Here is a 288,358-nt window from a genome sequence, read left to right as displayed (position 1 = left end):
TAACACAGGCTGGCTGAGCTTGGTGATATCAACGACCTTCCCCGAGTCCTCGCTGACTCGTAGCGATGACACCAGCTCCGGGCCGCACCAGCCTTGCTAGCGCCGCGCGCTGTGACGTAGCGGAGGAATGTCCTTACTTCGTACTTCGGCCGCGCGTGGCTGGCGGCGCCAGGCTGGCTGGCCGGCTCGGCATCTGACAGGAGGCTCCGGGTTGGAGTCCCGGCGCTGTCGGCACGAGAGGCGTTCTCGTAGTGCGGAGTGTACTCTATCCCACCCCGTCTTCTTCCCTGCTCCTCCTCGTGGCTCGTCCGCGGTGGACGGGCGGAACGGGCTGCAGTCCCACAGCGTCGTCGGCTCACCCGGTTGTGACGGCGGATGCACAGGGCCTAGGCCCCGCACCATCTCGACGACGGCTCACTGATGTGGTCAGCATTGGCGGCGAGCGAGTCTGCCGCGATGTCTGCTAATCCTGGGTCGATGATTGACAGCGGCAGCAGAGAGGACCAGAGCTGGTACTGTCCCCTCACGTCTGCTGCTGGATGGGCCGCCCTTACTGCAACATATGCTTAATAAAGATTAACATGTCGATCACCGAGCTGAGCGCTACGCAGCGTCCCAGTAAACATCTAACTGCCAGTCTAATTGCGAGTGCCTTGTTGCTATCAAAGCTGGCGTATTTAAAGGAAGCACGAGCGACATCCTGACGTCATGCTCGTTTGTAATGAACGCATTCGTTTCACTTATACTGCTGACTTATCTGTCGTACGCGCCCCTTAGGTGTTCTTGTGACAGAGTTACTTGTTGTTACGGCAGACTTAACGCGAAGTTGTGAAATGCAATACAGCTGACGCTATACCTCTGTCTTGCACTCTACGAAAGTCTCCATCTAACACAAACCCGCGTGCTATGCAATTCTCTCTCGCCTCTTGTGTGTAACCAGGCCACTGCCCCTGCGTGACGACACATTCCGACATATGTGCAATCCTCCTACCTCTTGGCTAACCTACTGCCTCTGGCTCTCAGCACAGGCAACGAAACTTTGACAATATTCCACGTTTCCAATTCTTTTACTATTCCACGACACTACACGTCATCGTGAGCAGTGGTTCTCTTTCTACAGCGTTTTGGAACTTTAATTATGGACACCCTGTACCTAACGCCGATGTGCTGTATGCTGCCGTCATGGTACTGAAGTTTTAATGCTCAGCCATGTATATTCGTGCGAAATTCAGGAGAGCGGTATGGAGCCGGAGGAACTGTCATGAAAAACGTACGGGGCCAAGTTTGCTGTGCTCGTGTGGGTGTGCGGCGGCGCGCCCTCTGCCCGCATTCGCCCGGTCCCAGGGGTGCCGCGCCTGACGGGAACGCCGTTACTTTTAATCCAGTGAGCGCCCAGCGTGCGCTTCCTGTCTAAACTTCCCCCTGACTGTTCCGGCGAGCGGCGAATTTGCGACTGTCTGAATCTTCATGCCGGCTGCGCCAACGTGCTTCCAGAGCTATCTGATCAAAAAGTATCCGAACATCACTGTGTAGTGCCGAATGTTGGCAGCTAGATGTCACAGCTAGAAGCCACGAGAGGCAGACCTGCCGGTATGAAAGGCGGAGAGTATTGTGTTGTCAGCGGAGGAGGGGTAACACCAGGATGGCTCTGTCAGGATATACACTGTGTGATCAAAAGTATCCGGACACCTGGCTGAAAATTACTTACAAGTTCGTGGCGCGCTCCAACGGTAATGCTGGAATTCAGTATGGTGTTGGCCCTCCCTTAGCCTTGATGATACTTTCCACTCTCATAGGCATACATTCAGTTAGGTGCTGGAAGCTTTCTTGGGGAATGGCAGCCCAATTCGTCAAAGAGCACTGCACTGAGGAGAGGTATCGATGTCGGTCGGTGAGGCCTGGCACGAGGTCGGCGTTCCAAAACATGCCAAAGATGTTCTGTAGGATTAAAGTCAGGACTGTGTGCAGGCCAGTCCATTACAGATGCTCGATCGCGTTGAAAGATGCAGTCACCTTCCCCGAATTGATCTTCAACAGTGGGAAGCAAGAAGGTGCTTAAAACATCAGTGTAGGCCTGTGCTGTGATAGTGCCATCCAAAACAACGAGGGGTGCAAGCCGCCTCCATGAAAATCACGACCACACCATAAAACCACCGGCCGGCCGAAGTGGCCGTGCGGTTAAAGGCGCTGCAGTCTGGAACCGCAAGACCGCTACGGTCGCAGGTTCAAATCCTGCCTCGGGCATGGATGTTTGTGATGTCCTTAGGTTAGTTAGGTTTAACTAGTTCTAAGTTCTAGGGGACTAATGACCTCAGCAGTTGAGTCCCATAGTGCTCAGAGCCATTTGAACCATAAAACCACCGCCTCCGAATTTTACTGGTGACACTACACACGCTGGCAGATGAAGTTCACCGGGCATTCGCCATACCCGCACCCTGCCATAGGATCGCCACATTGTGTACCGTGATTCATGACTCCACACAGAGCTTTTCTACTGAAGTTTGGCATTTAACGGCGTTATGTGCGGCTTATGAGCAGCCGCTTGACCACGACATCCAAGTTTTCTCACCTCCCGCCTAAATGTCATAGTACTTGCAGTGGATCCTGGTGCAGTTTGGAATTCCTGTGTGATGGTCTGGATAGATGTCTGCCTATTACACATTACGGCCCTCTCCAACTGTCGGCTGCCTGTCAGTCAACAGATGAGGTCGACCTCTACGCTTTTATGCTGCACGTGTCCCTTCACGTTTCCATTTCACTATCACATCGGAAACAGTGGACCTAGGGATGTTTAGGAGTGTGGAAATCTCGCGTACCGCGGAGCGCCCCGGTCTGTTCTCTCACAATGTCTAATGACTACTGAGGTCGCTGATATGGACTACGTGGCAGTAGGTGGCGGGACAATGCAGCTAATATAAAAACGTATGTTTTTTGGGGGTGTCGGATACTTTTGATCACATAGTGTAATACTGTAGGGCGATACTAACTCCCATCCTACAGTGCTCCCCTACGACAAGCATTAGTGTTGACAGTGATAGATTATGATAATGGAAAGTAATCGCTACTCTAACGGGAGTCGAACCAATAGTCTGTTGTGCAAGGAAAGAAACTGTGGCCATGAGAAATAGATACGGTCGCCTGGTTAATTAGGCCAAAGTAATTTAAAGGAAAGTACAGAAAAGTAGGTAAATTAACTACTGAATAAAACCTCATTTCGAAATATGTTTAGTTATTAGCTTATGAAAACACTAGCATGGACTAGTAAAGTATCCAGTCTTGAAATAAACTGCTTTCTGTTTACGTACAGTGGAAACAAGTTACTTCTCACAAACGTACACTGTTTGCTTGAGCGTCTTAAGACAACAGTGGTTGGTAAGTTCCTGCGGGACCAAACTGCTGAGTCATCGGTCCCTAGGCTTAAAAAATACTTAATCTAACTTAAAATAACTTACGCTAAGGACAACAGTCGCACTCATGCCCGAGGGAGGGCTTGAACCTCCGACGGGGGGAGCCAGCGTCTAAAGAAAAACGCTAATTATTCTATGCTACGTTCTGCCTGACATGCGGTTCTAGGCGCTTCAGTCCGCAACCGCACGACTGTTAAGGTTGCAGGTTCGAATCCTGTCTCGGGAATGGATGTGTGTGATGCCCTTAGGTTAATTAGGTTTAAGTAGTTCTAAGTTCTAGGGGACTGGTGACCTCAGATGTTAAGTCCCATAGTACTCAGAGCCATTTGAACCATTTTCTAGGTACTTTGCGTTGCCCACTGGGCGTTCTAGCGCGACGCTACTAGTTTTACTTAGCGTCGCGCGCGCTATACTAGATGCCGGAGCGGAAGTAGATAAGGCACTCGGTTCGCTATAGAAACTGAAATAAAGTACCTGTCCTTTCCTTGAGAAAATAAAATAATTATAAACATTACACGACAGCAAAAAAGAAACCTATTGGGTCCGCGATGATCCGTATACCTACTTGAAACAGAATTCACAGCAGCAGCGTAGCGTACCATTAATTATTGCCCTTGTCTACGCACAAGAATATAAGAAACCGGAAAGCCTACACCCGCTGTCGCGTGCCGTAACGCGGCTTAACCCAGAGTGTGAGGGAGCTGCAGAGGTGACTTGATTACTTCAAACGTAACCGTCAACCGTGTCGAACGCTGATTCGGTCGCGCATTAACACCCACACACACCGAGAAAATTAACCAGTTTACGTATCTTGTGTCAAACGCGCGCAAGGAATATAAAAAAGCGGGGATATAGCAAGCAAGTACTAACATTAATTAACGTTTATTAAATTAGAGGATGCAGAAATCAGCAACGTCTCTCGCTCCAGGAAAATATATATTTACCTCCATTTCTTTCTACCTCTTCGTCCCTTCTGTCTGTATCACACACATACGGTCGCGCTTTATATTTCCCATCCGCAGCTTTTCCGCGCTTTGTCGTAACTTCAGCACGAGTCGCCAGAGACAAACGGACTGTCACCTACATATCCCTCTAATTTCGACATCGGTGCCAGGAGCATTATATTTGATCCACTTCCAATAAACCAAATAAACGAAGCGGAAATTTCTACACGTGCGTAACAAAGCTATGAAATGAACGGAAATGGAGATGATAAATTAAAATATTGTTGACAGATACTAATTATTCTCAATGTGGGAGCAACTGGAACTCACTTCTTTCCGGTTGTAACAAACTGAATGAACGTCATAAAGCTTGTTTTGAAAATATGTTATTTTGCGGCAGAATGACACACAATTTCAAAACGGAATTACAACTTTCGGGACTCACATGCGGTCTTTATACAGCTTTTTTCAAAAATTAATTTATTAATAATAAATGCACAGTCTCCCAATATAATACGGAAATATTACCATCAAGTAGCACACAAACATGTCATTTGTGTATTGGAATATTGTCTAAAATTTCAGAGTTTTTCATCGCCGTAATTAGCATAATTTCGTCTTTTAGAGGCTGAAGCTACAACATCGCTATTACCAGCAGTTTGATCATCATCATCATATTATTATTATTATTATTATTATTATTATCGAAGTTGGCTCACTGCCCTGCTGTGTCTGTGTCATCAGTTAAGTATTTAGAAAAGTTTCTTGGAAACAGAATCTTCGTTTCTGTCCTTTCTCGTGCAAATCAAACGTAATGTTTCATTCCTCGTGGAAATGAAATCTTGTTTATTTAATAGTGTGACTGGCGAAACGGCAATTGCTTGCTGAAATTGTGTGCGATAGCGCCAGAAAGTAAACCACAGCAGTGTAAAAAACTTAAGGACGAAAGTAACTTTCGCACTATGTGTTACTGCCAACTAACACAGCTCAATGAAACTTGGACCATACATAGAAAGAACTTCTTGAATGGTAATTGAATCTCAATGTAGACAAGTGTAATGTGCTGCGCATACATAGAAAGAAAGATCATTTAGCTACAATATAGCAGGTCAGCAACTGGAACCAGTTAATTCCATAAATTATCTGGCAGTACGCATTAGGAGTGATTTAAAATGAAATGATCATATAAAGTTGATCGTCGGTAAAGCAGATACCAGACTGAGATTCATTGGAAGTATCCTAAGGAAATGCAATCCGAAAACAAAGGAAGTAGGTTACAGTACGCTTGTTCGCCCACTGCTTGAATACTGCTCGGCAGTGTGGGATCCGTACCAGATAGGGTTGATAGAAGATATAGAGAAGATCCAACGGAGAGCGGCGCGCTTCGGTTACAGGATCATTTAGTAATCGCGAAAGCGTTACGGAGATGATAGATAAACTCCGGTGGAAGACTCTGCAGGAGAGACGCTCAGTAGCTCGGTACGGGCTTTTGTTGAAGTTTCGAGAACATACCTTCACCGAGGAGTCAAGCAGTATATTGTTCCCTCCTACGTATATCTCGCGAAGAGACCATGAGGATAAAATCTGAGAGATTAGAGCCCACACAGTGGCATACTGACAATCCTACTTCCCACGAACAATACGAGACTGGAATAGAAGGGAGAACCAATAGAGGTACTCAAGGTACCCTCCGCCACACGCCGTCAGAAAAAGTTTCTTGGAAACAAAATCTTCGTTTCTGTCCTTTCTCGTGCAAATCACTCCTTACGGAGTGTGGATGTAGATAGGTGTAGGTGTAGTTCAGTGCAGTGCAGTACAGAAGGTAATAGAAAGAAATGTGCTATGAGATGAACAGGAATAACACTTTCGTTCAACGACAGTGCTACGTTGAAGTCGTCGCGATTTATGATGATCCCCGGGACATTAAAAAAGACTGGACATGGTTCTTCATAGGGTGTGCGTTCACCACGGACGGCGAACGTGCTAGGATGCTGGCGACGGGGTTGGTAGGGAGCTGCTACGGTCTCTCCCAATTGCCGGCACCGTAGCTCAGCGTGTTCGGTCAGAGGATTAGCTGCCCTCTGTAAGGAAAAAAAAGCTGTGTTAATGGACCGACGATGAACTTGAACAAGCGTCACGGGACGTCCGCCCCGAACAAATACAAAGGCTTAAAACGAATAAAATGAGATCCATGCCACACGTGTGGGGCGGGATTTAAGTCGGATGAATTAGCAGGCCAGTACATTCGCCGAATATCCTATCGTTCGAAGAGCTGCACCTGCGATGCTGTCGTGCATAAAAATGAAGTCATGACTGAATGCACCGATTAAAAGACGTAAATGAGGAAGAAGTACAGTGTCCCAAGTACTTTGACCGGTGAGTGCACTGTGTTCAAATATTTGGAAGTCGGTACATCCCATGCAACATTATGCCTCCCCACACGATAACATCTGCACCACAATGTTGCTGGGTGCGTTTCGTGTTTCCACCTCTCGCTATATGAGGGCACGTCCAGGGATCACTACACGCAAGGGGAGGTCCCTAGCGGTGCGATCGACTTCTTGAAACTGTCCACGCGGTGATGTAGATTAAGATCCCAGGTATCTCACAGTCCAGCCATTCACCCAGTGGGCCCTCGTGTCCGAGTAATTGACGAAAGAAAATTCGGAATTTTGTGTGGCACTCAACAGCGCTCAAAAAATTACGTTTCATCGTCTGATTGCGTGGTATAATGGATAGGATGTGCATGAGTTTGTGGGTTCGTATCTCGTCAGGGGAAATATTTTTTTATTTTTAAATCTTTATCGAAATGCCTTTCATCATCATTTTTATTTAATTAATTGATTTAAATGTAATTTTTAGGGTTTGGTTGTTTGGGGGAAGAGACCAAACTGCGGGGATATCGGTCTCATCGGATTAGGGAAGGACGGGGAAGGAAGCCGGCCGTGCCCTTTGAAAGGAACCATCCCGGCATTTGCCTGGAGCGATTTAGGGAAATCACGGAAAACCTAAATCAGGATGGCCGGACGCGGAATTGAACCGTCGTCCTCCCGAACGCGAGTCCAGTGTGCTAACCACTGCGGCACCTCGCTCGGTGTAATTTTTAATTCCATTCCTTTGTCACATAATTTAAATCGTCATATCAAGTTCTTCATTTGCTCTCATTTTTCATCCTGCCATTCTTTCTGCATTTGCAATCTTTGTTCATGTCTTTTTAATTAATTTTATGTATTAATTTAGATTTAATTTCTTTTGTTTTAACGCCCCCTTTTTTCGTCCTAATTATTGCGTTCATTAATCTATTTCTCTTTTCCTTGGATTTCGTTTTACTTATAAACCCGTCTTTCATTAAAACTTTCATCTCCTTAATTTTGTTACGTTTTAAATATTTTTATGACGATTACCGCGCAAAAATTTGCGTATCTGGTAACAAAAATACATTTATCCTACCATTTACGAATTATAAATAGATTAATTCGTCTTCCGGTTTTTTAACTGATAGGTCGGAATTTTCATTTAATTGAATATTATAATAGATAAATATAAATTAATATTCACAAAATTCCGGTTTCCTTTTTTGTCAATTATTCGGAAACGACAGACCGCCAGGGTGAATGGCTGCAGTTTGTGACACATGGGATCCTAGCCTACATCACCGTATAGATAGTTTAAAAAAGTTGATTGCTTCGCTTGGGACCTCTCCTTCCCAGACTGAATCTGCTGTGATCGGAGCAGAGCGGGCCGCCTCACCTTTCGTTGGTCTAGTCCCTATGCTCTTGGCCCCAGCGTAACCAGTGCCATCGATGTGCGGTTGTCAAGGGAACGCGACTTACCGGTCGTCGGGCAAAGAGACCACCCCTATTCATATTCAGTCGCCTATGCCACTGTGAAGCGTGAAATTGCTTTTCTTGCAGTCCTGCTAAATGTGGTTGTAATTGCTCCCGCTTTTCGACGTTGGTCCTTTCTTGCAAGTTGCAGAATGTAGCGGCCATCTACTGTTTTGGTCGACCCTGGTGGGCCACCCCCTCTTCTACGGGCAGCAGTGCCTGTGGTTCGGAATGCTCCCCTTGCAAGTGAAATAATACTCTGACCAGTACCAGCTAGCGGGCTACACGCGTCACACTGCGTCCTTCTTCCTGCTTCCCAATGTGCCTTTCCCTTCCAGGCATTGTCTCCAGCCCATACTATTCACCATGACTGCTCCCTGTTTGACACTCGCTGTCTTTTTCCAGTTCCTTCAAATGTCTCGTGTTGCGGGGCCAGACCTATATGTCAGTGAAGTCACGCCTACCTCACGCCATATGACGTCCGACTTTCTGTGCACGACTGGAAGACATGCTCGTCCGCAAGTTTTACAATGCAGTGTATTTTAGAAACACACGTTTCAACTACCACTCTCTACCAACATTGTGGGCAGCAGTATACGAGGGTTAATCGGAAACTAAGGAACGATCGGTTGCGAAATGGAAAATACAGTGCAAATCTGATGAAGCTTTGCACAGATACGTTGGGCACTGTGTCTAGAACGCCCGTCGATCGTATCGTGTCGCTCTTTTCAGTTCGGAGCTCACAGTGGGAACGTAAAGATGACTTAACTGTCATGCGGTTCGTTCTACACGACAATTCTCAGCTGCACTCTGGAGGTGCAATGAAGATGCTCCTGCAGCGTTTTCGATGGGAAGTGTTTGATCACCCACAATACAGCCTGTAATTGGCTACCCCAGAGGTTCATCTCTGCTCAAATGAGTCGCTGATTATGAAGACAATATTTTGACACGGACAACAAGCTTCAGTCGAGAGTAGAAAATAGTCGAAAAGCACTGGCGGCTGTCTTCTGTAACTAGGGAATCGAAATGTTGGTGCAACGCTATGACAGGTGTCTAAGTCTGAGCGGCGACTGTGTAGAGAAGTAGCTGGAAGGTGTAGCTAAAAGAGTTTGATTTTCACTGTGGTTTCCATTTCGCGACTTATCGTTCCTTACTTTCCGAATAGCCCTCGTATAAGTAACAGCGGTATAGCACATACTGGCAAAGTTTCGTTATCACAGTGTATAAGCGTACATATTGTGTAAAAGTGAGTGACGTGGTACCAACTAGCCATCACAATGGAAACTGACTGATGGATACTAACAACAAAAGCTGCCCACACTGTCGCAAGCCAGCGCCCAGCATTATGCTTGAAACAGCTATGTGACTTCTGGAAAACCATCTGAAGATGACCCTGAAAGGATTAGAAAGCTGGTTCATGGGATGAATAAGTAACTGTTTCCAAAAAAGTGACTGGTTGCAGTTTTATGTAATTAAATTTGCAATCACTGTCTATATAGACAAATGATTGTGCCTGCGAGATTTATCATTGAACGGAACATAGTTCAGGATATATGATGTCATTAAGATTGACATGTGTGACAAACTAGCTTTTTCTAAAAAAAAGAGTTTGAGTCTTTAACTCCTCTGAGGCGGAGTTTTTGGTCCTTCCCTGTCGTGCTCCGTCTCTTCCCGTCGACCAAGGGGCGTTACTGTGATTTTACTTTATTAAACGCTTCGTCGTGCTATAGGTAGACATTGGTAATTAGCACGAGCCTTGTAGTGTCTTCACCATCATCATCATCATCATTTAAGACTGATTATGCCTTTCAGCGTTCAGTCTGGAGCATAGTCCCCCTTATAAAATTCCTCCATGATCCCCTATTCAGTGCTAACATTTGTGCCGCTTCTAATGTTAAGCCTATTACTTCAGAATCATTCTTAACCGAATCCAGGTACCTTCTCCTTGGTCTGCCCCGACTCCTCCTATCTTCTACTGCTGAACCCATGAGTCTCTTGGGTAACCTTGCTTCTCCCATGCGTGTAACATGACTCCACCATCTAAGCCTGTTCGCCCTGACTGCTACATCTATAGAGTTCATTCCCAGTTTTTCTTTGATTTCCTCATTGTGGACACCCTCCTGCCATTGTTCCCATCTACTAGTACCTGCAATCATCCTAGCTACTTTCATATCCGTAACCTCAACCTTATTGATGAGGTAACCTGAATCCACCCAGCTTTCGCTCCCATACAACAAAGTTGGTCGAAAGATTGAACGGTGCACAGATAACTTAGTCTTGGTACTGACTTCCTTCTTGCAGAAGAGAATAGATCGTAGCTGAGCGCTTACTGCATTAGCTTTGCTACACCTCGCTTCCAGTTCTTTCACTATGTTGCCATCCTGTGAGAATATGCATCCTAAGTACTTGAAACCGTCCACCTGTTCTAACTTTGTTCCTCCTATTTGGCACTCAATTTATTTATATCCCTTTCCCACTGACATTACTTTCGTTTTGGAGATGCTAATCTTCATACCATAGTCCTTACATTTCTGTGTTCTTTCACAAATGTGTGAAATCATTTAGGGTTATCGATACGGTCTCCCCCTTCTATAAGGATCATCCAAGTCATTCACGAAGTATCGGACTGTGAAACTAAAACCGCAGCAGGGGTCTTAAGGCAACTGCCTACGGAGGAAAGAGTGTTCGTTTAAGAGCGCTGATGCCCCAACCTCGCCGCTTCAGGGACACTGGCGCAAGCCGACGAGACGACAGAGCCACCAGGCTCACGCGCAAAGCGTCCGCTACACTCATTCGTGCTGAAAACAGGGAAATGGAAGCTCCAAAGGAAGAGTAAAAGGGTACAACGCGATTCCTGGCAGCAGAAGGAGTGCGAGGAATGGATCAAGTTTAAGAATGGCACAAGTGTACGTAGAGCGCCGCGTGTCATTTGCAAGGGTCAACGCGTAGCACAGGCCATTCGGTGAAGGACGTATGTGATTGGCGCGGTCACGAACGCACACTGCATTACCTATACCGGTGTAGAGCCAGTGGATGTCCCTGTTACGGAAGGCCGACGAGTTACGGCACCAGTCAGTACTCCCGAGATCGGACTGAGCGTCGAAATTGCAATGGGTATGCAGCGCTCTCCGTACACTTTTGCCATTCTCGGATGAATCGGTCCCCGCACTTCTTTCGCCGTCAGGAAACGCACTGCAGCCTCTTTTCAGCACGACTTAACAAGGACAGGCCACGGTGTTGAGGTCGCAGATGAGCTTCAAACTTTGTACGACTTTAGGAGTCCATTAAAACAACATAATGTGTACTACTCTGGAAAATCCGAGAAAATCGCAAGAGAAGCTTTACGCGTCTGTTATGTGGTTTACGTATCTGTGCGTTGGTGCTGGACGATAGAGCTCGTGGTGGTCAAGTCACTGGCGTTCGAGTTTCGTAAGACGAACGTGTATGACTCGACGGTTCGAATATCGCTAAAATTATTAATCTATTTTTTCATCACTGGTCATACTGTTTCATTTATATCACATTTGAGACATAATATAGCGGGAAAAAAACCACGTGCATTTGCATGAGATATTTGAAGATTCAGTTTAGGTTTTTCATGTCTGTATGACAAATACCATCCTCCAAAGTGTGATGTCGAGAGCAAAATGGCTCAACTGGCTCTGAGCACTATGAGACTTAACATCTGAGGTCATCAGTCCCCTATAACTTAGAACTACTTAAACCTAACTAACCTAAGGACATCACCCACATCCATGCCCGAGGCAGGATTCGAACCTGCGACCGTAGCGGTCGCGCAGTTCCAGACTGTAGCGCCTAGAACCGCCCGTCCTCAGCGGCCTGTCGAGAGCACATCCGACATGTAATTCTGCATTATTCTTGTGTTCAGACACATTGTGACTTACTATATTGCTGATTGTGAATAACGTCATTCGCATCATTATTTATCGAGGTTTGAGTTGTGCTTTCCAAGACAGTCCCTCGTCCATGAAAATTTAATTACAAATTGTAAATAGTCTAATAACATATGCAATTCTCTACAACTTCATGAAATTGCACGCGTTTGTTTTTCATTATGCTAAGTCTCAAATCTCGTATAAATTAAATAACGTGACCAGTGATGAAATACGTCAGTTACATAATAGACGCTTAAAACTTCTCTTGCGATTTTCTCGGAATTGTCAGAGTAGTACATCCTGCTGCTTATCTTCTTTTAATGGTGCACTGAAGGTGTACAAAGTTTGAGATAAATCGGTGACCCCGACGTCGTGGTCTTCCCTTGCGAGTAGAATGGGCTGTTGATGCGTGCATGTGCCTGCACTATCGTCACGTGGGTTGTCGCGGGACTCACGAGGAATACGGGCCCCCACAACGGGCTTGTGACGTCACACTAGTTGCCTCGGCCGCCACACTTCGCGAGAGCTCGCCTCCGTGCGGGGCCCATATCAATGAAAAGGTACCGACTAAAGGTTTTAACATTGACATATACTATCGAGAGGTTGCGTGCATTTAAGCACGCAGTTGGTGACGATTAAACTCGTCTGAAATAGTTCCACGCTCCCTGACGTGCAGTGTCACGTACGCGCCTATCTTTCTCGTGCGCCGACGTCCCTTTGTCGGCGAGTCTGGTTCCTCAGCGCTTTTTAGGGCACAAGCCGTCTGCCGTAGGCAACGGCATTACGATCGGTTCAGCGGGTTTCATTTTACAGCCTCCGGCTCTTTTCTTTTTGAGCACCACTTACATTTTTTCCCCGATGGTTGCAAATTCAGCAACGAGAGTTCAATTAAAAAAAAAAAAACCAAAAACGCACAGTGCGGAATTTTGTTCCCACGCGAAGAGTGAGAGAGAAGTAGCGCCTAGGGAAGAACGTATATTTTCGTGTTTTTAATCTCTCCCTCGCAAGGGGCTCTCAGCCGTTGACGGCAGCAGGGAGGCCGTGGTGGTAATTTCAGTTGTGTGGAGACTCCGAATGAGCGAGACCGTCTTTACTTTTGGAAGAGCCAATTAGAAGGCAGGCCCGCTTCCGCTGGGAGAACCGGCTCCCTGCGAAACAATGCGGCGCCTTGATTACACCCCACCCGCTGCCGTCTCAAGACGGCGCGCCCTGTGGACCCACCTGCCACACGACGAGCCGTCGAAAGCACCCACAGTTTCCGTTACAGCAGAACGGCCAATCGAGCAGCTTACAAACGTTGCTGCCTTCTGATTTCTGTGGTGAAGGAAGGGCTGGTGTAGATTCGACCTGGTTTCCACAAATTACCTTTTTAGAAACTCCGCCGTCTGCAAAATACAATGTATATTTTTTTAGCATTAGTTGAAAAAAGTTTTGGTTGTAATTTTAGTTTTTTTTATCAACTACGCGTTTTACCTTATTTAGGCGCCTTCAGGCTGGTCTTAATTTGGTATTTCTTAGAACGATCCATTAGACAGTGTACCTAAGGGCATTGTCGAGTACATCAGGCCAATATCGCCTTCGTTAACCTAAGTTTGCAAAAACTTAGATGAGGCTTACTAGATTCTCCAATCAGTTACGATATCAAATGGTCACCCTGGCGTATAACTATGTTCGGTTTCGGATATACACAGTAACCTACGGTACTACAGACCACCAGCGACGGAAGTACCAGATTCTGTTGCCCTAACTGAACGATTAGCTTCAAGTTCTCGTGGCAGACAAGACTTAGGTACATGTAGGCAAATCAATGATGGAAATCAATAACTCTAGTCCAGAGACACCATAATGCAAACTTTTGCTAGTCCCTCTTAATGTACCAGCCTAACTTGAAGACAGTGCTCACTTACATCGGATTTGCTGTAGGCTGTTGGTCATCAGAGGCTGCTCGATCTGCTACTCTTCTCGGTCTGGTGCTGCTCGCTGGAATGTTCTCACTCTGGAACTGTGCTGCTCGCTGGAACTCTGCTGCTCTCTGGAAATGTGCTGTTCAATGGAATTCTTCTGCTCGCTGGACGCTTACTGGAACTCTGTCTTCCTTGATGTTTGAGTGTCTATGGATACAGCATTTGGGGCTATCTGCTTACAGATGAGGAATGACTGCTCCGCTTCTTGCCTCCAGTTCAGTCAGTGAGCGTGAAATCAACTGTTTCTCAATGCGTATGACCTGTTAATGGATTTGCGAAGGTGGCTTGCACTGTACGTCACAACGTTACAAGGTGTACAGCTAATATTCGTACTTAGATGATTTTTCTTTTCTTTTCTGGCCACCTTTCATGAATCAGTCATTACAGCGTACACGCTATTAATTATGGTGCACCTTGTATATGGATGGCGACATGTAAGGCATTGGAACCAGTCATAAGTTAATAAAAGTTAATAAAAATACCTTGCGATCGAGATAGAGGTTTTTATACTACTAACAGCATTAAGTGAGAAGTTTAGGAATATACTGCCATCACCTGAGTATCGCTCTCGTAGGGAATGCGAGGACAAGGTTTGATTAATTGTAGCACGCAAAGAGATGGTTCAAATGGCTCTGAGCACTATGGGACTTTACTTCTGAGGTCATCAGTCCCCTAGAAATTAGAGCTACTTAAACGTAACTAACCTAAGGACATCACACACATCCATGTCCGAGGCAGAATTCGAACCTGCGACCGTAGCGGTCACGCGGTTCCAGACTGTAGAGCCTAGAACCGCTCGGCCACTCCGGCCGGCCGCAAAGAGATATTTCAGCAGTTATGCATAGAGCCCATCATATGCAAATGGAACGGACAGGAAACGTGATAAAAAGTACAATGAGAATCACCCTCTGGGTTGCACATCACAGTGGTTTGAAGGATATACATTGTGTGATCAAACGTATCCGAACACCTGGCTGAAAATGACTTAAAAGTTCGTGGCGCCGTCCATTGGTAACGATAGAATTCAGTATGGTACTGGCCCACCCGAATTGCTCTTCAACAGTAGGAAGCAAGAAGGTGTTCTGCCGGATATCAGCGTCGTACTTGCACGATATTTCGGTCACGTAGCTCGTGACCTTCATCAGGTGCGACCTGAGACTGCTCCTCGAGTGGACCTGGTCCAGTATTTATGCCTATGGCCTTCCGCCTCCACCAACGGCTGCAGGCGCTTCCTCTGTGGTCCGCGCCCATTCCCTGCGACCTGCTGGAGCGTTGCTGCTCCGTTTTCCGTCCGCTGCGGTTCTAGTTGTTCCCTCTGCGGTCCGCGCCCACCAGTCCCACTTCTGGGTGTTCCATTTTCGGTCTGGTGCGCCTCGCAGTCCGTCAGGGGCTCGTTTTCCATCTCCATGTCTCTGGTTCTTCTGTTTGTGTAGTGTTGCAGCTGGCCCCGTTTAACAATTCCAGAGCCGGATCCCAGGCTCTGCTTAGCTGGTACCCTGCGTCACGGTTCATAAGGTCGTCAGCCATTTTAATTTCTATCGATTCTCTTATAACACTGTCCCAAAATCTGGGTTTTTGTGCTAGAATCTTGGTATCCTCATACTTCATGGCATGATCTAGTTCTAGACAGTGTTCAGCAATGGCTGACTTAGTCACCTGTCTTAATCTAGTGTGCCTCTGATGTTCTTTGCACCTGATCTCCACAGTTCTTGTCGTCTGGCCAATGTAGGACATGCCACATTGACAAGGTACACTCCTGGAAATTGAAATAAGAACACCGTGAATTCATTGTCCCAGGAAGGGGACACTTTATTGACACATTCCTGGGGTCAGATACATCACTTGATCACACTGACAGAACCACAGGCACATAGGCACATAGACACAGGCAACAGAGCATGCACAATGTCGGCACTAGTACAGTGTATATCCACCTTTCGCAGCAATGCAGGCTGCTATTCTCCCATGGAGACGATCGTAGAGATGCTGGATGTAGTCGTGTGGAACGGCTTGCCATGCCATTTCCACCTGGCGCCTCAGTTGGACCAGCGTTCGTGCTGGACGTGCAGACCGCGTGAGACGACGCTTCATCCAGTCCCAAACATGCTCAATGGGGGACAGATCCGGAGATCTTGCTGGCCAGGGTAGTTGACTTACACCTTCTAGAGCGCGTTGGGTGGCACGGGATACATGCGGACGTGCATTGTCCTGTTGGAACAGCAAGTTCCCTTGCCGGTCTAGGAATGGTAGAACGATGGGTTCGATGACGGTTTGGATGTGCCGTGCACTATTCAGTGTCCCCTCGACGATCACCAGTGGTGAACGGCCAGTGTAGGAGATCGCTCCCCACTCCATGATGCCGGGTGTTGGCCCTGTGTGCCTCGGTCGTATGCAGTCCTGATTGTGGCGCTCACCTGCACGGCGCCAAACACGCATACGACCATCATTGGCACCAAGGCAGAAGCGACTCTCATCGCTGAAGACGACACGTCTCCATTTGTCCCTCCATTCACGCCTGTCGCGACACCACTGGAGGCGGGCTGCACGATGTTGGGGCGTGAGCGGAAGACGGCCTAACGGTGTGCGGGACCGTAGCCCAGCTTCATGGAGACGGTTGCGAATGGTCCTCGCCGATACCCCAGGAGCAACAGTGTCCCTAATTTGCTGGAAAGTGGCGGTGCGGTCCCCTACGGCACTGCGTAGGATCCTACGGTCTTGGCGTGCATCCGTGCGTCGCTGCGGTCCGGTCCCAGGTCGACGGGCACGTGCACCTTCCGCCGACCACTGGCGACAACATCGATGTACTGTGGAGACCTCACGCGCCACGTGTTGAGCAATTCGGCGGTACGTCCACCCGGCCTCCCGCATGCCCACTATACGCCCTCGCTCAAAGTCCGTCAACTGCACATACGGTTCACGTCCACGCTGTCGCGGCATGCTACCAGTGTTAAAGACTGCGATGGAGCTCCGTATGCCACGGCAAACTGGCTGACACTGACGGCGGCGGTGCACAAATGCTGCGCAGCTAGCGCCATTCGACGGCCAACACCGCGGTTCCTGGTGTGTCCGCTGTGCCGTGCGTGTGATCATTGCTTGTACAGCCCTCTCGCAGTGTCCGGAGCAAGTATGGTGGATCTGACACACCGGTGTCAATGTGTTCTTTTTTCCATTTCCAGGAGTGTATATTGTAAATCCCTGGTTTTCGTAACCCCGGGTCGTCTTTGACACTCCCCAGCAGTCCCCCGATCTTGTTGGACGGACAGAAAACACACTTGATATTGTGTTTACGGTGGATCCTACTGATTCTGGCAGAAATAGAGGCAGCATAGGGCAGATATGCCACCTTCTTTGCTTCATCTTGGTCTTCTTCAAGAACCTGTGGTATAGTGGCTGGTTGGAGTGCCCTGAAGAGTTACAGCGAGAAGGTGCTTAAAACATCAGTGTAGGCCTGTACTGTGATAGTGCCAAGCAAAAGAACAAGGGGTGCAAGCCCCTTCCATGAGAAACACCACCACACCATAACATCACCGCCTCCGAATTTTACTGTTGGCACTACACACGCTGGCAGATGACCTACCTTCACCGGGCATTCGCCATACCCACACCCTGCCATCGGATCGCATTGTGTACCGTGATTCGTCACTCCACACAACGTTTTTCCACTGCTCAATCGTCCAACGTTTACGCTCCTTAGACCAAGCGAGGTGTCGTTTGGCATTAACGGCGTGATGTGTGGCTTATGAGCAGCCGCTCGATCGTGAAATACAAGTTTTCTCACCTCTCGCCCAACTGTCATAGTACTTGCAGTGGATCCTGATGCAGTTTGGAATTCCTGTGTGATGGTCTGGATAGATGTCTGCCTATTACACATTACGGCCCTCTTCAACTGTCGGCGATCTCTTGTCAGTCAACAGACGAGATCGGCCTGTACGCTTTTGTGCTGTACGTGTCCCTTCACGTTTCCACTTCACTATCACATCGGAAACAATGGACCTAGGGATGTTTAGGAGTGCGGAAATCTCGCGTACAGGCGTATGACACAAGTGACACCCGATCACCTGACGACGTTCAAAGTCCGTGAGTTCCGCGGAGCGCCCTATTCTGTTCTCTCACGATGCCTAATGACTGCTGAGGTCTCTGATATGGATTACCTGTCAGTTCGTGGCAGCACAATGCACCTAATATGAAAAACGTATGTTTTTGGGGGTGTCCGGATATTTTTGGTCACATAGTGTAGATATAGAGTGCGCTCGAAAGTGCGGGGATCATGAATTCCGCTACCTTGGACAGGATGCTGAATGGTTGCCTGAGAAAACTGTACGGTCGGTTCGTTTTCTGTCAGTTGGTAACAGTTAAAGACCAGAGATATAATGTCTGTGAAAGTCACTCCCTCTACAAACTTAAATTATTGACCCTCCAGGAGGAACTCGCCGCAGAAGACTTAATTTCCGCTTTAAACTCATCTTTCGTACCCCTTTTATAGAACGGCCACGCAGCGCCTGAAGTCCTAGTAATTAATGGAGCGATGATAAATGTGGGGTAATTACGTGATCTCTAGGACTGTTAAACATGCTGGGCGGCTGCCCAACGAGCAGGAAAGGAAATTCTTGTCTCCCCTGACATTACAAGTGGTGCTAACACCCTATTGGGCGCCACAAGTTACTCCAAATTTTTTTTTTGTTTTTTTGCTAGCTGACAAACTAGGCGCTGCCCGACTATTCATATCGCAAATTTTCTGTTAGAAACGAAAACCAAAATAGAATTTGGTTTATAATGTAAAATGAGAAAAAATGTCATTCCCATGTATTCGTGAAAACGCCTTTGAAATTATGAAACAATTTCTGTATACTAGGCGCAGCTGCTTCTCGATTTTGTAAACGTCTCTATGGCAACGCCCTTTTATAGCTTTGCAGACAGCTATTGTTTTCGATTACAGCCGTCTGCGCTTCGCAGTTGAAAGCTGTCAAAAGCGCTGCCAGGTGCAGGGATTTGCTTATGTTGACTCGACTGTAGGGGTGTCTCATTAGTAAAGAATAAATGAAATAAAACTTCGTTCATGATGCTGCATTTGTTCACGAATCTCAGTGTTTGTGATGTCATGTCTCTTGAACTTTGTTTCGTACAATGATATATTTTTGTAGGTACATTCAACGGTGTATGTGGATACTGTCTGGGAAATTTTTTGCAGACTTGGTAGCACAGAAGTAATACATTGAAACGTCATACATGATGCGGCAGTTTTTACGCGTCGCAGTGTTCTCGGCGTCATATCTCCTGAACTATGACAGGTATGTGGTTCTTACTCCCAGCCCAGTTGTTGCCTGACAGTGAAGGATATGTGTACCGAAGTGCATAGGTCCAGAAGATGTGGAACGGACTCATACATACATACTTACATCCATTTTTGTGATATGTACGGACATTTGATTTTTGAACATGTGGTGGAACCACTTGAAGCACATGTACAGGAATTGGACAAACACATCGAAATAGTACATGTAAATGTGTGTGAGTTCCCAAGGTTCAAAATGGTTCAAATGGCTCTGAGCACTATGGGACTTAACTGCTGTGGTCATCAGTCCCCTAGAACTTAGAACTACGTAAACCTAACTAACCTAAGGATATCACATACGTCCATGCCCGAGGCAGGATTCGGACCGTAGCGGTCGCGCGGCTCCAGACTGAAGCGCCTAGAACCGCTCGGCCACTCCGGCTGGCAGTTCCGAAGGGGCCAAACTGCTGAGGTCCCTAGACTTACAGACTACTTAAACTAACTAAAACTAACTTATGTTAAGAACAGCACACACACACACACACACACACACACGCATGCCTGAGGGAGGACTCGAACCTCGGACGGGAGGGGCCGTGCAATCCGGAACATGGCGCCTGAAACCGCGCGGCCACACAGAAATGCCGCGATCACGAACGGCAACTTTGCAATATCTTTAATGCACTGGAAGTGTCAATCGTGGCAAGAACACTCGTCTGTATAGTTGTTAGTGCATTATCTCGGAGCTAAGTAAATTCAGATTTGGGCAAATTGTTGGTGTTCGTATGATTTGTACTTCCGTAACAGAGATAGCGGAAGTGTGTGGTGTTTCAAAAGGCACCGTATCGAAGATTTATACCGTATCCAGGGAAATCGGAAAAATATCGGCGCTAAGTTACAACGCGGACGGAAGTATATGTTGAGTAATCGTGACAGAGCGGGATTAGCCGAGCGGTCTAGGACGCTGCAGTCATGGACTATGCGGCTGGTCACGGCGGAGGTTCTAGTCCTCCCTCGGGCATGGGTGTGTGTGTTTGTGCTTAGCATAATTTAGGTTAAGTAGTGTGTAAGCTTAGGGACTGATAACCTTAGTAGTTAAGTCCCTAAGATTCCACACACATTTGAACATTTTTGAATCGTGACAGTTTGTTACTGAAGAGGAGCGTGACGAAATATAAGAGGACGACAGGTGCGCAAGTCGCTGCAGAACTAAATTGCACTCGCGAGTCCTCTCAGCGCCTAAACAACACGGAGAGAGCCCCACAAGCAGAGGATTCTAGGGCAAGCTGGAATTCCAAAACCATTCATCAGTGATGCAGACACCCGTAATAGGAAAACGTGGTGCCGAAGCCGTAAAATCTGAACCTGTGGAGCAGTGGAGGAAAAGTCACTTGGTCAGATGCTTCTTGTTTCTTACTGTGTCTAGTTTGTGGCCGACTTTACGTCCGAACAGTGAAACATGACGAAGGTTCATTGACGATTTTCTAGTCATATCGTGGTATTCGACAAGCCCCATGGTTAATCTGCAAGGTCGCATCACTGACGCGGATTATGTGATCATTTTGGATAATCAGGTGCACCCCTTGATAGAATGTTCGTTTCTCAGTGATGATGCTGTGTTCCAAGACGACACGGCTTCTTTTCACTCTGCACTGGTCGCCCAGCACTGGTTTTGTGAGCACAGGACTCAATTGTCGCGTCTCGCCTTGCCACCGCAGTCATCAGATCTGTGAACTTTAGAAGATGGGAGATGACGTATTGGCGGAATTAAAGTTGTGAGTACGAGTCTTGAGTCGTGCTTGCGAGAACAGATGGTAGAGCGCTTCACTGCGAAAGGTAAAGGTTCCGATTTCGGGTCTCAGTCCGTCACAGTTTTCATATTCCAGGAAGTTCCCAGTCAAGAGTGAAAATCTCATTGCGGAAAACCTCTGTGGTCTACTTATCCAGATGGTGCAACAGCTGAAACCTCACGATCCGCAGCAACGTGTTGATTTGCTCTTCGGTTTCTGGCACAGATGCCATATGGCCGGGCAATATTCTATGGGGTGATGAGGCGCATTTTGTACTAGGGGGTGCAAGTGAATAGACACAGCTGCCGGATTATTAAACCGCGTATTGTGTACGAAGAGCCATTGCACTGGCCGTATGTGATTGTATGGCGTGTATTCACAAGCACCTTTATTCTCGGCCCGTTCTTCTGTGAATAGAATACACCCAGAGGGCCTGTCGAATATACTGTGACGTCTGCACGTTATCGAAATCTACTTGCACAGCACGTGATTCCCGCTATGGAAGTGTGCACCTGTGGGGGAAACCACTGTTTTCATGCAAGATGGGGCAGCCCCTCACGTCACTCGCCCAGCGAGGGATCTACTTAATGCAACCTTCCACGAATGTGAGATTTGCAGAGGTTATGAAGATGCGTGGCCTGCAAGATCACCTGATCTGAATCCATGTGACATTTGGCTGTGGGGACATCTAAAAGAACGCGTTTACCAGGGACACATCCGGCCTGTACCTGAGCTAAAGGCTTGTATACAGAAACACGTCAAACGGGCCGACTTGGAGCAAGAGAGGTACCACAGGACATTTTAATTTCCACTGTCTATACTTTTACAAATAAATTCATAAAACTTTATCAGCATGACCAGGAAGGATCCAGGATTCATATTCATAGCAGTGGAATTTCAAAAAAGTAACAAAACACATTTTTTTTACATGTGAAATTTCATCATTTTTTCACTTACTACTGGCTGCATTTATTGCTATAGGTACACTTTTCTTCCTAAGTAAGAAATATTCTTCGATGAATTTTTCATAGCATACAAACAGTAGATTTTCCAAATCTATTAAAAAACTGTGGAAAAAATTGAAATAATTAACTATAAAACTTGAACTTTTTCTGAACATGAAGTTTAAAATGTAACAGTTCATTCATTTTTTCATAAATTAAATAACTTCTAGAGTTTAATACACCTGTAACTATGGTTTGTATGTTGTGCAAAAGTCATCGAAGAACCTCTCTTACTTAGGAAGAAAAGTGTACTTATAGCAACAAATGCAGCCTGTAGTAAGTGAAAAAATGATGAAATTTCACATATAGAAAAAATGTGTTTTGTTAGGTTTTTGAGCTTCCACCGCTATGAGTATGAATCCTGAATCCTTCCTGGTCATGCTGTTAAAGTTTTATGAATTTATTTGTAAAAGTATAGACAGTGGAAATTAAAATGTCCTGTGGTGCCTCTCCTGCTCCAAGTCGGCCCGTTTGACGTCCTACCCCCCTTAAAACGATCAAAGTTGTGGCTTTCTAACTTGCTTGGCTTTTTCTGCCCATGTTCCATTTCTAATCCATTACGTATGGGAAGATTTCTACACATCTTTCTTCGATTCACAGCACGAGATTTGCACTTGGTGATCAAAATAGGAAATAATTTTTTCCGGCGTAAATCGTTTCCACATTAACATATTATAATATCTACCAAGTTTCGCTGCCGCAGGATTATTACAGTCCACACTGGACCGCCACGCACTTTAATTATAACGAACCGGTATTTTCTACAGTCCCTACACAGGTGCGGTTGCACCTGCTCTAAATGGATAAGGCAGCAAGATACGTGCAGAACAGCAGGGAAAGACGTGTAATGTAGGCGCTCAGCGACGCTCCCCGCTTGGTATAGAGTTCCTCGCCAGACGGGACAGTGTGTGGAAAAGGACAGAGGAAGCCACGTGCCACACAAGACGAGGATGTTTGCGGAAGGGAGCCAGTTCCACCGGCTGCTCGGCCGGCCTGTGTACATAACAGCGCGCACACACAGACAGGTGCGCCGGGCTCCGCACCCAGCCGGAAAATCTCTCTGGAATCGAGGCGTGGGTGGGCGACGCCGGAATTACCTGCTGCGGCCTTAATTCCGAGTCTGCGCCGGTGGCGCCGCTCGTGCAAACACAGGTAGCCACTCTCCCGCCCTGACAGACACACAAACACAAACACACATACGAGTTTTGTGCTACGTCAAATGACAGACCTCGGTAGACGACGAAACTCTTAACAACTCATTCTAGACTTGAGCAAGCAATAAAGGAGAATATTGGGAATTATTGAGTAAGATATAAGAAAAAGAAGAAAATATCTTTGCTGATGGTGTAAGGGAAAACGACTTGGAAAAGCAGTTGAGTAGATTGAGTGGCTGCTTCGAAAGAGTTTAGAAGATGATGGTCATCATAAGTGAGAGACGAGTAATGCAATGTAATCGAATTAAATCTGGTGATACTGAGGGAAGTAGATTAGGAAATGAGACATTACAAGTAGTAGATGAGTTTTGTTATTTGGGCTCCAAAATAATTAATGATGGCCGAAGTAGAGAGGATATCAAATGCAGACTAGCCATAGCCACAAAAACATTTCTGGGAAAGATGAATACTAATGAGCTGGTACTGAATCGAACTGGGGAAAAAAAGAAATTTGGGGCAGAATTGAACTAAAGAAGGGTTGGTTGGCAGGACGCGTCATAAGGCATGAAGGAATCGTCAGTTTGGTGATGGAGGGAAGTGTGTGTGTGTGTGTGTGTGTGTGTGTGTGTGTGTGTGTGCGTGTATGAGAGAGAGAGAGGGGGGGGGGGGAGGGGGGAGTGCCACGGGAAAGGGTTTTGGTGGGGGGAGACCAAGTGACAGGGATACCTAGTCTAGTGTTTCGTAAGATACTACGCAGTTTTCAACTAAATGGTTATCGATAGTATTGCTATAGGTATAGAAACATTGCTAAATATTTTCTGGAGTTTGACGTCTAGTCGATATCAGTGTCATTATAAACAGAATGCTGTCTTAGCAGAGGAAGATAGAATGTGGCCTTGTTAAGGAAACGGACGGCATATACCAAAGATATTTTGATAAGCGAGAGGAAACTGAAAATAGGTGATTGCATTCGCAGCCTTCCTGAATAATCACAATATTCGCTGCGCCACCCCACCCATTAGACCCATATATAGTCTCATAGATATTTGGCGAATCTTTTATTAAAGCTAAGGCCACGATCCAATCTCAGTAGAAGATATAAATGTGTTCCAACAAATAGTAAAATATATCTGATGAAAAGCTGCCGGGATTCCAGCCCTGTGGCAGCGTTAAGATTCTGTACCTTTTCTAAGAATGTCATTTTCACCTTATGACGAAGTGTAAAATTAAAACTTTCATCTAGCGCGTCTGAGAAAAGTTATTGTACAGTGTAATACTTGCAGCGTTCGGTCAGCATTTACAGCACTGCGGATGGCGACGACGCCGTTACAGCTGAGGAAAGCAGAGCTGAATCGCTCGCGCATCAACGCCTCTGCAAACCCCTCCTGTCAAGTGAGGCGATAAATCCCCGTGCTACATCAGCCGGGAAATCCCGGTGGCCGTGCAGTTGGCCAGCTTGCGAGTAGTCCGCCAATTAGGCGCCGCCGCCCCTGGCTGCCCCCCCCCCCCCCCCTCCTGCTCCACTTCAGCGCCACCTGAGGCCGCCAGCTGGAACAACCGATTCCAGCCACAGATTGGAAAAGTGGCCAGAGGTTCCGAGAAGGCGCCGTGAACCCGAAGAGAAGCGGTAGCAACCGGTGTCGGCAGTCCAGTTATTGGGGAAGTTTCTAACCAGCTACCGAGCGACGTGGCGCAGTGGGTAGCACAATGCACTCGCATTCGGGAGAACGACCGTTCAAATCTCTGTTCTGCCACCCAGATGTCATTTCCCCTAATCGTTTAAGGCAAATGCGAGGACGGGTTCTTTGAAAGGACACGGCCGATTTCCTTATCATCCTTCAGTGATCTGAACTTATGATTCTGTGCTTCGTCTCTAATGACCTTGCATCGAAGCAACGTTATCTTCCTTCCAGTCAGCTCCTGGCTAAAGTTTCCGTGAGAACTGCCTACGCAAAGCCCTGGAAAATACGGTGAACTAAAAAAAAAGAAGAATTCACAATATTTAAAAAAAAAAATCTACATTTCTACATCTTTACTATTCACAGAGGTCGTAGAGACGTTCTTCCTCCTTGAATTCGAATTTAAATCAACATATTTCCTCAAGGTGTACTGTCGAAGTACTCTGTCAGGATGGTTACTACACGTGATTTCTGTCTGAAGCCATTCTGAAACAAACAGCAAAATATTTCCACAACGAGATTTTCACTCTGCAGCGGGTGTGCCTTGGATGGAAACTTCCTGGCATATGAAAACCGTACGCCGGACCGACGGACCAAGACTCGATCTCGGGACCTTTAGCTTTTGCAGGGAAGTGCTCTACAATCTGACGTACCCAAGCACGACTCACGACTCGTCCTCACAGGTTTACTTCCGCCAGTTCATCATCTCCCATGTTCCAAACTTCCCAGAAGTTCTTCCGCGAAACTTGCAAGTCTAGCAATTCTAGAACAAAGGATATTACGGAGACATGGCTTACCCTGTCTGTGAGATGTTTCGAGAATGAAGGATGGAAGGTAGAAAATGAGGTCCTGACGAAAGTAAAGCTGTGAGGACGAGTCGAGAGTCCTGCTTGAATAGCCCAGTTGGCAGAGCACTTGCCTGCAAAAGGCAAAGGTCCCTAGTTCGAGTCTCGGTCCGGCACACAGTTTCAATCTGCTACGAAGCAGCATACCAGAACATGCTAGGCTGCAGAGTGAAAATCTCATTCTTGAAACATCTTCCAGGCTGTGGCTGAGCCATGTCCTTGCAATATCCTTTCTTCCAGGAGGGATAGTCTTGGAAGTTTCGCTGGAAATCTTCTGTGAAGTCTGGAGAGTAGGAGATGAGGTACTGGCGGAAGTAAAGCTGTGAGGACGGGTCGTGAGTCGTGATTGAGTAGCTCAGTCGGTAGAGCACTTACCAGCGGAAGGCAAAGGTCCGGAGTTTGAGTCTCAGACCAGTACACAGTTGTAATCTGCCAGGAAGTTTCATGTCAGCACACACTCCACTGCAGAGTGAAAATTCGTTCTGGAAGTATAAGGGGCGATCAAACAGGTTCCGTTGGAAGACCGTACAGTCCGAATCGGTATGCCAATCCGGCAAAATCGCCTTGGCAGTCATTCTACCGACGCTCTAGGACGAAGATACCCTTACGGTAAAAAGCCATGTCCTGCTGCATGAGCAAGTCCATAACTGCCCGCTGCACATTCGCGCTCGACAGGATTCACTGACTCTTAAAGTCCTTTTCGAAGGGACCGAAGGCATGATATTCAATTGAGATTTGATATTTGTGAGAAGCAAGACTGCAAATGTCATTGCAGCTTGTTTCATTCGAAGTTTCGTACGGTTCTGACTGAAGTCACAAAATCGAACCAACTCAGTCGTAAGAGAGAAAGCTCTTATAAGTAATAGCATATTATTTTAATAAAAGAGTTCCAGAAGATGAAAAAAATAAATATTTGAACATACTCTACGTGAAACAAACCTACTTCTTTCGGCTTCGTAACACCAGAAAGGACTGATGCAGTCTTCAACGACAGTGTCGTTCACCTTCAGATATTCTGAAGGTTTTTACAGCCGACGTGCCAGTATCTGACATTTAGTTTCAGCAAATCATACCAAGAGTGAGTATTTGTGAAAAATCTTCAATGCCGATTGTAGCGAATCAGAACACAGGAATAAAATGCAAACTGTAATATGAAAACCACGAAATACATATGCAGTATGGCGTTGCCACAGTCCTTCATTTGTCGACTGCTATTGAGTTTCGTGGTCGTATAGAGTTGCACGTCATTTTGAGACTAGTTCCGTGCAAGCCAGTTCTGACACTAATTGCTCTCTGAATCAACGAGCTGTTATGCAGAGTTCGTGTGTTGTGCAAATGAGGCGGTGACAAAAGTTCCCAAGAGACTGAAGATGGTGTACGGGGTTTATGCTGTTGATCACAGTACACTTAGTTGTTGGGCACGCACGTTGCCTGATGAAAGTGAGCACGGCAACCCCAAGATCTCCTGCAGATGGAGCATACAAAGTGCAACGAATCCACAATCTGATTTTGAGTGACAAACGCACATCACTGAACGAACTTAGTAAAAATTACCGAATATCACCCGGCGAACGGATTTACTGAGCTGAGGGTAGAAGGTGAACACAAAACACTTAGTAAACATTAAAAGTTATATTTATTATTACTAGTTACAGCTTTCATTAAATTTTTGTTATCTTTAATTTTTTGGTACAATTTCCATGTTGCAAACTTCAAATTACTACGAATGCGTAACTCTGCTCCTACCATATCGATACTCAATATATTTCCAGTGTCAGACCATAAAGACTCTTTCTACATAAACAAATACTGCCGTGACAAATGTCACGGGATACAGACACGCACATGAAGGGTGGTCCATTGATCTCACGAAATAAGCGTCAAACGAAAAAACTACAAAGAACGAAACTTGCCTAGCTTGAAGGGGGAAACCAGATGGCGTTATGGTTGGCCAGCTAGATGGCGCTGCCATAGGTCAAACTGATATCAGCGGCGTTTTTTTAAATAGGAACCCCCATTTTTTATTACATATTCGTGTAGTACGTAAAGAAATATGAATGTTTTAGTTGGACCACTTTTTTCGCTTTGTGATAGATGGCGCTGTAATAGTCACAAACATGTGGCTCACATTTTTAGACGAACAGTTGGTAACAGGTAGCTTTTTTAAATTAAAATACAGAACGTAGGCACGTTTGAACATTTTATTTCGGCTGTTGCAATGTGATACATGTACCTCTGTGAACCTTTGATTTCTGAGAACGCATGCTGTTACAGCGTGATTACCTGTAAATACCACATTAATGCAATAAATACTCAAAATGATGTCCGTCAACCTCAATGCATTTGGCAATACGTGTAACGACATTCCTCTCAATAGCGAGTAGTTCGCCTTCCGTAATGTTCGCACATGCATTGACAATGCGCTGACGCATGTTGTCAGGCGTTGTCGGTGGACAACGGTAGCAAATATCCTTCAACTTTCCCCACAGAAAGAAATCCGGGGACGTCAGATCCGGTGAACGTGCGGGCCATGGTATGGTGCTTCGATGACCAATCCACCTGTCATGAAATATGCTATTCAATACCGCTTCAACCGCACGCGAGCTATGTGCCGGACATCCATCATGTTGGAAATAAGGGTGATTCAAAAAGAATACCACAACTTTAGGAATTTAAAACTCTGCAACGACAAAAGGCAGAGCTAAGCACTATCTGTCGGCGAATTAAGGGAGCTATAAAGTTTCATTTAGTTGTACATTTGTTCGCCATTTCAGCCAATAAAGTTTTTGGTCCCTTTTTCTTCGAAGGTGCTACTGTAACTGGACTACAGTATCTGGAGATGTTAGAGAATTGGCTGTTCCCTCAGCTCGAACAAGAAGCACAACAATTCATATTTCAGCAGGATGGAGCGCCACCACATTGGCACTTATCTGTCCGTAACTACCTGACCATCAACTACGCGAGGCGATGGATCGGCCGCCAGGCAGCCCGAGACAGAGCACTTCATCACTGGCCTCCATGAAGCCCTGATCTTACCCCCTGCGATTTTTTCTTATGGGGGTATGTTAAGGATATGGTGTTTCGACCACCTCTCCCAGCCACCATTGATGATTTGAAACGAGAAATAACAGCAGCTATCCAAACTCTTACGCCTGATATGCTACAGAGAGTGTGGAACGAGTTGGAGTATCGAGTTGATATTGCTCGTGTGTCTGGAGGGGGCCATATTGAACATCTCTGAACTTGTTTTTGAGTAAAAAAAAACCTTTTTAAATACTCTTTGTAATGATGTATAACAGAAGGTTATATTATGTTTCTTTCATTAAATACACATTTTTAAAGTTGTGGTATTCTTTTTGAATCACCCTGTACATCGCCATTCTGTCATGCAATGAAACATCTTGTAGTAACGTCGGCAGAACATTACGTAGGAAATCCATCTTTACTAACATCGGGAGAACATTACGTAGGAAATCAGCATACATTGCACCATTTAGATTGCCATCGATGAAATGGGGGCCAATTATCCTTCCTCCCAGAAGGCCGCACCAGGGTCGCTGATGTTACCTGTCGCAGCCATCGTGGATTGTCCGTTGCACAATAGTGCATATTATGCCGGTTTACGTTACCGCTGTTGGTGAATGACGTAGAAAGTCTTCGTCTCTAAATAGAACGCGTGCATAAAATCTGTCATCGTCCCGTAATTTCTCTTGTCCCCAGTCACCATGCAATTCCTGGTGCATAGAAGTATGGTACGGTTGCAATCGATGTTGATGTAGCATTCTCATCACCGACGTTTTTGTGATTTCCGATTGTCGCGCAATTTGTCTGCTACTGATGTGCGCATTAGCCGCGAGAGCAGCTAAAATACCTACTTGGGCATCATCATTTGTTGCAGGTCGTGGTTGACGTTTCACATGTGGCTGAACACTGTTTCCTTAAATAACGTAACTATCCGGCGAACGGTCAGGTCACTTGGATGATGTCGTCCAGGATACCGAGCAGCATACATAGCACACGCCCGTTGGGCATTTTGATCACAATAGCCATACATCAACGCTATATCGACCTTATCCGCAATTGGTAAACGGTTTATTTAACACGGATAATGTGACACGAAGCAAATACCGTCCGCACTGACGGAATGTTACGTGATACCACGTACTTATACGTTTGTGACTATTACAGCGCCATCTATCACAAAGCGAAAAAAGTGGTCCAACTGAAACATTTATGTTTCTTTACGTACTACACGAATATGTAATAAAAATGGGGGTTCCTATTTAAAAAAAAAAAAACGCAGTTGATATCCGTTCGAACTATGTCAGCCCTATCTAGCGGGCCAACCATAGCGCCATCTGGTTTCCCCCTTTAAGCTAGACAAGTTTCGTTCTTTGTAGTTTTTTCGTTTGACGCTTATTTCGTGAGATATTTGGCCCGGTCTCGATCAATGGAGCACCCTGTATACAGATGGCGGTAGTACCGCGAGCACAAGGAATAAAAGGGCACAGGTGATTCGTGTGAAAAGGTTTCCTACGTGATCATGGCTGCACGACAGGAGTTAACTGGCTTTGAACGCGGAATGGTATGTGCAGCTAGACACACAGGACATTCAGTTTCGCAAGTCGTTAGGGAATTCAATATGACGAGATCCGCAGTGTCAAGAGTGTGGCGAGAATACCAAATTCCGGGCAATACCTCTCACCACGGACAGCGCAGTGGCCGACGGCCTTCACTTACCGACCGAGAGCAGCGGCCTTAGTCTAGAGTTGTCAGTGCTAACAGACAAGCAACACTACGCGAAGTAGCCGCAGAAATCTATGTGGGACTTACGACTAACATATCCTTTAGGACAGTGTGGCGAAATTTGGCGTTAATGGGCTATGGAAGCAGACGACCGACGCAAGCGCCTTTGCTAACAACACAACATCGCGTGCAGCGCCTGTCTCGGGCCCGTGACCTCATCGGTTGGACCGTAGACCGGAAAACCTTGGTCTGGTCAGATGAGTCCCGATTGCAGGTGGTAGGAGCTGATGGTAGGGTTCGAATGTGGCACAGACCCCACGAAGTCGTGGACCCAAGCTGTCAACAAGGCAGTCTCCAAGCAGTTGGTGGCTCCATAATGGTGTGGCCTGTGTTTACTGTGTCCTCTGGTCGAATTGAGCTGACCATTGGCTGGAAATGGTTACGTTCGCCTACTTGGAGACCGTTTGGAGCCATTCGTGGACGTCATGTTCCCAAACAACATTGGAAATTTTATGGATGTTATATGCCGTGACATTGGACCACAATTGCTCAAAATTAGTTTGAAGAACGTTCTGTACAATTCGAGGGAATGTTTTGGCCACCCAGATCGCCCGACATGAAGCCCTTCGAACATTTATGGGACATAATGGAGAATTCAGTTGGTGTATACAGTCTTGCACCGGCAACACTTTCTCAATTCTGAACGGCCATAGATGCAGCATGGCTTATTATTCCAACGAGTTGTTGGGTCCATTCCGCGTCGAGTTGGGGCACTACACTGAGCGAAAGCAGGCATCCCATGACTTCTCTCACCTCACTGTAGCTGCATGGAAACGCCCTTAGCTTGTTGATGGTATGTTTTTGTGTTAGGCGTTCGCCGGCCGGGGTGTCCGAGCGATTCTAGGCGCTACAGTGTGGAACCGCGCGACCACGACGGTCGCAGGTTCGAATCCTGCCTCGGGCATGGATGTGTGTGATGTCCTTAGGTTAGTTAGGTTTAAGTAGTTCTAAGTTCTAGGGGACTGATGACCTCAGCAGTTATGTCCCATAGTGCTCAGAGCCATTTTTTGTTGGGCGTTTCGCCACCATTTAGAAACGTTTTCCACGAAACGAATTTGTGGAGAAAAAAGTTTGATTTTATAATTGTTTCAAAGTTTTATTTAGTATGTGGATCTCTTCGTGTAAACTATCTTTATCGATTTCGTCTTCAACATCCACCACCTTTTACATATTTTTCACACGTAGGAGTCCCCAAATGCATGTTGACTTGATTTTGCAAATCAACATGTTAGTAATATGAAGTGAATGGAATTCTAAAAAAGACCGAACCCTTGATCCTTCGATACCGAACACGAGGCTGAAATAGCGAACAGTTCGGTGAAATACGTAACACCTGACAATCCAGGGTGGGAATAAGTATACATCGGCGAAACCCACCAGACCAGTAAATACACACGTGCGGGAGATTGAGAAATGTACGAAGGCCGAACACTAAAAAAATTGTGAGAAGAAAATGAAATTCAGCGACTGTAGGGTAATAGACAAACAGTTACAGATGGTGAAGTGTAGGACCAGGGAGACCACTGAAAAATTAAAACATTTCAACAATGTGATTTCAGCAACGTGAATAGAGGCTTACGCCATCCAGGCTGCTAGCGAGGGTTGCCAACATTCCTGCATAGAAAGGGATTTCTCGTGTTCGATGATTAAAAAAAATTATCAGTTCGGATCATGTACGGGACAATTAAATTCCTTATTTAATATTTTTACGCTAATTTATCTTATGGTTTAACTTTGTTGTCGAGACTGTGTCAATGTTAGCCCTGTACGTCGCTGATCAATATACTGATGTGTGAATTTGTCTTATAGCACTTTTGGTGATCATGTTGCTTGTCTATTATTAGACAATGCATTCTGTTTGAATTTGTCAAGTTTGTATTTTAGCGTAAGTCAATTGTCTAGGTAACCTAAACGGAGCCGTCTTCGTATTGCTAATGAACACGTTGAAGTTTGAAAAGTTGCTTCATTAATTAACTCTGCTTTATTAAACGGAGGAATACTAACTGCAGCTCGGAACCAACCACAATTATGCGTAGACATTAGACGTCAAGATTGACAAGAAATTGTTGACTAAACTCAGAAAATAGGCAAAGACAATTTTGTCAGGGTTTGTCTTCATGCTGGAATGATTTTTGTTGTAACATTTTTATTGTTTTGTAACTGTTTAAACAAGCTATATAGTATTTACATTGAGTTATTAATACAGTATATTGCACTAAACTGGCAAACATATATTTTTGGCTACCATAAAGTGTGTATCTTTCCTTAATCACAGCCGATCGGTGCAAAAATTTGGATTTGACATTAGTGTCCGGTATTGTGGTGTTGTAGAAGTTGGCAACCTTGTTGTTAGCCATCAGAGCCTAACACGCAGTACAAACACCCTAAGTCGCGACCTCTACTGGCGAGTAAGTGCCACTGTGCCACCCATGTCTCCCACCGATTGATGAAATTGATGGCGCCAACACATGGCCGGCCGCGGTGGTCAAGCGGTTCTAGGCGCTTCAGTCCGGAACTGCGCGACTGCTACGGTCGCAGGTTCGAATCCTGCCTCGGGCATGGATGTGTGTGATGTCCTTAGGTTAGTTAGGTTTAAGTAGTTCTAAGTTCTAGGGGACTGATGACCTTAGAAGTTAAGTCCCATAGTGCTCAGAGCCATTTGAACCAAGCCAACACATGCAGATGAAGTCGGAAATCGGTCAATTGACGTCCCTCGTTTACTAAATTTGATGCGCCATATTGAATTCATCTTATTTCGCCCCAAATTTGGTAGCTCGTGATCTTTGTTATTTTGACTGCTTAATTTACGAAAACGTTGTTAAGGTTTCAATAGATGCTGAATATTTGTGACCAATTGGAATATAAAAGCAGTTGCGGCGGGTGAAGCTCGTAGCTTCCTGGCTAACACCACCCTCGGAAATAGCAACAAATTCTAAAATAAACATCCAAACATCTGTAAGTTCCTGCCCAACCACATACTCGGAAATCGCGACAAATAGGGAAAAAACGGGCAAATCTCTGTGACAAGAAAGAATATAAATGCGATTGCTGGTTGGTTCACTTGCAGTCCTCAATTATATGCTGCAATATTCCAATGTCTGGCTTTCTCAGTAGCTGCCCTCTACAGCTCACTCTAGCACCACTGAAGTTATTCCCTAATGTCTTAACAGATGTTCTATCATTCTGTCCTTTCTTGTCTCTGATTCTGCATTTCTTACCTTATCAGTCCCCCTAATTTTCAACATTCTTCTGTAACACCACATCTGAACTGCTTCGACTCTCTTCTGCTCCAGTTTTCTCACATTCCGTACACTGACGTGCTTCAAACGTATATTCTCAGAAACTTCTTCCTCAAATTAAGGCCAATGTTTGCTACTAGTAGACTTTTCTTGGCTAGGAATCCCTTTTTCCCACCAGTTCTAGTCTGCCCTTTAGTCCTCCATGCTCCGTCATGGATTGTTTTGCTGCGTAGGTAGTACAATTCCTTCAATTCATCTACTTCGTGGTCAGCAAGTAAGTTTCTTGCTGTTCTGGTTCCTGCTACTTCTCATTACTTTCCCCGTTCTTTCCATTCAACAGATCCTGTCATTATTCTTCACTTTCACCGAGGATCTCAACGCCATACACAAATCTTATTGATATCCTTTCACCCTGAATTTTAATCCAATTCCTGAGCCTGTATTTTATTTCCATAATTGCTTGGTTGATGTGTACATTGAATAGTAGCAGCGAAGGACTGCATTCCTGTCTTAAGCCCTTTTTAATCCTAACTTCTTCTTCTTGGTCTTCCGGCATTATTGTTCCTTCTTGGTTCTTGTACCTATTATACAATGAAGAGCAAAAGAAATTGCTACACCTGCCTGATATCGTGTAGGGCCCCGCAAGCACGTGGAAGTGCCGCAGCGGGACGTGGCGTAGACTCGACTATTGTCTGAATTAGTCCTGGAGGGAAATGACACCATAAAGCCTGCAGGGCTGCCCATAAATCCGTAACAGTCCAAGGGGTGGAGATCTCTTCTGAACAGGACGTTCCACGGCATCCGAGATATGCTCAATAATGCTAATGTCTGGGGAGTTTGGTGACAAGCGGAAGTGTGAAAATTCAGAAGAGTGTTCCTGGAGCCACTCTGTAGCAATTCTGGACGTGAGTAATGTCGCATTGTCCAACTCCACTATAGGTATGAAACTTCCTGGCAGATTAAAACTGTGTGCCCGACCGAGACTCGAACTCATATTAGCGCACACTCCGCTGCAGAGTGAAAATCTCATTCCACTATAGGTGATTAGACAGGATCCTTACGTACGTGTCACCTGTCAGAGTCGTACCTAGGTGTATCAGGGCTTCCATGTCACTCCAACTGCATGCGCTCTACACCATTAGAGAGCCTCCAGCAGCTAGAACTGCCCCCTGCTGACATACAGGGTCCATGGATTCATGAGGTTGTCTACATAGCCGTACACGTTGCCTCCGCGACACACCGTTGGGTGGCTTGCGGAGTATAAATGTAGATGTAGATCCGCTCGATGCAATTTGAAATAAGACTCGTACGACCAGGCAACATGTTTCCAGTCACCAAAATTTCAATGTCGGTCTTGACGAGCCCAGGCGAGGTGTAAAGCGTTGTGTCGTGCAGTCATCAAGGGTACACGAGTGGACCTTCGTCTCCGAAAACCCATATCAGTGATATTTCGTTGGATGGTTGGCACGCTAACACTTGTTGTTGATCCGACAATGAAATCTGCAGCCATTTGCGGAAGGGTTGCAGTTCTGTCACGTTGAACGATTTTCTTCAGTTGTTGTTAGTACCGTTCTTGCAGGATCTTTTTCTGACTGCAGCGATGTCGGAGAGTTGATGTTTTGCCGGAATGCTGATATTCACGGTACACTCGTGAAATGGTCGTACGGGCACATCCCTACTTCATCACTACCTCGGAGATGCTGTGTCCCACCGCTCGTGCGCCGACTATGACAGCACGTTCAAACTCACTTAAATCTTGATAACCTACCTTTGTAGCAGCTGTAACCGTTCTGACAACTGCGCCAGACACTTGTATTATATAGGCGTTGCCGACCGCAGAGCCGTATTCTCCCTTTTTACATATCTGTATTTGAACACGCATGCGTGTTTCTTTGGCGCTTCAGTGTATATTGCCCGTTTTTCCCTATCGTTTATTCCTATTTTCCTCAGATTACGAATATCTTACGTCATTTTACACTGTCGAACGCTTTTCCGAGGCCGACAAATCCTACGAATGCATCCTGAAGTTTTTTCAGTCTTGTTTCGATTATGAACCGCAATGTGAGGACTGCTTCCCCCATACCTTGCTATCTAAAGCCAAACTGATCGTCATCTAGATGATCCTCAATTTTCTTTTCCGTTCTTTTGTATGTTTTTCTTGTCAGCAACTAGAATGCATGAGCTGTTAAGCTGATCTCGCACATATCTGCACTTTCTATCTTCGGAAATTGTATGGATGATGTTTTTCCGAATGTCTCATGCTACATCGAGTCTCATCTGTTCTACTCACCAATGAGAATGGCTGGAGAGGCTACAACTCCTGTATGATGCGCTTCGCAACCGCATCAGTGCGTCCATCATGGCTAAAGAGGGTACAGTGTCATAATTACAAGCGGGCTGAAACTGTCAAGTTCTTTGTAAATTGGAATAGATTTTTTAATCACTACATTAACATTACATACGCTATCAAACCACGAATTTTCATTTTGTTACTTCCTCCTTTTCTGATTGCTTAACTAGTTTCATCAGTCAGTGCACGAGTGACGTCTACAAGTAATGCACCACGTATTTTTTCTCGGCCAATTTCGGTTGTTGTGGGACATCGTGCAATGTTCCCGCTTCAGCCCTGATAATTTTCTGAAGTTCATGTAGATGACGGTACTATAGGTAGTCTCCAAAGCACCGTCTGTGACGGAGATGCATTCCAAGCAGACAGCCGTCATTGAGCTTCTCTTGGCGGAAAACGAGAGCATCGCAGATACACATAGGCGCATGAAAAATGTCTGCGAAGATCTGGCAGTGAAGAAAAGCGCGGTGAGTCGTTGGGCCAGGCGTCTGTCATCGACGCAGCAAGGTCGCAGAAAGCTGTCCCAACTCCCGCGTGCCGGCCCGTCGCTCACAGCTGTGACTCCTGCAATGTTGGAACGTGCGGACAGACTCACTGGAGGTGATCGACGCATCACCATCAAACACCTCGCTGCTCAACTGACACACTCGTCCACCAGGTGGAGTGTTCAAACGTGTGTGCCCGCTTCGTTCCTCGCCGCCTAATAGAAGGCCATAAAGAGCAACCAAGAACCATCTCTGTGGAATTGCTTGCACGAATTTAGGCAGATCGTGACTGTCTAACGTCGGTACAGGCGATGAAACATTGGTTCATCACTTCCAATCAGAAACAAAACGGCAATCCGTGGAGTGGCGTCACACCATCTTTGCGGCTTTATTCTTGGGAGGAGCACCCAAGAAAACGTTCAAAGCCTCACCCACAATCGGTAAAGTCATGCCGGCGGTCTTCTGGGACTGTGAAGGGATTTATTCCGTATGATGTCCTCCCTCACGATGCGGCGATCAACTCTAAAGTGTTTTGTGCTGTCCTCAGCGAAATGAGGAAACGGCTCCAGCGTGTCCATCGTCACGAAAAAGTAAACGAAATTCTCCGTCTCCATAACAACGCATGGCACCAAGTCTGCGCACCAGATGATGTTGTTGTTGTGGTCCTCACTCCTGAGACTGGTTTGATGCAGCTCTCCATGCTACTCTATCCTATGCAAGCTTCTTCATCTCCCAGTACTTACTGCAACCTACATCCCTCTGACTCTTTTTAGTGTATTCATCTCTTGGTCTCCCTCTACGATTTTTACCCTCCACGCTGCCCTCCGATGCTAAATTTGTGATCCCTTGATGCCTCAGAACATGTCCTACCAACCGATCCCTTCTTCTAGTCAAGCCACAAACTCCTGCCCAATTCTATTCAATACCTCCTCATTAGTTATGTGATCTACCCATCTAATCTTCAGCATTCTTCTGTAGCACCACATTTCGAAAGCTTCTATTCTCTTCTTGTCCAAACTAGTTATCGTCCATGTTTCACTTCCATATATGGCTACACTCCACATACAAATACTTTGAGAAACGACTTCCTGATACTTAAATCTATACTCGATGTTAATAAATTTCTCTTCTTCAGAAACGCTTTCCTTGCCATTGCCAGTCTACATTTTATATCCTCTCTACTTCGACCATCATCAGTTATTTTGCTCCCCTAATAGCAAAACTGCTTTACTACTTTTAAATGTCTCATTTCCTAATCTAATTCGCTCAGCATCACCCGACTTAATTCGACTACATTTCATTATCCTCGTTTTGCTTTTGTTGATGTTCATCTTATATCCTCCTTTCAAGACACTGTCCATTCCGTTCAACTGCTCTTCCAAATCCTTTGCTGTCTCTCACAAGAAGAGAATAGAAGCTTTCGAAATGTGGTGCTACAGAAGAATGCTGAAGATTAGATGGGTAGATCACATAACACATGAGGTATTGAATAGAATTGCGGAGAAGAGGAGCTCACAAAGCTTTATTGCACTCTTCCTCATCTTCCAACCTACAGCCTGGACTCGCACCTCCAGACTTCCATCCATTTGGCCAATGAAGGATGCACTCCGTGGGAATCAGTACGTGGATGATGCAGAAGATATTGTTGCAGCAAGACGTTGGCTCCAACGTCGAACATCAGAGCGGTACCATTTGGGAAGACAGGCCCTCCCAGTAAGGTGGCGTAAGGGCGTCGCGTTGAACGGAGATTATATCGAAAAATAGGGTTTTGTAGTCAAAGAGTGGAAAATAATACGGTGTACTTGAATCCTGAATAAAACCAGCCTGCTTTCAGAAAAAAGTGGTGCATTAATTACAAAGGCCCCTCGTAAGATGACAAACATTCTCCTTGTTTACAATAAAAAGTTATGATTCCGCAGAGTGTTTTCATTCGTGTTAGGGACCGAGCGGGGTGGGGATGTGGTCAGTACACTGGACTCGCATTCGAGGTGTCTGTGGCTCGAATCGCCGCCCGAGATTCAGATTTAGCTTTTTCTGTGGTTTCTCTGAACCGGATGAGGCGAATGCTGAGATGATTGCTTTGAAAGAGACACGATCGATTTCCTTCTCCAGCCTTCCCCAATTGATGGTCTTCCATCTCTAATGACCTCGTCGTCGACTGGACGTAAAACTCTGCGGTTTTTTTTTCACAGGGTTTTGTATTGTTATGTTCTTTGAACCAGCTCAGCTCCGAGGGTGGTTTTTATAAGAACAAAAAAATGTTTGTTTCGTAAACAACGCACCTTACTTCTCGACATAGTCTCCTTTGAGGAGTATAACTTGGTTCAGCGATCCTGCAGATTTTTCATTCCATCGGAAAAATAGGTTCTGTCAAACTTGGTAAAATACTCTTTGGCTGCATCCATCAGTTCCTCATTTGATGAATATTTTTTTCCAGGAAGAAAAAGTTTCACTGAACGCTGGAAGGTATAATTAGTCTTAAATGATGATGATGAAAAAGTTTCAAGTTAGGGAAGAAGAAGACGTCATTTGGGGTAAATATGGAGATTAGGGTGGATGAGGAACCACTTCAAAGCCCAGTTAATGCACTTTCACCGTTATTAGTGCCGATGTGTGGGATGGTGCATTATCGTGGTGAAAGAGCACTTTTGTGAGCCAACCTTTGCCTGTTTTCAGCCAACGGAAGTTTCAGACGATCCAATGGAGAACAATGGTGTCCAGTTGTGGTTCTGCCTTATTCCAGTTAATGAGGATTGTTCCTTGGGAATCCCATAAAACAGTGGCCATCACGTTACCAGCAGACAAGATGGTCTTTTCGACCAGCCTTTGTCTATTGTCTTGACTGCCATGTAATGATCAACAATCGCAAAAGGCGCAAAAAGTCTTGCGGATTCTGATTTTCTGATTAAACATCGCCAGACATTGTGCTGAAGTGTTGCGCTGGATGCGCTTTTGGTCAACTGTGAGCAGTCGCGGCACACAACTCGCACGGCTTCTTCATAGCCAATTCTCCGTGCAGGATGTTATGCACTCGCTCAGATGAGATGCCTGTAGTCTCAGCAATCTCAAGATTTTTTATTCGGCTACCTCGAATTATCGAATCGTGTATTTTATCAATGGTCTCCTTTACGGTGGACTCAATTGCACGGCCAGAGCGCGCTTCCCCTTCGGTGCTTCTCTCCCCTTTTTTACATTCGTTAATTCAGGAGTACATGGACTTCAGTGACGGTGCACAGTTCGTGTGAACTTCATCTGACTCCGTTTTGATTTGTGCAGCAGTCTAGCCCTTCAAATGAAGATCTTTAAAAACAGCAAGAAACTCGATTTTTCTCAGTTTTCAATCGGAGTCTACACACCGACCGATTGAGACCTCTACCAACAATGAACTGCTCGATGTACGCTGTTGAAATTCTTCATACGATCATTGGAATAATCAAGCTTACCAACCATTCAGGCGGAACAAAAAAATTCTATTCTTTCTTGGAAATTTACGAGACTATTAACCCACCCTTGTAATGTCGGGTTCTCTGAATTGAGTACAGAGCCTGACGCATGTGCGAACTCTACCCCACCCCCGGACGGTCTGTGAATTTTAGGCCGCGTCACGAGGACGTGCTTTGTGCTCGTTATTGAATAACACAGTTTATTGCCGCGGGGTTACTGCGCTCCACGTGCATTGAGACTGGAAACAAAGCCGAAGTAATGTCCCCGCACAGTAATAAACTGGGTTATTAATCTGATATCACGAAATGCACCAGCAAAAACCAGAGCGCCCGTCCGCGTAACTGGTGAGAGCTGTTTTGTTTTCCACCAGCTGTGTGCAGGATCAAATCACTCCTGGGATAACACTTTACGAATCTTTACAGCAAACAAACCAGATTCGTTGCAAAACTTTTTAGGTACTTTGCGTCATGAAATAAGCTATATTGACTGTACACAAAGAACCTGTTTCTTGGCATTGTTCATGCCAATGTCTAATGTTCTGTGTTGTAGGAGGATCCACGCCGTACCTGGTACAAAAGTCACGCTGAACAATTATTACTGACCAGCACTGCGCAAAACGTAGAACACAAAACACTTTCTGTTGCCTCGACACCATTTTTACTGGAACTGAACCGTGCGCACACTGCTGCTACCTAGAGAAACATTGAAAGGTTTCCAAAAGTAATAATTGGTTGCGTTTTTCTCAAACACTGCTCAGAAGACTCAGGGAAAATGACTTTGGGCGTCTGCCACTCTCAATGAGCAATAATTGAGACCTGGGTATGTTACCAAATTATACCTTTGTCCTTCACAGATTAAGTACACAACAAAACATCATTACATCCTCGAATGTTTACATAAAAGAAACTGAAATTTGCGACAGATGTCGAAAACAATGTGCAAAACGATCATTCATCCCGCGATCCTGAGTGCTTTTCGTTGGGGGTCTGAGTGCTTCAGTAATGTGCGTGCCCTCTGCGAGAGTTTATCGCTGCCTAACAAATACATGGCGCGCTCCTTTGGAGGTCACTGGTACTCGTTCCCATTCTTCAATAAGAGGCCATGTGAGTTCTTGGAGAGTCTGCCGTGGAACAGGACGACCACGAACACGTCTTATCAAGCATGTCCCACATATGTGCCATGGGGTTTAGGTCGGGACTCATTGCCAGCCATACCATTGCTTCAATGTCCACGCTTCTCAAAACATCCCTGCTGACGACCGCCACATGGGCCTTAGCATGAGAAGGAATTTAATACTGTGACATATACAGCAGCCAACACAAGGTCCGACAGGATCTGTTCGCTGTACTTTCTGGCGGTAAGGCGACAATGGACGACGACTATGTGGCTGTCAACACTAAAGCCTGTCTAAAACATCACAGAACCTTGAAAATGTTTTTATTTTACTACATTTGGCAGGTACCACATACCACGGGTATACCCGGCTGGGTCGGAGATTTTGTCCGCTCAGGGACTGGGTCTTGTGTTGTCTCCATCATCATTGCATCCCCATCCGGCGCGCAGGTCGCCCAATGTGGCGTCGAATTTAATATCCCGGCCAACGACGCCAAACGCTCATTTCCATTTCCATCTTGCACCAACGGAAATCTTGACTCGCCTGTGAATAACACGTTTCGCCAATGAGGAAGGTGGCAGTTGAAAGGGGAGCGGTAGAACTGAAGGCGAGCTACAAGATGTTGTCGTGCGAAGTGAGATACTCGGACAGGATGCGTGAGTCGTACGGCCCTTTTTCATAACCTGTTCATTATAGTCTGATCGCACACAGCGGCTCTAGTGGCCATTCTCGGGTCGTTTAGCAGTGTCGTAGCGGTATCCGCAGAGATGGCCAGATATCGGTCGTCACGTGGGGTTGTCAATCGACGGCGACTTCGTCCAACTCGCCTTGCCTACCGATCTGTCTCCCTGTCCCGTATTCACAACCTATGGATGACACATGGGAGACATTGTCATCCGCATCAACACGACTGAAAATCCGTCCTTTTTGGATCGAACTGACCGTCCTTGCAACTTGCACTGCATTAAGACGTCGCACTGCATGGTTGAATACGAAGTCCACAAACGACGGCGTCCATTTTTGTACCTCACTAGATAACACTTCGACACCGGCACCCACTTCCTTCCGAGGGGTCACCTAACACTAATGTATAACACGGCCACTAGATGCCGAACAAGGATGATTGTTGTCTACATTGAAAACGAAGATCTCAGAATAGATGTAACATACTGGACAGTAATACAGTGTTCCCCTAATTCTTTTGAACTGTGTATTTACATCCGACACCAAATATCTACAACGTTCTTCATTTATCTGCATAAAGCTGTTTGCATACATCATAGGTAATCTGCGTTATAAGTTTATCACCGCTTCACGTGTCCACACGATGGACCGAAACTCGTTGATAGAACTTCGGAGATTGTTCAGGGATATATTCTGCCAGACGACTGCCCACCTCCGCACGAAAATATGTTTAGAATATAAGTCGATCGTTCGAAAGAGAGTGGTATGAGCCATTAAAAAGCAAAACTGCGTGGCCGTTATCAAGGTGACAGGTAATTTTAAGTGAAGCGAGCGCATAAAACTATAACAATCGCAGGTAAGGCTGGTGACAGAGATTTATTGGAAGAATACTCGCCGGCCGGTGTGACCGAGCGGTTCTGGGCGCTTCAGTCTGGAACCGCGCGACCACTACGGTCGCAGGTTTAATCCTGTCTCGGGCATGGATTTGTGTGATGTCCTTAGTTAGGTTTAAGTAGTTCTAAGTTCTAGGGGACTAAGTAGTTCTAAGTTCTAGGGGACTGATGACCCCAGATGTTAAATCCCGTAGTGCCATAGTGTCATTTGAACCATTTTGAAGAATACTGAAGAAATGTAGTCCATCAACAAAGGAAGTAACTAACAAAAGAGTCATTCGACCAGTATTTGAATACTGTAAAGAGAGTTCATAAATTAAGTATCAATTTCGTAGAAAAATCGTGGTGTAGGGGTAAGATGTGTATGCTAGTGCATTGCAGGTTCATTGTAAATGTAAACGTGATAATTTTTACTGAAAACGATGCATTGGCTTCAAGCACCACTAGACATGTTTTTCGGTTACGGGTCCCTGAACAAGTATGATGTTAACTGTCCAGGAGAGGAAAACCTTTGCGACGTGTAGGTTGCAGAGGTTGTCGTGTGGTGAAATTCGGACGAGACATGATCGGCGGTTTCATAAACCTCGACGTTTTGATATGGCAACTCGACAGTATTAATGAACAAGTTTAAGTGGACTGGTACCGTTAAGAAAGAGCCCTGACGAGGCCGTCCATGAACTTCTGCTGACGTTAGTTCATCCATTAAACTCAGTCCAAAATCGGTTCGGCGATTGTCGATGGAATAGGAGATTCCCCACTTGAGGGGTTTATTCCCGGTCAGGTCGGAGATTTTCTCTACTCGGCGACGGAGTGTTCTGTTGTCCTCGTTATCATCTCATCACCATCGACGCACAAGTCACGGAAATGGCGCCAAATAAAATGACTTACACTAGGCGGCCGAACTCGCAGCTAAACTATGAAATAAGCACTCTTCATTTCTACTCCTCTGGAAGAATTAAAGGAAATAACTGCATCATCTGACGCACCACCAGTCGAGCACCTAGAATTCCAGCGAACCTCCCCCAAAGTTAATATGTGGATGGAGGTATCCATTGAAAAAATCTATAGCCCGAAAATTCCATCAGTGGAGCACTGTACCTGGATATGGTGCAACACAGCTGGTGGAGGATGGAAGTGCACATAATGCTTACTTCCTAGAGGGTGGAACCCATTGCCATTATGCGTACACTTCAGAATGGTGTCTTTCCTGGAAGACGGACTGGCCGCGCAGGAACCATGATCTGGGCGGCGCGTTCTCCCGATTTCACACGCATCGACTTCTTCGTCAGGGGATTTATCAAGCGACATCTGTTTTGCTGACACCGTATCAACTCATTAGACAAGCTGCTGCAGCTCCAGCACCACAAACGCTCCGGAACGTCCTTCGTGTCACAGACGGCATAAGGGAGTACTGTCTGGATTTTAATGGCGCTAATGTTGAATATAATATGTGCTAAACATATGCGACTGTAAAGAACAAGAATAGAATAATTATTTCAACAAAATCGATTGTTAATTTCTGGACACCCTGTATTCTTCGTCATTATGGGAACTGTACCAGACAGGACTGACAGAGGAAATAGAGAAAATCGAAAGAAGAGCAGGGGGTTTGGTTACAGGTTCATTTACTAAAAGCAGAAGCGTCACGGAGAAGCTCAGCCCACTCCAGCGGCAGGCACTGCAAGAGAGGCGTTCTGCATTACGATATGATGTACTGTTAGAGGTCAGAGAGCGTACGTTTGTAGAAGAGTCAACCAATGTACAGGCCGGCCGGAGTGGCCGAGCGGTTCTAGGCGCTACAGTCTGGAACCGCGCGACCGCTACGGTCGCAGGTTCGAATCCTGGCTCGGGCATGGATGTGTGTAATGTCCTTAGGTTAGTTAGGTTTAAGTAGTTCTAAGCTCTAGGGGACTGTGCTCAGAGCCATTTGAACCATTTTTGAACCAATGTACAGGGTGACTGGAAAAGAAAGAATTGAATCCAGTTGTTTGTTACAGGAAAGGTGTGAAAGACAGAAATACTTTGCGCATGTCACTGGCTGTAGGAGGGTTCGGAGTGTTATTATGTTCGTGTGGTGTCACCGCCAGACACCACACTTGCTAGGTGGTAGCCTTTAAATCGGCCGCTGTCCGGTAGTATACGTCGGACCCGCGTGTCGCCACTATCAGTTATTGCAGACCGAGCGCCGCCACACGGCAGGTCTAGAGAGACTTCCTAGCACTCGCCCCAATTGTACAGCCGACTTTGCTAGCGATGGTTCACTGCCTACTTACGCTCTCATTTGTCGAGACGATAGTTAGCATAGCCTTCAGCTACGTCATTTGCTACGACCTAGCAAGGCGCCATTACCAGTTACTATTTATTGATAGTGTGAATCATGTGCCGTCAAGACCGACGTTCATCACTAATGGATTAAAGTTAAGTATTCCACCAGCTACGTCCGTTTTTCTAAATTCTAATTTCCTTGTCATGTTCCAGACCTCACGCCAGCCTGCGTGAGCTAAAACGCGTGCATTTCGGCCTCCTTTAGTGAAACGGTGTTGGCTCTCTTGCCAACCACAACAGTTCGCATAACACGCACGCAATATAAGGTGCAAGTGTTGCTCGAGGAACATCGAAACGGTACTCCATTTCATTCCACACAGGAATCAAGAGGTTCTTATCTGTTGAATGGACGGCTTCGAAAGTTTGATTTCTCAGATTTTGAAGAGTAGCTGCCATAGGTGGGACAAAGACTTCGTATTTTGTGTTCCCATCAGAAAAAAATCACAAGGTGTGAGTTCTGGTGATGTTGTTAAGATAACGCTGCAGCTAAAGACGGGTCGCCGTCATGCATAAAAAATGAAATCATTGGAAACTTCGTGTAGTTGAGAGAAAGACAAATTTTGTAGCATCTTCAGGTACCACATTTCTGTCAGAGTTTCTTTCGCTATAGAGAAAGCACCGTAAACTTTGTGAAGGAAGCTGCACAAAACACATTCAGTTTCGGTGTCTCTCTTTCATGTTGGACGACGACGCCAGGATTTTATGATCCGCAAGTTCTTCCATTATGGCGGCTTATTTTATTCTATAGATGAAACGTCGATTAGTCCGAAAAAATGAGTGCCCTCTGTAATATCCTCGAGACCTGAAATGCAAAATTCGTACCTTCCGTTATGGTCGCCGGGACGCAATTGTTGCAGCTTGTAAGGCTTCATATGCAGGCGTCGTTTCAGAACACGCCACATCGTTATTTGAGGAAGTTCAAGTTCCTGGCCAACCCTTCTTGTCAACTTCGAGGGCTCCGTGTGAACGCGTCTGGCATACGCTCGACATTGTCATCACACGTGTGTGGCGGTCTCCCCTTTGTAATATGCAACCAACCTCAAAGTAATTTGTACGCCGGCCGGAAATCTGCTGGTATAGCTGTGGCTTCTTGCTGAAATGACGGAAACTCACCTTGCCCTTGAGCAATGGACTGAGTGTGTACAAATTAAAACAAAAATGCAATTTGTCTTGCGTTGTAGTCACCATCTTGCTACAGCGCAGCTGTGTCAAAAGTTTGAATGTTTTCCAGCCAATGATATGCACAATGTGTTTCTGTCTTTTGTACAATGAAGCACCAAAGAAACTGGCATAACTGATACGGGCATGCGTAATGAAATACAAAAATGTGTAAACAGAATTCGGGGCTGCGGTTGGAAACTCCTATATAAGACGAGTGTCTGGCGCAGTTAAATCTGTTATTACTGCTGCAGTGGCATTGTCAACATTTAAGTGAGTTTGAACGTGGTTATAGTCGGCGCATGATCGATGGGACACAGCATCTCCGAGCTAGCGATGAAGTGGGGATTTTCCCGTACGACCATTTCACGAGTGCTCCTGTTGATATCAGAAATCCGGTAAAACATCAAATCTACATTGCTACGGCCGGAAAACGATCCGGGAAGAACGAGACAAACGACAACTGAAGAGAATCGTTCAACGTGACAGAAATGCAACTCTTCCGCAGATGGCTGCAGATTTCAGTGCTGGGCCATCAAGAAGTGTCATCATACGAACCATTCAACGAAACGTCATCGATATCGGAGCCGAAGGCCTGCTCGTCAACCCTTGATGACTGCACAACACAAAGCTTTAAACCTCGCCTGCGCTCGTCAACACCGACGTCGGACTGTTGAGAACTGGAAACATGTTGCCTGGTCGGTGGAGTCTGGTTTCAATGTATATCGAGCGGATGGACGTGTACGGGTATGGAGACAGACTCATGAATTCATGGACCCTGCATGTCAGCCGGGGACTGTTCAAGCTGGGGGAGGCTCTGGGAGATGGTGTGGGACTTTTGCAGTTGGAGTCATATGGGGCCCCCGATAGTCGAGATTCGACTTTGACAGATTACACGTACGTAAGCATCCTGTCTAATCACTTGGCATCCATTCATGTGACTGTGCATTCCGACAGACTTGGGCAAATCCAGCAGGACAGTGCGACAACCCAAACGTCCAGAATTGCTACAGAGTGGCACTAGGAACACTCTTCTGAGTTTAAACACTTCCGAATGCCACTAAACTCCCCAGACATGATCATTATTGGGCATGTGTGGGATGTCTTGCAACGTGCTATTCAGAAGAGATTCCACCCCCTCTTACCCTTACGGATTAATGGACAGCCCTGTACGATTCACGGTGTCAATTCCCTCCAGTACTACTTTAGACTTCAGTCGAGTCCATGCCACATCATGTTGCGGCACTTCTGCGTTCTCGCTGAGGCCCTACACTAGGCAAGTGTACCAGTTTTTTTTGGCTCTTCAGTGTTGTTTGCGAGTAATAAACAATTGAAATCCTTTCATTGTTTTTGAATTACCGTTTATTGCTTATTCCTACGTATATTTCGGGAAGAGGCCATGAAGTTAAAAAAGTTAAGAGACTCGAGCTCACACCGGTGTTTACCAGAGATCGTTCTTTGCGCTAATAACCATTCGTGGTCGCAACAGGAAATGCGTGGGAAACGGGGGTGGGAGACTGACGTTGGCATACAAAGTACCGTCCATCACTCAGCATAAGGTCTTTTGGTAAGGTGTCCTTACTTCCCGTTGTAATGGAGTGTGCGATGGAATCATGCCAAACGATTTTTAAAAAAGGAAAGGGAAAGCATCCCGCGAGTAGTAATAGGACACAGTTCGCTGTAATAGCGCGCGGTCTGTAGCGTCGTTGATACCGCGTTACCCGCGGCAGCACAGCAATAAACCTGTCTGACGCAGTTTGGAAGCCGCAGATCGGCAGACGACCGCGTCCTTTTAAATATTTGCAGCCGCGCAGCAGCGGTGAATTGGAGCGCGCCGCGCCGGTTCCACACGGAAGCGCGTTGCGCTTTTAGCATCGCTGACGCGAGCCGAGCTTTTTCCGGCACGCAAAGGGGCGGGAGGGCTTGCCGCGTGCCGCCGCCTTGTAAATGCGGAAAGTAATTAGGAGCTGTCGCGCTGAAAGGGGACCAGCGCGCAATTACCGTCAGCTGCAAAGGGCGCGTCCGGTAGCAGGGTACGTGTGTGGGTGGGAGGTGCGGCCGTTGGGGGGCCACTGCGTCTTCTTCCCGCAAATGGCTTCTTTGTAAGGCTGACAGTCTCATCTCACTGTGGGTACGGTGTCGCCGAGGGGCCTGTGAAGTCCGTGCCTGGAAAACACCGCGAGTTGCCCGTTACGCGGGTGCGGATTATACAGGGTGCGGCGCTTAAATGAAGACGTATTAAAACAAAGTAGAAATGAAAATGAAAATCCATTTACATATGAGTAGTGGTATCTTTCAGGAGTAACATTATTCTATGTGACCCACTTCAGCCGCAATGACCGCCTCCAATTTTATCCTGTTGTGACCGTACGCGCTCTTTAAAACACCGCTGTCCATATTCGCGAATGCTGCTTCGACTGCAGTGCGTCTACGCTTCAGACATAGTAGTCGAAGGGGCTCAAATCCGGGCTATTCGGGGGCCAGAACTCCTTTGGCTATCTAACAATACCACCACTTGCAAAGTAGGTTAGAAATAAGATTACTAATGTTGCTCACGCAGCATATGTTCGCTTTATCGGGCAACAACAAAGTTATTGACTGTGGATGGTATCGTCAGAATGGAAATAATGAAGTCACTGTAAAAAGGTCATTAATTTTGGCACTTATGTTGAATGGATTCCCATGTAGATTTCGTCGAAGTTGTTATGGCTCATCTTCTTGATTCTAGGGTGATTCCACTTTGACTGCTAGAAGGTCCAGATCTGTGTTTTTGCTCTATTTGAAGACCTAACAAATGCGTTTTTCAGGAAATTCTTAATCATCAAACAATCCCAGGTCAGAACAATGGTATGGTAGAAATAATTTTTGACTTGCTGTCCACGATCCACATTTTTATTTAACTTCTTGTAAATTCACATATGCTACTTCTTAATTGTCACATCATCAAGAAAACAGTTTTGTGTCAATCTTCATATATTTAATTTCCACTTTAACCAAACACAAGACTTGACTGTTCTTTTACAAAGCGAAATAACAACTTCTGCAAAGTGAAACAAAGACTGCTCTGTGAGCATTCGCGCCGAAACGGTTACAAGTAAGTCAAAGATTATGACAGTCTCACAGAAATGAATACTCACAAGAACCATATCACTGTAATATATCGATACATCGGAGTACCTATACATTAATAAAACCAAATGTGAATATTGTCACAAAAATATGTCTGTTACTTCGCAGAATAGTAGTACGATATTACTGGTATCGAGAACTGGGGTTGGAGTGCTGTAATTGTCACGTAAATAAAGAACCATTACAACCAGAACGTGTCTATGTTATCCGACAGCCAGTTTGGGACTAAATAGCTCGTATGAGATCCTCCTCTGGCACCGGACCCATTGTTCGCTCGCTGGCATTCAACAATGACGCCAATTTCGTCAGCGATTGCCCCGGATCCTGCGAGATCAGCGCCTGAGCCTTTTCGATGACGCGTTTCCTCGAATGAGGTTTCCCTGCCGGTTTAGCGGAACCATTCCCAGACTCCTTCGAAGCATTATACTTGGCCACAATATCGCAAACAGATTATCTCGGTTATCCGAAGAATCGATATGTTTCAGTGGGCGAACGCCCACCACGAAGGCTGTCGATAATCGCGGCTAATCGGTTGTACTCCGCACTAGTCCCTAACACCTCGGCCACTTCGAGGTTCTCACTGTTTATTACGTGCCTACGGCTTTCGAGGACGCCAGTCGCTACCTTCTGGGGAACTACGATAAATTCAAATTGAAATTTGCCCGGATTTAAGCGCCGCACTCTGTACAGGGTTGTTCATAACGACCTCCAAGGTTTCTGAAGACGAATGCACCAAAGCTGCAAGACGCACGGAAAATGGACACCAATCAGTGGATAGAGCAACTATTCAAGTTCCGATTCGTAATACGCTGTAACACAATGCCCCACACGGGGGCAGGTGTGGCAGAATATGAGGCGAAAAGCAAAAAGTGACCTTTTGTCAGAGCAGTAAAATTTTCAGCACAAACAAAAAAGTTTTTGTGGTGTCACCGCCAGACACCGCACTTGCTAGGTGGTAGCCTTTAAATCGGCCGCGGTCCGTTAGTATACGTCGGACCCGCGTGTCGCCACTATCAGTGATTGCAGACCGAGCGCCGCCACACGGCAGGTCTAGAGAGACTTCCTAGCACTCGCCCTAGTTGTACAACCGACTTTGCTAGCGATGGTTCACTGACAAAATTTGCCGAGACGATAGTTTAGCATAGCCTTCAGCTGCGTCATTTGCTACGACCTAGCAAGGCGCCATAGTCAAAATGGCTCTGAGCACTATGGGACTTAACAGCTGTGGTCATCAGTCCCCTAGAACTTAGAACTAATTAAACCTAACTAACCTAAGGACATCACACACATCCATGCCCGAGGCAGGATTCGAACCTGCGACCGTAGCAGTCGCGCGGTTCCGGACTGCGCGCCTAGAACCGCGAGACCACCGCGGCCGGCGCCATAGTCAGTTACTATTGATATTGTGAATCATGTACAGTTAAGAGCGACGTTCATCAGGTATTCCACCAGCTACGTCCGTTTTTCAAAGTTCTAATTTCCTTGTCCTGTTCCAGACCTCACGCCAGCCTGCGTGAGCTAAAACGCGTGCATTTCGGCCTCCTCTAGTAACACGGTGTTGGCTCTCCTGCCAACCACAACAGTTTTTTTACGTCTAAAATATCTGTTTTCGTTTCTTTTTTTATATATTGTAGTAATTTACTTCATTAATTATAAGCTCGTATCGATTTGAAAGTTGTTTGAATCCAACAGGAGTCAATGATACTATTACGAGGTTTGGAACTTTAATAGTTATTTACAGCTCGTACAAAGTAGATACGTGTTTCAGAGTTTCACTGACCCTCGAAGTAGTCACCAGCATTGTGTACAACCCGTTGCCAGCAATGTGGAAGTCGTAGGTTACTCTTAGCATTGCCAGTTTGTTGACACTTCGAGAAGCGCGGTCTATTGCCCGACGAATTTGTAGCAGTTCTGAAGCGAATGCCGTGAAATGTTTCCTTCAGTTTAGAAATCAAACTCACGAGGTCTTAAATCAGGGGAGTGCAGTAGGTCGTACAGCACTTAGCAGCCGCATCAGTCAAACAAATCAGTAACAGCTTGCACTGTACGTGCTTGAGCATTGTCCTGCAAAATGATGGTCATATCCTGCAGAAAATGTCATCACTTCTGTCTCTGTGCTGTTCATTGTTGGAACACAACCTACGACCAGATCCCTAACCAAATCGGTAAACTCGGTCTGAGTAAACAATTTGGACTCTAGACTTTCTGTATTACAATGGAATTCGTCATCATCTGGTTCATCTAAATCACATTGTACATCAGAAAATGCTTCTGTTGGAACAGAATTTAAACCATCTGGTGGTTCAGGAACTGGCAAATTTACACCGTGCCCTACTGGTCAGATGGCGGACGGAAGCTTAGGGTAGCTTATTACCTCCTTGTTTTTCGGATTATGACCAGTAATATCAACACTGCAAAAATAGCGATCATCGGAATGATTTCTTGGCTCCCTCCATATCATAGGAACAGCAATTATAAAGGCTTTTTCTCCCTTCTGGAGCCGGCCGTGGTGGCCAAGCGGTTAAAGGCGCTGCAGTCTGGAACCGCGCGGCCGCTACGGTCGCAGGTTCGAATCCTGCCTCGGGCATGGATGTGTGTGATGTCCTTAGGTTAGTTAGGTTTAAGTAGTTCTAAGTTCTAGGGGACTGATGACCTTAGCAGTTAAGTCCCATAGTGCTCAGAGCCATTTGAACCATTTTTTTTCTCCCTTCTGGACCATTTTCTCAGATCTTCAACACACACACATAACACAGCTTATGCGGCGCCCGAAATTTATCTTATCACCAAGTTTAGATCAAAAGTATGACAGATAAACCTTTTTCGAAAAGTCTGTAATGTTTCTGTGGTGTTTTTTAATCACAAATTCACCACAAATATAACAAAAACTGTCATCAGAGTTTTTACATCTACGATTAGACATTGTACTGAGCACATGTGCGGGAAACGGGAAAGTGAGGTTAGGTTGACAGTAACCAAAACATCTGTTAACACAAAAATAGAATCGACCTTTTATTGCGAGCAAATGTTTGTCAGCAGTGCTACCAACGTCATCTACATTCATTAGATCTCCTTTTTAAATTATTTTAACTATATAAAAGCTGTTAAATTCTTTAAAAAATCGCTTAATTTAATAAATTTAACTGTAAAATGTGAAGAAATGGTGGGTGATACAGTTTTTTACGTATCATATTTGGATTTCCCACCCTAAAAAACATTAGAATAAGGTATTTTCAGCAAGAAAGGTTTTCCATCCTGGGCGTGTGTGATTCAACCTGTAGGTAAAGTACAACCAGATGAATCTGTTGTTTTCCAACACACGGCTGAATTCGATTGTTTTTATTCGGTTGTTCCCACCACTACCGATTGCCAATTGGTGAGCATGCCGAGCGGATGTTAATCTATGGTAGAGATGAACTGGCGATGAAAAGAGTGTAGTAGCAAGTGTACCTAAGTCATTCGTTGTGAAATTACGGAACTATGTTGCCACTGACAGCAAAAAAAACCTGAGTTGCCCGGCGCTCCAGCCCACGCTCTTGCCGCGGTGTTTCCGTTGTTTGTGACCGCCGGGTGTTGGTAGGAGGGGCCTCAGGAGGGACTCGATAAGACGCGGATGGCAGGCGAGGCGGAGTGGGGTTCTCTTCAAAGGGAGCAGCTGTGCGGCGTGTTGTCCGGAGGGCTCAGCACGCCCCGCACAAAGGCTGCCAGCCCTGCGGATTAACTCCCGCCACCAAGCGCTGCAGAGGTTGGCAGCGCCTGTCCACCAGGGATGAGCTAAACTGTTACTCTGCGACAGCAGTGATGGCTCGTAATGACACTATTCGTAACTGGCGATTTTGGTTGTGATTTATCACTATTTTAAATGACATTTACCAATTCACAACCTGAATGCCTCTACACCCCACACCGAGCGAGGTGGCGCAGTGGTTAGACACTGGACTCGCATGCGGGAGGACGACGGTTCAATCCCGCGTCCGGCCATCCTGATTTAGGTTTTCCGTGATTTCCCTAAAATCACTCCAGGCAAATGCCGGGATAGTTCCTGTGAAAGGGCACGGCCGACTTCCTTCCCTAATCCGATGAGACCGATGACCACGCTGTCTGGTCTCCTTCCCCAAACAACCAACCAACCAACCAACCTCTACACCCCACCAGTATTGACCCTTAACATCCTAGCTGTGGGCTCACAGACCGCTAGCGTTTATTGTTACTTTCCCGCCCGAACAGGTCATGAAGCCCAAACGGCACCCACCGGCTGTCTTGTCATCCTGAGCCCACAGCCGTCTCTGGATGCGCATATGGAAGGACATACGGTCAGCACACCGCTCTCCCGGCCGTATGTCAGTTTACGAGATCAGAGCCGCTACTTTTCGATCAAGTAGCTCCTCAGTTTGCCTCACAAGGGCTAATGCACAATGGTGGAGCAGGAGATTACAGTGTTGTGTAGTTGCTCTTTAACGAAGCTGTCGTGGTTTCGTTTGTCCGTAGCCACTTGAAAATGACGTGGGCCTATACTATTACTGCTTCTTTCGTGCTAGCTGTCTCTGAGACTGCACTTGGGACTTCGCGCTATGCATTCAGTAGCCAGATATACGTCTGTTGTTCACGCTTCCGATCCTGACATTGAGGCTACTGTTTAGGAAGTCGTGTACGATCAGATAGTCACAACGTCATTGAGAGGGGACGTAATACGGTAGGAACAGTGCGAAAGTGAAGACGATTTTGTTTTGCCCGCTGTGAATTCCTTGAATGAAACAAGTGATCAGAGAGCTGAAGACAGAAGTGTAGACACTGAATCGTTAGCTAAAGGTTCTGCTAAAAAATATTAGGTCGAAACAAATTACGCTGGTCGTCGAAGTCTTCCAACAATGGCCAGTGCCATTATTTTTCCTCATGTTGGACGGAAGCGGGGTGAATGCGTTTATCCTTATGAACCGCTTTAAGTTTTGAAGAAGCTTGCAAAGTCGTTGGTGACACCACCGATAAAAAGCGATCCAACAAGTATCACATACACCATGAATTTCGTACATCCATTCACCGTGTCTTGGGTGTAGCAGAACCAAGAGTACAAGACGTTGTAGAATGACTGGAAAAAAACGCAAAACATGCTGCACGTGTGACGCAAAAAAGAAGAGAAAGACGCCTTATATTTGCCATTGTTGCAAGAAGCCAGTCCCAATCGAAATCTCTACAAAAATTTCCAGCGAGTGCAAAGAAAACCTCTGAGAAGCAAACTAAACACCTAAAAAGTACTGGTGTAATTGTCAATTTTTAAATGTTTTATGGGATATATTAGTGTTTTTATTTTTACACGTATAACAGCCAATAAATACACTCCTGGAAATGGAAAAAATAACACATTGACACCGGTGTGTCAGACCCACCATACTTGCTCTGGACGCTGCGAGAGGGCTGTACAAGCAATGATCACACGCACGGCACAGCGGACACACCCGGAACCGCGGTGTTGGCCGTCGAATGGCGCTAGCAGCGCAGCATTTGTGCACCGCCGCCGTCAGTGTCAGCCAGTTTGCCGTGGCATACGGAGCTCCATCGCAGTCTTTAACACTGGTAGCATGCCGCGACAGCGTGGACGTGAACCGTATATGCAGTTGACGGACTTTGAGCGAGGGCGTATAGTGGGCATGCGGGAGGCCGGGTGGACGTACCGCCGAATTGCTCAACACGTGGGGCGTGAGGTCTCCACAGTACATCGATGTTGTCGCCAGTGGTCGGCGGAAGGTGCACGTGCCCGTCGACCTGGGACCGGACCGCAGCGACGCACGGATGCACGCCAAGACCGTAGGATCCTACGCAGTGCCGTAGGGGACCGCACCGCCACTTCCCAGCAAATTAGGGACACTGTTGCTCCTGGGGTATCGGCGAGGACCATTCGCAACCATCTCCATGAAGCTGGGATACGGTAACGCACACCGTTAGGCCGTCTTCCGCTCACGCCCCAACATCGTGCAGCCCGCCTCCAGTGGTGTCGCGACAGGCGTGAATGGAGGGACGAATGGAGACGTGTCGTCTTCAGCGATGAGAGTCGCTTCTGCCTTGGTGCCAATGATGATCGTATGCGTGTTTGGCGCCGTGCAGGTGAGCGCCACAATCAGGACTGCATACGACCGAGGCACACAGGGCCAACACCCGGCATCATGGTGTGGGGAGCGATCTCCTACACTGGCCGTACACCACTGGTGATCGTGGAGGGGACACTGAATAGTGCACGGTACATCGAAACCGTCATCGAACCCATCGTTCTACCATTCCTAGACCGGCAAGGGAACTTGCTGTTCCAACAGGACAATGCACGTCCGCATGTATCCCGTGCCACCCAACGTGCTCTAGAAGGTGTAAGTCAACTACCCTGGCCAGCAAGATCTCCGGATCTGTCCTCCATTGTGCATGTTTGGGACTGGATGAAGCGTCGTCTCACGCGGTCTGCACGTCCAGTACGAACGCTGGTCCAACTGAGGCGCCAGGTGGAAATGGCATGGCAAGCCGTTCCACAGGACTACATCCAGCATATCTACGATCGTCTCCATGGGAGAATAGCAGCCTGCATTGCTGCGAAAGGTGGATATACACTGTACTAGTGCCGACATTGTGCATGCTCTGTTGCCTGTGTCTATGTGCCTGTGGTTCTGTCAGTGTGATTATGTGATGTATCTGACCCCAGGAATGTGTCAATAAAGTTTCCCTTTCCTGGGACAACGAATTCACGGTGTTCTTATTTCAATTTCCAGGAGTGTATGTAGCAAAGATTAAAAGTTGTAGTTTATTTGAGTTTTCATAGCATTAACATTATCATGTGATATGTTCATTTTGTGTAGTTTTCTATTTAAATGCTTTTTTTCGTAAACGTAAACTTTAATTATATTTTATTCAGCAATTTAAATTCAACAGTTCAAATTTTATATAGAAAGTTGCCGTTTCCAACGTTTTACAACGAAAACATGTTTAAGACCTGAATGAAGAACTCGGCCCGGCACACAGTTTTAATCTGCCAGGAAGTTTCATATCAGCGCACACACCGCTGCAGACTGAAAATCTCATTGTGGATGTTTAAGATTTATTTCTAAAGTTAGTTGATATCGTTGTCTTTAACACAGGTAGTGCTGTGAATATGCCTACAAAGACGATAGTTTTACAAAAAGTGAATAGAAGAACGCTAATTTATGTAATGAATTTCCACAAAGCCTCGAATGGTAAGTTGTTATTGTGTCACCCGCCTTACAAAACAATCTTCCTGAAGAAATAGAGGCAACCACTGTTGCCATATACACTCCTGGAAATGGAAAAAAGAACACATTGACACCGGTGTGTCGGACCCACCATACTTGCTCCGGACACTGCGAGAGGGCTGTACAAGCAATGATCACACGCACGGCACAGCGGACACACCAGGAACCGCGTTGTTGGCCGTCGAATGGCGCTAGCTGCGTAGCATTTGTGCACCGCCGCCGTCAGTGTCAGCCAGTTTGCCGTGGCATACGGAGCTCCATCACAGTCTTTAACACTGGTAGCATGCCGCGACAGCGTGGACGTGAACCGTATGTGCAGTTGACGGACTTTGAGCGAGGGCGTATAGTGGGCATGCGGGAGGCCGGGTGGACGTACCGCCGAATTGCTCAACACGTGGGGCGTGAGGTCTCCACAGTACATCGATGTTGTCGCCAGTGGTCGGCGGAAGGTGCACGTGCCCGTCGACCTGGGACCGGACCGCAGCGCCGCACGGATGCGCGCCAAGACCGTATGATCCTACGCAGTGCCGTAGGGGACCGCACCGCCACTTCCCAGCAAATTAGGGACACTGTTGCTCCTGGGGTATCGGCGAGGACCATTCGCAACCGTCTCCATGAAGCTGGGCTACGGTCCCGCACACCGTTAGGCCGTCTTCCGCTCACGCCCCAACATCGTGCAGCCCGCCTCCGGTGGTGTCGCGACAGGCGTGAATGGAGGGACGAATGGAGACGTGTCGTCTTCAGAGATGAGAGTCGCTTCTGCCTTGGTGCCAATGATGGTCGTATGCGTGTTTGGCGCCGTGCAGGTGAGCGCCACAATCAGGACTGCATACGACCGAGGCACACAGGGCCAACACCCGGCATCATGGTGTGGGGAGCGATCTCCTACACTGGCCGTACACCACAGGTGATCGTCGAGGGGACACTGAATAGTGCACGGTACATCCAAACCGTCATCGAACCCATCGTTCTACCATTCCTAAACCGGCAAGGGAACTTGCTGTTCCAACAGGACAATGCACGTCCGCATGTATCCCGTGCCACCCATCGTGCTCTAGAAGGTGTAAGTCAACTACCCTGGCCAGCAAGATCTCCGGATCTGTCCCCCATTGAGCATGTTTGGGACTGGATGAAGCGTCGTCTCACGCGGTCTGCACGTCCAGCACGAACGCTGGTCCAACTGAGGCGCCAAGTGGAAATGGCATGGCAAGCCGTTCCACAGGACTACATCCAGCATCTCTACGATAGTCTCCATGGGAGAACAGCAGCCTGCATTGCTGCGGAAGGTGGATATACACTGTACTAGTGCCGACATTGTGCATGCTCTGTTGCCTGTGTCTATGTGCCTGTAGTTCTGTCAGTGTGATCATGTGATGTATCTGATCCCAGGAATGTGTCAATAAAGTTTCCCCTTCCTGGGACAATGAATTCACGGTGTTCTTATTTCAATTTCCAGGAGTGTATTTACGAGCGACACCATGCAGAACAGGATAGTCTTCCTCATTGTCTCAGCAGAATTTCAGAGATTATTTTCGGTTCGTATAAGTGGAGTCGAACTGCAGAGGCTAGATCCTCGGTGTTTGCTGTTACTGTACCTTCTGTAGTGAAACTAACGTCTCATCAACGCTGCACGGATCATCTTCTGCAGCAGCCGGTCATGTAATTCTTCGACTTCCGCGTGTACTTCCTCTGGACAATGGCATTTGACGTGCAGTTACTGCCAAGTGATCTTTAAGATGCAGCCGTTTCTAGGAGGGTCTAAAATCCTGCAAGACTTCGTTATCCATCTGCTTTGGCTCCAAGTTATGCTACGCAAGAGTTACTACTGTTAGGCAGTATCGGCAATTGTTAACCGAAACAGGCGGCTAGGAATGTTCCGACTGGTGCCGACGTTCCACGGTGAGTACTAACGCCTAATCAGACCTCTTTTCGTAAGCAGGCTATGAACAACGAGCAAACACTGAACAGGCTTTACAACTTAAAAGGAAGAATTGAAATCATTAATCGCAAGGATGTCCGCCCCTGGTAGCTGAGTGGTCAGCGCGACGGAATGTCAATCCTAAGGGCCCGGGTTCGATTCCCGGCTGTGTCGGAGATTTTCTCCGTTCAGGGACTGGGTGTTGTGTTGTCCTAATTATCATAATTTCATCCCTATCGACGCAAAAGTCGCCGAGGAGGCATCAAATCGAAAGACTTGCACCCGGCGAATGGTCTACCCGACGGGAGACATTTCCATTTCCATCGCAAGGATAATGGCTTATGCAAAATTAAGTAACATGAAAGAAATAACTGTATGCCTATAATCGGTTGCAATTATGATTAATCGAATGGGTGATTAACTGTAATTAATCACCCATCCCTACAGCTACCTGCTGTATATGGCCAGTTAAATCCTTCGACGCTTGAGGCCTGTGAAGGCGATTACTTTCCAGGACCTAAAGTAGAGCCAAAATAATATTGGATAGCTCCTTGATTAGGCGGAGTTTCATACAGTAGTTCCTTTCTGAATTTGCAGAGCACCAAAGTGCAACGATACATGCTGAATTTGTGTGAGTGTATGGCAACAGTGCACCATCACACGCTCTGAGAGAGGGGGAAAAAAAAAAAAAAAGAAAAAAAAAAAAAAAACCGCATTACAAAGAAATTACCCGCTTGGGACGGAAATTGGCAGATGTGAAATGCATGTACAGAGAAAGAAAAGATTACAGTTTCATAAAAAAATGGATGAGTTATTCAGGAATGAGCAGTACAAGTTGAGCAAGTCAGTAACGCGTTGGTCCACCTCTGGGCCTTATCCAATCAGTAATTCGGCGTGACACTGATTGATTGGTTTAACAGCGCAATTCGGAGAATGCTCAGGAAACAAAGGCAGTTGCACTCGCGGTACAAGAAAGATCGGGACAATGAGGACAGGCAAAAGTTAGTGGAGATTCGTGCTGCTGTAAAAAGAGCGATACGCGAAGCATTCAACCACTACCACCGTCATACCTTAGCAAAAGATCTTGCTGAAAACCCAAGGAAATTCTGGTCTTACGTAAAATCGGTAAGCGGGTCGAAGGCTTCCATCCAGTCACTGACTGATCAGTCTGGCCTGGCAACGGAAGACAGCAAAACGAAACCTGAAATTTTAAATTTAGCATTTGAGAAATCTTTCACGCAGGAGGATCGTACAAACATACCGCCGTTTGAGTCTCGTACAGATTCCCGTATGGAGGACATAGTGATAGACATCCCTGGAGTTGTGAAGCAGCTGAATGGGTTGAAAATAAATAAATCGCCAGGTCTTGATGGGATTCCAATTCGGTTTTACAGAGAGTACTCTACTGCATTGGCTCCTTACTTTGCTTGCAATTATCACGCATCTCTTGCCCAACGTAAAATCCCGAGCGACTGGAAAAAAGCGCAGGTGACGCCTGTATATAAGAAGGGTAGAAGGACGGATCTTCAAAATTACAGACCAATATACTTAACATCGGTTTGTTGCAGGATTCTCGAACATATTTTCAGTTCGAATATAATGATTTTCCTTGAGACAGAGAAGTTGCTGTCCATGCATGAATACGGCTTTAGAAAGCATCGCTCCTGCGAAACGCAACTCGCCCTTTTTTCACATGATATCTTGCGAACCGTGGATGAAGGGTATCAAGCGTTTGACTCGGTGCCCCACTACAGATTCCTAACTAAGGTACGAGCATATGGGATTGGTTCCCAAATATGTGAGTGGCTCGAAGACTTCTTAAGTAATAGAACCCAGTACGTTGTCCTCGATGGTGAGTGTTCATCGGAGGTGAGGGTATCATTTGGAGTGCCCCAGGGAAGTATGGTAGGTCCGCTGTTGTTTCCTATCTACATAAATGATCTTTGGATAGGGTGGATAGCAATGTGCGGCTGTTGATGATGCTGTGGTGTACGGGAAGGTGTAGTCGTTGAGTGACTGTAGGAGGATACAAGATGACTTGGACAGGATTTGTGATTGGTGTAAAGAATGGCAGCTAACTCTAAATATAGATAAATGTAAATTAATGCAGGGGAGTAGGAAAAAGAATCCCGTATTGTTTGAATACTGCATTAGTAGTGTAGCGCTTGACACAGTCACGTCGATTAAATATTCGGGCGTAACATTGCAGAGCGATATGAAGTGGGACAAGCATGTAATGGCAGTTGTGGGTAAGGCGGATAGTCGTCTTCGGTTCATTGGTAGAATTTTGGGAAGATGTGGTTCATCTGTAAAGGAGACCGCTTATAAAACACTAATACGTCCTATTCTTGAGTACTACTCGAGCGTTTGGGATCCCTATCAGGTCGGATTGAGGGAGGACATAGAAGTAATTCAGATGCGAGCTGCTAGATTTGTTACTGGTAGGTTTGATCAGCACGCGAGTGTTACGGAAATGCTTCAGGAACTCGGGTGGGAGTCTCTAGAGGAAAGGAGGCGTTCTTTTCGTGAATCGCTACTGAGGAAATTTAGAGAACCAGCATCTGAGGCTGACTGCAGTACAGTTTTACTGCCGCCAACTTGTATTTCGCGTAAAGACGACAGAGATAAGAGAGATTAGGTCTCGTACAGAGGCATATAGGCAGTCATTTTTCCCTCGTTCTGTTTGGGAGTGGAACAGGGAGAGAAGATGCTAGTTGTGGTACGAAGTACCCTCCATCACGCACCGTATGGTGGATTGCGGAGTATGTATGTAGATGTAGACAGAATGTACTCCTGGGGGATATCCTGCCAAATTGCGTCCAATTTCCATACTAGATCATCAAAATCCCAATCTGATTGGAGGGCCCTGCCCGTGGTCCTCCCAGTTTTCATTTGGGGAGAGGTCCGGCGACCTAGATGGGCAAGGCAAGGTATGGCAAGCATGCAGCACAGCGGTACGTCGTCTCTGCCCTACACCACGTTTTGTTGCCCATCATGGTAGGCCATCCTGGGCTTACATTTCAACAAGATAATGGCTATCCGCACACGGCGATAGTTTCTACCGCTTGTATTCGTGCTTGCCAAATCCTACCTTGGCCAGCGAGGTCGCCGGATCTGTCCCCAATTGGAAATTTGGATGATTATGGGCAGGGCTCTCCAACCACGTCGGCATTTTGACGATCTGACGCGCCAGTTGGACAGATTTTGGCACGATATGCCTCAGAAACTCTGTCAAGCCAAGTAACTGCTCGCGTAATGGCCGGGGGGGGGGGGGGGGGGGGGACAACATGCTCAATGTGTGAAGTGTGAAACTATTTCTCCCGAGTAAATCTTTCAGTTTTTCTGAAACTGTGATCATTTGTGTGTCTGTACATGCGCATCACATCTATCAATTTCCGCCTCATTCTGATAATTCCTCCGTGATGTGTTGTTTTTTGCCCTTAGAGTGTATGACACAGTGGTCAGATGTCGTAGACGACTCCACTGTGGTGAGACAAGTCTGAATCACGAAGAACGAAGTGGCAGACCATCTCTCTGTCAGGAACCGGAAATCGCAAGAGAAATGGAAGCCGTGGTGCTTCAAGGCCGATGCTTCACAATCGAGGCGATGATGGAAAACGTGAAACTCAGTTTTCAACATGTCGCCGTCCGCTGCGTCCTGAGACTGCTCACAAACCTCCAAAGAGCTCGGCACACCGAGGCAGCAGATGTGTCAGGCCGATCCGTGTGTCCTCCGTAGACGCCGTTGTCGCCATACACGAGTGCTGGCGGTAAAAGATGTTGCCCTACGTGAGCAAACTGCAGCGAACGCGACGCGGCGCCACGATCGCGCAAATTTGCGAGGGGCGTTCAGTAAGTGTCGAGTCTTGTACCGCAAGGAAGCAGGGGAGAGGGCGTTGCTATGCGTGCCTACAACACAAATGCACAGGTGGATTGATACGATTCTTTATGTATATGAATTGGAAACATTTACCTAACTTGGTAAGAGCCTATGTTTTGTGGTACAAGCCCATCAGTAATAGTTCTCTTGCAGATTGATGTGATGTGAATATCGATAATATTGCTGTTACAAATTTTAGTTTTACACTGCTAGTGAAGTAAAGCTCTGGATGATGGAATCTACTCCCGTTATAATCACTACCTTGGTCGCTATGTACTATTGTACCCTGTGACAAACTAAACCTGCTCTGCAAGTAAACTAACAGACGCCAACTGGATGATTGATTGAGGCTCTCCGGTCAGCGAAGGCGGCCTAATTACACTACTGGCCATTAAAATTGCTACACCAAGAAGAAATGCGGATGAAAACGGGTATTCATTGGACAAATACATTATACTAGAACTGACATGTGATTACAATTTCATTCAATTTGGGTGCATAGATCCTGAGGAGATATCAGTACCGAGAACAACCACCTCCGGCCGTAATAACGGCCTTGATACTCCTCCGCATTGAGTCAAACAGAGCTTGGATGGCGTGTACAGGTTTTGCTGCCCATGCAACTTCAACACGATACCACAGTTCATCAAGAGTAGTGACTGGCGTATTGTGACGAGCCAGTTGCTCGGCCACCATTGACCAGACGTCTGCAATTGGTGAGAGATCTGGAGGATGTGCTGGCCAGGGCAGCAGTCGTACATTTTCTGTGTCCAGAAAGGCCCGTACAGGACCTGCCACATGCGGTCGTGCATTATCCTGCTGAAATGTAAGGTTTCGCAGGGATCGAATGAAAGTTAGAGCCACGGGTCCTAACGCATCTGAAATGTAACGTCAACTGTTGAAAGTGCCGTCAATGCGAACAAGAGGTGACCGAGGCGTGTAACCAGTGGCACCCCATACCATCGCGCCGGATGATACGCCAGTATAGCGATGACGAATACACGCTTCCAGTGTGCGTCGCCAAACACGGATGCGATCATCAAGATGCTGTAAACAGAACCTCGATTCATACGAAAAAATGACGTTCTGCCCTTCGTTCACACAGGTTCGTCGTTGAGTACACCATCGCAAGCGCTCCTGTCTGTGATGCAGCGTCAAGGGTAACCGCAGCCACGGTCTCCGAGCTGATAGTCCATGCTGCTGCAGACGTCGTCGAACTGTTCGTGCAGATGGTTGTTGTCTTGCAAACGTCCGCATCTGTTGACTCAGGGATTGAGACGTGGCTGCAAGTTCCGTTACAGCCATGCGGATAAGATGCCTGTCATCTCGACTGCTAGTGATACGAGGCCGTTGGGATCCAGCACGGCGTTCAGTATTACCCTCCTGAACCCACCGATTCCATATTCTGCCTACCGTCATTGGATCTTGACCAGCGCGAGCAGCAATGTCGCGATACGATAAACCGCAATCGCGATAGGCTACAATTCGACCTTTATCAAAGTCGGAAACTTGATGGTACGCATTTCTCCTCCTTACACGAGGCATCATAACAACATTTCACCTGTTTGTGTATGAGAAATCGGTTGGAAACTTTCCTCATGTCAGCACGTTGTAGGTGTCGCCACCGGCGCCAACCTTGTGTGAATGCTCTGAAAAGCTAATCATTTGCATATCACAGCGTCTTCTTCCTGTCGGTTAAATTTCGCGTCTGTAGCACGTCATCTTCGTAGTGTAGCAATTTTAATGGCGAGTAGTGTTTATGCTGTCGAGAGGGCGTTGGCTGCGTGTTGCTTGTGGGTGTGTCTCTGGCCTCTCTCGTGATAGGCGCGCGTGGTCCAGCGCCTACTAATCGATCTTCGCACTTCATCTTTGCCGACCGGTGTGCTGGTGACAGCTTACGCCAGCACAATAAGTAATGCAGCACATTTTTTCTGAAAACAGGTTGGTTTTGTTCAGGAATATAGGATACCATATTGTTGCCCACTCTTTTGCCTACAAAACGCTGCTTTTCGACATAATCTCCTGCCAGCTCGACGCCTTAAGTTACCTTACTGGGGGGGGGGGGCTGCATCCACGAACTGCTTACTGTGGAGAACATCCTGCGTCGGCCCAAACAGATGGAAGCCGGGAGGTGCGAGATCCGGGCTGTAGGGTTGTAGGAAGAACGGTCCAGTTAAGTTTTGTGAGCTCCTCTCGGGTGTACTGACTTGTGTGAGACCTTAGTCTGTCATGGAGAAGGAGAATTTCGTTTGCATTTTTGTGGCGACGAGCACACTGAAGTCATTTCTTCATTTCCTGACGGAAGCACAGTACACTTAACAGTTGATCGTTGCACCATGAGAGAGTACGTGAAGCAGAATAACCCCTTGAGAGTCCCAGAAGGCTGTCGCCATTGCTTTACCCGCTGAGGATGGGACTTGGTTCTACGGAGAGGTGGCGTGGCACTGCTCCACGCATTGCCGCTTTGTGTCCGTTTCGAAGTGATGAGCCCACATTTCATCGCCTGTGACGATGTTGGAAGGAATATTGTGACGATCAGCCATGTAATGCGTAAGAGCTCCGCGCGGATAGTCCTTCGTTGCTCCTTATGGTCGCCTGATAGGCGGCGAGGAACGCACACCGTTTTGCCGGCGAGCACGCCGGAGACTGGAGACGTTTGCGTGACCTTGTTGCGATTATGACAGACGCCTCGCCCAGCGACACGCCGTGCTCTCGTCCACTGCCAGGTCTCCGTAGACATTCTGCAAGCGCCTATGAGTATCTACGATGCTCTCGTTTTCCATCAAATGAAACTCAATGACAGTTATCTGCTCGGGACTCACCTCCTTTGCAGACGCAATTTTGAAGGATGTATAGCGCCGTCGTAATTGGAAATTCGTGAAACTGTAGGGCGAAGCGCCGGCCGGGGCGGCCGAGTGGTTCTAGGCGCTACAGTCTGGAACCACGCGACCGCTACGGTCGCAGGTTCGAATCCTGCCTCGGGCATGGTTGTGTGTGATGTCCTTAGGTTAGTTAGGTTTAAGTAGTTCTAAGTTCTAGGGGACTGAAGACCTCAAAAGTTAAGTCCCATAGTGCTCAGAGCCATTTGGACCATTGTAGGGTGAAGCAAAAATATTCCACGAGGTCCCAAAATAAATTCCGCATTTGTTAAAAACCATTAAAAAGCCAATATCGCACAAAATATTTTTTATTTTATTATTCAAGACAACGGGTTTCAACAGTCTTGGCTGTCATCTTCAAGTCTCAAACAATTTTTTTTTTTTTTTAGTAAAACGTTCATTTTACGCTGGACCTCACGTACAAGTTGTCCAGTGGGTAAAACTCACCACATTGTAACTGTTTGTCAAAGGTAGTATGCTGTAATGGCTCTGAGCACTATGGGACTTCACTTAATGTAAAAACGGCCGACTGGGAGCAGAAGAGGCACCACAGGACATTTTATTTTCTACTGCCCTGTATCAGGGTTTGATGGCTTGAATTTCGCGGAGCAAAATACACTGACGTGAGAAAGAAGAATGCTGTGTGAAGTGTCGTGGCACTGCACTTTGGCGCACCTTAGACCGAATAACGCTCTTACATTTCCTCAAACACATGTGTTTTATACACTGAAGTACCAAAGAAAATGGTATAGGCATGCGTATTCATATACAGAGACATGTAAACAGGCAGCAAGTGTCTCGCGCAGTTTTTAGAGCGGTGCTACAATGGCAGGTTATCAAGATTTAACTGAGTTTGAACGTGGTGCTGTAATCGACACACGAGCGATGAGACACAGTATCTCCGAGGTAGCGATGAAGTGTGGAGTTTCCCGTACGACTTCACGAGTGTACCTTGAATATCAGGAAAACATCAAATCTCCGACATCGCTGCGGCCGGAAAAAGATTCTGCAAGGACGGGACAAACGACGACTGAAGGGAATCGTTCAACGTGACGGAAGTGCAACCCTTCCGCAAAATACTGCAGATTTCAGTGCTGCGCCATCAACGTGTGAACCATTCAACGAAACATCGTCGATATGGGCTTTCGGAGCCGGAGGTCCACTCGTGTATCTTGACGACTGCACGACATAAAGCTTTACGCCTCGCCTGGGCCCGTCAGTATCGACATTGGACTGTTGATGAGTCGAAACATGTTGCCTGTGTAAGCGAATGGGGGAGGGTGGGGTTATAGTTTCGTGTGCGTCGGCTTATCCCTACCCTCGTAAATCCAATCGTCATTCGCTTCATCCCTTACCGCCTAGGAGCAGCAGCTCGAGTGTTGCTGTAATAAATGATAACTAACAAGAGGAATAAAGGAGTGCCAATTACCGAAATTTAAGTTTCAGCCTAGTATAATCCATTGATGTATTATTTTTAACACTTGCACTACTCAGGGCTGCACTGTTAAACGCTTCACAAAGTAACAAATATGTTGATACATTGATGCGCACAGTAACACTACACCACAATACATCATCTAACACTGCAATCCAGATGCGGCGTTCGTGGCAATGTACGTAACCCAAGTTTCATTTACCAGCGCGGATGAGATGCTAGCGGGCATCTAATCATGTTCTCGCGATTGTTCTCGTGGTTTTTGACTTCGCAAAGCACGGATTACGTCCCGTGAGGTACACAAATGATGACACAGCATCAAACTCCTTTATAGTCACAAAATTTACTTGTGCTCTTAGCCCGATTCCTTAACATTTTCACACCAAGCACACGGTTAAACATCTCCACGTCTCCCTCTCTCGTTCTGGCGGAAAAAAAACGACCATAGCGCTGTCGTCATAATCGATATCAGCGCTACTCGATACATTCCTGCACCTGATCGGACGAGTCTCGTTTCAAATTGTATCGAGTGGATTGACGTGTACGGATACGGAAACAACCTCATAAATTCATCGACTCTGCTTGTCAACAGGGAACTGTTCAAGCTGGTCGAGGCTCTGTAGTGGTAGTGGTGTGGGGCGTATGCAGTTGGAGTGATATGGGACCCCTGACACGTCTACACACGCCTATGACAGGCGACACGTCCGTAAGAATCCTGTCTGCTCACCTCCATCCATTAATGCCCGTTGTGCATCCGACGGGCAAATCCAGCAGGACAATACGAAACGCCGGCCGGTGTGGCCGTGCGGTTCTAAGCGCTTCAGTTTGGAACCGCGTGACCGCTACGGTCGCAGGTTCGAATCCTGCCTCGGGCATGGACGTGTGTGATGTCCTTAGGTTAGTTAGGTTTAAGTAGTTCTAAGTTCTAGGGGACTGATGACCTCAGAAGTTAAGTCCCAAGGTCCTCAGGGCCATTTGAACCATTTGACAATACGAAACCCCAAACGTCCAGAATTTCTATAGGGCGTTTCCAGGAACACTCTTCTGAGTTTAGACATTCACATTATTGAGCATATCTGGGATGCCTTTCAACGTGCTGTTCAGAAGAGAAATGGCGCGGTTCCGGACTGCGCGCCTAGAACCGCTGGACCACCGCGGCCGGCTGTTCAGAAGAGACCTCCACCCTTTTGTACAGCCCTGCAGGATTCATGGTGTCAAATCCCTCCAGCACTACTTCAGACATGCCAAGTCTTTTTGCGGCACTTCTGCATGCCTGGGAGGGGGGGCTACACGATATTAGGCTGATGTACCAGTTTCTTCGGCTCATCAGTGTATATCAAACGCTTCGGAAAGGTGTGCGCTACAAAATGGACACGTATTTGAAAAATCGATATTTGAAAAATTTCTGATGTGGTATATCTCAAACGCTCGAGGGGGGGGGGGGGGGTCACTATCAAATTCTCGCGCCCCGTTTCGGAAATATCGTAATCCGGGGCTGTCGTCTACTAGGGTGGCCCTCGCGTCGTGGTGATGCTGCTGGACTGCGTACGAATCTGCCTCGAAATTTACAGCTATTTAAACGGCTCTGAGGTGCATTTGTTGCGCTATTAACCTGCCCCCAGTCATGTAGCTCACAGCGGTGCATGTTTTGTCGAGTACGAGCGGTTCGTCTGACAATCCTTTTGCTTATGTGTTGTTATAAACCATACGTCGCCACACTACACTTACCGACCAGTGCTAACTAACGCAGCACTTCACAGCAGCTTTCGTACAAATTCGTACAAGTTTCACTTAAAAGTAGGTAGCGACACTACATATGAGAAAGACGTGTCGCATTAAGGGGTGGTTATTTAGAGAAGGTTTCAACTCGCGAATTTTTATGGTCACAGAACACCATGATTCTCCCCAGTGAGCACAGCAAGTGATCAGAAAACTTTTTCAAATGCGGTAATGGGAGTGAGCGAGAAAGGCAGTCAAAATCAATGCCGGGATTTTCGTTCAAAGGTCGAGGTGATGCAGTAGATTCCACAGAAATGTGTTAGACGTGAGAAACAACCTTTTTAAATTTTCTCCTCAGTAACTTTCATGTCTTTTCACACAAAATCTCCGCCACAGTGTATCGGAGAGCGTCCCTTTTACTCACTGGTGCTCCAACGATGGGAACAGAGAGTTGCAAATACCTTTTCTCGCTTCGGTAGGAAGGCGCACCGCATATATAACGTTACGGAAAAAGCCACGAGCGAGACAGAAAGGGACGGGGCTTCGGAACGGACCATCTGGAGCGATTATTCGCAAATTGCTCGCGATGCAAGCGCCCTGCACTCACACATTCCGCTTTGCGTCCAATCTGTTTTCGCTCGGGCGTAAATCTGGCGGAAATTGGTTTGCAGATATTACGTCCGCATGCAGCTGCTACGTCTGCCGCCACCCCTCCCCCCCCCCCCCCTCTTCCTCCCCCACCACTCCTACAAAGCACATCACCTCAATACAATACAATACGTCTGCTAGACGTGTACAGCCGGCCGCGGTGGTCTAGCGGTTCTAGGCGCTCAGTCCGGAACCGCGCGACTGCTGCGGTCGCAGGTTCGAATCCTGCCTCGGGCATGGATGTGTGTGATGTCCTTAGGTTAGTTAGGTTTAAGTAGTTCTAAGTTCTAGGGGACTTATGACCACAGATGTTGAGTCCCATAGTGCTCAGAGCCATTTGAACCATTAGACGTGTACAGGTGCTGTGACCACACCGCCGTTGTCTCAGTTCAGTGTGGTTAACAGAGGTCAACTTTCATTACTGTTATAGTTATCGCTATTGACATTTCACACCGCACGGTACAGGATTATTAACGTAAATGCACGGCCAGGGACGATGGAGGTCAAAGCAGGTGAAACTAGGTAGCAGACTATTACGGGTGACTTTTTCAGCCATCAGAATTGGCCCGATACAGCTGCAACATTCGCATTACTGCTAGTGTTACCAAATCCAACTGGCAGAAAATAGGGACTCGAGGATTTTTTTAAAAATCGACAGGACTAGGACGTAAAAGTTGGTACATATAGAAACAAAAACAAAAAAGACGTAAATTTGGATAATGAACAACGTTGCTACATTGGTACAACTGTAGTTGTTTCTGGCCTGTTCATCAAAAGTACCAAATTTAGGCTGGTAATGAAAAAGTTTCGACACGCTTCATCACAAGACAACAATATCAAAGACTTCAAAATGTAAATTGCTCATTATTTTGGCAGACCAAGTAAATTTTATCATTTATTATAATTTGTTATTGTGTCATTTTAAACTTAGTGTGAATTTAGAAATTGGTCGGCTGGAGTGGCCGACCGGTTCTAGGCGCTACACTCTGGAACCGCACGACCGGTACGGTCGCAGGTTCGAATCCTGCCTCGGACATGGATGTGTGTGTTGTCCCTAGGTTAGTTAGGTTTAAGTAGCTCTAAGTTCTAGGGGACTGATGACCTCAGCAGTTAAATCCGACAGTGCTCAGAGCCATTTGGATCATTTTTTAGAAATTGGAAGTTTGTGGTAAGGACTACGGGACAAAACTGCTGAGGTCATCGGTCCCTAGGCTTACGCACGACTTATTCTAATTTAAACTAACTTACACCATGGACAACACACACACCCATGCCCAAGGGAGGACTCGAACCTCCGACGGGGAGCAGCGCGAACCGTGACAAGACGCCTTAGACCGCACGGCTACCCAGCGCAGCGTGAACTTAGACATGTTTGCTCGTGCGCCTAAAAGCAGCAGTTCTTAATCACGTTTATGTTGTTATCAGTGCCAACACGAATCGCTTTACTATTTGCCGTCTTGCTTGAATGTGATAGTTTCGTGTAATTTGAAATTTATTATGTTCTTCCATCTGAATGAACTATGTAAGCTTAAGTCGCATCATGTCACTATGTCTGACTGTTGAGTTCATTCCTATAGTTCAGTTCTTTTATCTTGGCGGCTCGCGCATGCCCGCCCAGACGCGAGAGATTGCTGCGTTGCCAGTTGCACACGACGCACGCGCCAATAGAAGCAGCGCCATAGTATAGCACAGTTCGCAAGCTTACGTTTAGGGGGGAGCGCGCAGTTCATGAAGTAAAGCCACCACGGCCTTTCGCTGCCAGAAAGACGTGCTCCCTGCATTCCGCGCTGTGCGCGATATTGTCACTGCACTGTTCGCCTGTGAAGACACATCGTGTTCCGACTGCTTTGACACTCTTATCATTCGAGTCCACAAAAACTATTTGGCCCAAAAATGAGATTTTTACACATCTTCTTGATTGATACCTTCCCCCCATAAATGACTTAATTTTGTTTGGATGTTCAACGCAGTTATTATGCAGCATTAAATGTAGTAAACCATTGCACGAAATTTTGAAGAGTTTGCAGAGGTAAAAGTCCATAGAGTATACTTTCCGTATGGTCGATTTTAGTTGCCACAATGTTGAGAATGAAATGTAGACAGGATACCTAAATTTCATATAAAACTTACTGTATAACAATATCTCATTTAAGTACCACATAGGTGTCGTATGTAATATTGAGAAATATTCCGTCTTTCGCGACTGTAACAAAAGTTTTATTTACACTGAGCACGTTTGGATTTATTTTAAAGCACTTCAATCAATCAAAAGGAAGTAGACAAAATACATTAAACAAAACTGTGGACTTACAAAAACATTAGGACTTGAATATACCGTCTATCAGTGAAGTGCTCTGAGCTACGTCAAATATAATTTTTGTGTGTGGCACACACAAACATCATTTATTTGCTAAAACACTGATCTGCCAACACAAACGTTGAATATTGTGTTACCGTAGCACTAAACTACGAAAGGTGACTTGGCAGTGGAGACAAAATACTGTCCACTGAAGATGCTTCAAAAGAGAGAAACGCGTCTGGTCTAAATAAGTCGCTTATTACAGTTGCAGAAGAGGAATATATTTCAGTATCATCGGTAAAACTGCGACTGTGGAACAAAAACAAGAAAGAGAACATGGGTACCATTGTGTATGTGCCATACATTTCATTGATTGAAGTGCTTTAAAATGAAGCCAAACGCGTCCGGTGTACATAAAACTTTTATTACAGTCGCGAAAGACGGAATATTTCTCAATATTACATATGACACCTATGTGGTACTTAAATTAAATGAGATATTGTTATACAGAAAATTTTATATGAAATTTAGGTATCTTGTCCACATTTCATTCTCAACATTTTGGGAACTAAAATCGACCATACGGAAAGTATACACTATGGACTTCTACCTCTGCAAACTCTTCAAAATTTCTTGCAATGGTTTACTACATTTAATACTGCATAATAACTGCGTTGAACATCGAAACAAAATTAAGTCATTTATGGGGGGAAGGTATGAGTCAAGATGAAGTGTAAAAATCAAATTTTTGGGCCAAATAGTTTTTGTGAAATCGAATGATAAGTGTGTCAAAGCAGTGGGAACACCATGTGTCTGCACAGGCTAGCAGTGCAGTGATGACAAAATCGCACACAGCGCGGAATGCGGGGAGCACGTGTCTGCAGCAGCGAAAGGGTTAATGAAGAGACAAAGCACTAGAAATTTCAAAAAATTGCATTCAAACGAATATAGTTCGTGATGTAAGGCACTTCGATATTGTTTTTAAATAATGAAAATATTAAGCACCAGACAAGGTTTGAACTCATAACCTTTTGCATAGAAGCCAAATACCTTATCCGTTACACTAACGCACCTCGTGTGACTGTATAACGCCATGAGGACTATAACACGTCACGCAAAATACTGACAAACACTGTTGGTATGACTATGAATTACTCACGCTTCGTCGAAGTACAATAGGAAATAAACAATTACCGCTGTTCTTTATGGCGAAAAAGCGGTTCGTGAGATTGATACAAACACCTTTCCTTGCTATCGCCTGAATTAGGATTCTTATTGCTTGTTTGGATTAATTAATTAATAGAATATGAAGCAATTGGTATAAAGAATGCTTTTTCCAAACTTTCTATAAAAGAAAGTCTGCTATCAAGACATTGCTTTTGTTCTATTACTTTATTTATGACTGAACGTTTCTAAAACTGAAGACACTCGTCCATGCTCTGCACTGCAGTCGAGATCTGGCAATGTCGTTCTCTGTTCATTGGCTGACTGTGTTTTGTGACGCCAGATGCGCAGAACGAATCTAAACTCGGCCGCCAACATAAATGACGCGCACTTTAGTTGCAGTATGGTTCGTAATGATTTTAATGAATTGTAACAAGTACGACATGCTTAAATAGTATTTTATAAGCGGTTATGAGTCGTAGATACGAGAGTTTGTGCTCGTAAAAGCGACCATTCTTTAGCACTTTTATGACGTCAGCAGCGCTGTGTTGCTTAAATATAAAATTTTCTTGCAATTTACAATTAATTGAGTATGCGAAAATGTTTATATGTACCAAATAGTTGTGTTGTAAATACCTTCCTATCCATATATCACACTCTGAACGTAAGAGAAATCACGTCACTATACCTAACTGTAGGTTTAATCCACGCTTAGGTACTGTTTACAATGCAATTTATAATGGCTTTAATAACCTGCTACACAGATCCCATACAGAGATTGCAAACTCCGCGAGAAATGCATGCTTGACCATAAATGCAGAAGTTAGCCAAGCATGCAGGTTGCGCTATTTGACCACAAGCGGCACTTGTGAAATGTCCTCAATACGTTGCAAGTACCAGCTGTGGTCATAACAGTTTTCTGTGTAGTTGTGGGTGCATTACGTCGGGACTAAATGAATTAAAACATGGGCAAATTGTTGGTGCTCGTATCGGGGCGCCTCCATAACTAAGGTAGTCGAAGGAAATATTATTTGAAGGGGCAAACACATCGAAGATTTATACCGCATGCAAGGAAAGCGGAAAAACATCATCCATTAAGTCACAACGCGAACGAAAATGTGTTCATGATCGTGACAGACGGTCACTGAAGAGGAGAGTCAGCAAAAATAAGAGAACGGCAGCTGAAAAAGTCACTGCAGAACTGAATGTCGCACTTGCGAACTCAGTCAGCACCGAAACAGCGAAAAGGGAGCTCCATAAATAGGGAACTGCGGGGAATTCTAAAACCACACATCAGTGATACAAATGCCCGTAACAGGAAACCGTGGTGCCGAAGCCGTAAATGCTGGAGTATGGGGCACTGGAAGAAAGACATTCTGCTGGACGAGTCTTGCTGCACACTGTTTCCAACTTCTGGCTGAGTTTACGTCCCAAGAGTGAAACATGGCGGGGTGATGATTTGGGCTGCCACATCGTGGTATTCCATGAGCCGGCTCCGTGTTTACTCTGCAAGGCCGCATTACCGCCAAAGATTATGAGACCATTTTGCTGGTTAGGTCTATGTCAAGGTACAGTGTTTTGCTCCAAATGCTGATGCTGTGTTCCAAGGTGACAGGACTCCTGTTTAGACGTATCGCATCGTCCAGCAGTGGTTTCGTGAACACGAGGATGAGATGCCACAGCTGCCGTGGCCAACACAGTCTTCAGTTCTCAGTACTGTTGAGCTTTTGTGGTCTTTTACGCAGAACTTGCCATTATTTTACGGGACGAATTGTATACAGGACCTTAAGTTATCCATTCCGAGACGACTGGAAACTATTTTGAATGCTAACGATTCTCCTACACTGTATTAGGCATGCTAATGTGTTTTTCCATGTTTTTGTCCACCCCCTGTCCATACCGTATGTGTATCAACGCTTGTAAAAATGGCTGTTATAATTTTAATTTGCAATTTTACTGTCATTTCAAATTTATTTTAATAACCAGTTACGACTGTTAGGCGTATGTTTGTTAACTTTCGTAGTAGCGCCAGATATTTGCCATAATTTGATGAAATAGCGTTTTTCTTGCTTTTGGGACTGCAGTGACGTATATGTCTTGTAAGGACATTGTAAGTAACGTTCCAGTATCACTGCTTAAAACATTTATTGATTATTACGACAGCCGTTTCGGAAGATTTCCATTTTCAAGTACGTCTAAGTTGTCCTGAGTATATCTATTGAAGCTCCAAAGAAACTAGTAACGGCACGCGTATTCAAATACAAAAATATGTAAACGGACAGAATTCGGTGCTATGGTCGGCAACGCCTGTATAAGAAAACAACTGCCTGGCGCAGTTGTTGGATCGCTTTCTACGGCTACAATGGTAATTTATCAAGATGTAAGTGAGTTTGAACGTGATATAGTCGGCGCACGAGCGATGAAACAAAGCATCTCCGAGGTAGCGATGAAGTCGGGATTTTCTCGAACGACCATGTCACAAGTGCACCGTAAATATCGGATTTCCGGCAAAACATTAAATCTCCGACATCGCCGCGGCCAGAAAAAGATTCTGCAAGAACGGGAGCAACGAAGACTGATGAGAATCGTTCACCGTGACAGAAGTGCAACTGTTCCGCAAACTGATGCAGATTTCAATGCTGGGCCATCAACAAATCTCAGCGTGCTAACTATTCAACGAAACATGGGCTTTGGAGCCGAAGGCCCACTTTTATACTCCTGATGACTCCCCAGACATGAGCATTATTGTGCATATCTGGGCTGCCTTGCAACGTACATTTCAAAAGAGATCTCCACCCTTTTGTACTCTTACGAATTTATGTACACAGCCCTGCAGGATTCATAGTGTCAGTTCCCTCCAGCACTACTTCAGACATTAGCCGAGTCCATGCCAAGTCGTGTGCCATGTCTGCGTGCTCGCGGGGGTCCTACGCGATCTTACGCAGGTGGACCAGTTTCTTTGGATCTTCAGTGTATAACATGTGCTGAGACTGTATCTGGTGACTATTCTCGTTATATTTCACGTGAAATTCTAAAATATCGATTTCACGTCGATTCTGTACTGTTTTATGTAGTGTGGCGTACTGTTTTGATATTTCCTTCAATTCTTTGACAGTTCACACCATAGATGTTTCACATTATATACATGATACGTAAAACATCTGTGGTGTGAACTGTCAAAAAATTACAGGAAACATTTACGATATCGTATCAAAATATTACGCTACACTGAATAAAACGGCACAGAATCAGCGTCAAACCGATATTTTTGAATTTCACGTAAAGTGTAACGAGAACCGTCACCAGATACAGCCACAGCAGATGTTATACAGGGTGAGTCAGGAGAAAAGGTACGTGTTTTGACGGGTGATAGCATTACTGATTCTGAACAAAAAACTTGATGTGGGCATATGCCCTATACCGAATGGGTGCAAGGTCTGGACTTCCTTATGAGCATCACCCACGTACGTCTGTATGGCCTTGGTCATGTTGTTGGCACCCTTTCACTAGGACTGGACGCAACATTCCATTTGGTCCATATGCCGACAGAATTTCACGATGGAGCTATGCGCGCTTTAGAAGTTTTGCCCGCTGTAATCGTACAGTCCCGCATACTTCAACTTTGGAGTACATTTCCACTTGCTGCGTGATTTCAATCGCACAGTGAGGCGCACGCAACAGAATTGTGTCAGTGGGAAAGCCGGAACATGTAACGTCTCCCGTCAATAAGCCACTCTCGTTACGCAGCGGTCTTAGTGTGGGGCGACATGTGTCACTTACTTTTCTGAAGTTCCTAAGTAGTAATATTGGGGAAACAAGAGATATCGCGCCCAGCCAATAGGTGAGAAGAAAAAAAGCTGACAAATCCGTTGAGAAAGCAGCGGCGTGATGGAAATAATACAGTGGAAACCAGGGGGATGAATGTTTTCGCAACGTGCAAGCGCAGAGGCATCCTTTATTTCATCGGTTGATCGCGACGTCCTGTTACACAGGTTTGCTTTCTGCCCACTACCCCTTAAGGGCAGATGTAATGCAAAATTGCGAAAAAAATGGAATTCTTTTTATTGCGTAATTTATTAGATTGATTCTTTAAGAATAACATCTCAAAGCTTCATTATCGAATTCTGGCTAGAAATATCATTTACAAAAGCTTGTTTGGGCGTCTGCACCTACCACGCCCCTTCTTTCTATGCTGTGATCCACACCTTCTCTACTCTACAATTTTTTTATGCGTTAATTTTTCGTTCAGACAATCGAAACGAACTGCAGATGAGTCTCTAAGGCTGTGAGAGAGATTATCTTCGCTTGTTCCTTTGTTTAAACGTGTTTTTTTTTAATAGTACGTGCTACAAACTTATTTCAGTTTTTAGTTTTGCTATATCAACCTGTTTTGCTCGAAATGGGTCGTAATAGTGGACGCATATTCAACAAAGTGAGGAAATGTCAAATTTCATGTGTAAAAAGTACAGGAAATTTAAATAACAGTGTTCCAGATGCTCCTCCTGAGTGTGAAGAACAATTTTCGACGAAGTCACTGAATTCATCGGAAAAAAAAAATTAGTGAAGGAATTGATGATGCTGCGTACATTGACAAAGACGAGTTTTCGAATGGATTGAGATTAACTGACTTAGAAATCCTTGCCCATATATATGGGAAGACACAGAGTATAAGTGAGAGCTACAACCACCTTGTATGGATGGATGTCCAAGAACAGTATTTCCGTTCTCAATTGTTGTGAAGATGTCATGGCTGCCTAGTGTTCAGAAGTGGAAATATAGATATGATTAAGTGCCTGGAGGGACTAGGTCTCCATCCAGGTGCACTCACACAGAAGATACTCAGAAGCATCAATGAAGTGCAACTGGAGAAAGCTCAGGCAGCAAAAGAAAAACATGCCAAAAGTTTGGCTAGGCAAATGAGGCAGGGGGTGAGATTACTCCAGGAAGACGAGGAAGAGAATAAAGATTATAGATGTGGATTAGCAATATCGTCAAAAACTGAAATAAAACATAGAATGCGAATTGCTGTAAACTGACTTTTTTGAGCTATAATGTACCTTTTCTCAGGAACTATAAAAGCTAACATCATGAAAATTGGCATAGTTCTTATGCAGTTCCTGTGCAGCATTTTTCCTTAATCTTGTCTCTGACAAAAGTTCTGCTCTAAAACGTGAGGAAAATGGAGCAGTCGCAGCTAAGATAAAACTGAGAAATTAATTTCAAAGCAACTACGATCTTAAACAAAAATCTATTCCACATGTTTTATTAGCCTCTTATGCAGATGTAAACTGTGAAATTCCGATTTTATTGCTCGATTAGTTTACTAGAAAAATACATTATAGAATCTAATTAAAATCCTTATAAAATATATATAGATTAGTATTTTCAAACAAAAAGTGCACAGAATATCCAGCTTTATGTTCCGAAAAATAGTCTCATGTTTTACTATTTCGGTTGTAATATATTTTGAGATATGTATGTTTAAGTACAAGAACGCATTTTTCCTCACGTCTGTCCTTGAGAAACAGATTTCCTAACTTCCATATACTCGGCCACTTTTGAAGTGAATACACATTATTCAGTGCCGGAAAAAAATGGAACACCCTCAGTGACTGCGTTCGGTGGTTCCAGGGTATAATGTGTGCACATTGAGGGGTTGTAGGGTTAGTGGTCGTCGACGATCAGATGAGGTTCAGGAGACCTGTCCGTGCAAACCATATTTTGACTCTGAAGGCAGTAGCTGTGCTGAATTTAGGGGTCAACTGTGTGTGTGCAAAAATCGCTCTCTATGGTACAACCACGATTCGCCGGCTAGTATGTGCTACTGTTGAAGAACTTCGCCCTTTGAACGGACTCGCTTTGTGGACCTGCAGCAAGGCGGATGCACTTATCTACAGATTGCTGCAGATGTTGGGCACAGTGTGTCGGTGGGGTGACGTTGCTCTCAGCAGGGGTCTATGGAATGTTTCCACACCTGTACAGCAGGTTCGCGACGACCGCGTAATGCAGACGAACCTGTTGTGTGGACAGCGGTGGCCGACCAAATATCATCCAGGGGTGAAATCCGGGCACCTTTTCCCAATACTGTGTCATCAGGGACCACTGGAAACCGTCTGCTTGCAGCAGAACTAAGATCACATGTGTCCCTGGTCAGGCTACATCTACGTCTACATCTACATCCATACTCCGCAAGCCACCTGACGGTGTGTGGCGGAGGGTACCTTGACTGCCTCTATCGGTTCTCCCTACTATTCCAGTCTCTTATTGTTCGTGGAAAGAAGGATTGTCGGTATGCCTCTGTGCGGGCTCTAATCTCTCTGATTTTATCCTCATGGTCTCTTCGCGAGATATACGTAGGAGGGAGCAATATACTGCTTGACTCTTCGGTGAAAGTATGTTCTCGAAACTTTAACAAAAGCCCGTACCGAGCTACTGAGCGTCTCTCCTGCAGAGTCTTCCACTGGAGTTTATCTATCATCTCCGTAACACTTTCGCGATTACTAAATGATCCTGTAACGAAGCGCGCTGCTCTTCGTTGGATCTTCTCTATCTCTTCTATCAACCCTATGTGGTACGGATCCCACACTGCTGAGCAGTATTCAAGCAATGGGCGAACAAGCGTACTGCAACCTACTTCCTTTGTTTTCGGATTGCATTTCCTTAGGATTCTTCCAATGAATCTCAGACTGGCATCTGCTTTACCGACGATCAACTTTATATGATCATTCCATTTTAAATCACTCCTAATGCGTACTCCCAGATAATTTATGGAATTAACTGCTTCCAGTTGCTGACCTGCTATATTGTAACTAAATGATAAGGGATCTATCTTTCTATGTATTCGCAGCACATTACACTTGTCTACAATGAGAGTCAATTGCCATTCCCTGCACCATGCGTCAATTCGCTGCAGATCCTCCTGCATTTCAGTACAATTTTCCATTGTTACAACCTCTCGATACACCACAGCATCATCTGCAAAAAGCCTCAGTGAACTTCCGATGTCATCCACAAGGTCATTTATGTATATTGTGAATAGAAACGGTCCTACGACACTCCCCTGTGGCACACCTGAAATCACTCTTACTTCGGAAGACTTCTCTCCATTGAGAATGACATGCTGCGTTCTGTTATCTAGGAACTCTTCAATCCAATCACGCAATTGGTCTGATAGTCCATATGCTCCTACTTTGTTCATTAAACGACTGTGGGGAACTGTATCGAACGCCTTGCGGAAGTCAAGAAACACGGCATCTACCTGTGAACCCGTGTCTATGGCCCTCTGAGTCTCGTGGACGAATAGCGCGAGCTGGGTTTCACACGACCGTCTTTTTCGAAACCCATGGTGATTCCTACAGAGTAGATTTCTAGTCTCCAGAAAAGTCATTATACTCGAACATAATACGTGTTCCAAAATTCTTCAACTGATCGACGTTGGAGATATAGGTCTATAGTTCTGCACATCTGTTCGACGTCCCTTCTTGAAAACGGGGATGACCTATTCCCTTTTCCAATCCTTTGGGATGCTACGCTCTTCTAGAGACCTACGGTACACCGCTGGAAGAAGGGGGGCAAGTTCTTTCGCGTACTCTGTGTAAAATCGAACTGTTTTGAGCGATTTTAATTGTTTCTCTATCCCTCTGTCGTCTGTTTCGATATCTACCATTTTGTCATCTGTGTGACAATCTAGAGAAGGAACTACAGTGCAGTCTACCACTGGCATCACTACACAGCCAAGCATGGCTACTCTAGTGTCGTGAAAGAGTTGACTGGAGATGGAATAGCGCTCTGTGCGCTCTCTTCTCTGCAGTGATGAGAGTAAGTTCTGTCTCTGTGCAAGGGATGAACTTACACGTGTACGCGTAGACCTGGTGAGAGCTGCCTATTCCAGAGTGCATTCTCCTACGACACACATGTCCCATCGGAGGCTTCATGGTGGGGGAGCCATCAGCTACAACTCTCGGTCACATTTCTCCATTGCACAGGCTCTTATCCCTATGCTACTACTATTTTTTGTACAGGAAAATGATGTGTTATTTTAGCAGGACAGTACACGTCCACAAACGAATGCTGCAATCCAATGTGCTTGTTGTGGTCGCAGGTTCGAATCCTGCCTTCGGCATGGATGTGTGTGATGTCCTTAGGTTAGTTAGGTTTAAGTAGTTCAAAGTTCATGGGGACTGATGACCTCAGATGTTAAGTCCCATAGTGCTCAGAGCCATTTTGAACATTGGAGTTATTGTCAATATTTTGTGTGATGTCCATGTCAGATTCTGTTTGTGCTTATATTCTACCATGCTCCATTTCCACAAGCTGTTTGCTTGTTATTACTGTGCTACACCTAATGTATTGTGGAAGGAAAACATATGAGAAAATTAAATTCGTGAAAAATAATTTCGGGAAATTCAATGTAGCAACGATGATGGTTTTGCTGAGCACGAGTTGCTGTTGATGGGAAAATGTATAGTTGTAACGACGATTTTGAGCAATGGTGATTGGTACAACTTCAGAAAATGTTTATGGAAGCTATAAAGCAAACTACAGCTATAGAATGCGCTTGAACTGCTATGGTAAAGTACAAATGCGATATTTTACCTTAGATCGTGTTTTTCAGTGCAGTTACCAGGTATGATCTCTAGTTTGGTTGTTAAAATTTTTCCAATGGCAATGGCTTCTCATGTGTGCCCTTATCGTCCATGCAACAGAAAACACAGTAATATATATAATAATTTATCCAGACATGAAGTCGCCAGTTTATATATTTTTTAATATAAATTCTGACATGATCGTGCGTGGATAAATGTTATAGAGTCAGCCAGCTCATTAATATGTGTAAGTAATTTATTAAATAAATAATGTTTGTAAATACATTTTGTGGTGTCACCGCCAGACACCACACTTGCTAGGTGGTAGCCTTTAAATCGGCCGCGGTCCGTTAGTATACGTTGGACCCGCGTGTCGCCACTATCAGTGATTGCAGACCGAGCGCCGCCACACGGCAGGTCTAGTCTAGAGAGACTCCCTAGCACTCGCCCCAGTTGTACAGCCGACTTTGCTAGCGATGGTTCACTGACAAAATACGCTCTCATTTGCCGAGACGATAGTTAGCATAGCCTTCAGCTACGTCATTTGCTACGACCTAGCAAGGCGCCATTACCAGTTACTATTGATGCTGTAAAACATGTACCGTCAAGAGCGATATTGACCATTTATGGATTAAAGTTGAGTATACCAGCAGCTACGTACGTTTTTTGCTAAAGTCTAATTTCCTTGTCTTGTTCCAGACCTCACGCCAGCCTGCGTGAGCTAAAACGCGTGCCTTCCGGCTTCCTCTAGTATACCGGGTTGGCTCTCTTGCCAATCCACAACACATTTCTTTTGTTGAACGCACTTGACAGTGGCTTTCCTGATTCTTTTACTGTTCTGTGGATATCTCTTCGAATGAAGACTTCTTTATTGGACTTCCAAAGCGTTTACTGAAAAAAAAATGGTTCGTACTGGACTATTTATTTAATGGACGTGGAACCTTTCGCCATGTCAAGATGCAGTATAGCTGAGGATGACTTCTGAAATAAAATGAAACAAATACTAAGTAATATCACTATATTCAATTATCTCACAGAAATAATAAATTTAAAATGAGACATTTAATCAGCTGCTGTATGCAACAGTTTGCGAGTGTGCAGAGAATGATTGCGCGAACACAAAATAAGCTCTTCAGGTCAGGTCACATGTCAAAGCAGTGCTAATAGTTTTCTTTGAAGACTTAGTTCGTCACGAATTCGTGCGGGAGGGACAAATTGTTAATCGATGGTATTATCGGGACGTGTTGCGACTCCTGTGAGAAAATGTGAGAAGGAAATGACCTAGAATGTGGCAGACAATTCATTTCTTTTGCATCACGATAAAGCGCCTGCACATTCATCCTTGTTGGTGCGTGACTATTACAAGAAAAGCGAAATCACTATGCTGCCTCATTGTCTGTACTCTCCAGACCTGGTCCCTGCGGACGTTTTTGTTTTGTTTCCAAAGCTGAATACGCCGTTGAAAGGACGAAGATTTGCAACGATAGACACGTCTTAGCGCGATCCAGCAAGAGGCGTACTGAGACTGCGTGGAAACGGTGTTGGGAGCGGTGTATCAATCGTGGAGGAGAGTATTTCGAAGGAGACCGTGGACAATAAGTAAAAGACAAGCGTAGAAAAATTTTGTGGGGAAAGTTCTGGAATTTTTTGAACAGACCATGTACAGTAATGAAGCGAGAACTTACGTGTCCTACGGAACCTGCAACAACCGTCGCCGAATTGCTTCAAAGGTAACCAGATGCTTGGGACAGTCTATCGCACGATGTCAATCGGCACCTTTACGATAGTTTGCATGCGAGAATACAAGCATGCGGTGCCGCCAGAGGCCTGTGCCATGTATATTGACGCGACCATTTGGATACCCTTTACTGTTTGGACTGAATTAGTTACTGTGCGCTCCTGCAGAGATAAACCATCTGCCACATCACTTGTCGATGAGATGACCTTGCCCTTGAGAGTGCTGCATTTTTTTTTGTCCCGCAGTGCATTTCGAATTGCTAGCAGTTCCCAAAAGTCGAGACATTTGCAACGTCGCGTAAGGCTTATGTGGGACGTGTCACGACGCCACTAAATATGGAAACATCCCACGGAAATTTGGCAAGAGTAGCTATTGCCGAAAGCGAATTGCAGCACTATACTGCACTTTTCAGTGAGGTGCACCCTTTCGTGCTTGGGTCGTTTGGCTGCCTGGTACGATAATGTGGCGCGGCGGCTTCAGTGTGTAGCGGGACTGCTAACGAACAAAAAATTAATTACGTTTCTTTTTTCTAGAGGATAATTAAAATTTTACGACTTCCTCTCGTACTGTGTACGAGCATTACGATAAATCGAAAACAAATCTGTTTTTTGATGAAATAAAAATGTTGCTGTGCAAAATAACCTACACTGTGCTTAGTTGAGCTTACGTTTAGAGATACGAATTGGTTTATGCAAAGGAAAATGTTGTAACAGTTTTTTGTATCAGATGAATGAATCGAATATTCTCCCCTTTGTTCCAGTGTGTGTCACAAAGCACTAGAGACCTCTGCACGGCATCGGTAATCATATTACAGAGACAGAAGTGAACGCCCGCAGCTGTAGCAATCATCTCTCTCTCTCCCTCTCTCTCTTTCCCTCCCCCTCTCCCTGTCTAAAGCACTCTTTCAGCGTGACATTTCCCGTTGGTTCCAGGTCTTCATCAGTACCCGCGGAGGGCGGCCGCTTCCAGTCGGCCGATTTGAATACAAATGAAAACAGTATTGCCGTCAGGCTAAATGGTTTTAATGGCGCCGCGTGAGCGACGGCGCGTGGGCGGAGGGGGAAAAAAAGGACCGCTGCGGGCCGTGTTTGCCGATAATCTGCGGGAGCGCCCGCTTAATCACGCCCGGACTGTGTCCGCACTGGGGTTGGGGCAGCCCAGCGCGTCGCGCGGTCAAGGGTCCGGCTGCAGGGTGCTACTGGAGATCATGAGCTGAGTGCGAGTCCATTGTTGAGGGTTGCATACATTAGAAACCAATAGCTGAGTACGAGTCCATTGCTGAGGGTTGCATACATTAGAAACCAAGAGCTGAGCGCGGGTCCATTGTTGAGGGTTGCATACATTAGAAACCAAGAGCTGAGTACGAGTCCATTGTTGGAGGTTGCATACATTAGAAACCAAGAGCTGAGTGCAAGTCCATTGTTGGAGGTTGCATACATTAGAAACCAAGAGCTGAGTACGAGTCCATTGTTGAGGGTTGCGTACATTAGAAACCAAGAGCTGAGTACGGGTCGATTGTTGAGGGTTGCATACATTAGAAGTCAAGGCCCCGCTGCTGCGTCAGTGCTCCGCGGGTGTGACGAGTTTTGGAACGGAGGCGCCTAACTACTCGTCGACTCGCTCTCTTTTACTGAAGCGTAGCGAATGGAAACCCGTGATGTAGCGCGGAAGTTGACATACGTGGTCTTATTGTCGTAAACTGGCACTGAGAGGCCGAAAAGACCGATTGCTGGGATCAGAACCTGTGTTTTGTGAGGCTGTGCAGGACGTAAGGTGAAAATTGTGTGATGCAGTGTATATAATTTGGAAATTTGTGGTAACGTCTTATGAAACCAAACTACTGAGCTCATTGGTCGCTAAGCCTACACACTACTTAATCTAACTTAAACTAACTTACTCTATGGGCAACACACACACACACACACACACACACACACACACACACACACAGACACACACACACACACACACACGCCCATGCCCGATGGAGGACTCGAACTGACGTGGGGAGCCGCACGGACCTTGACAAAGTGCCCTAGGCTGTATACAGTTGCAAGTCTGCTCCATAAGGGCAGGTTCAAATGGCTCTGAGCACTATGGGACTTAACATATGTGGTCATCAGTCCCCTAGAACTTAGAACTACTTAAACCTAAGTAACCTAAGGACATCACACACATCCATGCCCGAGGCAGGATTCGAACCTGCGACCATAGCAGTCGCGTGGTTCCAGACTGAAGCGCCTAGAACCGCTCGGCCACACCGGCCGGTTCATAAGGGCAGGATTGATGCTCGCAAAAAGTTCGGTAAACATACGAAGTTAGGAAATTTGTCCAGTGCAAAGGAAGTACATCTACATCTACATGGATACTCTGCATATCACATTTAAATGCCTGGTTCATCGAACCACCTTCACAATTCTCTATTATTCCAATCTCGTATAGCGCGCGGAAAGAACGAACACCTATACCTTTCCGTACGAGCTCTGATTTCCCTTATTTTATCGTGGTGATCGTTCCTCCCTATGTAGGTCGGTGTCAACAAAATATTTTCGCATTCGGAAGAGAAAGTTGGTGATTGGAGTTTCGTGAGAAGATTCCGTCGCAACGTAAAACGCCGTTGTATTCTTGTATAATAAATTTAAAGCAGTCTCCGAATATATACGAAGAATGTAAAAAAAAAAAAAAAAAAAGGACAAGTTTTAGGGCTGTGGGGACAGGTCTCTTACACCCAAACAAAAAAAATTGCCCAGTATATGCGGGCTCTAAAATGCATACCTTAAGAACTATGAGCACCTGTTCAATAGAAGAGATGCTTTTTGCATTAGAGAAGATGAAGAGGTGTTCATACCTTTTTAAGATATGCATTTTAACCCCATGTTCACTGGACGTTTTTTTCTCGGTTTGATCTATGCTACATCGACCCAAAATATGGAAAGCAAAGTCCTTGCAATAGAAGAGATTTGCCTCGTAGTATCGAAGGATAGGAGCCCGCTTTTGGAAACGCCATCCAATGACGCTATAGAGCATCGAAGTCATATGCACCGGCGCCTGCCATTAGTCCACCCCTTTGGCAGGAAACGTGACTTTTACGCTGACGGACCGTAGACGAAATGTATCGCAATGCATCTTGTTATTCAGTGATGGCTACTGCTTGCCACGATCACCAGTGGAGAAGATGGAGCTAGTTGCTGCCTAGAAAGGCCTTGTCCCCTATGAATGCGATGCTGTTGCCTTGGTAAACGACAGTTTCAGACACTGGTTTCCATCCGCAGTTTATATTTCTCCTTCAGAACCTCCAATGTTTTTCGGTATACAGCAGGAAAAGGAACTGCAGGTGGAACACTCCTGCCCCTGTGGTTCTAGGCGCTTCAGTCCGGAACCGCGGGACCGCTACGGTCGCAGGTTCGAATCCTGCCTCGGGCATGGATGTGTGTGATGTCCTTAGGTTAGATAGGTTTAAGTAGTTCTAAGTTCTAGGGGACTGATGACCATAGATGTTAAGTTCCATAGTGCTCAGAGCCAATTGAACCATTTGGAACACTCTGTCTGAAACCATCATACACTAAGACAACAGACCATTACATTCCTAGGGCACAAGGGCTTTCTTCGCGGCAGCTAAATATCTTTTCCTCCACTGGCGATTGTGGAATTAGTCGTGATAACTCAATAACAGGCAACTTTGCGCGACTTTCCGCCTGTAGTCCGTCAGTGTGGAAAGTCACGTTTGCTGGCGAAGAGGTGACAGGCGCCAGCCTCTTAATCTTCGACGCTCTGTTGCGTTATTGGATCACGTTTCCGCACGCGGGCTCCTATCCTCGATTCGTTTCTCAAGACACTGTTTACAACCCCTCGAAGTTTGTCGCCATTTTTCTGGGACACTCTGTATATACACAATGACGGAAAAAATGTTGTTGTTGTTGTGGTCTTCAGTCCTGAGACTGGTTTGATGCAGCTCTCCATGCCATACAGTAAAGCTGCATGCCCTCGGGAAAAATTACGGCTGTAGTTTCCCCTTGCTTTCAGTCGTTCGCAGTACCACAACAGCAAGGCCGTTTTGGTTAGTGTTACAGGGCCAGATCAGTAAATCATCCAGACTGTTGCCCCTGCAACTACTGAAAAGGCTGCTGCCCCTCTTCAGGAACCACACGTTTGTCTGGCCTCTCAACAGATACCCCTCCGCTGTGGTTGCACCTACGGTACGGCTATCTGTATCGTTGAGGCACGCAAGCCTCCCCACCAACGGTGTGTCCATGGTTCATGGGGGGGGGGGGGGGGGACGGAAAAAATGGCAACACCAGTAATATAGAGGAATGGAATGTCGGAAATACATTTGTGTACGTTTATCATTGCACGATCATATGTTAACGTAACCGCCAGATGAGCCATTGCAAATGTGAACTGCTGATACATTATTAAGCGGTGTAACCGCCAGACTATCGAATGCAAGCATGTAAACGTGCGTGCATTGTGTTGCCGGATGTCAATTTCCGTAAAGGAGCTCCTCGCCTGTTGCCCTTCGGTATTCAATACAGGGACGATTAAATACTGTTTGCCGGCCGAAGTGGCCGTGCGGTTAAAGGCGCTGCAGTCTGGGACCACAAGACCGCTACGGTCGCAGGTTCGAATCCTGCCTCGGGCATGGATGTTTGTGATGTCCTTAGGTTAGTTAGGTTTAACTAGTTCTAAGTTCTAGGGGACTAATGACCTCAGAAGTTGAGTCCCATAGTGCTCAGAGCCATTTGAACCATTTTTTGAAATACTGTTTGTAGATGGCGCTGGATTTGTCGTCCGATGATATCCCGTATACGCTTGATTGGAGACAGATGCGGTTATCGAGCAGGCCAAGGCAACGTTCAAAAAAATGGCTCTGAGCACTATGGGTCTCAACTGCTGTGGTCATAAGTCCCCTAGAACTTAGAACTACTTAAACCTAACTAACCTAAGGACATCACACACATCCATGCCCGAGGCAGGATTCGAACCTGCGACCGTAGCGGTCGTGCGGTTCCAGACTGTAGCGCCTTTAACCGCTCGGCCACTCCGGCCGGCCAAGGCAACGTGTCAGCACTCTGTAGAGCATATTGGGTCACGACAGCGGTATGTCGACGATCATTATCCTGTTGGAAAAGACCCCGTGGAATGCTGCTCATGAATGGTAGGGCAACATTTCGAATCACCAGATTGACGTATAGTTCTGCAGTGAGGCTGCGTGGTATAACAACGAGAGTGTTCCTGGTGTCGTGCAAAACCGCACGCAAGACCATAGTTTCAGGTGTAGGTCCAGTGTATCTAATACACAGACAGGTCGGTTGGAGGCCCTCACTGCCAACAAATGGTTCAAATGGCTCTGAGCACTATGGGACTTAACATCTGAGGTCATCAGTCCCCTAGAACTACTTAAACCTAACTAACCTAAGCACATCACACACATCCATGCCCGAGGCAGGATTCGAACCTGCGATCGTAGCTGTCGCGCGGTTCCAGACTGTAGCGCCTAGAACCGCTCGGCCACTTTGGCCGGCTCACTTCCAACAAACGGCCATCACTGGCACAGACACAGAACATTTTTTCATCAGAAAGCACAACAGACCTCAACCCTGCTCTCGAATGAGCTCTCACTTGACCACTGAAGTCGCAAATGGCGTTTGCTAACAGTTCGTTGTGTCACTGTGGTTCCAGCTGCTGCTCAAATTGCTACTACATATGCAGTGCGATGCAACATAGGTGTACCCCGAATACGACGGTCTTTCGTCGCGGTACTGGCACGTGGCCATCCATAGCCCGGTCTTCTTACGACCGTACAATCTCGTGATCACCGCTGCCAGGAACCATAGACAGTGGGTACATTCGTGCTAAGTCTTTGTTGAATATCGTAGAAGGAACGCTCTATTTCACGAAGGAACATCCAGCTTCTTGTAGCCCTATTACACGACCTCGTTCAAACCCAGTGAGGTGCTGGTAATGATGTCTGCGTAATCTTAAAGGCATTCTTCACTAACACCAAATGAGCACGTGCAGCCTCAAAGGTAATTAAAGGCTCATGACGATTACAGCAGACCTGATTTGCACCCTCATAGTTGTGCTACTAGTGCAGGTCTTATGCAACTGGCGTGAAATTTGAATGGTCATCTTCTTTCAAAATTTAGAAACAAGCCTACCAACTATCGTTTATGTCACACAACTCCTTCTTTGTCCGACTTTTTTTTTTACTTCGGGGTACATACACGGTCTGGCAGAATGAAAAGTAGGATTTGAGTCACGTAGTACAGCGACACTTTTGCACCTGCGCGAAAATACCGTGCGCTCCTTGCACTGACGAACAACCGCTACTTGTAATTATGGCCTTGTGGAGTTCAGTGCATCGAGCATTCCCCAGCGAGGCGTGTATAAAAAATAACGAGGCTCATAGCACATTTCTGTGTCTCTTATGTCGCTATTTCGAGTAGTAACGACGTGATAACAGTCCTGGATCATTGGACCAGATAGGCCTGTGGTGGGTGCAGCTATTCAAGACTACTGCGTCTTGTGCAAAGAAGAAGAGCCCTGGCCGACGAAGGACTCGGCGGAGCGAATGCTGCCAGACACGTCTCAGCGCTAACGTGTGGCACCACCCGTGGTTACCTTCACAGAAAACTGCAGGTCGTACACAAACTGAACGAACAGGCTAGTTTCCCGAAGAACCTTCGGCTTGCGTTTCCTGGAACTTTTAGTAACTTACCAGCAGATGCGAAACTACATACTGACGTCTGATAGGGCTCGTCAATTGCATGAGAGACCCCTGTACTGTGAGCGTGTGACTGTGTGGGGCAGTATGGCTACGTTTGGCAGTATCGGTCCGTGTACGGGGTCGCATTCAAAACTAAGTAAAGGGCACATATGATATGTACTGCCATATATTTTTCTTTGTTTTCAACGTGTCCTTCAATATATTTATTATTTTGTTTCGAAGTTATTTCCTTTTCATATCCTACTATTCGTTCTTCCAGAACTTATATTGGGTCTTGAAAGAAGTACTCCATATTTGAGAGGTACAAGCATGGATCAAAACAAGAAAAACATGTCCAGTAAATATAGACGATAAAATACAAATTTTAAGAGCTATGAGCATTTGTTCATCTTCGCTACTGTGAAATACATTTCCTGTAAGCTTACCACCATTACGGGCGACCTATAGAATGCACTGAGTAGATGAGAAAACATTATTCTGTCACTGTGAAGCAGCACAACTTCTAATTCAAACTCGGCAGTTCCTTCCATTTGCCAGGATATAAAAGAAAAAAAAAAATGGCTCTGAGCACTATGGGACTTAACATCTGAGGTCATCAGTCCCCTAGAACTTAGAACTACTTAAACCTAACTAACCTAAGGACATCACACACATCCATGCGGGATTCGAACCTGCGACGTAGCGGTCGCGCGGTTTCAGATTGAAGCGCCTAGAACCGCTCGGCCACACCGGCCGGCTTACAAAAGAAGATCATGTCTGTCATTTCGCATATGGAATAACAGGCTTACGTTATGCTGTTAAAGGCAAAGATAAAACCAAAATTTAAAAGCATTTCGCATGCTTATTAAAACACAAACTGGTTCGATTAGAACTAATGTATGCACTGCACTTAGTGAAACTGTGAGTACTGTTTGCAGTAAGAACACTAACCGATGTCTACCGCATGTTCGTAATAGCGAAGACATTCCAATAGAAGACATGTGTTTCACAGCAGCGAAGATAAACAAGTTCTCATAGCTCGTAAGATTTTCATTTCACAGCCCATGTTTACTGCAGATGTTTTCCTTGTTTTCATCCATACTATCCAGCATTAACAAAAAACCGGGTATTAAATAAAACAGCACAATGGATAATATTGGGCTTTCATCGGCTTTATTGCTTTTTTGAGATTTTTTCTCATATTGAGCATTAAGTAGTTCAGTTTAAATTCCTGTGACTAATTTAATCGAAACACTATCCCATTCTGACAGCTAGATTCTGAGTGCCTCATGTCTTGCCCTGCTTTCACTGCCTCCATTGAGAGAATCTTCTCCGCCTAAGGATTTGTTTGATCAAAATTACGAAATAATTTAGGAGAGCAAAGACCTGAGAAATTAGTAAGGATCTACAAATTTCTGCATTCAAGCTAAATTATATTTCACAGTCATTACGATACTAAGAGTTCTGGAAGTGTAAATGCTATTTACCTGTGTTTCTTATATTGCAAGAAAAGTTAAGATACAATATTAATAAAATAAAATATTGTCACAGTTGCCTTCTATAAACATGGCTCTTTTTACTTTGAGTAAGGCTAACATGTGAAATGTTGTTAATTAGATTTTCATACTAAATATAGTTGGTTTTTATTGTTTTTTGTGTTTCTTTTTAATTTGAAAAAAGCGCGTAGGCTTTTTTATGATCACCCCGATATCATCATCTCTCAAAATGTGGAATAAATTTTTGAACACCGTGTGTATACTTACAAACACTGCTCACCGACTGGCCAAAGTACAAAAAAATCATTACAATTTCAGAAAAATTGCACGATTTATTCAATAGAAAGAGCTCCATAAATTGTGCACGTCATAACGCGTTGATTCAGTCTGGCCCTTATGCAAGCAGTTAATCGGCTGTGTATTAGTTGATAGAGTTGTTAGATGTCCTAAGGGATATCGTACCAAATTCTATCCAGTTGGCGTGGTAGATCGTCAAAATCAAGAGAGGGTTGAGGGATGTGCCCATAATGTTCCAAACATTCTCAACTGGGGACGAAGTTGCGTAATCGTGTCTTGTTTGTTAAAATGCACTTAACTGTTGAAGAACTTGTATTCGTGATTAAAACTTATTTTGTGATGAAATCTCATGACGTTTCTCTGCGAAAGTTTACGGAGGAATTTGAAAAGGAAGCACCTACGAAAATGTTATTCAGAAGGTAGTTAAAAAGTTTCGTGAGTCAGGTTAAAAAACGTGCCAGAGGTCAGTTTTAACGACGCAAGTTATGCAGGATATTAAAGCAGGAGTTATGACGCCTCCCCATAAGTCTTTGCGTAGATTATGCCAGGAAACGAACGTGTCGCGTGGTTCAGACCACACTGCAGTGTGAAGAATACTGAAATGTCATCCGCACCATGCTCAGGTTTTCCACGAGCTGAATAATGCCGATTATTTCACTACTGTCAGTGGTTCAAGACTCACGTTAGAGGCAACAATGGCATTGTACCAGCTGCGACATAGTCGTGAATACAAGCAGTAAAATGGAAATGTCGTGTGGCTAGGGCCTCCCGTCGGGTAGACCGTTCGCCTGGTGCAGGTCTTTCGATTTGACGCCACTTCGGCGACCTGCGCGTCGATGGGGATGAAATGATGATGATTAGGACAACACAACACCCAGTCCCTGAGCGGAGAAAATCTCCGACCCAGCCAGGAATCGAACCCGGGTCCGTAGGATTGACAGTCTGTCACGCTGACCACTCAGCTACCGGGGCGGACAATATAAGCAGTGATCCTGGTACTGTCAAATGTTTTCTTTTTATTCCGGTCTTTGATCACAGTATAAATTCCTTCGACGATGATCGGTTTCAGTCAGAATGACCATCTTCGGATCTACAATATAAAAAATAATGTATACTCCTAGCGGGCAGCATTTCATATCACGATATACTCTCATACAAACTGAGAAATGTACAGATAAAATAAGGTAAAGCGTACCTGTTCTACACCATGTCGTAATGTGGTAAAGACATAATGGCATCGTCAAAACATATAAATACATTCAGCAAAGTATCGTCACGTAGAACTAAAATACGGTGTAAAATAGGCCACATCGTCCACACAGTCATTTTGCAAGTGGCGTTATTGTACAAAACCTACTGAAGTGCAGTAGCAACGAGAAACCTGTTTGCCTGTATGGTTTATAGATGTCGCCACTATCGGCTTAGATATATTCTTCATTTACGTTAGAACCATAATCTGATAAAAACACATTGGGTAAAATACATGTAGCAGACTTTTAAATTTTGATAACTATTATAGAAAGCAATTGTGATAAAGGACGAATACAGTTAACCATATAAAATTAATAAAAGGAAATATATAAAGATAAGAGGTCTGACAGTTTTATGGTGAATTTACGGTCAAAAATAAATTATACCTAATACACTGCCTACAGCACCTACAAAATTACCTATGAAAGATAAAATGTCTGTATGACAAAATAATTGAAGAAAAGACAGATCAAAATGGTATTGTAGATCAAATGTTTTTCACAGTGGTGCTTGGCTTCATTTTGGTGGGTATGTTAATAGCCTGAACCACCGGCTGTGAGACACTGTCAACCCGCATAGTTAATTGAGATTGCCGTACACCCACAGAAAATTGGCGTGTGGTGCATGGTTTCAAGGCGGCGAATAATAGAACTTTTGTTTATTGGAACAGCTGTAGATGCTGCCGTCTACCAAGACATTATCCAACAAGTGTTACTGCGGGAGAATAAGCGCGGCTGCTGGGTGCAACAGGCCGGTACCAATTGCCACACAGTTTGCCCTGCTATGGAGATGCTGCAGGGGTTTTTTTTTGGTGAAAGAATCTTTGCGTCAGGATTGTGACCATTACTAGCCCCTGCTCTCAGTAGTCCAGAATTCTCTCTGTGAGGCTACTTGAAAGATATAGTTTACAGGAGCAATTCACAGTCCCAGCAGGCACTGAAGACGAACATTACGGCAGCCATTAACGAAAAAGGACGTGCAAAGCTGACAAAGGTTACTAGGAACATGGTCAAACGTGTCGACAAGTGCATAGAAATGGGCGGACAACATTTTCAATACGTGCTGTAATTTTCGATAACTTACGATGTAAGTTTGTTAATGAAAACTTACTTATAGAATAAACTAATTGAACAGTCTGTACTTTTAGAGCAGGGGTTCCCAGCAAAATTTTCTCTAGGACCCCCTGATCGCCGGCCGGTGTGGCCGAGCGGTTCTAAGCGATTCAGTCTGGAACCGCGTGACCGCTACGGGCGCAGGTTCGAATCCTGCCTCGGGGATGGATGTGTGTGATGTCCTTAGGTTAGTTAGATTTCAGTAGTTCTAAGTTCTAGCGGACTGATGACCACAGATGTTGAGTCCCATAGTGCTTAGAGCCACCCACTCATCGAGCATGATTGGTACCTTGTCATATTACAGTATCAAGTACCTAAAAAAGCCAAATTAAGAGTCTTTTAATACGTTTTCTATTTTTGGTACTTAGAAAAAAACATTCACATATTCATCATTGAAAAAATATTGAGTTTAAAACTGCTCATGCAGGAAGCGAAAAAATGGCTCTGAGCACTATGGGACTCAACTGCTGTGGTTATCAGTCCCCTAGAACTTAGAACTACTTAAACCTAACTAACCTAAGGACATCACACACATCCATGCCCGAGGCAGGATTCGAACCTGCGACCGTAGCAGTCGCACGGTTCCGGACTGCGCGCCTAGAACCGCGAGACAACCGCGGCCGGCCATGCAGGAAGCGGCCAAAATAAAAAATCTGTTATCATACGAAATATATTCAATATATTTTTTATTGTAATAGCATCTTGCGAACCGCTCTGGCATAGCTGGTGGACCCCTGGGGGTCTGCGGACCACCTGTTGGGAACCACTGTTTTAGAGCATAATATATGTCCCTGGAAAACTGTACCTGCGAGATCTGTTGGCTCTGATGGTGGATCCTTCTGCAACGTGGCGCTGTGCTGTGTGTTCCAGCTGCCGGGCGACGTTCCGGCGCTGAGCCTGAGGGAGCTGCGCGAGATGGCGTGCCGGCAGCAGTCGCAGATAGAGTCGCAGCGCCAGCTGCTGGCCGCGAGGGAGCAGCGGCTGCGCTTCCTCAAGCAGCAGCAGCTGCACCTGCAGCCGCAGGGTGCGCCCAACCAGCAGGGTGAGTGCCGCTTTCCAGCACGACATCGCACCACCACGCGGTGCTTCGAGAAGCTTCAGATCCCCTTCCCGTTCAGGCACCAGGGTTAGAGTCGTTTTCCAACAGGACAACACCCCACCACACAGTGCTGCAACAAGCAGCAGGTCCAATTTCCCAGCCAATAGGATGAATGTCATCTTCTAACAGGACAACACCCTACCACCTCTATTTCTCAAGCAGCAGCTGCAGTTCCAATTCCAGCTTGATGGCATTTCCAATCAGCTGGATCAGCCTTAGTTTCCAACACGACAATACCCTATAAGGCAAATAGGTACACGTATTCCAAGAGTGAAACACGTTAAGACACTCTGCTTCTATCATAATTAACACATCAGGCTTTGGGAAAAATATCATACACAACGACTCGAAGATAGTAATAGCATACAAGTGTGAGAACTATCCCACAGTCAGCTTAACAGTTCATGCGTCCAAGTTCTTGACTAGTATAATGCGAGGGTCGTTTCAGGAGTTCTGCACATCGTCAGACGGAATTGAAGGAAATAATTTATTTTACAAAATATGTTTTCAGGTCTTCAGTATAATTTCCATTCTTGCTAATGGCAACTTCTATATTCCGGATAGGGCACCTTCATTGTTAATCTGTCTGATTACTCGGCTCACCTCACTCGAAGCTTCATCAGTTGTACTGAAACGTTTTCCACGGAGTTGTTCGTTCCGTTTGGGAAGCGATGCTTGATGGGCTCATATCAGGGCTGTATGGTGGGTGGGGAAGTATTTCCCATCCATATTAGTCGAGCGTTTCTCTCATTGGTAGGGCAGTATATGGTCTTGAATTGTCGTGCAAAATGAGGATACCAGCTGTCAGCATGTCAGGTCTTGTTTGACGAATTTTCGGACGCAAAATATTTTGCAGAAACAGCTTGTAGTACCCACCTGTTACATATGTCCGTCTGGGGCACTCCATTTGTAGCTATGACTCCATTCGTGTCATACTCCGAAGATCATCATCAGGTTCATCTTTGACTGTTGGCGACGGATTTTTTTCGCTCATGGGAGTCACAACTTTTCCACTCTGACGACTGAGACGTAACTCCTGGCTCAAAATCTCGTGTCCTTTTCAGAAATTGTTCTCCTTCTGTTCAATAATGTCGAAGCAAGTCTTCAACGATTCTTTTGCGAGCTGCTTTCTGCTCTTCACTGCGATCATACGGAACCCATCTGGCAGTAATTTTTCACTTATGGTTCTGTAAACTAAAGTGACAAGCATTCTGGCCTCGTATGCAATTTCCTCGCATGTTCTCGTTGATCCTCTTTCAAAATGTCATTTACAGTAACCTGAGAGATGTAGTTTGTTGCAGTTGATGGCCTTCCACTTCTTAGATTGTCCTCAGTGCTTACCCGGCCTTCAGCCGGTCGGTGTGGCCGTGCGGTTCTAAGTGCTTCAGTCTGGAACCGCGCGATCGCTACGGTCGCAGGTTCGAATCCTGCCTCGGGCATGGATGTGTGTGATGTCCTTAGGTTAGTTAGGTTTAAGTAGTTCTAAGTTCTAGGGGACTGATGACCACAGATGTTAAGTTCAACTGGCTCTAAGCACTATGGGACTTAACATCTGAGGTCATCAGTCCCCTAGACTTAGAACTACTTAAACCTAACTAACCTAAGGACATCACATACATCCATGCCCAAAGCAGGATTCGAACCTGCGACCGCAGCAGCAGCGCGGTTCCGGACTGAAGCGCCTAGAACAGCTCGGCCACAGCGGCCGGCAGATGTTAAGTCCCATAGTGCTCTGAGCCATTTGAACCATTTTTACCCGACCTTCACGGAAACGGGCAGAACACCATGATACTGTGCTGCGACCCACTACACTATTCCCACACATCAGTGTCAAAGCGTTGTAAATTTCCGCTGGCTTCTTTCGCTTTTGATTTAGGAGCGCTGGTCACTACGTATAATCCCACCTGACTCGGTGGCGGCTTCCATTTTAAAACTGAGTTACTCACGACACAGCCACGCGAACCAGAAAGCTCATACTCGACCGTCACGCCTAAAGTCTCTTTCACAACTAGCATGAATTTCAACTTAATCACGCCACCGTAACGGTCGCACGTGCGCAGTGTGCAGGACTTTTGAAGTGACCCTCGTACATAGAAAAATGGAAAAGAGTGTTGGGGATTTTATGTATGAGGTTAGTTTGACGTTTGTAAAGCAACAAAGAGGCAGTTTCAACGTTGAAATTGATAGCTGGAGCAAGAGCTGAAAAAAAAGAGACGTTCATAGAAGTTGTCGGCTTAGAAAAAGCATTCATCAGTGTAAAATGGTACAAGGTGTTTGAAATTTTGCGAAAAATACGAGTAAAGTAATGTGTGAGGAAAGACTAAAAAACTGCACTCCGAACAGGCCATGAAACGGTGTACATACATACATGTAGTGGGCACGGGACATTAGGTGATCGGTGATGATGATGATGATGGTGTTTGGTTTGTGGGGCGCTCAACGGCGTAGTTATCGGCACTCGTACAAATTCCCAATATTGGCGCTGTCCAGTCCCACCACTTTCCCGAATGATGCTGGTCGGTGAATAGCGTATGTACGAGGGTCGTTCAACAAGTAATTCCCGACATTTTTTTAAGGCCATTAATATACATAGACAAGCGACCTTGTTGATGCTTCAAATCTGATACATGTTCTATGCGCCGGTGAAGTTTCGAACCGTTCTGGCATACGGCAGAGCCGTAGTACAGCGTCAAAATTGCGTGTACATACGACTCACGTTACAAGCAGCGCGCTATTATTGAATTCTTGTGTGGAGAAAAAGAAACCGCGGTGAACATCCATAAGCGTTTGTGTACAGAGTATGGCGATGCTACAGTTGATAGGAGTATAGTTGGGTAATGGGTAAAGAAAGTTACAGCCTCAGGAAATGCAGAAACAGAGCTCCATGATCAGCCACGCTCGGCACGTCCTGTCACAGCCACTGTTCCAGATATGCTGAATCGTGCGGATGCCATTATTCGTGCCTACCGGCGCATCACAACTCGACAATTGGCTCTAGAGTTGCCCGTCAGCATTGGAAGTGCGTCTGGAATGATCGAGACTTTCGGATATTCAATGAGGTGCTCACGGTGGGTTCCACGAATGCTCACAGCGGATCACAACATTCAAAGAAATGCCATTTCATCGTAATTGTTGGAGGGTATGAGACCGACGGGGAGGCCTGTCTTGGATCATTACGAGAGACGAAAGCTGGGCGCGCCACTTTGCGTCGGAAACGAAAAGGCAGTCCATGGAGTGGCATGATCCTCATTCACCACGAAAGACGAAATTCAAGACAATTCATGGTGACAGTCTTCTGGGATTGTGATGCCGTCATTCTCGTGGATATGATGCCAAGAGGGTCAACCATCAATTCAGAGGCTTACGTGAAGCCTCTGAATAAACTCAAGAACCATTTCCGACGCGTTTGATCGGACAAGAATGCACCAGAAATCTTGCTCCAACACGATAATGCACACCCACACACAAGTCTGAGAACCCCGGAACACATCGCCGAGTTTGGTTGGACATAACTGTCTCATCCCCCCCCCTCCCCCCCCCCCTACAGTCCAGACCTGGCACTCTCGGATTTTGATCTCTTTGGTCCGCTTAAAGATTCTGTACGGGGTGACGAGTGTGTCAGTCATGCAGTGAAAACATCGCTACGCCTACGAGACATGAGCTTCTACCAGCACGGAATACATGCTGTTCCACAACGTTGGCGTACGGCCGTAGAACGTGTTGGAGACTGCATACAAAAATAGGACATGGGCAAGAGATGTTGATGTATATTGTCACAAAATTCTGATTCTTAACAATAAATATGTTCTGAGAAAAGAAATATGGGACATTACTTACTGAACGACCCTCGTATTGCCCTAGTCAGTGGCGTTGGCAGTGCGGGAGATTCGGTTGTGGTATTTTCCGTGCAGCGGAAAAACAGTACGTTTCCGGAAATGAGTTCCTGTGCTAAACTTATCCGTCTTGTTCCCAAATACAAGCCCTCAACGGCTGTGAAGGAAATTTAGTCATGGCCTGTGTAGAGAAAAAGGAAGGTGCTATCACGCAAAATAACTGATGATGGTCGAAGTAGAGAAGATATAAAATGTAGACTGGCAATGGCGAGGAAAGAGTTTCTGAAGAAGAGACATTTGTTAACATCGAGTGTAGATTTAAGTGTCAGGAAGTCGTTTCTGAAAGTATTTGTATGGGGTGTAGCCATGTATGGAAGTGAAACATGGACGATAAATAGTTTGGACAAGAAGAGAATAGAAGCTTTCGAAATGTGGTGCTACAGAAGAATGCTGAAGGTTAGATGGGTAGATCACATAACTAATGAGGAGGTACTGAATAGAATTGGGGAGAAGAGAAGTATGTGGCACAACTTGAGTAGAAGAAGGGACCGGTTGGTAGGACATGTTTTGAGGCATCAAGGGATCACAAATTTAGCATTGGAGGGCAGCGTGGAGGGTAAAAATCATGGAGGGAGACCAAGAGATGAATACACTAAGCAGATTCAGAAGGATGTAGGTTGCAGTAGGTACTGGGAGATGAAGAAGCTTGCACAGGATAGAGTAGCATGGAGAGCTGCATCAAACCAGTCTCAGGACTGAAGACCACAACAACAACAACATCACATTATGTGGACTGTGCAGTCACATCTGTTGTACACGATTTCGAGCATCATTCGAAGGCTGTCAAAATGATTATTTTGTTTCTCAGTTTTGGACAAATCATTTTGCGAAACATTTGCCCAGTTGCTTTCCCAGTATTCTGTTTTGTGTTGTAAGCAGTGTGATTTGAGGGCGAGGTGTTTGTTGCAGGCCAGCAGGGACAGCAGCAGCAGCAGCAACAGCAGCAGCAGCAGCAGAGGGCGCACGAGGCGGAGCGGCTGCGCAGGCTGCGGGAGCGCGTGGAGGCCCAGGAGCTGAAGCTGCGGAAGCTGCGCGCGCTGCGCGGCCAGGTGGACGCCCAGAGGCAGGGCAACGCCGCGCTCAGTGAGTAGCCGAGCCGTCTGTCTCTCCTAGGGATGGGGCGTTCGCGAACTAACCGCTCCAAAGCAACGGTTCACCAAGATGAGCGGAACGAGCGAGGAATGAATTCTAAGGAACGGTCGTTCATAGTTCACTTCGGTCGCGGCTTTCTACTTGTAGTTCCCGGGAACGGGAAACGGCCGGTCTCGTTCCCGCAACGGCGCGTCCGCCGGTCTCGTTCCTGCCTCGGTCCTGTTCCCGTCTGTCTCGGTCTCGCTCGGCCGGACTCGTCCTTCTTCGCGTGGCCACTCGTCGCAGTTCCACTGCCGACTGCTCGTAGTTCAGTATCGAGTTGTTGTTGTTTGTTTCGTTCGCTTCGCACACCCATTCTAGATCTGTTTTAAAACTTTTTTGAACTCTGAACGTCTGGTTCTTTTCGTATGCTATTCAGCGTCCACGACCGGTAATTAAAATGTATCTTATAATTATGTAAACTACACAAAAATTACGTGGTATGTAATACATACATCTTTTCAGGTAACAAAACGGCGTATCAGTTTACATCACTATTTCGATAAACAGCAGAAGGAATACTTGTAAAAACGCAAGATTTTTTTTGTTATTACACATGCAAAGGACGTCGGCACGGCACACACGAGTGGCCATTTTCCGTCTTTTTTTGATCCAAGGTAAAAGAGTATGTTCATTGTTATGGAAGGCAGAGCGACTTACATCAAATGAAGTCCGCGCTTCGTAATGGAGTGTCTGGTTTCACATTTTGTAAAAATAATATGGTAACACCTACACTATTATTTCAGTGGTACAGGGTGGCGCACGAAAAATTGGCCCGGAGTGCTATAACGCTACAGTTGGCTAAACGAGATGTTTTGTAGAATCACGAAAATTACAATTGTGTGCGAATTCTGTTATGAATAAAAACTCTGTACTCCAGGGGGGGGGGGAGGCAAGTGCCCCCTCTTGGCGCCTTCCATCTTCAACCACCTATGCTACTAATTTTCAGTTTTTCATAACAACCATATACCAAGCATAATGAACGCTGAACGAGTAAAAATGAACGGTTCCCGAAAAAGAGCAATCACCAGTGAACTAGTTCCCAAGGATGAACTACTTTGCCCATCTCTAGACTCTGTCCACAGTACTTGCCTGCCTCTACTTCTTTGACGTCTGCTCATTAGAGATCCGAGCCAAACTGTGACTTTCCGGTAACCGTGATTTCTGTGAATGCTACTTTTCGGTAACTGCGATTTTTAATTGTGACTTGTCAGAATTTTAAAATCGTGGTTCATGAATTTCTCCGCACTACAAAAACTTAACGTGCGATTCGTGCTGTTTATCGCCATAGTTTCTACTCTGGAAGCTGTGAGCACTGTGCAGGAAACAGGATCCACAAGACACAGAAATGCCGAGTTCAGTCAGTAACCAAACATCCATATGTACCTCTACAGTGTGAAAAGCATTGAAACCGACAAACTCGGGGAGGTTGTAGGGGAAATCAAAACAAATAATTTTCCCTAATGTCATTTTTTCCTATGAGGAGTATTTAAACCGGTAGAGGAAGATTTCTCTGGCGGCAAATTAATTAAACCAAGAAACACTTTTCCATTTTTTTATGACCAAGAGACAACACATTAACATAACCCAATTTCAATTACAGTAGATTTTCAGAAATGCCTCCATTGACACGTAAACAAAGGTTACACTGTCGGATCATGTTCTGTCTGACACAGGCAAAAACCCCTGGAGTATCCTGAATTGTTCCTCCTGCTGCTACTATCCGGGCAATCAGATCCTCTTCTGATGCAACTGGAGTTGCATAAACAAGGTTGAGCATCTCTCTCCACACAAAAATTCCAGAGGGGACGTATCTGGGGATCGAGCAGGCCATGGTACAGGACCATCTCTACGAATCCACGCTTCTGGGAACCGTCGGTCCAGGAATCGACGCACACGACGACTGAAATGTGCCGGCGCCCCGTCATGTTGGAACCACATGCGTTGTCTTGTAGGGAGTGGGACGTCATCCAGCAATTATGGCAATGCTCCGGCGAGAAAATTGTAATAGTGCCTGCCACTTAACGGCCTAGGTAGCAGATACGGTCCAATTAAACAGTCCCCAACAACACCGACCCACACATAACGAAGAACCGCACTTCATGAGCGCTAGTAACTGTGGCATGTAGGTTATCCTCACTCCAAACATGCTAATTGTGCTTGTTGAAGACTTCATCACCCCCGAACGTTGCGTCATCGGTAAACAACACAGAGGATGGAAACGCAGGATGCATTTCACACTGTTCCTGGTACCACTGCGAAAACTGTGCTCTGGGAGGATAATCAACTGGTTCCAGGTTGTGGACACGCTGTAAGAGAAATGGGTATAACAATTGCTCTCGAAAGACTGTTATTACATTCGTCTGATTCGTCACCATGTTACGTGCAATTGCACGAGTGCTGATTGAAGGATCCCGCTCCACATGCTGCAAGACAGCTTCCTCAAATTGCAGCGTTCTTACCGTGCGACGGAGTCCCTGTCCAGGTAATCTGCTAAATGACCTGGTCTCACGCAGACGTTGGTACAAAGCAGCAAAGGTCGTGTGATGCGGGATACGGCGATTAGGATATTGTTGTTGATAAACCCGCTGTGCAGCTCGCCCGTCGTGGTGCGCTACGTATTACGCACCAACCACATCAGTGTATTCACTCCAGGTGTATCGCTCCAATAGTAAACAGAGACAATGCACTACTACACTGGTCGACAGCAGTTGCTTGCAACTGAAGCGCGTAATACGCCCTCTGACAACGGCCTCCATCGGTTTAAATGGTTCAAATGGCTCTGAGCACTATGGGACTTAATATCTGAGGTCATCAGTCCCCTAGAACTTAGAACTACTTAAACCTAACTAACCTAAGCACATCACATACACCCATGCCCGAGGCAGGATTCGAACCTGCGACCGTAGCAGTCACGCGGTTCCGGACTGACGCGCCTAGAACCGCACGGCCACCATGGCCGGCTCCATCGGTTTAAATAATCCTCACAGGAAAAAATGACATTAGGGATAAATATTTCTTTTGATGTCCCCTACAACCTCACAGAGTTTGTCGGTTTAAATACTTGTCACCCTGTATAACGTCTGCTGTAGATATGGGCTAAACTGTGACTTCCCGATATGAGTGATTTCTTTGAATGCTGCTTTCCGGTCACTGCGATTTTTATTTACACTTGTTAAACTTTAAAAACACAGTTCACGGTTTCACAACTTGTATTTTTTTTTTTTTTTTTCGTTTTCGTGTGTTCAGCCTTCTAACTGAAGGTTTCAGGGACTTTGACCGATCACTTATGTAAAAAAATGGAACACCTGCAGCTGTCGTTTTGATGTTATTTCTTGTGTAGCTACCAGTTTCAGTGATTCAACACACCATCTTCGGGCATTAACCCGTTAACCTCAGTTAAAGCCCGAAGATGGTGTACTGAATCATTGAAACGTCGAAAGGACGGCAGCAGGTGTTCCACTTTATTAAGAAAAGTTGAAGTCCAATTTCTGCGATTTATCACCTTAGTCGTCATACTGGAAGCGGCGGGCACTGTGCAGCAAAATGGACACCCAGAGATAGCGAAATCCCGAGTTCATTCAGTAACCAAACATCTATCTGTACCTCTCTAACGTCTCGTGTAGGGCCGCGCGGGGTAGCCGCGGCGTCTAGGGCGCCTTGCCAGGGTTCTCGCGGCTGTCCCCGTCGGAGGTTCGAGTCTTCCCTCGGGCCTGGGTGTGTGTGTTGTGCTTAGCGTAAGTTAGTTTAAGTTAGATTAAGTAGTGCGTAAGCCTAGGGACCGATGACCTCCGCAGTTTGGTCGCATAGGAACTTACCACAAATTTCCAAATTTCTTCTACTGTAGGTATGGGCTAAACTTGACTTTCCGATACCAGTAATTTCTGTGAATGTCCCTTTTTGGCAACTGCGACTTTTGTTTGCGATTTGTCACACTCTAAAATGACATTTTCGAATTCACAGCATGTATCCCTCCACATTTCAAAACTTTAAAATGCGATTTCTGTGGTTTATAAAAATAGATGTTACACCGGAAGCTGCAGGCGCTTTGCGGACAGGTGGATGTCCAGGTGTAGTAAGTAACCAGCCATCTACTGTACTTCTCCGGTGCCTGGTGTAGGTATGAGCTAAAGTGTAACTTCCGATACCAGTGATTTCTGTGGATGCTACCCGTCGATGTTATGTACGAGCATACGACCCTGTCCTCTGGGTGCTTCTCTTTTTTCTTCTTTCGTTTCATCCGACTTTGGCATATATTAAATCAATCAACTTTTAATGTTCTGTGCCTTTCTGTTAACCAAGTTTGTTTCATTCTCTCTGATCCTGCTTTCCTTTCTTCTTGAGATATTTGGATCGTTTGTTTGATTTTCGTTTCGACTTGAAATCTATCTTTCTTGTCCTTGGGATTTTTTTTTTTTTTTGCAATTTTATCTATGAGCAAGTTTTTTGTGATTCGGTCCGCCTAAGTCCTCCATTTTTTCAATATTGTTTTTGTTTCAGAAACAGCCACAATTTTTTTTGTTAATATATTTGTGTTCATTCTGAGGATGTGTCCATAAAACAGTTCTTCTTTTCGTTTTCGTGTCTGAGAGTTTCTCCGTAGTTTGGTAAAGGGTTTCCTTTTTGATGCGGCTTAGTTTGTTTTTGTGGAATCTGCGGCCAAGGACTTTTCTTGGATATCTTCCTTTCTTTGATCTCCAGTCTTTCAAATGGGCCACGGTTGGTGGTGGACAGTTGGACAGTGTTTCGACTGCATACGGTGCTTCGTGTTTGATTACTATATTGTAATGTCCCATTTTTTCGTTCCATGAGAGGGAAGTATTTTTTGTGACATGAAAAGGCCAGTTCAACTTATTTTTTTTCAGATTCGACTGCCTTTTCTCGAGGGCATTCGAGTTGATCCATTCTCCCAGATACTTAAATTGTTTGACGTTCTGTAGTTTTTGTTCTCCCAGTTTAAAATGTTTTCGTGGATTTTTTATGTTTATCATTATTGTGGTCTTTTCGAGGGAGAAATAATCTCCACTCCTTCCAAATTAATTATATAAGTGTAGACCAGACGTGGCTTGAATTCAGAGAAGTAGTGTCGGCAGCAATTGAGAGATTTATACCGAATAAATTAACAAACGACGGAGCTGATCCTCCCTGGTACACAAAACGGGTTAGAACACTGTTGCAAAAACAACGAAACAAACATGCCAAATTTAAACAGAGGCAAAATCCCCAAGATTGGCCATCTTTTACAGAAGCTCAAAATTTAGCGCGGACTTCAATGCGAGATGCTTATAACAGTTTCCACTACGAAACTTTTTCTCGAAACCTGGCAGAAAATACGAAGAGAGTCTGGTCGTATGTGAAATATGTTAACGGCAAGAAACAATCAATGCCTTCTCTGAGCGATAGCAATGGAGATACTATCGAAGACAGTGCTGCCAAAACATAGTTACTAAACACAGCCTTCCGAAATGCCTTCACAAAAGAAGACGAAGTAAATATTGCGAAATTCGAATCAAGAACAACTGCCAACATGAGTAACGTAGAAGTAAATATCCTCGGAGTAGTGAAGCAACTTAAATCACTTAATAAAAGCAAGTCTTCTGGTCCAGACTGTATACCAATTAGGTTCCTTTCGGAGTATGCTGATGCATTAGCTTCATAATTGATAATTGTGTACAACTGTTGGTTCGACGAAAGATCCGTACCCAAAGACTGCAAAGTTGCACAGGTACACCAATATTCAAGAAAGGTAGTAGGAGTAATCCACTAAATTATAGGCCCATATCGTTAACGTCGATAAGCGGCAGGATTTTAGAACATATATTGTGTTCAAACATTATGAATTACCTCGAAGAAAATAGTCTATTGATACCCAGTTAGCATGGGTTTAGAAAATAACGTTCTTGTGAAACACAACTACCTCTTCATTCGCATGAAGTGTTGAGTGCTATTGACAAGTCATTTCAGATCGATTCCGTGTTTCTGGATTTCCAGAAGGCTTTTGACACTACCACATACAAGCGGCTTATAGTGAAATTGCGTGCTTATGGAATATAGTCTCAATTATGTGACTGAATTTGTGGCTTCCTGTTAGAGAGGTCACAGTTCGTAGTAACTGACGGAAAGTCATCGAGTAAAGCAGAAGTGATTTCTGGCGTACCTCAAGATAATGTTGTAGGCCCTTTGTTGTTCCTTATCTATATAAACGATTTGGGAGACAATCTGAGTAGCCATCTTGGGTTGTTTGCAGATGACACTGTCGTTCATCAACTAATAAAATCATCAAAACAACAAAACAAATTGCAAAACGATTTAGAAAAGATATGTGAATGGTACGAAAATTGGCAGTTGACCCTAAATAACGAAAAGTGTGAGGTCATCCACATGAGTGCTAAAAGTAATCCGTTACACTTCTGTTATACGTTAGATCAGTCGAATCTAAAAGCCCTAAATTCAACTAAATATCTAGGTATTACAATTACGAACAACTTAAATTGGAAGGAACACACAGAAAATGTTGTAGGGAAGGCTATCCAAGGACTACGTTTTATTTGCAGGACACTTAGAAAATGTAACAGATCTACTAAGGAGACTGTCTACACCACGCTTGTCCGTCTTCTTTTAGAATACTGCTGCGCGGTGTGGAATCCTTACCAGATAGGACTGACAGAGTACATCGAAAAAGTTCAAAGAAGGGCAGCACGTTTTGTATTATCGTGAGATGTGGGAGAGAGTGTCACTGAAATGGTACAAGATTTGGGATAGACGTCATTAAAAGAAAGACGGATTTCGTTACGATGGAATTTTCTCAACAAATTCCAATCAGCATCTTTCTCCTCCGAATGCGAAAATATTTTGTTGACACCGACCTACATGGGGAGAAACGATCACCACGACAAAATAAGGGAAAGAGCTCGTACGGAAAGATATAGGTGTTCGTTCTTTCCGCGCGCTATACGAGATTGGAATAATAGAGAACTGTGAAGGTGGTTCGATGAACCCTCTGCCAGGCACTTAAATGTGATTTGCAAAGTATCCGTGTAGATGTATATGAGCTTTCGAGACCTATTGTTTCTGCTTTTTTTATTTTTTAAATTTTTTTATGTCGTGTGTGACATTTCTATCTTATGTCTCTAGAGCAGAAAATCCTCTTTTTCGTTTTGCTGTAGGTATTTTTTTTTTTCTTTTTTTTTTGCTGTCGTTGTTGCACGGACTGCAGTGTTAAGGCGATTAGCGTAAAGTGGAAAATCGCCGGGGAAGAGGTGGAGGCGAGTTTTAGAGGGGCAGCGCGAGCCGCTGGCGCTGAGGGCGTGGCGGGGCCAGATACAGCCCCCCCCCCCCGCCCCCACACACACACACACACACACCTCCGACCTTATCTGCGCGACGCAAGCGCGGCAGTGTACAGCGGGGCCTAACGTAGCTCTGAGGGCCGTCGTTCAGCGGCCGATGGCGTTGGCGTCTACTGGGCGTGGGCGGAGGCGCGACGCACCACACCCGAGCTACGCCAACGCCCGCCTCGGAATTTTCTGGGACATAGGCTTACGCTGCAGGCTAAATGTACCAGTCACGCCGGCCGCGGTTGGCGTGCGGTTCTAGGCGCTGTAGTCCGGAACCGCGGGGCTGCTACGGTCGCAGGTTCGAATCCTGCCTCGGGCATGGATGTGTGTGATGTCCTTAGGTTAGTTAGGTTTAAGTAGTTCTAAGTTCTAGGGGACTGATGACCTCAGAAGTTAAGTCCCATAGTGCTCAGAGCCATTTGAACCATTTGGTTACCGCTTCCAAAGACTGGGCATTTATTTTGTACTCGTACATTAATCGGGATTTTCGCCTTGTTATACGCAGTAGGTTACACTTACTAATACTGCGAGATAACTGCCAATCATTAACCACGCATTTATTTTCTGCAAATCCTCAGTGATTTGTTCACAACTTCCGTGTGATACTATTTTCCTGTAGACTACATCATCATCGGCAAACAGTCTTAGGCCGCTGTCAATACCATCAACCAGAAATGTAAGTCGTAGAAAGCAGAGGACCTATTACGCTGCCCTGGAGCACAACTGAAGTTACTCTTCTTTCTGTTGAAGTCACCCCGTTCAGGACGACATACTGCTCCCTGTCTGTTAGAAAACTTTCTATCCCACCGCGTACGTCATCGGATAGATCGTAAGCGCGCACTTTTTTGCAGCAAGCGACAGTGCGGAACTGAGTCGAACGCCTTTCGAAAGTCGAGAAATATTGCATCAACCTGGGAGCCGGTATCTAGAGCCTGTTGTATATCATACACAAAGAGAGCCAGCTGTGTGTCGCATGACCACTGTATCCTAAAACCGTGCTGGTTTCTATAGATGGACTTCCCAGAGTCTAGAAAGGTCATTATATCTGAACACAAAATATGTTCCATGATTCTACAACAAATCGATGTCAGTGAAATTGGCCGGTAATTATGTGCATCCGATTTTCTACCCTTTTTATAGATTGCTATGACCTGGGCCTTCTTCCGGTCCCGTGGAACTTTCTGCTGTTCCAAAGATCTCTGGCAGATGATGGATAAGAATGGTGCTATATTTGTAGCATAGTCATCATAAAATCTCATGGGGATACCGTCTGGGCTAGATGCCTTCCTGGTGTCTAAGGATATTAACTGTTTTACAATCCCAGATACACTAAACACTATGTCAGCCATCCTTTCGTTTGTTCGATAATTGAAAGGGGGAATGGTGCTGCAGTCCTCTACCGTAAATGAGTTTTTGAAAGCTAGGTTTAGAATTTCGGCCTTCTGTTTATCATCATTAGCTACATTACCCGTACTGTCAGCAAGATAAGGTATTGAATTATTTGTAGCGTTCATAGATTTTACGTACGACCAAAATTTTTTGGGGTTATTTTTAGAATCTGCAGATAAAATATTGCTTTCAAATTCGTTAAAAGAATCTCTCATTGTCCTTCTGACAGCTGCTTTCAGTTCACATAATTTCTTTTTGTCAGCGGGGCAGTGACTACGTTTTAAAACGACTGTCCAAAATTCTCTGCTTTCTCAGGGACTTCCTAATATGTTTGTTGTACCAAGGTGGATCCTTTCCCTCCCCTATATTTTTGCTAGGCACATGCAGAATTTCGCTATTCCTCTGCGCCCCATCATCGCCAATGGTGGCAGGCATATCGAACGTGTCATAACCTAGATTCGAATGTCTGCAGTAACGTTTACGTGTTGAAAAAAGTGTGTGCGTGCCGCAGTTTGTAACTAATTTTTTCATATAGTTCAATAATTGTCGCACTGTAAGATAAACAAATCACAAAAACAGGACGGCGCTGTACTCGCGGTGTTGGTCGGGACGTGTGTAGGGGTCTTCAGGCACGGTAAAAGTAAGTGACCGCCAACGTTCGAAACCAAGATCCGCTAGGGGTCGATACCCGTGTCTCGGCGACCACGTGGCTCCCCCTATTCTGTGTAAACTCCTCCAGCCAGTCCTTAGCGTGTTGCGTGCGTCCGAACACCTCCCAGTTGTTTACGTGTCAGCCGTGCAGGTGGATACCCCTCTATTGGATGGACGTTATCCTCTGTCTCTCCCTTACATCGACCTCAAGACCTCCTGAAATTTTGTTATCGTGGTGTTGCAGGAGAAGTCGTCTGCATTTGGTAGATTCCATTTGTTTACACTGGACACTGTTCGCTCCAGTTTGAAACAAGCACCGTCAGATATGTACCGAGGTAACTATTCGCCATAAAACACAGGTAGCCCTAGATTAGTAAACACTTGTAAAACGTAAAATTGCAGTAGGGTATAAAGAAGGACCTTTTGTACTTATCTTGGCATGTGAAATACCATCGGAGATCTAATAATTTAACTAATGCATAACCTATGAATTCCTTTGACTCAGTTTGTACTAGTACAGTTTACGATCATTTAGTAGCGATGTAGTATTCCTCCCCCCCCCCCTCCCGCTCCCCCCACCATTAGGTTCTAGGCTTCTCCCAACTGAACTATTCGTAACAGTCCGTGGGCCCACATTTATTTTTGACACATGTTGTAAACGTATTTATAATTTTTTCTGACACTCAACACACGGGTATCTTACGCCCTTTTTTGTGCGTCCTGTAGTTCGTGGACGTGGCATTTACTGTTCTTATTGGGGATAGACTGTAACAGTGCAAACACCCCCTACCTCTCTCCCTCCCCCGACGCCCCTATTGATGTTTTGGTTGTGGTGACTGGTGACTCCTGATCTGTAATGTAGCTCGAGGCCTTGGTTAGGTCGGAAGGTGAAAGTTTGGTTGAGTTGATGGAGCGAATGAATGTGAATACGAAATAAAGGTTGAAACAGACTGATCTGTAGCGTAGTCCGGTGTCTACGCTCGCACCATATTTAACGCACATAGATTTACGAAAGCTAAAAGAAAGAGGTAAACTCGGGAAAGCTTCATTAGATAATAAGCGAATCTCCTAGTATTTTTGTGCGTAGTATGTACATAAATAGCTCAATAACTACGGAAAATGCAAAGAGAACTATTACGTAACTTTTACCCTTGTTTAGATGCAGAGAATCGTTTCACTGAACCCTGTTTGAGAATTCATTAATTTTTGCAGATGTTGATAATGAAGGAATGCGATTTTCGTTGAACTGTAATATGTAATTTTGTGGCGCTTCTAAGTATTTAAATAGTGAAGAAATGACTGCCGAGAAGCTGAAGGAAAATTTACTTATTGACTAGTTTCAGTAACATATTTTGGTGGCATACTGGCTAACTGGTGCGAGACATAGACTGTGAAGCATTCAATAACTTATAAACAGTGTAATTCGCATAGACTAATAATACGAAGTTAGTGATCTTTACAATAAACACGTTCATCGTTAACAAATTAAGGTGCATTTATACGCCGCGGTGCTGATGTAAGTGAATAGCATTACAGACAAACCTGTTTCCATCTCTGCAACGCCAAATATGTTAGTGGCTTAGGACAATATGCTGATTTGTGTTTAAAACCAGGGTAAAAGTTACGAGTAAATAAAGCACTCCTTTACATCTTTCGTTGATTATTTACGATATATGTTCATAATATACATTAAAGAACTCGTCGGAGATTTGTCCATTATCTAATAGGTTTTCTAAGTTTACCTTGTAGGTTATGATAAGAAGTGCGCTAAATATATATATTATGGTGCGTACGTAAACATTAGGCTACATTAGCTACAATCAATCTGCCAGCATTATCGTTGTCTGACATTAATATTCGTTGTATTCAACTAACAACCAGGTTACGTTTCAACCTAATATAGACGCCGGGCTACGCTACAGATCAGTTTGACGGCACAAGAGATTTAAGAGATGATGATGGTGGTGGTGTGTTGGTATCACATTCCAACCGAAATTAGTAATAAGGGTTCGGTTGTGTGGTACTTACGTTTATTTTATCTATTGTGTGTGTGTGTGTGTGTGTGTGTGTGTGTGTGTGTGTTTGAACATTGTTTAGAAGTTGACCACCACTTTTTGGATAACACGATATTGTCACCAAACTTCCGTATGTATACCGTGTGGTTTCATTTTGCTTAAGGTCTTACATTCATTAGCCTGAAGCTTTCTCACAATTGATAGTCGAAAAAGCCGACCCGTTAACTTGCCATAACACTGGAAAGTTCAGAGATTATCAGTAAGTAATGAATGTCAGGTTTTATGTGGAACTAGCAAGATAAATGTCGCCATTTTTAACAATTCCGCATCACTTGCCATTAATTCAGCGATGATGTATCACACACATCTGTATAACATGGTACGATTTCACTTGGTGCGACCAGCCCGTGTTAATTGAGAAACCTGTGTTAGATTGGAGAAAGCCTCATCTTCTAATCTTATTTCGTACTTTGTTTTTATACATGAAACATGCACAATAAAGTATAATAATTTGACTAGTCTGAATCAACGAGAGTGTGCGCTGGAATCTACAATCATACGAAGAACGAAAGTTCCTGAATATAACCAAATAGATCCGCATTCTGCTACCAGACATCGACGTCAGCTATTTGCGACACGCGAACATGTGTACTTGACCGGGACTCGAACCCTGGTTTCCCGCTCATCGCGAGTTGTCACCGTAACCAATATCAATGACGTTACTGAAAATAGTTGTGCGCCTCAGTAAAACTTTTATCAGTTCAAGTTTTGATCAATATGCAGGCCTGCCTCAAAACCTTTGGTACATGCTAGCCTGTTTTCTGACTCCATGTGCTACATTATTGGTTGTGGTCTGTTGGTTGTGCAGAATAGAATATACTGCGTTTTTCAAAACTTTCAGAGAACCCCTTCAGATTCTTTCAAACCATTGACGAACGATTGTTGCTTTGCTCTCTCATGTTAACTCTATCGCTTTTCTCACCTGCACAAAGTGATAACTTTGATCTGGGTGTGCTAAATGGAAGGTCATTTCCATGTGTAAGGAATAGTTGACCTAAATCTGAAACGTGTGCAACTCTCCCCGTGATTTCGTAGCCAGTCATTGAAAGTTTTTGAGAACAACTCTTTACATTCTTTCTTGTGGTGTCAAGTCCAACAGTCATTCGGTAACGCATTCAGATTTAACATAATTTTAGTAGGCTTGGCTACTGTGGTTAAGTATGGTTACGGTGACCGGAATCGACTTAAATGATATAGTAATAACTCAGCTGAGTCTTCTGAAAAAAGTATGGGAGGTGAATGAATGAATAACCAAACTGGCAGATCCTGTAAGTTACCGTACAGAGCACGGACCTAATTTCTTAATGCTCTTTCTGCAGCCGAATAAATAGTACAAACTTTGCACCTCCAACTTTTTTTCGCTACTCTTCCGCATCTGCAGAGTTTTTCCAAGTCCATTGGAGAACGGCTCTAGCGATATTTATTTTATCTTTAAAAAGTTCCGTTTCGGCAGCAGTCTGAAAGCAAACGAGAGAGCTGTGCGCTGTTGGCAACTTCGCTCATGGTGAGATGTCCATCTGTAGACAAGGAAGACTGACAGTTCCGCCTTTCAGCCTTCACCCCCCCCCCCCTTGCCTTCACTGCCCCCACCCCCTCTTTCGCCCCACCCATTCAGCAGAAACTTCTTTCCCTGTCGAGGCTCCCGACCTAATCGGAATAAAAGCGAAAGATGCTGTTGCGCAAATAACTTCAGAGAGCCGGATCGATAATCGCTAATGTAGCGGAAGCAATACGATGGAGTCTCCCCCCCCCCCCCCCCGTATACCTCTTCTGCCCCTCCCCTGTCCTCATAACTCGCCCCTCCCCCCCATGAGAGGTGACCCGACGGTCGTCGAAGGACCTCAAATTACTTCCTCGTGTTACGACATCCGCTTTTCACGGGCTACGGTAATATAGGTAAGAAATTCCACTCCGCTTTAACGATCCAGTCTTTTCATTTCGCACCCCCCTTTTCAGCCTCTCTCTTTCCCTGCCTCCTTTCGCCCTCCCACACAGATGTGCACTGGCTAGCGGTATTGGAATCGCATTCGAGAGGACGAAATTACGTCACGGCATCCACATTTAGATATTTCGTGCTTTCCCTAAATCGCTTGTGTCAAAATCTGGGATGGTGCCCTCAGAAGGACAAAGCCTGCTGTACAGCCTCGTCCGACAAGAATTGTCGCCGTTCAAGGTCTGTGTTACGGGTCAGAAGGCGTGATAGTCGCATCGGAAGAGATCAGCACTATAGGGCGGGAGCTCGAGTGTCTCTCCCATTTATCCGTAATTGATGAGCCTGAACTCCGAGACCTTATGTCGAATCCCGCCCAGCACAGAATCTGGCGCACCATTCCAACGGCAGTTTTCAATAAACACGCTGCCCCGCGCACATTCTTCATTCTCCGATGGATGTCTGCCGATGTTTTTCCTTCGGCAACCGTGAAAAAAATAATAGCATGTAGATCGTGTTTGGACACATTTGGTAATAACATCGCCATATTTCACGTTTCTCCAGATTCGGAGGACAATGTCACGCCAGTTCCTTGCCTACATGTCTGCGCTTATACACCCGCATTGGATTCACGCTACGTTGCATACACGCCGCAGAAACGCTCTCAAACGAAAACGTTTTGATAGCCCCCATATGATATAAGGTGTTCCTAATATGTCTGAGCTCTGAATTCTGGAGAATAGCAAGAACTTGTTCAAACTTGATTTAGCGTGCAGCCCTTTCGTCAACTTGGAACACCTTGGTGAGTCCTCAACAGATCTGATTCGCATAATCTGTTTTTCTCAATTTTCTTCAACAGTCCTCTATGCAAATGTACCATACCTGTATTTGGTGTGCTGTTGCACAGACATGCATTTGATTTCCTTCTTGCAGTTTGAAACTCCAACACTATAAATGTTGACATCTTGGGTTGTCGGGTGTTCTGCCGGATATCCGACCCAAGATGTCATTAGATCGCCGGGAAAGTCTGAAGAGTTACACTATAAATGTTCATTTCATGATCCTTTCCACTATTGTTTCTGAGCTTGTAACATCTTAGGAATTGTGTGTCTGCGGGTCTTCAAGGGGTGCGTCTAAAAACTTGATTTCAGTATCCGGATATTGCTGTAAAAAGCTTCTTTTACTGTCATATTCACGTAACATTTGTGCAAGAAATCTCTCTTTTCCCCAGCTGCTAGGTCTACAAAAGACTTGTATCCTTCATACCAGATAATTGCTTGCTGATTTTATCACTTGCGAAAAAGTGTTGTATTTTGAGTAGACATCACCTGTAATTTTACAAGATGAAGTTCGTCCGCTTTTGTCTACTAACAAGGGAAATCCCCAACGCACCGCCCTCAGATTTAGTGGCAATATAGTCCAGGGGATAGCCCGTCAAAAACTGAACGCAGATGAAGCATGGAAATAGGAAGAAGGCGCACTGAACTGTGAAAAAGAAACTATAAATAGTGAACGGGCCGAGCTCAAGATGTGCAGCATCGGACATATTTACGTAGTTACGGCGTCACTGTTATGTGAGTGCGGTGGTGGACTGCGAAGGGGGAGATCCGTGTTCAAATCTCGCTCGTGCCCCATTTTTTTTTCCACACAATTATGATCTGCCCGTCCAGTCACTGACGTGTCTGTTTGTTGTATTCAGATTTGTCTCTGTGTCGTTGTATACCGTCCGTTTGCAACAGTGAGGTGTAAGAAAGGGACCTCCAGACGTACGTACCCCCTATGTGTTCCTCACAAGTGCCACGTGTTATTATTCTTGCGTTTCAGTTTGAAAGTTTTGACTTTTGAATTCCTTTGTTGTAACATAGTTCACACCAGCGTATTCGTTATTTTCATTTCTGTGAGAGGTCTGTGTGCCGTCTCGCCTGCTCTCACTGTTCATAACATTTACCTGGCGCGGTAAAATATTCTTACCAAATGACATATTCTGTAACCAATGTAGTACGACAGTTGCCAAGACGACAGGAGGAGAACAGACTCGACAATGACCGGACGGACAGTTCATAATTTTCTGGGGGAAAAAAAAGTGGTGCAGTTTGAACACGCAGTCCAACGCCGCGACCATATAACCACGACGACATCTTCTGCTTGGACCGTTCACTGTTCACATTTTGGTTGGTTTTTCTGTTTTTTTACAGTTCAGTACACCTTTTTTCCTGTTTTCATGCATGATCTGTGATCAGTTTCTGACGGACGATCCAAGACCCCTTTATGACCTTGTACGGGAACCACAGGTTTCGAACTCTTCTTCAGTCGGTGCGGATTTTAATTTAAACCTGTTCTTCCGTTTTCTGCCAGCTTCCTTCTTACGATGTTCAATTAAAGTTTTTTCGTAGGAGGATGCCTCTGTCTCCATGTTTTCCCAGCTTTTATCCTGCACTCATTTTCTTTATGAGCATTATGTCGACAACTTTTATCGATGTTCTCTTACACTCTGCTGGCATTATTCTCGCCATTTTCGGAATAAATAAGTAGTCAGTATTAGTGCAAACCATTAAGGCACTGTACGAGCCAGGTGGCGCAGTGGTTAGCACACTGAACTCGCATTCGGGAGGACGACGGTTCAACCCCGCGTCCGGCCATTCTGATTTAGGTTTTCCGTGATTTCCCTACATAGCTCCAAGCAAATGCCGGGATGATTCCTTTGAAAAGGCACGGCCGACTTCCTCCCCTGTCCTTCCCTAATCCGATGACCTTGCAATTTGGTCTCTTCCCCCCAAACAACCCCCCTCCCCAACCCCATTAAGGCACTAGTTACACCTGTCAACATAACTTAAAAGTGAGAAGTTTAAATGGTGTAATTTTAGTAACAAATTCAAAAACTGTCACTTGTGGGACACAGTTGCTTTCAACATTTCTGCGTGATCATTTACATATTCAATACTGCTTTGTGCCATTAGATGTTTTATTTGGCTTTTCTCAATCCTAACCTAAAACAGAATATCTGAGTCACACAGCAAAACTTTTCGTAATTTGTCGTGGGAGGGACACTAATGCATAGCTGTTTCGGTAAACGATCAGCATGCTTAATGTCTTACCTCTGTTTAGAAACTGTGGTTTAAAAGATGAGGTTCTTCTCTTGATACTTAAAAATTGAAACAATAAGGGGGGGGGGAGGAGGGGAGGAGTTACAGGTTAGTCTGCAGTTCGCGAGAGGTTAAGAGCATACGCGGAAAGACAAATTTCCAGTGATAATGATTGTTTAGATGTGCGGCTGGTTCCGGCGGAGGTTCGAGTCCTCCCTCCGGCATGGGTGTGTGTGTTTAGGATACTTTAGATTAAGTAGTGTGTAAGCTTAGGGACTGATGACCTTAGCAGTTAAGTCCCATAAGATTTCACACACAATGATTGTTTAGAGCAGCGCTAAACATTTTCACAGGACAACTACGAGAGGCGCAGATTTTAGAACTCCATAAGGATGTCTTCGGAGTCTCAAGGAACTCCAGGGTCTGAAATACTTGCTTATTGGATTCAGACTGACTACTACGCTGAAAACTAATTCCTTCTTCCTCCCGCTCGCCCTCCACTCCTCCTGCTGGCTGTCACTTCATTTGTGACCAGGAAGGCCATGTTTGGTGGAGGCCCAGTGGCTGCAAGTGAGGAGAAATAGACTACGTTCCATAAAGACTTCAGTGCGACCGTAGTTTACCTCCTTCCCCCCACGACGGTCCGAAGTAGCCTTTACACGGCTTACAGTGGGACATTGTCCGTTGTCACAAGGCTTCCCCTTACTTTGGTTAAAACAGCAGTCGAGAAAGCTGAATTTAGACAACATTATAATACTAAACAAATATTATTGCGATCCTGACTGTTGTTTTAATCAAAGTTAGCACCAGGTCGCTGCGCTCTGTAGACAATGTTGTCTAATAGCTTCCCCTTATGTCGAGAGAAGCCCCCAGTACGTCAGATGCGAGACACAGCTGTCAGTTCGACGTGTTTTAACTTAGTATGTTTTATATGACTACCTGAGGGTTAAACTGGGTCTCCCACAGGATCTTCCCTCTATTTTAACTGATAGTGAGGCAAGTGGTGTTCGTGTTTTAAGATTTTGTGTGGTGTCCGGAATTCTTTCCAAAATATTGGGTGTGAGATTTTAATGTTTCACAGAGCGGCTGGGTAGTCACCCAGCCGCAGTTAACCGTGTTTTTACTGTTATTTTATCCATGGCTTTCTTAGCTGTTCTGTTGTCTCGTTGGGACTTTATTACAGGTTTTTCCGAAGCTCACCTTATTGGGGTTGCCTTGCGGTTCGTCTTGGGGATGAAACTTGGTTTTCTCTTTTTATTGAACTTTCGTTCACAAAGCTCATCGGTATATTATTAATGGAAGGGTATTAATGACTCTGTTTAGCGCCCTCAGCCATAAATAATAATAATAATAATACACGAGGATGTAAAGAGCAACTGATAATAGATTCAGAGGTGACACATCAAGCTAAAACTAAACAAAGGTCGCTACACTACGCATACATTGATTACCGAAAAGCTTTTAGTAGTGTACCCACACCTGTTTACTACAATTATTGGAAATATAAAAAGTAGATCCTAAATTGATACAGTTCCTAAACATTGTAATGAAAAATTGGAAAACCACACTTAATATCCAAACAAATTCAAATGATATCACATCACAGCCAATACAAATTAAGCGTGGAATATACCAAGGACTCATTAAGCCCTTTCCGGTTCTGCCTTGCTCTGAACCCACTATCCAACATGCTAAATAATACAAATTATGGATACAGTATTACTGGAACATACCAACACAAAATCACACATTTGCTATACATGGATGATCTAAAACTACTGGCAGCAACAAATCAACAACTCAACCAATTACTAAAGATAACAGAAGTGTTCAGCAATGATATAAATATGGCTTTTGGAACAGACAAATGTAAGAAAAATAGCATAGTCAAGGGAAAACACACTAAACAATAAGATTACATATTGGATAACCACAGCGACTGCGTAGAAGCGATGGAAAAAACAGATGCCTATAAATATCTAGGATACAGACAAAAAGTAGGAATAGATAATACAAATATTAAAGAAGGACTAAAAGAAAAATATAGACAAAGACTAACAAAAATACTGAAAACAGAATTGACAGCAAGAAAAAGACCAAAGCTTTAAATACCTATGCTATACCAATATTGACCTACTCATTTGGAGTAGTGAAATGGAGTAACACAGAACTAGAAGCACTCAATACACTTACACGATCACAATGCCACAAATATAGAACACATCACATACATTCAGTAACAGAAAGATTCACATTAAGTAGAAAGGAAGGAGGAAGGGGATTTATCGATATAAAAAACCTACATTACGGACAGGTAGACAATTTAAGAAAATTCTTTCTAGAACGAGCAGAAACTAGCAAAATGCACAAAGCAATCACTCATATAAATACATCGGCTACACCATTGCAATTTCATAACCACTTCAACACTTTAGATCACATAACATCAACAGATACGAAGAAAGTTAATTGGAAAAATAAAACACTGCATGGCAAGCACCCGTATCATCTAACACAAGCACACATCGATCAAGACGCATCCAACACATGACTAAGAAAAGGCAATATATACAGTGAGACGGAAGGATTCATGATTGCAATAAAGGATCAAACAATAAACACCAGATATTACAGCAAGCATATTATTAAAGATTCCAATACCACAACAGATAAATGCAGACTTTGCAAACAACAAATAGAAACAGTAGATCACATCACAAGCGGATGTACAGTACTAGCAAATACAGAATACCCCAGAAGACATGACAATGTAGCAAAAATAATACATCAACAGCTTGCCTTACAACATAAACTTATAAAACAACATGTTCCCACATACAAGTTTGCACCACAAAATGTACTGGAGAACGATGAATACAAATTATACTGGAACAGAACCATTATAACAGATAAAAGAATACCACATAACCAACCTGACATCATACTCACCAATAAAAAGAAGAAATTAATACAACTAATCGAAATATCCATACCCAGTACAACAAATATACAGAAGAAAACAGGAGAAAAAATTGAAAAATACATCCAACTGGCTGAGGAAGTCAAGGACATGTGGCATCAGGATAAAGTTGACATTATACCAATTATACTATCAACTATAGGAGTCATACCACACAATATCCACCAGTACACCAATGCAATACAGCTACATCCAAACTTATATATACAACTAAAGAAATCCGTAATTATTGATACATGTTCAATTACCCGAAAGTTCCTAAATGCAATATAACATATACCGTACAGTTAAAAGGAAGTCACGCTTGATCAAGGTCCGCCTCACTTTCCATTTTTGACCAGACGTGGCGTGTGAGAGGGGAGAGAAATAATAATAATAATAGATGGCTGGGGCGCCAACTCCATATTGCTCGGTAAGCTCTGACAAGTTTGTTTTCTCACTTGGAGTGCTGCTCGTGACCGCTGCTTGTGTTCGCCTACGAGCCAAGGACCCTGATACTGACTTCTGTTGTGCAGCACAACAGAAGTCAGTATCAGGGTCCTTGGCTCGTAGGCGAACACAAGCAGCGGTCACGAGCAGCATTCCAACTGAGGAAAACAAACTTGTCAGAGCTTACCGAGCAACATGGAGTTCGCGCCCCCAGCCATCTGACTAAGAGCTCTGAGTAGAAAACATGGGTTTTTGAAGCATTGTGGCAGCACACTGTCTCTCCCTAACGCCCGCCCACCAGCCTACTGGCACTTCAGGGGCTTCGGCCAAGCTGACGAGTGGCTCTGCACGACCCTGCTGCGTCTGGCCAGTCATTTACATACTCCGTAGGTAAGGCTGCTCCCGGCCTTTACACTACCACACTTCAGGTTTAGTAGCAACAGCGTACAGCTGATAGCTATACGTCACTGCCCTTCCTATCGCGTATAGCAACAACGTTTCGGCCGGCCGAAGTGGCCGTGCGGTTAAAGGCGCTGCAGTCTGGAACCGCAAGACCGCTACGGTCGCAGGTTCGAATCCTGCCTCGGGCATGGATGTTTGTGATGTCCTTAGGTTAGTTAGGTTTAACTAGTTCTAAGTTCTAGGGGACTAATGACCTCAGCAGTTGAGTCCCATAGTGCTCAGAGCCATTTGAACGACGTTTCGCGTCTTTTGCCCCTGTTCGGTGGGCTCCCTTGAAGGGGGGGGGGACCTCTTTTTCCGGCCGGTTTACCCATTTTCCGTGTCTCTCTAACCTGTATGAACCCACTGACGTCGCTGTACTCCGGTGCCAGTGTTAAGCGTGCTGACTCTGATGAGGCGTGCCTTTATGTGACCATCATCTGCTGTGGCACAATACAACAGCGCGTAGACGGTGTACAGTTAATTCTGTTAAGTGGAACTTGTACCCTGGGACAGCTGCCCAGAGCATGTGCGAGTCGCAGACCTCTGACAGCCAAACGTTAACACTTCTGCCTTCTCTCTGCGTTGTATCTTTGGTTTCCTAGCTTGAAGTGCCCTTGCTGGCTGCCAACACTCTTAACCCCAGATTGCTAAACCCTCGTAAAATTTACTATTGCAGTTGCTACCACTTCGCGTTTCCCGCCAATCTGATATTGTATTCGGTGTAAAACAGGACATTTTGTACTTATTTCTTGTGTGACATTCCACTGTAGAACTTAGAATTGTAATTAATTAGGACTGAAGAAATCAATAAAGTAACTAAAAATCTTTTGATCTATATGAAAAAGAGAGGAAGTGCAGGCTTTCTGATGTCTGTCTGGAATAGAAAGCCTGGAAACTTACTGGCAGGTTAAAACTGTGTGCCCGACCGAGAATCGAACTGGGGACCTTTGCCTTTCGGGGGCAAGTGCTCTACCATCTGAGCTACCGAAGCACGACTCACGCCCGGTCCTCACAGCTTTACTTTTGCCAGTATCTCGTCTCCTACCTTCCAAACTTTACAGAAGCTCTCCTGCGAACCTTGCAGAGCACTTGCCCGCTAAAGGCAAAGGTCCCGAGTTCGAGTCTCGATCGGGCAAACAGTTTTAATCTGCTAGGAAGTTTCATATCAGCGCACACTCCGCTGCAGAGTGAAAATCTCATTCTGGAGTATGTTAAGTGTTTAATGGCTTAATTAACTAAAAACGTTTGTGAATTTGAAGCCCATCCCTGACAGTTCGTTACACAGTCCTTGAATTTTTGCACAATTCTATTATACGAATATTCATGAAATTAGCACATATTGGAATTCTTACTTGATGGGTATGTTTTGTTCATAGTAGTAAAATATTAATGTACCGCTTTGTCAGAAAAGTGACATTTTCGATTTGCGTTCCCATGTCGGTCACAATAAAACTAAATGAAATTAAAATTAAAAAATATGGCAGTATTATCACTTCGTAAGTATTTTCAGTTGCGGGAGATTGCAGGTATATTAGTTACATCAGTTCTCTGTGTGAAGAAGAAAACTGTTTTACATGTAATTACGATCTGACTAATTTAATACTCGATGGAATAAAAATATTTCTCGTCTGAATACTATTAATCACATCCACACTATGTTTTCTTACACTGCCTTCTGAAATGTATTATCTTCCGTGCCTAACAATTCCACTCTAAGCCAAAGTTAGAGTAACGTCGGCTTGTGTGATTCCTCTTGAAATTACGAGATCAGTAATCGCCGTGTCTCCTGTAGGGCACCTATGGGACATCTTTAACGTATTTTGGAAAAGATGCAGATTTCGTTTTGCAGGTAAATTCGATTAACTTATTTGTCGGTGAAGTCGACCAAACATTCCTCCCACGATAGCTTGTGTTATTACAATGCTGAAGGGTTCTTTTTAGTAATTATTTGAAAGTGGGATTTTACACGGGATATCCAAATAATGCTAGAGGAGAAGTGAACAATTTTGCATTGTTTCATAACATCCATCCTCGTCTACAGAAGTGCCGACTTTTAACTATATTTCGTCTACTAATTTTGTAAGTTTTACAATTTTTTCAGGACAGCTTAGGAATCACTCAGCCAACCTGTTGCAAATAACTGTTTGGTACACTGACCAAGGTTTCGACATCTCTAAGAATGTCTTCACCAGAATCAAATTTTGAGAAGCTCTATAAAATAATACACAGAAAATTATGGCGAAAAGCGTTAACCAAGATAACTGTCATGACGTACAAAGGTTACTTAAGTAAAATTACATTGTGAGAAAGCACTCGTCACAATTAAGAGCAGATACGCTCAACTCAAAAAATAAAACATGTTCCAGCCTTTGGCACGTGCCCTATCAAGGGACACAATCAGACTGATTGCTGCCATGAAAACAATGTAAGTTGTGGCGCCTATCGGACGCGCACCGTGACATGTGCCCATTTGAAACATAACAAATTATTGAAAAAAAGACAGTGAATTAAAAAATACAAAGGAAGAGGGCGTAATGTAAGTTTGCAGTAGTGAAGCAGATTAAGTATAACTAAGAGCCATGTACTAGGCTTTGCAGAAATTACTATTAAGTGAAGGACAGAACAATACACACTGAACCGCCAAAGAAACTGGTATAGCCGTGCGTAGTCAAATACAGAGATACGTAGGCTAAATAGGCAGAATACGGCGCTGTGGTCGGCAACGCATATACAGCAGGGTGATTCACGAAGATATGCAAATATTTTAGTATGTTATTCTAAAAGTAAAACCAAAGAAAATAGTTCATATAAACATAGGTCCGCAAATATTTGGTTACGAAGTTACGGCTAATAAAAGATTTTGCCTGAAATTTAGCAACTTCGCTAATACGAAGCCATCGCAAAACTGTACGAGTTTAAAGTAAAGCACGATTTCCATTTATTTTGTTATTGGTTTGGTGAATATAATTAAACAGGCCCCAGACGTGTATCTGCAGTAGTTTTTCAGAACATCCAGAGAAACAAAGATTATTATACAAGTAAATTTGTTTACTTTCCATTAAGAATGTAGAAACGTTCGTCATTGTTGGCAACTGTTAGTGATTTGTTTCTATCGTTTCCTAACCTTGAAACGAGTTAGTTTTCTGTATTGTTCAGTGAAAGAACATAATGACAGTGTATTTAAGCGAAACAACATAGTAACTGTTGTAATTTGTAGATTATTTATGAAATAGGGATGCCTTTCAAATTTACGACAGACGAATACGCCTATATGGTACTTATTTATGGAAATGTGTTGGTAATGCTATGGCGGCAGTTAACAAATATCGCGTACGTTATGCAATTCCGAATGCACCATGAATTAGTGGAGTATTTCGAATGTTACGGGAGACAAGTTCTCCACCTAGCGATCATAACCAGTACGAGCGCTCGTTACGTGAAGACGATGATGATATTATGGATGCTGTTCAACGTAGCCCGGGTACCAGTACACAACGTATATCTCAACGACTAGGCATTTCGCAATATAAGGTATGGTGTACACTGAAGTACAGTAATTTCTGTCCTTATCACAAACACAAAGTGCATCATTTACATCCCGGAGACTCTGCCCTTCGCTTGGAGTAGTGCAACTGGTTAAATACTACTTGGAATCGGCAGTTAAACAAATACATTTTATTACAGGTACAGTTTACTCGAGATGGTATAAGCAATTTACGAGGGTGAGTCAAATGAAAACCTTTATTTATTGTGCAGGAGTGGTACAAAGCTGTATCACTTTTCAACATAATTTCCCCCACGCTCAATGCAAGTCCTCCAGAGCCTACAAAGTGAATAAATTTCTTTAGAAAAAAAAATTCTTTTGGTAGTCCGCGCAACCACTCATGCACCGCGTGGCGTACCTCTTCATCAGAACGGAACTTGTTTCCTCCCATTGCGTCTTTGAGTGGTCCAGATATATGGAAATCACTTGGGGGCATGGTCTGGTGAGTATGGTGGATGAGGAAGACACTCAAAATGCAGGTCTGTGATTGTTGCAACTGTTGTACGGGCAGTGTGGGGCCTTGCATTGTCATGTTGCAAAAGGACACCTGCTGACAGCAATCCACGTCGCTTTGATTTGATTGCAGGTCGGTGTTTGATGCACTGGTGACAGTGCTCCAAAATGTCGCCTTTTTCCTCCCAAAGGAGAGTTAGCAAAACGTTCCCTGCTGATGGTTCTGTTCGAAACTTCTTTGGTTTTGGTGATGAGGAATGGCGCCATTCCTTGCTCCCTCTCTTCGTTTCCGGTTGTTGGAAGTGAACCCAGGTTTCGTCCCCAGTAACGATTCTTGCAAGGAAGCCATCACCTTCTCGTTCAAAGCACCGAAGTAGTTCTTCACAAGCATCAACACGTTCTATCATTTCAGGAGTCAGCTGCCGTGGCACCCATCTTGCAGACACTTTGTGAAACTGGAGCACATCATGCACAACGTGGTGTGCTGACCCATGACTAATCTGTAAACGTGCTGCAATGTCATTCAGTGTCACTCGGCGGTTTTCCTTCATTGTGGCTTCAACTGCTGCAATGTTCTGGGGAGTCACAACTCGTTGTGCCTGACCTGGACGAGGAGCAACTTCCACTGAAGTCACACCATTTGCGAACTTCCTACTCCATTCGTAGACTTGCTGCTGTGGCAAACATGCATCACCGTACTGAACATTTATTCGTCGATGAATATTAATAGGTTTCACACCTTCATTACGCAAAAGCCGAATAACAGAACGCTGTTCTTCCCTGGTGCAAGTCGCAAGTGGGGCGGCCATATTTATACTGATACTGCTACGGTATGTGTGCATTTGCACTATGTTGCCACCTACAGGCCATTCTGCACGCTGATTGTAGCACACTTACCAACTTACAGGATAACGGCGCGAAATTTCGATTTGTTACTACAAATTTAAGGTTTTCATTTGACTCACCCTCGTACATAACGAGCAGGTATGGTTTGAAGCAAACCAACATGCAAGAGTGCAACGTAATTTCCAGCAGCGATTTATCATAAGTGTGTGGTGTTGTTTAAACAACACTCTTTATTGGCCCATTCATTTTCCCAGGACGTTTAAATGACGAGACGTACTTACAATTCCTTAAAGAGGAAATGCCCCGCTTGCTCGAAGACATTCCACTTGTTACGGGATTGCAAACGTATTTTCAAAATGACGGCGGGCCTCCAAATTTCACCAACGCCGTTCCTACACATTTAAATGAACTTTTTCCCCAGAAATGGATTCGTCGTGGTGCTAACATCTGTGGCCATCCAGACCGCCTGATTTAACACCAATGGGTTTTTGTCTGTGGGGATGGATGAAAGACATAGTGTATGAGGACAAAGACATTACGCGTGAGACATTACGTGTTCGAATTATGAATGCAATAGACGAAATCAAGAAATATCCTGTGAAACTGCAACGAGCAACAAAATCTGTTCATACACGTGCAGCTAAATGCATTGAACTCGGTAGGGACATTTTTAAACATTTATTTTGAATGTATTGTGAAATTGTATGTGCAGTGTACAACTTCCTTAACACTGAGCTTTGTTTTTTCCGGTTTAACATGAATTCACGTGTGCTATGGTATTAATAAAAGCAGATTTGACACATTCATACAGTTTTAGCTGAAGTTATTACCATCATTTTTCCAAAATTAAATTCTCTACAAGTTCTGTTGAAAACTTCGCGCAATTGTATGGAATTTAAAAACCATATTGGCCCAAGTAGTTAATAAATTAAAAATTTTACTAAATTACTTCTTCGCTTTTCTGAATGTTCTGAAAAACTACAACAGATACACGTGTGGGACACGTTTTATTAAATTCACCAAATCAATAACAACAAAATAAATGGAAATCGTGCTTTACTTTAACCTCGTACAGCTTTGCGATGGCTTCGTATTAGCGAAGTTGCTAAATTTCAGGCAAAATCTTTTGTTAGCCTTAACTACGTAAATAAACGTGGGGATCTATGTTCATATGAACTTTTTTCTTTAGTTTTAGTTGTGGAATAACATATTAAAATACTTGCGTATCTCCGTGAATCACGTTGTATAAGAGAACAAGTGTCTGGCGCAATTGTTAGACCAGATACTGCTGCTACAATGGCAGGTTATCAAGATTTAAGTGAATTTGAACGTTGTATTACAGTCGTCGCACGAACGATGGGACACAGTATCTCCGAGGTATCGATAAAGTTAACATTTCCCTGTACGACTATTTCACGAGTGTCTCGCGAATATCAGGAATCCGGTAAAACTTTACATCTCTGACATCGCTACAGCCGAAGAAAGATCCTGCAAGAACGGGACCAACGACGACTGAAGAGAATCGTTCATCGTGACAGAAGTGCAAACGTTCTGCAAATTGCTGTAGATTTCAATGTACATTTGTCAGCGTTTCCTTGATGACTGCACGACACAAAGCTTTACGCCTCGCCTGGGCCCGTAAACACCGACATTGGAACGTTGATGAGTGGACACATGTTGCCTGGTCGGACGAGTCTCGTTTTAAATTGTATCTAGCTGATGGACGCGTACACAAGTATGGAGAAAACCTCATGAATCCATGGACCCTGCATGTCAGCAGGGGTCTGTTAAAGCTGGTGGAGGCTCTGTAGCCGGCCAGGATGGCCGAGCGGTTCTAGGCGCTACAGTCTGGAACCGCGCGACCGCTACGGTCGCAGGTTCGAATCCTGCCTCGGGCATGGATGTGTGTGATGTCCTTAGGTTAGTTACGTTTAAGTACTCTTAGTTGTAGGGGACTGATGACCTCAGTTATTAAGTCCCATAGTGCTCAGAGCCATATGAACCATTTTTGAGGCTGTGTAATGATGTGGGGCGTTTGCAGTTGGAGGGATATGGGATCCCTGATACGTCTAGATACGAATCTGACAGGTGACACGTAGGTAAGCATCCTGCGTGATCACATTCATTCATTCATTCATTCACTCATGTCCATCGTGCATTTCGACGGACCTGGGCAATTCCAACAGGACAATACGACACCCTACACACAGAGTGGCTCCAGAAACACACTACTGAGTTAAAACCCTTTCGCTGGCCACCAAGCTCCCCAGAAATGGACATCATTGAGAATATCTGGGATGCCTTGCAACGTGCTGTTCAGAAAAGATCTCCTTCACCCTTTCGTACTCTTACGGATTTGTGGACAGCCCTGCAGGATTAATGGTATAAATTCCGTCCAGTACTACTTCAGACATTAATCGAGTGTGTGCCACGTAGTGTTGCGGCACTTCTGCATCCTCGTGGGGCCCTATACTGTTAGGCAGGTGTACCAGTTTCTTTGACTCTTGAGTGTACAAAAATTATACAAACAGCTGTACAATCCGGGACAGTAACGTTTAACTTTTGTAGATCCAGAAAACTGTGACATATTTAATTAAAAATAAAATTTTATAAATCTCAGGCTCAGATTAAGACCTAATCACCCAGACGCCTTTGATGGACGAATCACTTCGCGTCTTACAGCGTCCGACCTGGACTCGATCCGCGCGCTGTTCAACGAGAAGGAGAAGGAGCTGTCGGTGGCGGTGGCCAAGGTGGAGGAGCTGACGCGCCAGCTGGAGGAGCTGAGGGCCAACCGCGGGGGCGGCGCCGGCGCCGGAGGCGGAGACGGCTCGCTGTCTGCGGGGGCGGCCGACGGCGCGCCGCCAGGGGCCGCCGCGCTCGAGCTGGACCGCCTGCGCCGCGAGCTCATGGTGCGTACTGCGCGGTGCTGCTGTCGCCCTACCTCCACTCTGCAACGGGAAACACTGTACAATGGACGTTAAATTTATTTGTTCACCTCGATCGCAATTTCACACTGTTTCGCCTAGTTCGATATTATTTTATTTGTTTATTTGCTGCCATTTACAAATGATCTGCCACCTTGGTACTAAGACAGGCCGTACTTTCACAATACGAAATTGTACACGTACAGAATATGATACTTATCTTCGTTACTTCTTATTAAAAAGGATTAATAATATTGCAGCTGTAAATACTTAAAATTAATTACGAAACTAAAATCTTAAAATTAGCGATTTATGAATGGAACATAGGAATTTATGGAGACAGAGAAGATGTTATGACTTATTATAACCTTAAGACATATTATAAATTCGGAAATTTTTTCAAAAATAAATGTGGTGTGCGTACTATAAGACCTTCGGTACACACACCATCAGATTATTTGACTTGTCGCTCTAACGAAGGAGGCGAGTGTCAGCAATATGTCTCGTGGTCTTATCGTGGCGTGTTTATCTTCTGCCGTTAGGTCAGACGATAGAAATGCCACTTGCACACTTAGAGTAGCAGATTTACGGTGACCAACTTTAAATAGAACTTGATTAATTTTCACACACATTTATTAAAATAATAACAAGCATAAAAATTCCTTAACTTGGTTCTGGATCCTAATTACAATTGACAATCTGAAGTTCCTTTGGTCTTGGTGCGTTAATCTTATTGTCACATATCTCTGATACTTGACAAAGTGTCTATACATTTCTCTTCATGGCTATGTACAGGAATATGATAATCTTATTAGGCGTAGACTGAAACTTGACTACAGACTAATGCAGACTGACTAATCGGAGGTCTGTACACTCGTTATAATACCTCGAGCGTTCAGGTATCACTGCGCGAGTGTGATCCTCGAGGAGAAAAGGTTCTACGTTAGCAACGATCTCATTGGCTGCGTTACATATTAATACGCGGATCGGCGGAAGCAGAATTTGGTCCGTCTCTAAGACAGCGCCATCTCGTAGAGCGGAGACGGACGAGCGCTGCGCCTGCGCTGTTGTGCTTAGCGGGGCGTGCTCTAGTGGGAAAGTTGTGTACGCGCTGACTACGCGGAACTATACAGGGTGTTACAAAAAGGTACGGCCAAACTTTCAGGAAACATTCCTCACACACAAATAAAGAAAAGATGTTATGTGGACATGTGTCCGGAAGCGCTTAATTTCCATGTTAGAGCTCATTTTAGTTTACGGTCATATCGGGATCAGTGTCACCACCTGATTCCATGTTGAAAACAGTGCTGTTTTCCAACCTGTACATTCCTTCCTGTCTTTGCATATAGGCTCGTTGTCTGGCTCGGACATAATCTCTATAGGTCGCTTTGGATATATCGTCAGTGAGCGTGCTTAACATGGTCCACTGGTCTTCGTCTCTGAGCATTGCGTGTATGGTGTCTTGAGTTTTAAGTGTATTGTGTATCTGATGTTGGTATATCGTCTGCAGAAAAGACGATGTGTTCGGGAACCCTCTTCCCCATTTTGTAAATGTTGGGGTCTGCCTCAGACTCACATGGCTTCAGTGCATGGGATAAGGGCCGTGTCCTGTTAAGAAGAGTATCATACCGCGGCTGGCATCGATATGTTTGAATTTGTCTCTCCCTTCGGACATGTCCGAAAGAACAGATACCGTCTTCATATAGTTAAGGCTAACCGGCCACTGACCTTCTGTGCGGATGCACACGTATTGCCCGAACTTACGGGGCTCGATAAGGTTGTCTGCCGCGGGTAATGCGTGCATTGGGTAGGGGCACTACGAACGTAGTGTGTAGACATTAAGTTAGGAGTGTGGTTCTCACGGAGAGCGTGAAAGGGATAAATCTGTGCAGTCGCGCTATCCTCTGTGCCTTCGGTGGCTCATATGGATAGAGCGTCTGTCATGTAAGCGGGAGATCCCGGGTTCGAGTCCCGGTCGGGGCACACATTTTCAACTTTCCCCGTTGATGTATATCAACGCCTGTCGACAGCGTGGGTTCTTGATTTAAGTATCATTTCTTATAAGTTGTTTGCCACTCATCTTGCCAAGTATCAGTCCTCCAATTTTTTAACTGTTTAATGACAGTTGGTACTCCACTGATGTTTCGAATTTGGTCGTGCCTCCCCACTACATAGCCGCTTTACATCTTATCATAATTATTGGATAGATTCCGAGCATCACATAGTGTGATTCCACTGAGGTGGTGCCAAAAGCTACTGACAGTGTTTAGCCGCTCCTTTGTCCTCGTCTGACGAGGATCCCGTTTTGTTGATAGGCTGAACTTTAGAGCCCATATGCTGGCGGTGAAGTTAAGTACCGATTAGAAGAGAGCACAGTAGTGTCTCCGTTTAACTGACAAGGAGAGTTTAAGTTGTTCTGAAATTAGTCTTGCCAGTTTGTGCAGTTTTGTTCGTGACAATGCGCATGTGTTCATGGAAATTTCGCTTTCCGTCGATGTGTAATCCAAGACAGCGTGTGGTGACTGCTCGTTTTTTAACGCGAGGGTTTCTCTGGAGAGACCCTTTCAGTAAAGTATGTTGCCTTGTTATCGGCTATCTTGAGTTTGTTGTTGTGACACCATTGTGTTGCTGTTTCGAGTGTTCCATTTGATATTTTTTCTAGCTGGGACCTATTGGTAGCAGGCACTACGACCAAAAGGTCGTCTGCGTAAGCGACAACTCTCTCTGTCGCTATTGTCACCTCCAGTTGTTGCAGGAGGGGTTCAATAATGTCACAGAAGATGGAGCCACAGATCGACCCTTCGGGGCAGCTTTTTGTAATTCGTTTGATTACTTTTCGGCCTTCCATTTGCCATTAGACCACTCTGTTCTTACAGTAGTCTAGTAAACTGTTGTGTTTCGGATACCTCCAGTTGTCTGAGCAGCCTCTTGAACATTGCGCGTCACCAGAGATTATCAAAGGCACCCGCAATGTCGATCGTACGACATACTTAGCCATTAGGAAGTGATAGCTGAAACAACTCAAACTGCGTAACACTAAGATGACCGCGTAAGCGAACTACCTGGAAGGACAGCTACCGGTCACTTTGACCGTCGAGATTTACATTTCTTTTTTTCAGTTCAATTTAAATAAATTCAGTCCAATGTCTTTATATGTCGCTAGTATATTTCGCTCACTCTATGAATGTAATGCTTAATTTTTTTCTATATCAACTATAATTAACTAAAGAAAAAAGAATCGGAGTAAAGAACACAGAAACTATATCACTTAACTTACAAATACACACGTAATTATGGAATACCGTTTTTTGTTTCTGTGACTTGTTCTCAGTTATAGATCCAATCAGGCCATAAACATATATTGATTAGGAAATGCAAAGAAAAATTTTCATAAACTGCTGTGGCAATTACGAGAAAATAACATTGGCTTTCTCTACGACGTGTTTGCAATCTGAGCCTCCTCCTGCGGGTTCGGGAATAAGAATAGGCCCGAAGTATGCCTGCCTGTCGTAAAAGGCAACTAAAAGGATCCTCACACTTTTCAGCCCTGTAAGTTCAGGTCTCATTTTATGGTTTGACCTGCCGATTTCCAAATTCTACAGAAGTGCGCGCCATATGGGGAAGGACACCTTACGTGGTGCATGAGTTATCCATAGTGTCCGTAGATTCGAACTCCTGAACTTCTGTTCTTGGCTTTGCATCTCCACGTGTAATTCAGCTATTTGGGCGAGGACACTTTCCAGGGTATGTCGTCTTCCGTTGTCTCCTGTCCTCTTTCGCCCCCATGACAGTATTGGATTTCTCTGCGTCCAATATCCAGCATTGTAGCCATTCCGTTCTGGTGGGGCCGTCATGTACCCATTTGGTGGTAGCCCCCTGCCAACACAGGGATCGCACCGCTGATGCCTGAGCTGTTAACTCCCCACGTATGCCAAGCCTGTCTTCCTGGGGCATCAGGAATCCTGGCAACGGCCGTCATGCCAGGTGGCCTTTGTTGTGGCTGGGTGGCGCCCGTGGGAAGAGCCCCTGATCGGAGTGGGTGGCGTTAGGGCGGATGACACGCAATGAAGCGGACTAAGTCATCTCCTGCTGGTTACCATACGGTGCCAGCAGTCTCTAAGAAGAGCTAGATCGCGTACAATGCCGACAGATATGACCCTAAATCGTTTCCCTCCCTCGCTACACCATTGGAGGAACGCAGGGCTACAGAAAGAAGAGAGCCATATTCGTCTCGGTATTTAGTCTGTAGCAGAATGGACGGGAACTCCTTTCTACCTATGAATCGTCAGTTTTTTGTTGAACATCTTGAGGATAAGTTTGGGGAAGTGACAGCGCTGTCCAAGATGAGAAGCGGTGCAGTCTCGATAGCATTCCCAGCCTAATCCCGTGTATTACGCGCTTGTGACCAGCTGGGTGATATTCCTGTTTCCATCACTCCCCATAAAAGACTCAACATGGTCCAGGGGATTGTTTTCCTTCGCGACCTCCTCTAGCAGTCTGATGACCTCCGCGCCAGTCTAGAACGGCAGAGTGTTCATTTCATCCAGGACGTTTACAGGGGACCCAAAGGCAACAGGGTTGCTACTGGTGCCTTCATCTTGGCCTTCGAGGGTGATTCATTGCGTGAAAAGGCGATAGTTTACTGCTGTGACGTTAAACCATACGTCCCTCCCCATATGCGGTGCTTTATGTGCAGGAAAAATGGGCACATGTCTTGCCGCTGCAGTTCCAACGCCACATGTCGAGACTGCAGACGTCCACTGCATCCAGATGCTCGCTGTGTGCCTCCTCCCACTTGTATAAACTGAGGAGAGCAGCACTCCCCCTGCTCACCAGACTGCACAGCACTCCAAAAGCAGCGGAAAAATCATGGAGTACAAGACCCTGGACCGGTTGAGTTACCAAGAGGCTAAACGTAAATTTGAACGATTACACCCCATTCGCTTGACGTCCACATACGCTGCAGGTACATTTCCATCGCCATTACAAGTACCAGTCGTACCACACTCTGTGCCACGATCAGTGGGTCCTCTGGGCCTCCAGAATACATTTGGCCCCTTGGTGGTAGGAGGAAAATCTCCGTTACTCCCAAAGTACCTACTTTGGGAACAAGGCCTCACAAATGCAGGGGATATTGGTCCCCTCCCATAGAAGCAACAGTCTCCTCTGGCTCCTCTCATGTGGAAGGGGTCCCTTGGGACCCTCTCTCCCAAGTCTCCACTAGTGCCACAGCGGGCGGACACTCACGTTGGCTCAAGGAGCCAAAAGCTGCTGGATGAAGAGCTTTACGGTCTTCCTCTGTGCCTGAAGCTACTTCAGAGAAGTCCTCCCAGCAAGCCCCTAAAGAGAAGCGAGAGGGAAAGCAAACAAAGAAGTCTGGTAAGAAAAAGGACCCTTTGGTGGCCCCAACACCACCACTCCCTACCAACTCCGCACCTGCAGATGAGGTGGAGATCTCAGCATCCTGCGACGACCTGGATCTCACTGATGCCTCACCCCCAATAGGAATGGATACAAATACTCATTCGGTGGCAGCAGGTGACCCTGAGGTGAGGTGTAGACTTCCTCATTGAGTGTTTCATACCTTCCCGGCCTCATGATAACGTCACCCTCCAGTGGAATTGTGGCGGTTTTTCCACCACCTGGCTGAGCTATAGTAACTGTTAAGCTTTGCACCTGCTGTCTGCATTGCCCTCGAGGAAACGTGGTTCCTGGCAATGTGGACCCCTGCCCTTCACAGCTGTGGGGGATAGTACAAGAGCTGTAGCAACTATAATAATGTGTCAGGTGGATAGCTATCGGCCTATCAGCCTCACCAACTTTCTTTGTAAGCTGTTAGAATATATGGTAAGTCTGCGGCTGTGTTGGGTCCTGGAGTTACGTGGCCTACTAGCTCCATCCCAGGGCGGTTTCCGCCAGGGTCGCTCTACCATTGATAATCTAGTTTTCCTCGAGTCTGCCATCCAAACAGCCTTTTCCAGACACCAACACCTCGTTGCCGTCTTTTTTGATGTATGGAAAAAGCTTATGACACGACCTGGCGACATCTTGTCCTTGCCACATTATATGAGTGGGATCTCCCAGGCCTGCTCCCGATTTTTATCCAAAATTTCCTATCGCTTCGTACTTAGGATGTCCAAGTTGGTGCCTCCTTTAGTTCTCCCAATATCCAGGAGAATGGGGTCTCACGGGGCTCTGTACTGAGTGTATCTCTATTTTTAGTGGCCATTAACGGTCCAGTAGCAGCTGTCGTGCCGTCGGTCTCACCTTCTCTGTATGCAGACGAGTTCTGCATTTCGACTGCTCTTCCTGGTACTGGTGTTGCCGAGCGGCGCCTACAGGGAGCCATCCACAACGTGCAGTCATGGGCTCTAAGCCCACGGCTTCCAGTTTCCAGTCGCGAAATCGTGTGTCATACACTTGTTTCAGCATTGTACCGTTCATCTGGAGCCGGAACTTTACCGTAATGACGATCCACTCACTATAATGGAGACGTATCGATTCTTAGGTTTAGACGCCCGACTGACATGGCTTCCTCATCTTAGTCAGCTGAAGCGGAAGTGCTGACAGCATCTCAGTGCCCTCCGCTGCCTGAGCAACACTAACTGGGGTTGCAGATCGCTCTACGCTGCTGCAGCTCTACAGAGCCCTTGTTCAATCCCGCCTTGACTATGGGAGTCTGGTTTTTGGTTCAGCGGCTCCCTCAGCTTTGCGTTTACTCGACCCAGTGCCCCATTGTGGCGTTAGACTGGCGCCAGGAGCTATTAGGACGAGTCCGTTGACTGGCGTCCTGGTGGAGGCCGGAGTTCCTCCATTGAAGGTTAGGCGTGCACAACTGCTCGCCAGTTACGTTGCACACATTCGTAGTTCTCCTGAGCATCCGAATTACAGTCTCCTTTTCCCATCCACGGCGGTTCATCTCCTGCATTGGAGGCCCAGGTCAGGTCTTACGATTGTGATTAGCGTCCGATCTTTTCTGTCTGAGGTGGAGTCTTTGCCTTTACCACGTATACTCGAGGTCCATTCACGTACATCTCCATGGTGTACACCTAGACCGATGCTTTGCTTCGCTTTCTAAGGACTCAGTTAACTCCGCAGCTCTCTGCTGTCACTTCCTCTCGATTCTTGACATGCACCAGGAATATGAAGTGGTTTACACGGATGGCTCGATGGCTGACGGTCACGTTGGCTTCACGTATTTTCATGGAGGACATATTGAATAGGCATTCCTTGCCAGACGGCTGCAGTATTTTCACTGCAGAGCTGGTTGCCATTTCTCGTGCTCTTGCGCGCATCCGCTCATGCCCTTGGCGAGTCGTTTCATCTCTGTATTGACTTCTTGAGCAGCCTACAAGCTATCGACCAGTGCTACCCTCGCCACCCTCTGGTAGCGACCATCCAGGAGTCCATTTATGCCCTGGAACGGTCCAGCCGTTCTGTGGGGTTTGTGTGGACCCTAGACCACGTCGGAATCCTAGGAAATGAGCTTGCCAACAGGGTGGCCAAACAGGCTACACGGAAACCACTTCTGGAGATCGGTATCCCTGTAACTGACCTGCGATCATCATTACACCGCGAGGTTTCTCAGCTTTGGAGGACGGAGCGGCATGATCTCAGTACGCACAACAAACTGCATGCCCTTACGGAGACTACGAATGTGTGGAAGACCTCCACGCTGTCCTCTCGCAGGCACAATGTGGTTCTCTGCCGGCTCTGCATTGGCTATACGTGGCTAACGCTTGGCTACCTCCTCTGTCGCGAGGACCCACATATGACTGCCGTCCACATGCTGCTGGACTGCCCACTTTCCGCTGCTCTGCGGCGGACTTTTAACCCCAGCACCCTACCTTCGGTGTTGGGCGACAGTGCCTCAACAGCAGATTTAGTTTTGCATTTTACTCGTGAGGGTTTTTTTTATCGTACCATCCAAGGGTGGGTATTTAGCCTTCTCTCTGAGGTAGCCACCCTCCCTCCATTTTACTCTGTCGCACTTTCTTGGCATTTGTTTGTCTTGGTGGTCGTCTTTGCCCTACATGTGTTCACCTTGTCTTTTTGGGGTAGATATTTTAATGTGTTGCAGAGTGGTTGGCTCGTCCTCTTGTATTATTGTGATCAGCCATCGTAGACTATATGCTCTATGGTTTTAATACCTTCTTTTCCTTGTGGTGTATGTTTTCCCCGTTTTTTGTTCCTTCCATTCGTTTTCTTTTTAGGTGGGGTGTTTTTCTACCTTGAGCCTTCCTTGCGCCAGGAAAACCCTGTAGTTTGGTCCCTTTATACCCCCAACCAACCAACCAACCAACCATCCAGTCAGTCACCATGCTTATCAAAACACTTTGCACAAGCGTACTAAACACTTCCCACACACGGACGACATATGAATTTCTTGCACCGCACTTGCATACTTTGTTTTGTTTGAGTTTCTGCGTTCTCTTGTTTGGTAAGTTTTCCGCACTGATACCTTGCGTATTTCAGTGGTCGCAGTGATTGTATGAACAGGGCTTTTCCTTTATTATACATACAGACAGAAGAGTTCTTCTGGTAATCTGGAAAGAAACATTCGCCAGATAACATTTTCTCCAGTAGTCTCTCTGTAAATTATCCGTGCGCTGTTTCCGGCAGGGTCTAGCATGTTGAAAGATGCGTACAAAGGCCATCTGTGGCAGCCATGCTTGACAGTGTGCAGACGACCAGATGTCTCGTGTGGTCCAGAATATTAGTTCCAAATTTTATGGAATTTTAGAAGCTCACCTGAATGAAAACACTGATGCACCGTAATAATAAGGGGCACTAAACTTCCACACAGCACAGCACCACGTTAACAGAGCACAGCAACTAAAGTACGTCCACTGCACCACTAAAACCGTAAAGGAAAAGATGGAGCGAGATCACAACACTGAAATAAAATGAGCTAAGCGGCTGTAAAAATCCATTATTGCACTTTTTAGGGGCATGAAACCTAAAAAATATTGCAGTGGTCAAAATGATCAGCTGCTGCCCTTAAGGTAAAAACTTTTATAATTAGTTCAGCTTTTGTAACAAATGTTTGTATTCTACAGAAATTGTAGACAGCCAAAGTATGTTAAGTCATGAAACACAAGCCCCTTAAATTAAAACGTACTGTGTTTATTAAGTATTAAACAACACTCAGTGGTCAGATTGACCTGTACGGTCCTTCTAGTGTTAAAGACCAGTTAAATTTTAAGAATGTATTCTGTTCTCAAAATATTTTGTAAAAACGTTTCCCTGGACGGTCGCCCTTATCCTGTCGGAGTGGCACTTCCGTATTGATCGCACCAGTCTGACTCACAGATACAGGGGTCGGACAATAACATAATGAAACTATATGGGTCCCGAGACCTTTCCAAGTCTCAAACATCAATGATGTGTATACGCAGACTGAACCGACGAATGAAAATTTGTACCAGGGCCGGGAATAGAACTCACTTCCCCTTCTGACTAAGCAGGTGTCCTAACCAGTACCCCACCCTGGCACAGTGACTTTGGACAACTGCAAGGATTGCCCTAGCACGTCTCCCTCCCCCATCCAAATTGCTACTTATGCTGTTAGCTTTGCGGGAATCATATGGACCAAGGCGTGAATAGGAATCTGGATTGAGCAGAGAGGCGTGGTGTAGTGTAGTGGCTGGCACATCTGCCTAGTGAGCAAAAGACGCCAGTTCGAATCCCAACCTTGATACTAATTTTCGTTGTGTCCTCAGTCTGCATACGTACGTCATAACATTTTCATCTGCGTAAATACTCCGCAAGCCAACGGTAGGTACGTGGAGGAGGGTACTCTGTACCATTACTTGTCATTTCCCCTCCTGTTCACTCACAAATAGAACCAGGAAAAAATGACAGTCTGTACACCTCCGTATGAGGCCTAATTTCTCATATCTTATCCACGTGGTCCTTACGCGCAATGTATGTTGGCAGCTCAATAGCGTTTCCCGAAAGGAACACTGCCTTCCCTCCTGGGATTCCCACTTGAGTTCCCGAAGCATCTCCGTAACACTTTCGTTTTGTTCGAACCTACAAATCTAGCAGCCCCTCCTCTGAATTGTTTCGATGGTCATAAATACGGTTGCTAGCGAAGCCTGCAGGTGGCGGCGTGGTATTTGACCACGAACGGGATCTGTGCACTGCCCTCAGTACTTTTGCAAGTGTCAGCCGTGGTTAGAACAGTGCTCTTTGTAGTAGGAGTTTATTATGAAGTAGCTGACCGAATTAGAACGTGGAAAAACTGTTGCTGCTCGCACGGTGGGTGCTTCCGTAGCCACGGGAGCCGAAGTATTTGCCGTTTCAAGAGGCACCGCATCGGAGAATTACAGTGAATACAAAAAAAAATGAAAAAAAAACATCATCCGCCAAGCCATAACGCGGACGAAAGTTTGTGTTGAGTGATCGTGACATAAGCTCGTTGCAGTCTGCAGAACTGAATGTCGCACTCGCAGACCCTATCAGCACCAAGATAACGCGAAGGGAGATCCACAGGTAGGGAATTTGAGGGCAGTCTGGAATTCGAAACATCAATTATGGAAATGCATGTAACAGGAAAACGTGGCGCGGAAGGCATAAAAACCTAAACTGTGGAGCAATAGAAGAAAGTCGTCTGGTGGGGTGACTCTTGTTGCGCACTGTTTCCAACTTGTGGCCGAGTTTACATCTCAAGAGGAAACATGCCGGGGCTGCAGTGTGATTATATGGGCAGCCATATAGTGGCATTCAAAGAGCGCCGTGGTTACTCTCGTGTCGCACTGCTGCCAAGGATTACGTGATCATTTTGGCAGATCAGGTCCATACCATGGTATACTGCTGGTTCCCCACTGGTGACGCTGTGCGCCAATGCTACACCGCCCACGTTTACAAAGGTAGTCCCAGAATGAGATTTTCACTCTGCAGCGGAGTGTGCGCTGATATCAAACTTCCTGGCAGATTTAAACTTTGTGTCGAACCGAGAATCGAAGTCGCGGACAACTGCTCTGCCATCTGAGCTACCAAAGCACGACCCGTCCCGACAGCTGCAATTCCTCCAGTACTTCGTCTCCTACCTTCCAACTTGACAGAAGCTTTCCTGTGAACCATGCAGAACTAGCACTCCTGGAACAAAAGATATTGCGGAGACATGGCTTAGCCACAGCCTGGGAGGATGTTTCCAGAATGAGATTTTCACTCTGCAGCGGAGTCTGTGCTGATATGAAACTTCCTGGCAGATTAAAACTGTGTGCCGGACCGAGACTCGAGCTCGGCCCCGAGTTCCAAGCTAGAGTCGTCCAAGACCGCGCACTCGGGAGGACGACGGTTCAGATCCGCGCCCAGCCATCCTCATTCAGCTTTTCCGTGATTTCCCTAAATCACTTCAGGCAAACGCCGGGATAATTTTCACGGCCGATTTCCTTCCCATTCTTCCCCTAATCCGAGCCTGTGCTCCGTTTCTGATGGCCTCATTGTCGACGGATCGTTAGACACAAATCTACTCCTCGTCCAAGACTGGTTCTGTGAGCACAAAAATGAACTGTCATGTCTCCTCTGTCCACCAGTCATCAGACCTCAATATTACTGAGCGTTTGTGGTCTGCTTTAGAGAGGTGGTTACGTGATCGCTACCCACCCCCATCATCGTTACCACTATTTTGCAGGAAGAATAGGACACGATTCCCTTGAAAAGGATACGAGACTCGTATTCCTCCATTCTGGGACGACTATAAGCTGTTTTGAATGCCAAAGTTTTTCCTGTGCCGTATTAGGCGTGGTAATCTGTTTCCGGTGCTTCCATATTTTTGTCTACGTCCTGAACAAGCTGTCCCACCCTGTTGTAGCTGTGGGGTTCCTACTGGGGGTGACCCACGTTCTATTGAAATTATCCTCCATTGCCGTTAGACAGCGAGCCTAACGAATGGCCGACTCACTGCCTTGCATCCACTGGAATGACTTACTGGCGTCGAACCAAGTTGCTCCATAACGGAGGGCTGGTTTGACCCCTAACAAACGTACTCGGTTGCAATTGTACTCTGAACCTTAATTTGATTTTTAAAATGTTTACGACACTCCTATCACATAGCCGAATTGTCAACGTCGTACAGTGGATGCTTCTACCCTTTCCTGTAATCTTTTGTCCCCTGTCTCGACAGCAAATTAATGTTAACAGCTTTTCCGGGTGTCGTATGACAGTTTTCTTTTAGCCTTCACCCTCTCCCTTGTGGTTTAAAACCGAATGATTTTTTGCGCACGTTTCCAATGTACGAGGTGCGCGAGAAAAGTAAAGAGATTTTTATCCACCAAAATTTTTATTTTTTTCTCAATGATGTTGTCCTCTTCGTATTAGTTCCCTTCGGCAGCTATACACAGGCGGAGTCGTTGTTCCCAGTCTTGGTAACAACGCTGAAAGGCTTCTAGTGGTAGTACTTTCAACGTGTCGATCACATTTTTTGAATGTTCTCCAGAGCCCCAAAATGACGTCCCTCTAAAACATTTTTCAATTTTGGCAAAAGGAAAAAGTTACAAGGACTCAGATTAGGTGAAAAGGGGGCTACGGAAAAATAAATCCGTGAAGGAAGTAACTGGGTGGCATGGTCGTTGTCATGGTGCAGCATTCGCTTGTCTCCAATTTCTGGTCTCACTCGATTCACTCTTTTCCTCCTGAGCCTTTCAAGGACATCTTCGTAAACCAGTTGGTTGACATTTTTTCTGGAGGAACAAGTTCTATATCCACGGTTCCCCTGCAGCCAAAAATGTAAATCAGCATTGTTTTGATCTTTGATTTGCTCATTCGAGCTTTTTGTCGGTCGAGGAGCTGCCTCAATGTACCACTCCTCACTTTGCCTCTTGGTCTCAGGACCGTGCTCAAAAATCCAAGATTCGTCACCTGTGATCACACTGCTGAACCATTCGTCGTCATTGGCATTACTCACAAAGAGGTCGACGCACACGTTTCTTCGATTGTCCCTCTGCTTAGTTGTGACGTTTCTTGGCGCCATTTTGGCTCAAACTTTTCGCGTGTGCAACACTTCGGTCAAAATTAGATGTACGTCGAAAGTGCGTAACAAGTCATCCATCATCCTTATGGTTAAACATCGACCTGATCCCACAAGAGACGCGCACACGCTCTACGTTTTCGTCGTTTTTTGAAGCTGAAGGTCTCCCCGAGCCGAGGTTCGTTTTCAACGTGTTCCCGGCTTTTCAAAAATGCTGTGTGCCATCGAAAAGCTTGTGCTCTCGATAAGGAATGTTTCCCGTGCACCTGTTCCAAGTTTTCACAGGTCACACATGCGGATTCCCCAAGTTCAACGCAAAACTTGATTGCATAATGTTGCTCTAAATTCTTCTGAACCATTTTCGTAAACAAAAGCACAGCTTCAGTGATGGCGCGCTCAAAACTCACGTGACGACCGTGCGGAGGTGAAACTCTGAGCATTTGGAAGGAGTGATCACAAGTAGAGTAAAACAGCTTTACCAGATCGTTCGCAGTGCTGTCAGTCTCATTACTCTCCTCACACACTTTGTACCCAGTATGATCGTTATACACTCCTGGAAAGTGAAATAAGAACGCCGTGAATTCATTGTCCCAGGAAGGGGAAACTTTATTGACACATTCCTGGGGTCAGATACATCACATGATCACACTGACAGAACCACAGGCACATAGACACAGGCAACAGAGCATACACAATGTCGGCACTAGTACAGTGTATATCCACCTTTCGCAGCAATGCAGGCTGCTATTCTCCCATGGAGACGATCGTAGAGATGCTGGATGTAGTCCTGTGGAACGGCTTGCCATGCCATTTCCACCTGGCGCCTCAGTTGGACCAGCGTTCGTGCTGGACGTGCAGACCGCGTGAGACGTCGCTTCATCCAGTCCCAAACATGCTCAAGGGGGGACAGATCCGGAGATCTTGCTGGCCAGGGTAGTTGACTTACAGCTTCTAGAGCACGTTGGGTGGCACGGGATACATGCGGACGTGCATTGTCCTGTTGGAACAGCAAGTTCCCTTGCCGGTCTAGGAATGGTAGAACGATGGGTTCGATGACGGTTTGGATGTACCGTGCACTATTCAGTGTCCCCTCGACGATCACCAGTGGTGTACGGCCAGTGTAGGAGATCGCTCCCCACACCATGATGCCGGGTGTTGGCCCTGTGTGCCTCGTTCGTATGCAGTCCTGATTGTGGCGCTCACCTGCACGGCGCCAAACACGCATACGACCATCATTGGCACCAAGGCAGAAGCGACTCTCATCGCTGAAGACGACACGTCTCCATTCGTCCCTCCATTCACGCCTGTCGCGACACCACTGGAGGCGGGCTGCACGATGTTGGGGCGTGAGCGGAAGACGGCCTAACGGTATGCGGGACCGTAGCCCAGCTTCATGGAGACGGTTGCGAATGGTCCTCGCCGATACCCCAGGAGCAACAGTGTCCCTAATTTGCTGGGAAGTGGCGGTGCGGTCCCCTACGGCACTGCGTAGGATCCTACGGTCTTGGCGTGCATCCGTGCGTCGCTGCGGTCCGGTCCCAGGTCGACGGGGACGTGCACCTTCCGCCGACCACTGGCGACAACATCGATGTACTGTGGAGACCTCACGCCCCACGTGTTGAGCAATTCGGCGGTACGTCCACCCGGCCTCCCGCATGCCCACTATACGCCCTCGCTCAAAGTCCGTCAACTGCACATACGGTTCACGTCCACGCTGTCGCGGCATGCTACCAGTGTTAAAGACTGCGATGGAGCTCCGTATGCCACGGCAAACTGGCTGACACTGACGGCGGCGGTGCACAAATGCTGCGCAGCTAGCGCCATTCGACGGCAAACACCGCGGTTCCTGGTGTGTCCGCTGTGCCGTGCGTGTGATCATTGCTTGTACAGCCCTCTCGCAGTGTCCGGAGCAAGTATGGTGGGTCTGACACACCGGTGTCAATGTGTTCTTTTTTCCATTTCCAGGAGTGTAGTTTGGTCCCTTGAAACCCCATAATCCATTCATACACGGCTGTCAGGTGGCCGTGACGCCCCTAATACACCCACTTTAGACCCCTGCTCTGCTGCCCACTGAGTGCGTGTTCCGCTGTGCAGTACCGGAACAAGCTGAACGAGCAGCAGCGGCTGTGCATCTCGCAGCAGCGCGAGGCGCTGAGCCAGCGGCAGTCGGAGGCGGCGTCGGTGGACCGCCGCATCTCGGAGCTGCAGGGCCGCCTGCACCGCAAGCGCCTCCTCAACCAGCAGCACACCTCCACCACCAACAACAACCACACCAACAACAACAACATCAACAACAGCGCCAACAACAACAACTCCAGCAGCATCCTCAACAACAACGCCAACAACAAGCAGCAGGCGATCCAGCAGCAGCAACAGCACAGGTGAGTGTTCGTGAATGTTCAGTCGAAAGAGTGTGTACTAAAGTGAGTTTTTTGAAACTGTCTACAGTGAGGAGCAGGCAGGCAGGAAAACTACTTCCGAATGAGGTATTTTGATCTGATGCCTTAAAGATGTGCAATCAGCATAACTGGCCATGTCGACAATTACATCGTCACGATCGTCGTCATGATCACGATCGTCGTCATGATCACGATCATCAGCATATTTTTTTTTTATTTATTTATTTATTGTTCCGTGGGACCACATTTAGAAGTCTCCATGGTCATGGAACGAGTCAATACATGAAATTATAACACGATTGTAGAAACAGATAAAATGAAATATAAGAAACATATTCAGGCGACAAGTCGTTAGTTTAAATAAAGAAAATCAAGAATGTTAACACTGGAATTTGCTTAATTTTTTAGCTCTTCCAGGAGCTCCTCGACAGAATAGAAGGAGTGAGCCATGAGGAAACTCTCCTCCCATAAGAGTCGAAGGGCATGAAAGGGAAGCAGTGGTTGGGAAGGAAGTGATACAGGGTTGTAGCCTCTCCCCAATGTTATTCAGTCTATATATTGAGCAAGCAGTAAAGGAAACAAAAGAAAATTTCGGAGTAGGTATCAAAATCCACGGAGAAGAAATAAAAACTTTGAGGTTCGCCGATGACATTGTAATTCTGTCAGAGACAGCAAAGGACTTGGAAGAGCAGTTGAACGGAATGGGCAGTGTCTTGAAAGGAGGATATAAGATGAACATCAACAAAAGGAAAACGAGGATAATGGAATGTAGTCGAATTAAATTGGGTTATGCTGAGGCAATTAGATTAGGAAATGAGACACTTAAGGTAGTAAAGGAGTTTTGATATTTGGGGAGCAAAATAACTGATGATGGTCGAAGTAGAGAGGATATAAAATGTAGACTGGCAGTGGCAAGGAAAGCGTTTCTGAAGAGAAATTAGTTAACATCGAGTAAAGATTTGTGTCAGGAAGTCTTTTCTGAAAGTATTCGTATGGAGTGTAGCCATACATGGAAGTGAAACATGGACGATAAATAGTTTGTACAAGAAGAGAATAGAAGCCTTTGAAATGTGGTGCTACAGAAGAATGCTGAAGATTAGATGGGTAGATCATGTAACTAACGAGAAGGTATTGAATAGGGTTGGGGGGAAGTTTGTGGCACAACTTGACTAGAAGAATGGATCGGTTGGTAGGACATGTTCTGAGGCATCAAGGGATCACAAATTTGGCATTGGAGGGCAGCGTGGTGGGTAAAAATCGTAGAGGGAGACCAAGAGATGAATACACTAAGCAGATTCAGAGGGATGTAGGCTGCAGTAGGTACTGGGAGATGAAGCAGCTTGCTCAGGACAGAATAGCATGGAGAGCTGCATCAAACCAGTCTCAGGACGGAAGACCACAACAACAGACATTTTCCCCCAGCTCATTCACCTATGCAAGTTTTTCCTTTCTCTACTAGCTTTCCAGTTCTCGCCTCCCCATACCAGCTGCCCCCTCCGGACCAGCATGTTATCCCTCTTTCCTTTTCTCGTCGTCGTCGTCTTTCGTCCGCTGCTCATCGCCTAGTCGCTAGCGTTGCCGCCTCTGGATCACGAGGTCCCGGGTTAGATTCCCGGCCAGGTCGCGGATTTTTCCACCCGGGGACTGGGTGTTCGTGTTGTCCTCACCTCATCATCATTTTGGGGATGTGGTGAGCTTGGAAATGCAAAGAATAGGGAATTGTAAGGGCGCTGACGACCACGATGTTGAGCGCTCCACGAACAACCAGCACCACCACCACCACCACCACCACCACCACCTTTTTCTTCTTCTTCATCTACATACATACTCCGCAATTCACCATACGGTGCGTGGCGGAGGGTACCTCATAACACAACTAGCATCTTCTCTCCCTGTTTCACTCCCAAACAGAACGAGGGAAAAATGACTGCCTATATGTCTCTGTACGAGCCCTAATCTCTCTTATCTTCGTGGTCTTTCCGCGAAATATAAGTTGGTGGCAATAAAACTGTACTGCAGTCAGCCTCAAATGCTGGTTCTATAAATTTCCTCAGTAGCGATTCACGAAAAGAACGCCTCCTTTTCTCTAGAGATTCCCACCCGAGTTCCTGAAGCATTTCCGTAACACTCCCATGATGATCAAATCTACCAGTAACAAATCTAGCAGCCCGCCTCTGAATTGCTTCTATGTCCTCCCTCAATCCGACCTGATAGGGATCCCAAACGCTTATAAGTGGTCTCCTTTACAGATGAACCACATCTTCCCAAAATTCTACCAATGAACCTAAGACGACTATCCGCCTTCCCCACAACTGCCATTACATGCTTGTCCCAGTTCATATCGCTCTGCAATGTTACGCCCAAATATTTAATTGGCGTGACTGTGTCAAGCGCTACACTACTAATAGAGTATTCAAACATTACGGGATTCTTTTTCCTATTCATCTGCATTAATTTACATTCATCTATATTTAGAGTTAGCTGCCATTCTTTACACCAATCACGAATCCTGTCCAAGTCATCTTGTATCCTTCTACAGTCACTCAACGGCGACACCTTCCCGTACACCACAGCATCATCAGCAAACAGCCGCACATTGCTATCCACCCTATCTAAAAGATCATTTATGTAGATAGAAAACAACAGCGCACCTACCACACTTCCCTGGGGCACTCCAGATGATACCCTCACCTCCGATGAACACTCACCATCGAGGACAACATACTGGGTTCTATTACTTAAGAAGTCTTTGAGCAACTCACAATTTGGGAACCAATCCCATATGCTCGTACCTTAGTTAGGAGTCTGCAATGGGCACCTAGTCAAACGCTTTCTGGAAGTCAAGGAATATGGCATCCGTCTGATACCCTTCATCCATGGTTCGCAAGATATCATATGAAAAAAAGGCGAGTTGCGTTTCGCAGGAGCGATGCTTTCTAAAGCCGTGCTGATACATGGACAGCAACTTCTCTGTCTCAAGGAAATTCATTATATTCGAACTGAGAATATGTTCGAGAATCCTGCAACAAACCGATGTTAAGGATATTGGTCTGTAATTTTGAGGATCCATCCTTCTACCCTTCTTATATACAGGCGTCACCTGCGCTTTTTTCCAGTCACTCCGGACTGGGCAAGAGATTCGCGATAAATGCAAGCTAAGTAAGGAGCCAATGCAGTAGAGTACTCTCTGTAAAACCGAATTGGAATCCCATCAGGACCTGGCGATTTATTTATTTTCAACCCATTCAGCTGCTTCACAACTCCAGGGACGTCTATCACCATGTCCTCCATACGGGAATCTGTACGAGACTCAAACGGCGGTATGTTTGTACGATCCCTTGCTTTTCCTGGAACAAAAGAACAAATAAACGGCGCAACAAAACTAAAGGATCACTTTTTCGAAACCCCATTATTGACACCCATTTCAACGCATAATTTTGAAATTTGGCTAAAAGGTGTCCACAACCTTCCTCTGTAATGGTGCAAAAGTTGAAGCCCTACGTCACCGTCGGGTTTGGCGACACTTCAAACAGCAAAGCGATGATACGTGCGAAGAAAGTCGACCAGTTCATGTGGGATTTAAGGTAATGATATCACACTGATACCAAATTTCACCACAATGCTGCCCGACGCCACCCTGGATGTGTCACGCGATGCGAACGCTGTGAAAGTCCCCTTTACCCTCATTTCAGTCTTTCCTTTGACGCATCTGCATTGGAGGTCAGACCACGGCCCCCAGCATTGAAATCAAGCGGTTTTCGTAATGGGAGTGCTTGTAATCGACACGAAAAGGCCTCTGAGGAGGAGGCAGGGGTGACATAAACGGCCTCAGTAAAGCCACTGAGTCCCTTGGCGCGTTCATTGCCGCACATTTCGAGACCGAAAACGATATTTCGCAATGCGATGACTTACAGTACGACGTTTCTTCACAAATTTGGCCACTATCACCCGTGCATTTCAGTCCTCCTCTAAGGACAACGCGTGGCTACAACCCCAGTGATCACGCCCCACCTTTGAAGTGTACTGTGACAGCAATTTTTGCTGTGTCGTACAGGGACCGTTCAAAACCATTCGACGAAATTTTATCGTGCTCCGAAGAAGTGTTTTCGTGCTTTCTTTATCCATTCTTTTTTCGCGCCCTCTCGTGGCATTATCACGGGAGGTTTCGGCACTTACGCGTCTGTCAATAAAATATGTCCCTCTAAGACCGCCGGCCGGAGTGGCCGAGAGGTTCTAGGCGCTACAGTCAGGAACCGCGCGACCGCTACGGTCGCACGTTCGAATCCTGCCTCGGGCATGGATGTGTGTGATGTCCTTAGGTTAGTTAGGTTTAAGTGGTTCTAAGTCTAGGGGACTGATGACCTCAGAAGTTAAGTCCCATAGTGCTCAGAGCCATTTGAACCCTCTAAGGCCACCAAGTTGGGCAACACCCTCGGTGCCGACCTCGCACCTTTGTTGATCATGTTGAAAACGTAAGAGACAGAAACGTTGACACAAATTCAGTCCCGCGGCTGCTCTAGCGCCTGAAGATAGGCAAACTCTACTTACGGGTGTCGAACGGGTTGCCTAGCCGTCAGGTGGTAGAGCAGCGGCGTGGCTGAACTGGTGTCAAATTTTCAGACAGGTAGATTTTTAAAGCGCTCAGAGGTACCCGGGTGGCAAACTGCGTAGCCTCAGAGGGGCACTTTGACATTTGATTCACAAACGTGTCAATGTCTAATCCTCCCGTCCTCACATCATAAGAGTGCGCGAAAAAAGGAGAGATGAAAACGCATACGAACACTTTACTGCTTAGGATCACGATCAGATTTCGAATGGTTCCACCCTCTGGCACAGAAAAATTGCTGTGACATTACAGTCCAAAGGGGGCGAGATGTCCTTAGAGTAGGGTTGAAACGCTCAAGTGACATCAGAAGTGGCCAAATTTTTCAAGAACGTCGCCCTGTAGCTTACCTCATTGCAAATTATCGTTTTCGGCAAGGGAATGCGTGGTTCCATTGACGCTCTTTATGCCATCCCCTGAGGTCTTTTCGTCTCAGTTCTGAGTGGTGGTGTGTCTGAAATGTTTCCTCGCCCACCCATAAGAAAACAGAGTGATTGCAATGCCGTGTGTCGCAGTTACGACGCTCATCGCAGGGGCGTCGAAAGAAGGGGTGAAATGGGGACAAGAGGGGATGTGACAACCTTCCCATCGTGTGGCTTCGGGCACAGTTGCGGTGAAATTTGATGCCAATGTGACACCATTAACCCACACTACACTTCAGATGAAATTCCGATCTCTGACCTTATTTTCGGATGTGTCCACACCTTGTCCTTCGAAGCGCCGCTAGGCCGGAGGGTGAAGTCACAGGGCGCTACGCCCTCGTACCATTACAGACTTAGGTTATGGGCACCCTTGCGCCAAATTTCAAACTTACGTGTGCTAATGGGAGACAACAACGGGCTTTCTAAGAGTTGTCCCTATAATTTTTTCCGCACTATAAATTGCGGATCTACTAACTCAGTATCACGAAGCAAAGTAGACTGATCAGATAACAGAAGTGACCTGGATCAAATTCTAAAATCCTCTTATTGAGCAATTTTCAACCGTCGTACCAAAAATGTAACTTCGTCACAAACCAACTGTCGTACCGCCATAAAGTGAATATAAGATATTCTGCACTGGACTGCAGTGCAGTAACTATTCTTCTTCCACGTGCAAGACTCAACATAGCCTCGCTGCTGCAAGAAATCGCCGATTCTTGCCAGCGATGACTAGTGCACTGATGATTTAACCGCCGAAACGCGTCGATGAAATGAAAAGGTTGTGACTGATGCAGGATAATAGTTTTACACTTCAGATCGATCACAACAATTGCCCTAAATGTGTGTGACCAGCTCCGTTCTTTCTGCTCTGGTGACTGGCCTTGCTTCTGGCTGTGCACGCCCGTGCTGTGCGCCGCAGACTGGACCGCCTCGCTTGTGCCTGCCTCCGCCGCCAGCCCAGGGCGACCCTTGACCCCCGCACCTCATTACTGGGACCTCCACCACCTCCTCACCCCTCCTCCGACGCCACGCTTCCGCCTACACAGTGGGGAAGCCGTGACGCGTCAACTCGGCGCTTTTACACAAAAAACCGTAACCCTTACACCTTGTGCCGACTTCCTTATCAGTAGCCACAGTTATTAAAATTTGCCGGGCCGTCGCCTAGAGTACATTTTCGGGTCTCTGTTCACTGTACGTTTAACACGGAAACCAACACTGTGCTATGTATTCCTCAGCGTTTGCTGTCATACTGGGTACTTCAAAATGAATACAGTGTCTGGTTTTTTAAGGCTTACGAGGGAACCTCCCCATCGCACCCCCCTCAGATTCAGTTATAAGTTGGCACAGTGGATAGGCCTTGAAAAACTGAACACAGATCGATCGAGAAAACAGGAAGAAGTTGTGTGGAACTATAAAAAAATAAGCAAAATATACAAACTGAGTAGTCCATGCGCAACATAGGCAACATCATCGACAGTGCGAGCTCAAGAGCACCGTGGTCTCGTGGTTAGCGTGAGAACTGCGGAATGAGAGGTCCTTGGTTCAAACCTTCCCTCGAGTGAACAGTTTATTTTCGCAAAGTTATCTGTCCGTTCGTTCATTGACGTCTCTGTTCACTGTAATAAGTCTAGTGTCTGTGTTTTGCGACCGCACCGCAAAACCGTGCGATTAGTAGACGAAAGGACGTGCCTCTCCAATGGGAACCGAAAACATTTGATTGCAAGGTCATAGATCATCCGATTCCTCCACAGGACAACACGTCTGATATATTCTATACGACACTGGTGACGGCATGTGCGTCACATGACAGGAATATGTTGTCGACCCACCTAACTTGTACACTTGGCGAATGGATAAAAAGATTCTTCTACCTTGCCCGATTTAGGTTTTTTGTGGATGTGATAATCACTCCCAAAAAACTTATGAAAACATAAGAGTTTGTCACATAAACTGCAACAAATGAATGCAACAGTTTCACAGTCGCACAGTTTCCCCAGTGCTCTGTCAAAACATATGTTTTTAACGTTTTCAAATTTTTCCGTGTGTAGACCGTCAGATCCTGCATATGTCCAAGCAAATCTGAACATGTCATAGAATTTTGGAGAGCGAAGTTGATTATATAAAAAATTAAACTTCTCACGCGAGGAAAGACTTGAACCAAGCACCTCTCGTTCCGTAGCTGCTCACGCTAACCACGGGACCACGGTGCTCCTGAGCTCGCACTGTCCTTGATGTTGCCTAACTTGCGCATGGACTACTCAGTTTGTATATTTTGCTTCTTTTTTTCATAGTTGCACACAACTACTTCCTGTTTTCTCGATTGATCTGTGTTCAGTTTTTCAAGGCCTATCAACTGTGCCAACTTACATTCAACTTTATTTTAAATGCTACACCGAATGAAAGAGCAACTGACAGCTTTTCTTAAGTCTTCCATGTGAACACCATTTGTCCCACAGCACACACACAGTCGATAGGCGAGTTCTTCCCAAATCTTGATCAGTGTGTCTAACTTAAATGTTGCAACAACTGGTCCAACCTTGTTTCTTAACACTTACTTGATGTTTGGGGTCTCTAAAAACACCACAAGGCTCTTGTAATTACAAACAAACAGTTGTAGGTTGGACATAGCTTTGTCATCCTCCAAATAGGATTCTTCTGGACGTTTTTTTATTGTGTTGTTGTCGTCGTCGTCTTCAGTCCTGAGACTGGTTTGATGCAGCTCTCCATACTACTCTATCCTGTGCAAGCTTCATCTCCCAGTACTCACTGCAACCTACATCCTTCTGAATCTGCTTAGTGTATTCATGTCTTGGTCTCCCTCTACGATTTTTACCCTCCACGCTGCCCTCCAATGCTAAATTGGTGATCCCTCGATGCCTCAGAACATGTCCTACCAACCGTCCCCTTCTTCTTGTCAAGTTGTGCCACAAACTCCTCTTCTCCCCAATTCTATTCAATACCTCCTCATTAGTTATGTGATCTACCCATCTAATCTTCAGCATTCTTCTGTAGCACCACATTTCGGAAGCTTCTATTCTCTTCTTGTCCAAACTATTTATCGTCCATGTTTCACTTCCATACATGGCTACACTCCATACAAATACTTTCAGAGTTAAATCTGTACTCGATGTTAACAAATTTCTCTTCTTTAGAAACGCTTTCCTTGCCATTGCCAGTCTACATTTTATATCCTCTCTACTTCGACCCTCATCAGTTATTTTGCTCCCCAAATAGAAAAACTCCTTTACTACTGTAAGTGTCTCATTTCCCAATCTAATTCCCTCAGCATCACCCGACTTAATTCGACTACATTCCATTATCCTCGTTTTGCTTTTGTTGATGTTCATCTTATATCCTCCTTTCAACACACTGTCCATTCCGTTCAACTGCTCTTCCAAGTCCTTTGCTGTCTCTGACAGAATTACAATGTCATCGGCGAACCTGAACGTTTTTATTTCTTCTCCATGGATTTTAATACCTACTCCGAATTTTTCTTTTGTTTCCTTCACTGCTTGCTCAGTACAACTAGGGTGACCGTATGTCTCGATTAATCGGGATTGTCCCGTTTTTTGAGACTCAAAAATTTGTCCCGACTTTAAAAAAAAAAATTTGTCCCGATTTTCAAGGATTATTTTCAGACATTTACAAAGTGGCTAAAATATTTTCTCAGTGTCGATTTTATAAACTATTAATTGAAACTGACATTCCATACGTTGGTACCCCCTGATAATGGACAGCTTAAGCACTATAATTGTTGCGTACTCTTATTTTCTTTGCTTTTGCTTGCCATTGTTGTCGGCTCTCAGTATCAGTTTCGTGAAGTGCTAGCACGTCGTGGTGATGCCGAAACGAAAATCAAAGTTTTCGGAAGAGCTTCAGAGGAAATTTCCTTGCTTTACTGCTACAGACAATGACTGTTCAGCAAAATGTGACGTATGTAACTGTGCTGTATCCGTGTCTCATGGTGGTGCTGCAGATCTCAATCATCATATTGAATCAGAGAAACACAGGAAGAATCTTCGATTGGCAGGTTCCTCGCAAAAAATGACGAGATATTTTGTAACTTCAAATAGACAGGAACAGAAAAACGTGGCTGCAGCAGAAGGAACCCTGCCATTCCATGTTGTTAAACACCACCAAAGCTATCGTTCTAATGACTGCAGTGTTCAACTAAACAAAAAAAAATTTCTAATTCTAATATTTCCAGAAAATGTTTCGTGTGGAAGAAAAAAGTGTGAAGCAATTATCAACAATGTTATAGCTCTGCATTCCCAGAAACCGGTAATAGCTGCCGTAAACAGTGCAAAATACTTTTCAATATCTACTGATGCTAGCATCCATGGGCATAAGAAAATTTTTCCTGTGATAGTTCAGTATTTTTCTGTAAGTGAGGGTGGAATGCAGACGAAATTGCTTGATCTTGATGAATCGCAGAACGAAAATTCCGAAACAATTTCCAATTATCTTTCTCATGTTATACAGTCATTCAGTATCATCTCAAAGTGTGTTGAATTTGGTGCAGACAATACTAACTGTCAACCATTTTCATAATTTTTCTATTCGTGTTGCAGAACTCACTGAATTCTGTGAATTTGTTGGTGTCACTTACAAAAATTTACTTTCCTTTTCCAAAACAAGGTGGCTTTCATTGTTGCCAGCCATAGAAAGGATCTTGAAAATGTATGAACCTTTGATATCTTACTTTTTGTCACAGTCTAACTCAAAGTGCCCTGCAATCTTAAAGAGTTTTTTCAGTGATCCTTTAAATAAATGTTATTTACTTTTTGTATATTCACAAATGAGTATTTTCCAACAATCCATTCTGAGCACTGAGAAACAGAATAATTCCATATGTGAAGTATTTAGCAGTCTTAAATAAAGCTTTGACAAGTCTAAATTCAAGGAAACATCAACATTTTGTACCACTAAGTGTAAAAAAACTGCTGGATAATTGTGATGACCAGTCTGTTAAGAAATTTGACATAGCAGTATCAACGTTTTATGATGCTTCAGTAGACTATTTATCCTCATGGTTACAGGGAATGGCTGAGTTTTCTGTATTCTCATGGATGATGCTCACAGAACCACCAGAATGGTCAGTAGTTGAAAATACTTTAATGTGGCTAAATGAAAAGGGCATTCTAGTAAATGACAGCCTCTTATTTGATGAAATAGTTCATATACAGTCATTTGTAAAACAAAAGTGGAAACAGACAGTGAACAATGGAATCAGTTGATGGCATATGAAAAATGGTGTAGGTTTTTCAGATCTTTTCAGTGTAATGAACAGTGCAGAGAGTGGCTTAATATAGCGCAGTACTTCTTTTCACTCCCTTCCCACAACGCAAATGTTGAAAGAGTTTTCAGCTTACTATTGTGACAGCGGACAGATGAGAGGAATAGATTTACAGTGAGGAGCATTAAGTGTATTTTACTGACCTGTTTAAACTTTGGTAAATACAGTTGCACTGACTTCTATTCATACCCATTAGGCAAACTTGAGTTACTGATTGAAATTTCATCGTCGAAGAAATATGAATGCAGTATGGAATCCACAAAACCATAAATTCCAAATATTTATGGTTCTATCAAAGTTCGTAGTACAATAATTTGATCTTCTTTTCAGTGGGATCAGAAAAATATGATACTATATTTGAATCATCATAGATCATGATAAAGGCTTTGAAAGGGGCTACCAGCTCGTGCAGGTTTTAGCAGGGAATCAGTTTTTGGAAAGAGGAATGAGAGTAATGCTTATGCAGACGTGGCAGGATGATACACAGGTCGGAGATGAGGCGGATGTAAATGAATGTGGTGGTGGTGGTGGTGGTGGTGGTGGTGGTGGTGGTGGTGGTGGTGGTGGTGGTGGTGGTGATTATGATATAGGTGGACAGATAACTGACGACATAGTACCACCTCATGTGTGCAAAAAGGCTTCCGGGAGTACAATACATGAAACTGAATAATTCCATGTCACCTTAGACCACAAATACAGACAAGGACAGATTGTCTAGGCCATTTTATCACCAATCACATGCAGAGTGTAATAGTAATGCATAATAATAACAACCATGCTGAAGACAGAAATTCTACACACATATCTTGAATGCTGGATTGAACTTGACTCTACAGAACTATAAGCATTCTATGTGCTACTAATAACAGCTGGTTTACACAAGGCACATGGGGAATCCTTCGAGCCAATTTCGATCAGATGAGTATGGTTTACCCTTATTTCAAACCACAGTGAGCTTTTGAAGATCGCATGGCATTCTGATGCACCTCCGGTTCTGCGACAAACAAACAAGAGAAGAAAGAAAAGCAGTTTCTGGAACAAAAGCTCAACCTTTGTGGGTGTGTTTGAAATGCATTTCGTCTTACATCGTAGGGCCTTACATTACATTTGAAGACGACCTGTCAGCTTTCAGGGGACAGTTTCCATTCAAGGTGTACAGTCCTTCAAAACATTTCTTTTCCAGTCACAATCTTTTTAAAAGTTTGCAACTTCATAGTAGCATGCAACATTTGAGTTGTAATTTCAACAGTGTGCATGGGTCTCACAATACGTCATTACTATTTGTATGAAAATACAAGGGTTGGAACTTTAATAGTGGCAACTATTTATTTACAGCTCGTACAATATAGATACGTGTTTCAAAGGTTTACTGACCTTCAAAGTAGTCACCAGCATTGTGTATAACCCGTTGCCAGCGATGTGGAAGTTTTAGTATACTCTTAGCAGTGCCAGTTGTGTTGACAGTTCTTGTGGCACGGTCTATTGCCCGACGAATTTGTAGCAGTTCTGAAGCGAATGCTGTGAGTGTTTCCTTCAGTTTAGAAATCGAGTTGAAATCACGAGGGCTTAAGTCAGGGGAGTGCAGTAGAGGGTATAGCACTTAGCAGCCCCATCAGTTAAACAAATCAGTAACAGCTTGCACTATACGTGCTTGAGCATTGTCCTGCAAAATGATGGTATGGTCCTGCAGAAAGTGTCATCACTTCTGTCTCTAAGCTAGTCGTAGGTTGTGTTCCAAAAATGAACAGCATAGAGACAGAAGCTGAGCTGGTTGTTCACAAAAGAGCTACCGTAGCAACAACCAGCCAGAAAAGCAAGCTTGGTCGCGTCTTCTGTTTCGTTCATGGTCATCAAACGCTCTGCGGAGGTGAATTACGGACGCTAACGCAACTGTCACGGTCGTGTGCTTTGTTTCCTTGTGCTGATTTTTGTTTGTGATACATAGAAGAATATTTGAGGATAATAGCAAAAGTGGGCAGCGATGTGACGGTGCGATTTTAATCATGCGAGGTGAACCCATTGCTTCAATGTAACGGAAAGCATTTGAAGGAATTCAGAATCGAACTGTGCCATCGCAGCTGCCGCAGCAGTGTTGGTAATTCAGCCACGGATTACTGGAATGGTATCATTGCCACTTTACACTTCAATCATCGTGTGTGTGTGTGTGTGTGTGTGTGTGTGTGTGTGTGTGTGTGTGTGTGTGTGTGTTTTAATGAATGACAAAGGAATTCGTGTTGTATCACAAATCACAAGTGCTACACTTGGTACAAAACAAACTTCCCTTGCATTGCTCCTCTTCATTGTGCCAGTTGCTTGACCTGCACACTGCAATCTCGTTTAAAATCAACCAAGTTAAAATGAGTGCAGTATACTTACTGTTCATAAATCATTTGATTGCTCCACACTTTACTTCTCAACTGGCAGAAATTGGAAGACTTCACGCTGTCATTGCTTTGTGTCTGACCACAGCCACTAATAATAATAATAATAATAATAATAATAATAAATATTGACCTACTCATTTGGAGTAGTGAAATGAGTAACACAGACCTAGAAGCACTCAATCCACTTACACGATCACAATGCCACAAATATAGAATACATCACATACATTCAGCAACTGAAAGATTCACATTAAGCAGAAAGGAAGGAGGAAGGGAATTTACCGACATAAAAAACCTACATTATGGACAGGTAGACAATTTAAGAAAATTCTTTATAGAACGAGCAGAAACTAGCAAAATACACAAAGCAATCACTCATATCAATACATTGGCTACACCACTGCAATTTCATAACCACTTCTACAACCCTTTAGATCACATAACATCAACAGATACGAAGAAAGTAAATTGGAAAAAGAAAACACTACATGGCAAGCACCTGTATCATCTAACACAGCCACACATCGATCAAGACGCATCCAACACATGTCTAAGAAAAGGCAATATATACAGTGAGACAGAAGGATTCATGATTGCAATACAGGATCAAACAATAAACACCAGATATTACAGCAAGCATATTATTAAAGATCCCAATACCACAACAGATAAATGCAGACTTTGCAAACAACAAATAGAAACAGTAGATCACATCACAAGTGGATGTAAAATACTCGCAAATACAGAATACCCCAGAAGACATGACAATGTAGCAAAAATAATACATCAACAGCTTGCCTTACAACATAAACTTATAAAACAACACGTTCCCACATACAAGTATGCACCACAAAATGTACTGGAGAATGATGAATACAAATTATACTGGAACAGAACCCTTATAACAGATAAAACACCACCACATAACAAACCTGACATCATACTCACCAATAAAAAGAGGAAATTAACACAACTAATCGAAATATCCATACCCAATACAACAACTATACAAAAGAAAACAGGAGAAAAAATTGAAAAATACATCCAACTGGCTGAGGAAGTCAAGGACATGTGGCATCAGGATAAAGTTGACGTTATACCAATTATACTATCAACTGTAGGAGTCATACCACACAATATCCACCAGTACATCAATGCAATAAAGCTACATCCAAACTTATATATACAACTACAGAAATCTGTAATTATTGATACATGTTCAATTACCCGAAAGTTCCTAAATGCAATATAACACATACCATAGAGTTAAAAGGAAGTGACGCTTGATCAAGGTCCGCGTCACTTTCCATTTTTAACCAGACTTAACGTCTGAGAAAGTAAAGAAATAATAATAATAATACTGCATACAGCACTATAGTAGCCTTGTGTAGTTACTGCTGTGTCATGCTGTCTGTTTCGGAGTTGGAAGATGCAATCACCATCCCTGAATTGTTCTTCAACAGTGGGAAGCAAGAAGGTGCTTAAAACATTGATGTAAGCCTGTGGTGTGATAGTGGCATGCAAAACAAAATCACGACCACACCATAACACTACTGCCTCTGAATTTTACTGTTAGCATTACACACACTGGCAGATGACGTTCACCACACACTGCCATTGGATCACCACATTGTGTACCGTGATTGGCCACTCCACACAACGTTTTTCCACTGTTCAGTTGTCCAATGTTTACGCTCGTTACACCAAGTGAGGCGTCGTTTGGTATTTACTGGTGTGATGTGTGGCTTATGAGCAACTGCTTGACCAGGAAATCAAAGTTTTCTCACCTCCCGCCTAACTGTCATAATACTTGCAGTGGATTCTGATGCAGTTTGGAATTCCTGTATGATGGTCTGGTAGATGTCTGCCTATAACACATTATAACCCTCTTAAATTGCCGGCGGTCTCTGTCAGTCAACAGAGGTTGGCCTGTGCACTTTTGTGCTGTTCGTATCCCTTGACATTTCCATTTCACTATCACATCGGAAACAGTGGACGTAGGGATGTTTCGGAATGTGGAAATCCCGCGTACAGACATATGACACAAGTGACACCCAATCACCTGACCATGTTCGAAGTCCATGAGTGTTGGTAATTCAGCCACAGATTACTGGAATGGTATCATTGCCACTTCACACTTCAGTCATCGTGAGGTGATCTGTCTGAAAAGGAAGAAAGGGAAATCGTGAAACAGTAGAAAACTAAATTACGAACCAAACTACTTTCTGTGCATAAGTATACGCACTTTTGAATACTTTACATAAGTGGTTTCCAATCTTACTTATGCGATTAATCACTTAACTAATCTGTAAAATGATAGACATTTTGTGGAACACTTATTTTTTTAAATCATGAAAAATGAATATTTGGTGTGTGTGTGTGTGTGTGTGTGTGTGTGTGTGTGTGTGTGTGTGTTTATCACAAGTGCTACACTTGGGTACAAAACAAACTTCCCTTGCATTACTCCTCTCCATTGCGCCAGTTGCTTGACCTGCACACTGCAATCTCGTTTAAAATCAACCAAGTTAAAATGAGTGCAGTATACTTTCTGTTCGTAAATCATTTGATTGCTCCACACTTTACTTCTCAACTGGCAGAAATTGGAAGACTTCACGCTGTTATTGCTTTGTGTCTGACCACAGCCACTAATAATAATAATAATAATAATAATAATAATAGAACAGAACCATTATAGCAGATAAAACACCACCACATAACAAACCTGACATCATACTCACCAATAAAAAGAAGAAATTAACACAACTAATCGAAATATCCATACCCAATACAACAAATATACAAAAGAAAACAGGAGAAAAAATTGAAAAATACATCCAACTGGCTGAGGAAGTCAAGGACATGTGGCATCAGGATAAAGTTGACATTATACCAATTATACTATCAACTACAGGATAAAGTTGACATTATACCAATTATACTATCAACTACAGGAGTCATACCACACAATATCCACCATTACATCAATGCAATACAGCTACATCCAAACTTATATATACAACTACAGAAATCTGTAATTATTGACACTTGTTCAATTACCCGAATGTTCCTAAATGCAATGTAACATATACCGTACAGTTAAAAGGAAGTCACGCTTGATCAAGGTCCGCGTCACCTTCCATTTTTAACCAGACATAACGTCTGAGACAAGAAAGAAATAATAATAATAATATTAGTAATAATATTAATAATAATACTGCATACAGCACTATAGTAGCCTTGTGTAGTTACTGCTGTGTCATGCTGTGTGTTTCAGAGTGAGTAATGAAGCAATTGCTGGGGTGCTGCAGGTACTTCCCACAACTTGGAGAATACATTTTCTTCAGATATTTAATCTTTGTTACATTCAGTCTCACTTCTATCTTCAGCAATGTATGGCACAAAACACAACATGTGTGTAGTGTGTGGGCTATGTGAAGAAGCTGTAACCTCCACCACATTAATGCTACTAGTTAAGAAAAAGTAATTATTGATAACTTGTATGATCAATATTAGTAAAAAAAGTTGTGATGATAGTAATTATCTTTCGGAAATAATTGTTTTGTTACTGAAACAGAATCGGATCGTTTGGCTTTTAACCCTCAGAAAATTTCATTTTACCCCTTAGGGGTGATTACCCACAGATTGGAAACCTCTGCTTTAAAAAGTAATTAGTGAACGGAAGGCACGGAGATACATAGCTGTACTCTTGATTGTTGGAACTGAATGCTACAGTTGGCAATGTAATAGTATATACCAATGGTTGACAAACTACTTCGCTCAAGAACCAGTGCTGATGCGGTGAGGTGCATCTTGGGTCACTTATATACCCATGTTATCAACTGTTCACTTATATACACTGTGATCAAAAGTATCCGGACACCTGGCTGAAAATGACTTAAGAGTTTGTCGCACCCTTCACCGGTAATGCTGGAATTCAATATCGTGTTGGCTCACCCTTAGCCTTGATGACAGCTTCCACTCTTGCAGGAATATGTTCAACCAGGTGCTGGAATGTTTATTAGGGAATGGCAGCCCATTCTTCACGGAGTGCTGCACTGAGGAGAGGTATTGATGTCAGTCAGTGAGGCCTGGCATGAAATCGGCATTCCAAAACATCACAAAGGTGTTCTATAGGATTCAGGTCAGGACTGTGCAGGCTAGTCCATTACAGGGATGTTACTGTCGTGTAACTACTCTGCCACAGGTCGTGCATTATGAACAGGTGCTCGATCGTGTTGAAAGATGCAATCGCCATCACTGAATTGTTCTTCAACAGTGGGAAGCAAGAAGGTGCTTAAAACATTGATGTAGGCCTGTGGTGTGATAGTGTCGTGCAAAACAAAATTACGACCACACCATGACACTACCGCCTCTGAATTTTACTGTTAGCATTACACACACTGGCAGATGACGTTCACTACACACTGCCATTGGATCACCACATTGTGTATCATGATTGGCCACTCCACACAACGTTTTTCCACTGTTCAGTTGTCCAATGTTTACGCTCGTTACACCAAGTGAGGCATCGTTTGGTATTTACTGGTGTGATGTGTGGCTTATGAGCAGCTGCTTGACCAGGAAATTAAAGGTTTCTCACCTCCCGCCTAACTGTCATAATACTTACAGTGGATCCTGATGCAGTTTGGAATTCCTGTATGATGGTCTGGTAGATGTCTGCCTATAACACATTATGACCCTCTTCAATTGCCAGTGGTTTCTGTCAGTCAACAGAGGTTGGCCTGTGCACTTTTGTGCTGTTCGTATCCCTTGACATTTCCATTTCACTATCACATTGGAAACAGTGGACGTAGGGATGTTTCGGAAAGTGAAAATCTCGCGTACAGACATATGACACAAGTGACACCCAATCACCTGACCATGTTCGAAGTCCATGAGTTCTGCAGAGCACCCCATTCTGCTCTCACGATGTGTAATGACTACGAGGTCGCTGATATGGAATACCTGGCAGTAGGTGGCAGCACAATGCACCCAATATGAAAAAAGTTTGTTTTTGGGGTGTCTGGGTAATTTTGATCACACAGTGTAAATTACTATGTTACAAGACCCAACAGACTAACTACAGTAAGGGCACGATAAGCTGAATGCCGGCCCACAAATACTGATAGCTAAAGGTCGGCTTTATTCAGAGCGTTTCGTGTCGTCTGGTCTTTTTCAGACTGTTGACGACCTCGGAGACCTAACAGCTCTGATATTATAGTATTGAGTATTGAGTGTTGAGTGTTGGTACCAACTAATAATAGCATTTGTACTTACATTTAAATGTTCTGTTGAGTATGAGACACCATTGAAATTATTTAAATGCTGGTTTGGTGTTTCTCATTCCATTGTATTACAAGTTTCAATTTCATTTCGTATTCCTTACTAGAAATATGTACCACATTTGAAGATGACTCTCTCTCTGTAATGAACATTCACGAATCTCTCATATCTCTCTTTAAAAAATTATAACATAGTATTTGCTTAAAGAGGGAAACTATGTAATGATAGAATAGTTGTATGAAGGAATAATTTTTACGGCAAAGAATGACTTAGTCTGGAAAATCAGTGAAAATACAATATGATGTGGGGGAAGAAAAAAATACTTATGTCCTTTGCTACAGTCATGAACTGTGGCAGAAACATAAATTTTCCAACAGAATTCCTAAATTTGTTCACTGTTTCCAGTATGTCCTTGCAATGTCCCTTCTAAACAAAGGCAGAAATATTAACCACAAAGAGAAAGGCACGAACCAGTATTTTTACCGTGAATTCTATTCATTCTGTGCTATTCAGCTGCAAAAGGCTCCAATTTCTTGTAATGTACACTAAGACTGTCAATATAGCACAAGGTTTGGATGATTATAATACTTATACATTTTAATTTATAACAATATACTTTGTACAAATTAGTAGCTAATGAAGTGATTAACTGAAAATTTTTTTACAAATGAGAAAATCAATGGGGAGAAAGACTAAACAAAGTGGATCAGTTTCAGCTATTCTTCCATTATATTTTTAGATTTAGAGTTTTTGGTTTTGAAGTAAAAATATATTTATGGACCAGTGTTTTCTGGAAATGGTGTAAGTGCCACTTTGGAATTGTAGTTGTTGCACACGTTTGCTGTTGGGAGTGACCCCTGGTACTGGTAACATATAACTTCTCTTAGTTTGTTTGTGTGTGTGTGTGTGTGTGTGTGTGTGTGTGTGTGTGTGTGTGTGTGTGTGTGTGTGTGTGCCACTCAGTTTCCTGGTCTGGAGCTGTATGTCATGCGCACAGGCCTGCCGTGGTGGGTCACGCCCAGGACCAAAAGCCGGCATTCCTGCTGAGGCCCGGAGGCAATGTTGCTGCCGTTGAGCCGTACCTCCATGTCCCGGCACCACAGCCGCAGCAACAGCAACAACAACAGCAGCAGCAGCAGCAGCAACAGCAACACCATCAGCCCATGTCCGCTGACCAGCAGGAGAAGCCCCTCACCCAGGGCTCCCACAATGCTCACCAGGTTAGCACAATTCTCTCTCCTAGTTCAAATTGGCTAAGAAGCTCTTTGCCCCTCATCTTGGAGCTGTACGAATATTATGATTTTACAGATACTCCTGATAATCTGATGACATCTTGACGTGTTGGGTATCTGCTGGATGTTACCGTTGTTCTTGCGTGATAATTTGGCAATGTGACTAGTCCTCTTCACCAGGTGCTGCCTGAGATTGCTCATAGAGTGGAATGGGTCAAATATTTATACCTACACCCTCCTCCCCCTCTATAGGTTCCAGGCATTCCATCTGCATTCCCTAGCAGTGTGTAGGCATTCCCTCTTAGGTCCGGAGAGTCAGTCTGTGAGCTTGCGTTCAATTTCCCTCACTTCAGATAACCCCTGGGGGAGCCCGTGCTCATTCTATGGTCTGCATACCAGCTCAACCCGTATGCTTTTATCTCTGTAAATTATCTGCAATGATATTGCTTTAATGCCTCACTTTTACAACTACACACTATCACGGTTAAATCAGATGTTGTTTCTTGTAAGCGACTATCGTGCTGATCTTCAGATTCACCCGCTCACATTGTGGCAACATGTTAACAAGTAGCCTGAAGTTGATGGTATCTTTCATAATATGTTTCATTTTTGCAATACTTTACCTTCATTCGCCTTTTTGTAGAATCTGTCAGACTTTGGTTTCATTTGAGGAATACTGACAGCAGTAACTGGTTACCACATTGAGAAAAAGGACTGTTGCCAGCAACTGATTCTCCAGTTTCACACCATGCAGCTCAACTGAGGAAAGTAAATATTTTCGTGGTATTCAGCCATGTAGCATGATCTTTGGCTCCAAAATATGGTGACAATATTGTTGACTCATTGTAGCAAATATTGTCACAAACTGGTTGACACACTGAACAACAAATGTGAGACAGGTGGTGCTTCATACTTTTGAAGTTTTTAAAGTCAACTAAGTACAAGAAAAAACATCAATGGATTGTTTTCGAACATTTTTACATGTCGCTCAATCCCTTCCCCTCACCCTACGACTAGCAGAGGTATCTTAATCCAACACTATTTTTATACAAATTGTGAATAATGTATATAACAAATTTGGTTGAAATTCTTCCAGATATTGCAGGGAGATGCTGATAGATCAGCACTATTGGAACCCCCCATTCCTCCCATCCTCCTAACACCTAGGGGTCAAATGTCATCGGAACTGTCACCTATGAGCCTAGCAATTTGGAAAACTATGTATTCAATACTAATTTGGATCGTTAATGAGTTTACATGTCATGGCTTCTCACCTCCACCACTCCGAGGGATGGTTGGGTCTGTTATCACTACAATATTTTTAAACAAATTATACAAGTAATGAATCATTTATATGTGCAAGATAATTCCCATTTAAAGTCCACTCGCAGCTGCACACTTTTAATTACGTTACATGTTTTGATCCCTCTGGATCATCTACAGATCTAAGTAGTTCCATCATCAATACATCTCGTCTACTCAGAACCACATATCAGAATACTCCAGACCCAGCCCTTGCTCCTTATTTGCACCTAGTTGTGAAATGTCTTCAGGGCAGTCACCAGTGATACTAGCAACCTGGAAAACTATGGATTTGATACATTTGTACATGGTTGAAATTGTTCCTGAGGTTGCTGAGTTAAGTTTTTGTGCCACTCATTTTTCAACGCCACCCCAATGAGAGTTAAGTGCTTCTTACCCCCACATTGCTTCTTTACAGGCTTTAAGTGATATGTGTACAAAATTTGGTTAAAATTTATTCAAGTGTCTTGGAGAAGGTGTGGAATATAAATACATATAGAAAATGATTTTTATGAAAATATGTCTTTTGGACTTGGGACACTCAAATGGTACAATTACCAGATTCAACTTGTTGTTAAGTAATCATCAGATAATTTGGAAATTTTTTGTAGGAGGTCATCAACTGATCAGATGCAATCAGTGCTTCTTCACAGTTGTTGAGTTGACATGTCAAAATAATCTGATGGTCTCTTGGTATAAAACCAGAACTTGTAATTATACCCCATTTGAGTGACCCCAGGCTGAATTATACAACAGCCTAAAGAAAATGAAGTCATTGTCAGTGGTTAGATGGGTGCAGAGTAAACTTTTGGCAGCCCTGCAACCAATTTACACACAAGTGACAACAGCAGTGAGGTTCCAGGATGTGTCTCTGTTGATGCTTGCAGGATGACATATCACCTTCAGAGTTTGGGGGCAGCAAGGCAGACCCAAAGTACCAAACACTGCCATACAATACAAAGTTCACAGTCAGTTTCTTGTCAAAGACGGCAGTGGGTGGCAATGAAGTGGAGACTGCTAGGAATGCCATCAACAGCAACCTGAACAGCAATTTTGGCAGCAGCACTGGTGTTAGCCCTGCGAGCACCAATATGGGGCAACAACAACAACAGCAGCAGCAGCAGCAGCAGCAGCAGCAGCAGCAGCAGCATCAACAGCAACAGCAGGCATGTATACCCACTACATTATGTAAATTTGTACAATCTTCGGGTTTTCTGTGGTTCAAATAATAATGAGAATGTAAATTGTAAACTGGAATTGTCAGTAGTACAGGGTGCAGCAAAAAGACCTGACAATTTTTAACAAATGCCTTGCTTTACCCAATACTTTAACATATTTATTGATACAGCATATTGGGGTACATATGCCATTTAACAGCCTTGAAAAAGGAGTAGATAACATTTGAAAATAACTTCATCTAAGTTGCAACTATTGTCTGCTATGCTACATTTCTGTCAAACTTACATCTCAGTACCCGATTTTGTACTGCAGAGATTTCCTGGCAGATAGTGTTCTGTGGTCTGTTTACAAATACTTACAATTTAAGATAATTCCCCAAAATAAACCACAGTTTGTGAGATTTGGTAAACATGTGGACCAAGGCCATGCAGTGATAACATTATGAGAAATTGGATGTCCAGGAAATTTAATCCTCAAAGAATTCAGCCCAATGTTTGCTGTGTGAGCAGTTGTCCCATCTTGCTGGAACCACATTCTGTTTCACTTAAGCATACTCTCCATAGTTCAGTACAATAATATTTTGAAACATTGAGAGGTAATACTCTCTACAGTCACTGCAGCTGTTTGTCCTCTGTTCTCCTCAAAGAAGTATCTTTGTCGCTGCTAGGGGACATTTGTGCATGTCTGTATGGTTTTCATTTGACCAACATCAGAAGTAAAGGTTGTTAAAATAACCAGATGAATGTAAACAAGTTTTTCCAATCATTATGAGAGCCAAATCACCAAGCTTCAGTCATCATTTCAGGCATTTGTTCTGTAAATATTGTGCGTTGTTTAATCTTGTGTCTTTGACTGTTAACCTGTTTAACCTGTGGCCACTTTGTAGGGGGCGGGGGAGTGTAAATTACAAGGTAGTATTAATCTTTGTAATTAAAGAAAACGTTCTGTGCTGTTCTGCCATGGTCAAATAGATTTGACATTAAAACCGGACATTTTGTTCCCATCTGTGGAGGGTATTTTCAAGGGGATTATGACTTTGAGTGGTCTGATTCACACCCTGGCTTGCTACTGACTACAGCAAAATTCCATTTATGTGTGCTTCCCTGCAATGGCGTGATGTCACATGCTTTAAATACCAGGGTGCAATTGGCTGTTGTCAGTTGCCATTACCTGTTGATACTACCACCCCATGGTGGAAGACTGGTAGACATCTTCAGCACCAGGATGAAAATGTCATTGAATTTCATGCCCTCCTCCTTCCTGGTGAAATACCTGGGGTGTTTCATAAACTTGATGGCATCTCCTTTGAAAATGAATATGATGGTCTTGTGGCTGCAAAGCATGTTCCGCAACTTCTGGCCTGTCAATCTACTCCCTTCTGTAATTGCCTTAGTGCTCTTCCAGTCATTTTTTGAATATTTTTTTTTGTAGTGCCCACATACACCTCCCCCACAACTACATGGAATCCTATAAATACCTGCTTTTTCCAGCAGTTTCAGAGCATCCTTGACCAATTTTAGGTGATCTACCTGATGACAACTCTAGGAATATAAAGCAACCCGCTACATATTACTTCCATATCCAAGATTTTTCCTTTGTGGTCAGTAACAGCCTTAATGAAATGCAGTGAAACGTCCACTTTCACAGGCACTTGTGTATCACTATCAGCTAAGAGATGTGGTTTTAACTCTCTTTTTATCTCAGCAGACAAATAACCATTCTTGAGCAGTTCATTGCTGAAATGTTTTAATCCCGCATCAAGCAGCTCCGGTTTACACAGGTTTCTTGCTCTATCTGCCAATGTTTTCATCATGCTTCACTTCTGTTGTGGGTGGTGTTTTAAATCTCATTGTAGGTAACAGTCTGTGTTCACGGGTTTTCAGTAAACTGTGTGGCCTATCCCAAGAAAGCCAACTTACAAAGTTTGAAGAACCCCCTTTAAATGACAACTCTAGGAATATAAAGCAACCCCCTACATATTACTTCCATAGGGATCTTCAGGACAAGATTAGATTAATTATGATGTGCACACAGGTCTCTAAACATTCATTCTTCCCACACTCCGTACAAAAATGGAATGGGGAAAAAGCTCTAATAACTGCATAATGGGATGTACCCACTGCCATGGACTTCGCAGTGGTCTGCAGAGCACAGATGTAGATGCAGAAGCAGAACTTTGTCAGTAGGTGTTTGTGGCATGCAGAATTTGAGAGTGACTGGCAAATTCCTTGGAGTTCCTTTCACACGTCGTGTAGCTTTTTAATATTTTCATCTGCAAGTAAAGGTCTCCCACTGCTTTGTACTTCCGAGGAAAATTGTTCTAAACTTTCTTGTTTGACCTTGCCTGTCCACTGACATGTTCTTGGAGACTGTCAGTGATGTCTGAACAGTCTCTGAATCTTCAGTACGGATTTCAACTGCTCTACCAACAGATTAAGCCTACTTACTTTATGCTCCACAACATATTGTGATTCTAAATTGACACAATTTCCTCCAACTTCCATTATTTGCATTTCTGCCCCCTTTTTTCCCCTTAAGAAAAAACCTTGTTTTAGGTATACTTGCATCAGTCCACTAATGTTGACACCAATTATGTACATACACCCTGCAACCTGACTCAAGATTCATTCAAATGATCAGTGGAACATGTAAGTAACTGACTGTAAAAACAACAGGGTCCTTAATTACCACCTCCTTATACCTTTAGATATTTTTTTACTATACACGTGAGTGATTTAGATGCGTTTTTTCACAGATGATGTCAGTTGCACATAGTACTCCATTGTCAGGAATAAACAAAGGTCTGGCAATTGGTGTTGGGGGGCAGCAGCAGCAGCAGCAGCAGCAGCAACAACAACAACAACAACAACAACAACAACAACAACAGCATGAGAGTTCCAATAACAAGCAATCATACACCAGGTCAGATAATAAAAATATTTTTGTTACATTTTAGAGAACCTATTTTTTCTATTGCAGCTTACTTATAGTGTTGATCTCACTGTCTTTCTTCATCACGGCAATAATTCAATAGGCTTACAGCATCATACAAATTTTTGTATGCTAGCCAGTAAACAATAACATCATTTCAAGTCATTTCTGACTAAAGATTTGGAATACTCTTACTGCATCTGCCATGTTTCAACAAATACTGTAGAGTAAAATAACCAGCATTACTGTATGTGATACAATCCGAATTGCCAGTAGAGGAGTCAGTTTGGGACTTCTCTAAGGTAACACTCTATAACTAGCTTCAGTTGTAACAGCATTGCCTGCAACACGCAAGAGTTTGAGTTCAGGTGCCAAACTAGAGCACTGTTGTAAGCTTTCCTGCCATATTCTTATTGTTTCCTTCATTTTTAGGGGTTCATACCTCAGTCGGTAAAAACAGAACCTTTATTTGGATTACATTCTTGTGTGTGTCTGTTCGTCTGTCTGATTGTAATAACCATTTTTCTCAGGATTGGGTAGATGTATAAAGTTGAAATTTGTCACATACTAAAACCTATGGTTCCTTGGAAGTGTAAAAAATTTAAGCTTCTACCTAAATGCAATCAACATACAACCTTTTATTTCACATTCTGATATATTGTAAGTATCAGTATTTATAACAGACAAAAATCGTCAGAATCCTGTATTTCTGGGATGGATGAGCTATCTATAAACATAATTTAGGTTATATGGAACCCTTCTGTATGAGCAGATACAAGGAGAGTTGACTGCTGTCCATAAACAGCTGGAAGCTGCTTTGGCTATTGTCGACAAGCATTCTAGCTAATGCTCAAAGTTGCAGTGACGTCAGGGTGCCCGTGACACATTTGGTGCCATTGGAATCCCCTGGTGACTTGGATGTTGCTGCAGCTTCTGATACGCAACATCTGACTGGTCCGTCCTCACTCCAGAGTGGGTGGCAGACAGTGGTGGGTTTGCGTGTCACTGGGCGGAAGGTGAAAGAGGGAGCAGGACATGTGGCTGGCTCTCTATGCCTTAGCAACAGGTACTAGTTGCTACCCAATGTTGATGACAACTCTCAGCCAGCACGGGATGCCTCTCCTGTTGGGCTAGCGGTCAATTTTTCTGCCCTGTCTGGACAACTACAGAGGGTGGGTATGCTAGTCATTGGGAGCTCCAATGTTAGGTGGGTGATGGAGCCCTTTAGGGAAATAGCAGGCGAGGTGGGAAAGAATCCCAATCTGCATTTGGTATGTTTGCCGAGAGATCTCACCCGTGATGTGGAGGCGGCCCTACCGGCGGCTATCGAGCCTACTGGGTGCAACTGTCTGCATGTAGTGGCACATGTTGGCACGAACGACATCTGCCGCTTGGGTTCTGAGGTCATCCTCTGCTTCTTTCAATGGCTGGCTGATTTGGTGAAGGCAACTAGCAGTGCACACGGTGTGCAGGCTAAGCTGTCTATTTGTAGCATCGTACTCACGGTTGATCACGATCCTCTGGTTTGGAGCAGAGTGGAAGGTCTAAACCAGAGGCTCAGACAGTTCTGTGATGGCACTGGATGTGAATTTCTTGACCTCCGCTATCGGGTGCAGAATTGTAGGGTTCCCCTTAATAGGTCAGGCGTGCACTACACGCAGGACGCGGCTACTAGGGTAGCGGAGTACGTGTGGCGTGCACGTGGGACTTTTTTAGGTTAGAGGACCCCTCACTTGGGAGCAAACATGATTTGCCTCTTAAATCAGCCACAGTGACCTCAGAGACTCTTTGTCCTGACAGATCAGAGATAGGAAAGATTAATATGATTTTAGTAAACTGGAGGAGTATCGAAGGAAAGGTCCTAGAATTAGTATCACTTACTGAAGGTTATAATGCACAGATTGTATTGGAAACAGAAAACCTTTTGAAACCAGACTTCAATTACAACAAAATCCTAAGTTCAGATTGGAATGTTCGATGTAAGGATAGGTTAGTCGTCAATAGTGGAGGCATGTTTATTGCAGTAAAAAATTCGATAAAATCTAGTGACATTATCACAGATTCTGAATGTGAATTAATCTGGGTGAAATTGACTATAAAAGAACAGTCAAAAATGGTGATCGAATGCTTTTATAGACCACCTGGGTCAGGATCTGTAGTTGTAGAGCGAGCTTCAGACAGAACTTGCAGAATATCATTAGTAAATTTCATGATCATGCTGTTGTAATAGGAGGTGACTTCAACTTGCTAGGTATAGATTGAGAGTGTTCTACCATCAAACATGGTGCCAGAGACAGGGAATCATGTCGCATTGTTCTGGATGTCTTGTCCAAAAATTACTTGGAGCAGTTAGACAAGCAACTCAAGAGAGCAACAAACAGACCTGACGTTACCGGATCAGTTCACATAGAGAAAGGAATTAGTGATGATAAAGCTGTGACAGCATCTATGATGACAGGTCCTATAAGGAATGTTAAGAAAGGTAGGGAGATATATTTGCTCAGCAAGGGTGACAGGATACAAATTTCAGAATATCTCAGCAGTCAGTATCAAATATTCAGTGATGGAAAAAATTCGAAGGCATCGTTCAATATGCACTACACAAATATTCTCAGAGTAAGGTTTTAAGGGATGGGAAAGATCCACCATGGTTTAACAGCCATGTTAGAAAAATGCTACATAAACAAAGAGCACTTCATCTCAGATTCAAGACAAGTAAAACCTAGCTGACAAACAAAAGCTGAACAAAGTGAAAATGAGTGTAAGGAGAGCAATGAGAGAAGCATTAAATGATTTTGAAAGTAAGATATTGTCAGCCAACCTGAGTAAAAACCCTAAGAGATTTTGGTCATATATAAAATCTGTTAGAGGGTCAAAATCATCCATTCATTCTCTGTGACCACACCAGCACCGAAATGGAAGATAACAGAGAGAAGGCCGAAATACTGCATTTGGTCTTCCGAAGTTGTTTCACTGCAGAAGATCGTAACACTGTCCCTCCTTTCAATCATCGTACGAACGTCAAAATTGCAGATATTGAGATAACCGATCGTGGAATCGAAAAGCAGCTACAGTCGCTGTGCCGAATTATTATTTAATTTGGGGGCGACTAGACACTTCAACAAGAACACACAACAGGATTAGCATTGCCAAAACTTAACAACAAATAGTCTCTAGTCCTCTAATGTCACATCACTGCCTGTTCCGAACTGGCCATGGTTGATTGGCTAAGGTGCCTTCAATAACTGCTTACACAACTTTACTGATTTACGTAAGTTATTAATAATAGTTCACTGAAAAACAAGTCTTAAAACACTTCATAGAAAGGCTGGTTAAATAACAGTTCCTTTGATTAATCGGGTAATAAATTCTCAACCAATAATGGTAGCAAACAACATCACTTCCAAATAAAAACTTACAGAATCATAATGGTAGAAAGGTTCCTTACAAACTTCAAAATTCACTTTCATTTAACACACAGATATAAAAACATATCCAAAACTCATCATTAGCATATTTTCCAAATTCCAGTATTTATAACCCACTGAACTACAGTGCAGAACTGACAATTTCAAATCTGTCCATTGAGTAATCCTGAAAACAGAAAATTGTGTTCACAAATAAGAAATTTATCAACTTTGACAATGCCCATCCTGCATTGGCCACACCTCCACACAATCGTAAATTCCATTAAAAAGTGACAGTCATTGCTCAATCTCCATACGGTTAAGTAAACCAACACCACAGAAGTCACTGAAGGTTAATACAAGTACCGTATTCCACTGCTTTCTTCTCCAATATCATGACTTCCTTATTGTGGGCGAACATGGTACAGCACAGCGTGTTCAGGTTGGGCTCATGCTGTCTTGTTTATCTGCTGTGGCAAAACACCCACAAATGATATTGGCCACAGCTCGCTGTAAGCTGTGTCCATACAATTGCAGAGCCCATGGCTTATCGTTCCACAGCAGTGTTGAATTCCCAAGTGTCTCAGTTTGACCATCAGTTCATTACCACAGAGTACCAAAATTATTAATGCACAATTCGGACCATCTGGAGTCCAACACCCTGCATTTCTGTCGTTCTCACTTTTTACTCTCGAACCCTCCACTTTTTGTTGCCAGAGCGCCACTCGCTGCCAACTCCACACCCCAGTATCTCTGGCAAGGCCAATATCGACCTTAACACTCGCGGCTGAAGCACAATCGTGCCAAAAATTGGCACATTGCTTCAGGACCAGATGAGGTACCCATGCACTATTCGTTAGCGGAATAGGGTTGAAGGGATCAGATAGTGGTACCGAAAGTACCCTCCACCAACACCATTAGGTGGCTTGCAGAGTATGATGTAGATGTAGATGTAGATGAAGATGAAGATGAGTCCTACGTGCATAAAAATTATGCGAAAGAACTTGTTCCCCTTCTAGCAGTAATTAATCGTAGATCACTTGAGCAACAAAAGGTACCTAATGACCAGAAAAAAGGGCAGGTCATTCCCATTTTTAAGAAAAGCCATCAGACAGATACACACAATTACATACATATATCGTTTATGTCAGTCTGTTGTAGAATTATGGAACATATTATATGCTGAAGAATTATGACGTTTTTGGAAAATGAACATCTCCTCTATAAAAATCAACATGGATTCTGCAAACAGAGATCCTGCCAAACTCAAATGCTCTGTTACTCCATGAGATCCACAGCACAGTGGACAACGGTGCTCTGGTTGATGCCGTGTTCTTTGACTTCAGTAAGGCATTTGACGCTGTCCCGCTATGGCTTAATGAAAATAATACAAGCTTATGGAGTATTGGAGCAGACCTGTGATTGAATTCAAGACTTTCTTGCAGATATAACTCAACACTTCACTCTTAATGGAACTAAATCAACAGATCTAAAGGTAATATCCGGAGTACCACAGGGAAGTGTGATAGGACTGTTGCTGTTTACAATATATATAAATGATCTACTAGAAAGCGTTGGATGCTCTTAAAGGCTATTTGCAGATGATGCAGTTGTTTATACCAAAGTAGCAACGCTGAAGATAGTAAGAATTTGCAGAACTACCTGCAAAGAATTGATGATGGTGCACTCTGGCAGTTGATCCTGAACATAAGTAAATGTGACATATCGTGTGTACATGGGAAAAGAAATCCACTACTGTACAGCTACATTGTTGATGACAAACAGCTGGAGACAGAGTGACCTTAAGTGAAATGACCATATAAAACAGATAGTGGGAAAGCAGACACCACACTGTCACCGGAAGAATCTTAAAGAAATGTAACTATCCACAAAAAAAAGTGGCTTATAAGGCACTTGTTCACCTGATTCTTGAGTATTCTTCATTTGTTTAGGATCCCTATCAGGCAGAACTGATAGGAGAGATAGAGAAGATCCAATAAAGAGTGATGTGTTTCATTGCAGATTGTTTAGCAGTTGAGAGAGCATTATATAGATGCTAAACAAACTCCAGTGGCAGACATTACAAGAGGGGTGTTGTGCATCATGGAGAGATTTACTGTTGAAATTTCGGGACAGCACTTGTCTGGAGAAGTCGGACAACATAATTACTTCCTCCCACATACATCTCGCGTATTGACAATGAAGAGAGAATTTGAGACATTAGAGCCAATACAGATACTTACCAAGAATTGTTCCCCTCATGCACTATTTGCGAGTGGAACAGGGTTGAAGGGATCAGATAGTGGTACCGAAAGTACCCTCAACCACACACCATTAGGTGGCTTGTGGAGTATGATGTAGATGTAGATGTAGATGTAGATGTAGATGTGTCCTAAACACACTCATCTTGACCTTTTTTCTTTCATCTACCAGTACAATTTCAGTTTCATAAATACTTTCACCATTTAATATCCCATAAAACCCCAGACTGTAGTGAAACAATCTGATTCTTAAACTAGAATTTCCTATTCATAACCTTCCTGACTGACATACAGGAAAAAAATAAATAAATAAATAAAAAAAAGTCACTTCTACGATAAGTAATTAGTAGTCAACATTATGCTATGAATGATAAAGTACCTTAAAGGGTGCTGAAAAAGTTGAGGGTAACATTAGTAGTTAGAAGCAGATATTATATTCTCCTCCTCTTTGTCAAAACAACTGCAAATTATTATTAATATGGTGTAGGAATGCGACAGTAGTTAGTGGCATAAAATGTAACCCATGTTTTATATCTAAAGTAAGCTTGTTGGGGAAGAAGCATCGCCTCAGGAGGCATCTCACTAATGTGTAACATTAGAGTGGTTCTTATTTTTTTTAAATTTTGTGTTTCTTCACGCACACCCTATCATTTTTTCCCTTCTGTGTTAAGAACAATTTTAAGATCTATTTTGTTGAAACTGCAGATGATGAACCTGTGCTGCAGTGGCTGAGAAGCTACATCTTGTCACTGCGTGTTGTTTATTATTGCGTATGCTTGTGCTCGACTATCACACTCCAGAATGAATTTTTCACTCTACAGCAGTGTGTGCACTGATACTAAACTTTATGGCATATTGAAACTGCTCAACTGAGATTCAAACTTGAGATCTTTGCCATTTGTGGGTGTGTCCTCCACCAACTGAGCTACCTTAGCATTACTCAGGACCCATCCTCACAGCTTTACTTCCACCAGTGACTCATCTACTGCCTGCCAAACAGTTCAGAAGCTCTTCTGTGAGTCTCTAAGGACCAGTACTCCTGGAAGAAAGGATATTACCGATATTCTGATTATGAAAAAACTAAACTGAAAAGAAAATTGTGGTAGTACTAGTATTGATTCATGCTTCAGTCACATATTTTGTATGTCCTGTTACATTACATAACATTACATTTAAATATCTCCCATTTAAATATATGTAACCATATTTGCACAATAAATGTATGTAAGTTGATTTTAGTTTTATATTCCAATATAAAATACACACATTTAAGTCTGTTGTGGTGTGGGTTACTGTTGATTAACTGTAATGAAATATGGCACATTATCAAAACATCCCAAAGCAAAAGGGAAAAAAAGGGGTGCCATTCTAATCACTTGACACTTTTATGTAACCAACATGTAAGGACCATACTAATGATAGCAGTGTAGCACACACATAAGTAGTAATAAAGTGATATAGCTTCTCAGCAACTGCAATTTAAACAAAATTGGTCCTAAAATCCTTCTTAAGAAACACAAAATTCGAATAAATCAGTACCACACATGTGTAACATCACCTCTAGGCGTATTCACTGATAACAGCAACTCCTGTTGGCTGTGAAACTGATTTTCATTGGTAAGTTGTTGACACTTGAACCTGTTACTTGTCTGTTAGGCTCTTTTCATGTCGACTGTTCGTACACTGTGTTACATGGTTTTGATTGGAAACTATTCCTTGTAAACAAGTTGGATGGTCTCCATTGATACCACAGATTGGACGAGTTCATTTGCACTGCAGTTGTGGGCATGTTCAAACACATTTCCTGTCTAACTTTCACATCTCCTCATTAACCATTATTGCAATGATTCCATACAACAGACTTCACTGCCACAAGTTATGTCAGCAGAAGAGGGTCACCATTTACGATCCTCAAAAGTGCACAGTATGCTCTTTCAGGGGAATGACTATTATTTTGTCCTGTGAGCTTATGAAAACATTAATATCTAGGCTGTAAATGAAGCTGGCAACACAGATGCAACCTGTTTCCTAATACTTGACCATAAGTGCATGTGCCATTTGAGTAGTAGTAAGAAACTGTTGACATTCTAGGAGAAAGAATAAGTAAAGTATCTGCTGTAAAGAAAACAAATCTATAACTATTTCAAGATTGTTCTTGAATAATAAAATATGGGGTTGTGCATGAATTTTGCTTGTAGTTGCTATTTAGCCTCATGAAATTTCCTGTGACTCTATGGAAATATTTGTGCTTGCAGTGGTGGCCGGCCTGCATTTGGACTACCACCTCAGCCGTTCCTTCCAGGGCTCCACCGCTCTGCCCCAGCAGGAGCACCCAGCTCTGGTATGGGGAACATGGCCCAGGGCTCTGTACACCAGGTCAGTAAATTTAGTATGTTAGTTGTGTTTGCAGAAATATTCCTTGTATATATTTGTGTGCTGGAGAAAATGAAACTGGCCTGGAAAAAACAGTGAAGTGGAATTGAGCCTTGTTAATGAAGGAGACCTGCCTCTTAACAGAAACAGTGATTTCGATGCACCAATCAGTTGTTCACCTGTCTGCGCATGAGCATCTCCTGCATGTACTGTCCCATGTATTTCAGTACATTATTATGTTTCAATGAGTGAAAGGATCAGATGTGTTAAGTGATGAGTTGAATGCTACACAAAATGAAGCTCACAATAAAACAGCATGTGTTCATTGTTGAGTGTTAAACGAATAAAAACCATTACTAACAAACAAAAAAGAGTTTAAAGTCCAGAAAATAATGTTAGTGATGTGTACTCCCATGATCAGCTAAATAATTTATGCATATTGAAGTCTGTAACACAAGAACACTTCGTATACATTAAAGTGAAACCATCAGATTACTCACATAACTAGTCACGATTGCACAATGTGTTGGTGAAGAGAGGACAATCAGCAGCAGCAGTGCAATCTCCTGGCCACCTCAATCATCTGATCTATCTCCCTGTGATTTTTACCTGTGGAGGAAAATGGATCACATGTACTCATAATCACACCCTGGAAAAGCTACATCAGAATGTTGAAAACACTATTGATGCCAGCCTTCAGGCAGAGCTGCTACTTGAGTCTACCAGTTTGATAAATGAAACTTGGTTCTGTGTTGTTCATTGAGAGTCACTACTGCATCAGCCTTATTATAAACATTTTCTGTGTTAGTTTTATTTACGCGCGCACTTGTGTGTGTGTGTGTGTGTGTGTGTGTGTGTGTGTGTGTGTGTGTGTGTGTTAGGATTAGAAAGATAAATGTAAGGCAGATTCATTCATAATGTGCATTGGAATAAGTCTAGCACAGACATAATGGGACACATGAGACTTGTCTTCTGAATTAGGTTATGTTAGTCACAACAAATCTGTTTATGCCAGCCTTTTTACTCTTGTAATCTGTCCCAGTTTAGTTAACAACTGAAAATCTTCCATGTTCAGTACTCTCCAGCTTCTATGTACAGGGCGACCCAAAACTAACATTTGAAAATTCAGTACTTCACAGAATAATGTAGGTAGAGAGGTAAAAATTGACACACATCCTTGAAATAACTTGGAGTTTTATTAACACCATAAAAATTGCACAAATTAACCAACAGATGTGCTTCAAATGGTACAGAAGCAGTAATTAGCATAACAATTGAAATTTTAGCAAAGATTATGTTCTTAATAACAAAAACTCAGCACGTTAGCCATCATTGATCAACAATACCTCTAGTTCAGGGACCATGTTGTGAACTGCACTATACAGCATATCAGTAGGTGTGGTGAGAAACTGCCGTTAGATGTTGTCTTTTAGTAGCCCCAATGAGGTCAGATGATCACGATTGACTTGAGACTTCAGGTTACCCCACAACCAGTGAGCACATGTATTGAAGCCAGGGAACTTGGGGAGGGCAAGCATGATGGAACTGGTGGCTCAGCACACGGTCCTCACCAAACAATGTGCACAAGAGATCTTTCACATTTTAGCAGTACGGCATGGAGCACCATCCCGCATAAAATTTGTATGCTCCAGCAAGAGTTCATCAACCATTCTACGGATGATGCAATTCTGTAACATATTGGCATGCTTTGCACCCATTATCATGACAACAGTTTGGAAAGTAGCGCCTCACATTTCCTTAGAGAAAATGGATCCAATCACATTTGATGCAATAAATCTATGACACACCATGACTTTCTCATCCTGCAATGGGGCATCCATGACTTCCAGGATTTTTGGTAGTCCAAATTCTGCAGTTCTGTGTGTTGACATACCCTTGGAGTGTGTAATGGGCTTTGGCGATCAACATCATCATGCTAGTAAACCTTCAGTAACAGTGTCTTTTCTGATAAATTAAACATTCTGTGATAACTGGCACATTTGACCACCCCTGTCACAGCTCATTTTATACATGATCTTATGTGGTAAAACTGATGAGTTGTCCTCCAGCACCATCTGTTGCCCAATTTTTGCACTTGTTTTTGGTTTCAATAAAACACCATGTCATTTCAGGCACATGTGTCAAATTTTACCTCTCTACCTGCCCTATTCTGTGAATTAGAGTATTTTCAAATGTTAGTGAACTTTTTGTGTCGCCCTGTATTTTCTAAAGGATGTTTAGTTGTACACCATGAGCTGCGCTTCAAAAGTGTTTATTTGGCAGACTGGTATTTGGCATTGGATCTGACACAGAGAACAAACAAACAAATTCTGAGGATAACACAACACTACTTTGTATACACTAAAGTAGGAACATAAGAATGCTTACATACTGTGCACATATCATGATGTGTCTGTCAATGACGTAGATGGGCACAGAATGTAAATAGTCTTATGCGTTTACTTTAGTGGGTACAAAATGTTCTGTGTTGTTGACATCAATATGTATAAATCTGTTTGTTTATCCTCTGTATCAGATGCCACTGATGAGCTATATGCCCGAATGTCAAATCTACCAAATAAGTTCTTTGGAAGTGCAGCTCATAGTGTGTGACAAGATGTTCTTTTATGAAATTATTGAAAATACTGATGTTGCTCAACACCCCCTCTCCCTCGCACCCCAAACACACTCATTAATTAAAAATTTCCACTATATGCTAATTTTTCATATGTAGATGTTACTTTGTTTCTGAAAAAGATTTAGGTTCAGAAGGGGACTGTCAGTTAGTAAATAAGTTGTGCAAAGGCTGACTCCTCTAATCAAATTTACAAGAAGATAAAGGTTTATTATCTGTTGGTATTGTATATTATAGTAGGAAGGGGAGGGAGATTGGAGATCCAATGGTGGTGTTGGTACAACTATCCGTAACAAACTTAATGTGTTCTGTTCTGTATGCACTACAGCTTGTGGCTTAGTTGGCTCGTAATGTTAGACATTTTAGTGTGTTACTGGTATAAAAGCCAAAGCTCTGCTGCAGCGTTACCTTTTGCCTGCTGCACTGGGCCCCCTCTTCAGAAGTGGCTTTGTGACTGTCCACCACCCTGCGAGGGTCAGGAGGCCTGTGTTTGCGCTGCCTCCGACACCACTTACGTTTGCAAACGAGTCTGAGGTAAAAGGGAGACTGCCAGTTGTTTGTGAGAACCCTGGCACACCGTAGACGGTTGTGTAGTATTTCCCCAGTAGATCCAGCACTATGTATGAGTATAAAGTAGTTAGATATTGAATTTCCGAACAATATATCACACTAACTGCTTCCTGTAAGTGTATTGATCTTTGATGGACAGGGATACTTGGGTCGGCTTCAGAAATTATTTTATAAATGAAAGTAACTGATGTTATATTATGAGATTATACTGCTAACAGATTACCGACAGTAACTTTATTAAACTGGAAACCCCACCAGAACCTGAATTTCAACATTTTCTTTTAGCCCAAAGATACTGTTTCGATGAAGTTAGTAAATGCGGTCAAGGTGTGCACGGAGGAGACAATAGCCAGTCAAATACCAAGGGGAGTTATCCAAGGAATTCCATATCGGAACAGGTGTGACACAAGGTGATGTTATTTCACCACTGTTATTTAATCTGGTCCTAGAGAAAGCAATCCGAGAGATGAAAAGAGAAAACAAAGGGGTGACACTAAATGGTACGAGAGATTTACTGGGTTATGCAAACGACATTGCAGTTCTAGCAGAATTGGAGGAAGAGTTGGCAGAAACTGTAGATGACCTAGTGCAAAATGCAAGTAAGATAGGGTTCTGGATTAATGCAGAAAAGACAGAGGTAATGGAGGTATTGAGAGATGCCCCTAATGACATCCCACGTAAATGTAAATGTCGAGTGACTAGGGCCTCCCGTCGGGTAGACTGTTCACCAGGTGCAAGTCTTTTGATATACAACGCCACTTCGGTGACTTGCCCGTCAATAGGAAGAAAATGACGATGATTAGGACAACACAACACTCAGTTCCTGAGCAGAGAAAATCTCCGAACCAGCCGGGAATCGAACCCGGGCCCTTAGGACTGACATTCTGTCGTGCTGACTACTCGGCTACTGGGGGGGGGGGGGGGGGTGGACTTTGACATCCCGTTGTTGCAGGTAGGGATATGAAATTTGCTAAAGTGGAAAATTTTAAATACCTTGGTACATGGTTCAACAGGCAAAATAATTTCAAATGGAAAATAAACCAACGTATTGTAAATGGGTCTAAAACTTATTTCAGTCTAAAGTAGATAATGTCATCCAAGAATCTGTCAATTATGACCAGACTTAAAGCATACAATACCGTGATACTGCCAATATTGTTGTATGGGACAAAGACCCTAAGCACAACAAAGAAGGATGAAGAAAGCTTCTCGGTCTTTGAAAGAAAAATTACAAGAAAAATCTTTGGACCTGTCCGGGAAGAGAGCTCGTGGAGATATAGAAAAAACCAAGAATCGTATGAGCTGATGAGCCAGCTGAACATTGTTCAAAAACTGAAAGTGCGGAGAGTAAGCTTGGCAGGACACATTGCTAGGAGACTGGACACCTCTCGGGCAAAAGATGTACTTATGGGAGGACCTTATGGTACCTGTCCAATTGGAAGACCTAGCAAGCAATGGGAGGATGAGCTACAGAAAGACGTTTGCCAGCTAGGAGTGTGTGACAACTGGATCCAAAGTGCACAAGTTCGCCATGTATGAAGGAGCATCGTGAGGTCGGCACATGATCTACAGGGTCCTTGATTGCCGATGTGGTGGTGGTAGGAAGCAAACTGTTTAGTAGGAAAAATACTAAGTAACTACCTTGAAAGTGAAACCCGAGATGGATACCTTAGGATTCAGATCAGCAGTAAAGGACATAGTGGATGAAACATTATTATGTTAATCTTATCAAAATCCTTCCGAGTGTATTGAGATGTCATACAGTACTTAAAATACTATAGTACTAAAATAAGATATTTCAGCCATACTGCAGCCGTCTTGCTCAGCTTGTAGGCGCATTTAAAGTGGGGAGGGGAAGGGACATGAGAGCTTACTTGTTGAAGATTTCTAGCGGGTGCCCAGATGAAATATTGGACATAATGGAAAACAATGACTGCATCCTCAAAACATCAAGAATTCAGTATGTCAGGAAAATCTCAAGATGCTGTATGGCTGTTGTTTGGCTGCTTTGGAAGTTAGGTTGTCCCTGTTATTTTGCTGGCTTCACAAGAAACCCATGTGGAGTGATGTAATTCCACAACCAAGCGGGAAAACATGGACCCACAACTCCCTCACCAATTCTCAGTGGGCTGTGAACTACCAGTAAGCTATGTAACACAAAAATATTTTGACATATGTCCCCTCTCTCTCTCCCAGAATTGAACAGTGGTATTTTAGATCCAGTAACTTCTATATAAATTTGACACTGGTGGTCTTAGGACACTGATAGAACTTAGAGAGAATAAAGCATTAATTCCCAGCTAAATCAGTCTATTACCAGAGGAAGGCCAATGCAACATGACCAAGATGGCCTTTATTTAGTATTTTATAATTTTCTATTAAATATAAGATCACACAGCAGTAGATCCAAAAGGATTTTAATGAGTTTGATACCAGCCATGGTAGCCTCTGTATAATTTTATTCCCGTGTCTCAATGCTTAATGGAGGTCTGTATTATTTTGTAAAAACAAAAATGCCCATTATAATTAATAAGATAATCTGTAATTTTAGTTTAGTAGTTTAACTGACAGTTTCCCCTAAGATGTGGCTCACACCATCATGAAAAAAATTTCAGCCCATGTTTGACACCTTATTGTGTGTTCATGTGGATAGTGCTAACTGCCTTACTTAAAAACTTAACTTGTACGTAGCAAAATAATTTGGGCACTTTTGTGTGCTAAGAATCCCGTGGTCTGCAGTAGCACAATTTCATTTTAAACTCTTAGCCTAATAATCAATTTCACATTATTGAAAATGGTTGCAGGTGTCACAAGTGTTTGTGAATTTTTGTAACAAGTTGGCATGAAGTTATTGACTAAATTGTGCAGTGTCCTATATTTCATCAGTCAGACATTAGCAATATGTACTTTTATCTTGGAATACTGCACCCATAGTGGGTTAGACAGAAACATGTCAAATCACGAAGGAATAGGTTTTAATCTACAACTGTAGTAATTGTAGAAATATGAGCTTTCACTTCGTGATCCCCTTTCAGGAATAGAGGTGTCATATAAAGTAAATGTATATTATTAACCTATCTCATGTATAATATTTTAAAGTAAAATATTAATGCGCAGTTTTTCTAGTTTAAATGTGATCACTTGGTACACAGCAGTATGCAGTGTGGCTTGTAGCTTCTGAAAGTAAGTGCATATAGTATAAGCTTACGATCTTATCATTAGTGAAATAAACTGGGTCTCATTTTGCATTAACTATTCCATCCATTTCTGTGTGCTCCAGTGCTTAGTCACTGCTGATACCATACATCTCCAAGCAAAGAACCACTTTGTGTTTGTGTGTGTTTGTCAGGGGGGTAGTAGTGGTAGTGGTTTTGTGTGTGTGTGTGTGTGTGTGTGTGTGTGTGTGTGTGTGTGTGTGTGGTGAGTAGCAATCTATCCTTTTCCAAATACTGTTGGTATATCAACCTAGAGTTTCCATTGTTCAAGAAAGTGGTTGTTTTATAACAAGGGAGAAACCTGGGATAATATTTACAGATTCCCTGACTGATTGGAAGCATGCATCTGGAATAGTTACTTTGTCAAGGCACACACACACACAAAACCACTACCACTACTACCTGCAGCTTTGTTGCTGAAGGAGGTTTTGGTCAAAACTGTAATGCGTAACTGTGTAACAGTCTTTTTGTTACGTCTGTCTGCAACGCAACAGGTCATCTTTATGGTGAGTAAGGCTCTATCCTTCCCTAATGTAACAAATTTCTTGGAATTTCATGATAAGACAAACAAATATACACTGTTGTAGGTGGGACAACTAACAGGAACACAGTATGACAGATTTGAATGCTGTACTTCACATCACACATAAGCATGGTGCAAGTTTTCATCATAGTCACCAAGCCTCTGTAAATGATGATTGGAGTATTTTATCTATAATTCAATTCCTTGATGACTGAAATCTGATCCTTGGATCAGAGGGCCATTCGAGAACCACTGCTTGAGCATCCTCATCACTGGAAAATCTGTTTGCTCTCCAGATGTTGTTGCAGCTTGCAGAAAAGATTGAAATCGCATGGTGCAAGGTCCTCCTTCCTTCAGCTTCAGCCGTGTCTGTGGCCTTTGTCAAATTGTTGGGACTATTTCACTGTGGCAGGACACAGCATTGCGTTTGTTCAATACCATCAGAATTTCATGGTGAACCAGTGTGCAATTTAGATGTTTTGTCCACAAGTATCATACTGTCCCACATACTTCATCTTCGGAGTATGTATCCAGTTGCTGCAACGATTTTACTTGTTCATTATGATGACTATTATCCATACTGCAGCAAAACTGTGTCTGCAAGATGGATTACTATAGTCATACAAGTCTGTGTGTGGGACGACACATGTAACTTACTTTCTGAAGTTCTTGCTTATAATATGTCATCATTAGTTAATGCTGTTGCTGCAAATATTATATGGACTGTTTAATGATCACATTAGAGTTCTTTGACAATGTATAAAAAAATGCACCTTAGAAATTCAGAATTGCATTATAAGTAAAATAAACTATTAAGAAGATAAAATATGGTTCAGCATGACTAAAGTTTGGACACAAGCAAATAATTTGTAGGCCTTTATTACACATGAGTAGCTGCATGTAGAAAATGCAAGTTTTAACATAATTAATAGTTGTCAAATGAAATCACTCTTCTTTTGGCTGTTAGAACATTATATATTGGTGTTGCGATTTTAATACGTAATTTTCTTGTATTTTGGGTTGCTGTAACCCAGTGAACAATATCAAGATGTGACATGCTGTGTAAGAGGAGTTGCATGTGGTGGTGTGAATTTATCTGCTGCTCCGTACACCATACACATTAGGAAAGTGGTCAAATAATGATATAAACACCGAAGTTTAAATTTCATGTAGCAGACATTGTAAATGGATCACAACAAGCCCACTTTGCTAGCACCAGCTGTCTGTGCAGCCAGTATATTTTGAGAAATGGCAAGATAATAAACAAAAAAATGCAAATATTGGGATTGTTAATACCTGTTGGATAATTCCTATATAAGGTTGATGAAAGAGATAAAGATAGCAATAAGTATTATGCAGAATGAGATTTTCACTCTGCAGCAGAGTGTGCGCTGATATGAAACTTCCTGGCAGATTAAAACTGTGTGCCGGACCAAGACTCGAACTCGGGACCTTTGCCTTTCGCGGGCAAGTGCTCTACCAACTGAGCTACCGAAGCACGACTCACGCCCGGTACTCACAGCTTTACTTCTGCCAGTACCTCGTCTCCTGCCTTCCAAACTTTACAGAAGCTCTCCTGCGAACCTTGCAGAACTAGCACTCCTGAAAGAAAGGATATTGCGGAGACATGGCTTAGCCACAGCCTGGGGGATGTTTAGTGACTGTACTCATAATTTCAGAGTTAATACTTTGTTTTGGACCACTGATAGTGAAGGGTCATAAAAGAGACACACACATTATCTCAGTGTTGACAAGGTTAGCTTTTTGGATCGTTTACCATGTCTGCTACATGAAATTTAAACTTCGATATTTATGTCATTACTTCATCAGTTTTCTAATGTGCGTAGTATCCAGAACAGCAGATGAATTCACACTACAACATTCAACCACTGTTACACAGCATGTCACTGCTTTATATCACTGAGTGGGTTACAACAGCCACACAGTATACGAACATCACAAAATGTCAGAATCACAACCCCAATAAATAATATTATAACAGCCAAAAACGGTATGATTTCATTTAAAAATTTCACGAACGATGTGGACCCAGTCTATTCAAATTTTAACTTAATAATTAAAGCTTTTTCTTTTGCTTCACATCTTATATTAGTTTCCTTAGTTAAAGCTGCATACTTCCTTGTTGCTAAATAATATGTGCTATAATACCAACTTTTAAGCACTGGGTAGGTCATATCCTTGCTCTTTCTCGTGGACTATGATCTAAGTGTTTCATATATCACTTGGGTGTTTCAGAAACCAGTCAGCAGTGTAGCACCAACGTCAGTGCAGCATCAGAAGCCATCTCCAATTTATCAGACGTCGTCGACAAAGATACAGCCGGTGCAGCCGCAAACGATCAGCTCTACAGCTCCCCAGGTACATTTATCCTGTGTGTGGTGCCATTCACAGAAAACTAGAGAAATGAGGCATTTTACAAGATAAGAAGTTACTCCTGTGTTGCTTGATGGTAGTACAGGTCACATCAGAGATGATTTCAATTTATTGTTATAAGATTTTTATTAGAGGAAATGGGCCAAAGAAGAGACTGGGTAGGAAAAGATATTTTATGAAGAGAATTAAGAGTTGAATATGTAACACTAATGTCAAAGAATACAAGAGAAAATCTTGATGCAATAAAATAAAATAAATTTCGACAATACATACGGCTGTTGGTAAATTATTGCATCAGGTAGTTCATGCCGGCCATCGTCCCACGATCCATAATGGATCAACGAAGATTAAACAAGAGAAAATGGCTTGAATGCCATTAAAGAATAGAAGACTTCACAGTAGAAGGGCTTACCATCATAACCCAGTTGGCAAAATATAATGTGGCTGAGCAAAGAAGAAACGGTGAGGAATTATTTGAAATCAGAAGAGGCAAAACCATGAGTTGTGAAATGAAAAATGGAAATACATTTGTATGTGTGGCCATCTTCCACAGCAGCTGTTAACATCTGTTGTTATAGGTTATCTGTCTTGAGCTGACTGCAGTGTAATTAAAGAGAGTTACACCAAACGCTTTTCACTTTTATTTACAAAGCATCTTCTGTGGTATTCTGTAAACTGGATACACATGTTTGTCCATTTATTTTTTGATTCTTTTAGGTTAAAAACAGCATTTTCTTTATGAAGTTGGACTGCAAGCTACTTATGGTGTTTCTTTACATAATCTGCACCTTCCCCTCTTGCTAGCAGTGGTTGGTGTTGACAGGGTTCATTTCACATCTGTAGTTTTTGGCATTTTGCTGAAACAATACAGATTTTATTACAATGACAAAACTTTGAAAGAAACTACAGAAACACAACACCATAATCACAAAGGCAGATAAAGGAAACACAGTGTTTCTCATGGATAAAGAGCAATACATCAGTAAGACACAAGAGTTCAAAATTAAAATCATATCCAACAGACAGATTCCAAATGAAGCTGAGAAACACTCTAAAAGACATTAAACATAGAATAGAAAACAATGAAAAAGGAAAACTGAGACAAACAAATTCCAATGCACCTTCCCTCCGATGCCAACCAAAGATACACAAGAAAGATCTCCCTGTCAGAGCTATTGTGAATTATAGAAATGCTCCAACTCACCCACTTGCAAGATACACACTGAAAATCTGATCAGAAAACTACAAATTACAAGAAGACAGGACTATAAGAAACACCACACAATTGATTCAGTACGTAAAAGGCATAAAAGTTCCAGACACAGCCACCCTCCTGTCATTTGATGTAGAGACTATGTATTCCAATATGCCAATAACTGAAACAATAAACATTATAGAACAAACTCTTAAGACACACAGTACACTTCCACATGAATGCATCAAAGAAATAGTCAGGCTTTTAGAGCTAATAACAAAACAGAATTATTGTCATTTCAATAATGAATTCTACTTACAAAGTGAAGGATTACCAATGGGATCTCCAGTGTCTGGAGCCATAACGAACATATTTATGAACCATGTAGAACATATTATATTTAACAAAATAGTGCCAAATAGGTACAACATCCTATACTGGATTAGATGTATGGATGATATCTTGTACCTGATAATGAACCAAACAATAAAATTGACCAGTTACACACAGACATAAATTCTGTTCATGACAAGATACATTTTACAATAGAGAAAGAGCAAAATAGACAGTTAAATTTCTTGGACATCACGATAAAGATTCGAAACAGCCAACACACATTTGCCATGTACTGAAGACTGACAACAACACACACATTTATACATGAGACATCACAACACTCTAATTCTCAAAAGCAGACAGCACTTGCATACATTCTCCACAGACTAAACCCCGTATCATTAGATACAGACAATTACAAAAAGGAATGAATACTATAATACAAATAGCCACAAACAGTGGATACAAATAGAATTTAAATCAAGAAAGAGGAAAGAACACATACCCAACTGTCATCAACACAAGGACAAAATCGCACACAAACAAATAACAAAATACAGGGATAGAAATAACACAAGGTGTGAAAGAAACAAAGTAAAAGGTGGTACACAATGACATACAACCACAAATTCACACAGAATATCCAATATTTTCAAAAAACAAGGCATAAAAATAGCACACAAAACCAACTCAATTCAGAAATACTTTCCAAAAACAATAGGAAAAACTGATTTGTATCAGAAATAAGGAATATACCAACTGAAATAGAATACATGAGATGCAAGATACATAGGTCAAACCAAGAGGACACTTGACACCAATGCAACAATGAACATGTAAGAGCATGGAGGAATAGGACAAATCATTCAACTTTTGCAGAACACTTACACCAACACCAACATAAAACTACAACCAGAGACACAGACATGGAAATCATAAGAACATGAACAACAACAAACACCTCCTCACCTTACAAGAAAACCACCACATCCAGAAAACCATAACAGAAAAGAAACAACTCATAAATGATCAGATCAACTTGGCAAACCACACACTCTTCAAACTGGTTGACCACGTAATATAACATTAAAAGTGCAAAAAGTATAACCACAGGCGCTATTTGCCACTACCAGATTTGTCCCATAATCACTGTCCAGGCCATCCCTGTCGCTCCCCCCTCCCCCTTGTCACTCTATCTACATACAAGACAATTTCTCTCTCTCTCTCTCTCTCTCTCTCTCTCTCTCTCTCTCTCAACACACACACACACACACACACACACACACACACACACACACACACACACACACACACACACACACAAAAAATCATTTCATGGGTTGGCAACACTCACATCATTAACAATAACAAACAATTAGGCATAAACACTGTGGCAGTGATGAATGACAAATAGTTAAGAAAGTCAATTATAAATAGCGCAGCACAGGAAATAATGCAAAAAGCAAAAAACTGCAGATGTGAAATGAAGCCTGTTGACACCAACCACTGCTTGCAAGAGGGGAAGGTGTAGACTATGTAAAGAAACACTGTAAGTAGTTTGCAGACCAACTTCATAAATAAAATGCTGTTTTTAACCTAAAAGAATCACAAAATAAATGTACAAACGTGTGTGTGTCCAATTTACAGGATATCACAGAAGATGCTTTGTAAATAAAAGTGAAATGCATCTGGTGTAGTTCTTTCTAATTACACTGCAGTCAGTTCAAGACCGATAACCTATAACAACAGATGAAAAATGGAAACATAGTTAAGGTTTATTTACAGCTGCGCACCCTACACTGTGTGTGTAGGTGTGTACCTCTGCCTCAACATATACAAATACGTGATTCCATTCGCACATATGTGAAACCGTGCATGTTGTTCCGGTGATAAACATGCCTGCTTTGCTAGTAGCAGCTGTCAGTGCAGCCAGTATATTTTGAGAAATGACAAAATAATAGTAACAAATGTAAGTACAAAGCTTGTTAATACCTGTTGGGTAAGCTTGATGAAAGAGAAAGGATAGCAAGAAATAATATGTTTAATAAATGTACTCATTATTCCAGAGTAATACTTTATTGTGATGCATCACTGATAGCAAAGGACCATTCAGAATAGAGAGACATTATAGCAGTGCTGACAAGGTTACCTCTGAAACTTCAAATTTCTTCTAGCAGGGATCATTACTCCAGTTTGAAGTTCCAATCAGAATCAAACATTGTCATAAACATTTTCCAGGCTTGCTTGAAATTCCTGGAAAAAGATTTTAAACTATAGGATGAAAACACACACTTATTTGAGGCTTCAGTTTCCTCCAGTAGACAATGAATATGAGAATTTGTTTACTTCTGAACATAAGACATTCTAGGAGTATGTGAAATGGAAGTGCTGAAAGGATAATGCATTTCTGTTTATGTATGCACCAGACACATGACTAGGTCTTTGTGACAGTGGAGGGTCTTATTTTGTCAAGTGTATTCAGCCCCCAAATGTTTAGAACTGTTTGGCTACTATTGGAGATTTTGAATTGAGATGGAATTTCCAGCTCTGTTAGAGGTCTTTTGACTGCAAATGTATGGTTACCATACAGCAGTGCAAACAGCTATTTCAGTTACTTGCCCTTGTCAGTGCAAAATATTTGTGTATCCAAGTGGCTTGTAAAGAAACCAGGACATCTTTGCCCATCCAGGATGCCAGAATTACTTAAACACATTGACGTCAAAGGTACGAACGAAGGCTTATTATTTTGTTCACATTTACCTTTATTGTTTCTAGTTTGTACTTATTTATGAGGAATTGTAGACAGTCATTGTCTTTCATTCTGCTTCTGAAACCCACAGAATTCCCACAAACAAAGAAATGCACAATAAGTCAGTCAAGTTCTAAATGTTTCTTGTTGGACCACTTGGCCATCAAACAGATAAATTTGAATGCATCTGGGGAAACAGTCTTTCAACTGAGATGCCTAGTAAAGTAAATCAGCATCTACGTGGATACTCTGCAAATCATACTTAACTACCTAGCACTGCTATTCTTTGAACATTCTTGATGTACTCTGTTAATCCTGTGTGATTACGATCCTAGACTGGAGAGCAGTATTCCGAAAGAGGATGGACAAGTGTAGTGCAGGCTGTCTCTTCAGTGCTCTGCCAATAAAACAGTGTCTTTCTTTTGCCTTCCCCACAACATTTTCTAGGTGTTCTTTCCACTTTAAGTTGTTCATAATTGTAATTCCGAGGTATTTAGTTGAATTTATGGCTTTTAGATTTGACTGATTTATCGTGTAACTGAAGTTCAACAGATTCTTTTCAGCACTCGTGTGGATGACTTCACACTTTTCATTATTTAGGGTCAATTGCCATTCTTGCATCATACAGATGTTTTATCTAAATTGCTTTGCAATTTATTTTGCCTTCTGATGACTTTACTAGTCAACAAACGACAGCATAGTCTGCAAACAAGCTAAGATGGTTGTTCAGATTGTCTCTAAAATCATTTATATAGAAAAGAAACAACAGAGGGTTGTCACCACCTCTGGGAAAGTCAGAAATCACTTCTGTTTTACTCAGTGACTTTCTGTCAATTTCTAAGAACTGTGAAGTAAAGCATGAAACAAACATAATCACGGAGAGGCACAAGAGTGTTGCATTTGTCCACACCTGGGATGGAGAGGCATCTGCATCTACATACACTGGTCCATGTTATGAAATGCCAGGTTTGCATGAAGTTGCACCATTGTCTGGGCTCCCTTGCCTCTTTGTTCAGTGGCCTCACACACCTAGTATGCAAGGAAGTTGGACAGATGTAAACACACTGAAAACGCACATTTAGACAGCCTGAGGTATGTATCTTTTTAATTGTTCAGCCATGCAACGCATTTCTACAGCAGATGTTGGTGCTGAGTCCACCACAGGGGACCTCGACACCTCTGACCGGCACACCAGAGTCCGCCCCTACCTCTGCGTCGGTAACCGCAGCGGCGACTCTGCAGCAGCCTTCCACTCCGAAGCCGGCGCTGCCGCCTAAGCCGACGGTGCCGCAGGCGAAGCCCACGCCGCCACCACCACCCAGGCAGACGGCGCTCCACCAGCATCAGGGCTCAGCAGACGACAGTCTGACAACCTTGAGGTATGGATGGGATTGTCGCATTTCTGCTACTGCAATTACCAACACTGAATCTATATTTTGAACTTAAAAAATTGTATACCTTTTTGCATGTGAGCCATGTGTCATGTGGCATTACAGTCTGTCATGACCTCCTTTCCTCCCTATTTTCACCTCACAAGCAGGGTAGCACTAAAAATGCCCAGTGTCCTCAGTTATTTGTTCTGTACATTCCAACTTCTATCTTCGTTTATATTTTTTGCCTCTGCAGATCTCTAGTTCCTCATTTTCATGGAGGACAGCAGTCTCATGATTGAAACCTGTCAATGACACCCTTTCATTATGAATTTCATTCCCACTCCTAAATATCTTCTTCTTCTTCTTCTTCTTCTTTCCTTGTTGCCACTTTGATATACATGTTGAACAACAGATGAGGAGGAATGCATCCCTTAATTAAGCCGTTTTTAATCTAAGGAATTCTCTCTTGGCATTCTATTCATATTGTTTCTTCTTGGTTCTTGTTCTTTTGTTTATTATGCATTGCTGCCTGGAGTGTATACTTATTTTTATGAGAATTTCAAGCATCTTGAACTACTTTATATTGTCAAACATTTTTTCAGGATTGACAAATCTTATAAATGTGTCTTGACTTTTTGTAAGTACTGCTTCCATTATCTAGTGTAATATTAGAACTGTTGGTCTCTCTCGTTTTCCTAAAGTATGAAATTTTTATTGCTTGTGCTACATTTCTATCCCATTCCATCATTTCTATTTCAAGTCAGCCATCAGCCTTCTGTCCCTTTCGACCAGTCAACAATAGTGAACTCTCAGATCTAAAGATGATAATCATACACGGCAAAATTTAGTCATCCATCGTTTGTCATACAACTGAGACTGTGAAAGTAAATGTTCCTTAATGCATGCCTAAATTAGAATTGTGTAGTGCTTCTTTAGTGTACTTAAATGATTTTAAGTACCTTATACTACTTCCAATAGCATTCCTTCAAATGTTGTCATTCGAAAATGTAAATGTACGAGGTCTGCTCAAAAAATGCTATAACTTTGTCCACAAATTTTTTCTATACTTACCTTTTACTTACTGCATGGTCTCCTTTGAAATACTCTCCTCTGCAATCGATACACTGCTCCCAATGTCGTTTCCACTTCCAGAAGCAGTCTTGGTATGCTTCTTATTGGATCGCGCAAAGTGCCATGTGGAAAATTTCTTTCGTCTCGTCTATTGTTCCAAATCTCTGTCCTTTCAGCAGAGTTTTTAACTTCGGAAATGAAAGAAAGTCTGCAGGGGCCAGATCTGGAGAATAACGAGGATGAGGAAGCAGAGTGATTTAGTTTTTTTTGTCCAACAGTCATGCACCAGTAGGGATTAATGTGCAGGTGCATTAGCATGATGCAAGCGCTATGAATTGTCTTGCAATATTTCAGACCATTACTTCTCACATTTTCTGATAGACTCACAACACATCCAAATAGTGCCATTGATTAATGGTTTCTCCCTGTGGCATGAATTCATGGTGAACTGATCCTTCAAAGTCAAAGTAAACTATCTGCATGGCTTTGACATTTGACCCGACCTGATGAGCATCTTTTGGTCTTGGTGAACCTTTCATAATTGTGAAGATTGAACCTTGGTCTCAACATCATAACTGTAGACTACATTCCTGGATCATTTGGTGTCCCCTTGTAAAGGTTTTCTTCAGTTTCATGCATGATTTAATGCAGATGCATTGCTCTCCAACTCTGCCATCTCGAAATTTGCATATTGTGCAACACAATGTTCTACTCAATACAGCACTGAACAATAAAGAACAGACATAAAACAGTGAAACTTCTGGCATTTACACATTAAACACAGTTGTGGTTAGGGATGCCAATGGCATTTTGCTCCCCCATTGGCGCGAAATTACGAATTTTCCAGAATTTTTTGAGTAGACCTCATATAAGGAGCAGACAAATGAAAACTGAATACCCACTACAATGGAACCATGGAATTTCTATTCAAAAGTAGTCATTACACTTGTTAAGATATTTAGCCCACTCGGATGAGACTATAAAGTCCTGTTTTGTAGAGTGTGCTCGGCCGCTGACAGATCCACTCTTGCACTTGCTCATCAAACTGAAACCAACATCCATGTGTGTCTTTCTTCAGGTCACCAAAGATGTGAAAATCACATGGTGAACAATTTGGGCTGTACAAAGGATGTTGCAGTGTCTCCCAATGAAATTGCTGAAGCGTGGCCTTCAGCTGATAGTCAATGTGGGGGTGGACAGGATCATTCTGTTTAACAATATTTGGACTTCCTGCACATCACAGTTTCTGTGAAGTGTTTTTGTAACACTGTGCATTGATTGCAATTCCATGCTCAAGGAAATGGATGTGTAGAGTCCCTGCAATTGAAGACCGTTACTGGAATGTCTGTTAACAGCTTTGGATTTCTTTGGCAGGAGAGATGTGGGATGTTTCCACAGTTAGCTTTTCTGTTTGCCCTTGGGCTCAAAATGGTGGCACTACATAAGGCAACCTGAAGAAAGATATGAGTGGATGTTGGTTGGAGTAGGATGAGGAAGTGCAAGAGTGGGTGTGGTTGTTGGATCTCAGTGGCCAACCGCACCCCACAAAGTAGGAATTGTTTGTTATCTTGCAGTAGGGTAAATGTCGTCATTCATGTGGTGGGCACTTATAGTGGTCCCACTGTGGCTGGTGCACAGGTTCCATTTGACTACCCCTCATACCTTGGCACGTATGAATCGGCTAATAACGATTTCACACTTCCTGTAAAAGCAGAAGATTCTTGTTGAATGTTAGCATATGTGTTTGGTCTGTGTTCTCCTCCACAAATCTGGCAGTTTTTCATGAAATACTGTTCATTCTGTTTGATGCAGCATTCTGTTTGATGCAGCAGCATGCTGTCAGTTTGATGTGATTAGATGCTAAAATCAGCAAAGTGAATGTCTATAACATTAACTTGGGTGCCTAATGTAATCCTTCGTCTCATCACTATATTACCAAAAATTAAATATAGTTACAGACTTAATTCAGCAAGTGAATTTTTTGACAATATAACCGAAAGCATATCACCACATGCCAATAATGATAAGGATATCATAAGAACAATAACAATTTCAATGCTGGGTAGGGTTCTTCACTGAAAATATAACATGACACAGTTTTCTTATAACTTATCATTACTTTTTTCTAGGAGTAAGTAGTAATTACACATATTTTCAGTCACTAATTCTGTCTGACTTGCATACAAATTTGAGTTCAATTTGGACAACCTTAACACATGAAAGAGGCAAGTACTGCAAACCCAATACTGCCATGAACTGACTATACAGTTGCAGACACGGTAACTCTGTAACTTTTTGACAAGGAATGTAAACTTTTTTGTTACAATTAATACATCCTTTTTTACAATTCAGTTGATTTCACAGCAAACTGTATATTACAGTTTACTTCAATTCTTAATCACAGTCATAATTTTCATTAGTATCTCAATTTTACTGATGAAACTTTATTTGTGAATCTTTCATTTGTTATCATTAATAATTTCTCAAGTTATTAAGGGCTTTGATATTTGTCCACATAACTTTGAACTTTTATTATTGTGTTAATTTTTCAGTAAATGTGACTTTCACAAGACTAATATCTTTTTAGGAAAATCGAGATCTTAGTGTTGTGGACAATATATTTCCTATATATGCTTTTTACTGATTGATGTTATTAGTTTCTTCAACTGTTTGACAGAAGTTATGAATAAGAGATTATTTTTCTGCAATCAAAATAGATAAATAATGATATGAAACTAAAAGACAATGCAAAGGAAGTGGGAAATGTTGAATGCTAAAGAATGCGTATTAGGTTGTATATTAGTTGTGTGTATCATGTTTTCCTATACTGCTTGACATTGGTGGTTACAAGTGCAATTCTCCGAACAGACAACAGGAGGCTGTACCGGACGACAGCAGCCCCGGTGCTGTGCCGGGACTGGGAGAAGACCAGCAGCAGGCCACGCCCCCACCCCTCCCCAGGTTGCCTGAGGGGCCGCAGCACCAGCAGCCGCCCCCACAGGCACAGGCCCCACCTCCACCACCTGCCATAAAGGCGAGGGGCCCCATCAACCTGGTAAGACACCGTTTTGTCATAAGTTTTAGTTGATACTGTTACTTCAGTTGCTAACTGCACAGTCTGTTTCTTTCCTTATTTCATTGAAATTGTACAGTATTAAAACAGCAATGCTCAGAGTCTTTTAATGTATATTACTCCAGACAGCTGGCCATAGACTCGCCCACAGTGGGATCTAACTTGGTTATGTGGTGAAGTAAAGCTACACACTCCAGCTCAAAATACTTTTGAGAAAGTGTGGTGATTATGCTTCAAAGCTACAATATAGAACCAAGAAAATAAAAACTAATGGATTCTACAAAAAGAGCTCTTGCAAAACTCTAAGTCTTCCTGTTGTTCTGTGAGCTTCACAGTGCTGTAGACAATTGCGCTCAGGTTGATGCCATGTTCTGTGACTTCAGGAAGGCATTTGACACCACCCCGCACTGCCGTTTAGGAGAGGAATGAACTTACCAAGTGTTAGACCAGATTTGAATCTGGTTCCAGACTTCCTTCCATATAGAACTTAACATATTGCTTTTAGCAGAAAAAAAACCTGACTGACATATACGTAATTTCTGGAGTACCCTAATTGAATATGATCAGACTGTTACTGTTAACAAAGTATATAAATGATCTAGTAGAAAGCATTTTAAGATTATTAGCAGATGATGAGGTTGTCTGTACGAAAGTAGCAAAGCCAGAAAACAGTATCGATTTGCAGAATGAACCTACAGAGGATTAATAAATGGTGCCAGCCCTGGCAATTGACTGTGCGTGTAAATAAATATAACATATTGAGCATACATAAGAAAAGAAATCTATTATTGTATGACTATATAACTCAAGACAAATTGCTGAAAACAGTATCTATTGTAAAATATGTGGGGATTATCCAGAGTGATCTCAAATTGAATGTCCATGTACAACAAATTGGAAGAAAAGCAGTTGCAAGACGAGATTCATAGGAAGAATCTTCAGGAAATGTAACTCATCTGTGAAGGCAGTGGCTTACAAAGTGCTTGTTAGACTTATTCTTGAGTATTGTTCATCTCACAGGGGATCCATCCCAGATAGGACTGTGGGCGGGAGGGGGGGGGGGGGGGTTTAGAGTGAGAGAGAGAGAGAGAGAGAGAGAGAGAGAGAGAGAGAGAGAGAGAGAGAGATCAAATAAAGAGTGACACTTTTCATCACAAGATTGTCTACTTCATGTGGAGAGCATCATCTAGACGCTCAGCAAACTCCAGTGACGGATATTATAAGGGGGGTGTTATGCATCACAGACAGGTCTACTATTGAAATTTGACAGCACTTTCTGGGATGACTTAGACAACACACTACTTCCTCCTACATACATTCACAAAATGTCCACGACAAGAAAATTTCAGAAATTAGAGGTAATGCAGAGATTTACCGACAGTCATTCTTCCCACACACCATTTGCAAGTGGTACACAAGAAGGGCATCAGTTATGGCTATCTTAAGTACCTCCTGCCACACAGGATTAAGCGGCATGTGGAGTATGAAGTACCGTATTTACTCGAATCTAAGACGCACTTTTTTTCTGGTTTTTGTAATCCAAAAAACCGCCTGCGGCTTAGAATCGAGTGCAAAGCAAGCGGAAGTTCTGAAAAATGTTGGTGGGTGCCGCCACAACTAACTTCTGCCGTCGAATATATGTAGCGCTACACAGGCATGCTTTGTAGGCACAAAGATAAATACTGGCACCAAATCCTCTGCGTCAGTAAATAAATTTAAAAAAAAAAAAAAAGGTGGAAGATGAGCTTTTTTTCTCCGGCCCGCATTTCGACCACTGCATTTTCATACATTATCCGACGAAGTAAATACAAATTCCATATTGTTCATCTTCGAATGTAGCAGCATTTCAGTGTACTACGAAAATCCGACTGGCAAGACTGTTTGCGATGTTTGTCAATATGGCCAACTCTACGTTCTGAATTTTTTCATACCTGTGAGAAGAGATGGTTGCTAATAGGAACTTTTATGATTTGTGAATCACATGCAGTATTCTCTTCACCATAAGAATAATACGAATATAAACATTTTGCCATGTATTGTTTCGTGTTTGCTGCTATCTCATTTAAATCCTGTTGCCTAATAAACTACGAAACTAGAGTGAGACAACAGCAAACGCGGAAGAATATACATATCGTGTCATGTTTATATTCTTATTATTCTTATGCCTAATAGTGATACAGTCAGAAATGAAGCACAGCAATTGACTAGATTTTTAAATCTAAGATGACTCTAATTTCTGTGCAGAATGTAATGTACTAAAGAGGCGCCTGCAAAGATTTTCAAATGGAGAAAAATTTTCGCTAAACTCTCGTTCAGAACATGTTCTATCATACGCAGTGTATTATTTGGTTCTTGTTGTTCATTATCAAAGAAAGCAGCAGTGTAAGTAACAACAAATAGCAGTCTCTTGCCAATGTTTCGCTAATGAGACGATTCCTCTCCCTTTTTTTATTGTAAGCAGCGGTAGTGCGCATAAAAGCAAGCAATGCCGCGAGCGGCGACAGGCCCTAGACACGCACTATCAGAATGCAACAAACAATGCATGACACAGCACAGTATTGCATTTTGAGCTTAGAGTGATGTTAACACCTATAACAAAGAAAACGGCACTTATCAGATCAGAGAAAAATAAGCAATCAATTCAAACCAGATGAAGCACGTGAAAAAGGAAGGGTACCCGTATAAATAGGGACGGAGCGCCTGACGCATAGCAATGGCTACGTGGTAAAGCTTAACTGCTAAGGTTACGATTCGAACCAAACTACTGTAGCTGTATCATCATTCATTCAACCTAAATTGTGTTTCATATTACAATGGACCAACTTTGTTTTGATTTGGAGATGCAGTCTAAAACTTTTCTCTCCCCTTGAATTTCGAGTCTCAAATTTCAGGTGCGGCTTAGCTTCGGGAAAATTTTTTTTCCTTAATTTCGAGTCTCATTTTTCAGGTGCGGCTTAGATTCGAGTAAATACAGTAGATATAAATAGATGGAAATACTTTATGAATAGGACAAACCTTAGACAATAAAAAGAAAGTATATAAACCCCCCCCCACAGACACACACACACACACACACACACAATTTGATTAGATAAAACTGTTCATTGAAATTTACATTCCTCCCTGAGAGACAAGGTTTCACTTTAGGATTGTCGCCTTCAGCTGAACTGTGGATTACATACCATTGGCAAAAAACTGACATTCTACCATTATATGGTGGACTGATGTGCATACACTAAAAATGACCAAACATTGATAACCGGTACAAATTGTGTCGGGCCATAAACTACCACCATACATTTCACACAGAAGACTTTACTGAAGTCCAAAATGTTTCCTAAAGATGTTATTGTACATGCTAACAAAGTTGGCTGGTTCATGGAGGACATGATTTTAGAATGGATCAAATGTGTCTGGCAACGTCGTCCTGGTACCTTGCTAGGTTTGTCATGTACGCTTGTGTTAGATTCATATGCAGGTCAGTGTACACCAGCTGTGAAGAAAAAAAAAATAGCAGAGGGTAAAACGGACTTAGTTGTAATGCCAGAATGGATGACGTCAATTTTGCATCTGTTAGATGTTTGTTTAAACAAACCTTTTATGGACAAGCAGAAAAATACCGTATGTATATACAGTGTCTAACAAACGAAGGTAGGCAATTAACGACTACAGGACATGTTAAGTGTGCAAGCTTGGCTCAAGTATGCGTGTGCATTAGTCAATCTTGGAAATGTCTCCCAAGTGAAACTGTTCATCATTCATTTAAAAAATACTGTATTTCTAATGCGCTTGATGGCACAGAGGATGATGCTTTGTACAAAAGTAACGACAAGGAGTCACTAGCGTTAATAATAAAAAGTGAAAAATCATGACTGTGCTCTGGTATGCAGTGCAGCAAGCTCACCTGCAATATCACTGTAACAGCTCACGTGCGTGTAGATCCGGAATACTGTATTTCGATGGATAGTGAATTTTCACTGTTGTCAGTGTTTTGCGATGCAGTTGTAGTTTTAAGTGTGCCAAATCCCTAAGAAGTAGGGACGCTTAATACTCTATTCATCATATGATGAGCCATATCTTTCACTTTTAAGTGTGGCTTGAAATCGAGGTAAAATTTATTTATTTATTTTTTTACCGAGTCTCATTTCTGGGGTGCGGCTTGCATTCGAGGTCGGCTTGCAGTCGGGTAAATACAGTACCTGCGGCAGCTTCTAGCGGGATTTTTCCTATCTTCTGTAGGCTTTGCCTTCAAATGCAAGCATCGTGTAATACGGGCCTTAAGAACCTATGAACTCTAGGATTTATATTAGATACGATTGATCATCTTCTATATCGATTCCTCTCTACGTGCACAAGCAAGATCGAACTTAGCTGACCACGACTGAAGACTAACAATGTACAACATGCTAACACTCACGCTGCTTTGCATGCTTGCACGCAGCCAAGCTCTGTCCAATTCTGTATGTTCGTAGCAGCATTACAGTATAGCGTCAGTTTACGCAAGTTTGCATCAGTTTGTGTATTACTGTGTACTATGTGGAGAATCCAGCTGTATATCAGTTTGCCCACTCACATTCATTGCTGTAGTGAAGTTGGCTATAGCAGCAAAAAGAAAACTCTGTCACGGAGAAAGTGTACTTGATTCGGGAAGTGGTGAGAAACGCATATGTGCCCATAAGTGAAATGGCTCAATGCCTGGGACTTGCACAGTCTTCATTGTCAGGAATATTGAAGTATAAGGAGAAGATTCTGGATCAAGAAACACAGTGCGGTTCAAAAGCAAAGCAGAGAAAAATTGTTAAAAAGTCGCTGTACGAAGAAATGGACTCAAAGCTAATGGAGTGGTTCAATGGAGCATGTGCTGAAAATTTACCAATGGGGCATTGATAAAAATGAAAGGATCTGTGATATCAGGGAAACTTGGGTTAACAGAATTCAAAGCTTTGAATGGTTGGCTGGATAGGTTCAAAAAATGCTATGGGATAACTCGCAGGGTAGTATGTGGAGAGAGTGCTGCAGTTAATGATGAAAGTGTTGAGCACTGGAAAGAAGAGGTGATGCCACCCCTCTTAGAAGGTTGTGTACAGTATGGATGAAACAGGCCTGTTTTACCATCCCATGCCCTCTAAAGCCTTAAGTGTTAAAGGAGAAGCATTCCGTGGAGGAAGAATGAGCAAGCAGAGAATTATTGTTCTCTTATGCAGCAACGCAGATGACAGTGACAAGCTGGATCCCATAGTAATTGGAAAGTTCCATGAACCATGTTGCTTTAAGAACAGTGCTAAGTATTATAGCAACAAAAGTGCTTGGATGACTGTGGACTTGTTCAAAAATTCTTGCAAGCTTTTGATGCACAAATGGGTGCTAGAAACAGGAAGGTTGATCTCTCTATTTACAAGTATCCTGCTCATCAAACAGACTTAGTATAATTGCGGAATGTGAAAGTGCATTTCGTTCCTGCAAATTGCACTAGCAGACTCCAGCCCATAGATCTAGGGATTATTCATAGCCTGAAAAGCAAGCATCTGAAAGCTCTTGTCCTTACGGCACTTGCCTTTATTGACAGGAATGAGGTGCTTAAATTGAAAATTCTGCAAGCAATGCATATGCTCACAGGAGGTCGGAAAATGGTAAATAAGGAAACCATCTCAAATTGCTTTATAAGGCTGGATGTAATGAAATGAGCACTCAAGACAAAGACGGTGATGAAGCAGTAGTGGACATGCATGATTGGGTGCAGGTATCTTTCAATTTACCCATCACTTTTGACGAATGTGTGGCTTGTGATCGTCGTTACTACACGTATCTGAGATGTTGAGGAAATCTGTGAAGATGAAGTAAAGCAGAATGATGAAGATATCGAAGAAGACGACGATGTTAGGGTTGAAGAAATGCAAACACCATCATTCAGTGAAGCTATTGCCAGCATAGACATTGTCCGGAGATTTGTCACAGCATTTAAAGTGGACAACCCTTTTATAGACAGAGTAGATCAATTGGAGATAGACCTTTTGAACCTAAAATCCAACAGTCTTAAAAAGCAAACTACCGTATTTGATTATAGATATTTCAAAAAATGAGGCACTATGAAAGTTGCGTAAATATGTGTTGTATATAGGAAAAGTAACTTGATTTATTATATTACTGTAATTGTGTAAGTGTTTTGTGGATGTTATAATTTTGTTGTGTGCTGGGAAACTATGATCTTTGACAACTGTATTAGTGCTACAAACAAAGTTGTAATAACAGTATAGTGTGTAGGGTAGGTATCGCCTTGTTTTATTGTTGTTATTGTGTAAATTATGTATGTTGGTGCAATTCGTGTCAATACAGGCAAAGAGTTCTGGAAAAGGTTTGCTTTCTGTCGAAACCTTGATTTAAGATAAACCCCCATTTAAGGTTAAAAAATTCTGGTTTCTAGAAAAAAGTTAAAATGGGTTCTACTGTATTTATATTGAGAGGCAAGTCATTCACATAGAAGAGGAATAAAATGGATCCAAGGATTGAACCTTGAGGAACATCATGTGACACAGTTTTCCCACTCTGAGAAGTAATCTGCTCCATCATATGTGATTACTATCATTTGTTTCCTCTCCAAGAGATATGGTTCAAACCATTTCAAAGCAATATCCATTATTCCACACCTGTTGAGTTTGAAAAGCATCAGGGCACGGTTTACAGAGTCGAATGCTTTTGTAAGATAACAGAATATTTCTGCAACCTTAGCTTTCCTATCTAGTGATGAAATAATTTTTTCAGTAAACTCATTTATTGCATCTACTGTGTTTTTGCATTGTTGGAAGCCAAATTGGTTATGTGAAATTATACCATTCTGTGTGATGAAGCTTTGCACCTGTAAAGCAGCAAATTTTTCAAATATTTTTGATATGACAGGGAGTATAGAGATTGGGCAATAATTTCCTCTATCATCTTTTGAACACTTTTTAAACAATGGTTTTACTTGTGCATGTTTCAAGAGCTCAGGGAAGTAACCTCTTTCAAAGGATTTGTATATTATGAGAAAGAGAGGATGAGCTATTATGTTGTAAACTTTCTTAGTTATTTTGGTGGGTATCCCATCCCAGCCAACCAAGTTTTTGTCTTTTAAGGAGATGATGACATTTTGAACAAATTTTGCTGAGACTGTGTTGAATTTTTCAAGACATTCGCAGGTATTGCCTGTTAACCCAAAACTATTTACTTTCTGCTCATAATTTGCTATGTCTAAATCAGATTTTTTTTCCCCCTATGAACCATGGACCTTGCCATTGGTGGGGAGGCTTGCGTGCCTCAGCGATACAGATGGCCGTACCATAGGTGCAACCACAATGGAGGGGTATCTGTTGAGAGGCCAGACAAACATGTGGTTCCTGAAGAGGGGCAGCAGCCTTTTCAGTAGTTGCAGGGGCAACAGTGTGGATGATTGACTGATCTGGCCTTGTAACATTAACCAAAACGGCCTTGCTGTGCTGGTACTGCGAACAGCTGAAAGCAAGGGGAAACAACAGCCGTAATTTTTCCCGAGGACATGCAGCTTTACTGTATGATTAAATGATGATGGCGTCCTCTTGGGTAAAATATTCCGGGGGTAAAATAGTCCCCCATTTGGATCTCCAGGCGGGGACTACTCAGGAGGACGTCGTTATCAGGAGAAAGAAAACTGGTGTTCTACAGATCGGAGTGTGGAATGTCAGATCCCTTAATCGGGCAGGTAGGTTAGAAAATTTAAAAAGGGAAATGGATAGGTTAAAGTTAGATATAGTGGGAATTAGTGAAGTTCGGTGGCAGGAGGAGCAAGACTTTTGGTCAGGTGATTACAGGGTTATAAATACAAAATCAAATAGGGGTAATGCAGGAGTAGGTTTAATAATGAATAGGAAAATAGGAGTGCGGGTTAGCTACTACAAACAGCATAGTGAACGCATTATTGTGGCCAAGATAGACACAAAGCCCATGCCTACTACAGTAGTACAAGTTTATATGCCAACTAGCTCTGCAGATGATGAAGAAATAGATGAAATGTATGACGAGATAAAAGAAATTATTCAGGTAGTGAAGGGAGACGAAAATTTAATAGTCATGGGTGACTGGAATTCGTCAGTAGGAAAAGGGAGAGAAGGAAACATAGTAGGTGAATATGGATTGGGGGGAAGGAATGAAAGAGGAAGCCGCCTTGTAGAATTTTGCACAGAGCACAACATAATCATAGCTAACACTTGGTTCAAGAATCATAAAAGAAGGTTGTATACCTGGAAGAATCCTGGAGATACTAAAAGGTATCAGATAGATTATATAATGGTAAGACAGAGATTTAGGAACCAGGTTTTAAATTGTAAGACATTTCCTGGGGCAGATGTGGATTCTGACCACAATCTATTGGTTATGAACTGCAGATTGAAACTGAAGAAACTGCAAAAAGGTGGGAATTTAAGCAGATGGGACCTAGATAAACTGAAAGAACCAGAGGTTGTAGAGAGTTTCAGGGAGAGCATAAGGGAACAATTGACAGGAATGGGGGAAAGAAATACAGTAGAAGAAGAATGGGTAGTTCTGAGCGATGAAGTAGTGAAGGCAGCAGAGGATCAAGTAGGTAAAAAGATGAGGGCTAATAGAAATCCTTGGGTAACAGAAGAAATATTGAATTTAATTGATGAAAGGAGAATATATAAAAATGCAGTAAATGAAGTAGGCAAAAAGGAATACAAACGTCTCAGAAATGATATCGACAGGAAGTGCAAAACGGCTAAGCAGGAATGGCTAGAGGACAAATGTAAGGATGTAGAGGCTTGTCTCACTAGGGGTAAGATAGATACTGCCTACAGGAAAATTAAAGAGACCTTTGGAGAGAAGAGAACCACTTTTATGAATATCAAGAGCTCAGATGGAAACCCAGTTCTAAGCAAAGAAGGGAAGGCAGAAAGGTGGAGGGAGTATATAGAGGGTTCATACAAGGGCGATGTACTTGAGGACAATATTACAGAAATGGAAGAGGATGTAGATGAAGACGAAATGGGAGATAAGATACTGCGTGAAGAGTTTGACAGAGCACTGAAAGACTTGAGTCGCAACAAGGCCCCGGGAGTAGACAACATTCCATTAGAACTACTGATGGCCTCGGGAGAGCCAGTCATGACAAAACTCTACCATCTGGTGAGCACGATGTATGAGATAGGTGAAATACCCTCAGACTTCAAGAAGAATATAATAATTCCAATCCCAAAGAAAGCAGGTGTTGACAGATGTGAAAATTACCGAACTATCAGTTTAATAAGTCACAGCTGCAAAATACTAACACGAATTCTTTACAGACGAATGGAAAAACTGGTAGAAGCGGACCTCGGGGAAGATCAGTTTGGATTCCGTTGAAATGTTGGAACACATGAGGCAGTACTAACCTTACGACTTACCTTAGAAGAAAGATTAAGAAAAGGCAAACCTATGTTTCTAGCATTTGTAGACTTAGAGAAAGCTTTTGACAATGTTAACTGGAATACTCTCTTTCAAATTCTGAAGGTGGCAGGGGTAAAATACAGGGAGCGAAAGGCTATTTACAATTTGTACAGAAACCAGATGGCAGTTATAAGAGTCGAGGGGTATGAAAGGGAAACAGTGGTTGGGAAGAGAGTGAGACAGGGTTGTAGCCTCTCCCCGATGTTGTTCAATCTGTATATTGAGCAAGCAGTAAAGGAAACAAAAGAAAAATTCGGAGTAGGTATTAAAATTCATGGAGAAGAAGTAAAAACTTTGAGGTTCGCCGATGACATTGTAATTCTGTCAGAGACAGCAAAGGACTTCGAAGAGCAGTTGAACGGAATGGACAGTGTCTTGAAAGGAGGATATAAGATGAACATTAACAAAAGCAAAAGAGGCTAATGGAATGTAGTCGAATTAAGTCGGGTGATGCTGAGGGAATTAGATTAGGAAATGAGACACTTAAAGTAATAAAGGAGTTTTGCTGTTCGGGGAGTAAAATAACTGGTGATGGTTGAAGTAGAGAGGATATAAAATGTAGACTGGCAATGGCAAGGAAAGTGTTTCTCAAGAAGAGGAATTTGTTAACATCGAGTATAGATTTAAGTGTCAGGAAGTTGTTTCTGAAAGTATTTGTATGGAGTGTAGCCATGTATGGAAGTGAAACATGGACGATTACTAGTTTGGACAAGAAGAGAATAGAAGCTTTCAAAATGTGGTGCTACAGAAGAATGCTGAAGATAAGGTGGGTAGATCACGTAACTAATGAGGAGGTATTGAGTAGGATTGGGGAGAAGAGAAGTTTGTGGCACAACTTGACTAGAAGAAGGGATCGGTTGGTAGGACATGTTTTGAGGCATCAAGGGATCACAAATTTAGCATTGGAGGGCACCATGGAGGGTAAAAATCGTAGAGGGAGACCAAGAGATGAATACACTAAGCAGATTCAGAAGGATGTAGGTTGCAGTAGGTACTGAGAGATGAAGAAGCTTGCACAGGATAGAGTAGCATGGAGAGCTGCATCAAACCAGTCTCAGGACTCGAGACCACAACAACAACAACAACAAATCAGATTTTGCTACATTTATGAAGTACTCATTGAAGCACTCAGATATTTGAGCTGGATTTACAACCGATTTTTCCTTAAGTTTGTTTAATTTTTTAAATGTCTTGTTTGTGACTTCGGACTCCAAATTCTGACTTAACTACAGACCTTACTGCCCTTGTTTTATTTTTCTGCCCTAGGATGAATTTGTTGTTTGCCATTTGTTTTGAAGCTTTCACGACTTTTTTAAAAATACTTCTATAGGTTGTAACATATTTTACAAAATCAGGGTTTTTGTTGCACTTCAGTTGATTGTGTATCTTCCTCTTCCCCTCACTAGATATTTTTATTCCTGGTGTGATCCATCTCATCTTACTTGATGTTTTGTTGCAATATGGTCTTGGTGGGAAAGTTTTAAATACTTCAAGAAAACTGTTTAGGAATGTACTAAAGTTTTTATTTGTTGTACCTGTGGTTGTGTAAAATACTTAAATTGTAAACTGTAAAACCAATGTTTCAACTATATTACAGTGGTCTTCCTCAGAGCAAAAGACTAGTTTTGATGGAAGAAAGGTGGCTGTATTTATTGCCTATAATAGGTATCAATGTCTCTTGTTCATGAAATTTCATTGGCCATGCAATATAATAAGCTAGCCATGATGAAAGGGGAGAGGGTAGGAAAAAAACTGTTGGTTATCTAACTGGCTTGTCAGTGATTGGCGACAGTCTGCAAATCGGTAGTTGGGTTCTGGTGTGTACAAGAACGCACTAACACGTCTCCTCTCCCTGTCGCTGTGGACATCTTCGTAGAAGGATCTTGAACAATGGCTCTAGCTTATGCACTTCTGCACTGTTACGCCCCTGTTCCTGGCTACAGTATTTAGATGATAAATTTGTTAGCTGGAAATACAGAGAGGGAGAGTTGAGAAGCCTCTGTCAGCGTTTTAACAGTCTACATAGGAATATACAGTTAACTTACGAAACAATGACACATTACCTTTTTTGAACATGGAGGTGTATGGAACTGTGGATGGTACACAGGCATACTGGAAGCCACTCCACACAAATTGGTACCTGCACATGGAGAGCCACTATCACCCAGCTCAGAAGTATTCAGTTGATGACTGCCCGTGCCGACTGGATAAGTCACACTGACAACATCAAAGAAGAACTGAGAAAGCCACCAGAAGCCGAGCACTGATCTGCAGACAGCCGCTGATCACTGACAATCTCGCTAGCTCACCAGTAACTTCTTTCCAGCCTCTCCCCTTTCATCATGACTAGCCTATTATATTCTAGAGCCAATGAAGTTTCACAAATGTGACATATTTACACCAATAGTATGCAATAAACAGAGCCACCTCTTCTCCACCGAAACCAGTCTTGTCCTGGGAAAGGCCATTGTAATATGGTTGAAACATTGGTTTTACACTTTATAATTGTTTTGTACAGCGAAGAGCTACAACAACCAGAAGAATTTTAATCATTATTTCTCATATTTTTATATCGTGTGATGCTGTGATAAACCATACTTTTTATTGAGGTGTATCTGTAAATCATATTAAATTTCCAGTGTCGGAAGCATATGTCGGAGCAGCCGAGGCTGAAGGGCACTGCAGGCCCCGGTGGAGTCCACGTCAGTATCAACAGGCGGATTGAGATGCCTCCGGCCTTCCTCTTCCCTGAGACAGATGCACCTCCCTCAGATCTGGTGCACAGCTCTGCCTCAACTGTGACGTCTTCATTACCGACACCAACAATGACTACCTCTGTGAACTCTGCTATCCAGGTAATGTTGTGTTTATGGTTACAGGAACTTTCAACAAACAGCCTTTCCTCTCTAATGGACCACCCTTTTGCCTGTTGTTTCTTATTTTTAGTATAAATTGAAGGTTTGATTTTCTTGAGCAGTTTGATTTAGCAAGTTTTAAGGCTTTCCTTAATGCCTACTTTTGACATTAGTTGCTGAAAACTAGGGCTCCTGGAGATATGTGCTTCCTCTTCCTGTAAATTTTGAGGGCTCTGACTGTTTTCCTTTTTGTGTTTAAATGCAGTGTGTCAACTCCTTGCATGAAGGCTTCATGATTTGGTTTCATAATGTTTCAAACAAATACTAAAAATGTACATACATGTACTACTTTACAGTGTTATCAGCCTGACATCCACAAGGTAAACAGAGAATGCAAGATTTTTGCTGTTTATGAGAGAATAAGAAACCTGGTAATTAGGTAACTTCCCCATCTTAAGAATTGTTCAACTGTTGAACGAGTTAGTTTTGTTTGACTGTTTTTCACCTTGGATAAAGTTATTAATAATAATGGGAACTTATATCTGTAGCCTGAAGTAAATTTATGTCTCAGCCCACAACACAATGACCCTATTAAGGTGTAAAATATGTGTTTTAGGAAAGGAGGACTGGTTTAAACTGTATGCTGTACATCTTCACAGTTACAAAGAAGAAAAATGAAACTAACCAAACTTAAAAAATGTGCAGTGGAAAATGGCACTACCTGGTGGCCAAGCAATGTTTGTTTATGGCTCTGTAAATTTAAGTTATATATACTACAATTACATGCAGTTTACCACTACTGCAAAAACTATACATACATTAGTTGTTTCATTGCTATTTGCCTGATCTAGATTTACATTTCTATTGTTCTGTTACTTCATTTCCTTTAGTATTCCTAGCAGTGACTTATTTTATTTTATTAATTTATTTATTCATTTACCTATCTTTATTCACTTGAGGTATTACTTCACAATGATATAGATTTGTAAAGGCAATATATTACAAATCAATGGGCCCAAATATAACACAGTGTAAATAACATGGTTTAAGAGGACAGGACAGGAAGTCTACAGACACAGGACAGGGGGCTGGCCATGGCCATAATTAAGGAACCATCTTAGCATTTTCCTTAGTGGTGTAGGAAAATCATGAAAAACCAAAAGCAAAATGGCCAGACAGAGCAACTCTATCCTCCCGAATATGAGGTCAGTTCCGTAACAGCTGCACTGCCTCATTCAGTGACTGTTGTTTGTATAATGTTCCTTCATTTACACACAAATTGTTTAAGTTAACTTGCAGTATAAAACATAATTTCTTTTTTCACTGTCCATACATGTGGACACTCACTGATGACTCCTGGGCTGCTGCTGGTCACTTGGGATGCAAAACATAGTTCCACTTTCCACTGCCACTCAAGTTAAGACACCCACAAATGATTCTCAGTCTGGGGTGATGATACTTTGCCCCTTGTCTCAGTTCCAGATTACTTATTCAACTATGTGCTACTGTACACCTGAGGAACAAAGCCAATGGACATCACCATCCTGCGTTACACATGATCACTGTGAAAGCAGTAAACCATAATCATGTACTGAAATATAACAAGGTGCTGTAGTTATCCCATTTCATTACTATCCACTTCTGAGTCCTCCAAGTAATCTTTATTATGCATTACTTGAGAAGAACATTTTCACTGCTTTTTTATGCAAATGTGTTTTAGTAATCTTTTTCCCTTCCATTGGCAGTTTTATCCCAGTATAAAATGCTGTTTTGAGTTTTTTTGTTAGTATTTGCTGGATAAATGTAAAAAAATGACTCCAGTTATGCATAGAACTATTAGTACAAATCAAACAATGGAAACTCTGGTGGGAATATCAACAATGTCGGAAAAGACTGATTGCTACTTACTGTAAAGAAGACATATTAAGTTGCAGTCAGGCACAATTAAGAAACACAAAGCTTTTGGCCACAACCTTCATCAGTTAAAATTTTCCGTTATACGCACCGCAGATTGGCATCAAGTAAGGATGACAAACTTTTTTAAATAGCTCTTTACAACTACTACTTCCAGTTATTATTCTGTTGGCTCCTTTCTGTGGTTTAAAACCTGTGTCCATGTTTTGTGCCTTCAATTCCCAGAAAAGAATTCTTTAGCTAAGAACTGAGTGTATGTAGGTATAGACCACCACAACTGTTTAATCAATCCTCCATTTTATTCCTATTACTGAGGCAGTATGATAACATGCTCACATCAGGTGTTCACAGCCTCTTTGTGCCTGATCTTTCATATACTTACAGTTCTAACAGTTTTTATTTTTAATATGTTTGTTTGTTAGTTATATGTTTCTTGTTTATATATCTGTAGCCTACAGTTGAAACTGATCCTTGTGTGTTAGTAGCTTTGAGAACAATACTCCCTTCTTCACAGAATGCTCTCAACAGATGACTCCATGTCAGCCTAGAGTTTGACCTGCCACTCTGACTTTTTCCGATTTAATTTGACCAGAACTTTCTTACCACCTGAAAAACCAATGTATGGTTATGAGAATTACAATTACTGTTTTCAACTGTAAAAATTTCAGTCAGCAGTTCTAGGAAGTGTGCCTCCTGAAATTAATTCTGCTCTTTTACTAGTGAGAATTGAATTTTCTATTTCATAAATGGATTACATAAACTTCAAGTTTAAACCACTCTTTTGAGCTACAGTTGCTCAATATTAATGAAGTTTCTCTCACAAAACATGAAGAAATTCTGCTTATGTGTAAAGGCTGTTAACAGTACCAATGTTTCTGTCAAGACACCCATGGACAAGACAGGGACTGAAACTAAGGGATAGCGCAGCAAAAGTAGAAATGCTTTAGTGCATTTTCAAACATTCCTTCACAATGAAAAATCCAGGATGTTACCCCAATTTAATTCTTGCAAAGTGGACAGATGAGTGTTGTAGGTATGTGTCAGTGCTGTTGAGGAACAACTGAAATCCCTAAAACTCAACACAGCTCCAGGCCCTATAGGAAACTATGCCAAGTAACTAGAAGAAAGAACAGGTCTTACTCGCCTAAAAAAAAAAAAGAAAAAGGTAGCCATCCACAAAAAAGTCTTCTAGAACCTTAGGACATATTCTGAGCTCAAACATAGTGAGTTGTCTCAAACAGGATGTCCTCCCCCATGCCAACTGCACGGGTTCCAAAAACATCTCTCATGTGAAATTCAATTCCTTCATATGACATCTTGTTAGCCATGGGCAAAGAAAATCAGGTAGATTCAGTATTTGATTCCTGAAAAGCAACTGACTCAGTATCAAACCTAGACTTACAATCAAAAGTATGATCATACGGAATATATAGCAAAAATTATTGTTATTGGATGGAGTAGTTCTCATTAGGGAGAATGCAGTATGTTATATCGCATGGAGAGTTATTGACAGATGTAGATGTAGGTGTGCCATAGGGAAGTGTTTCACAATCATTGCTGTTCATATTGTGTGTTAATAATGTTGCAGACAATGTTATAATCTCAGACTTTGTGGAGATGATACAGTTATGAAATACTGCCAGAAAAAAGCTGGACAAATATTAAGTTGGATCTTGACAAGATATCAAAGTGTTGCAAAGATGGCAACTTGTTTTCAGTGTTCAGAAATGTAAAATTATGTACTTCACAAAACAAAAACTACAACATTAGTGAGTCACAACTGGAACTGTTCAAATCATACAAATACTTGGGTGTAAAAATTAGTAGGGTTAAGAAGCAGAATTATCATACTGGCTCAATTGTAGATAAAGCAGGTATAAGACTTCAGTTCACTGGTACAATACTAGGAGAATACAGTCAGTCTAAAAAGGAGATTGCTCACGAAATACTCCTGTGACCCATCCTAGAATATTGCCCAAGTGCATGGGATCTGTACCAAATAGGACTAACCCAGTATTGCATGTATACTGAGAAGGGTAGCACAAATGTTCACAGGTTTGTTTGAGCCATGGGAGAGTGCCATGAAGATGGTTAACAAACTGGCAAACTAACCCAGGGAAGCCTACTTATAATGTCTCAAGTACAAGCTCTAAAAGATGGATTTAACAATACATTAAAACTCTGTGTGTATTGATTCCATAGGGGTGATGAGGACATCATTATTTCAGTTACACTGCACACAAATGAATCTGAACAGCTATTCTTCCCAGAAGCAGCCTCAATAACTGTTATATGGGACATAGGCTTACCCTTTGCCATGCAATTCAAGGGTTGCAGGTTTGCAGAGTATGGATGTAGATGTTTAGTCACCTTCCACGATTCCAAGAGCGCGCGCGCACACACACACACACACACACACACACACACACCTAGAAGAATCATGTGTTCATGTTGTGTTTTGTATGGTGCTGCAGGGAAACAGTGCGGTCACTTCCCTGGTGACAAACAGCTCACCAGATGATGATGACCGCCTCACAGCTGGAGTGAATACTGAGCATGACGATTCTGCGGGTGGGGCGACTCTTACCCCCTCGCAGCAGCAGCAGCAGCAGCAGCAGCAGCAGCTTGCAGAGAATAACAGTGTTGTCAAAGCTGAAGATTCCTCTGAGACAAACTCGGATGAACAGCAGCAAGGATTGAGTGTCCAGCCAGGTAAGCATCTGTTTCCTACTGAAAAAGTAGTGAAATAGCATTTCATAGGCCATGTAGAAAAGAAGGTGGCCTCTAGTTATAGGATCTCTTGTATTAAAATGTTGTGCCACAGTGGAAACATTTCAGCTGAGGATTCTGCAGTTGGAAGCAGTTTTCTATGCCTTTAACAAAAAGTTTCTAAGGAGATGTGTGGCAGCATGGTAATGTTAAACATTTGTATTGACTGCCAAAATAATTTTGTCATCACATGATGCACCCTTATCAAATATATGGAAATGAATACAGAGTATCTTATCACTTACTACTCCGCAATACCACTGCCTAAAAATAGTTTTTCATTCCTTTTTTTGGCACTCTTTGGTATGTTAACTTAGTTATGGATCCCACAGTGTACTGTGTTAGTCCACATGCTAATGCAATTAACTACTGAGGGTTAAGTTCTTAGGGAGTTGGACATTTGTTGGACATCATATGGCTGACTGTCATTTTTCCCTCACTCTATTTGCGAGTGGAACAGGAAAGGAAATGATGGGTACTGGTACAGGATACCCTCAACCACACACTGTATGGTGGCTTGTGATGTATGTAAGTGTAGATGTATATGGTGATGTAGATTAGAGTTCTTTCGTAACTCTGGAGAAAGTGCATTTTTGTGTGAGTCACTGGGTCACATAGTGAATTTAGACGGAGAATCTTGAGGAACTCAATCATTTTTAATAGTAGTGAATATTGAAAGTGGTATAAACATCATTGATAAATAAGTTGTGGGAATGGAAAGAGACGAGGAACATTAATCGGAGAATTCATAAGAATAGATGAAATTAATGAGTTATTAAGGAAGTGGTGGTATTCATTGAAAGTGGCTTAAGCACATAAGGTTAACAATTACTTGTGAATGATTGGAAACAATGATTTTCTATACAATGTTTAATTCAAGTTTTTGTAAATTTCATGGTGAAATTTCCAGACTGGCATAAATAGAGTGAAAACAGTATTGTAAGAATATTAACAAAGGTGAGTGTGAGCTGGAGTGTGAGACAGTTAAGTTTTGTCCAGCAAAATTACTGAATACAAACCATATAGATTACATTACATATTAACGTACAATGAACAGCAATAAGCACACCCATTCTAAGGGTAATGCCTTGTCAATGCAACCACTTTCTTCTGTCACTGACTGTTAATTTCAGTTCCATGTTATTGTCATATACTATACTATCGTATATTGTTCTGTCCTATCCTTGATGGCTAATAAAGTGGGCAGAGGGTAAGGGGTGGGGTGGGGTGGGGGGGTGGGGGGGAGATAGCGGGGGGGGGGGGGGAGTAGTGGGGCAAAAAGATAAAAAAGTTATGGAGTGAATAAATAAAGAAAAGGAAGAAAGAAACAGTTATTTTTGGAATTTTTGGTTGAAGAGGGTGTTTGGATGTGAGGATATGTGAATATGTTTGATGGTAAATTCCCATCTCCAGAGTTCACGTAAATGAATATCAGATGGGATGATCAAAATAGCCTATGTAGTGTAACAGGAACTTGAGACATACTGCAGAAGATTTTTTCTAACTGTTTAACAGTAGTCCCTCCTTTTTAATGTTCCCTAACCATATACCTTTTCTTCATGAGAAAGGAGCTATTGGTTCTGAAAGTTTCATTTGTTTTTTTCTGCATTGTATCCAGGAAGCCTGATACCTCTAGGTCAAAGTACTTTATTTTATGTTTGAATGTGGTTACACATAAAAACGATGCATCTTGCAGATGAGCATGTGAACTATCATTCCTCACACAGAGATTTATTCATCATCATGTTATTTTCAATATCTTGCAGAGCTTCTCAGAATTTATGCTTCGAAAGGCTTCCGCAAAACTTTTGCAGAATTCATCATTAGTGTTGTACTGATGCTGACCCAAATAGGATGGGATTATTCCCTGTGATGGGTTAGTAAGATACAAATCACATCTGCGACTTTCCTTACACATACTCTTATAAAAATATATTCTGAACAGGGGCAATGACGACATTCGAGCTCGTATAATAAAAATCCCCCCCATGAACCATGGACCTTGCCGTTGGTGGGGAGGCTTGCGTGCCTCAGCGATACAGATAGCCGTACCGTAGGTGCAACCACAACGGAGGGGTATCTGTTGAGAGGCCAGACAAACGTGTGGTTCCTGAAGAGGGGCAGCAGCCTTTTCAGTAGTTGCAAGGGCAACAGTCTGGATGATTGACTGATCTGGCCTTGTAACAATAACCAAAACTGCCTTGCTGTGCTGGTACTGCGAATGGCTGAAAGCAAGGGGAAACTACAGCCGTAATTTTTCCCGAGGGCATGCAGCTTTACTGTATGTTTACATGATGATGGCGTCCTCTTGGGTAAAATATTCCGGAGGTAAAATAGTCCCCCATTCGGATCTCCGGGCGGGGACTACTCAAGAGGATGTAGTTATCAGGAGAAAGAAAACTGGCGTTCTATGGATCGGAGCGTGGAATGTCAGATCCCTTAATCGGGCAGGTAGGTTAGAAAATTTAAAAAGGGAAATGGATAGGTTGAAGTTAGATATAGTGGGAATTAGTGAAGTTCGGTGGCAGGAGGAACAAGACTTCTGGTCAGGTGACTACAGGGTTATAAACACAAAATCAAATAGGGGTAATGCAGGAGTAGGTTTAATAATGAATAGGAAAATAGGATTGCAGGTAAGCTACTACAAACAGCATAGTGAACGCATTATTGTGGCCAAGATAGATACGAAGCCCACGCCTACTACAGTAGTACAAGTTTATATGCCAACTAGCTCTGCAGATGACGAAGAAATTGAAGAAATGTATGATGAAATAGAAGAAATTATTCAGATTGTGAAGGGAGATGAAAATTTAATAGTCATGGGTGACTGGAATTCGAGTGTAGGAAAAGGGAGAGAAGGAAACATAGTAGGTGAATATGGATTGGGGGACAGAAATGAAAGAGGAAGCCGCCTGGTCGAATTTTGCACAGAGCACAAATAATCATAACTAACACTTGGTTTAAGAATCATGAAAGAAGGTTGTATACATGGAAGAACCCTGGAGATACTAAAAGGTATCAGATAGATTATATAATGGTAAGACAGAGATTTAGGAACCAGGTTTTAAATTGTAAGACATTTCCAGGGGCAGATGTGGACTCTGACCACAATCTATTGGTTATGACCTGTAGATTAAAACTGAAGAAACTGCAAAAAGGTGGGAATTTAAGGAGATGGGACCTGGATAAACTAAAAGAACCAGAGGTAGTACAGGGATTCAGGGAGAGCATAAGGGAACAATTGACAGGAATGGGGGAAATAAATACAGTAGAAGAAGAATGGGTAGCTTTGAGGGATGAAGTAGTGAAGGCAGCAGAGGATCAAGTAGGTAAAAAGACGAGGGCTAGTAGAAATCCTTGGGTAACAGAAGAAATATTGTATTTAATTGATGAAAGGAGAAAATATAAAAATGCAGTAAGTGAAACAGGCAAAAAGGAATACAAACGTCTCAAAAATGAGATCGACAGGAAGTGCAAAATGGCTAAGCAGGGATGGCTAGAGGACAAATGTAAGGATGTAGAGGCCTATCTCACTAGGGGTAAGATAGATACCGCTTACAGGAAAATTAAAGAGACCTTTGGAGATAAGAGAACGACTTGTATGAATATCAAGAGCTCAGATGGAAACCCAGTTCTAAGCAAAGAAGGGAAAGCAGAAAGGTGGAAGGAGTATATAGAGGGTCTATACAAGGGCGATGTACTTGAGGACAATATTATGGAAATGGAAGAGGATGTAGATGAAGATGAAATGGGAGATATGATACTGCGTGAAGAGTTTGACAGAGCACTGAAAGACCTGAGTCGAAACAAGGCCCCCGGAGTAGACAATATTCCATTGGAACTACTGACGGCCGTGGGAGAGCCAGTCCTGACAAAACTCTACCATCTGGTGAGCAAGATGTATGAAACAGGCGAAATACCCTCAGGCTTCAAGAAGAATATAATAATTCCAATCCCAAAGAAAGCAGGTGTTGACAGATGTGAAAATTACCGAACTATCAGTTTAATAAGTCACAGCTGCAAAATACTAACACGAATTCTTTACAGACGAATGGAAAAACTAGTAGAAGCCAACCTCGGGGAAGATCAGTTTGGATTCCGTAGAAACACTGGAACACGTGAGGCAATACTGACCTTACGACTTATCTTAGAAGAAAGATTAAGGAAAGGCAAACCTACGTTTCTAGCATTTGTAGACCTAGAGAAAGCTTTTGACAATGTTGACTGGAATACTCTCTTTCAAATTCTAAAGGTGGCAGGGGTAAAATACAGGGAGCGAAAGGCTATTTACAATTTGTACAGAAACCAGATGGCAGTTATAAGAGTCGAGGGACATGAAAGGGAAGCAGTGGTTGGGAAGGGAGTAAGACAGGGTTGTAGCCTCTCCCCAATGTTGTTCAATCTGTACATTGAGCAAGCAGTAAAGGAAACAAAAGAAAAATTCGGAGTAGGTATTAAAATTCATGGAGAAGAAATAAAAACTTTGAGGTTCGCCGATGACATTGTAATTCTGTCAGAGACAGCAAAGGACTTGGAAGAGCAGTTGAATGGAATGGACAGTGTCTTGAAAGGAGGATATAAGATGAACATCAACAAAAGCAAAACAAGGATAATGGAATGTAGTCTAATTAAGTCAGGTGATGCTGAGGGAATTAGATTAGGAAATGAGGCACTTAAAGTAGTAAAGGAGTTTTGCTATTTGGGGAGCAAAATAACTGATGATGGTCGAAGTAGAGAGGATATAAGATGTAGGCTGGCAATGGCAAGGAAAGTGTTTCTGAAGAAGAGAAATTTGTTAACATCCAGTATAGATTTAAGTGTCAGGAAGTCATTTCTGAAAGTATTCGTATGGAGTATAGCCATGTATGGAAGTGAAACATGGACGATAAATAGTTTGGACAAGAAGAGAATAGAAGCTTTCGAAATGTGGTGCTACAGAAGAATGCTGAAGATTAGATGGGTAGATCACATAACTAATGAGGAAGTATTGAATAGGATTGGGGAGAAGAGAAGTTTGTGGCACAACTTGACCAGAAGAAGGGATCGGTTGGTAGGACATGTTCTGAGGCATCAAGGGATCACCAATTTAGTATTGGAGGGCAGCGTGGAGGGTAAAAATCGTAGAGGGAGACCAAGAGATGAATACACTAAGCAGATTCAGAAGGATGTAGGTTGTAGTAGGTACTGGGAGATGAAAAAGCTTGCACAGGATAGAGTAGCATGGAGAGCTGCATCAAACCAGTCTCAGGACTGAAGACCACAACAACAACAACAACATAATAAAAATCAGATAACTACAATTCCTCTTGTGTGAGCTGTATTATATTGCACATTCATTGGGAAACAACACAGTCAAGTGAAGCAAGTGAAGCACAGCATTTGGAAATTGTGCCAGTAAAGAATGACAGGTTGCAACTCGCTGCTTCACTACATCGTCAGTCAGTTCACTGACAAACATCAGTCTCAATTCTTTCACTTTAAAATCTTTTTTAATGAGGTGAATGTGGTGCTTTATTGTTGGCCATGATAACTGAACTGCAGCTGCTCATGAGTTTCATTGAGGCTGCTCATCTGATTGAGCAACCGCAGCACAAGTTTCCTCTCATGTTTTCTTATATCATTAAAAATAACTGAAGAAACTGCAAAAAGGTAGAAATTTAAGGAGATGGAACCTGGATAAACTGTAAGAACCAGAGGTTGTAGCGTGTTTCAGAGAGAACATTGGGGAACAATTGACAAGAACAGAGGAAAGAAATAAAGTAGAAGATGAGTAGGTAGCTTTGAGATATGAAATAGTGAAGGCAGCAGAGGATAAAGTAGATAAAAAGATGAGGGCTAATAGAAATACGTGGGTAACCCGAGAGATATTGGATTTAATTGAGGAAAGGAGACAATATAAAAATGCCATAAATGAAGCAGGCAAAACTGAATACAAACATTTCAAAAATGAGATCGGCAGGAAATGCAAAATGGCTAAGAGGAATTGCTAGAGGACAAATCTAAAGATGTAGAAGCATATTTCACTAGGGTAAGATAAATGCCATGTACAGGAAAATTAGAGATACTTTTGGAGAAAAGAAAATCACCCGTATGAACAGCTCAGATGGAAGGCCTGTCCTAAGCAAAGGAGGGAAAGCAAAAAGGTGGAATGAGTGTATAGAGGGTCTATACAAGGGTGATGTACTTGAGGGGAGTATTAGGGAAATTGAAGGGGACGTACATGAAGGTAAGATGGGAGATATGATACTGCATGAAGAATTTGACAGGGCACTGAAAGACAAGTTGAAACAAGGCCCTGGGAGTAGACAACACTCCATTAGAACTACTGATAGTTGTGGGAGAGCCAGCCATAAAAAACTGTTCGATCTGATGAGCAAGATGAATGAGCCAGCAAATAGCCTCAGACTTAAAGGAGAATATAACAACTCCAATTCCAATGAAAACAGTTGCTGACAAGTGTGAAAATTATCAAACTATCAGTTCAATAAGTCATTGTTGCAAAATACTAACATGAATTCTTTTGCAGACAAGTGGAAAAACTGGTAGAAGCCAACCTAGGGGAAGGCCAGCATGGATTCTGTAAAAATATAGGGACATGCGACGTAATACTGACCCTACGACTTATCTTGGAAGAGAGGTTAAGGAAAGGCAAACCTATGTTTATAGCACTTGTGGACATACAGAAAGCTTTTGACAAAGTTGACTGGAATATACTCTTTCCAATTCTGAAGGTAGGAGGTGTAAAATACAGGGAACGAAAGGCTATTTACAATGTGTACAGAAGCCAGATGGCAGTTATGAGTTGACGGGCATGAAAGGGAAGCATGGTTGAGAATGGAGTGAGACAGGGTTGTAGCCTATCCCCGATGTTATTCAGTCTGTATATTGAGCGAGCAGCAAAGGAAACAAAAGAAAATTTTGGAGTAGGCATTAAAATTCATGGAGAAGAAATAAAAACTTTGAGGTTTGCAGATGACGTAATTCTGTCAGAGACAGCAAAGGACCTAGAAGAGCAGTTGAACAGAATCGACAGTGTCTTGAAAAGAAAATACGAGATGAACATCAACAAAATCAAAATGAGGAAAGTGGAATGTAGTTGGATTAAATCAGGTAATGCTGAGGGAATTAGATTAATAAATGAGACACTTAAAGTAGAAGATGAATTTTGATATTTTGGCAGAAAAATAACTGGTGATGGTCAAAGTAAACAGGATATAAAATGTAGACGTGTGATGGTGAGGAATGTGTTTCGAAGAAGAGAATCGATTATAGATTTAAGGAGTGTTTGCCCATGTGCCAGAAGTCTCTTCTGAAAGTGATTGTATGGAGTGTAGCCAAGCATGGAAGTGAAACATGGACAGTAAACAGTTTAGACAAGAAGAGAATAGTAGCTTTCGAAATGTGGTTCGACAGAACAACGCTGGTAGTACCTGTTCTGAGGCATCAAAGGATCAACTATTTAGTGTTGGAGGGTAGCGTGGAGGGTAAAAATTGTTGAGGGAGACCAAGAGTTGAATACACTAAGCAGATTTAGAGGGATGGAGGTGACAGTAGTTACTCAGAGATGGAGGCTTGGACAGGATATAGTAGCATGGAGAGCAAAATTCTATCTTCCTGCAATCTTTTATTCTTATTTACAACTGCCTGACATTGTCAGTCGTGTAGGAGGCAATCGATAATCAGTGGTGTAGTCTTCTTGTGGAAACACTTTAACCCTGATCGCAAATATTTGTACATCAGTAACTAGTTTCAGCAAATAAAATTGCGAACTTCAAATCTAAATTTTTTAAAAACAGATTACAGGCCACAGAAAGAAACAGACTGCATAGCAATAAAGTTACTTACTAATTACTGTCTACAGCGATCATTATAGTCAGACTTTTATCATAACTGTGTCTCACAATTAAAGACATAAGAATGGGAACTCCATGTTAGAATATCAATAATGTAGGAAAAGGTAATCCTACTTACTGTAAAGATGATGCATTAAGTTGCAGACAGGCCCAATTAAGACACTTACGCATAAGCTTTCAGCCGCAGCCCCCATCAGAAAGAGAGAGAGAAATACATATCATTCATTCACACAAGTGAGACCATCTCATGCATAAATGACTGCCAGCTGCAGCAGTCAGTGTCCATGTTTGTGTGAGGTGAGCTTGCTTGTGTGAAGGAATGGTGTGTGTTTCTCTTTCTTTTTCTGATGAAAACTGTGGTTGAAAGCTTATGTGTAAGTTTCTTTTAATTTTGCCTATATGCAACTTAAAGTGTCATCTTTATGGTAAGTTGCAATCTATCTTTTCCTGTATTGCAGAGATTAAAAGTAAGTATATGGGTAGATACACACAATCAAAAATATTTACACATACACACAAAATATGGCTGTAATAAATGCACCTCACAGTAAAGGCATTATGTTATGCCCCACAACACTAATTAATGTGGTAGGTACATCAGAGTGGTGTAATAAACAGGTACCAAAATACACGTCATGTAGTACAATGTCAAAATGCAGTTACGAAAAGATGTCTAACGATAAACATTGATGTAGACACTATTGCACTGCACTAAGTGGTATGTCTCAGTATTGCTATGCAGTCTGTTTTCTTGCACATATTCTGTTGAGTTGTGGCCTGTAACCTGTTTCTTAAATATTTTCAATTCAAAGATGGCAGTTTAATTTGCTGAAACTAGTTATCTATGTACATATTTGTGATCAAGGATAATGAGTGCTGTGCCAAGTAGACTACCATTTGCATACTTTTTGTTGTTGCAGTAAATTATCCTTTCAATACAAATGTACATTGAGATATTCTTTTATGTGCAGGTGGTGATTCGGCAGTGGTGAGGAGGAAAGGTAACCTGAAAGTGGGGACAAACAGTGGCAACACGGGATCTGGCAATGGCAGCGGGGAGGGCAAGGGTGGGCAGCTACGGCGGGTGAGCTTTGACCCGTTGGCGCTGCTTCTGGACGCCAGCCTGGAGGGTGAGCTGGAGCTGGTGCGTGCTACAGCGGGCCGCGTGCCCGACCCCAGTGCTGCCAATGACGAGGGCATCACCGCCCTGCACAATGCCATCTGCGCAGGGCACCTTGGCATTGTGCGCTTCCTCGTTGCCTTCGGCTGTGATGTCAACGCCCAGGACAGTGACGGCTGGTGAGGCTCCTGTCCTGTTTTCTTTCTACCTAGTTCTTGGCACACAATGTGTGAAACTGGAACATCTCGAGCAGGGATGACATCCATTTGTATGAAGATGTGGACATTCGATGTCTTTGCTTTTGAAATTATTGACATTTGATGTCTTTGCTTTTGAAATTATTGCTACAGGGTAGTGATTCTTGTGGAAAATCCTACAGTTCACAGGGAATTAAATTTCATCTGGAAAAATTGGCAAAATCTGAGGGTACTTCAGGAATTTTGTAATTTCATGTTTTTAGCCTTACGTTGGAATATAATTCTATTGAGATTTATGAATCATAAATTTTGAAATACTTAATATTTAAATGTGTGTTATTTGTTTGAATATTAGCCCATTTAAATTATTTATCGAGTCCTCCCTCGGGCGTGTGTGTGTGTGTGTGTGTGTGTGTGTGTGTGTGTGTGTGTGTTCTTAGGATAATTTAGGTTAAGTAGTGTGTAAGCTTAGGGACTGATGACCTTAGCAGTTAAGTCCCATAAGATTTCACACACATCTGAACATTTTAAAAACTGCAGTTAAACTAAAGCTGAGAGAAAAGAAGACTCATTACTGTGAGATGCTTAACTCCCCCAACCCACTCACCATTAATTTCTTAGGAGCTTCTTATCACATCCTCTTTATTCCAAGTTTTCTCGTGGATGTGAAGGCTGTAATCGCCCTTAGTTAATTTTTGATCAGCAAAAGTGGGGGACCATGTTTTTAGTTACATGCTTTCTTTGGGGTATCAATATTCTTGATAATCTTAATCCTCTATTGCATAATGTTGCCATTTTGCAACAAACTGTAAGTTTACTTAGAATGTTAAGGAAACCACTTGTATATGCATGATATTCTGTTCTGACAAACACACTATCTGGCTACACCGAGCTAGTTCAAAATCACTATCTTTACTGAAGCTAGGGTGTACAGAAACACATGCAAAAGCAGCTGGATAGGATAGGATAAACGCCAATGGTGGAGGAGTATTTATAGCAGTAAAGAATTCAATAATATCCAGTGAAGTTATTAGCGAATGCGAATGTGAAATAATCTGGGTTAAGTTAAGTATCAAAGGTGGGTCAGATATGATAGTCGGATGCTTCTATAGACCACCTGCATCAGCAACCGTAGTAGTTGAGCGCCTCAGAGAGAACCTGCAGAACGTCGTGAAGAAGTTTCGTGATCATACTATTGTAATAGGGGGAGACTTCAATCTACCAAGTATAGAATGGGATAGTCACACAATCAGAACTGGAGCCAGGGACAGAGACTCTTGTGACATTATCCTGACTGCCTTGTCCGAGAATTACTTCGAGCAGATAGTTAGAGAACCAACTCGTGAAGCTAACGTTTTAGACCTCATAGCAACAAATAGACCGGAACTTTTCGACTCCGTGAATGTAGAAGAGGGTATCAGTGATCATAAGTCAGTGGTTGCATCAATGACTACAAGTGTAATAAGAAATGCCAAGAAAGGAAGGAAAATATATTTGCTTAACAAGAGTGATAGGGCACAAATCGCAGAATATCTGAGTGACCACCATCAAACGTTCATTTCTGAGGAAGAGGATGTGGAACAAAAATGGAAAAAATTCAGAAACATCGTCCAGTACGCCTTAGATAAGTTCGTACCGACTAAGGTCCAAAGTGAGGGGAAAGATCCACCGTGGTATAACAATCATGTACGAAAGGTACTACGGAAACAAAGAAAGCTTCATCATAGGTTTAAGAGTAGTCGAATCATAGCTGATAAGGAAAAGCTGAACGAAGCGAAAAAGAGCGTAAAGAGAGCAATGAGAGAAGCATTCAACGAATTCGAACATAAAACATTGGCAAACAATCTAAACAAGAACCCTAAAAAGTTTTGGTCATATGTAAAATCGGTAAGCGGATCTAAATCCCCTATTCAGTCACTCGTTGACCACGATGGCACCGAAACAGAGGACGACCGAAGAAAGGCAGAAATACTGAATTCAGTGTTCCGAAACTGTTTCACTGCGGAAAATCGTAACACGGTCCCTGACTTCAGCCGTCGCACGGACGCCAAAATGGAAAATATTGAAATAAACGATATCGGAATTGAAAAACAACTGCTATCACTTAGTAGCGGAAAAGCATCCGGACCAGACGAGATACCCTTAAGATTCTACAGTGATTATGCTAAAGAACTTGCCCCCTTTCTATCAGCAATTTATCGTAGATCGCTGGAAGAACGTAAAGTACCTAGCGACTGGAAGAAAGCGCAGGTCGTTCCCATTTTCAAGAAGGGTCATAAATCAGATGCGAATAATTATAGGCCTATTTCGCTTACGTCAATCTGTTGTAGAATAATGGAACATGTTTTGTGTTCTCGTATTATGACGTTCTTAGATAATACAAATCTCCTTCATCATAACCAACATGGATTCCGCAAACAGAGATTATGTGAAACTCAGCTCGCCCTATTTGCCCAAGAAATTCACAGTGCCGTAGACACTGGCGAGCAGATTGATGCCGTATTCCTGGACTTCAGGAGGGCATTTGATACGGTTCCGCACTTACGTTTAGTGAAAAAAATACGAGCTTACGGAATATCGGACCAGGTTTGTGATTGGATTCAGGATTTCCTAGAAGAAAGAACACAACATGTCATTCTTAACGGTTCAAAATCTGCAGATGTAGAGGTAATTTCGGGAGTACCGCAGGGAAGTGTGATAGGACCTTTATTGTTTACAATATACATAAATGACTTAGTTGACAACATCGGTAGCTCCGTGAGGCTATTTGCAGATGACACGGTTGTCTACAAGAAAGTAGCAACATCAGAAGACTCGTACGTACTCCAGGAGGACCTGCAGAGGATTAATGCATGGTGCGACAGCTGGCAGCTTTCCCTAAACGTAGATAAATGTAATATAATGCGCATACATAGGGGCAGAAATCCATTCCAGTACGATTATGCCATAGGTGGTAAATCATTGGAAGCGGTAACGACCGTAAAATACTTAGGAGTTACTATCCGGAGCGATCTGAAGTGGAATGATCACATAAAACAAATAGTGGGAAAAGCAGGCGCCAGGTTGAGATTCATAGGAAGAATTCTAAGAAAATGTGACTCATCGACGAAAGAAGTAGCTTACAAAACGCTTGTTCGTCCGATTCTTGAGTATTGCTCATCAGTATGGGACCCTTACCAGGTTGGATTAATAGAAGAGATAGACATGATCCAGCGAAAAGCAGCGCGATTCGTCATGGGGACATTTAGTCAGCGCGAGAGCGTTACAGAGATGCTGAACAAGCTCCAGTGGCGGACACTTCAAGAAAGGCGTTACGCGATACGGAGAGGTTTATTATCGAAATTACGAAGGAGCACATTCCGGGAAGAGATGGGCAACATATTACTACCGCCCACATATATCTCGCGTAATGATCACAACGAAAAGATCCGAGAAATTAGAGCAAATACGGAGACTTACAAGCAGTCGTTCTTCCCACGCACAATTCGTGAATGGAACAGGGAAGGGGGGATCAGATAGTGGTACAATAAGTACCCTCCGCCACACACCGTAAGGTGGCTCGCGGAGTATAGATGTAGATGTAAATGTAGAAGGAACAAATTTGAGGTATGTAAGATGGTGCGTGCTTAATCATTACAGTTTCTTTTGACATCTCTCTAACTGAATGATTATTAATTAATCAATGTTTTGCCATATGACAATCAAAATTAAGTCAAAATTTCTGTGTTCAACTGTTGTGTATCAGACCCTACCACTAGGTATTTTTTCATTGGAATTGGTTTCCTAACAGGAATTCATGCAGTAGAGAATTAAACACTAGATTCATTGATCAGAGGTCTGCTACGCCCAAGTATTAATGATAAAGAAAAGTTATGTATGTGCCATATTATTCCAGTGTAAGCACTCAAGTTTGTGATTTGTGTTTGCCTGTGTGCTATAGTTAACCACTGGTGACTTAATGCTCTCTTGAATTAGTTTTTCACTTTGACACACGGTATTGTTTAATGACTCTTTCATTTCACCATCCATTAATGGATGTTGGAGAATAGGATTAAAAAACTATCAAATACAGTTAATTGTACAATTCAGAAAAATAAATATTTCAGTAGTTACTAGAAAATTTGTCAAAAAACATATAAATCTATAATGCCATGCAATGCATGTGAAAATTCTTAGTCTGTTTTAGCCACACACATAAAACAGAAACTAAGTTTACAGCACATATTTAAGTAGATTACATTACTGCAATGAAGATGTGCAAAAGTCAGTTTTTACGCAATATGTTATTCGATATTATTAACAATATATACATCAGTTGGTTCTAAGAAATTCATCAGTGGAGTAGAAGACATCGTCCACCAATAAATCCTTTAGGCTCCTATTAAGCTGGGAGTTATCAGTAGTTAAACACCATATGGCCACTGGAAAGCCATATTCCTGAATGACAAATATCATTTTGGGCCAAATTAAGGGAATTTAAATATTTATATCTAAAAACAAAGATGATGTACCTTACCAAACGAAAGCGCTGGCATGTTGATAGGCGCGCGCGCGCACACACACACACACACACACACACACACACACACACACACACACACACACACATCCATCTGCACATATACAGACACAAGCAGATCATAATAATAATGTCTGCTTGTGTCTGTATATGTGCGGATGGATATGTGTGTGTGTGTGTGTGTGTGTGTGCGAGCGTATACCAGTCCTTTTTTCTCTCTAAGGTAAGTCTTTCCGCTCCCGGGATTGGAATGACTCCTTACCCTCTCCCTTAAAACCCCCATCCTTTCGTCTTTCCCTCTCCATCCCTCTTTCCTGATGAAGCAACCGTTGGTTGCGAAAGCTTGAATTTTGTTTGTGTGTGTGTGTGTTTGTTTGTATGTCTATCAACATGCCAACGCTTTCGTTTGGTAAGTTACATCATCTTTGTTTTTAGATATATTTTTCCCACGTGGAATGTTTCCCTCTAATACTCATATCATGAATTTAAATATTTACATAGATTACTTGGATTTCTAGAATTCATACCATCAACAGAGTTTGGAAAATATATGTTACAACCAAATTCATTCAGAAATTATTCAGAAGGAATGGTTAGTACCGATAGTGTTGTGGATTGGCAAGACAGCCAACCCACTATAAGGAAGCCGAAAGGCATGCGTTTTCGCTCGCGCAGGCTGGCGTGACGTCTGGAACAGGACAAGGAATTGAGACTAGCAAAAAACGTACGTAGCTTCTGGAATACTTAACTTGAATCCATAATTGGTGAACATCACTCTTGATGGTACATGTTTTACAGCGTCGATAGTAACTGGTAATGGCGCCTTGCTAGGTCGTAGCAAATGATGTAGCTGAAGGCTATGCTAACTATCGTCTTGGCAAATGAGAGCGTAATTTGTCAGTGAACCATCGCTAGCAAAGTCGGCTGTACAACTGGGGAGAGTGCTAGGAAGTCTCTCTAGACCTGCCGTGTGGCGGCGCTCGGTCTGCAATCACTGATAGTGGCGACACGCGGGTCCGACGTATATTAACGGACTGCGGCCGATTTAAAGGCTACCACCTAGCAAGTGTCGTGTCTGGCGGTGACACCACAGATAGTCCCTTGAACATACCTTCACAACACATTCTTTAGTGCACACAAAAGTGATTTGTATTACATGCTTTTGGACATGCAAAACCTTAAGTTGGCTTGAAGAGCTACCCATAGTGATTTGAAGGAATAATTTGTCTCGATATCCTTTAAGTAGGCTATCTATTTATTCAAATTTGATATTATTACATTTTATTCTTGATCTAGGCTGTCGAATAAAATATTTCTGGTTGTTACGTAAGTTAACAGATGTATGTGCTAAATTGAAAGAACATTATTCTTCATCAAATGTAAGTACATTACTCAGTCTTGTTTCAATGAAAGAACATTAACCATCGCCTGAAAGCACATACATTGTCAATGCATACTACTTAAAATATGCATTATGAACTATTTGTGTTTTTGTTTCTGTTCATTTGGTGCAGGCTCCAGTCCTGTCACTTAGCAACTGCCCTTTTCACTTTAGGCAAAGAGCTTTATCTCTCTAAATGTTTTAGTTTCAGATTAAAACAGAATGTTTCAAACCATTTTGGCCATCTTATGATAACCAACATTGCTATTGCTGAAATGAACAAGATAAATTCTGTGAAGGAGACACAACACACAGTTTCATCACTGAAAATGAAGTGGAAAAGGAAAAAAAAAGAATTACCCTGTCTCTGAGTCAGGAGATGAATATTTGAAGTAGGGAGTTGGAAGCAAAAATGGATGAACAACCTTGATTTCAATCCCAGAAATTAAACCTCTGTTTCTGTCTTCATTGTTTGCTAGCAAACTCAGCAGTGCTCCGCAATGGCTAAATATTTATGGAACAGGATACACACTATGTGATCAAAAGTATCTGTACACCCCCCACAAACATACATTTTTCATATTAGGTACATTGTGCTGCCAGGTACTCCATATCAGTGACCTCAGTAGCCATTAGACATGGTGAGAGAGCAGAATGGGGTGCTCTGCGGAGCTCAGAGACTTCAAACATGGTCTGGTGAGTGGGTGTCGCTTGTGTCATACTTCTGTACGTGAGATTTCCAAATTCCTAAACATCCCTAGGTCCACTGTTTTCGATGTGATAGTAGAGGGGAAACGTGAAGGGGTACAGGCCGACCTTGTCTGTTGACTGACAGAGACTGCCAAGAGTTGAAGTGGGTCGTAATGTGTAATAGGCAGACATCTATCCAGACCATCACACTGGAATTCCAAACTGCATCAGGATCCACCACAAGTACTATGACAGTTAGGTGGGAGGTGAGAAAACATGGATTTCATGGTCAAGCGGCTGCTCATAAGCCACACATCATACTGTAAATGCCGAACAAAGCCTTGTTTGGTATAAGCGGCCTAAACATAGGATGAGTGAACGGTGGAAAAATGTTATGTGGAGTGACAAATCAAGGTACACAATGTGGCGATCCGATGACAGGGTGTGGGTATGGTGAACGCCCAGTGAACGTAATCTGCCAGCATGTGTAGTGCCAACAGTAAAATTTGGAGGTGTTGGTGTTACGGTGTAGTCATGTTTTTCATGGAGGAGGCTTGCACCCCTTGTTGTTTTGCATGGCACTATTACAGCAGAGGTCTACATTGATGTTTCAAGCACCTTCTTGCTTCCCACTGTTGAAGAGCAATTCGGGGAAGGTGACTGCATCTTTCAACATGATCGAGCACCTGTTCATAATGCATGGCCTGTGGCAGACTGATTACACGACAATAACATCCCTGTAACGGACTGACCTGCACAGAGTCCTGACCTGAATCCCATAGAACACCTTTGGGATGTTTTGAAAGCTGACTTTGTGTCAGGCCTCGTCGACTGACGTCGATATCTCTCCTCAGTGCAACACTCCATGAAGAATGGGCTGCCATTCCCCAAGAAAGCTTCCAGCACCTGATTGAACGTATGCCGGTGAGAGTGGAAGCTATCATCAAGGCTAAGGGTGGGCTAACACCATACTGAATTCCAGCATTACCAATGGAGGGCACCATAAAATTGTAAGTCATTTTCGGCCAGGTGTCCGGATAGTTTTGATCACATAGTGTACGTCCTAATCTCCTTCTCCTACCCCCACTCTTCCCCATCTTCTCCACCTCTCTAACTATCCATTTCCTCCTCCTCTTCCTCCTCCACTGTCTGTTCACACCTTCCTTCACCTCCCCCCCCCCCCCTCCCACCTATCCCCATCCCCCTTTCCCCCCTCTCTCCCAACTTGAGCCTTGTTGTTGCCAGTGAAACACTGACAGAGAATTTGAAGTCGCTCAAAAGGAAATGGTAAATCACGTGGCATCATTGGTATGTGTGGTGTGAGAGACCTCTACTATTGGTGTATCTGTGATGGTAGGAGCTTCAATGACAGTATCTCACATAGTTTCAGTCTACAAATGAGTAGGATTACAAAGTTTTGGCTGATTCAGATTTTGTAGTAGTATGCTAATCATAAGCTGATCAACCATAAATACAACTATCCAGTTTTGTGTAAAGCTGAATGTGAGGAAGAAAAGAAAACAGCACACAGGTGTGTGGAAAATATTTGTTCAAAATTACACGTAAGGAGAAGGTATACATGGGAGAAGCAATTTGTCCAATAGCTAAAGTGCCCTACTATAATATCTAAAACAAACTGTGAGGAAGAAAATGAAACTGCCCATTTTTACAGTATAGTACAGCACTGCATTTTCTTCCTTGCAGTCAGTTTTAACAGAAAACCTGTACAGTGTTGTTTATAAAGCTATGTAATCTATGTCTCTTTGAATATTTATTACAATACCATGTAAAAATTTAAGGTAACAGTATTATGAAAAGAAAAGTTGCTGCTCACCATATAGCGGAGATGCTGATTCGCAGATAGACACAACAAAAAGACTGTCAAAAATAAGCTTTCAGCCAACAAAGCCTTTGTAAAAAATACACACACACACACACACACACACACACACACACACACACACACACACACACGACTGCAGTCTCTGGCAGCTGAAGCCACACTGCAAGCAGCAGCAGCTGTGCATGATGGGAGTGGTAGCTGGGGCGGGGATGGGGAGGGGGAGGGGGAAGGATGGTATGGTAGGGTGGAAGTGGGGGATGGTGAAGTGCTGCTGGGGAGTGCGCAGGGATGAAGTGGAGGAGGTTAGACAGAGGGCAGAGGAAAAAGGGGGGGGGGGGGGTAGTGGAAAAGGAGAGAAGTAAAATGCATTTGCGGAATGAAGGTTATGTAGTCTTGGAATGGGAATAGGGAAGGGGCTGCATGGGCGAGGACAATGACTAATGAAAGTTGAGGCCAGTAGGCTTATGGAAACAAAGGATGTACTGCACAATTCAGAAAATCTGATGTTTGTGGGAAGGATCCATGTGGCACAGGCTATGAAGCAGTCACTGAAATGAAGGTTGTCATGTTTGGCAGTGTGGTCAGTTGCGGTCCAGTTGTTTCTTGGCCACAGTTTGTCGGTGGTCATTCATGCGGACAAATAGCTTGTTGGTTGTCATGCCCCGTAGAATGCAGCATAGTGGTTGCAGCTTAGTTTTAGATCACATGACTGGTTTCAAAGGAGCCCTACCTTTGATGGCATAGGTGGTGTTTGTGACTGGACTGGAGTAGGTGGTGGTGGGAAGGTGTATGGGACACTTTTTGCATCTAGGTCATATTACAGGGATATGAGCCATGAGTTAAGGGGTTGGAGGCAGGGGTTGTGTAGGGATGGATGAGTATATTGTGTAGGTTCAGTGGATGGGACAATACCACTGTGGGAGGAGTGGGAAGGATAGTGAGCAGGACATTTCTCATTTTAGGGCACAATGAGAGATAGTCAAAACCCTGGTGGAGAATGTAATTCCGTTGCTTCAGTATATGGTGGTACTGAGTTACGAGGGGAATGCTCCTCTGCGGCTGGTTGGTGAGACTCTTGGAGGTATTGGGAGGCTGGAAAGATAAGACATGGGAGATTTGTTTTTGTACAAGGTTGGGAGAATAATTACGGTCTGTGAAGGGTTCAGTGAGACCCTAGGTATATTTCGAGAGGGACCACTCATTGCTGCAGATTCGATGACTGCAGATGGTTAGGCTATATGGAAGGGACTTCTTGGAATGGAACGGGTATGGGCACCTGCATGGCACCCTCCTATGGCAACCTATTCCTGGTCTGTCTAGAGGAATCCTCCTTAAACACCCAGAATCCTAAACCCCTCACAAGACATGCTGCTCCTACTACTTGCAGTGTGTCTTCAGCTGCCAGAGACTGCAGGTGTGTGTGTGTGTGTGTGTGATCTATTTTTGACAAAGACCTTGTTGCCCACACGACAGCTTATATTTGTGACAGTCTTTATGTTGTGCCTATCTGCGACTCAGCGTCTGCTATATGGTGAGTAGCAACTTTCCTTTTCATAATGTTGTTACTTTCCAGCCTGGTTTTCCCATTGTTTAAAAGTTTGAAGTAAGATTTTTGTAACAATGTTAAACAGTGACTTGTCTCTCTATATAGTAGTAAAGATACAGATTTCTGTTTTGCCACAAGATTCCTGAAAGATGCTTCTTCTTCTTCTTCTTCTTCTTCTTATTATTATTATTATTGCTATTACTACTTTGACAGTAAACATAACAAATGAGGTCACTGTGCTGATTTTGTGTTCTACCTCTAATTGGACACTTCAAAAATGTCTAGGCCTGTGTGATATAATGGCAGATAATTTGTGCATATCCCAATAGTTGACAGATGGCTATTTCGTCAATGACAATGGTTTTCAAGTGTCCATTAAGTTCCTTTTGCACTGTTTCCTGTGTGCTGAGAACCACTTGGACCAATTTCACACTTTCACTGACTTAAACTTAGATTTTAAAGTCATCATATCTGTAAGTTTCTGTTTCTCATTGATTCTGCTATCACCTGGGATACCAACGTCAATGATAGACACTTTCTTCTCCTCCACAACTGAGAGGTTTGGTGTATTGTGTTCCAACGTTTGATCAGTCTGCTGTTGGAAGTCCCTTTGGTATGCTTGTTTTTGAGAACTTGTTTCTGGCCTGCAATCCCACCAGTTCTTTGCCACCAGCACGTGGTAATTTTGGCATAAGTTACTGTGGATTATATGTGTCACATCAGTATGTCTCTGCTTGATCAATTGTGAAACTTGAATGTGGTCAGTTGTTTCCTCAACATCTTTACAGAGCCTGCAGCTTGGGTCTTCTGCTCAATCTGGATTCTGTCTTTGATGGCAACAGTTGTAATAGACTGTTTCTGTGCATCAAAACTCGGTCTAAAAGGTGCATACGCGATGTTTTGTTGTGGAAGCTGTCAGTCTGGCACTGAAGTGCAGTTTCCAGTATTGATTCTTGGTTTGCTGCACTTTGTTCTTGGCTATTTTTCAGTCTGCCAACACATTTCTCTCTTCTCACCATCTTCCTCACTTGTAAGAGTCCTCTGCTGCCTTTTATTACTCTGGTTTTTAAACCTTAGTGGCTAAACCATAGTAATTTCTAATACCTTTATTGGCTCCAAGATTTCTAGAGACTTTTTGTTCTCTGCAGTATCTACTTGCCTCACATTTTCAATTTTTGTTTTTCCCTGTTTCATAATGAAGAAAAGAACACCTCTTAACATATGTCTACACGTGAAATGAATTCTTGCTAATTGTTTTGGTTCTCATTTTTGCGAGTGAGGAAAACTGTCATGCTTAAGGAATACATTTGTTGATTTTATAGTTTTTGTAATTTAGTTTATGTCACTGGAAAAATGATTTTATGCTGATTCCAGATACCTTATTTTCAAATGACATTCTTAAAGTATTTGTACAGTGCTCATCTAAGCTTGCAATAATTTCCCATGTCTTCATTCTGTCAAACAGTATAAGACACAGCAATATGCATGGTCATGTTAATGATATTAATGACAATACATTTTGTGTAGTCTTTGACCCAGGGATTTAGCAGAAATCAACCTATCACACAAGAAATTTGTCACTTTGAATCACAGTAGTCACTTCTCTCTGTAATTATCACGAATAGATTACTTTTGATATGGAAAATGAATGTGACTGCTTACTTTATCTTTCATGTTTTATATGATCTAAAAGAAAAGAGCAAAGACAGTATGTTACAGCAAAAAAATCGGAGGTTTTTTAATATTGTTTTGTCACGATACTTTTGTAAATTATTTCCATAAAATATCACTTTCAAATGAACCAGATTGTTTCAGAAATTTTTGTGTGCCTTTTGCAGGACGCCTCTGCATTGTGCTGCATCGTGCAATAACCTGGCCATGGTGAAATTTCTCGTGGAGCACGGAGCGTGTATCTTCGCAACAACGCTTTCAGACCACGAGACAGCAGCAGAGAAGTGCGAGGAAGATGAGGAAGGCTTTGATGGATGCTCTGAATATCTTTATAGTGAGTAATGAAAGAATGTCTCATGAATTCAAGCTAACAAAAAATGCAAAATTTACATGCAGCAGGGAATCCTATAGTAACCCAATAAGCCCCTCTCAAGTTCTTCGTTACCTTAAAGTCATTGTTTATAGTGCAAGGAGGGGTAACAGTTCGAAAACAAATTGTTTGTATCTTGTTAGTGTTTGCTTCATCGATTTTTTATTATTTGCTCATTTTGTTGATGGGTAAAGCATTTTTGCTACCCATCTTGCACTACATTTTTGTGATAAGTTTTTCTGTGACAATCGTTCATGTAATGGTGCATCCTACATAAGGAAATTCATAATTGTGGCAATTGATCATTGCTCGGATTGCAGACTTTGGTCCACTTTTTGCACAGTTTTATCAGTCTGGTCACTGGGCCTGTATACCCATCTTGCACATTTATATGCCTATTTCAAAAGTCATGACACTGTCACCTAACTTTCTCTTCACTCCTGACTGTAGGCCAATAAACCGTGCGCAACTCGTGGTGAATCTGAGCAGCTGTAGGTCCTGGTGCACATAAAAATCAAACTACAGCACCCACTTTGCAATTGACAGGAGCAACAATTTTTGAAACCATTGTTTTTTTTCCCTCCACAAGCAAACGATTACTGGTTTTGATTTGATTTGATCAGGGAGACAAAACAGAGGACTTAATCTTCTGTTGTCCACAACAAAACAAAGTTTGTGTGATACGTCTCCCTCCTGAATATTAATGCCACCCAATACCTGTGAGTAGTAGAAGAATTCCCATTATGATATGTTTGTTATTCACAACCTCTTCTGGAATTATTGATCCAGATATTTTGTCTTTTCTGTGATGTGGTTTCATCCCCCTCACCACACAGTCGACCCTTGGGAGCTCCTTTTTCTATTACCATGATTTAAAAATACTCCCTGAAGTCCCTATGGCTGTCATTAAACTTACGGAGAGTTTATCTACCTCCTGTTCAAGCCTAGTCCTGAACTTCAGTTTAAACATTTTTGGCATCATTAGCTAGCCAATTTTCTGTTTTTTGTCTCCTAATCCAAAGTTCTAAATGCTGCCCTCTGATGATGCAGCCATATAGTTTAGATTTTATTACTACCTTAGTGATAGGACAGGTTCCAGTCCAACAAAGGGGGTCGTAGCCCCTGTCGTAGCTAGCTTGTCAACCTGTTTGTTACCAGTAATACCTGAGTAACCAGGGACCCACAGAAGGTGTACCCAGTTGGTTTCTTCTAGTCTCTCATTCCTTGCATTCTGCGATGCTCGATGGTCTCATTGCAGGGGCTTATAGAGATTTGAGAGCAGCTTGGCAGTCTGAATGACTGTAGGTGCCATGATACTTTTAGCATCTACCATATTTACCTGAGTATGACACTACGCCCCCTTTTAAGAGGCTCCTTGAGAAAAATTATTTTTCAACATATTCTGTCTAAGTAAAATTACAAACTTTTATTGACATCAGGCATCTGCCTAAAAAGTTAATACTACACCTATTCTAAACTTATTCCATTTACAGTTTAACTTAAATTATACGTTTTACAATGGACAACAGGAAAAAAGCGTATAAATGCGAAAACCGTTTATATGAAATATAGCACCATGCTATCAAATTAATTGGTAGACACAAATGAAAAATCCAGTAAATAAAAACTTACATTCTACAAAATGTTATATAGGCTTACTAGGTACCATACTTAATAATGATATAAAGAAAAATGTAAACGTCATTTCGTAAAAAAATCTGTAATTTCAGCTTGTTTTTTTTCTTTGACGTGGCAATAGTGTACACTGTACACTCAAAATGGGATAACTCTGTCACTATTTAGTCAGAAACATTGTGGTGTGTCACAAATTGTTCAATTATTTGTAACGAATTTACTCCATCATTAAATGTCACGGAGGAATGCTGAGACTCTTCTGTATCATCCTCATTGTCAGTTTCCTCCTTGTCCAGCTCCCGCAATGCAGATTAAACTATCTCAGCGATACTCATGGGTTCTGTAGTGATGAGGTTTTCATCATCGTTCACGTAATCCTCAAATGATGCCTGCTCTTAAATTTGATTCCATTCTTCATCATTAGGTGAAATATCATCAGTATGGTCATTTCCACCATCATCATGGACTTCATTTCCAAATTCGGCTTTGCAGAAACAATTCCAAATGGTATCGCCTGAAACACTGTGCCATGAAGCTGCACTGTAGTGCATTGCCTATCAAAAGAAACAAATTCATTAATTATTTCTTAAAGTGTTCTATGGCTCCAGTAGCACAACATGAAATAAATGACAAGTAAAAATCTTACCTGTAAAATGTTTATTTTCATTTCTTCCTTTTTTTTTGTTGATGTTTACAAATCTGGTGGCATGCTGCAAGAGCATTTTGCGATAATGCAACCTGAAATTATGTATCACTCTGAGGTCAAGTGGCTGGAGCTCACTCGTGAAATTCGCTGGAAATAATTCCACGGTCACATTCCTCAAGGGGAGGATGTGCTGCACACCTGTTTACGAACAATAAAATCCTTTGGCCTGCTGCACCCATTTTCACATAGACACTTCAAAGCCAGCTTTTGGCGTAATCCACGATTTCTTGTTACTAGTGTATTGTGTGGGAAACGTGACAGTGTTCTTAAAACAATGAGGCTTGGCAAATTTCCTGATTGTAAGTGGGGGAGCTTCTCACTCCCATCACTGTTAGCACATAACAGCACTGTTGCACATTGTTTACTTTGTTTTCCTCCATGGCATTTCTCGCCTTTGAATGCCATAGTGCCGTGAGGCATTACATTGTAAAACAAGCCGATCTCATCCACATTGAGAATGTTTTTAGGAGCATATTGGGATATCAGTTCTTTCAAACAGGTTTCCTTCCAATCTTGCACTTTTGCCACATACGTTCTGACAGCTGATGTAATTTTTTACCTTAAATTTGTGCAGTCAACCTGATGAAGCACTGAAATTCTCTACACTGAGTCTAATTGCAAATTCATTTGCTTTTCCACAAAGCATTGGGCTGCTAATAAGAATGCCTTCTGCTCTATGTTGCCTGAACCACTACAACAATCTCCCATGTCATCATATTTCTCACCCTGAATGCATGTCCACTTACTAGTAGAAATTCTGAATACACTTGCACTATCTTGTTTCCTTTGCCTTTGCTGCTACAGAATTTAAAGTACATGCAGAAATTCCTAATTCATGTTTTCATTAACAATTCTCAAAATTCGTAGCTTTTCAGCGATAGTAATGCTTTTCTTCTTCTTTTTCCCCCCCCCCCCCCCTCATGTTACCAGTTTTCAAAATAATTAGAACTACAGTAATACAGCACGACTCTACAGTATGAGGTGTGATGTGTTTCGGGATTCCCGAGCGACATGCAACAATTCTTGTCCAGTTGTGCCCTAGTTCATCAGAAGTCATGAAATTTTGGGAAAACGAATGAGTGCTACACCTACCACCAATCTTCCCTGTGGCCATCACCACTGCCGTAATAGTAAGCTTCATGCATTATACTGTACTTTCCAATACTGTACAGTCTCTGTATAACATCTGGTATTTGTGACAACTCTATCATTGCAGTTTATACTATTGTTGCTTGTCCGCCAATCTATAAAACAATCTCAAATCTGTCACATTAAAAATTAAGTTTTAGTTGGATTTGAATGTTCGCAACGAAGTGATTTTCTAGTTGGCAGCTGCTGTGCCGTGTTAATAAATGGAGCTTAGGCCGGTATTATACTATCAAATTTTCTTCGACAATGACCTTTGACGTGGTGCAAAAGGGGGTATTACAATCTCATCAAATATTTCGTCAAAGTTCCTTCATAACTGCTGACGATGACTTAATACTATTATCTGCAGCTTGGTGGTGTAGTGTACTGATGTTGGCAACACCATCTTCATATAACGCAAATGTTTCGTTATGAAATGTTCATTTTATGAGTATAACTAATTTACTGAGTGGACAGTATTTTGTGGTGAAATGAATTCCCAGCAATGAATGGTCATTGTCAACATAAACATACTACACCCCCAATAATAGAAGCAAAATTATACCTGGTGTACAGTTGTGTGCACTGTAATTGCATTGTCATTGCATTTGCATGAGATGCGGAAGAAAAGGAAACATACTTGGGTGAAGCCGTGGACTTAATGGCAAGATGCAAAAAATATACAATAAAATTTGCTATGGGGCTGCAAGTTGAGGACGTAAAGTCGCATCAAAATCCCTTTGGCGATGGATGAGAGTACATCTCAATATGTGCTCAAGCGGCTCCTCATATTATGAAGCTGAACTCTCTCAGAAATGCTATGTCTGCAAAAGACAGACTTACCATAATACTGAAATTTCTAGCTACTCTAGTTTACAGTACCAGTATAGCTCTCTAATGCTGCAGTGCACATTGACAAAAATAATACCAGAAATGTTTGAAGCTATTTATAATGCACTGAAGGAGGAATTTGTGAAGGAAAATACATTTAATGTGTACTGCAGTCATGAAAAATTTTTATTTCCACAGAAGTTGTAGATTTTCTCCTTTATATTCTCGGGGGTATATCCTGGCCATACTTCACGGCTAATAGCGTCCACAATTTTTTTTATAGCTCTTGCTTTTTATTCACTCAGGGTGTCATAAGCCACACAGTGTTTTATCTGCCCTGAATATTTCTATCAATTTTGTCATATATGTGATGCACCATGTAAACTTGGGAGTCATATTGATGAACATTGTGTGTCAGACAGCTGCAGCAATGCTAGTGCTCCAAGCAGTTGATTTCTCCATGCAGTAAACATAAGACAAATGCTTCCTTTGATCAAATTTAAGGCAAGGCGCTAGCTTTGATCAAAAAAATTTTGACCAATGCTTAACTTTGAGAAATTTCCTTATTACACTGTCAAATTTTATTATAGTCTAATATCGGCCTGACCAATCCACTTCCCAGCAACCCACTCTGAAACACTGCATCATAACTTGTGCACATTCTGCCAGCACACAAAGAAAAAAAGGTATAAGTGAGAAAAATGTATAAGTGAAAAAACATGTAAATGAAGTTTTGCTATATTCATTGTCTACATTTTGAATAATACATGGAAAAATAAAATAAACAAAGAGGAATTGTGTACATTAGTTTTTATACATTAGTTTTTATACATCATCATCATCATCATCATCATCATCATCATCATCATCAAAACAGGACAGCTGTGAAACTGATACCTTTGTTGTCACAAATATTTGGCTATTTCTTCCAAATATGTTATTTCTGAGATTGTGAATGTGGTGGGACCTGGGAACACAGCTGGGAAAATTGACAAATTTACACACAAACTGTTGGGGTTTCCATTTTGTTAAATCATGTTTGTACTTGAGTGCTGTGGATCATGCTCATTATCACTGCATCTCATACTCTGAACCTGTTGTTGAAAACAATTAATTTTACTTGTTCTAAGGTGTCCAAGAAAAGCTCGGAATTCTCAACGGTGGTGTCGTGTGGGCAGTCTATGACTACGAAGCACACAACCCGGACGAGCTAAGCTTTCGAGAGGGTGACCGCTTGGTGGTCCTGCGGAAGGGAGATGAAAACGAACGCGAGTGGTGGTGGTCGCGGCTCGACGACAAGGAGGGATATGTGCCTCGCAACTTGCTCGGGGTGAGTACGAGTATGAACAGATATGTGCAACATGATGGTCATTCAGCTAAAACATACCTAACTTGTGCTATTATGAGATTGTGTTCTGAAATAATCTCTCTGCTTGGATGCCAGATGTTGTGGTACACATCATGGTATTTTACTTGTCTGCATTAAAATATTTTATGGCCCGGTATTTCACATGAGGAAGTAGTCCTCCGCACGGAATAATACTATGTTGCTCCTCAGTACTTTCCTTTCAGGATTATACAAAGTCTTCAGAATGGCACAATTACAAAACAGTATCAGAAGGTTTCCATAATCGCAAACCAGATTCGCCAGAGCTCAAAATGATAAAAAAAAGACATTTTGCTCTAAAATAAATGAGGTTTTGCTGGCAACGTTTTAGTAGGCCATGCGTTATTGTTATTGTTTGGGCAAAGGTTCTCTTTTTTTCTGTCACCTTACAGTGAACAGCCGTTTTCTAGCAACAGTGTACATAGTGTACATGTGCAAATCTTTCTTCGGTAATTATCCATGTTTAGAACTGAATATTCATCACTCAGCTAACATAGTACAGTGATACTATAAAATCAATTCATTATTGAAACAGTACATAATATTTTGAAAGAAGCATATTTCCACCATTAGCTGTAGAATTTTATATTTATTCCCTACTGGTTTCAGTTACAACAACCATCTTCACAGGACAAAACTGTAAGGTACAAAATAGATGCAAGTATAAAGTAGCTACAGGCAGTGTAGAGACCGAGGGGATTAAAAAAGTTTTTTAAAGCCGCAGTACTTACACTGTACACATCTGTGGATCAAAAACACATTGTTGCCAAATATAATACAGCCAAATATAGAACATATGTAATTGTCATAAGAGTCTGTCTTAACGTAATCCTTCTAAGTGGGTTGTTGTTTAGCACAGTTACAGTAATGTATACCTGGTGAGAAATTTACACCTAATAACTAACATGTTATATTACGTGATCTTCAAAGAGAGATTTTGAAACAAATATGAAGTGTGACTGCCTGTTCTTTGGTCTGATCAAAGATTACAGTAACAGAAGTATAGTAATGCCAAGGTGTCCATTCTCTGAAAAACAATGTAATATAAATAACCTGATATGTGGTATGTTGACCTTAGTATCACAGGAATTAAGTATTAGGTACTTATCTGAATCCTACACTGTGAAAGAAGTCAATGTAGCTATAGGATCGTAATGGAGTAGGACTGTTGAAACATTATACAATGCAAGAAAAATGCAAATGACGTTACAGAAGCAATTAAGGTATGAAAAATGCTGGAGAGACATGTAGAAACATCTATTTGTAATTGCTCTGCAGGCAGACTTTTATGGCAGTCACTTGACATCTGTTTCATGCCACCTGACTGGTTATTCAGGAATGTTTGCCCATGCTGCATCTAAGTGTGGACTCTGTGTTACTCTTGGATTTCAATCCATCAATTTGGCACTTGGGTAGTGGCACATGTTGCTGCCTAGGACAACTTAGTATTGAATGCAAGATCTTAAGGTGCAGTGGAAAGATAATATGATCTATTAATTTGTATGGGCCTATGTTGTGGGTGACAGCTGGGTTTGTCACATTGACCTTCTCAGCATCACTTTACTGTCCCCCATCATTACTCTACCTGCCACCTCCCCACTCTGCCTCGTGATGACTGGGTGTTGTGTGATGTCCTTAGGTTAGTTAGGTTTAAGTAGTTCTAAGTTCTAGGGGACTGATCACTATAGATGTTAAGTACCATAGTGCTCAGAGCCATTTGAACCTCCCCACTCCACCCCCGTTTCCTCCTTAGCCCCCACCCCCCAACTACCCAGGTTGCTTCTGCCATCATGCACAGCTGTTCTCTGTCTGGCCTCGACAGCCAGAGTAGTCATGTGTGTGCAAGTTGAGTTTGTGAGAAAGTGCATGTGTGTTCTTTGTTTATTTTGGAAGTAGGCATTTAGACCAAAATCTTACTTGTTTACAGTCTTTTTGTTGTGCGTTTCTGTGAGTAGCACTCTATCCTTTCCACAATATTGACATTAATCCATTCTGTTGTTTGATATACATAGACACATTATTTAAAGCTAACTCTTGAACTTTTGGAAGTAGGCTGCCAGTTCAATTTCTTCAGCATCTCTGTGACACTCCATCATGGGTGAAACAAATGTGTGACCATTCAGGTTGCTCTTCTTTGTATGCGTTCAATATCTCCAGTTAGTATTATTTTGAGCACTTGTGCGTTGTTGTAGGTCAGATAGCAAAAGTGATTTGTAAGTGATCTCATTTTTAGACTGATTCTATTTCTCTGCTGTTCTATCAATAAATGAATCTGCTGCCTGTTTTACCTACAACTGAATCTTTGTGATAATTCTGTTTCATATAGCCATAAAGTATTACGCCAAGTTATTTGTATGAGTTGACTGCTCAATAATGGAAAATCCAGGATGGAATGTAACAATGTTATGGGGATAGTTCCTATTCACCATATAGCGGAGATGCTGAGTTGCAGATAGGCACAACAAAAAGACACTCAGAAAGTGAGCTTTTGGCCAACAGGGCCTTTGTTGAAAATAAACACTCGTGCACATGCACACTCACATAACGTACACACGTTATGCAAACACAACTTACACACATGACCACAGTCTCTGGCTTCTGAAGCCAGACTATGATTTCCCCAGTACCATAAACTGATGAAATAGTTCACAACAAATTCCCCGGTATGAATGATTAACACAAGTCATTCTTGAACACTCTTCACATTACCTGTTACTTCAATGTATAGTATAAAAACTTTGTATAAAACCTTATTTCACGTCCACATCTTCTTTCACTGTCATTACAGAATAATAGTTGTAATTAATAAACAATTAGAAAATCAAATAAACAAAACTGTCCATCTAGTGGCTTCTATCATATGGCTTAGAAATTACATATATTAATTACATTACATAGTCATCTGATGACACCTGTCTTGCATGTGACTCACACTGCATGTCCAATCACTGCTGTAATATTCCATTTGAATAGGCATGATGCAAGGTGCTATGCCTCACTATCCTTTATGACAAAATAATGGATTAGACATTAAATTCTCATAGTCCTTTCTTTTTTTGAGCTTCAGTGTTTTTCTTTAACAAGTGTGATGCCTAATTTGTGCATCTGTTTCCCAAGAGCGACTACTAAATTACATGTCTTTTTTTTTTCAGCTCTATCCTAGAGTGCAGCCTGGCAAGAAGATAGTTGAATGATCAACGTAAACAGGCTGCCAACTTGCCACCAACTCAGGGGAGCAAATCCAGTCCAGACAGACAATAGTTTAAGCTTTTTGGAATTTATTGACTGAAGTGTGTCATCGAACTGACTGAGGATATTTTACTATCCTGCATTGTACTTCAGGCCTATGATAGAGTAGATATTACAGGTTCTAAACTTGTTACATATGGATAGAACTATGAATTTGTCTGTGACCATGACTCGATGTGATTCTTTTATACTAAAATGCAATCACAGGCAACACTTGAAGTACAAAAACTGAGAACAATTCAGGCTTTAATGGGCATCGAATTTCTATGCTCAGAGTTAAGTGTATATTATGTAAACTGTAATAGAGACAGATGTGATTAGGCTGATATGTAATGTTTCTAATAGAAGGCAACAATGAACTGTGTATGTATGAATTAACTGTGAGTTTGGGGAAATAATGCCTGCTGTTATAAATATATGGGAACAGAGTTTTTGATATATTGTACTTTTACAGAACGGCCTGAAATGCTTCACAGTCTTACTGAGTCAAGCCACTTGCCAACGCAAATATGAAACATGATCAAATTTAAAGTGCACCCTTGATGTTTTTAGTAACCCATGGAGTTGTTTGACAATACACTTCAACATTTTTACATATGTATTTTGAGACAATTCATCGCAGAGATAAAACATGCAAAGTCACAGTTCCTTCAGTATTCATAGCACTATATGAATGGTTTTCTACATAAGTTATGCTAATTATGAATTGTGCACATACTCCAGAAGGTTTAATTTTTTGTCTTATTCCTGCCACTGTCCAATGTAAGAAAATGGCAGCTGAAATTTATTATACTTTGGCATGGAGCTTTTGACTGTACTTTGTGATGAATGACATATCTTCTCCCATCTCATTGACTGTTAAGAATACTATACAGTGCCAGGCTGTAATCGGAATATCAGATCTGAGACACCGTGAGAGTCCAAATTTAATATAATCTCTGCATCACTGGCCATAATTATGAGCAGTTGTTGTTATAGTGAATCTATTTCTCATTTAATACATTATTAAAGACAATAACATGTCTACTGGAATCTTTCACCTTCACTAAAAAGGTATAGATTAAGGATTGCATAAATAGTTCCTGATAGTGACAAATACTGTTGATTGTGGGCAAAGGTATGTCCCCAAGTTCTCTTTTTAACATATCAAAAGAAGTGGTTCTATGAAGGATAGAATTAATTATCCTATTGATAGATTCCAGTGTAAAAAGAGAGAACACACTACTCTTACACTTTCTTATCTACTAGAATTCCACAGTTTAAATTTATTATGGAAGTCACAGATTAGTAAACACGATAGCTTTTCAGTCATATAGATGCAAGGTTTTTAATTCACCAGTTTTGGTTAAAAAAATCTGATACACAATGCTTCTTACCTTTCCTGTGAACTTTGCTGATGCAAAATGTGATACCTGATAAGATGCAGAAACTTTGTGATGGGGAAAACTGACACATTCAGTAAGACATTGTTATTTGCTGATGTATTGGCTGAACAATGTTTCTGTTTATTGTGTGGGAGCAATGAATGGACCACTTGAGCATTAATCGGTACTAAAAGGCAAGCAGGATGAGAATACATGTGTGTGTGCAACTGGCAGCAAAATCAAACATTGTATGCAAGGAAAAGTAAATGGTTCTGTGCCTTCCTAATAAAGTACGAAAAGTGGAAATGAGAATGTCAGCTGTATACATTTTAATGAACTGTGGGGGTGCACAATTAGCACTAAATAAATAAAATATTTACTTGTGAAGCAGTATAAGTGGTAAAGATGAAATATTTTCCATATGTACATAAATATATTATTGCTGTATGGAATAAAATGCTTTACATTTCTGGCTCTGCCAGTGTTGAGGAATGAGTAAATAGTTTATACTTTAATCCCGTTCTGTAAGCATCTGCCTAGTGGATGGATATACCTTATGTTTAGAGAGAAATATTACTATTACTATCACTATGATTATCATTATTGTAAATATCATGTTGTAACTGAAATATATTTTCATCCCAGTTTTAGACATTGTTTTATTGCTTAATCACTTGAAATTCTATTATGTCTGAGTTTGTTAATACACACTCATGTTTTAGTGATGCATTTAAATTTAAGTGGCAGAATGTTTTTTGCAACCTGTGTTGTGTTACTGTTTGCAGGCCAGAAAACTGATGACAAATTTCTTGAGATTAAAAAATAATACTCAGCTAGATCTGCAAGCTGTGCGAAATGTATGATAGATAGGGTATTTCCTGCTGTACCACATACTGGGGTTACTTCCCATATCAGTTGAATTGGAGTGGGAGTATGCTGGGGGGTGGGGAGGGGGGGGGGGGGGTGCGATGATAGCTTAAATGCCTGTGTGTTTTTTAGTTGTTCTAATGTCGTCTTTGTGATCCCTACAGGAGCAATATATGTGGGGTTGGATTATATTCCCAGAGTCCTCACTTGACACAATTACTTTAAACTTTGAAGGGGCCTCATGTGGGATGGTTGACATCTGTCTTCAAAAACCTGACAGGTATGAAATATGTTAACATTCAAAAGTACAGTCAAAAATGCAATCCTTCTGGCAGTACCTCTCTCCTATTTTCCAAACTTTACTAAAGCCTCACTTAGTAGAACACTTGCACAGGCAGAGGTACAAGTTTGAGTCTGGCAAGCAGTTTTATTGTGCCAAGAAGTTCTATATCGGCACACACTCTGCTGCAGAGTGAAAAATCCTTTCTGTTCCAGGGGTGGCAGACAGTGGGCTCTTCCACTGGCAAACCATGAGTCTTAGGCATAATAGTGTTTATCCTAAATAGAAATGTTTATTCTGAATATAATGATATTTCAGGCTTTGATCTTTTTGTTTTTCAAAAATCTCATAACTCTGAAAAGATCAGCCACACCTAGATAATTGGGTGTTTGCTTTAATTCACTAAAGATACATACACTCCTGGAAATGGAAAAAAGAACACATTGACACCGGTGTGTCAGACCCACCATACTTGCTCCGGACACTGCGAGAGGGCTGTACAAGCAATGATCACACGCACGGCACAGCGGACACACCAGGAACCGCGGTGTTGGCCATCGAATGGCGCTAGCTGCGCAGCATTTGTGCACCGCCGCCGTCAGTGTCAGCCAGTTTGCCGTGGCATACGGAGCTCCATCGCAGTCTTTAACACTGGTAGCATGCCGCGACAGCGTGGACGTGAACCGTATGTGCAGTTGACGGACTTTGAGCGAGGGCGTATAGTGGGCATGCGGGAGGCCGGGTGGACGTACCGCCGAATTGCTCAACACGTGGGGCGTGAGGTCTCCACAGTACATCGATGTTGTCGCCAGTGGTCGGCGGAAGGTGCACGTGCCCGTCGACCTGGGACTGGACCGCAGCGACGCACGGATGCACACCAAGACCGTAGGATCCTACGCAGTGCCGTAGGGGACCGCACCGCCACTTCCCAGCAAATTAGGGACACTGTTGCTCCTGGGGTATCGGCGAGGACCATTCGCAATCGTCTCCATGAAGCTGGGCTACGGTCCCGCACACCGTTAGGCCGTCTTCCGCTCACGCCCCAACATCGTGCAGCCCGCCTCCAGTGGTGTCGCGACAGGCGTGAATGGAGGGACGAATGGAGACGTGTCGTCTTCAGCGATGAGAGTCGCTTCTGCCTTGGTGCCAATGATGGTCGTATGCGCGTTTGGCGCCGTGCAGGTGAGCGCCACAATCAGAACTGCATACGACCGAGGCACACAGGGCCAACACCAGGCATCATGGTGTGGGGAGCGATCTCCTACACTGGCCGTACACCACTGGTGATCGTCGAGGGGACACTGAATAGTGCACGGTACATCCAAACCCTCATCGAACCCATCGTTCTGCCATTCCTAGACCGGCAAGCGAACTTGCTGTTCCAACAGGACAATGCACGTCCGCATGTATCCCGTGCCACCCAACGTGCTCTAGAAGCTGTAAGTCAACTACCCTGGCCAGCAAGATCTCCGGATCTGTCCCCCCTTGAGCATGTTTGGGACTGGATGAAGCGTCGTCTCACGCGGTCTGCACGTCCAGCACGAACGCTGGTCCAACTGAGGCGCCAGGTGGAAATGGCATGGCAAGTCGTTCCACAGGACTACATCCAGCATCTCTACGATCGTCTCCATGGGAGAATAGCAGCCTGCATTGCTGCGAAAGGTGGATATACACTGTACTAGTGCCGACATTGTGTATGCTCTGTTGCCTGTGTCTATGTGCCTGTGGTTCTGTCAGTGTGATCATGTGATGTATCTGACCCCAGGAATGTGTCAATAAAGTTTCCCCTTCCTGGGACAATGAATTCACGGTGTTCTTATTTCAATTTCCAGGAGTGTATATCTTCTACAAAAAGTCCAATGCTACTGTTAATACCTGCCATGTCTTTAATATACATATGAACAGGAAGCATCCAAAGACACTTGGGTGGGGTGCACCTGAAATTATCTGTACTTCCGATGCTGACTCACCATCTGAGGTTAACATGCTGCAACCTTGCTGTTATATATTATTTTATAAAGATAATCTTTTGTCTATCAAAATCCTTAATTGTGCTATTCATTTCATTTTTGTAACCCTCACACTCACAACAGGTGGATCTCTCCCACCCTGGGGTGCGAGTGGTGTACTCTTTCTTTTTAATCTTTACCGACATATCCCTGTCTCTCTCTCCTGATGAAGGATTTATTAGTCCTGAAAGCTCGATAGTGCATGTCTGTTATGTGTGCTATACATTTTGCCTCTTGAAACTGAGTTATTTGTTATGCCCAACACCAGATGAATGTACACAGCAAATTTATTGCAGCAAGAAAATTACAAGAAACAGACACAATATATCTTTGCCTGTACAGATGACCAAGTAATCTAATCTAGAACATTATTAAATTGTTGCATATCACTGATGTTCAGTGCCCAAAAGAATGACTTCTGATGACACCAAGGTAAGCAAGTGAATCTAGTTAAGCACAGAAATAAAATAAAATTGCACAGAAAATTGTAGAGTAAAGATTATTACACACATGGAAATCAAACAGTTGTTTCAAAATATTAATTTGTGCCCTTCAAAAGTAATTTATCTATAGTTGTTAAACATGTCACGGACTTCAATAGGTATGGTAAATTTGAAATCAGCTTTGTATTGAAGATTGTGTCAAAAGAAACATTTGAGAACACTATAAAATTACAGACAGAGTGGTTGCCCAATACCTAAATTCAGGAATACGAATAGTGTCTAATGAAATACACAAATAAGGTGATTTTTGTTTTATGAACATTAGGCCTTTGTCCAAGCCACATTTTGTGCCTGGCATCTCATTTTCCAATGCTGGAGGCATCATCGGAGGCTGTAATGACTCAAAAAGCAGTTACAATATCAAACAAGCTCAGGATGCCAAACTTTTTATGCCAGTGGTCGTCAGACTGCGGCCTGACTCAAGTATTTGTGTGGCTCACAGTTCTCGGCCACATTTTATAATAATATCGCTCAAGCAACTAACAACCAAATCCAAAAATGGCAGCTACCAGTAGGAGTTGCTTAAGTATTTAGTTTCTCTGCTCAGTAACAGACAAAAATACATAGAGAGACAGCGATATTCTAAGATGTATTTAAATGATATCACTGAATTCAGCCATGAGATCAGTAAAGTTGCTAGTTATCTCACTGGTAGAGCAGTGCAGTGGCTGAGGTGTAAGAGGACTGTTTATTTTCCAGTGCTGACAACTCACAGGTGTGAGTTACTCATACCGATCAACTGCTTATGATATAAATTTTGACACTGAAATAACATGAACTGATGATTGCACATTATAGAGTGTGTCATGTTCAAGTGCAGTGCATATTTGTAGCAAGGAATATGAAGTTAAATGAAGATTGTTGTAATATAACACAATGAGTAGAGAAAAATGACATTAAAGGCGTTTAGTAAACATTTATAATTGTATCTTGTATCGCATAATGCCCCCCCCCCCCCTCCCCCCCCCCCCCCCCCCCCATGAACCATGGACCTTGCCGTTGGTGGGGAGGCTTGCGTGCCTCAGCGATACAGATAGCCGTATCGTAGGTGCAACCACAACGGAGGGGTATCTGTTGAGAGGCCAGACAAACGTGTGGTTCCTGAAGAGGGGCAGCAGCCTTTTCAGTAGTTGCAAGGGCAACAGTCTGGATGATTGACTGATCTGGCCTTGTAACAATAACCAAAACGGCCTTGCTGTGCTGGTACTGCGAACGGCTGAAAGCAACGGGAAACTACAGCCGTAATTTTTCCCGAGGGCATGCAGCTTTACTGTATGGTTAAATGATGATGGCGTCCTCTTGGGTAAAATATTCCGGAAGTAAAATAGTCCTCCATTCAGATCTCCAGGCGGGGACTACTCAAGAGGATGTCATTAGCAGGAGAAAGAAAACTGGCGTTCTACGGATCGGAGTGTGGAATGTCAGATCCCTTAATCGGGCAGGTAGGTTAGAAAATTTAAAAAGGGAAATGGATAGGTTGAAGTTAGATATAGTGGGAATTAGTGAAGTTCGGTGGCAGGAGGAACAAGACTTCTGGTCAGGTGACTACAGGGTTATAAACACAAAATCAAATAGGGGTAATGCAGGAGTAGGTTTAATAATGAATAGGAAAATAAGAATATGGGTATTGTTGTTGTTGTTGTTGTGGTCTTCAATCCTGAGACTGGTTTGATGCAGCTCTCCATGCTACTCTATCCTGTGCAAGCTTTTTCAACTCCCGGTACCTACTGCAACCTACATCCTTCTGAATCTGCTTAGTGTATTCATCTCTTGGTCTCCCTCTATGATTTTTACCCTCCACGCTGCCCTCCAATACTAAATTGGTGATCCCTTGATGCCTCAGAACATGTCCTACCAACCGATCCCTTCTTCTGGTCAAGTTGTGCCACAAACTTCTCTTCTCCCCAATCCTATTCAATACTTCCTCATTAGTTATGTGATCTACCCATCTAATCTTTAGCATTCTTCTGTAGCACCACATTTCTAAAGCTTCTATTCTCTTCTTGTCCAAACTATTTATCGTCCATGTTTCACTTCCATACATGGCTACACTCCATACGAATACTTTCAGAAATGACTTCCTGACACTTAAATCAATACTGGATGTTAACAAATTTCTCTTCTTCAGAAACGCTTTCCTTGCCATTGCCAGCCTACATTTTATATCCTCTCTACTTCGACCATCATCAGTTATTTTGCTCCCCAAATAGCAAAACTCCTTTACTACTTTAAGTGCCTCATTTCCTAATCTAATTCCCTCAGCATCACCCGACTTAATTAGACTACATTCCATTATCCTTGTTTTGCTTTTGTTGATGTTCATCTTATATCCTCCTTTCAAGACACTGTCCATTCCATTCAACTGCTCTTCCAAGTCCTTTGCTGTCTCTGACAGAATTACAATGTCATCAGCGAACCTCAAAGTTTTTATTTCTTCTCCATGAATTTTAATACCTACTCCGAATTTTTCTTTTGTTTCCTTTACTCCTTGCTCAATATACAGATTGAACAACATCGGGGAGAGGCTACAACCCTGTCTTACTCCCTTCCCAACCACTGCTTCCCTTTCATGCCCCTCGACTCTTATAACTGCCATCTGGTTTCTGTACAAATTGTAAATAGCCTTTCGCTCCCTGTATTTTACCCCTGCCACCTTTAGAATTTGAAAGAGAGTATTCCAGTCAACATTGTCAAAAGCTTTCTCTAAGTCTACAAATGCTAGAAACGTAGGTTTGCCTTTCCTTAATCTTTCTTCTAAGATAAGTCGTAAGGTCAGTATTGCCTCACATGTTCCAGTGTTTCTACGGAATCCAAACTGATCTTCCCCGAGGTTGGCTTCTACTAGTTTTTCCATTCGTCTGTAAAGAATTCGTGTTAGTATTTTGCAGCTGTGACTTATTAAGCTGGTAGTTCGGTAATTTTCACATCTGTCAACACCTGCTTTCTTTGGGATTGGAATTATTATATTCTTCTTGAAGTCTGAGGGTATTTCGCCTGTTTCATACATCTTGCTCACCAGATGATAGAGTTTTGTCAGGACTGGCTCTCCCACGGCCGTTAGTAGTTCCAATGGAATATTGTCTACTCCCGGGGCCTTGTTTCGACTCAGGTCTTTCAGTGCTCTGTCAAACTCTTCACGCAGTATCATATCTCCCATTTCATCTTCATCTACATCCTCTTCCATTTCCATAATATTGTCCTCAAGTACATCGCCCTTGTATAGACCCACTATATACTCCTTCCACCTTTCTGCTTTCCCTTCTTTGCTTAGAACTGGGTTTCCATCTGAGCTCTTGATATTCATACAAGTCGTTCTCTTATCTCCAAAGGTCTCTTTAATTTTCCTGTAGGCGGTATCTATCTTACCCCTATTGAGATAGGCCTCTACATCCTTACATTTGTCCTCTAGCCATCCCTGCTTAGCCATTTTGCATTTCCTGTCGATCTCATTTTTGAGACGTTTGTATTCCTTTTTGCCTGTTTCACTTACTGCATTTTTATATTTTCTCCTTTCATCAATTAAATTCAATATTTCTTCTGTTACCCAAGGATTTCTACTAGCCCTCGTCTTTTTACCTACTTGATCCTCTGCTGCTGTCACTACTTCATCCCTCAAAGCTACCCATTCTTCTTCTACTGTATTTATTTCCCCCATTCCTGTCAATTGCTCCCTTATGCTCTCCCTGAATCTCTGTACAACCTCTGGTTCTTTTAGTTTATCCAGATCCCATCTCCTTAAATTCCCACCTTTTTGCAGTTTCTTCAGTTTTAATCTACAGGTCATAACCATTAGATTGTGGTCAGAGTCCACATCTGCCCCTGGAAATGTCTACAATTTAAAACCTGGTTCCTAAATCTCTGTCTTACCATTATATAATCTATCTGATACCTTTTAGTATCTCCAGGGTTCTTCCATGTATACAACCTTCTTTCATGATTCTTAAACCAAGTGTTAGCTATGATTATGTTGTGCTCTGTGCAAAATTCTACCAGGCGGCTTCCTCTTTCATTTCTGTCCCCCAATCCATAATCACCTACTATGTTTCCTTCTCTCCCTTTTCCTACACTCGAATTCCAGTCACCCATGACTGTTAAATTTTCGTCTCCCTTCACAATCTGAATAATTTCTTTTATTTCATCATACATTTCTTCAATTTCTTCGTCATCTGCAGAGCTAGTAGGCATATAAACTTGTACTACTGTAGTAGGTGTGGGCTTCGTATCTATCTTGGCCACAATAATGCGTTCACTATGCTGTTTGCTATGCTGTAAGCTACTACAAACAGCACAGTGAACGCATTATTGTGGCCAAGATAGATACGAACCCCACACCTACTACAGTAGTACAAGTTTATATGCCAACTAGCTCTGCAGATGACAAAGAAATTGAAGAAATGTATGATGAAATAAAAGAAATTATTCAGATAGTGAAGGGAGACAAAAATTTAATAGTCATGGGTGACTGGAATTCAAGTGTAGGAAGAGGGAGAGAAGGAAACATAGTCGGTGAATATGGATTGGGGCTAAGAAATGAAAGAGGAAGCCGCCTGGTAGAATTTTGCACAGAGCACAACATAATCATAGCTAACACTTGGTTTAAGAATCATGAAAGAAGGTTGTATACATGGAAGAACCCTGGAGATACTAAAAGGCATCAGATAGATTATATAATGGTAAGACAGAGATTTAGGAACCAGGTTTTAAATTGTAAGACATTTCCAGGGGCAGATGTGGACTCGGACCACAATCTATTGGTTATGACCTGTAGATTAAAACTGAAGAAACTGCAAAAAGGTGGGAATTTAAGGAGATGGGACCTGGAAAAACTGAAAGAACCAGAGGTTGTACAGAGTTTCAGGGAGAGCATAAGGGAGCAATTGACAGGAATGGGGGAAAGAAATACAGTAGAAGAAGAATGGGTAGCTTTGAGGGATGAAGTAGTGAAGGCAGCAGAGGATCAAGTAGGTAAAAAGACGAGGGTTAGTAGAAATCCTTGGGTAACAGAAGAAATATTGAATTTAATTGATGGAAGGAGAAAATATAAAAATGCAGTGAATGAAGCAGGCAAAAAGGAATACAAACGTCTCAAAAATGAGGTCGAAAGGAAGTGCAAAATGGCTAAGCAGGGATGGCTAGAGGACAAATGTAAGGATGTAGAGACTTATCTCACTAGAGGTAAGATAGATACTGCCTACAGGAAAATTAAAGAGACCTTTGGAGATAAGAGAACGACTTGTATGAATATCAAGAGCTCAGATGGAAACCCAGTTCTAAGCAAAGAAGGGAAAGCAGAAAGGTGGAAGGAGTATATAGAGGGTCTATACAAGGGCGATGTGCTTGAGGACAATATTATGGAAATGGAAGAGGATGTAGATGAAGATGAAATGGGAGATAAGATACTGCGTGAAGAGTTTGACAGAGCACTGAAAGACCTGAGTCGAAACAAGGCCCCGGGAGTAGACAACATTCCATTGGAACTACTGACGGCCTTGGGAGAGCCAGTCCTGACAAAACTCTACCATCTGACAGCAAGATGTATGAAACAGGCGAAATACCCTCAGACTTCAAGAAGAATATAATAATTCCAATCCCAAAGAAAGCAGGTGTTGACAGATGTGAAAATTACCGAACTATCAGTTTAATAAGTCACAGCTGCAAAATATTAACACGAATTCTTTACAGACGAATGGAAAAACTAGTAGAAGCCAACCTCGGGGAAGATCAGTTTGGATTCCGTAGAAACACTGGAACACGTGAGGCAATACTGACCTTACGACTTATCTTAGAAAAAAGATTAAGGAAAGGCAAACCTACATTTCTAGCATTTGTAGACTTAGAGAAAGCTTTTGACAATGTTGACTGGAATACTCTCTTTCAAATTCTAAAGGTAGCAGGGGTAAAATACAGGGAGCGAAAGGCTATTTACAATTTGTACAGAAACCAGATGGCAGTTATAAGAGTCGAGGGGTATGAAAGGGAAGCAGTGGTTGGGAAGGGAGTAAGACAGTGTTGTAGCCTCTACCCGATGTTGTTCAATCTATATATTGAGCAAGCAGTAAAGGAAACAAAAGAAAAATTCGGAGTAGGTATTAAAATCCATGGAGGAGAAATAAAAACTTTGAGGTTCGCTGATGACATTGTAATTCTGTCAGAGACAGCAAAGGACTTGGAAGAGCAGCTGAATGGAATGGACAGTGTCTTGAAAGGAGGATACAAGATGAACATCAACAAAAGCAAAACGATGATAATGGAATGTAGTCGAATTAAGTCAGGTGATGCTGAGGGAATTAGATTAGGAAATGAGACACTTAAAGTAGTAAAGGAGTTTTGCTATTTGGGGAGCAAAATAACTGATGATGGTCGAAGTAGAGAGGATATAAAATGTAGACTGGCAATGGCAATGAAAGCTTTTCTGAAGAAAAAAAATTTGTTAACATCGAGTATAGATTTAAGTGTCAGGAAGTCATTTCTGAATGCATTTGTATGGAGTGTAGCCATGTATGGAAGTGAAAAATGGACGATAATTAGTTTGGACAAGAAGAGAATAGAAGCATTCGAAATGTGGTGCTACAGAAGAATGCTGAAGATTAGATGGGTAGATCACATAACTAATGAGGATTGGGGAGAAGAGAAGTTTGTGGCACAACTTGACCAGAAGACGGGATCGGTTGGTAGGACATGTTCTGAGGCATCAAGGGATCACCAATTTAGTATTGGAGGGCAGAGTGGAGGGTAAAAATCGTAGAGGGAGACCAAGAGATGAATACACTAAGCAGATTCAGAAGGATGTAGATTGCAGTAGGTACTAGGAGATGAAGAAGCTTGCGCAGGATAGAGTAGCATGGAGAGCTGCATCAAACCAGTCTCAGGACTGAAGACCACAACAACAACATCGCATAATGCACTTAAATATAAGTACAATTACTCTTATTAATAAATTGGTTGCCACTTACACAGACAACACATCATTTCATCAGGCGATTCCTGTGTCAAAACTTCGATGGTGCTGAGGGTGCTAATCTGAAACAGCGAACTGTTGACACACTTTTGAATGATGCCAACTTTTAATGGTCAGTACTTTGGGGCTACATTTTTGATATTGTGACATGGAATTTCCATTGATTGATCAAAAAAGTAGTAAGACAAGCTCAATTACGATGGGCTTCATGGGCTACATTTATAATCAGAGTTGAACATGACATACACAAATGCGGAACTGATAATATATATGGTGGAGCATTTCTAAAATTCAGAATGCTCCGCTTGTATAGCATGTGAGGACACACATGTGAAACTCCGAAGGAATGGAATTATGATGAAGTTATTTCACTATTATAACTGGAGTCAAAAGTAACACAACCAATTACAAGGGGATCAGTCTTCTGAATACTACTTACAAAATCTATAGCAAAATGATTAATGAATGGCTTTGAAATATCTCTGATTCAATTTTATTAACACAGAAAGCATGCTTCTATCAAAGTTCTTCTTGTACTGACATTGTTTGCACTTTGAAATCACCCCTCAGGGGTGCCCAACTCTTTGGTGAGTTAGTACTTGGCTACCCAGCCTTAGCAGCATCTCTTCGCTTCCCGTGCTGGATGTGTATCCTCCTGCTATTCTTTTTCCCCTCCCTTCATATACATCTACATCTACATTTACATCTACCTTTATACTCCGCAAGCCACCCAATGGCGTGTGGCGGAGGGCACTTTACGTGCCACTGTCATTACCTCCCTTTCCTGTTCCAGTCGCGTAGGGTTCGCGGGAAGAATGACTGTCTGAAAGCCTCCGTGTGTGCTCTAGTCTCTCTAATTTTACATTCGTGATCTCCTTGGGAGGTATAGGTAGGGGGAAGCAATATATTCGATACCTCATCCAGAAACGCACCCTCTCGAAACCTGGCGAGCAAGCTACACCACGATGCAGAGCGCCTCTCTAGCAGAGTCTGCCACTTGAGTTTGTTAAACATCTCCGTAATGCTATCACGGTTATCAAATAACCCTGTGACGAAACGCGCCGCTCTTCTTTGGATCTTCTCTATCTCCTCCGTCAACCCGATCTGGTACAGACCCCACACTGATGAGCAATACTCAAGTATAGGTCGAACGAGTGTTTTGTAAGCCACATCCTTTGTTGATGGACTACATTTTCTAAGGACTCTCCCAATGAATCTGAACCTGGTACCCGCCTTACCAACAATTAATTTTATATGACCATTCCACTTCAAATCGTTCCGCACGCATACTCCCAGATATTTTACAGAAGTAACTGCTACCAGTGTTTGTTCCGCTATCATATAATCATGCAATAAAGGATCCTTCTTTCTATGTATTCGCAATACATTACATTTGTCTATGTTAAGGGTCAGTTGCCACTCCCTGCACCAAGTGCCTATCCGCTGCAGATCTTCCTGCATTTTGCTACAATTTTCTAGTGCTGCAACTTCTCTGTATACTACAGCATCATCCGCAAAAAGCCGCATGGAACTTCTGACACTATCTACTAGGTCATTTATATATATTGTGAAAAGCAATGGTCCCATAACACTCCCCTGTGGCACGCCAGAGGTTACTTTAACATCTGTAGACGTCTCTCCATTGATAACAACATGCTGTGTTCTGTTTGCTAAAAACTCTTCAATCCAGCCACACAGCTGGTCTGATATTCCGTAGGCTCTTACTTTGTTTATCAGGCAACAGTGCGGAACTGTATCGAACGCCTTCCGGAAGTCAAGAAAAATAGCATCTACCTGGGAGCCTGTATCTAATATTTTCTGGGTCTCATGAACAAATAAAGCGAGTTGGGTCTCACAAGATCGCTGTTTCCGGAATCCATGTTGATTCTTACATAGTAGATTCTGGGTTTCCAAAAACGAACTTCGGGAACATGTCTTGGAAACTTTCAGGAATGCGTTCTGAAGTTTCAGTAGCCAGGCATCAGAACAGTCCCCTGTCTGTTTTTTCCTTCTTTCTTCATTCTCCATCTCCTCATCTTCCTCTGCTTTGGTGTTTGAGTTCTCTTTGTTTCTTCTTCCTCCTTGTGCATTCCTGAAGGCTGTCCCATGCGTTTGAGATGTAACAAGTGAGTGGATAATGCATAATTCCCAGCTCTGGGTTGACAGGTAAGGTTTGCATGTACAGGCCAGGCCCACGGAGGGTTATTTGCCTGAGCTGTTACCTTTCAAATTGCTAATTGGTCCCTATGTCAGGAGTTCGGGAGGTGTGACCTGAGGTGTGAAAGATCACTTAAAGTGGGTGAGCCCCCAGTTGGAAGGAGCATGCCATTGGAGATGGTGGCAATCCCCATCTCAGTCTGTGTGCCAAATGTAAATGGAATGAGGGAAAGATTCAAAGACTATACCAGCTGCACTTCAGTTCTTTGTGGTGTCAGGTACCAAAGAAAGACAGTCCTATTACCTACAGTTAACCCATTTATTATTCAGAAGAATGTAGATGCAATTGCAGGCCCTGTGAAATTCTGCTCTTGTTTATGTAGTGGGATTTTGCTTCTGGAGACCAATTGTGATTTTTAAGCCCAACAACTGCTTACAGCTTTGCTCCTCCGTGGCTCTGCTGTACATGTCGAGGCACATGGTGTTATTTACATTCAGCTGCTTGATGGTCTGACCAAGGGAGAAATCCAAAATTATCCCTCTGGTCAGGGCGCCACTGTGGTCCATTGGGTAATGAAAACGATTGATGCAAACTTAGTGCCTACATGCGTGCTTTTCCTCACATTTGATTGAGTAGTGCTTCCATTGAATATTAAGGCAGGCTAAGAAGTTATCATGGTCTGACCATACTTTCCAAACAAAATGCATTGCTACAAGCATCAGTACTACAACCACTCCTGTGTCCTGTGAAAACAGTGTCAAATGTGTTACTTGTGGTAGAGATGCCCCCAAGGGCCTCCTTCTCCCTGCTGTATCACTTGTAATGGCGACCATGCAGCCTCATCCCATGAGTGTCCCATGTTTATTGATGAGTGAGCCATCCAGGAGATCTGGCTCAAGGAAAAAGTACCCTACCCTGTTGCTCTCAAGTTGTTGGCTAGCTGAAAGCCCTGCATTTTACCATCTGGCACCTACAGCAGTGCTCTTGCTATGCCTCACCCCACAAAGGATATGTCTGCACAGACTTGCTATCTCCATTTCAATACTGCAGTTGTGAAATCACCCACAGTGGCATCCCTATCTCCTCCTCCTACAGCTGCACAAGAAGTCACCAGATCTTCACCCCAAGTGGCAAAATCACCTGCTATACAACCTACAGGCTGGAAAGAACAAAAGGAATATTCCTATGAAGGCTTTTTACATCCCTCCATCTTAATCATAATCGACCTCATCTGTCTTAACAATGGAGCACCCACGTTCCTTTCAGATTGTGACACCTATTCCAATTTGTGCTTCTCGTTCTGTACTGCCCAGCTTGCCTGTCATCTTGAGTGATCCACTCTTCCTGATATGTACTCAAGTGACCATTTCCTGTGGACTATCCATTTGCTAATTCCTACTCCACCTGCATGTAAACCCAATTGGCAACTTTCTAAGGCCGACTGAAGGATTTATTCCTCCCTGGTGACCATTGAAGCACAACATTTCTCCACTTGTGATGATGGCTCGAGTCTCATAATCTACTAACCACTGCAAAATGTGGATTTTTTGAGTGCATGGTTCTGCATTCACTTTGTCAACCCATGTCATGAATGATTTTCTGGGTAAGTACCATATTGTGGTTGTGTTTCTTGATTTGGGGAAAGTCTATGACACCTACTGGAGGACTGGTATCCTCCATACTGAATGCATATGGGACTTCCAAGGTTGCCTGCCCCATTTCCTTCAGGAATTTTTAAAAGACTGAGTTTTCAAGGTACATGTGGGTTCGGCATTGTGGGACTCTTTGATCAGGAGAATGGGGTAACTCGAGGCTCCGTCCTGAGTGTCGTCCTCTTTTCCTCTCCAGCCAGTCATCTCCATCTCCCTTTACATTGACAACTTTCTCTATCTATTGCAGTCCTCCACAGACTTGTCTCCTATGTCTATCAGACATTTCATATGAATTTTGGGGAAGGCTGTATATTTATACTCCACTGACTTGACTCCTTGAATGATGTCTTGATCATCTTTACTTCTGGAGCATTGACAATTCCCCTCACTTTTCCACCTACAAAACTGTTTGCATGAATTTCTTGTGGCACAGTGGTTCTCTTCCATCTTGTGTACATCTTGGGCCTGTTGCTTTTACATTAACTGAAACCACAAAATTCCTGTGGCTCATGCTCAATAGGAAACTTTCTTGGTCCTCCCACATGTCTTACCTGGTCCCTCAATGTCCTATGTGTCCTGAGTTGTACTTCCTGGAGAACAGATCAAACCAACCTCCTGCATTTGCTATGGTCCCTTGTCTGTTCAAAACTAGACCGTGTGTGTTGCCTTTATTCCTCTGCACATCCATCCGTTTTACACCATCTTAACGCAATCCGCCATAATGGAATATGTTTGGCCACTGGTGCATTTTACACTAGCCTGGTTGAGAGTCTCTATGCAGAAGCTGCTGAACTATCACTGTCATACTGGCTTGATATCCTCCTCAACAGATACTCATTCCATTTGTCTGTCATGCCTGACCATCCATCCTCCGCCCTCTTTTGCAGTGACTCCCTCGACTGCCAGTATAGGATGCGCCCTTCTTCTCTGTTATCTTCCAGAGTTTGCTTTGGGCTACTCAAGGACACTACAGATTACCTTCACAGCAGCCTGTATTCATCTTGGACTTCATTCACTTCTCAAGGACACTACATTGAATTCGATCTATCAACGACGTTCCTCAATCTTCGCACACAACTTAGTGATAGGACCTTTGTGTACACTGACGGCTCTAACACTGACTGTGGTGTTGCATGGGACTTCAGCATTGGCACCGACTATTTTTGGTATTGGATTCCAGAACACTGCTAGATTTTTACAGAAGAGCTCCTCATCCTCTATCAGGCCACTTAGTACATATAGTGACACACACACTTTTTAATTGTGTCATATGCTCCAATTCTCTCAGTGCCCTTCAGAGCCTCTGTGTGCTGTACACAGTTCATCTTTTAGTGCAAGAAAGCTTCCACTTGCTTGCTGTTGAGCGAACCACCATGATGTTCTTGTGGGTTCCTGGTCATGTTGGTCTGAAGGGAAATGAGGCTGCTGACACTGCTGCCAAGGCTGCAGTCCTCCTACCTCAGCCTGCTAGCTCTTCCATTCCTTTATATGATCTTTGTGTTGCCGTCTATTGGCAGGTGGTGTCATTTTGGCATCCCAACCAGTCTTATCTTCACGGGAACAAGCTCCAGGCAATTAAATCTCTCCCAATGGCTTGGCCAACCACTTCTCGGCCCTCTCAATGTGAGGAGATAATATTAGCTAGGTTGCATATTGGGCACTGTCATTCTAGTTATTGCCATTTGTTACGATCATCCACCACTTTGTGCTTATTGTCATCAACCTCTGATTGTTCGCCATTTACTGACTCGATTCCCCTTTTTTTTTTAACTGTTTGCGTTCCAGTGTATGTTTGCCGTCTGACTTATTGGCTGTTTTACTGTATGACACATGGGCTGTCAGCTATGTTTTACTTTGTATCTTTCACAGCAATATGGGGAAGGATATGTAAACTTTTGTTTGGTAACCCCACTGTCTCCATGGTGTATTTTTTGGAGTTTTCTCCATGAATTGGCCTTAACGTATAGTCACTTTTAACATCTTTTATTTCTTGATGTTTCATGGTTATAACATGGGTGCTTATGACCTCAATTGTTTTTGCTACTTGCCCCCCCCCCCCCCCCCCCCCAAAAAAAAAGAGGAGAGCAAGCATGTGATAACAACATTCTATACAAAAACACCAAAATAAGAATAGATAATGGCAAAGAGCTGACACCAGAAATAGGGATAAACCAGGGAGTAAGGCAAGGTAGTAAGGTAGTATGCCATCTACTCTATTCAACATCTACATCAACGATCTGGTCAGGAAATGCCTAAGAGGTATAAGAATAGGGCAAGGCAAATCATCAACAGTATAATAACAGAACAGGTGTCCCATTTCCAGTATCTAGGCTATGATACACCTTTTGAATAAGAGAAAGATGAAAATAAGAAAATTAACACATATATGTGGTACACTAAGAATAACACTGAATGGTAACATGAGAAGAAAAAACTGAAACAAAATTTTATTAAGTCCTGGCACTTCCCACAGTGCTATACAGAACAGAAAGTAGGGCATTAAGATCAAAAGACCTAAGACAACTTGAAACTTCAAAAATGAAGTTCCTCAGATCAGTGAAAGGCTGCACAAGAGGAGACAGAAAAAAATAAAGAAATAAGGAAAGATCTGGGGTACAGCCATTAACCAAAAAAGTAATCCAAAAAAGCTGGGTTGGAAAGAACCACTACAAAGATCCCTTGACAAGCAACGGAATACAATATTATTGGAAGAAGGAGTGAGGGAAGGCCTATGGATTTCCATAGGAAGAAGAAATAATTGAGTACATTGAGTGAAAGCATTACGTTGAGATGAGAAGGTTGTCACATGAGAAGAATTCATGGTGCACTGTGTCAAACCATGCAGAAGACCAATTATCCATAAAAATATTAAATGTCTTCTCTGAAAGTATTTGTCTGGAGAGTATTGTATGAAAGTGAAACATGGTTGATAAACAGACCAAACAAGATGAGGCCAGAAGATTTGCGAATGTAGTGCTATAGGAGAATACTAAAGATTAGACTGTTATAAGAGGTAAAAATTGTGGAATGAGACCATGGCCTGAACACCTTAAGCAGGTTCAAGTAGGTGTCAGTAGCAGTAGTTATACAGCAATGAAGAGGCTTTCAAAGGATAGGCTAGTGTGGACAGCTGTATCTGCACTGAAGGTAACACCACTAACAACAAAAATAGTCTTTTTCGAGTGATTAAGATACATGTGATCTGTAACATAGTTAAAATACAAAATGTAAAACAACAACTGAGTTATTATCTGAACAAATAAAAACAGGACTGACATGGTATAACACATTAAATTGCCCTATTTGGGTTACTGTTGAAGGGTTCGTCAAACATATGGGGTTGAACTAGTATTCAATACACTTAAACACAAGTGGAGTAGAATTAAGAATGATGGTCACACAATAGAGGAGAACACCATATAGTAAAATGTGTTCTTACCACAACTATCGGACTTTACAGTTAAATGACACCAAGTGTATCTTGCCACATGAGTGTAGAAGGAAATTAGCCAACAAAGTCTAATTGCTCAGTCATAATTATGGAGGAGACTGTCAGAAGCTAATACGTAACTCTTTGTGAAGCAGTCACTAGATAATTAATATTTTTAAGTCAAGTGTAGAGCACATGAATGCCACCTGTGGTTTTAACAATGGAAAATATGAAAAGGATAGAGTGGTACGCACCACACAGAGGAGGTATTAGGTGCAAAGCAGTGATTTAGGGGGTGTGAGGAAGGATGTTAGACAAGAAAGTAATAATAATGGGTGGGGCTATATGTAACAGCTTGGACCAAAGACTATTTACAACTAAGAATGACATCAGACAATTCACTGACAGTGCTCCTCATACTAGTATGGTAAGCCATGCATGAAGCATTCTGTCAAAGATGTTAAAACTGAGCTTGGAAAATTTCTCAGGGTGTGGATGTGACTGATGCATTGCCCCTCACTTGGCTGCATCATACTCAATGTGATTGTATTTGAATGGTTCTTGTAAGAGGATACTTGCATGGCTAATTATCTGAAGCATCTAGTCTGGCCAAAACAGTATCCACATCTACATCCACATAACTACTGGGCAGTTTACATTTAAGCATTTGACAGAGGGTTCAAAGGACAAATTGTAGACTATTTCACCATTGTTCCACTCTCAAACAGCACGTGCAAAAAATTTACATGTAAATCATTGTGTGTGAGCTCTGATTCTTCTTATTTTTATTAAAAGTATTTTTGCACTTGGAGGAGAAAGTTAGTGACTGAAATTTCTTGAGAAGATATTGTTGCAATGGACAATGTCTTTGTTTTAATGATTGCCATCCCAAGTCACATATCATATCCATGACACACACTCCCCTGTTTCACAATGATACAAAACAAGCTGCCCTTCTTTGAAATTTTTGATGTTCTTCTTCAGTCCTATCTGGCAAGGACCCTATACTATGCATCAATACTCCAGAAGAGGCTGGACAACCATAGTGTAGGCAGTCATTTCAATAGATGTGTTGCATTTTCTAATTGTTCTACAAATAAAATGCAGTCTTTGCTTTATCTGCATCACACTATTTTCTGTGCGATGACTCCAGTTTAATTTGATTGTAATTGTTATCTCAAGCATTTATTTGAATCAACCGTCTTTATTTATATGATTTATCACATAATCAAATATGAACACTTTTTATTGTTTAAAATAATTTGCCACTTTTCATTCCATACAGACACATTTTGATTTTGTAAGACTTTACTGGACAGGGAATGACATCATCACAAAAAAAAAAAAAAAAAAAAAAAAAAAAAAAAAAAAAAAAAAAAAAAAAAAAACAGGGGCTGCTCACATTGTCTCCCAAACCACCTATATAGATTCCTATATAGATTAACAATTGGAGCACACTAGATATCCCTTTTGATGACTAGACGACTTTCTGTTTGATAGGAATCTAACCCATGCCAGTAATTTCCAGTATGTTCCCCAGGCCTTTTTCAAGGGTAAATTCATTCAAAACACAGAGCTGAAGAAGAAACAGAGATACAGTTTAAACACAGTGTATTGCAAGTTGGACAAAGACATGGATATTAAAGAAAGTGTATTTAGTCTTCTATCAAATATCAGAAGTACTATTAATAAAAGGAATGAACTTCTTACATGCATATAGAACAATGAAGAGAGAGAATTTGAGCCGATTTTTTTCTATATTGCAGATAATCACTTGGAAATCATTTAAATTTATCAGATCCCTATAAAAGGATGCGAGTTAAATTGCATTACTGCCTAACCAATGAGAAGAAAGGGAGAGTGGCTACACACACAAAGAATGTTAAGGCCCCGCAGGTAATGAATATTGTGTTGAACAGCTTTTTGAATGCTGTGCCACAAAAATGGATCAGGAAACATGCAAGCCTGTAGTATTGGGAGCTTACAGACCACCAGCAGGAAGTATCTTGATCCTCAAAGACCAGCAGATGTAACTGGAGGATCATTGTTTGTGGAGATCTTAATATGAAATTCTGCCAGATACTGCTGACTGGTGACAGTTGGATTTGTTGATATCCAGCTCTGGATTAGTTACTTCTCACAGAAAAATCCCATATGAAGATGGAAGGAAGTAGTACAACAGTTACTCACAACTTGTTTTTAGACCCAACAACTTGCAATGATTTAGCTGTACAACCAACAGTCAGTGGTTTATTTGACCATGATGGTAAACTGTTATTAATAAAATATACTGAACATTAAGTACAGATCATAAAAAAGTATTACACAGAGAATCATAAACAGTGACTTGATCATGGTGTTTATGGAGAAATTACAGGAAGAAAGTTAGTGAGAAATTTATAAAGCAAACAGTATGGACGGGAAATTTAACTGTTTCTTAATCACATTCCTACTGCACTTTGAGTCTTTGTTTTCCCTTACAACAAATAAGAGTAAAATCAAACAAAAGCAAGAATAAGGGCTTCTGGAGTCTAGGATTAAAATATGTTGGACTAGGAAGAGAGAACTAAACATAACTCGATGGACAAGATGTAGTTAAGAGCTGAAACTATATAATAATCAGTATTGCAAAATCCTACAGTTTTCTGATTGAAAAATTATGTCATCTACTGTGCTCAAAATATAAAACACTCCAATAATAAGGCAAAAATCAGTTTACAAAAAAAAGTACTTAAAAAATAGTAACACACATTAAAATGAGCCTCCCCAGAAAACAAGTCTGACAAATAGTGACACTTTCAAGTCATCATTCACTAAATTCAATGATTATCTCCTCACACTGCCTGTAAAGGCTACAACCAGTATTTAACAGTGGAATACAGATGCACCTGGTTTACTTGTGTAGGTGCTGAATGCACCACTAATGAACATTAGTTTCAAAAAAACAGCCCCTAAGGAGATTACAGAATAAATCAGGTCACTAAAAAGTAATAATTCTGCTGGCTACAATGATGTTTCTAGAAGAATATTAAAATCTTTGGCTGACCTGAAAACACTATCCTTAAGCTATCTTTGTAAACAGTCAGTGACTCAGGGCATATTTTCTGACAGATCTGAATTTGCTACAACAACATCCATCTATAAAATTGGAAATCAGCAAACCACATCTAATAACAGAGCCTTCCAGTAAACTTAAAGGTGTTTAAGGAAGTGATATGTGATAGAGTACTGTTTATTTAAATGAGCAGAATTTGTTAACTGCCTATCACATTGACATTTATAAAGGATTATCCACAGAGAAAGTAGTACAAGATCTCACAAATGAAGTGCTGGCAGAACTACTCTGCAAAACTTACTGTCTCAGTATATTTTGTTACCTTGCCACAAAGTCTTTGATTGTGTGGATCACAAAATCCAACTTTACAAACTAAAGTGTTACTAGCATATCTCTTGTACAGACGAAGACTTACCTTCACAAAATCAAACAAAAGCTGCTGGACTCTAGGATTAAAATATGTTGGGCTAGTAAGAGAGAACTAAACATAACTCAATGGACAAGCTGTAGTTAAAGTGCAGACTGAGATTGTTTTGCAGAAATGGGCAACAATCTGACATATCATGAGATAATGAAATATCTTGAAAATGTGTGCTTACAAGTCAAAGCAAAACAGGGGAATATTCTGCCAAGTCCAGGGACTATGTTGCAGACATAAAACTGACCTCAGAACGGGGGAACACTTTGGGGTTCCAAAATCATCTGTATTTGGTCCAGCCTACATAAATAATCTTCCACTGGTTTCAAGGACTATTAAAAAAAATGTAATGTTTGCTGATAACACAAACACTTGTTAATTAACAAAGCAGTCTATATCACATTTTATTAACTGTTACTCATTTGATGCATTTAGCTGAATTATGTCATCTTCAAACTTATCACTAAAATAAATCACTGTTGGTACCAACAGTGTCAGCTGTTGTGTGTCATAACAGTTGTTTTCAAATGATATCAGCTGATGCCAGTGGTAGCAAGTGTAACATATTTTAGTGATAAATCTGAAGGTGGCACAATTCAGATGAAATGTACCAAATGAATAACAGTTAATAAAAATCATTGAGAACGTTTAGTTCATTAAATAATAAAACAAGATTGCCAATTTCTCCTTCAACAATATGCCACCTTTCTCTATAATTGTACTAATCAGGAGTTCATACACAACCTTAGGAGATACTGTTCGCATGATAACCAAACAGGCCTGCTAGTGGTTTACAGCTTTAAGCATTAATCACACACACACACACACACACACACACACACACTGACACATACACGACCACTGTCTTTGAGGCATATCTGTGACACACACTCCCATGGGTCAAACAAACCTTTGACCATTTGTGCCACCCTTTTCTGTATACATTCAATATCCCTTGTTAGTTCTATTTGGTACATTTATTCATTATTGGCTTTTGTTACTGATACCAAAACTCAGCTGGAGTGTGATTTACAAAATCACAAGAGAAGACACAAAAATAATTTTAATTTAAAGTCTAGGGTTCAATGTACTCTGAAACACAAGGTATTCAACAAGCATCTGTCTAACTTAAAGTAAGAAATTGGAAATCTCTGGCAATTCAAAGCAAGTTAAAATTAGCCACTCTCCCTTCAAATTATTTGAAAAACTAGAATGAGAGAGCACAAAGTTTTGTTAGCTAAATGGTAAGAAGAAGCATTTATTGTTAATCTGTATGACAAATGAAGAGTCCAGGGGAAAAACTAATAAGTCCAAAATTACAGATTTTCTGATTTTTTCATTGTTTAGTTATTCACCCAGTGCAGACTGAGATTGTTTTGCAGAAATGGGCAACAATCTGACATATCATGAGATAATGAAATATCTTGAAAATGTGTGCTTACAAGTCAAAGCAAAACAGGGGAATATTCTGCCAAGTCCAGGGAATGTAATGGGAAGAGTTTAATGACGTAATGATTCCTAGCCTGTGTTGGTCTGCTAAAGCTAATATTTTATTTGGTGTCACAGTCATTGCTGTGTTTAATTGGCCCATGTTAGTTTGTTTTGTGGAGTTTATGAAGGAAGTTTGATCCAGTACTGTGTTATGAATAATAAAGACACTGACCCATCTATTTATGAAGAAAAATACAGTTTGTCTTTGGAGAAGGTGACTAAAGAAAGGAAGTTTGATAGCACTAGTACTGCTTCAGAATGATTAAGACTGTGACCACATGAAAGTGGAGAAATCATGTAAGTGTAAAAATAATTATTTTGATATTGTCAGCAATGAAAACAAAAGGAATCTTATTAAGAAGATGAACCAATTTGAAAATGACGATGAAATAAACCTTTATTTAAGCCGTTTAATTGCTGTGGTCCCAGTACAGCACAGGCATTCCAGAACAGAAGAGCAGGAGGAACAGTTTTGAGGAGCATCTTGTAAATTCAGTGTTTGTATTACCCTTAAAAGAACTATCTAAGAAGTACATTTGTGCACCCATGAAACAGCCACTGCAGTTTGAGAAACACAGAAAAAAATCCAGCTACCCAAGCTCTCGAATAAGAATTTAAAAATAAATAAATAAATTCAGGAGAAATTTAAAGACAAGAATGTATTATATGAAACATGCTGCACGATATTCAATGTAGATTTTAATGTAAATTTTGGAAATCCATGGCCTGATACTTGTGGTTCCTGTGCTGAGAATGTAGTTAAAAAGAAAAATTTGGGGAAGCAACTGGCTTCAACATCATCTGCTGAAAAGAAAATATGGCTTCATTTTGAACTTCAATCTAATGAAACACCCCATGAATTGCATCTTAGAAAGCAAGAAGTGGTCTATGACAGGCATAAAAAAGCACAGGAGAAATGTCAAATGTACTCATCTAAGGCTGCAATAACTGGATTACAGTCAAAAATTTCCCTGTTCAAATATAAAGACAAATGAGGTTTGTTATAAATGACAGTTGTGTGTATTTGTTTTCAATGTTTTTGTTTTATCACCAGGGGATGAATCCACAGTGCAGGACAAGAAGGAGCAGATGAAGTTTCATTATTGTTTTCACAGTTTTCTGAACCAGAAGTCAGACATGTGGAGATCTTTTGTGACTCCTGCACAGGGCAAAACAAGAGTGGCACTGTGTTCTGATTCCATCATGATCTACTCCACACAGAAATATGATTGGTCTTTGTAAAGATGATGTTCCCCATAAGAAGTCATTTCTACCACAAATATGACAAAAATATTGGTATGATTGACCAAGCTCAGGAGTGGTATCAAGTTAAGTTTTATGGAATTCACACATGCACTCTTTGCCATTGATGCTGAGAAGCAGCCAGAAATAGCCTAATGGTGGACAGGACATCTGGATAATAAAATATGCAAGAAGAGACTTCTTTTCCAACCCAAGCCAGTGAGAGATCTGGAAGTCACATTGTAATTCAACACTTGTTCAGTTTAGGAGCAGCCACAATGGAGTTATGAGCAAGCTACGTCACTTCTTCCTGGAAAGAAAAGATAAGTTACCAACTTGAGAGAGGGTGAGTTCAGCCCCCCATCTGATTGGTATAAAGGTGAATGGTCTACTTACAACAACAGGTATTGAACTTTTTTCATTTCACACAGTGAGTTTCTATTTTTCTTAAGTATCACAACAATTTTAATTGAGTTATTAGATTATTTTACAAATAATCTTAAAATATCTGCTGAGAAATACAAAGATTTCCAGGGCTTGGAAAGATCTTGCCACAATGAAGCTTAAATGTGTTTTGTTTTTTGCATTTGTACCATCCATTGAAAAAGAAAAGAGAAATATTTCATACTGAATGGTTATAATATTAAATTAAATAATTCACTTGAATGAGAATTTAAATAAGTGGTTAAGTGTTTGAAATCTAGCAGCTACTGGCAATATATTGTGAAGTTGCCACATTTTTTCCTCTATATGAGTTGCATTCATTATAAAAATACATTGTATTGTTGTACACCTTATTCAGATGTATGTAATTTCACAATAATGTTGATCTGGAATATTTGTATTACCATCTTAAATAAAAATAAATAAAGTAACATGAGAAACTGAAATGTTATGAGCAATGAGGCTTTAAATTTTGTTTCCCAATAACAACTAAGAACTGTGAGTTATTCGATTTTTCATCCTGCACTCTTCAAATAGTAATGTACTGGAGTTATGATTCAGACATGCCAGGAAAGCCATTAAGGTGTCTGCTTCTTGGACATGGGGAGGGGCACTAGTCATCAGATCAAATCTGACTCACTATTTAGAGATGCAAATAAATATTTTCTTTGGAAAATAGCATTGCAATCAAGAAAATATCATGCCGCCAGTAGGGGATTAGCCACAACTATCTAATACAACTGAGCAAGCAGTAGCTTTTTCCAAAGTAGAATTTTCATTTTTGATTTGATTGAATTTAGATACCGTAGGCATGAGTCGCTTAAAGCAATATAGCTACCGTGTATTGTTAATGCAGCATACTGGTTAAATTCTTATGATTTCCTTGACTTTTACTGATATATACTGTGACTTGTTTCATGCTCTAGAAGATGTTCTCTCTTGATAGAATCTACGGAACATTGAATGAATGAATGAGTGAGTGAATGGCAGTGAAACAGCATGGACACTGGGCCACTTGGAACAACTCCTTGCACAGTAGAGCAGACACCCATTCTTGTGCTAGGCGACTTCTTAAAACAAAACCAGTAGCTTTAGAACTTACAGAAAATAGTTAAAGCACATATGTTTCAAAATATTCAAGATAATATTAATTATAAGTTTGTTTAAGTTTTGCTGGGATGGGAAATTACTGGGATTTGTTTGTGGTGCGATTTGTTTGTGGTGAGACAGTTGGTGTTGACTGAAGTTCCATTGGGATAAGAGACTGAATCTGTACAGATATAAGGTTGGGGAGATGTTACTTATAGGAAGAAAGATTAGGGATTAATGTCTGTCCCTCTCATGTCAAGACGATTAGTGATGGAGCACAACATTGGGCCATAAAAAGTTGGGAAGAGAAACAGGTCACACCCTTTCAAAGGAACCATCCTGGCATTTGCCATAAGAAATTTAATGGAATCAAAAAAAGCCTAAATCTGTTTGGATGGATGGGGATTTGGACAGCCATCATCTAGAATGAGAGTCCAGTGTGCTAAACACTTTACTACATCACCTAGTTGATGTGAAATTTCTAATCTGACCATACAACTGTAAATCAGAGGTAAAATTTTGGAAGCAACTGATAGCTACTATTTTTAAGATGATTTGATTGTAACAAGCCAATGAACATCACTGAGAGTTAATTGCAGCAGGTGGTGGTGCAGAATGAATTTTTTTATTTTTTAGTGGAATTTATTTGCCTTTGATAATATTATCAACAGGGTAGCTGCCTACTCACCATATAGTGGAGATGTTGAGTCCCAGACAGGCACAACAAAATCAGTGCTAAACAAGTATACTTCTGGCTGAAAGCCCTTTTTCTGAAGTGGACAACACACATGCACACACATTCATGTAAACACAACTCACACACATAACCACTGTCTCTGGCTGTTGAGGCCTTGGCACTTGAAATTACTGTTGTCTGGACATATTGCTGATTATTAGTAACCCAAGACCTGGTTCTATTTAAGTCTTTTTTATTGCTTGAAATAAATCCCTATTCTTGATAGTAATCATGAGCCACACATTCAGTAGTCCTCATAGAGTTACACATCTCAAGTTCTAAACACAGTTTTTCATATTGCACAAAAACTAAGTAACAGAGAACTACTACTCAAGACTGCCTTAAAAAGCTAACTACACTCTGACTCTGTACTAATTCATGTGGCCTCTGCCATTGAACCATTAAGTATAAAAAATCAAACTTTTACAAATGATTGTCAACTCAAATACTTAAATGAAGTTACAATTGGAAATCTATTTTCGTGATAACTTTACTACAACAAAATATTTTACATAACCCTTATACGCATTCAGAAGGACGACGGTTCAATCCCGCGTCTGGACATCCTGATTTAGGTTTTCCGTGATTTCCCTAAATCACTCCAGGCAAATGCCGGGATGGTTCCTCTGAAAGGGCACGGCCGACTTCCTTCCCCATCCTTCCCTAATCCGATGAGACCGATGACCACGCTGTCTGGTCCCCTTCCCCAAACCAACCAACCAACCAACAATATTATAACAGTTTTTAATTACCTTTTAACTACTTTTTCATTTTTCTTATTAACATTTGTTCGCTGTCTGTGTGTAAGGCAGATTATTGTACATTTAAAATTTCTGTTTTAAATAAATAATAATACCTGACTCCAGGAACTGGAGATAAGGTGAACTTTCTAGAAAGTTCTAAGTGAAGTAAATCTGCATTTAAGTTAATGAACAGAAGGTTGGAATTATGTTAATTAACTAGTTATTAAGTTCATATGTAAGTGGAGAAAGGAGTTGTTACTTATATCACAGGCGTACAGTTCGCAACTACTGGATTGTGTTGATCATTAGTCCTGGTATTGGTAATAATTACCTAATATTTTATACCATGTGCCACATTGAAAAAGAGAGGAAGGAAGGAAGATTAGGATTTAATGCCCTAATGACATTGAGGTCAGAACAATCTACTCTTATGCTCCATCTTTAATGAGGGTGCAGAAGGATATCAGCCTCACCCTTTCAAAGGAACCATCTTGGAATCTGCATGGAGCATTTTAGGGAAAAAACAGGAAACCTATATCAGGATGACTGGTCACAGATTTGAACTGTTGTTCTCCAGTGTGCTATTTCATTCAGTGACTTGTTTGAGCTGAACAAGAGTATTAGGAACAATGGTGAGGAGGCAGAGATTTATGTTATGTTTATAGGAGATACAGAATCTGTGAAAGTGTTCATTGTGGAGCAGGAGAAGGAAGAGTGGACAAGTGGACAAATTGAGGGTGCAGAATGCAATGCTGAAGAAGGATTTGAATGGGAGTGCATATATACTTGTGATACTGGCAAACACATGTGAATAGAGGCAACACTCTTCATGTTTGCCCAGTAAAATACTTTTGTTAGAAGTAAGACAAAGTTTAAGGTAGTTAGTACCAAGTGTTACGTAAGGTAATTTCGTGCCTTCGTGAGTGGTACATGATGATTGTAGGTGGTAAAATTTACATTAGGTTGGTGGTAACAGCTTGTTTTTGGATTATAATGAGCTCATAGGATTTGAATGAGCGATGCTGGGGGATCTTTGGTATTTCTTGACCATGTGGTATGGGACTAATGACACAGCATTGTTTGTGCACTAAAATATAGGAGAGGAAATGGAAATTTGTGATAAGATATGTAGTGGGCATTAACCTTACAAATAGAAAAGTGGGAGATATGATTGGTTAGAAATATTGTGACCCAATGGACACAGTTAATTGCAAGTGAATTATTTGGACCATTGAGAGGAAACAGAACTACCATTAAGGGCCTCCATAAATCGAAGGTACAAAGACAGTGAATGTCTTATTTTTCATTTTTGGGAAAGGAGGTGGGTGAGAGTAAAGTGGTAAAACTACTGTAGGTTACCATAGACTACCTTAAGTAAGTGTAGCCTATGGTACCTCTCCTAGTAGCTCTGATCAGTTAAGCCCATACCCGCATTACTAGTACATTGAATGTGTTGCATACCTGTCAGGCACTACCTCATAACAATCGCTCTCTTTACGTATGAGATCTGCGTCTTACTAGGTTTCGCTAAAAACTGGAAGCAGTGCACCATCTAGAAACTGAGTGAGTTGGTTAAGCAACAGAACACTTTTGTTGTATGTAGTTATCCTTAAGAATAAACGCTATTTATGACAAAACGGAAATTGTCAATGTTGAATTCAGGTTTTATTCGAAACTTGCAGATTTGTAATGTGAAACAGAGCAATGTTGTAGTAAAAATATGGAAAACAATACAGATTTGTTACACAGCGTTAGAAAACGCAATTTCCTAAAGGAAAAAGATAAAAAAAATCGCAAAACAAAAGTATATCAAACATCGTTCAATACTTCGTCGAACTTAACACAAAACATGTTTCTGTTATTCGTAAACAACTGCCACATTTATCAACAATAACAAGAAACCCTTGTCTTTGATCGTGACGAACAACTTTCTATTGCGTACAAAATAACAACAATAATGACATATATTTTTTATGTTTATGCATGTAAACCGTACTTGCATAAAAAGTAATTGCTTTCGTCAGATAAAAGCGCAGAAGTTACGCGATAACTAATTTTTAACACTTATGAAACACAATTTATATTCCGTAAGGATATAAAATAAACAATGGACTAAAATTGAATGATGTGCGGTTCTAATTATGTGCAAAACAAACAAAAAAGAGAGAAGTCGTGGGCTCCCATTTCCTCTCTTACACGTCCATTTTCCTACCAATTCTAGCAATGCTGCCGGTAATCGTACCATTTCCTACGTCATTTATGTAGCGTAACAAAACTGCCAAACAGTAGTTTCGGTAGAGCAAAACGATAGGTGAGAGTCATGAGTCAGTCGTTGTGGAAGAAGTGCGGACAGAAGGCACATTGATTTTTGGCGAGAGATGGCCTACTTGTTGATTTGAGGCGTTTACGGATGCTGAAAATGAGGTTTGAGTGAAATACAAGTACCTTACTGATGCTAGGTTGGCTGGGAGGTACCGGTGTATCTGATTTTAGGTATAGATACAGTTTGAACGTCTTCTAAGGCTTAACGTTGCACGCGATTGTATATCTTAGGTCGCTAGGGCATGCTTTTGTGGTAAAGTGGCTGCTGGGTAAGCCGGTTCGAATCCTTACAACCGAAAATATTTTCACTCCCGGAAGTTGATCGGCAAGGAGAGGTTGTGATGAAAAGTTCTCGATCACTAACTAGACTTTGCTCCAGTGTCCTGGTTTACATACCAAACGATGGTGATCTTTCCGTCGGATAGGGACGTTTAGCTTGGCGGTCTCCTTGATGCATTTCGCGAGGATTAAGCTATGCAGCCGGCACCTGGTTTCATCATCACCATACAACACAAACATTCCACTACACTCCGCATACGCATTACGTACATGTAATATTACGACTATTCTCGCAGGCTCAGTTAATTCGGTCAGAGGCCTGACTGCCTTGTAAAGAACTGGGTGGAACGAACAAAGGTGAACTTGAAAGGATGCCATGTGACCCCTACCAAACGCAACGAACGAAATGAAAAAAAAGGTCGTTAACGCACGCTTGCGCGGTGAAGCTCGACTGACACGTAAGCCAGTTTGAATCCTGGTGGTGGAAATAGTTCCCACTGCCATTATTTGGTCGGTAAGGAAGAGAGGTGGTGGTGCAAAGTTACTGGTCAGACGTTGCGCCAATGTCCTGGATTAAATTCCACACCTCTCCGCAGTATCTCCTGAAACGTGGGCAGCTCCTCTTGAATAAATGACACAATTTTTCTGAAATTGTTCTCAGTTGTTTGTCTACACACGTACGCAACATCATCTACCAATTTCCATCCCATTCAGATAGGGTAGGGTTGATAGAAGATATAGAGAAGATCCAACGGAGAGCAGCAAGCTTCGTTACAGGATCATTTAGTAATCGCGAAAGCGTTACGGAGATGATAGATAAACTCCAGTGGAAGACTGCAGGAGAGAGGCTCAGTAGCTCGGTACGGGCTTTTGTCAAAGTTTCGAGAACATACCTTCACCGAAGAGTCAAGCAGTATATTGCTCCCTCCTACGTACATCTCGCTAAGAGACCATGAGGATAAAATCAGAGAGATTAGAGCCCACACAGAGGCATACCGACAATCCTTCTTTCCACGAACAATACGAGAATGGAATAGATGGGAGAACCGGTAGAGGTACTCAAGGTACCCTCCGCCACACACCGTCAGGTGGCTTGCGGAGTATGGATGTTGATGTAAATGTAGATTCCCCTCGTGGTGCGTCATTTTTCTTTTATTATTATTATTTTTGTCTTAGAGTGTGTTACATATTAAAAGCCCACTTCTAATAAGCTAATACTAAGTAGTGATGGGCCAACCGACCGTTTTCCACAACCGATGTTTTTTTCATTGTGGAAGAAACAGCAGAATGGCTTCATGTTACTAGGAGACCAGCCGGCGCAAGGAGGTGGCGCGATAGCAGGCGCGAGCGCGGTATTGTCGGGACTTGTGCCAGGGCAGCAACCGATGAAAGGAGGTGGCGCGGTAGCACCGGCCAACACGCCACCTCCTCGCACCGGCTGTAGCCCTGGCCCAGTCAGCAGCACGACGGTGACGTGGAGCGTGCGCGACGCAGCGGAATTTAACTCAATTTATGTAATTAAATCACACACATTCTAGGAAAACAGTCGCAAAAATTTGGAAATTTCCTTTCTTCCCCCTCATTGACTCCTAACAGAACTTCTGCGCTTGCTGACCTCTGTAATGACCTCGTTGTCAGCAACTCTCTCCTCCTCCCTTCCCCTATTTCATCTTTGAACTCCCAATGAAGCTTTTTTTTAATTCTTTACATGTTAATTGCACCTGGGACAATGTAATACACAGCAATGTGTTCGTCAGTTTTAAAAAATGAAAAACAAGAATTTGTCTTTTGGTACATATTTAAATGAGTATGTATCCACTGAGATGTCTTCACGTGTATCTGGGGCAATGTTTATAGTGTATAATACTACCACTGCTTTATATACTTCATCTTCTGAAAGTACTACAGATTGCTTTCTCTCAGAAGAATAACTAGATAACTAAACTACTAAACTGCTTTCAGTCGATTGAACGAATGAACTCGCACTTCAACCAACGTAAAAACTAAAGACGTTTCACTTGAAAAGAAAGCATAACTCAGTCAGTACGCAAAACACCACCGGATTGTGGAGACTTTTCATTCAGTTGCACACAGAGACTGACTGGTGTCAGGAGTAAGAAATGAATGAATGAATGGATTAAAACTACAGCTGACTAATTCGATTGTTTCCATTCGGTTGCTCCCTTAGGCTTTAGGTTTGAGTCAAAAGAATGAATGAATAATTCAACCGACACGTAATGCTCCCATAAATCGATGGTTTTCATTAGGTTGTTTCTATCACTAGATGGTTCAAGCGGCTCTGAGCACTATGGAACTTAACTGCTTAGGTCATCAGTCCCCTAGTACTTAGAACTACTTAAATCTAACTAACCTAAGGACATAACACACATTCATGCCCGAGGCAGGATTCGAACCTGCGACCGTCATCACTAGATGCTAGTCATCACAAGTTTAATACCATAATATCGCTATGCAGCTAATTCAGTAGACAGATGACTATTATTAAATTAGCGAAGATCAACGAAGAGCTACGAAATTTTACAGTCCAGGCCGGCCTGAGTGGCCGAGCGGTTCTAGGCGCTACAGTCTGGAGCCGCGCGACCGCTACGGTCGCAGGTTCGGGCATGGATGTGTGTGATGTCCTTAGGTTAATTACGTTTGAGTAGTTCTAAGTTCTAGGGGACTGATGACCTAAGCTGTTAAGTCCCATAGTGCTCAGAGCCATTTGAACCATTTTTACGGTGTAAGCAAGCGATTTCCGTTCCGCGCCAATCTTGCCAGTCGGCGATAGGATGTGCGTGGAGCCTATTCTTAGTGATAGCTTTACCATCCAAATGTAGTTTGTGAATTTCCTGAGGTGAATCGTTTCAGACTGTTAAATTGTAGCTGTTTTACTATGTTTCCTAATAAATGCTTCATAATGGCATTCCGAGACTTATTTCAAGTAAATTAGCTACCCGCATGTCCACTTATAATCACAAGTGTCCTGCTTGCATCTTTTCAAGAATCTAATGCGCCGGAAGAATTGCTTCGAGGGACAAAATCTGCAGAAGATCCACAAAAAACTGTTGGGAGGAAATACTACGCGCCGATTCGTTACGATGATCCACGGAAGGGTCAGCTTAACTTCCCAGTTGGGAAGGCATAAGCAGTAATACTGCCCATCACATATGGCATTTCCTTCGGAATCACGGTTAAACTAGGAAACTTTTATATCGCTTTGGTACACCGAATCAATGTGGACATAGTTGAATTACTAAGATAATTAATATGTTATAATTTCATAATACTAAACCTGTCACTTAAAGTTATATCTCAGAGACAATATTTTCTGTAGCTATGGCGTCGAGATGGAGAAGTAACTAAGTAATGAAAAGAAAATTTTACAGGAGAAGCAAACAATGCTTTTGACGCTACGAAATACAAGTTGTATTTGCAAAATGGCTACAGAAACTCCAAATTAACTTTACAAATATATTTACAGCTAGCTGTCACATTTCTTTTGGAAAAATAATTATGGAGTATAAAGATTGTGGTAAAATGTGTGATATTTGAGGTCCAAGAGAACTTTTTTTTAGCATCAAGAACGATGAGCATTCGTCCAACTAGTGGTAGAGAACGAACTGTAGAGATGTTCTTCTTCAAAATGTTGTTTTACTTCCATAATTCTATTGCAACGAACGAATCTTCTATTTCTATGGTGGGCAGCTGATCCCTCACAATTCTAATCCAAGAAGCAGAATTGGTCTTCACTGATGCTGTGTGCAGTAATGTATCGCATACCGAGCTGAAATCGAAGACATCTTCCTCCGTCATCTTTACAACACTGAATGGTTATACATTCTTTGCTTCTCTTATCACATTAGCTATTTCGTCAGGAGTCATTCGTTGTGGAACCTCTTTCTTCTATTTTGCGGAAATCTCGTTCCAAAGGCATCTACGAATACCCCGACACTAGGAATTTTAAACTGACATTATCAACCACACTGCTTACCACTGCATAGATTAAAGCCGTTAAAATCATCCGTTTTTTATAATGGCCAGCGCAGTTGTCACAACACACAGCCAGAGTCAGTGACAGATATTTGTTTGATGCGTCAAAACAAGATCATCGATATTACGCAGCCTTCTTTGTTTTGTCCTCACTATGCTGAGTAAACGAAAAAGAAAATGACCTTGACTTACCTAGTTTTGGTTCCACAACTCTGAGTGCAGCTTCCGTACATCATTGTCTTCAGAACTATGGCAGTTATGTTTGAATATACAAGTAACCTGCGTAAAGGAAGTGTAAAAATCGGTTAGGTCACAATAAAACACAACACTAGCCGTTACGATTGAATATATCAAACAAATTTCATTGCAGTAGGAAAATACGATTCAATACTTTGTATCGATCACGTTTCGAAGGCATTTTGTCGTACTAACAACTGCTAGTAACCTTACTGCGGAATCAGTAACACAGTAATGAACGGTTGGTCAGGAGCAAAAGCTGGTACCTCGGCGGCTTGTTGACTCACTCCCATATCCATGCCAGCTCACGTGATGTTACAAGTGCCACCTTGTGTCGTTTGTAAGAACGCAATCGCTCACAACTCTGACATCTGCTGCTTCTATGTTACTAGCGACAAGTCTCAGCACCTTTTCGATAAAAAATCTGAAGCATTGTTTGAATACAGCGTTTCCCATGTCAGTGCCTCAGTTATTAAATAACTGTAGAAGGGAGCAGCCGGTGGGATATTAAAATAACTCGGCGCCCATGACAATACATGAGCAGTAGTCGAGGAGTGAAGTATGAAATGCATAGCCATTTAGTATGCTGAACAACCGTACAAGAGAACCGAAACACTGGACCCATGACGATTCCTCGGGAAACCGAAGCCTATTTCCGGAAAGACCGTGACAGTGATCAGTTGTACACGGTGCCCATCCCTCATACATCATTTCAAAAAATCTTCAGTTGGAATCTGTTGGAGATTGATTTTGTCCTTTGTTGCATATTTGACGAGTGTGTCTACATGGCGCCAGACAAAGAGGAGGAGCACGTGTCATTTGGTACGCAGACTCCAATTCTGTGACAACCAGCTAGGTGTGAACGGTGAACCCAGAAATATGTACACTACTGGCCATTAAAATTGCTGCACCAAGAAGAAATGCAGATGATAAAAGGGTATTCATTGGACAAATATATTATACTAGAACTGACATGTGATTACATTTTCACACAATTTGGGTGCATAGATCCTGAGAAATCAGTACCCAGAACAACCACCTCTGACCGTAATAATGGCCTTTATACGCCTGGGCATTGAGTCAAACAGACCTCGGATGGCGTGTACAGGTACAGCTGCGCATGCAGCTTCAACACGATACCACAGTTCATCAAGAGTAGTGACTGGCGCATTGTGACGAGCCAGTTGCTCGGCCACCATTGACCAGACGTTTTCAATTGGTGAGAGATCTGGAGAATGTGCTGTGTCAGGCCAGCAGTCGAACATTTTCTGTATCCAGAAAGGTCCGTACAGGACCTGCAACATGCGGTGGTGTATTATCCCGCTGAAATGTAGGGTTTCGCAGGGATCGAATGAAGGGTAGAGCCACGGGTCGTAACACATCTGAAATGTAGCGTCCGCTGTTCAAAGTGCCGTCATTGCGAACAAGAGGTGACCGAGGTGTGTAACCAATGGCACCCCATACCATCACGCCGGGTGATACGCCAGTATGAAGATGACGAATACACGCTTCCAATGTGCGTTCACCGCGATGTCGCCAAACACGGATGGGGCCATCATGATGCTGTAAACAGAACCTGAATTCATCCGAAAAAATTACGTTTTCCATTCGTGCGCCCAGGTTCGTCGTTGAGTACACCATCGCAGGTGCTCCTGTCTGTGATGCAGCGTCAAGGGTAACCGTAGCCATGGTCTCCGAGCTGATAGCACATGCTGCTGCAAACGTCGTCGAACTGTTCGTACAGATGGTTGTTGTCTTGCAAACGTCCCCATCTGTGGACTCAGGGGTCGAGACGTGGCTGCACGATCCGTTACAGCCATGCGGATAAGATGCCTGTCATCTCGACTGCTAGTGATACGAGGCCGTTGGGATCCAGTACGGAGTTCCGTATTACCGTCCTGAACCCACAGATTCCATATTCTGCTAAGAGTCATTGGATCTTGACCAACGCGAGGAGCAATGTCGCGATACGATAAACCGCAATCGCGATAGGCTACAATCCGACATTTATCAAAGTCGGAAACGTGATGGTACGCATTTCTCCTCCTTACATGAGGCATCAAAACAAAGTTTCACCAGGCAACGTCGGTCAACTGCTGTTTGTGTATGAGAAATCGGTTGGAAACTTTCCTCATGTCAGCACGTTGTAGGTATCGCCACCGGCGCCAACCTTGTGTGAATGCTCTGAAAAGCTAATCATTTGCATGTCACAGCATCCTCTTCCAGTCGGTTAAATTTCACGTCTGTAGCACGTCATCTTCGTGGTGTAGCAATTTTAATGCCCAGTAGTGTATATTTCAAACCATGTCTGTATAAAATTTTAATGTAATCGAGGATGATGAAATTCGTTGGGTGCAAGGAAACGTCTGTTTTCCTCTCCTGTGCTAACCTCTTCATCTCAGAGTAGCACTTGCAACCTACGTCCTCAATTATTTGCTTGACGTATTCCACTCTCTGTCTTCCTCTATAGTTTTTGGCCTCTATTGCTCCCTCTAGTACCATGGAAGTCATACCCTAATGTCTTAAGAATGTCCTATCATCCTGTTCCTTCTTCTTGTCAGCGTTGTCGATACGCTCCTTTCCTCTCCGATTCTGCGTATAACCGCCTCATTCCTTATCAGTCCACCTAATTTTCAGTCTTCGCCTGTAGCACCAAATCTCAAATGCTTCTATTCTCTTGTTTGGTTTTCGCACAGTCCATGTTTCACTACTATACAATGCTGCGCTCCAGAAATACATTCTCAGAAATTTCTTCCTCAAATTAAGGCCTATGGTTGATACTTGTACTTTTCTTGGTCAGGAATGCCCTTTTTCCCAGTACTAGTCTGCTTTTGATGTCCTCCTTTCTCCGTCCATCACGGGTTATTTTGCTGCCTTGATAGTAGAATTGCTTAACTTTGTCTAGTCCGTGATCCCCAATGCTGATGTTAATTTTCTCACTGCTCTCATTTCTGCTACCTCTCATTACTTTCGACTTTCTTCGATTTACTCTCAGTCCATATTCTGTACTAATTAGCCTGTTCATTCCATCCAACAGATACTGTAATTCTTCTTCACTTCCACCGAGGATAGGAATGTTATCGGCGAATCTTGTCATTGATACCCTTTTACATTGAATTTTGATTCCACTCTTGAACCTTTCTTTTATTTCCATCGTTGGTTCTCTGATATATAGATTGAACAGCAGGGGCGTAAGTCTACGTCCCTTGTCTTACAGCCTTTTTAATCCGAGAACTTCCTTCTTGGTCCCCCACTCTCACTATTCCTTCTCTGCTGTTGTAAATATTCTGTATTACTCGAATCTCCCTATAACATACCCCTATTTCCCTTAGAATTACGATCATCTTCGACCATTTGAGGTCATCTGATGCTTTTTCCACGTTTACAGATCCTGTGAATGAGTCTTGATTTTTGTTTGGTCGTGCTCCCATTATCAACTGCAACGTCAGAATTGCCTTTCTTGTGGTTTTACCTTTCCTAATGCCAAACTGATCGTCATATAACAGACAGTATTCCTTTCCATTCTTCTGAACATTATTCTTGTCCGCAACTTAGACGTATGAACTTTTAAGCTGATTGTGCGACAATTCTCGCAGCTGTCGGCTCTTGCGGTTTTCGGAATTGCGTAGGTGATGTTTTGTTGCCACATATCCCAATAATTTTAGAAATTCTAATGAAGTGTCGTCTATTCCTTCTGTCTTATTTGATCTTAAGTCTTCCAAAGCACTTTGACATTATAATATTGAATCTCCTATCTCTTCTGTATCGATTCCTGTTTCCTCTTCTATCACGTCATCAGCCAAATCTTACATTTCCAGGATGCCTTGAGTGTGCTATTTCCACGTGCCCGCTCTCTCCTCTGTAATTAGTAGTGGAATTCCCATTGCACTCTTGTTATCATCCTTGCTTTTAATCCCATCGAAAGTTGCTTTGGCTTTCCTGTATGCTGAGTCAGTCCTTCCGACAATCATTTCTTTTTCGATTTCTTCACATTTTTCATGCAGCCATTTCGTCTTTGCTTCCCTGTTTATTTCATTTCTCCTTGACTTGTATTTTTGTGTTCTTGAATTTCCTTGAACATTTTTGTAGTTCTTTCTTTCATCGATCATCTTAAGTATTTCTTCTTTTACCCATGGTTTCTTCGCAGTTACCTTCTTTGTACCTATGTTTTTCTTTCCAACTTATGTGATCGCCCTTTTTAGAGCTGTCTATTCCCCTTCAACTCTACTGCCTGTTGAGCTATTCATTATTGGGTTATCTACAGCGTTAGAGAACTTCAAGCGTATCTCGTCATTCCTTAGTACTTCCGTACCCCCCCCCCCCCCCTACCTCCCTTCGTTGCTTCTGCTTCTTGATACTTTCTGAGTAGTCTATTAAATGTCAGCCTACTGTTCATCGCTATTAAATTGTGAGCTGATCTATATCTGCTTCTGAGCACACCTTACACTCAGGTATCTCATTTGGGTATCTCTGCCTGAGCATGTTGTACCTAACGGAATATCAGACCAGCTGTGTGGCTGGATTGAAGAGTTTTTAGCAAACAGAACACAGCATGTTGTTATCAATGGAGAGACGTCTACAGACGTTAAAGTAACCTCTGGCGTGCCACAGGGGAGTGTTATGGGACCATTGCTTTTCACAATATATATAAATGACCTAGTAGATAGTGTCGGAAGTTCCATGCGGCTTTTCGCGGATGATGCTGTAGTATACAGAGAAGTTGCTGCATTAGAAAATTGTAGCGAAATACAGGAAGATCTGCAGCGGATAGGCACTTGGTGCAGGGAGTGGCAACTGACCCTTAACATAGACAAATGTAATGTATTGCGAATACATAGAAAGAAGGATCCTTTATTGTATGATTATATGATAGCGGGACAAACATTGTTAGCAGTTACTTCTGTAAAATATCTGGGAGTGTGCGTACGGAACGATTTGAAGTGGAATGATCATATAAAATTAATTGTTGGTAAGGCGGGTACCAGGTTGAGATTCATTGGGAGAGTGCTTAGAAAATGTAGTCCATCAACAAAGGAGGTGGCTTACAAAACACTCGTTCGACCTATACTTGAGTATTGCTCATCAGTGTGGGATCCGTACCAGGTCGGGTTGACGGAGGAGATAGAGAAGATCCAAAGAAGAGCGGCGCGTTTTGTCACCGGGTTATTTGGTAACCGTGATAGCGTTACGGAGATGTTTAATAAACTCAAGTGGCAGACTCTGCAAGAGAGGCGCTCTGCATCGCGGTGTAGCTTGCTCGCCAGGTTTCGAGAGGGTGCGTTTCTGGATGAGGTATCGAATATATTGCTTCCCCCTACTTATACCTCCCGAGGAGATCACGAATGTAAAATTAGAGAGATTAGAGCGCGCACGGAGGCTTTCAGACAGTCGTTCTTCCCGCGAACCATACGCGACTGGAACAGGAAAGGGAGGTAATGACAGTGGCACGTAAAGTGCCCTCCGCCACACACCGTTGGGTGGCTTGCGGAGTATCAATGTAGATGTAGATGTAGATGTACCTGAAATCTTGCCGTATCTCCCATCCTTTTCGAAGTATACATCCTCTCTTTTGGTTCTTGAACACAGTATTCGCTGTTGCTAGCTGAAAACTGCAGAACTCAATTAGTCGTTCTCCTTTCTCGTTCTTAGTACCAATCCCATATTCTCCCGTAATCCTTTCTTCTACTCCTTCCCCTACGACTGCATTGCAGTCCCCCATGACTATTAGCTTTTAATCTCTCTTTGTGCTCTGATTGCTCTTTCAACATCTTCATATATTCTCCCTACATCTTCAGCTTGCGACGTCGGCGTGTATACATGAGCTATCGTTGTTGGTGTTGGTTTGCTGTCGATTCTGACGAGAACAACCCTATCACTGGACTAGTCATAATAATACACTTTCTGCCCTACATTCCTGTTCATAACGAATGCTACTCCCGTTATACAATTTTCTGCTGCTGTTGATATTACCCTATACTCATTGAGATGCCGCAATACACCTCTACAAGGAAGGACAGGGAAGGGCTGGGTGAAGGAGTATTTATTTTTATTTATTTAATTATTCTTCATAATTACAGAAAATTATCTGAAAAGCTAGATCATACAAATGAGTTATGTATTAATTATTTATTTCTGATAATTAATTTAAAAAAGCGAGAAAAACCTAAAACTACTTCTACTACTACAAAACTGCATTGAAACCCTTAACCAACTCCGCAACTACTAATCTACTTCAAACACTACAGAATTTGTTCCCTGTTTGTTCATTTATTTTGGTGCATTTAACTTGTAGACGGTTGTCTCCGCCTTCATGGTACCCCAGGCAACAGTCATAGTCTGCTGGATTCCTAGGCCGTCAGCATCGGTCCCACTGTAGCGAGTAATTCCACCCGTCACTTTTACTCCTTGAAGTCCTTCCATGATCACTTCCACTAACGCAATGTAGATCATTGAGACAGTATTTCTTCGGGAGGTCGCCGACCTCACTTATCTTCTCTCCATCCGCCGAGTATGTTATCTAGCATGGATGGCAGTAGGGAATCTTCCTTGGACTTCCTGGATATTGCGGCTGCAGTATCGTCCAAGATGCGCTGGAAAATGGCGATTGAACATCATTCGTTAATGCACTTCTGAATCACGGTTTATTCAGATAAAAGAATTCCACATAAAACAGCAGACTCAAACGGATGGGTCCCAAAAACTAAGGCTATAGTTACCTGCAAGTCAAGATTTAGTTATGATGAAATTTATCAAATATTCTTTACATCAATAAGCATTTGAGGGCAGAATTACACAGCCTTAACGGCAGAGACTTTAAACAAACTAAAACAACTCTTGACAGTTTTTAGCAGTGCGTGAAATAATGTACACAAACTCACAGTAACACCCAATAGAACCGTAACTGGGCCCATACAGTGACATTTAAATCAATTTAAAGAGTATTTAAAAAAAAGATGTATACAACAACTGTAATAAGAAAGGAGAGGGTAAACCTTTTGCGTATACAACAGCTTAATGAGAAATTGTAGATGAAACTGCTGCGTATACAGCTGTAATAAGAAATTCGAAGGCGAATCTTTTGTGTATAAAGCGACTGTAATTAGAAATTTGAAGGTGAAAAACTTTACTAAATATTCAGAGCAGCCTTTTGGTACGACAAGAGGTTCGCACCGTTTGGTAGAACCCGTGACACTCTACAAGAACGCAGCGCCGTAGCCCTGAAACATACACAAGACTATTACTACAAATACAATGAAATTAACAAGGGCAATATATGGTGGCAACAAATAGCTGAATCACACACTCTGGGGATTAGATTTTGAGATTAGACGCGCCCTGTGACGTCTCCTGGAAAGCCCCATAAAAATTAAACTAAACCTGTACCAGACGTGTAAGTGATAAGTGTATAGGAAGTACAAAAATAAGTGTATTTCTGTCGATAAAAACCGTAGCTAATACGGCAGATAGTTATAAAACCTATGATATTTTTTGTGTTAAAATGTTTCTATTACAATATATAGTAGAAGGTAAATTTCTCCTGCTCTTATTCAAAATCTGTCCCTCCCTGTGGAAATATTTAAGTGAAAATAGTTATTTAAGTCGGCCGGAGTGGCCGAGCGGCTCTAGGCGCTTCAGTCTGGAACCGCACGACCGCTACGGTCGCAGGTTCGAATCCTGCCTTGGGCATGGATGTGTATGATGTCCTTAGGTTAGTTAGGTTTAAGTAGTTCTAATTTCTAGGGGATTGATGACCTCAGATGTTAAGTCCCATAGTGCTCAGAGCCATTTCAACTAATTTTTTTTTTAAATTATTTAAACCGAATTTTTTTTTTTTTTAGAAATTTGCCCAAGTGGCTTTCTTTTGTCGTAATGGCGCATAGGGGGCATTACGTAGAATTTAATTAAAATATTAAATATTGGGTTTCACCTTCAAGTTAACATAATAAATAATTTGAATGTTGATAATAATTTTCAGCTGTTAATATTTGCAACGTTCATGTTATTAGAATTTTTACGTAACTGCATAGATGAATTTAACCGCAGTAGGTAACAAGGCTTAGGTTTGCTTCACGATATCGTTGAGTTTGGAGTTAATTTTATTTCTGCAAAGTAAATTCTTAAACAAACTGAAGCCAATATGATATAAATAAATTATTTATCGTGAGTGAGAGTCCTTTAGCTACGTAGGTGATTATATCGTCTCTCTCATGACAACAATCAATTCTTTGGGCAATAATAGTAGTAATTCATGCTACTTCTGATTATCTTTGAGCTTGCCGCGAGTTTTGAAAACGTAATTAAACCACAGCAAGAAAAACGTAACCCATTTTTACTAGTATTTTAGCCCGCTTATCAACATAAAAAATCTTCGGCGTATATGTAAGCCGCATTTACGGTCGTGCAGAACATACGGGACGCTAAAAGTGTATTAAATATCTGTTTTTTTTAATAAATAGCGTTTGCTGGTACCAGGTGATACAATAGAGCTATAATAAGTTAATATAAGGGGGTAGATTGTGTTGTTGCCCCGGATGATGATTACACGAATATTTTGTCAGGCTTTGTAAGCGAAGGGCGGAGGGGGCTGGGGGGTTCCTTGAGGTACGGCAATACGCGAACACGAGAAATAATATTAAACTGTTTTATTAACAAAGGCGGATTGTAAAACACGCACGCTACGCGCACCCACCATCACTCTGTCTGGCATCCTAATTACGGTCTTATCGAAAGGCTCCATGGTGAGCTAAGGAAAGAGACATATTCGCGACCGAGGCCGATTGTCAGCATTCCAAACGGGACGGCTGGCGAGCGCGTATTAACGTACCGTAGGGCTGCGTGCAACCCGTACACCCTTACATCACTCTCCACAGAGAAAAAGAGCAACCATAGGTGGCCCAAAACGACCTCCTGGGCGTTATGAATCTATTTTGCCATTTGTGGCATCAGAAGGCATTGCAACATGTATTTCATTTGCAGACACAGTAACGTTCGGTACAGAGAAGCGAGCCTTCACGGTGACAATTCCATACATGACAAATGCTGTTGACAAAAGACAAATCAATAAAAGCAATAAAAAACACAATACTGACAATCAAGTATGCATTAACGTTACTGGAGGAATCGAATGACTTAATTCTATTTGCTGCTTCAATGAAATTTAACTCATTATTGGAAGAGATTACATTTTCATGGAAGGCAATAATTTATTATTGCCTTCAGAAAAACTTGATAAGGAATGCTTTCCATATGTTAGTATGTATTAATCATTGTAATAAACAGATAACATTCTAGTTAATGGCATGAAATGTAGTTGGCAACGCACTAGGCATGTCAAATAGTTCACATGATAAACCACAATGTGTGACGTTCAAGATTAATCCACTATTGTTCAATTTTAGTGTAAAGGTTAGCTCAGGTGTATCATAGTTTTTACATGTATACGTGACATCAAGGGTGGTGTTAAATGAGAAAATTATACCTTCAGAATATCGTTTAAGAAATGGATCATTAAGATGCGTTAAAATTCTAGGGCAATCATCCTTTGGGGGAATGATTCGTAAACAATTCTTTCTCACAGCTGTACACTCTACTGTCTAAGAATACTGCCGATTCAAGGCAAATTAACTTATGACTACGTTTACACATATGCAAATCATTTTCATTTAAGGACACAAAATACCTTCGATTCTTGCTGCTTAGTAGATAATCATTCAGCACATATTTTATATGAATACCTGCCTGTCTCCATTTCACAGGACAAGTATAAATCTTATACATTTCAAAATTATGCTTTGATCTAGCAATGGGAATAGAAACAATAACAGTTAATTCATCTTAAATCATTAAGCAGTGTGTGGTGCTTAACTTCTAGTAAGCATATAAATTGTAAGAAATAACAGGATAAATCATAGTATATGTTGCATCTAGCTTTCGTTCAATTGATAGCAGGATCTGTAAAAACTGTTCTGGATGTAGTAGTACACTGCTGAAACAATCATTTGAACTACTTTCTTAGGCTGTTCTTAAGTTAAGGGCATCAATTCTAGCATTTGATAAACTATCAGTAACCTTAACAAAAGAGAGTTTAAATCTAAGTGTGCACTCACAGTATTTAATCCTTGGAATAGTTCTTGGATATTTGCGATCGTTTCATTACGAATTACGTGGAAATGTATGCTTTGCACCCTGTTCAATGAAAACTGTGTAGTTAGTAATGGTCCTTTGCATATTCTTTAATACGATAATTTCATTACAGAGCTTAGTTGAATCTGTACTGGATTGTTGTTCAAGAGCTAATATTTTGCCTTAAACTTCAAGTAGATCTCGACTAGTTAAAGTACCTAATACACTACGAAGAATGCTCCCTCCAAAATCAAACCAGGCACGCTTATGCCTAATTAAAGTTTTGTGTGGCAAGAGCTTTAAAAAACAGTAAATCTCTTGTTCATAAGTAGCAAATGTAGACTCTACCTGCATTTTGGCTGTGATCCAGTTATTATACCAAGATGTACCCATTTCCAAAATTGTACCATTGCCCTTAACAGAACGAATTAGGTCAATTTGCTTCTTTACAGAATTGAACTGTTGCTGGAATTCACTCAGGTTTTACTTGAGGACAAGTTTTGCATTACTTGTTGAAACTACCATTTCTGATCGTGGTTCAAACAAAACACCAGTACTCTGTGGTACTATTACTACAGCATTAGTAGAATACGCTATCATAGCAAGCATTAGGATAAAAATGAACATGCTTAATTAGTTCTAAATACTAGAGTTAACAATGAACATAAAATAAATGAGTTTC

General features: G+C 42.7%; 1 protein-coding gene across 1 annotated transcript; it reads left to right on the top strand.

Annotated features, from left to right (window-relative positions):
• Positions 1–83,930: 83,930 nt before the first annotated feature.
• LOC126424610 (apoptosis-stimulating of p53 protein 2) lies at positions 83,931–244,287 on the top strand. The gene is made up of 18 exons (XM_050087349.1): positions 83,931–84,107; positions 94,648–94,819; positions 99,679–99,852; positions 127,744–127,973; positions 143,059–143,345; positions 162,349–162,571; positions 164,773–165,051; positions 167,820–167,986; positions 175,919–176,039; positions 185,236–185,358; positions 190,791–191,032; positions 194,966–195,152; positions 207,260–207,475; positions 211,864–212,101; positions 220,983–221,310; positions 233,146–233,312; positions 238,779–238,978; positions 242,188–244,287. Exons 1-18 carry the CDS (start codon positions 83,931–83,933, stop codon positions 242,227–242,229), a joined length of 3,573 nt encoding a protein of 1,190 aa, XP_049943306.1. The 3' UTR covers positions 242,230–244,287.
• The last annotated feature ends 44,071 nt before the right edge of the window (positions 244,288–288,358 follow it).

Source organism: Schistocerca serialis, chromosome 10 (assembly GCF_023864345.2).
Source record: "Schistocerca serialis cubense isolate TAMUIC-IGC-003099 chromosome 10, iqSchSeri2.2, whole genome shotgun sequence".
Classification (NCBI taxonomy): Eukaryota; Metazoa; Arthropoda; class Insecta; order Orthoptera; family Acrididae; genus Schistocerca; species Schistocerca serialis.
Note: the sequence above shows the minus strand (reverse complement) of the source record. Positions and strands in the feature narration are given on the sequence as shown.

Excerpts from the sequence above, each read along its gene's own strand:
- LOC126424610 (XM_050087349.1), top strand. The coding sequence starts at position 83,931 with ATGGTTTTAATGGCGCCGCGTGAGCGACGGCGCGTGGGCGGAGGGGGA. Across the intron at positions 127,974-143,058 it reads GCCTGCGCCGCGAGCTCATG|TACCGGAACAAGCTGAACGA; the intron begins GTGCGTACTGCG and ends TCCGCTGTGCAG. Across the intron at positions 185,359-190,790 it reads TCAGCTCTACAGCTCCCCAG|CAGATGTTGGTGCTGAGTCC; the intron begins GTACATTTATCC and ends GCATTTCTACAG.